Source organism: Macaca thibetana, chromosome 5 (assembly GCF_024542745.1).
Source record: "Macaca thibetana thibetana isolate TM-01 chromosome 5, ASM2454274v1, whole genome shotgun sequence".
Lineage (NCBI taxonomy): Eukaryota > Metazoa > Chordata > Mammalia > Primates > Cercopithecidae > Macaca > Macaca thibetana.
In genome coordinates, this window is record NC_065582.1 from 46011481 (window position 1) to 46299838 (window position 288358).

General features: G+C 38.9%; 2 protein-coding genes and 3 pseudogenes across 7 annotated transcripts; 1 reads left to right on the top strand and 4 right to left on the bottom strand.

Annotated features, from left to right (window-relative positions):
* Positions 1-11514: 11514 nt before the first annotated feature.
* LOC126954389 (beta-glucuronidase-like) lies at positions 11515-12410 on the bottom strand (annotated as a pseudogene).
* Positions 12411-17481: 5071 nt separating this feature from the next.
* On the bottom strand, positions 17482-59285 carry SMARCA5 (SWI/SNF related, matrix associated, actin dependent regulator of chromatin, subfamily a, member 5). The gene is made up of 24 exons (XM_050791085.1): positions 58227-59285; positions 54853-54927; positions 50421-50587; positions 47603-47703; positions 46520-46620; positions 45606-45785; positions 44031-44186; positions 43334-43465; positions 41511-41579; positions 37442-37551; positions 35724-35950; positions 33402-33523; positions 33177-33329; positions 31644-31776; positions 28532-28680; positions 28216-28335; positions 27346-27456; positions 26617-26730; positions 26157-26279; positions 25282-25414; positions 24689-24807; positions 24010-24222; positions 21749-21856; positions 17482-18734 (listed from the first exon to the last, which is right to left on the bottom strand). The coding sequence occupies exons 1-24, from the start codon at positions 58401-58403 to the stop codon at positions 18669-18671; spliced, it is 3159 nt and encodes a 1052-aa protein (XP_050647042.1). The 5' UTR covers positions 58404-59285; the 3' UTR covers positions 17482-18668.
* Positions 59286-102847: 43562 nt separating this feature from the next.
* GAB1 (GRB2 associated binding protein 1) lies at positions 102848-232828 on the bottom strand. 4 transcript variants are annotated; one of them, XM_050791090.1, is made up of 14 exons: positions 232115-232394; positions 224258-224326; positions 153709-154003; positions 135690-135915; positions 135234-135314; positions 130948-131549; positions 129655-129740; positions 129160-129463; positions 115989-116078; positions 114294-114387; positions 112902-113025; positions 111904-112065; positions 105126-105248; positions 102848-103964 (listed from the first exon to the last, which is right to left on the bottom strand). In XM_050791090.1, exons 3-14 carry the CDS (start codon positions 153764-153766, stop codon positions 103806-103808), a joined length of 2109 nt encoding a protein of 702 aa, XP_050647047.1. In that variant the 5' UTR covers positions 153767-154003; positions 224258-224326; positions 232115-232394; the 3' UTR covers positions 102848-103805. The 4 variants fall into 4 exon arrangements, with proteins under 4 accessions (XP_050647047.1, XP_050647045.1, XP_050647046.1 ...); XM_050791088.1 differs by lacking the exons at positions 224258-224326; positions 232115-232394 and adding an exon at positions 166953-195607; XM_050791089.1 differs by lacking the exons at positions 111904-112065; positions 135234-135314; positions 224258-224326 and having other exon boundaries at positions 232115-232828.
* Positions 136304-153702, bottom strand: LOC126954978 (40S ribosomal protein SA-like; annotated as a pseudogene). Its single transcript, XR_007725770.1, has one exon. The product of XR_007725770.1 is annotated as a 40S ribosomal protein SA-like (transcript).
* On the top strand, positions 232185-233241 carry LOC126954979 (uncharacterized; annotated as a pseudogene). The gene has a single exon (XR_007725771.1). The product of XR_007725771.1 is annotated as an uncharacterized LOC126954979 (transcript).
* The last annotated feature ends 55117 nt before the right edge of the window (positions 233242-288358 follow it).

The following is a 288358-nucleotide window of genomic DNA, read 5'->3' on the forward strand; positions in this document are numbered from 1 at the left end:
GCAAAGGTATAGGCACATCCCCTCATAGAATGCACTCCTAGTGTCGCTGAGTGAGGTCGACAGCAACCTTTTCTAAGACAGAACACCCCACTGGTGAGACAGGGCCCAAGTCAGAGCAGAATGGAGTGGGGCTCCCAGTGAGGAGGAAGCCTGTGCTAACATTCATTAGCCCTAATGAATGTTTTTCACTGGGTCCAGACCCCGCCTCAGCTCTCCCCGGCTGGCTGGCCGTGGTAGACACTAAGTATACTTGAGCTTCCACTTCTTTATTTTCTTAGGCCATTCTGAATAAGTAAAAATGTATTGTATTTTTTAACATAATAGTTAACAAATGTGAAGTAATTTCACTAAATATGTGTTGTGTGCATGTGTGTGTGTTTATGATTTTTTATGTCCACAATTACATCTTCCAAGGACTAAAATAAATCTCATCAGAGGATCTCCTAAGCACAACCATTGAAGGAAGAGCTCCATATGTTTTCACCTTGTTGAAGCAACAAGAAATTAGGCCACATTTGAACAAGGAGCTTTTTGAGAGAAGTACATTGATATCTCAAAAATCAGTAATTGATTATTATTAATCAATTTATTCCAAGTCTTTTTCCCTTATAATATAGAAGTCAATAATTTACAGAGATAATTGTGTCAAGGACTCAGTTTTTCACCTGCAAAATGAGAATATCTCCTTCACAGGATTATTGAGAATCAATATGATGATATATGTACACTAGTGTTCACTAGGCACTCAGCCAACTGTAATTACTGTTCCTTGTTTTATTCTTATTATCCTGGAATGGCCAGTCCCTTATGTTTTCATTAACATCTGTTCTCCCAGGTCTCTGTCAGTCTCATCTGTCTGACACAGTGGGAGCTGAGCCTTTCTCAGCCAAGATTCAATATATGGTGCCCGATGATACTGTTTACCTCAATTTTATCAAAATCACTGTGATGATACCACACATGAATGATAGGTGTTACCACAAGACAAAAGGCACAAGCATGCATTCTCTGTGAGGAGAAGGGGGACCTCAGGGCCATGCCTCAGGCCACTGTAACAACTGAAGATACAAGTAGGACCCAGTCACCCCATCCCCAAGCTCTGCCCTAGGCAGCTTGTCTCCCTGGGTTCCCAGAATGCTGCCTGTCATGTCCGCATGGCCTCTTGCCAATTTTGAGCTCCCTCTCAGCCCTGATGGCAGGCCATGGTAGACACTAAATATACCTGAGCTTCCTTCTCTTGGGCAGACACTAAGTATATTTGAGATTCCTCCCATGTGGGCAAACCCAGTGCTCCAATCTTCTGGTGACAGCAAGCTCCACACCAAGGATGGCTTCACCACAAAGCACGCCAAGCACCTGGAAGTGCCCAGGCAGAGCCCCCCACAACAGTGCAGTACCTCCCTAAGACCTGATGGCACCCTTTGCTTTCACTAGAACCTCAACCTGGAGGCCTGCCCCTGTGAATTCAGCAGATATTATGACATGCCCAAACTGCTGACTGAGTGTGCTCCAGTGGCTCCTTTGGCACTGATGGCCAGGTATGCTTCTGACAGGAGGACTGATAGGGATGGATGGTGGGGGACAGCTGGAGCAGAGCAGCAATCCATACTCATTAACTGGGGACAGAATAATCCATTAAAGGCTTAGAGCAATCCTAAATGTGAGTGTAAATGTGAATGAACTCCAGATAAATCAAGTAATTGAAGAGGCAGCTCCACATCTGAAATTTCAAATGGAGCTTTAGATACCATCATATTCACTGTCAACAGTTTCCTTACTTGGAATTTACAAGATGCCTTCATATCCTTTTCTCATTTAATCATCCTTTGTCCAATATGAGGTGTTTATTAATATCCCATAATAGAAACAAAAATACTCCTGAGTCATTCAGGTATCAAGGGGTGGAGCTAAGATTTGAGCCCACATCACCTGACTCCTAATTTTACATTTCTTCCACATCTTGCCATAAAAGCGTGAATTGAAGTACCTGTGATTTGTTGATGTGCTTATACTCATAGCTGGTAAGTATAGAATTATATAAAGAATCATGGAATCTGAGGAAACAGAGGCTTGAGTTGATTCAACTGAAATGTACAAGCAAAAGTGCTTTAAAATGATGAGCCCCTAGCTGAGTGTTGTGATTCACACTTGTAATCCCAGCACCTTGGGAGGCCAAGGGAGAAGGATGGCTTGAAGCCAGGAGTTCAGTAACAGCCAGGGCTACAAACCAAGACCCCATCTCTACAAAAAAAATGTAAAAATTAGCTGAGTGTGGTGTTGTACACCTGTAGTCCTGGCTACTTGGGAGGCTGAGGCAAGAGCATCTCTTGAGCCTGGGAGTTCAAGACTGCAGTGAGTTATGATTGTGTCATTGCACTCCAGCCAGCCTAGTTGAGACCTTGTCTCAAAAAAAAAAAAAAAAAAAAAAAAATAGATGAGCTCCTGTTCCATGCAGCAAATTATTTTTCCCAGCATCACATTGGCTGTGATAGGGCTGAGACAATAACTCTATTCTCCTGGCTGCTAGCTAGCCCCGTGCTTACTCCACCTAATGGAGGGTGATTTGAAAGATTTTTCCTAAAGCCTTTTTAGACTTCTTATCCTCTTCTTTTAAATGTAAAGCAAAGTATCAGATTTCTTGGCACCTTTTTAAAAGTGATTTAATGTTGATAGTTGCTATGGATTGGCTGTGTTCCCACTCAAATCTCACTTTGAATTGTAGTAATCCCCATGTGTCAAGGGCGATTACTTTGGACTGTGGACTTTTGAGTTAATGCTGAAGGGAGCTAAGATTTTGGGGGATTGTTGGTAAGGCATGATTGTTTTTCAAATGTGAGGACATGAGATTTGGGAGGGGCCATGGGTAGAATGACACGGTTTGGCTGTGTCCCCACCCACATCTCATCATGAATTGTAATGATCCTCATGTGTCAAGGACGGGGCCAGGTGGAAATAATTAAATCACGGGGGCAGTTTCCCCCAACTATCCTCACGGTAGTGAATAAGTCTTACAAGATCTGGTGGGTTTATAAATGGGAGTTCCCTTGTACAAGTTCTCTTGCCTGTTGCCATGTAAGACATGAATTTGCTCCTCATTCGCCTTACACCATGATTGTTAGGCCTTCCCAGACATGTGGAACATGAGTCCATTAAACTCCTTCCTTCATAAATTACCCAGTCTCAGGTATGTCTTCATTAGCAGCATGAGAATGGACTAACACAGTAGTAAAGCTTTCTGATGGGTTCAAGTGTAAAAGTCAATGGATAGCCTCACCTGATCCAGAAGTATCATTACTGACATGTACCTATGAGCATTAACATGAGCCCAAAGTTTCTCTATATCCTCCTTTGGGGCAAATAAGAAGCAGGTTAGACAGCTATAGAAGAGAAAACAGACATACAGCCAAATGTATAAAGCTTTGAAAATTGCTGTCTTATTCCATTTGTGTTGCTCTAAAGGAATACCCGAAGCTGGGTAATTTATAAAGAAAAGTTTATTTGGCTCACAATTCTGCAGGCTGTACAGGAAGCATGGTACCAGCATCTGTTTCTGGTGAGGCCTCAGGAAGCTTTCAACCATGGCAGGAGGTGAAGGGGAGCTGGTGTGTCACATGGCAAGAAAGGAACAAAGGGGATGGAGGTGCCACACTCTTTTAAACAACCAGCTCTCCTGTGAAAAAACAGAACAAGAACTCATTCATTCTGTAAGAAATGCACCAAGCCACTCTTGAAGTATCCGCCCCATAACCCAGACACCTTCAACCAAACCCTGCCTTCAGCACTGGGGACCAAATTTAAACATGAGATTTGGAGGGAACCAATATCCAAACTATATCATTCTACCCCTTCCCTCCCAAATCTAATGACCTTCTCACACTGCAAAAAAGAATCATCCCTTCCCAATAGTCCCCCAAAATTTTAACTCACTCCAAGCATCAGCTTAAAAGTCCAATCTGAGACTGAGCATGGTGGCTCACAACTGTATTTCCAGCACTTTGAGAGGTCAAGGTGGGCAGAACACTTGAGGTCAGGAGTTCGAGACCAGCCTGGGCAACATGGTGAAATCTGTCTCTACTAAAAATATAAAAATTAGTGAGGTATGGTGGCATACATCTGTAATTCCAGCTACTTGGGAGGCTGAGGCAAGAGTATCACTTGCAACTAGGAGGAAGAAGCTTCAATGAGCTGAGATCGTGCCACTGCATTCCAGCCTGGGAGACCAAGTGAGACCCTTTCTCAAAAAAAAATAATAATAATAATAATAAATTTTAAAAGTCCAATCTGAGACTCAAGGAAAGTTCCTTCCATCTATAAGCCTGTACGATCAAAAACAAGTTATGAGAAATAAAAACAAAAATCATGTGATCATCTCAACAGATGCAGAAAAAGCATTTGACAAAACCCAGCATCCCTTTATGATCAAAACCCTCTGCAAAATCGGTATGAAAGGGACATACCTCAAAGTAATAAAAGCCATCTATTATAAACCCACAGCCAACATTATACTGAATGGGGAAAAGTTGAAATCATTCCACCTGAGAACTGGAACAAGACAAAGATGACTACTTTCACCATTTCTGTTCCATTTCTATTCAACATAGTACTGTAAGTCTAGCCAGAGGAATCAGACAAGAGAAATAAATAAAGGGCAACCAAATCGGTAAAGAGGAAGTCAAGCTGTCACTGTTCACCAATGATATGATCATATACCTAAAAAACCCTAGAGACTCATGCAAAAACCTCCTAGATCTGATCAATGAATTCAGTAAAGTTTCAGGATAGAAAATCAATATACACAAATCAGTACCACTGCTATTATACACCAACAATGACCAAGCTGAGAATCAAATCAAGAACTCAACCCCCTTTACAATAGCCACAAAAAAAAAAAAAAATCATAAAATACTTAGGAATATACCTACCAAGGAGATGAAAGATCTCTACAAGGAAAACTACAAAACACTGCTAAAAGAAATTGTAGATGATACAAACAAATAGAAACACATTCCATGCTCATGGATTTGAAGAATCAATATTGTGAAAATGATCATACTGCCAAAAGCAACTTACAAATTCAATGCAATTCCCATAGAAATACCATCATCATTCCTCACAGAACTAGAAAAAACAATCCTAAAATTCATATGGAACCAAAAAAGAGCCCACATAGTCAAAGCAAGACTAAGCAAAAAGAACAGATCTGGACATATCACATTACCTGATTTTAAACTATAGTACAAGGATATAGTTACCAAAACAGCATGGTAGTGGTATAAAAATAGGCTTGTAGACCAATGGAACAGAATAGAGAACCCAGAAATAAAGCCAAATACTTACAGCCAACTGATTTTCAACAAAGCAAACAAAAACGAAGTGGGGAAAGGACACCCTATTCAACAAATGGTGCTAGGATAATTGACAAGCCACAAGTAGGAGAATGAAACTGGATCCTTATCTCTCACCTTATGCAAAAATTAACTCAAGATTGATCAAGAACTTAAATCTGGCTGGGCGTGGTGGCTCATGCCTGTAATCTCAGCACTTTGGGAGGCCAAGGCGGGTGGATCATGAGGTCAGGAGATTGAGACCATCCTGGCCAACACGGTGAAACCTCATCTCTACTAAAAAAAATACAAAAAATTAGCTGGGCGTGGTGTCAGGCACCTATAGTCCCAGCTACTAGGGAGGCTGAGGCAGGAGAATGGCATGAACCTGGGAGGTGGAGCTTGCAGTGAGCTGAGATCGTGCCACTGCACTCCAACCTGGGTGACAAAGCGAGACTCTGTCTCAAGAAAAAAAACAACAACAAAAAGAAAAACAGGAAAAGAACTTAAATCTAAGACCTGAAATCATAAAAATTCTAGAAAATAACATCAAAAAAACTCTTCTAGACATTGGCTTAAGCCAAAAACCCAAAAGCAAATGCAACAAATAGAAAGATAAATAGGTAGGACCTAATTAAACTAAAAAACTTCTGCAGAGCAAAGAAATAGCAGAGTAAACAGCCCCAAGGGAAAAAAAAATACTCCTGTCAAAAAGTGGACTAAGGACATGAATAGACAATTCTCAAAAGAAGATATACAAATGGCCAACATGGGAAAAAATGCTCAACATCACTAATGATCAGGCAAATGCAAATCAAAACCACAATGCGATACCACCTTACTCCCGCAAGAATGGCCATAATTTAAAAATCAAAAAATAACAGATGTTGGTGTGGATGTGGTGAAAAGTAGAACTACTGTTTGATTCAGCAATCCCAGTCTTGGGTATCTACTTAGAGGAAAAGAAATCATTATATGAAAAAGACACTTGAACATGCATGTTTATAGCAGCACAATTCACAATTGCAAAAATATGGAACTTGCCTAAATGCCCATCAACCAATGAGTGGATAAAGAAAATGTGGTATACAGATACCATGGAATACTGCTCAGCCCTAAAAAAGAATGAAATTATGGCATTCACAGCAACCTGGATAGAATTGGAGACCATAATTCTAAGTGAAGTAACTCAGGAATGGAAAACCAAACATCATATGTTCTCACTTGTAAATGAGAGCTAAGCTATGAGGATGCAAAGGCATATATAAGAGTGACATAATGGACTCTGGGGACTTAGGGGAAGGGTGGGAAGGGGGGTGAGGGATAAAAGAGTACACCTTGGGTACAGTGTACACTGCTTGGGTGACAGGTGCACAAAAATCTCAGAAATCATCACTAAAGAACTTTTTCATCCAACCAACCAGCACCTGTTCCTCCAAAACTATTGAAATAAGAAAACAAAAACGACCTGAGCATGGTGACTCACACCTGTAATCCCAGCGCTGTGGGAGGCCAAGGTGGGCGGATCACGAGGTCAGGAGTTCGAAACCAGCCTGATCAACATGATGAAACCCTGTCTCTACAAAAACAAAAAACAAACAAACAAACAAAAACAAGTAGTATCTGTTGATATTGTAAAGAGCAAATCAAACTACTGTTATAGCACATCTGGTTTTCTAATGAGAAAATGCTTATAAAGTATGTCTAGAGGGGGAAATCCTGCTCACTTAAATAGGATAAATTATATCTTCCAGAGGTCCTAGTAAGAGTGAGTGAAGAACAATGAGTCAGGGACCTAAAGAAAATACTGAGTTATAATTACAATGTCCACATTAACAACATAAAAGAACACTTATAATTTCAATGACTAATAAGGCCTTTCATTCTCTCCTACCACTTTCCTGTTTCTCTTACTGTTTCTGGGGTGATAGTGTTGAAAATAATGATTCCTAGGTACTTTTACAGAATAGCAATATTTAGTAACCACGATTTGGTATAAAAGGATTATCAGGTTAATTTATATACAATTTTGCAAGAAAAGTGTGGTAACTTACTGATCTTTTTCTGAAGCATACACCAGCCACAAGAACTGCTAACAATTCTGTATAGTATAGCAGTTCGCCTCGCAGTTGTGTCTTATGCACTGCCATGTTTATACATGGGATCCTAACCTTTTAGACTGAAATACATTTAAAAAGTTATAATCTTCAGGTCTCAGAAACTATATATTTAGTTTACATATTTTCATTCCATTAAGAAAAGGTTTAGCATTTGAGTAAGAACATGACACATTGTGCTTTCTTAATATCATATTGTCTTTAGCATATAACCACCTTTAGATTAAAAACCTGGAGGAAAATGGTTATCTGCCAAAAAGTAATTTTCTTCCCTCAATATTTAGGTGAAAACAGAAGGGACAAAGTGAAATACAGCCTGGAAGAATATAGGTTATCTTCAGTAATTAACTACACAAATATCAAATATCTATCTATCTTGAACCTGTGTAGAAATGGCTTTAGATAAATTTAATCTTTCATCTGATATGAAAGATAGAATTGTATAGCAAGGGATACAAAGACAGGTATAGAAAGACAGAATTGCCTGACATAAAAATTATTCTAGAATATAAAACATAATTTTAGAAAATGATAAATATGATGGGGTATTATTTATTCATAATTCTGGAAAAGTAATAAAAATACATTCACTATAATATTTAACCAAAAGCATAAACATTCTTTTTAAAAGTAGTACTTGTTATTCATTATGTGCCTTTTTAAATTAATTCAGTTATCTTTACTGTATATGATTTTCTCTATATAGATTTCTATTCTGTATGTTACATTCTATTTTTTACTTATAAGCAAATCATTTTTTAAACTTAAATGTGTTAACTCTCTTGAAGTCATGTGCTATCAATAAATAATAAATAATATTGAGAATATTACCTTGAAAAATAAAAAAAAAGTTATGTTCTTCCAAGATACGATGATGAAATAAAGATTGATAAATATTTCCATTCCAAAATCGAGAAATAGGCCAAAAATAAGGGGCAACAGGTTCCACAGAAATCTGCAATCCAGTAGAGCAGACATTAAACCTTAAAGCTCCAAAATAATCTCCCTTGGCTCCATGTCCCACATCCAGGCCACACTGGTACGAGGGATGTGCCCCCAAGGTCTTGGGCAGCCCCACCCCTATGACCCTGCTGGGTGCAGCTCACACGGCTGCCTTCATGGGTTGGAGTCGAATGCCTGCGGCTTTTCAAGGCTGAAGGTATAGCTGGCTCTTCCATTCTGGGATCTGGAAGGTAGTGGCCTGTTCCTACAGCTCCACTAGTAGTGCCTCGGTGAGGACTCTCCATGGGGGGCTTCAACCCCATATTTCACCTCAGCACTGCCCTATCGAGTCTTTCTACAGGGCCTCGACTCCTGCAGGAGGCTTTTTCCTGGGCACCCAGTCTTTCCACTATATCCTCTGCAATCTACAGGAAAGTTGCCAAGGCTCCACCACTCTTGCCTTCTGCCCGCCTGCAGAACTAACACCATGTGGAAGCCTACAAGGCTTATGGCTTGTGCCCTCCAGAGCAGTTGCCCAAGCAGTATCTGGGGCCCTTTGAGCTGAGGCTGGAGCCAAAGCAGCTAGGATTCGGGGAACAGTGTCCTGACTCTGTACAGGGTAATGAGGGGCTCCAGGCTTGGTTCCCGAAATCATCTTTCCTCCTAGACCTCTGGACTTGTGAAGGGAGAGGCTACCTTGAAGATTACCTTCAATAATGTATAATATAAACAGGATTCAAATTTCTTATTACCTTTCTTCATGGGTTTTCTGGCCTCTAAAATGGAAAAAAGATTAATTCTGTTCCTAAAGATATGTATCTAACAAGAAGATCTGTAACAAGTCAGATACCAAGCAGAGTTAACCACACAGTAGAAAAATGTGTCCGTACATGCTGTCATTGGGTGCCAACATCAAGCTCTAAGGTGAAATTTAAGTAATAGAAAGAGGAAAAGTATTTATTTAAATGTACCAAAACATGAAACGTTTTATTGACTGGCAGAGGTAAAGTTATAGATTTACCAGAAGGTAGGAATACTAGTTGAGGGTGTTGTTTCCCCCACCCTCCTACAAAATGCTGCTTCCACAGTTTCTCCAGAATTTGCAGTTACATTCTGACTCCACATATTCCCTACTCCCTGGTTTCAGAGGAGGGTCCAAATCTCTTTATTTTCCAAATTGATCACTTTGAACCCTGACATTTTTGGGTCCCAGACTTTAACAATAAGCCTCAGTCCTCTTTACTAGCTCAATCATTTCTGCCTGCCATCTTTCATTCTTCTCAGAAAAAGCTCACTTTATGGGCTGATACCTGGAATCCTAGTGGTCATCAGAAAATGGGTTTTAATACTTGGCAGTCACATGCATGCTTGATATTTCCCAATCTCAATGCCTAGGATGACATATGCCCTCTGTCTTGTAACCAGAAAAATGTCATTTGTCCTCAGACTAAAGAGATCATGGAGAACTGTTTCAGCAATAGATATGGAGCAAGGAAGCATTATTCTTTCCTATGCCTGCATGGAACAGCAACTGAGGTTACAGATAATACTCCCCTGTTTTCAATCTTTCGATGGCTTTCTATCATAAACTATTTTGTGGACTTAGGGGAAAATCAAAACATATTTCCTGTCTACAGGATTGCAAAAGCTCTATTCACATGATGTGGCCCTCACTAAGTCTCCATTATTATTTCCCACCTCTCTCTCCCTCCCCCACTACACTCCAGCCATGGTGTCTTACTGCTGTTCTTCAAACATAACAAGCACTTTCCCATCACAGGGCTTTTGCACTTGCTGTTCCCCCACTCCTCCTAAAGATCTTCACACAGATACTTGAAGGTTAACTCTCTTACATTATTCGGTTTTTCATCCAAATGTCACTTCCCTGGAAACAATTTTGCTGACCACCCTAAGGCAACAACCCAATATCAGTATCTGCTTACTCTGTGTTGTTTGTCTTCACAGCAGTAATGACTTTCTGGATTTTTATATGTGTTTGTTTATGCATATGTGTTAGCATATAAACTCCATGAAGGCTGAGGTTTTGTCAGTTCTCTTTATTGTTGTATCTATGGTACCTAGAATGGTGCCTGACAGAAAGGTTCTATATAAATGTATGTTAAATGAAGGATTTGACCAAGGAGTATCATCAAAATTCCTGTTGCCTGAGGTCAGCCAGTAGCTGACTTCTCTGTTGCCCCTTGCTTTCAAGCAGCTGGTTGAGTAATTGCATTATACACATTGGGTGGCCAAGTGCCATTCTGAGAACTAATTTTCTAGTTTTAAAGAAACTATAAAATTGATCTGAAGAAACTGCTAGAGCCAACAGTAATTCAGGAATTCATCCCACCAGCTGAGCACTAATTTATTGACTTTCCTCTGAAGATGGGTGCTAGACCTTTGGCAAACAATGGCAGCAAATCACAGCAAGAGTTAAGACCTATCTTGCCTTAGCACTGCTATATTCCTATGGTCAAAAGTGTTTCATAGCATAATCACATCCTCTTGTTTAAGTGGCATATACTTAGGATTGTTATTTTTCTTTGGCATACACATAAACAGGGGCCAAAATTGAACTCAACTGCTGTATATTGGCTACATCAAAGAATGTAGTAAGAATCTGGACTTTGTGGTGGGGGGGGGGTGGGGTTTGAATGGACAAACTATATTACAATTTTCCTCTGATATTTTACAAATAAACTTTTCCATCGATGAGTCTACACACACTGGTTCTACATTTTTTTACCATCAAATTCTGTTTTGAACATTACCATGCCATTGAAGAAAACTGTTCTCTCCAAGGTCATTCTTCACTCACCTGTATCAGTCATTAAAACCAATGCCTCTTTCCAAATTTTCCACAACAGCTTTCAAAACTTGTGACATTCTGGGTCTCCTCCCATAACTGACTGCCACTTTACAGGCAGTACAATGTAGAATAAAATGCATGGAAAATAAAGTCATACCATTCTGGATCAAGCAAATCTGTTCCAGTTTTGAATTCTCACTCAGCCACCTATTCGCTACACAACTTCAAACTAGTGGGTTCACAAACCTCTAAGCTTTACTTTCCTAACCTATATAATGGAAGTCATCATATCCACCAAATGTTGTGGTTATAAAAACTAAATAATAATATTGTCTTTGGCATATGGTAGACATTAAATGAATGTAAGTTTTCATCTTTCTTTTGTATCCTCTATCACTTCCTTGACTATTTTGTCTTCTTTCAACAAAGTCTCTCTTGTTATTTTCATTTATTCTATTAACTATCACTTTTTGAAGGGTTCATGTAAATATTCAGCTCCATACTTCTCACTGAAAATGTCTTAATTACTTACAAAATTTGTAAGTCACTGATATGTTCTTACATTACCCTAATGTAATGCCCCACGGGATGGGGCAGGAAGGTGGGCGCCTGCGGTGGAGGCAGGATGGTACCCACGTGGAGGTGTCGCCATGTCGAGGATGGTCCCTGGTGGCAGGGTGGAGGGGGTGAGCATATTGTTTATGGTGATAGTGATGCGGAGGTGGGAGGGCAGCGGCCCCACCTGGAACAAGCTGCTGATGTCGGTGTCGAAGGAGAGGTAGACCCCTCATGCTCTAGCGCGTCGATCCCATTCACCCACTCAATGGCATAGGAGTGGGCACTGCCAATCCTCAGCACCACTCTTGTGTGCAGGTCCTGGGTCCATTGCTCTGGCAGGGTCACCTCCCGTTCGTACCACATCTGGCCTAGAAAATGCCGCAGCCGCCAGTCCTGGCCAATGTCGTTGAAGCTGGAGGGAACCGGCATGTCCAGGATGGGGTCCGACTCTCGCAGCAGACGCGGATACCACTGCTCCTAGAAGCCACGGCACCGGTTGTCGAAGAAGTCGGCGCAGAAGCTCCTCCAGAGGCCGTCCAGCTTCTTGCGCTCCTGCGACGGCCTCTCTCGGGGACACAGCATCCCGCCCTGCAGCGCCAGCACGCAGCCCCACAACAGTGGCCAGAGCGCCGACCAGGCGTCCGCCGCCCCCCAGACCATGCTTTCCGCTCCTCCGCTGGGCCGCCCTCTGCCGGGCTATGAGCAGCGCAGGAGGAGCCCTGCGGACTGGTCGCGCGCGACGTGATGCACCGGTCGCGCCGAGGAAAAGTATTTTTTAAAAACCAAGAGATTTGAACTGAGGAACAATTACAAATACCCAAAGGGATGATTTGTTCCCGTGTTTAAAAGTCTTGGTGCTAGACAATCAAGGATGTTTCCAACACATACCTAGAAGACTCTGACCTTCTAGCACCACTGTTCAGGTTAAACCCGGCCCCGTCCTAAGTGACTGCCTGTGCCTCTCTGTATTCTAGTCTTTCACTCCCAGCTGCAGCTGGTAGCTGGCAGCGTTTGACCTGCAGTGGGAGCTGCAGCTCACCTTTGTTCATGACACCGCCATCCGTCTGCAGCCTCCAATCAGAGCTTCAAGGTGAGCCTGGGGAGACCTCTACAGGTGCCTGTGGTTTCACTGTAACTACCTAAACTATTCATTCTCTTATCAAGCACCCAGTCCCAGTACTGTCCAGGTACAATAAGGAGCCCAAAGATAATTTTTTTAAGATTAATTCCTGCTATGAAGAAACTAAACTCAGCGTGCTCTTGAAGGAGCTCCCTCTAACTTATGACTATTATGGGTAAGAAAGCACTGTGGCATCTGCAGCACTTAGATTGGTAGGAGTATTCTGCAAGACCTGTGCCATTAATTTTCTCAAGTTTGCTCCCAGGGAAAGAGGTGACTGGGGAAGAGGGGGAGCACAAAAAATAGGGGGCTGGGGGAAAGCCAGTAACCAGAGAAAAGACCTTTCTACAACTGGAAAGCATACTAAGAAAGCAGACCTATCCATCTACTGGGATTAAAGGGAATACAAAATGAAAGAAAAAAAAAAGTTATTCCTTGCAAAGCTAGGATGACCAGATGGCCCCTCGCCACCTTGTAGAAAGGAGTCTGAAAGTCAGCTAATCACCAGCCTGTTTGTGAGGAAGAGCCGGTAAGAACTCCGCCTTTGCACAGTGAATCTGTATCATCTATATTCTTCTTTTTCCCTCCACTCAGCATCCCTACACCCAGCCAGCATGCGCATCAAGGAAAGCAGGCTGGTGGTAAACTTCAGGGCAGAGATCCTCTTCTGAAGGCAGCTAGTACTGTCTCACCCAGCTAAGCCTTGCTTCTAGACAACAGCACTGCCTCGCTCAAGAAATTATCCCTCTGCATCAGGCCAGATGCAGTGGCTCACACCTGTAATCTCAACATTTGGGAGGTCGAGGCAGGCAGATCATTTGAGGCCAGGAGTTCGAGACCAGCCTGGCCAACATAGTGAAACCCTCTCTCTACTAAAAATGCAATAAGTAGCCAGGTGTGGTGGTGCATGCCTGTAGTCCCAGCTATCCAGAAGGCTGAGCCAGAATTGCTTGAACCCGGGTGGCGGAGGTTGCAGAAGTTGTGGTGAGCCTAGATCACACCACTGCACTCCAACCTGGGTGACAAGAGTAAGATTCTGTCTCAAAAGTCACTAGTCTGCATGAGACACAGAAGCTTTCCCCAAAATTCAAACAGCCATGGAGAAATACCCATGGTCTACAGAAGCAGTGCTTAGTCCACGCTAGAATTCTCTAGAGTTTTGAAATACGGGAAGAAGTAGAACTTACAGTGTGTCTGATGAGTAACCGTGGTGTTTATTGCAACTGAGCTCTAGAAAGAGGCTGCTGTTGTCTATGATCTATCCTTTCCCCAGCCGCCCAGGCATCTCTTTGTCCACTCCAGTGATGTCTGCAGACCACCCTAATGTCACCTCTTGAGGGGTGAACCAACCTTCCACTGGCCAGCATAATAGCCGTGGGGTTTCATCTCAGATTTCACAGTGAATTCTGCTTTCAGGGCAGGATTTAGTTAGGGATGAAAAAGTGTTTCCATTAAGTATTGTATTTGAATCCTGGGTTCTTCAATGATTGAGGAAGACTAATGAAGAAAAATTTACAAATAATCACATGAACTAAATTAGGACTTCAAAAGTTTAACGAAATGAAATAATCTCTGCTTATCTCTATTTCTTTTCCCAATTTATTCACCATCTCTATACATAAAAACTCCTTTGGGTTGTATCCAACATCAAAAACAAGAATTTCTATAGTAAGCAAACTATATGCATAATTATTAATATTTTTGTCAATGTAGTGTTTACATTGTTTGTATTACAAAGTTTCCAACATTAACTAAATTCTGATAAACTTTCTTCTCGTACTGGAGATACATGATATGCAACATTAAAAATATTGGTGTCCTAGAGATAAGAGCGACACACCTTTATGCTATAGAATTAGAGGCAAGCACCTAGATCCTCAATCTTCTCATAGCCTCATTACCCGCCCCCCCCCAAAATCTGTCATTAGAGCTAGGGAATCTCTCAGGACACAACCTCAGTGATAACAAAGAATGAAGACCCATGTTGCCAGTCTTGAGTATCTCAGGTGAGGTGCCAGTCCACTTCTGAAACAATGCTTTGCCTCCTATGCCTTTGGAGAAACTATTCCACTTCTTTATTTTTTTCATTTAGAATCATATCATTTCGGTCTTTGTTCTTCAATTTTCATTCTTGTAGCATAGCCTTTTCTGGTAACTACTGTGAAGTTAATCCTGCAAAAGCCTATTAAATCATTCTAATAAAAACCTTAGCAGATCCAAAATGATTCTGGGATGTACACAGGGAAGTTAATTCGGCAGCACTGCTCCACACCAAGAATATATTTTGCCCATTATCTGTCATCTGTGGGATGCCATCACCTTTGATCTTCACGTCAGATTCCAACAAGCAAGGATATATTTTGGTAACAGCTATGTACCTCAAAGTTTCTACTGTTAATACATGTCTTCTAGCATTCCATTCATTAGGATTTATGAGTTCATCAATCCTTGTGTCATTAATCTACTTTGTTTAAATTACCCTCCTTAGTACCTGTTTTTTTAGCAATGTTCTACTCCAAAACAACTGGCTTGAAATATAGTAGCACATTCTTTCAAAAAGATTTGTTTTTAGATTAAAAGGGATAGAACAAGATGAAATTTTTCACTCAATTTTTTCTGAAAAGCCACAGGGGTGTTTCATAATGCTTTTTAAAATTGAAATTTTTAAGAAAGGCACTAAGCCAAAGATCATTTATGTAATTAAATCCTGATCAGTTTAAACAATCAGCATATATTAAATACTCAAAGGGCAAATTGAGCAATCCTTATCTGAAATGCTTGGAACCAGCAGTTTTTAGCATTGTCCAGACTTTAGAATACTTGCATTATACTTATCAGTTCAGCATCCCTAATCCAAAAATCAGAAATGCCCTAATAAGGATTTCCTTTGAGCATTCCAATTTTGGAGCATTTCCGATTTTCGATTTTTTGATTAGGGATGCTCAACCTGTACTCTATGCTTAGGATTTGCTTCTCTCAACTTTACGAAAAAATTAAAATGTAGGCCAGGTGTGGTGTAGGCTCACACCTGTGATCCCAGCATTTTGGAATGTAGGCTCACACCTGTGATCCCAGCACTTCCGAATGTAGGCTCACACCTGTAATCCCAGCACTTTGGGAGGGAGAGGCAAGAGGAGTGCCTGAGGTCGGCATTTGAGACGTGACCGGGCAACATAGCAAGGCCCCATCTCTACAAAAACTAAAAAAACTTAGCTGGGCATGGTGATGCACATCTGTAGTCCTAGCTACTTGGGAAGCTGAGGTGGGAGGATCACTTGGGCCCTGAAGTTTGAGGTTGCAGTGAGCTGTGATCGCACCACTGCACTCCAGCCTGGGTGACAGAGCAAGACCCTGTCTCTTAAAAGGTAGTAATAGTAATTATACTTTATAAGAGCCGCCAGCACTTTGTCAGATGTACAATTAAGCAATCTTTCATGCTTTGTTAAATTAAAAAAAAAAGACATTTATTCAGTATCATGACTAGACTATTAAGACATTTAGCAATCAACAGCATGGGTACAAAACAAAAAATTCTGCATTGAAGCCGTGTGTTGGAATGCTTTACACTTTCCACAGAACAGAGACTAATCTATTATATAATTAGTCACAAATACAGCCATCAAGTTCTGTGATCGTGATAGCTTTGGTGGCAGCCATGGTGGTCGTGGTGGATATGGTGGCAGTGGGGATTGCTATAATACATATGGTAATGATGGAAGCAATTTTTGAGGTGGTGGAAGCTACAATGATTTTGGCAATGGCAACAATCAGTCTTCAAATTTTGGACCCATGAAGGGAGGAAACTTTGGAGGCAGAAGCTCTGGCCCCTATGGTGGTAGAGGCCAATACCTTGCCAAACCATGATACCAAGGTGGCTATGGCAGTTCCAGCAGCAGTAGTAGCTGTGGCACTGACAGAAGATTTTAATCACTGCCAGGAAACAAAGCTTAGCAGGAGAGGAAAGCCAGAGGTGACAGGGAAGCGACAGGTTAAAACAGATTTGTGAACTCGGTCAAACACAGTGGCAGGGCCTAGCTAGTTCACGCTTTTTTCGAGTTAGTTTCCCTTCACACAGTTTCCATTTGAGTCCCTAAGCATTCAGGGCTAGCACTACACTTGATTTATTTTGCATTTCCCCTGTGTATCTCCCTCCCAGTTTCTCTTCTTGAAAACATCACTTTTGTGACCTCCGTTTAAGTTTTCTTCAGCCTTACATTTTTTCAATTTCTTCCAAACTGAGGTCATAACTCGTACAAATTCTTCCTTTCATGAAAAAGGTAACCATTCCTCACACATGTATTAGACCTTTAACTGTTAAGAATCTAACACAGTATTTAAAAAGTTAATTTTGAGGGAGCACTAAATTCAAATTACAATTTAACACTACGTTTTGCTTGACATTAACAGCAGCAATTCCACATTTCAAGAAATTAAGCAGTATTAGTAATACTGCAGGTATCAATTTTTTTAAAAAATCTTCAATTACATGTGGGCAGATGAAAACAACTACTAATAGAAATTTAAGGGAAAGATATCCAATTAAGGGAAATGTGTCCTAAAGGAAAAAGTGAATAAAAATTGAGAAAAAAATTAAAGAAATGGAAAGACCACTTTACAGATTATAAAAGTTATATTTATTCACGATGCTACATTTATTGCATTCCCTTAGAAAAATGGAGAACTGTTTATGTACCCAATCTGCACATATAAAATTTTATACAAATTATGTGTAGCACATAAAGGCCTCTGGTACAGCTAAAATCCTGACACTATAATTTGGGTATTCCTGCTTTAGGGTCTCCAGTTTATCAAGTCTGTCCATAGAAAACAGAAAGTGGAATTACAGTCAGTCTTGCTAACACTTAGAAATTACTTTAAAATACAATAAAATTTTCATTTACCCTAAAACTCAAAATGGGAGGGGATACATTTTGTTACCAATTTCAATGTAACAGTATGACAAATTCACACCTCATTTTGGCTGGTTCTTTCAAAATTAAAAAAAAAAATCACCTTAGTTCTGACATTATCTAAGTTGTGGCTGCTTCAGAAGGTCATATGACAAAATATTTACCAAATAATTAAAAATAATAATAATAATATTCCTTTTACAAAATGGTACAGTAATACCTTAAGGAACCGGAAAATACTAAATGTCTTTGGCTATACAACTAAAAGGCCATTCTTTCAAAAGAATAGGGCGTATTCATTTCAAAATCAACTAAAAAAACAGAAAGCATAACAGAAATATGCATAGAATTTAAGTATACTTTGTCTTGCCTTCTCTTCCCATTCTACCCACATAAGCAAGGAGAATGCAATTTATATAATCTTTCCAGATGAGACTCAATAGCACTACAAAGAAAATACCCAAATTTCTGCAAAGGCAAAGTGAATTAAAATAATTATACAACTAAATGAAGACTGAAAGGGACAAATGTTATTTGCAATTTTCTTTTTAACTTGTTTTTAAACCTTACAAGTATAGAAATTATAGCTAATAAACAAAAAGTCACAATCTTCACAAATGGAACTACAACAGAAAAATAAATCAAATGAAACACTTAGTAATAAATGAAGCCTATTTTATTACTTCAAGTGTTAATGATAAAAAAATTTCAGCACAGCTGTTGCATTTAAAAAAGTGAAACTACATACTATGTTTCTAGCTCAGTAAACAGATGAACCTGATGTCTTTAAATGACATAACAATTGAGCATTGTACAGTACATCTTATGAAGACCCGTAAATTAAAGAACTACTGGTTTAAAGTTAGTGATTATGAAACAAAAACATATTCATAGTTTCAGCTTCTTTTTTCTTCCTCGACCGTCAGGTGCTCCATCCATTTTACGTTTCTGTGTCTACAAACAGACAAAAGGATTACTTTTCACAAGACTCATATAAACATGAAATATAGTTGCAGACACATTATAACACTTTAGTAATAACAACTACTACAAAGTAATAGGTATATGAGATTTTTCTCCCAGGCTATATAAATCTTTCAAAGCAAACTATAAAGCCTCGAAATAATCTTACCTACTTATTTTACTTACAGAATAAAAAAGTTTAATGTTAATAATGACATTATAAAAATAATGCACAATTAACAGTAGTAAATCAGCATCAAATAAATGCACACTTCCCAAAAGAGTAATAAGAAACACCTGAGTTTTTAAAAGGCAGTTACATAAATATGAAATATTATCCAGAGATATTCATTTACTCATGACTTTATAAAGTAACCATTTTTTATTAAATTAACTATTATTAAATAATATTTTTTCCCTTAAAGTATTTGCCTTCACGTTGCTAAAACATCACTGAAACAATCAATCAAAGCTTAGAGACTAACAGTAAAAGTCATAATACCACTGCTTTTCCAATGTTTCCTATTCTAAAATTATAACTTGTATTCCCAATGAGATGTGTACACACTTGGCATTTACGAGACATACATTCCCAGATTTTTATGAAGCCCCATATTAAGGACTACCATATCATCAAGATGTGATTTTTTCCCACACAACCCAGTCAAGCTAAATTTGTACTTTTTAAGTATTTCAAGGAAGTCCTAGTTACAGCAATCAGACGAGAGAAAGAAATAAAGGACATCTAAATTGGAAACAAAGAAGTCAAATTGCCCTATTTGTAAATGACATAATCTTACATTTGGAAAAACCTAAACACTCCATCAAAAAACTATTAGAACTCATAAACAAATTCAGTGACACTGCAGGATACAAAATCAACATACAACAAACAGTGGCATTTCTATGCCAACAGTGAAAAATGTGAAAAATAAAAAGTAGTAACTACATATGAAATAAAATACCCAGGAATTAATCAAAGAAGCGAAAGATCTCTACGATAAACTACAAAACACTGATGTAAGAAATTGAAGACACAAAAAAATAGATATTCCATGTTCATGGATTAGAAAATTCAGTACTGTTAAAATGTCCATACCACCCAAAGCAATCCACAGATTCAATGCAATCCTTATCAAAATACCAATGGCATTCTTCACTGAAATAGAAAAAAAAAAAACCACTAAAATTTATATGGAACCACAAAACACTCAGAAATAGCCAAACCCACCCTAAGCAAAAGGAATACAACTGGAAGAATCACATTACCTGACTTAACTTACAGCACAGAGCTATAGTAACCAAAACAGCATGGTGCTGGTATAGAAACAGATACATAGATCAGTGCAACAGTGAAAAAGAACAGAGAATCCAGAGATAAGTCCATATATCTACAGGGAACTCATTTTTGACAAAGGTACCAAGAATATACACTGGAGAAAGGACAGTCTCTTCAATAAATGGTAATGGGAAAATTGGATACCCACAAACAGAAGAATGAAACCTGACCCCATCCCTAATCATATACAAAAATCAAAACAAAATGTATTAAAGAGTTAACTCCAAGGCCTCAAACTATGAAACTACAAGAAAACATTGGGAAAACTCTCCAGAACACTGGACTGGGCAAAGATTTCTTGAATAATACCCCACAGGCAACCAAAGCAAAAATGGACAAATGGGATCACATTAAGTTAAAAAGCTTCTGCACAGCAAAGGAAACAATCAACAAAGTGAAGAGACATCCCACAGAATGGGAGAAAATATCTGCAAACTACCCATTTGTCAAAGGATTAATAACCAGAATATTTAAGAGCTCAAACAACTCTACTGAAAAAAATCCTAACAGTCCAATTTAAAAATAGGCAAAAGATCTGAACATATGTTTATCAAAGGAAGACATACAAATAGCAAACAAGCATATTAAAAGCTATTCAATATCACTGATCATCAGAGAAATGCAAATCAAAACTACAATAAGGTAACATCTCACCCCAGTTAAAATGGCTTTTATCCAAAAGTCAGGCAATAACAAATGCTGACAAGAATGTGAAGAAAAGGGAACCCTCATATACTGTTGGTGGGAATGCAAATCACTGTGAAAACAATTTGGAGGTTCCTCAAAAAACTACAAATATAGTTACCCTACAATACACTAATCCCACTCCTAGGTATACACCCCCCAAAAAATCAGTGTATCAAAGAGATATCTGCACTCTCATGTTTACTGCAGCACTATTCACAGTAGCCATGATTTGGAAACAACCTAAGTGTCCATCAACAGACAAATGGATAAAGAAAACATGGTATGTATACACAACAGAATACTATTCAACCATAAGCAATGAGACCCTATAATTTGCAACAACATGGATGGAACCAGAGTTTATTATGTTAAGTGAAATAAGCGAGGCACAGAAAGACAAACTTGGCATATTCTCACTTATCTGTGGGAGCTAAAAATTATAATAATTTAAACTCATGGAGACAGAGAGTACAAGGATGGATATCAGAGGCTGAGACAGGTAGTGGGGTGGGGGAAAGTGGGGCTGGCTAATGGATATAAATAAATACAAAGAATGACTTAAGACCTAGTATTTGATAGCACAACAGGGTGACTACAGCAATAATTTAATTATACATTTTAAAATAACTAAGAGTTAAATTGTAACAGAGGGTAAATGCTGGAGATGATAATACCCCATTTACCCCGATGTCCTTATTACTTATTGCATGCCTGTATCAAAATATCTCACATAACCTATAAATACATATACCTACTCATAACAACTAAAAATAAAAAATTTATACCACTACTTAAATTTGAAAGTGGAAGAATCTCAAATTATGACTTTGGGTTCCCCCTTAAGGGAAAAATAAAAATTAAAGGCAATGGATGGGGTGCACAACAGGGACTAACACATCAATGACAGCCAAGCAGTGTTAAATACTTAGAAAGGAGAAATTTACATTATCCACATATTTACATATTCATGAATACTTACTGAAGGCTTTGGTCCTCGTTTCTTTTTCTCTGCCTTCTCCTTTTCTTCTAGTTCCATGTTTTCTCTTTCAATCAAAGTAATTAAGGTATTACATCTCCTCTGGAGCTCCTAAATTATAAACAAACACAGTACATGTACTTTCCATCTACAAGTTTCATGATTTCAATTTTAAAACAAAGTATGTTTTAATAGGATAGTATAAAACCACTAATATACCCTAATTTAAAAAAAAACGATTTTCATACACAATTCATGCTATGAAGATTAAAAGCAAGATATTTGTAAATAATGTTTTTACTCCATTCTTTAAAGCCAAACTACTGTGTGTTCTTCAAAAATTCTTCCTTCACTTAGGAATTAAAGCAATAAAAATGAACATCTCATAACATATGCAATACTGCTACTTAGTGTTTATGTCTGATAAGTACTGTGCTACTCATATCCAAAACTTAAATAGATTAATAGCGTACGTATGTGAGGGTCAAAAACAAGAACTTTAACAGGTGTGTATAATCTTTCCCTTCAAAGTATCACTAGAATTATGGTGGTCAATCAATCACATGGCACCTTTCCCAATTTTGGAAAACCAGCCATGGAAGTCTACGATGAGTTCTACCTCATCTCTCTCTGGCAAACTGGACATACAGTCTCCAGAAAAGATTTAAAGTATAACCTAGAAGTAGCAGATAACCCTGAAAGAAAGAGAAGTCCATTTGCATGGCTAGCATGGTTAGCAGCTCCCTTTCTTATAGGGCAAAATTATTTTTTTCTTATAGTAAGTGATACTACTACACACACAACTACAGTAAAATAATTTTAAAATACTACTCTGGCCGGGCGCGGTGGCTCAAGCCTGTAATCCCAGCACTTTGGGAGGCCGAGACGGGCGGATCACGAGGTCAGGAGATCGAGACCATCCTGGCTAACACGGTGAAACCCCGTCTCTACTAAAAAATACAAAAAACTAGCCGGGCGAGGTGGGGCGCCTGTAGTCCCAGCTACTCGGGAGGCTGAGGCAGGAGAATGGCGTAAACCTGGGAGGCGGAGCTTGCAGTGAGCTGAGATTCGGCCACTGCACTCCAGCCCGGGCGACAGAGCAAGACTCCGTCTCAAAAAAAAATAAAAAAATAAATAAATAAAATAAAATAAAATAAAATAAAATACTACTCTATAGAATACACCACACAAGGCTTAGAAATAGTATATAGAGATAGAAAAGTACATTATCATTTTTTGTGCATCTTAACATGGAACATGTTAAGAAGTAACAGAGTTTTAAATTATGGTACTGTACTAGGTAAATTAACATGGCACTGTCTTGTTACAATCACTATAAAATTATTCTTTATTAACTCTATAACTGTTCCCACTTAAGAAATAAGCTTTCAGCAACTGGATCTTTTCTCTAATTATATATTTACACAGTGTTTTATCTTCAAAGTAGCTTCATGTATTTAAGTTTAGTACATTTCCCAAACCTGGGTATCACAAAATAGTGATGTCTAGTGAAATAAAAATTTCAGTGGTCAAACACGAAAATACTGCTTACTATCCACTGTCTTACAAAGTGACATTTTACTTTAAACATACAGAGAAATCTTACTATAAACAAAAAGATGTTTAAACTTTGTTTATCCCAGAATATCCCAACCTTAAGACTACAGAACTTATTAGCATTATCCTCATCTGGCAGAAAACAAGTTGAAGCTCAAAGTTCAATGGTGGTGAAATAAGGAAGAAAAGGAGCAATCCATCAAAGCTAAACTTTTCTGTATTCAAATTTTAGGTTATTAGAAATGGGGCTATTTGGTCAGAAATGGTTAGCCAGACATTGGGAATAAAAACAAAACCTAGCATTAAATCAGTACAAAAATAGTGTTTACTACAATAAGCCATCTTAAAATAATCCAGACTCAGCATTCTGGTATGCAGATGCCTGAATGCAAGGACCATTTTTCTTTATAGAAATATGTTCGTTTGAAAAACCAAAAAGTCATAACACTAAGAAGTTGAAACTGATACTTCCTCCCACGTAGAACTTGAAAAGCTAGTCTTACCATATAGTGACGTTTAAAGATGTAAGACATTAAAGGATGGGATCAATAAACTTGTAAGTTATCCCTGCTATTAGGTTTTATGATACTAACAATATTGTAACAAATGTCTACTTCATAGATTTTTTTAAGGTCACCTTAAAGAATACCAAAGATGACATTACTCTGAACTTGGCTATAGTACACAAAAAAGCCCTGAGCACTCACCATTGCAGTTCTGGACTTAAGAAACCAGTCAAATCTGAACTGAGGAGAGTTGCGAATACACTGTCGTAATTCATCATAAACATTTTCTTTGTCAAATCCAAGTTTGTGAAGCATACAAATCAGAAAACGATCTTCTTCTTCAGTATAGTTTTTTCCTTTGTTAGTACCGTATGATATTCTCAGCTGATGAAAAGGTGCTTTGTACCGTCCAATCTATGAAAGTCAGATTTTGTATTATATAAAATACAAACGCTATATAATCTGTATTTCAAACGCAGCTTTAGTATAATTAGCTGAAATGTTGCATTTCAAATCAGAATTTTTTATCCAGAGCACCTCAATTGCTTTATATAACCTTTGTTCTGAAAGACCTTTATAGTCTTTATTATTATTATAAAGAGAAATACAGACTAAGACTTTCTGATTCTACTTAGTAAAAAGCTAATCTTAGTGCCTCTGACTCAGATCTATTAGTCTAGCATATAGGTAAATTCTGTTGACAGCACCATATTTGAATGCTACTCAAAGAAATTTTAAATTGTGAACCCTTACCTCTTTTCCTTTTATAAAAAGTCACTCTCTAAGTGACTGTATCACTGACTACAACACACTATATAAAAGTAACTCTCAGCTAGGAGTTATTTTATTAACTACCCTAACTTATTAACAAGTAAATTACCTTTGTGTCAAGTGCTTTCTTGATGCTTATTCTTCTTTGAATTCTCGCCTCTCCCCTTTCAATCTGAGCCATAATCTTCTCTATGTCCTGGAGCTCATTGCACCTTTCCCAGAACACAGCTGTAAAAATTGGACAAAGTAAACAAATCATTTATATTTTTATTTCTTTAGTGTAAACAAAAATGGGATCAACTAGATTATTTATCTTCTAATTCTTAAATTTCTGCTATTCTAAGCAGACTCACCACAGCATACCCTCACATATTAACCTGATAATACAACAGACTTCAGGAAACACAGCACATAATACTTGAAGTTATGGAGAGAAATTAAGATAAAAATGCAAGGGCAATTATCCAGTGACTTATTCTGATTTTCTCTGCTGTAGCTAGAGTTAGCTAGGGTTAAAAAATTTTCTAAAAGGAAACCATTACGCTATTTTTGGGAAGGGGACATTTTCTAATTTGTAAAAAATAACGAAGGTACTAATTACGTTGTGAAAAAATTAGTTAATCACAACATAATTCAGAGTAAGAAAACAAGAACCTTCCAACAGCTCTTACTAAACTCCAACAGCCTGGTTAAAATTATTACCTGAATATTCAATGACTTCTTCTGGAGTTTTGCCTTCTACTTCTCTTGCTATATTTTCAATATCATCACGACCCCACTTCTCATTAGCCTTGATAAACTGATTAAAATCTCTCTTATTCCAATTGGTAAATCCCTTCACAGGAACAGAAACAAAATATTTAATCACAGCACATTAAACTGGAAAACATGCTATGAAAACTTTAGCAATCCTTCTAAATATTACAAAAACAAATTTTCAATTGCTGCTAGTTTATTTATTAAGTTCTTTTAGAGTGGTAACTTTTCGTGTACGTAAATGTACACTTTTGACAACACATTATACATTGCTCAAATACCCAAGCAATTAAATATGAGTGGGAGAGAGTAAGGAACACTGTATGAAAAGGTGACAGTTTCACTGAGCTTTGAAGGATTATTAGCAGTTGGCCAGAAAGAGTGAAAAACATAAAGGGCAAAAATATGAGCAAGTAGAAAAATGGAAGGAAAATAAAGCTTTAAAGGTAAGTCAAAGGCCAGATTCTGAAAGACTTTGATGAACACCAAAGGATGTTTAAAAAATACCAAGCCAAGATTTATAATTGAAAATGGTGACTGGGTAGCAATGTGGAAAATTCATAGGAAAGATGGGAACATTCAAAGTAAGGTGATAAAAAGGATACCCACTCTACCGAGGCCAAAGTAATAAAATCCATAGTCTTCTCAACTACCTCAACTAGTGACAATCAAACGGAGCATTTATATCCACATGCCCATAATTGTCTCCAATTATTCCATCTTTAAAAGCACAAACTTATTTATGTGTATGCCCCAACATAACCTAACACAGTCCTTTACAACAAACTGTTACTAAAGTTTGTACTGATTAAAGGCTATACCTGTGTTAGAAGCTTCTCTTTTTCCTCTAGCTCTTCATCATTAAGGGATTCAGCTTCATCAATTTTAAGCTGTTCTTCTTTTTGTGCCTGTGCTGCATTAGGCAGCTCAGGATTTCGAGGTACCTAAAAGATATTTTCCTATGCCATTAAATCAGTAAATTTTAAAGAGCATGTGATAAACCAACTAACTGACATTTCACAAGTTTCGATTCAACCAGGAGAGAAAATACACTGATACATTGCATTTATGACATTAAAAACAAACTAGATTAGTCATGAAGTCTTATTTTTTCTTTTTAAAGAATAACAGACCCAAGTTTACATATTTCACATATACAACTAGGCTAGGCTAAAGCAATTATTTTTCCCACTAGGTCCAAATTAAATATTTATAACTAATGTTTATACTTTCCGTAATTTCTGGATAGGAATGAACAGAAAGGTGGATAATTTCAATTACCTTGTACCCAATAGTTTTTCTGTAAAACAGAATTTCTTTTTCCAGTAACTCAAATAAACGTGGAGGAAAAAACTGGAAATCCTGAACGTTGGGTTGTTTTGGAGGTCGAGGAGCCTAACGAAAAATAAAAATAAGTGTTATCCATAAAAAAGAAATTTTGTTTTAAATGTATTCTTAGTCCTCACTTCAGAAACCATGAGAGCCAATTCTGCAAGTAACTGAATGCATCTTTCAATAAAACTGAATTGATATCTTAATTTTAAATGCACAGATTCAAAATTAATTTTTTAAAAATGATAACTAAAAACAGAAGGGAGTACACTCCAAAGAAATACAGAATGTAGGCCAGAGGCGGTGGCTCACGCCTGTAATCCCAACACTTTGGGAGGCCAAGGCAGGCAGATCACGAGGTCAAAAGATCAAGACCATCCTGGCCAACATGGTAAAACCCCATAGCTACTAAAATTACAAAAATTAGCCAGGGGTGGTGGTGGGCACCTGTAGTCCCAGCTACTCAAGAGGCTGAGGCAGGAGAATTGCTTGAACCCAGGAGGTGGAGGTTGCAGTGAGTTGAGATTGCGCCACTGCACTCCTGGTAACAGAGCAAGACTCTGTCTCAAAAAAAAAAAGAAACACAAAATGTAATTATCAATCTTTTCCAAAGAATATAAGAAAAAAATTACATTTTCAAAACTTTTAGATATTTTTATGCTGTGTCAGTCAACTCACCTTGGGTGCTTTAGGTTCACTAACACGAAGAGCTTCCCTGAAATATGCATCAACAGCATAGTTGGCTTTTCTTTCTCGTTTAGGTGGTTCAATCCATTCTGTGAATGCAATCTAGAACACGGGAAACAACTCAGATCACCGACTTATTCCACAGTAACAAATCATCATCAAGAAGGATGTTTGTAAATGGAAAGATATTCACAAAATCCTAGGCTATAAGCTATGAGGGTGGGGAATATGATACTTTGCTCAATATTATGTATATAATTAACACATGAGACAGTGTCCAGTCAACAGTGTAAGCATTCAGTATTTCTTGCTTAAAGGAACAACTGTTAAATGAGGGAGAAACGCTACTGAATGTTTCGTATAAATCTAAACTAGGAGAAAAGTGTAGACACAAATTAGCCTAGAAAAAATTCTGAAGATATAGACCTAAATGTTAACACGAAAAACATTGGGTAGAATTATTTTTTTCTTATACTCTATCGGTATTTTTCAATTTATCTCTATATTACCAAGTATTACTTATGAAGTTAGGAAAATTTTCCATTTATTACCAGCCACTTCTGCTGTTTAAAATAAAATGAATCAGGTTGCCATCCCACATTACTATTCATCTCATACAAGAATATATTTCACTGTAAACATACACCACAAACTTCATTACAAAAACTTTAAAAATATTTCAGAGCTTCCCAACTGAAAAACTGGCATTAAATTTTACATAATGATGAAAATATTCAGATGTGAATAAGCAAAAATGACTGCTGTTTTAAGCAAAATTACAAGACATTACAGTAACACTTAAAATTCCAGGTTTCCAGTAAAATAAAGCTTTCATGTAACCCAAACCTATTTCTAAATTACCTTTTGTTTTTCCCTATAGTCTTCTCCTTCGAAGTTATAAACACTCGACTCTGTATCCATTGTAAAGTTTCTAAGTGAGCTTTCGCCCATCTTGGAGAGCTTTTCATTCATCTCTGCAGTCTAGAGAACAAAACAATCAACTTCTTAGATTCACAACAAAGAAAGCATGAAACCTGCAGTCAAAATAAATTAACTTCAGGTACACAAAAGCTTTTTTGTTAGAGAAATAAAATTATTTATCATCAATGTAACAAATATTTCCTGTTTCTGGTCTAAAACATTCTATATTAAAAGCATTATTTAATCTACATCTCACCTTCTTTGCACCTCTTTCCAAAATACCATCAATATCTTCATCAGTGATCTCACTTTCCTTTGAAGCAAACACATGTGTTGCCCCATGTCTAATCATTTGAAGCATTTCATCTTTCCCAATTTTGTTCAGATTCTGATCCACAAGCCTCCCTGAAAAAAGATTGTGTTGTATAATGTTAACTGAACAGACTTTATTTTACTGGAAACTTGAAATTTTAAATGTAAGGTTTAATGCCTTATAATTCTGTCTCAAATGTCAATCATTTCTGTTTACTGTTTATTCACATCTGATAATTTTCATTTTTGCACTAAATTTAATGCCAAATTTTCAGTTGGTAAGCTACAAAACATTCCTAAAGCTGATGTATTATATAATGAACCCTACTGTATACTGTGTCAATGAAATATAATCTTTTGTGAAAGCTGCATATGATGAAGTTTTCAAAAACCTACAAGTTTCAACAGATGGAAGCATTATGTATTACACAAGTTTCTGATGAGCAGAAAGGTGTTATTACTAATACTCCTCAAATCAGCTTTTTCTCCTTAGAAAAGTGAAAAATCCTTCCCACAGGCCAAACTTTACACAGAACTGAAATATGTAACATCAGTTTCTTTTTAAAGAAAACTTCCAGAAGAACTGGAACTCCTAAAAACTTATTTTATTCGTTTATTTCTTTGAGATGCAGTCTTGCTCTGTTGCTTAGGCTGGAGTGCAATGACAGGACCATAGTCACTGCAGCCTTCAACTCCCTGCTCAAGCCATCCTCCTATCTCAGCTTCCCAAGTAGCTAGGACTAAAGGCATGCACTACCACACCTGGTGAGAAAATGTATCTGGATCATCAAAGAAACTCATCATTAATAAATTACTAAAGATTTTCAGTTGGCAGGAATTTGGACAACCTTGTAATTTGTGTTTTCAAAAATACAGACATAAAAACAAAAACAAAAACCCAGAAAGACTTGTTTTCACCCACCTCAAGGGTCACTCACATACATCTAAACAAAGCTTTGATTTTTATACGCCAACCAACTTGTAATTAAGTGGAAAAAGATCCAAGTTTTCAACAACTTCTTTAAATACTTGTATCATGGTTTGGGGCCCATAACAGAATATACAACCAAACATCTGTGACTTTGAAAGTGAGGCAATATCCAGAAAGTACGTTTCTTTGGATTGGATGCTGCCATTGCTACCAAAATGGTCTCATGCTTATACAAGCTACTTCCAAGTTGGGCAGAGAGGGAACCTTCAGATGTAAAGTGCTTGTGTACTCTCATTTTCAATTATGTCCCTCAAATAAAAAACAGTAACACAGAGGTATGTACTTAAGGCTTGCTGTTTGACTAACATGTCTACAAATGGCACAAGAAAGCTATTAGCCTGAAGGTTTGCTCCAAAAATTGCCACAGTAAATATGAAGTAAAAAACCTCAAGATTTCTAAATTTATGAATCAATTAAGGTTTTTTAATCTCTAAAAAAAAAGTGTTTCAGACAGGCGTGGTGGCTCACACCTGTAATCCAGCACTTTGGGAGGCTGAGGTGGATCACCTGAGGTCAGGAGTTTGAGACCAGCCTGGCCAACAAAGTGAAACCCTGACTCTACTAAAAATACAAAAAAATTAGCCAAGCACCACTGGTGGTGGGCATCTGTAAACCCAGCTACTCAGGAGGCTGAGGCAGGAGAATTGCTTGAACCCAGGAAGTGGAGGTTGCAGTGAGCCAAGATCGTGCCATTGCACTCCAGCCTGAGTAACAAGAGCAAAACTCCACCTCAAAAAAAAGTGTTTCATGGATGAAAATAACTGAGAACAAGAAGCACATGGCAGGTGTTTTTCAAAACACACAGATGTGTGAAGAAAAATAAAACATTAGCCATTTTATCACCCATGAGATAACCTCATGGGTTGGTAGCCTCGAGAAGCCCCCAAAGGCCTTCCTAATTAAATACTTAATAGTTAACAAAGTTCTTGATCCCCCTTGAGTCACTTCCCAGCTGTATGTACAATGAACAAGTAATTTAACCTCTCAAAAGCCTTTACCTCTGATGCTAACATCTCAAGTTGGCATGAAGACTAAAGGAGAAAATGAAATGTTCACACTGCCTGGCACAAAGTAAACACTTTATTAACGGAAACAATTTGTAAAAATAAGCAATAATTTATTGTCTTTAGGTATGCAATAGCATTAGGGATACCAAAGACATGAAAAATACTCTCTTACATGGAAATAAGAGACTGACAAAATCAAGACACCTACATAATCAGTAAACAATGTAACAATATGCCTTTCAGCTTTTTAGACAGATAGTAAATATACGCTCACAATGCAGTTACAAAGGAAACTAATGAACATTTGAAGTTATTAAGTTTCCCACCCCTTTTCTTGAATTTTATATTTCCCATCATCAACTTTACAGTAAGTTTCATGAAAACATAAACTATGTCATCCTTAAAAGTTGATCTGGAATGAGAACTTAAGTTTCCTTCAATCGATTCAAAATAAAATCCCACTCTCACCCCCTACTCCTACTTATACCTTGTTTACTTCATCTGCCCTCCCAACTAAATTGTAAACTCTTTTAAAGTAAGAATACTTGAATGTTCCATTTACCACTGAATTCTCAACACCAAGAACAGTGCCTAGCATCTGGTGGGTACTCAATAAGTTGCAGACAAGAAAAAAGAATAAAATCAGGCTCTTTGATTTTTATTTCTTCAGTATTCCCCACAGTAATCAAGAGTAATTAGTACATATAAATCATTAACCACCACACTGAATATCAGATATCTTATATACATTATCCCCTTTAATCCTTTAAAATCCTTAAGTGTATTTTTATCCCCACTTAACAGATGAGGAAATGGGTTCATGTAACGAGAGAGAACTGCTAACTGGCAGAGTCATTATTCAAAACTCAATTGTCCTGAGCCCAAATAAATCTTAAGGACAAAACTAAAGTTTACTGTATTTGCAATACAAGTAATCTCTACTGGCTGCAAGCTTGACTCAATGGATGCTTAGTAACAAGAATCTTCTAAGACGATGTTCAAACAAAAACAGGTTGTGTCAATCCAGCTTGGTAAAGTTTTAAAGTTCCATGGCTTACCTTGTTGAATGACTATTGAATCCAGTCTGAGTTTCATCTCAGCACGTTCTACTATTCTTTCTTCTACAGTGTTATCAGTTATAAAGCGGAACACCCTGACTGTCTTGGTCTGTCCAATTCTATGTGCTCGGTCCTAAATAAATTACCATGTTATTTTGAATTGAGTTTAAAAGTCACATAAATAACACTGAAATGGGTACATTGAGAAACAAAATTAAAATATTCTGAAGTATAAAACTTTTAAAAATTTGTAGTAACAATGAATCTGTAAGAATCAGATGAATTCTGCTAGGTTACAGAGATAAAACACACACAATGTCTCCAAACAATATACAAAATTATAATTTTTAAGTCTGATGAGAAAAGATTTTAAGTCTTTTTCCCTAGGTTTAAATTCAAAATGTTTTTCTATCTATATCAAACCCAAATTGTTACTGTATCAGGCAAAGTGACATGAAACAATGAACTTATCAAACAACATAAAAATTCTAATCTTTAAATATTACCCAATTAACTAAATACAAGTAGTCAAACTAGTTTGAATAGGAATTTCTGTTTCACTTTTGCTAACTACATTCCTAAAAAACTCCTTTATTTCTAATAATCGGACAATTTTCCCCAGTCAACCTTAGTAAGAGCACAAGATGAAAGTGACTAACGGGCTGGGCGCAGTAGCTCACTCCTGTAATCCCAGCACTTTCGAAGGCCGAGGTGGGGGGATCACCTGAAGGTGAGGAGTTCAAGACCAGCCTGACCAACATGGTGAAACCCTATCTCTAATAAAAATACAAAATTAGCCAGGCGTGGTGGTGCACATCTGTAATCCCAGCTACTTGGAAGACTGAGGCAGGAGAACAGTGTGAACCCGGAAGGCGGACCTTGTGCTCCAGCCTGGGCAACAGAGTGAGACTCTGTCTCAAAAAAAAAAAAAAAAAGAAAGAAAGAAAGTGACTAATTACAGTTGGGTTTATGGTCACCAGTATCACGGGTCAGGCCAATCTGCAGTATCAATTCTCTCAATCTAAAAATAATATTCCTGATCTGACTGGTACTTTCACACAGGTGTATCTTTTAAATATCTAAAGTGGCAGACAGGCTAGTTGCTCATCAAACTCAATTCTCTTTCGTCCTGTGATACAACAACAATATAATTTACCAATCCCCTTGCAGTCAGTTATGCTACATGATTTGAGTTCTGTCCAATTGTCTGATCAAGAGGGTGGAGAGACAAGGAGGCTCTTTCAAGGTCTGACCCATAAATTTCCTGGAAAATCCCCAACTCTATCCTTTCCCCCTTCTGCCAATAGGATGCAGAGGATATAGCAGAGGACTCCAGGGTCCTAAGATATGGCAGATCTCTGAGATGGAAATACCCTTATTTAGATGGAACATCAACTCAATATACTCTCACTGAACCACTGGATTGGAGAAAAATAAAATTCTATTGGGTTAAGTCACTGATATCTGAAGAATTACCTCACCCTAACTAATTCATCTACTAAGCACAGAATACATTTATTTGTTATCTCTTACCATAGCCTGAAGATCTACTTGGGGATTCCAATCAGAATCATACAAAATTACTACATCAGCAGTCGCAAGATTGATGCCAAGACCACCAGCACGTGTGCTTAACATGAAAACAAACTTTGTGCTGTTTGGTTCATTGTATGCATTGATGGAGTCCTACGGATAAAATAAAATGATTGTCAAAAAATTTATGATTCTTTTTTATCTCCCTCCCCAAATTTTACTCACTTGTCTCTCATCATGGGGCGTCTGACCATCCAACCTGCAGTACTCATAATTTCTCCACATGCAATAATCTTCCAAAATGTCCAATACCCTTGTCATTTGACTGAAGATTAATACTCGTGAACCTGTTAGTGAATATATTAATATATTCAAAAGTAGAAAAATTTAAGGGTAACCAAAAGTAAGACTAACCAATTATCTTTAATTCCAAAGTTACCTACTTGGTTACAAGGGGGCAAAAAAATCTACACATTATCATCCCAGTCAGTCATTTCCCACTTTTTTCTCACCATGGCACAAATAAAAAAGGATAACATTTGTACAGAAAAGCATATTTGCCTCTGGTCTGGAAGGCTTTCCCATCTCAAAGGGTAAGATAATCATTATCTTGTTACCTCACGTATGTTTAAAAATAACCTTCCACTACTCCACAACTCCTCTTCAATGCGTATGACTCCCCAAACCCCCAACACACACCTAATACTCCAGGTTTCAACCTGGTTCTGAAGACCCATTCCAGATCAAAGGACCATAATATGTACCTCATATATCTACAATGACTATCCTTCACTTATCTGACATGATTCAAACTATCTGACTGCCTTCCACTTCTTTAGGCAACTACATAATACTTTCAGTAGAATGCATCAAGACAAAGGATCATTTTGAAAAGTAATGATTATGAAATGATCCCGTCTTATAAGTGGAGGCTGACAATCTGCTGTTGTCACACGTTCCTGCACCTCAAATGTGTAAGAATATTTTTTTTTTTTTTTGAGACGGAGTCTCGCTCTGACACCCAGGCTGGAGTGCAGTGGCGCCATCTCAGTTCTGCCTCCCAGGTTCAAGTGATTCATCTGCCTCAGCCTCCCAAGTAACTGGGACTACAGGTGCATGCCACCACGCCCAGCTAAATTTTTTGTATTTTTGGTAGAGATGGAGTTTCACCATGTTGGCCAGGCTGGTCTTGAACTCCTGACCTAAAATGATCTGCCCACCTCAGCCTTCCAAAAAGTACTGCAACATGAGAACATTTAATAGTCTCCATTTTCCTTGCAGAGTTTAATATACTTTACATTAATATCTGAATATTCCCACCAAGTTCCTGCCACTCCTCTCCACCAATTCAATTCCTTTAATTACTTTGCTTTCAAGGAAAGCATTTTTTAAAAATCTATCTCTACAAAAAGGTATAAAAAGGAAAAAGTAAACCCATTCACTGACAACTCTTACAATATGCTTTTGATAGTATCATAGAGGAGATTCATCTACTGGTACAACTGTCATTCTTATTAAAATACAGAGAGAAACACAAACAAACTTGAATCTGTACACTTAATACTGTATCAGTGATATTTCTTATCTTTAAGAGACAGATAATAATTTATGAAATGCTATAGTGTCTGGCGTTTGCTTCAAATAATCTGGGAGGAGGAAAAGTATAGTAGACTAAAAACATTTTTTATTAGTTAAAATTGGAAGCTGGCTTCTAAGTTCTTTCTACATTCGTGTAATTTAAATACCCCTTTTCTTTTTTTTTTTTTTTTTTTTTTTTTTTTTTTTTTTTTTTTGAGACGGAGTGTCGCTCTGTCGCCCGGGCTGGAGTGCAGTGGCCCGATCTCAGCTCACTGCAAGCTCCGCCTCCCGGGTTTACGCCATTCTCCTGCCTCAGCCTCCCGAGTAGCTGGGACTACAGGCGCCCGCCACCTCGCCCGGCTAGTTTTTCTTTTTTTTTTTTTTATTTTTTTTAGTAGAGACGGGGTTTCACCATGTTAGCCAGGATGGTCTCGATCTCCTGACCTCGTGATCCACTCGTCTCGGCCTCCCAAAGTGCTGGGATTACAGGCTTGAGCCACCGCGCCCGGTCGACATACCCCTTTTCATATAAAAAGTCAACATACTATAGATAAAAATGTTTCAGGTCCATGTACATGGTACCTAATTAAAACCCCACATAAATAATTAAAAAACAATATCATGAACACACCACCACTGTCTAACAATGGATCTGGGAACCATGTGTGGGAGGGAGGTGCAATCTTCACATTTTATGACAGCTGTAATTTCTAGGAAAGTATATATAAAGTGTAAACTCTTTCCAAAATCAAGGGAGTATGGTTGCTCTAACTATTGCTTACCTTCTAAGAGACTTAAGGCCTAAAATCAGGAGTGGGGGTTAGAGCTCAGATAATGAATAGGTTTTTTTAATGTTCTACACTTCAACTTTAGAAAGCATCAGAGCAGTCATTTCAAAGTATAGTGCTCCTTTGTTTTAACATGAGCATTTTAAAACAGTTTTGATAATTTGATACGGGTAATAGATACCTTGTTCTTTTAACTTAGGGAGCAGCTTGTCTAAAACCACCATTTTGCCACTGTTGGTTACTAGATGCATATCTGTTGTATAGGGTGGACCAGGTTCCGCTCCATCAAAGAGATATGGATGATTACAGCACTTTCTCAACTGCATCAGGATGTTCAATAACCTCATTTTGTCCATCTTGCCTGCTGAGTTGAGTATATCTATATCCTTCATTAATATCCGAGTATACCTATTCAAAGAAGAAAAATATTTTTAGAGCTTAAATGTTCCTTGATCAACCCCTGCCACTTTACATACTTAATCCCCTTCCCCACCTGAACCCCCAAATATCTGTAAGAAACTACTCATCAACTTCTAGGGATGGTTAGGAATTTAACATCTGTAACCTCTTTCTTTTTGCTTCCATTTTTCTTTATTGTACATAGTGTTATAATGTTCACACTTATGCCTTGGGCCTTGAGGATATTATTTTAAAAGTACAAAAACAGTTCCCTTGGGTAGAATTAAAACAAAGCAGTAAGATATTATATCTTTAAGTAATAAAGCAAAACTTTAAAAAATGTAAGTTTTAAACATAATTTTAGTTTGTAGTTTTTTGCAACAGAAAGTGCCACTATTCGATTTTTATATACCCCATAGCTAGTGCAGTATTTAGGTAAGAACCCTAACATCTGAGAAGACAAGAAGACTAATGAAATGGTAAGGCATGATGATGAGAATAATATGAATACAACGTGATTTACATATATATATAAATACATAGGGGGAGGGAGCTATGTCTGTGAGGTAGGTCTGTGAAGCTACTACAGCCATAAGCTAAGGCCAGATTATAAAAAGCCTTGAATGTATACTAAGAATTTAGACATTGTTATGAAAGAATGGGTAATTTGTCTAAGCACTAAAGTTTTAGAGCCTTGGATCCTTTGAACAAAATAAGTAGCCTAAGCAATCTATGCTTAAACAACAAGGCAGATCTTTCCATCTCAATTCTGATATAAAGTTCACTCAAATGTTTAACTAAAAAATATTTGTCTTCTCTTAGCATTGACTCATTTTAGTTCTGTTTTAGAGCCATCCAAGCTAAGCCTAGTATCTGCTACTCTTTCAAAAGTTTTGAGGACATTTAGGACCGACCACCTTCTACAGATAACCTCTTACCCAGATAACATGCCCAGTTCTCTATATGATATTAAGTCCTTTAACCAAACAACTCTGGTCTCTTGCAAATACTTATCAAAATTTAAGTATGCACTTAAATATACATGAAATATAATGAGACCACTAAAGAAAAGGGTAAATTTATTTCCCCTCCTTTGAACACAAAACTTACATAACAGTATCTTCTTCTGCAGCCACTTTACACTGCTGACCTAGTATTTATGAACTACTAAGTGAACTGTGTATCTCCCACACTGTGCTATCACAGTTTCCTTCGTAAAAACCCCAAATAGATGGCTTCATATGAAACCCATTGATTTAAATCCCAATTTTAATTTTGGATTTATAAGCCTTCCATCCTGATTCTGTCATCTAGTAAGTTCAAAATTTTCTATAACGAACTTAATGAGCAAGACCTCTACTACATGACGAGAAACCTCTTTTCAGGTTGAGTTCAATCCAGCAAACTGCAATTCCATGAAAACACAAATGAGGAAAACAAAATACAAAGAAATTTAGGGAAGAATCAATAGTGCTATCAACTACATCTGAGAACACATACCATTCCCTTTGCATTTTGCTGAGGCCCACATAGATTTTTACTTCCTTCTTTGGAGGCAAACTCTTTTCAACATCAGCCTTAATTCGACGAAGCAGGAATGGACGCAAAACCTTAAAAAGGACAAAAATAAATAGGTAATACCAATATTACACATAAGGTCATATTTCAGCATCTTAGAATTGTATATAAAATATATGAAAAAGAAATTTCTCTTCATGAGTATCAAGTGATTTCTTAGGACTTCTTCCTGCAAATACAGTCATATCTCAGTATCTCTGGGAGACTAGTTCCCCTCCCCTTCCCTTTGAATATCAAAAGCCACAAATGCTCGAGTCCATTATATAAAATGTAGTATCTGCATATAACCTACAAACATCCTTCCATATACTTTAAATCATCTCTAGATTACTTGTAATAACAGTTAATAGAATGTAAATGCTATGTAAATACTTGTTACACTATACTGTTTAGGGAATAATGACAAGGAAAAGGTCAGTATCTTTAACATAGATGGAACCATCCATTTTATTTTTATCTTTTTTGGGGGCAAATATTTCCAATCCATAGTTGATTGAATCTATGGATGTGGAACCTACGGATATGAAGGGCTAACTGTATATAATTTATTACTACAGGGTTCCTGAAGGGTAATAATACAAGATCATTACTTATTCAATACAGGCATACCTCAGAGATATTGTAGGCTCAGTTCCAGACTACCTCAATAAAGCAAGTCACATTTCCCAGTGCACCTGAGAGTTACATTTACACTATTAAGTGTGCAATAGCATTATGTCTTAAAAAAAGTACATACCTTAGTTTAAAAATACATTATTACTTTAAAAATGTGATACATTATTTAAAGCAATACATTATTGCTTTAAAAACAGAGTAAACACATGCTTTGGGAAAATGGTGTTGATAGACTTCCTTGACACACGATTGCCACAAACCATCTATTTGTTTTGAAAAGTAAATTTTTCTTAAAAATACAGTATCTGTGAGGCACTGCAAAGCGTAATGAGATGTGCCTGTATACATAATGAGTATGTACCTGTTATACTACCATAAAATACTAAAAACAGTAGTAAATTTTTAAAATGATGTTTTCAACAATTCGCTGCCTTTCAGGTCTAAAACTAGTTACTTGCATGCAGACTGTCTAACATTGCTTAAGAATGGGCAAGGGTCTCATTAACATCTCTTTTATGGTTGGTCTTTAAACTTACTGTCCTAACTTACGGAAGGAATATACAAGTATACACTTCAATAAATCATGAGTGTACAGTTCTAGAAATTTTATTCAAGTACTGTAAAAGTACCCATGTTATTACCTAAATAGAACACTCTAGAAATCATTTTTGTGTCCCTTCCAGTCACTATTCCCTCTTCTCCTTCCCAAGGGTAAGCAATATTCTTACTTTTAGACACCATAAATTAATTTCGCCTATCATTTTTAACTTTATATACATGGACTCAATAAGCACCCATTTATATCTGGTTTCTTATATTAAACAATGAGACATTTCCACGTTATATGTAGTAGTAGTTCACTCATTTTCATAAAACAGTAAGTTTTAAAATTAACTATACAACTAAAGATACACTTTTTTGTACCTCTCTTCTATCTACACTGGTTTTTAAAAACAGTGACTATATCACAAAACAAATTAGATATCACTGGGGAAAGTATCATCAACATCTCTCTAATATCACCATGTAGAAAAGCTAGTTTAGCCCTAGTTGACAGGCGCCAACAACTGCCAGATGTGTAAGTGAAGACCTTTAGCTCCAAATGGTTCTCTTCTGGCATTGTCCAGCTAAATAAATCTAACTGGATAAACCCAGGTGTAACCCACAAAGAAACCACCCGGTCAACCCATAAATTCTAGGGTTGTTAATAAACTATTAAGTGTTTTGGGGGTGGGGGAAATAAGGGAGTCTTATTTACCCCTAAAGGGGGGTTAAGGTGTTTTTGGGGGGTGGAGGGAATAAGGGGTTCTTCTGCAGCATTAGATAACTAACGCATCATATAAGAGTTATCTCATTCCTAAGCATATCCATACTGACTTCTAAACCTTCCTTTCATTATGAGACCACAGGTACTACTGTAGAAACTTCAAAGTAAAGAGCAGGAGAAAATTGAGAGGTAGCTACAAGACCTCTTCTCCCTGACTTCATAAGCATTTTCAAAATACCCTGTGAACAAAACAGTTTCCAAATCTGGTTGATTCTGCTCTGTGGGTTATTTGTTTGCTTTACCTAGATGTACCTACGTATTTACTACAGGAAAGCCAAGAGCAGAAGAATAAGGGAAAAAAAAATGCATGAAAAAAATCATGTTCTTCTGCCTCCTTTTCTACCCCCAAGATTACATATACACTCCACAATCCTTGGTCTAAGTAAACATGAAGAGAGTGCTCAGACGCATGAATGCCATCTGAATTGAAATAAAGGTAGCTAGGAAATTACTACCTTCAAATATTTAACAAAACGCTCAGTATTTAAGAATTTTAAAGTACTTTATAATGAAATATTTGAACAATTATGAACTTAATTTTTTTTCCCTGCTCAAATATCCACTCTAACTAGGCATTGTGCCAGGTATACAAAGACAAATAAATATGCGCTTCCTGCCTTTGTGCTTACAATCCAGTATAGAAAACACTTGTGAATCATCTCAATATCCTCTGCAAAGTCCTATAACGTTAGGGTGCTCAGATTGTTAAAGATGGAATACACAGATGACTAGGCCAGCCTCAGCCTGGCTGGTTCAGTGGAGGTGATGTCACTGAGTCTTGGACTAGGTATTAGTAAAGAGACCAGGAAAAAGGATTCTAGATGTAGCAAAAATGATAAGCAAAAATAGATTAAAATTACCACAATGTTTACAGAAAACTGACAGTGGGGTCAGCAATCTATCAAATTAAAGCTCAATATATTAAGTAAAACAGATGCCAAAGAACGTTAAAAAGGTTAGGTCATGGAAGGGCACAATTTTGTTCCCCAGGGGACATTTGCAATGTCGAGAAATTTTTGGTTGTCACAACTGGAGGAATGTTACTACTGCCATCTAGTGAGTAGAAGTGTCAGGGATGCTATTAAACATACAACACCACACAGGACAATCACGTTCTCCCCTCTCTCCTTACCCCTCTCAAAGATATACCCAGACCAAAATGTCAAAGGAGGCTGAAAATTCCTGAGTTAGGTCATTAAGGGCTTTATATAACATTCTTACAAGCTCCTGCTTTAACCTGCTGACCAGGGTATTTTAATTTGGGGTCTGTTAGAGAAGTTTCTCTACCTACCACCTTTTACCTGTGAACCATCCCAGGAAGCTGTATGTAAAAACAAAGCTACACGGCAAAGCAAAAACATACCAACTCTGCTCATTATGCAAGGCAGTTGCTTACACACAATGTCACTAGATTTAAGAAAAACAGATGGATCTTTCGCCCTTTCAAAAGTGAACCTGTTAGATTCTTCTACGGAATGTTAATTGAACTAAGCTTTAAAAACTTGTCTATAAGGCCAGGCGTGGTGGCTCATGCCTGTAATCCCAACACTTTGGGAGGCAGGTTGATAACTTGAGTTCAGAAGTTCGAGACTAGCCTGGGCAACATGGTGAAACACCGTCTCTGCAAAAAATACAAAAATTAGCTGGGCATGGTGGCGAGTGTCTGTAATCCCAGCTACTCTAGACGCTGAGTGGGGAGAGACTGCTTGAGCCTGGGAAGCAGAGATTTCAGTGAGCCAAGATCAAACAACAACAAAAACTTGTCTATATTAATTATTATGCAATTCTTCTTTCCCCCACTGTACTTTGTATAACTGTAAGAAATTACTTTTTCCCTTAAGTCAGGATTCCACTCTAGGTTCTAACACTGAACAACCACACATCATCCCCTACATTGATTGTAAGATGTAACAGTTAAGTGTCAGAATTCAAGCAGATCTGATTCTTAAGCCATTGAGCTTTTTATTAGCAGGAAAATAATCTACTAATTTAAACCTTTATCCTTTTTCCCATCAGAAATATGCTTTAACACTACTCCAAAATACTTACCATATGAAGCCTCTCAACTAGTTTTTGATCCCCAAGGCAGTTGTTTGTATCAAACCAGGAATCAAAGTCCTAGATTAACAAAAAAAAATACTCAGATCAGAGATAATATTAATAAATACCCTATAATACCAGATACAGAAATGATTTCTAGAATTAGTAATTTTAATTGTAACCCACAATAAAAAAAGTTAGTCCAACCCCATTTCTCCTGTGTCACTGTTATCAACAAATTTTAAAACAAGTAGATCAGAAATCACACTACCTTCTAAATATTCTTCTCGAAAACATCAAAATAACAAGTTTCACAGTAAAAAGATAACTTGGAAAGCAAGTTCTATAGTATTAGAAAATTAATATTCTTGAAAAATATCTTTCAATTTTCATAAAAGCTTGAAAATTAAAACATTTTATAGTTTGTTCTCTAAGACCATTCAGACTTCTCAAATACCAGTTTACAGAACAATGTCAATTTTAATCAAACTTACTAAATGAAATTGAAATTACCAGCATTTCATTAATATTTGGTTAGGATACAAGGACAGTTTCTCTAACCTCATCTCTTGAAAATATGTATTATATATGTGCTTTGTTTTTGAGTAAACATAATCTTAGAATTCACTGCTTTAACTAAAGTAAATGAAAGTGTCAATGTAGTGAGAAAAAAGGAATTATCTCAAGAACATCGAAATATGTAAAATCGAAACTAAAACTGCTTTTCGAGTTTGATTAAATATCTTTTTACAACACAAAATCACTATTCTTTCAAAATAATCTTCAACAGAAAAAAACAAAATTAATACCTTTTTATAACTTAACTGTAGAAAAATATACTAACGTGGTGCTCTTCAAATCCCTCCAACACACACAAGATGCCAGCTATGCAAACAAAGTTTCAAAAATAAACGCTGGTCCAGCAAAAAAAAAAAAACAAAACTGCAATTTCTAATAGCAAAAACTCTTGACATAGCTATTATATTACTATTAACAGTTCAAATAGCTAATTAACGATTGCTATCATTTCTATGACTACAAATAATCCATAAAGATTAGGTTATATTTGTTTGTTAGACTATAGTAAAAGAAAAGCCAGACGGATTTCACTAAATTTGACAGTCACCCTTGGCACTTAAAACATAAGCAATGTGAGGTATACAAATCACTTCAGGAATACCTTGAGCAGCACCTTAAAACCATAACCAGTCAACCTAGAGCCACTGAAACAAAATCAGGCTAACATGACTTACCAAATAGAAGTGACAATTTATGCCATTTCAGATAGAGAAAACAATGATTTAAAGTAGACTGAGGCCTGGCGTGGTGGCTCACGCCTATAACCCCAGCATTTCGGGAGGCCGAGACAGGCAGATCACTTGAGGCCAGGAACTTGAGACTAATCTGGACAACATGGCAAAACCTCATCCCTACAAAAAATACAAAAACTAGCCAGGCGTGGTGACACACACCTGTAATCTCAGCTATTGGGAAGGCTGAGGCACAAGAATCACCCAAATTCCAGAGGTGGAGGTTGCAGTGAGCCAAGATCGCACCACTGCACTTCAGTCTGTATGACAGAGTGAGACTATGTCTCAAAAAAATATAAAATAATAATAATAATGAAGTAAGATTGAAACTAAAGGCACAAAAGTAAATTCCCATTATACAGAGACAACCTAGGAGATAACACCAGGCTAACTATACAAATAAAAGCATAAAAAATTAATAATAATCTCAAGCCACGCTAAAAGACAGGCCACTTTTATTACAAAAATATATAGCATTAAGCAAAATATTATTATTACCAGAAAGCATCAGGAAATACTTACATCCGCTGAATTAAACACATCTGGCAACAGAAAGTTAAGAAGTGACCACAGCTCATGCAAGTTGTTCTGAAGAGGTGTTCCAGTCAATAATAGTCTATTTGTAGTCTTGAATTCCCTCACTATTTCTGACAACTGAAAGAAAAGAACCAAATACACCATTAGAATATTCTGCATATTACATTATTTACAACAGCAAAGACCTGGAACCAACCCAAATGCCCATCAATGATAGACTGGATAAAGAAAATATGGCACATATGTATCAGGGAACAGTATGCAATCATAAAAGAGAATGAGTTCATGTCCTCCGCAAGGACATGGATGAAGTTGGAAGTCATCGTTCTCAGCAAACTAACACAGGAACAGAAAACCAAACACTGCACGTTCTCACTCATAAGTGGGTGGTGAACAATGAGAACACATGCACACAGGGAAGGGAACATCACACACCAGGGCCTGCTGGGGAGTGGGGAGAAAGCAGAGGGAGAGCATTATGACAAATATCTAATGCACGCGGGTCTTAAAACCTAGATGATAGGTTGCTAGGTGCAGCAAACCACCATGGCACATGCATACCTACGTAACAAACCTGTACGTTCTGCACGTGTATCTCATAACTCAAAGTTAGACGAAAAAAAAATCTGTACTTCAATCAAATTCTTACATGAAGGCTTTTCACATCTAAGTATCAAATTACCTTAGATTTTTCATTTTTGATCCTGTGAGCTTCATCTATTACTAAGTATCTCCAATTAAATTTTTTGAACACAGACTTCTCTTTAATAAGCATTTCATAAGATGTTACACATACGTCCCATTCTCCTGGTAATAAAACGTCTCTGACAAAAGCAGCCTGTGTAACAAAAGAAAAAAATTACATCACACAGGAATAAACCACGCATTAAATTTACTGATGACAAGTAATCTAATATGTAAAAGGAGGTGGGAATATTAAAAAGGAGTAGAGTAGCTATATTATGCAAATGTTTAGAATCAGCTTTCTTAACACTAAAGTAACATCATTAATCATTTAAATGTCAGAACCATTAAATTTTTAAAAACTGACAAAGTTAACCTGTGCAAAATTCAATAGACACTTAAAATGGCTTTCTGCAATTCCACTAGATATGGAAATCCTTAGGAGACAGGTTTAGACAAAAAAGAGGGAGGTTTTAACATAAAGAAAGGAACAGGGCGGAAAGATAGTTAGCAGTAGTAGGCATCTGCATTCCTTTCAGGTTTATAAATGTATTAACACATTCCTAATAGTATTATTTTAAAGGTAAGAAAACTGAAGCAAAGAGTGGTTATTAAGTAATTACCACTCTCTGGGCTCCCAAACAAACAAACAAAAATTGATAACTTAAAATACCCAACGTAACTAGAAAAGGAAAGAAAAAAATCTAGACTTCTCACTCACAGGTAAATGAACGGGAAATAAAAAACAAGTACACAGCTATTCAGCAGAGTCTGAATAAATTTCCAAATCTGAGCTTTATATACTAATGTTATTATTTCCATCTCTTCTTCCCACAAGGATGTTGTTAACTGATCGAAATTTTAACTTATTTTGTTAGATATCATAATAAATCACCAAATAACTATATATGACTCAACTGTCTTTAAAAACCGTAATTCTGTGACTATTACCACTACACACGTTCATCTAAAAATGTGGCTCCTTAAATTTCCAACCAACTCACATTTCAAAACATCTTTTAAAAACGAGAAAATACTTCTAATGAGAGCAAAACCACTGATTTTATACAACCACTCCCAAAAGGGAAACACTATATATTCTTACAGCTTTCTACAGTTTCTAGTGTCTTCTTTCCAGTATGATCTTTTTTTTTTTTTTTTTTTTTTTTTTTGAGATGAAGCCTTGCTCTATCGCCCAGACTGCAGTGCAGTGGCACCATCTCGGCTCACTGCAACCTCTACTTCCCAGGTTCAAGAGATTCTCCTGCCTCAGCCTCCCAAGTAGCTGGGACTACAGGCCACGTGTGCCACCACACCGTTAATTTTTTATGTTTTTAGTAGAAACAGGGTTTCACTGTGTTAGCCAGGATGGTATCGATCTCCTGACCTCATGATCCGCCTGCCTCGACCTCCTGAAGTGCTGTTTTTTATTCACCAAGACGATGCTACATTTGTAAATACTAATATTTGCGAAGATCTCATCTCTTTTATCCTTCCTCCCATTATACCCATACTCAAGCCTGAATTCAAATTATTTTAGCATCAAAAATGTAATGAAATACTAGAAACTTACTCTTTGTTCTTTATCTCCTATCAAACAAACAGATCTAAGTGTTGGTACCCATCTCTTGAATTCACTCATCCAGTTGTGTAATGTAGACTTAGGAACCAAAACCATATGAGGACCAGGAATGTTTCTATAATGTTTCATGTACCCAAGAAGAGAAATTGTTTGAAGAGTCTTTCCTAGGCCCTAAAAGATTTCAAAATAACCATGAAGCAATGAAAAACAAAAACATTATTTCAAAATTATACCTCCCAACAAACAGAGATAAATATTTAAGAGAAATGCCACATATTTATAATAGTTAATAAATGGCAAAAACTTAACATATGTCAAAGTTTGTAAGTGTTATGTCATATAATCTTCACAAGTCTCTAAAGGAGGTATTATTATCACCCGCATAAGGCCCAGTTGAAGTGACATTCCCAAAGCCATCTAGCACAGCTAGCATTGAAACACGTTTCTTTTGACTTCATACTTTCTCCAACCAATTAAACGTTTTAGCACTATAGCAATAAGGAAACTTTTTAAAACATTCATTACATATCTAGCAGTTAACAAAAGATAAAATGTTTTATAAGAATTGTACAAGCTACCACCTGGAAAAAATTCTTATCATTTATAAACAACTAATGACCTCACTTGTGTTTTACAGAACTGGAAGGAAATAAATCAGTGTACTATAAAAGTCATCCAAAAACATGTTTCTCAAATGTATTGTTTTTAAATTTATTATATTTTCACAGATGGAAATTTCTCACAATTAAAATACAGATCACACGCAATTAAGGCAAGCTGCTTACACTAGTTTCAGAGAGGATCCATTTGCTAACAGTTGTAGACTGTAAGAAACTTTTGTCAATTTAATGTATAAGATATTTTAAATACAAAACATACCCTTCAAAAAATCTACCAACACATACCATTTCATCTGCAAGGATACCATTGATGCCATTCTCATACAAAGAAATGAGCCAGTTTAATCCTCGGACCTGATAATCTCTCAGTTTACCCCATTTTACATCTAAGAACAAAAGAAAAGCACAATATACATTTTAAGACAAGAAATACAAGGCAATCTCTTCATCTGGGCCTACACATATATACTGACTTCATTTTCATTACTAAGGGATTCTTGAAGAATAGGAACTCTGCAAGTTCCAAACTACTAGAGGTAGCTGCCATGGTCTGAAGTAGATACGCTGGACATGGAAGATAACCAAGTACGGGAAACATGACTGCAGGAATCAGAGTACCCACTCCAACAACTCAGTTCTTATGTTACCCATATACTGGTCCAAGAGACTCTTTGGCCTCTTGTCTTTTTAATGACAACCCAAGTATTCCTAACCAAGTATTTTCAGCTTTCATAAAGACCAGATACAGGTTATCTGCAGATTTTATTTTCTTTCTAATAAAAAAAGGAAATAGGAAATTCCTAAGTTACTTTTCCAATATATCTTATACATTCCAATGTGCTCTCTTTCAGGGTATACTACTTATTTTGCTCCCCAGAATAATTACCAAATATACATAACAGTCACCTGATTTTTCTTTTTTAATATGTACACAGCGTACCCCCCATTTCCTTTTGAAAAACACTTGAGGATAAAAAGCTAACCAACAAACAAATACATTTCACAAAATATTAAAACAAATTAATATAAAAACATCAGAAAATAACTAAGCAGATGTGTTCATGAAGTACCCTTTTTAAAATAAATTAGTTTTATCTGGGACAAATATAAAGCAAAATGATCCCTAGTTTTACATATACTTCAGGGCAATAACAAACACAATGACATTTTATGTAACTTTGAAACATAGCACTACTGTCCTATAATATGCTCTCATCTCCATCAAAATCTGAAGTTTATTTCACAACCAATAAACATCTAAGATTACTAAAAATCTGCTTCACAGATAGTAGCCTACACAAATCCAAAACATTAACCAAAGGATGTCTCAAAGGGCAATTTTTTAAAAAACAACTGTGTTTAACATACATGATGGAGAGTCTTCAAATCGAGTGCAAACATTGGTTGCTTTGGAGCTTTCTGTTAGTAGTTCTTCATCCTCCTCCTGCTCTGTTCTACGGTGTCGGTAACTGTTAAGATGAAAACAAAATTACCTGATTTGAGTTTTGGTTTTAATTATCAGCTACTATTTCAACATCATAGTCAAGTGGCTGACCAAGATTCCACAAAATTAAATTTCTAATAGGCATCAACCAGTGGACAGTAGAAAATATGAGTAAATTTAAATCTCCAACATTTCAGATAATTATTTAAAATATACATTAGTTATTAAAATACAGCAGTACTATAGATTAACCAGAACCCAATAAACTCAAATGTGATAGTCAAATTTCAAGAACTATGTAGTCAGAAAATCTCAATATTTGAATTTTAAAGTGTACCTTTTTAAAAATCTTTCTGCCAAAGGAAAAAAAAGTTCCAGAAACCGCATGTTTAAAACTGCAACTTTGAGCAAAAGGGGCACCATGAGGACTCAGAAATTTAAGCAGTGACCAGGGATTAATCAAAAATATTTTTAAATACACATCTAAATTCTACATCCTAAGAGAATCAGACATACCCCCTTAAAAACTGATTTTCTCAAGTTTTAATACTGCCAATTAATCTCTAAAGGGCTCGGTTCAATAAAACTATTAATACTTACTCCCCAATTCTGACACTTTCAACAAATATTTTCATCTTATTTAGAAAAAGGCAGGTTATGCCCCTACTGAGACCCCTGAATCTAATTTGTAACTTCATTTCTACCAAAACTACATGCTTGGTAAAAGGATAACTGGCCTTCCAAGATAGAAGCATTCCTCAGAAATTCAAGGGCCTTCTTGTTTGTTATATATGCTTCTAATCATAATCAGTACATCCTAGTCTGTTATTCCTTGTACTTCTCTGCATTCTGAGCCTATGAAATTGAGTACAAAGATCTACTTCCATCCCCAATTTATTCTCCATAAACTGGGAGATAATTTTAACATTTTTATAAAATATCCTTTATAGTTACTCTCAAAATGCTTATTACAGTTGTAAAACTTAAAAGCTGAGTTGTCATTTATTGTTAAAAACTGAATATAATTGTGAATGCCTTAAAAAACAAACAAACAATGTATTCCTGGCCAGGCACAGTGGCTCATGCCTGTAATCCCAGCACTTTAGGAGGCCGAGGTGGGTGGATCACTTGAGGTCAGAAGTTCGAGACTAGCCTGGCCAACATGGTGAAACCCCATCTCTACTAAAAATACAAAAATGAGCTGGGCTTGGTGGCGTGAGCCTGTTATCCCAGGTGAGGTACAAGAATCGCTTCAACCCCAGAGGCACAAGTTGCAGTGAACCGAGATCACACCACTGCACTCCAGCCTGGGTCACAGAGTAAGACTCTGTCTCAATATAAACAAACAACAAAAAGATTTTTAAAAATGTATTCCTGATACTCAAAGACAATACTATCACCCTCATTACTTTAGGTAAATTAGCTTCCCATTTAAAATGGTTTGAAGAGTAAAGAAATCTGTTAACTAGGACTCTTTTTCCCCAATAACACTATTTAATACATCAAGCTGAACAATGTATTATGTATTTCCAATAGAATCTTTTTTATCTTATAAAAAAGATAAATTAGGATAATAATAAAATAGAAAAGAATAACAGAAGTGTTTCTTTTCGAGACATCATATTGACTATCCCATAACAATATTCATTAGTTTCCAGTTTCACACCATGACACTAATGATATTTAAATATCTGCAAACTTCTGAAGTCTGAAATATTTTAAGAAGTATTAAAATAGTGTTTTGGTCACAATGGATGAGAAATAAGATATACTGAATGAGTGGAATACCCCAAATAAAAGGTATTATGCTTACAACGATAACCCCTTCGAGATGAAGCTCGTACTTTCCTTTCAACAAACTGTGTAGTGAATTTAACCTTGTTGATATTTTAGACAATCTTTTGTATTTTAATTACTGATCACAGTTTTCACTTTGGGAATTTTACACAAAGCCATTTCAGGGAGCCAAGACTGCCCTAAATCTACTATTACTAATTAAACATCTTATTTATCCAACCAGGACAAAAATTCTAGAGAATTTCCAAATTCAACATCTAAGAATTACTTTCAACAACCACCAAAGGATGGCATACAACCTGACACTTCAATTTATATAAAAACAACTAAGTATGTAACAAAAAGTTTAAACAAGCTGCTGTGATGTAAGTCATCACAATATCCCATACACCACACTTTAGATAAAATATCGTCAACGTCTGTATGTGATGGAGGAGCCTAGAGCACACCCAAGTCAGATTCAAATTCAAGTCTGGATCATTTTTCAATGTGATATTAAACAAGCCACTTAACCTCTGCATTTGGTTCCTCTCTGAGGAATGACATGACATCTAAATTCCATACTCAATATGATTGTTACAATTCATAAACTATGTAATGCTACAAAAAATAAGACGTTATACAGTTTTACTGTTCTTTTTTTTGGTAGAGATGGGATCTCCCTACGTTGCCCAGGCTGCTCTCACACTCCCGAACTCAAGCAATCCTCCCACCTTGGCGTCCCAAAATGCTGGGATTACAGGCAAGAGCCACTGTGCTCTAACCAATATGCATATTTTTATATACTTACGCACTTATGGCTAAATCATGCCAAGCCAAGCAGGGCCAAATAAATAATGGCACTAAAATAATTTTTTAAGTTATTTATCATAGTGATTTTATGCTTCTACTGAAGACAATCAAAAATAAGTTTGGTTGAACTATGAAGTTGGAACTATTACTCACTCGCCAACTGATAGTAAGTTCTGCTTCTCATCTTTTTTTATTCGTGGGCGTCCTGGTTTCATCTTCAAAGGTGAAGTTGGAGTCTTCTGAGCAGCAGGCTGAATGAAATGTGCAAACAGTTCTGTCTGCTTTAATAAATACTCGAATCTATTTGCCCGGTCAGTTTGCTGAAAAAAAATTTAAGATACATTTTATCAGAGTATCAATTAAAACTTCAGAAATCAAAAAGTTTCAGCATGCCTCCATACAATGAACTCAGCAAAAAAAAAAAAAAAAAAGGAACTACAGATACATGCAACAACATGGATGAGTTTCAAAAGCACTATGCAAAGTGAAAGAAGCCAAACACAAAAGACTACATGCTGTATGATTCCACTTAAATGAAATGCTAACTAGTGATAGAAAGCAGATCAGAAGTGGCAAGAAGGTGGGAGCAAGAACTGATTACAAAGGAACAGGAGCAAACTTTTTGGGGATGATGGAACTACTCTGCATCATGATTGTGACAGTATTTAAATAAATATTTGCTAAAACTCATTGAATTGCAAACTTAAAATTATTTTATGTCAATTATACTTCAATATAGTTGATTGGAACAATTTTTAAAATATTAAGAGGCATTGTGCAACACAGTGAATTTATTCACAAGCTGGAAAAAATGTGACAAATTTTAAAACGATATTGGGCTTGATACTATTCCTTCCTTTTGTATCTGCCATCTGCCCCTTTGAATGTTCCCTATTTTTATAAAACCAAGAGAATGGAAGACATTTACTTGGGTAAAAAAAAAAAAACCCTTAAGAGTCTTGAAGACAAATTTTCATAAAAATAATGAAATTGAGAGCCATCAGGCAGCCTTTATACAGAAACAATAATAGTTTGATGAAACAAAGGAGAAGCAAGACAAGAAAAGCTCAATAAACAGGGAAACCAACTACTCAACATCTCCGTCTATAAATGTCTAAAATGTCAGTTTGGGAATGAATTACAAAAGACATTTGCCTAAAAACACAAGAAGTATCCAAATGCCATAATGTTGTAACAACTATGTATTTTGAAAAGGAACACAATCATTTTTTAAGGTCACACCAATGTAAAAACTGAAACCCAACTTGCTATTAGGAAGGCACATGGTTATAGTGTTTCATTGGGTCACAAATGGCAGTCACAGCAGCAAATGAATCTGCACAATAACAAGACTGTGAACATGCTAGAACCCCTGTAATGTCCTACAGATGACAAGCCTCCGCTATTTATGTTTCCCAAGATTACGGACTGTTTTTACAGTACTGAATAAGATACATATGTGAATCCAAATTTTACATAATTACATTTCTTAATTTATAGATAATGAAAGATAAGCCAAGATCATGCATCTAGAAGATGTTTGGACTGAAAAAATAATTATTGTGATTATGTCTGGAATCAAGACAAACTGAGAGAATTAAAAGGTTAAAACTGAAATGTCTTGAGGGAGAAAAACTAACAGAACCTAAAAAGCAGAAACAAGAGAGAATGATTAGCAACCTGGAAGAAATCAATTACAAAATCAAATGGAAATTAAAGTGAATAGCTTTGGATTAGCTTCTTTCTCTGAGAGAGGAAGAAATGAGGTAGGACAGCAGAGGCTATACATATGTTTGAAAAGAGAAAGAAAATAAAGACAGGCCTGCAATTCTTTGTGGAGGAAGACTGAAAATGAGGGCATGGGAGAAATGGAGAAGGAAGACTGATCAGAGTGGGCACATTTTAGAATGGCTAAATGAGATTGACAGGCAATAAATACTCAAAGTCCAAGAAAATAAAAACCATAAACTTATTCTGACACCGATCAGCACTAGTATTTAGTTTTCTGAAGTAGTACTCAGCATTCTGGGTTCAAGAATGAAGAGCGGATAGTGAACTTATCTATGGTTAGGAACTAGCAGATGACAAGGGAGTTTGCTTAGGAAAAAACTGTTCAGGTGAAGATCATGATGTCAAAAAACGAAATGATGCTGGGAGACTGAAAAACCTGGAAGAAATGAGAAAAGTTCCAATAAAGGCCACTAAGAAAATGAAAAGCATTGTAGAAAACCACTGAAAAACCTCCATTTCACAGTCAAATTTGTGTCCCAAATAATACTTTGCAAAAATGTTAAGAAACTCGGAAGGGGGCCGGGCGCGGTGGCTCAAGCCTGTAATCCCAGCACTTTGGGAGGCCGAGACGGGCGGATCACAAGGTCAGGAGATCGAGAACATCCTGGCTAACACGGTGAAACCCCATCTCTACTAAAAAAAATACAAAAAACTAGCCGGGCGAGGTGGCGGGCACCTGTAGTCCCAGCTACTCGGGAGGCTGAGGCAGGAGAATGGCGTGAACCCGGGAGGCGGAGCTTGCAGTGAGCTGAGATCCGGCCACTGCACTCCAGCCTGGGCGATAGAGCGAGACTCCGTCTCAAAAAAAAACAAAAAAAAAAAGAAACTCGGAAGGGGCCAGATCATAAGAAAGGGGGCAAATAAAGAAGCACAAAATAATCTATGCAATAATAGAAAAATAATGAACAAGGGTGATATGGAAAAGAGAATAAACTTGTAAGTAAACTTATTATTAAAAAGTATGCAGTAATGTCATGGACATCTTGAGTACACCTGAAGAGGAGCTTTCATTCACTGAGGTAATGCTAAGGTATGTTAAGTAAAAATTATGAATACAGTTTTGGATATTCTCAAGTAAGAGGTATGAATAGGATTTTAAAGTAAATGAAAATATTGATTACAGGCTTCTGGGCTAGAGGTTAAGTATTTGAAAATATTCAGTTTAAAGATACCAGGTAAAAACCAGTAAGAATCAAACTGTCTAGGAAGAAACATTCAAATTTTAATAAGGAAAGACAAAGGAATAAAAAAGCAAAGAGGATATTATCAAGGGAAAAAACGTCTTTCAAGGCAAGTCAAGATTTTTGAGGAATGGTCAACAGTATCAAGCACAAATCAAGAAACTAAAACTAAGCCTCAGAATTGGCAATTAGATTCACTGGCATAGTGTCAGAATCTAAACTATAAAAAGTTAAAGCAGTATTAAAATATGTAGACTGTATTCAAAATCGTATTCACTTTAAAAAACAGAGGCAAATCTATTTTTTCTCTAAGTTTGATAGCAAAAAAGGTGACAGTTACATATATACATATGTAAACTACGTAACAAATCAAACCTAAAGATAAATCATTTATAATTTACATAGTATTATATGCCCATAGAATATACATCATAATTTTAAGATTTTGAAGTTATTTAAGAGTTCAAAAATATTTACTGATTTGGAAGAGAAAGTCAAAGGACAAGAAAAAAGTATGTTTTAAAAAATATGTAAGATCAGCTATGTGCCAGATATTGTTCTGGGTACTGAAGACAGAAAGATTAAGACACTGTTCTTACCCTACAGGAGCACACTGTGTAGTGGTATTCTTATTTAATACATTGTTATTTTAACTTTTTTAAGATTTCAATACAATTAAATGAGTTTAATTCATATAAAGCATTCAGAACAGGGCCAGATACGGCATACATTCACTGTTAGCCACTACTACTATTATTAAAACTGAATTTAAATTTAAAGTTCTGTGTAGGTACTGTTTAAGTCATAGTTTTGAGAAGTTTCTTAGACGATACGGAATGTGAACTGGGACTTAAATGATTCCAGTACAATGTCATGTTCTTTTTGTAAAGATCGCATCTATAATGTAAAAATGCTGTGAGCAAGGAGCATATTTCTTTTTTTGGTAACTAGCAGAGTATAATGCTAGCCAGGTGCAGAATAAACATACATTGAGTAACTATTCTGGTCACCTCACTTTCAAGGTTAAATTTCCAAAGGTGTTGTTAACATAACCAGATAATAACATCATATTATGTTAATTCATACAATACTTCCATTTGGTTTACATAGACACATAAGATATGGAAGTTATAGTATTCCACATTACACATACTTCAAATGGATATCTGTGCCCTAATTATAAAATTGAACAGATGTTGCTATGGTTTGACTGTGTCCCCCTCCAAATCTCCCACGTTGTAATTTAATCTCCAGTGCAACAGTGTTGGGAGGTAGGGCCTAATAAGAGGTGATTAGGAAAAGATTACTGTCATTATCTCAGGAGAAGGTTATCACCAATGGGCTTGTTATAAAAGAAAGCTCAGTCCTGTCTTGCTCTCTTCTCTTGGCCTTCCTCCATACAATGACACTGCAAGAAGGCCCTCAGCAAATGCTGGCCTTGACCTTGGACTTCCCAACTTCCAGAACTCTAAGAAATAAATTTCCTTTCTTTATAAATTACCCAGTCTGTGGTACTGTTGTAACACAAAATGGACTAAGATAGACGTTTAGTACATTTAATCACCTAATAAAAAGTTTTCTTTACAGACTCTATTCATAAGCCTAGAACATACCATTTTTTCTTCATAGGTAGGATCTGGTTCTTGGATTTCTTTTTGCTTTCCAGGTGATGCATCATCAAATACTTCCTGGTAGAAAGAAAACATTAAATAGAATTGGTCTTCAAAAATAGTAAACATACCATTATAGACCAATTTCTGCCCAAACCACATCTCTAATAATATATTCTCACCTCAAACTTCCTAGAAACTTAAATGGTTGTCATCTAAACTAACAGAAAAACTGATAAAATGATATTAGATACTATGGGGATAACAACCTATTTAACCTATATAAACTGTATGATTGTTGCCAAGATTAGAACACAAGATTATCTTCATCATCCTAAAAGAAACTACATTTAATACAAGCCAATCTGTTTCTCTTTCCTGTAATAACCATGAAACCAAATTAAACAGTATAAAATATGGGGGAAAGTTCCCTTTTTGTCACAAAACAACAGTATCTACTGTGCTACTACACAAATGTATACAAAGAAATCAGGATTAGTTACCCTGATTTCCATCTGGAATACTACAAAAACTTTTTCTCCCAGCCTACACTGAATACTCTAACTACAGTCTGAGTCCTAAACTAGTAATAAATGTTACTCTTGCAAATGTATTTATCCTGACATTCATATGTGACAAGCAACAAAATCAACAACTTCTACACTGCAAAGTTCTATTCATCCACTAAAAAAAATTGGCAGAAGTATAATCTTCACTAATGATGCACAAATCTATGCTTAGCAATACATACTATAATAAAACTATCTGTGACCAAGAGGTTGTGGGGAGGAGACCTGGTATGGTACTGGAATAAAAGGTAAAATGACCTTAAGTGAAGTCTAACTTCATTGTTAAGACCCTTGGCACTTGTGTGACCCTATGCTCTTCATAAATCTCTGGTCTCCATATATAAGTGACAAAGCCACCTACCCAGTCGTTTACAAAATTCCAAAATGTCATGAAATGCAACCTACAAGAATAAAATGTGCTTTCCAATGGTAGTCATTATTTCTTCCACAGTTTAAAAAAAAAAACCAAAAAACCTGACTTCCAGGCATTTTGACATCATCATTATTGGCATATCAATCTAGTCAATAAAGATGAGGATGAACACAGAAGAGTTCCACATTGCCAAAAGGATAACTAAAAAACAAGTTGCTCCATTGACCTGTTAGTATCATGCAAAAAGAAAAAAAGTAACTGAATACATAGGGAGGCTATTTCTGGGAAAATCAGCTTTGCCACACACACACACACACACACACACACACACACACACACAATTCATGAATGCTGAGTTTATTCTGTGATTTTAGAAAAACACCTTAGATCATACTTCCAAACAAGAAAAAGTCATTTATAAAATATTCATTTTCCAAGTGCAAAACAGATTAAGTTGTGACATATATTAGGCATGTGTGCTCAAACTTAGTTTTGATCATGAATTGCAGTGATTCTGAACAGGAAACTGACGGTGCATTTTAAGACAAAAAAATCACACTGTCAACAACAACAACAACAAAATGAGTCAGTGATAAGATGGATAAAAAATAAAATTCCTAATATTTCTATACTAGGAAGGTAAAAATAACTATGTTATTCAATAAATTGAACTGCCAAATACGTTTTTTTGGTAAGAACACGGCAGAGTAAGATGGGTGGGAAAAGGCTCACTTTTAAAGGCAGACCTGAGTTTTATCACAGGTTCTACCTAGCAGAACTCAAATTCCCCATCTGGCAAATGAAAATATCACTAATTTAATACGGTAGTGACATCATCTATACTCACATTTAAACTTAAAATCAATTTTCATTTAAAATAACAACTTCAAGTCAAAAAAGTTGACTTGCTTTTGGCTTAAAATTACTGTGTTCAGATATTAACAAGACCTCTGGTGAAAATTTATTTTTCCAAAGTTTGGATGGCAGACCCCCCTTTGAGAGGCTGAGGATAACTATGAACAGATTTTTGTCCAGAACTGCACATTTACACACAATTGCTTTGTGTCAAACCCCTTAAGCCTTGGAACCGGAATTCAAGTTAAAGAGCCCTGGTAACCCAAAAGAACCATTTCCTTAAGGGGAAAAAAGGCAACACTGAATATATTTTAATTTGAAAGAAATCTTATCCTAATCACTCAAAACTACAGAAACCATCAGGAGTTCCTATGTCACTAAACCTACCCTCACACTAAAAGTTCTTTAAAAGATTACTAACATTAATGTTACCTAACCCCAGCTACCCAAATAAAACTACTGTGCCAAATGCCTCAATGGTAAACTACGCTCCCATTTCCCCACTGTACAACGATTGTGCGTCAAGACTCATCTTCGGAGCAGTATTACCTTCATTCTAAGGATAGGAAAATCCCAGAAATCTTTGGGATCCGACTTACAAAATATTTCAAAACAGGTCGAAGGCCAAGAATAACAATTGGAAGGAGCAATTACTTTTTCCCCAGATATTGCAAAGCCTGGAGGCATATCCAACTTACCCGCCTGGCAGCTTCCCCATCTTTCCAGCCCCCTCAGTACCGTCAGCATCCTCTGGACAACCCAAACCCAGAAGTCTCGGGAGCCGAGTGGTACTAATTTTTTTTTTTTTTTTTTAAGGCGAGAGGCCAAAAAGAGAAAAAGTGCCGGACTGAGAGCCAATCAACTGCGCCTGGTTCTCTAATTCATTCCTACACTTACTCATCCCCCCTAAATTCGATGGGGGATCCGAGACAGCTGCTGCTGCCTTGGTTGCTTCCCTTCCAGTGGAACAGTGCCTGGGAGGGGCTTCCTCTCCCTTCACAGAAGCAGCTGCGCCCCGCTTATCCCCACTGCGCACTCGGCCATCCAGCTCTCGCCATTGTTTCTGCCCAGAACAGATACCGCCCCCGCAAGGACCGGGAAGAAGAAAAAGAGGCCCAAGTCCTCGGACGCGCTGCTTTTAAATGCCTCCTTCACCCTGGCCGTGCATCCCGCTCCTAAGGGGTCATCTCCTCGCCCTTCCCCGAAGTTTGGTGGAAACTAAAAACCACATTCAGAGGTAGGAGAGGGAATTATGGGAGTCTAGTGCGAAAAAAAGATGGGTCCCCCTGGGCCACGGTAACCAAGAACATCTGTTCATTGAGAGCATTCAAAGATTTGTCAAGATTCACGAAAGAGACAAATAATTTCAATGTGAGGAGCCGGAAATCCATTTTGCTTGGCTCCAATAGGTTAAGAACAAGGGAGCAAGGGTGAGAGCATCATTTCGTATCCACAGGGTGTGAAGCTGAGTCTGGTGCAGAGAGAGAAGCCCGGCTCTGCGTCCGATCGCCACGATCCGGCGAGGGAGCCAGCTCCTCCTCCCCGCTGCGCCCGCTCCCCACGCCGCAAGCTGCCCTCACCTCCATCTCGGCGTCTGCGGGACCCGCGCTGGCCGCAGACGCAACCGCCTGCGCAGCGACGCCCTCGGGGCCGCCTTTGTTGCTGCTGTTGCTCCCGCCGCTGGCGGTCGAGGCTGCGGGCTTGGAAGGCGCGCTCTCGGGAGGCGGGGGTGGCGGAGGCTCGGCCGCGGACGACATGATGTTCCGTCTGCGTCACCCGCTGCTGCCAGAGGCCGAGTCCGGCGGGGATGGACGGGGAGGCCTAGGCCCGGGTGGCTACGTCGCAATAAACTGGTGGAGGAGCGAGACTCCCACCCGAGCGCTCCCCCGCGCCGCGCCTCCGCGACGGGCCTGAGCCGGGCCCAGGAGCTGCACACTCCCAGACGTTCTGCTCTTCCGCGGGGCTCTAGGTTCCACCGGCGCTTACCTCACGGCGGGAATCACGTCGACGAGGATGGGCGGGGCCAGACGGGTCACTGAGGTCAAGGAAGGCGGGCTGATTTAGAGAAGGGCGGAGGGTTGGGGGAAGGGAAAAGGAAAACGAAACAGAGACTGAGGCTGGGAAAACGCTTCGCCGCCTCCTCCTCCTCTTCCTCTGGCAGATATCGTCTATCTCGCCAGCATCCAGGACGACTACCTACGCCACCGACTTTCAACCCTCGCGAGATTCCTTATTGGTTCACTGACTGGGTACTGAGTGCGCATGCTCATACTGTCCTCCTTACCCTTGGCCCCTCCTCCTCACCCTTGGCCCCTCCTCCTCCAGACCTCTAGCGGGCTCGGGAGAGAAGAGTAGGCGGGACCTGGAGGGAGCGCTCGGAGGCGTAGGTTTGTGCGTCTGCTGTCTGGCAGGACGCGAGCTCAGTGTTTTAGGCTTTCGTAACGGCTCACGGTTCTCGTTGTGTCTTCCGGGCCTGGCTGGGATCGGCGGCACTACTGGAAAACTTGCCCGAGTTTTGCACTGCCCATTCAAACTTGGAAGTCTTGTGTCTGACCCCAAAACTTCTGCCGTATCCGCTTAGAGGCGTGACGCCACAGCCTTGACGACGTTATGGTTACCCCCAGTGACGTCTCACTGTTTTGTTAAAAAAAAAAAAAAAAAAAAAAAGTCCGTTAGTTTTTTCTTTTTTGGTTTTTGTTTTGTTTTTTTTTTTGCCTTCTCATGTTAGCTGCGTCAGTTATTTCTAAATATCCTCTTTAAGCACAGAGTTAAATGCTATTTCTTCTGAATTTATATGCTAAAGGTAAGCAAATAACATGCACACTACCATGTAAGTGAGAAACACAAATAGTATGTGGGGAAGATAGGTGGTATGATGTAATCTTTTCCTCAAGCATCAAACATTAAAATTAAAACGCACTTTCTCAAGTGTTCAGCACTAATTTTGTATACTGCCTTAGGCAGCCTTCAATGTAGCTTAAGGGCCTTGTGCATTCATCTCCTGCAAAATTTAAATACATTGTAGTCTATTTGATAACAAATCTGCATACTACAGTAGATTATCTGCCCAGCACAGGGTCTTATTTATCTTTTTTTATTCGTCATATCCAGTATTCTATAAATGTTTGTTGAATAAAGGAGGCACATTTTTCAAGAGTTGAGGTTTGAGCTAACTGGTTATGTTGAATTCCAAACAAAAGGGATCTCCTTTGAATATATAGCCTGCAAATTTTTTAACTAATGGAATAATTCTTTAATTGACATCTGGAAAAATGTCCCCACTCCACTAGAAATGCTAGTTCTTAGACTGTAAGGAAATGTCTAAGGATATGTGCAAAGATAAATACCTACAATGATGTTCATCATACTCTTCATATGTAACTGCAAAAAGCTAACAGCAGTAGGCTGAATCCAGTATTAAAAGTTACGTCTTTAAAACTATAGTACACCCAGAAAATGAACTATTAACCTTTAACAACCGTTAATGTAGAATAATGGTTGTTTTGTTTTGTTTTGTTTTGTTTTGAGGCAGAATTTCTCTGTCGCCCAGGCTGGAGTGCAGTGGTGTGATCTCGGCTCACTGCAATCTCCAACTCCCGGGTTCAAAGGATTCCCATGACTTAGCCTCCGTAGTAGCTGGAATTACAGGTGTGCACCACCATGCCCGGCTAATTTTTGTATTTTCAGTAGAGACAGGGTTTTGCTGTGTTGGCCAGGCTAGTCTCAAACTCCTGGTCTCAAGTAATCTGCTCCCCTAGACCTCCCAAAGTGCTGGGATTACAGGCGTGAGCCACCACACCCAGCCCCGAAGAATGTTAATTTATAAAGTGTTAACTGAAAAAAAATTTTTAACAGTGCAAAAATGTAGGTAAAAGTTGGAAGCATATTTACAAAAGTATTCAAAGTGATTGTTGCTGGTATTTCCTAATTATTTTTTGCCTGACTGCATGTTTTTCATTTGTATAAAATGAATTTGCCCTTTTTTTTTTTTTTTAATGACAGCAGCTTGCTTTGTCTCGTAGGCTGCTGTGCAGTGTCACAGTCATGAGTCACTGCAGCCTCAGCCTCTGGGGTCCAGCAATTCTCCCACCTCAGCCTCTCAAGTATCTGGGACTGCAGGTGCATGCCACCACGCCCAGCTCATTTTTGTATTTGTTGTGTGTAGACAGGGATTGCCATGTTGCCCATACTAGTCCTGAACAACAGTTAGGGCTCAAGCCATCTACCTGCCTCAGTCTCTCAAAGTGATGGGATTACAGGTGACAGCCACTGTGACAGACTGCTGAATTTGCCTATTATTAAGAAAACTTTTTTAAAAAAATTTCAGCTTTGCTAAGGTATAATTGACAAAAATTTTATATAAGGCATACAGTGTGATGTTTTGATATATAAACACGTTGTGAAATGATTACCACAATCAAGCTAATAAGCATATCCATCATCTCTTATATTTACTGCCTGCCAGCATGGTGAGAATATTTAAAATTTACTCTCAACAAATTTCAACTATGCAAACAGTATTATTAGCAATAGTTACCATGCTGTACATTACATCTCCAGAAATTATTCATCCTGTATAACCAAAACTTTGTATCCTTTGACCAACATCTCCCCATTTTTAGAAAACTTATTTTTAATTTTAAAAAATGTTCTTTCACTGAAAAAAAAAATTATGTGGAAGGGTAAGAAAGTAGCATCTAGGGTGGAACCTGACACGTAATAAATGCTTGATGAATAATTTTTTGTATTTACATTAAATAGACTAAAACATTACTTTAGTACTCAAAATATTTCTTCACTTTTTATAGTCTTAGGTAGAAATCTTGGGTCTTGGTCTGGAAACCCTAAAGTTATACGTAGGTATATAAATGGAAGGATCTTAAGTCTGATAACTATTTAAAGAAAGCAATAAATAGCAAGGAAAACAATACACATAAATAAATAAAAATTGCATCAAAAATGGTGATTGTCTTTTAACATGTGCATTTATATGTGAGTTTCTCATATGATCATATGAAAGCTGTGTTATATTTGGGGGGAAATTATAGAGAAAAGATAGAAACTAGAAAGAGGACACAGAATGTTTGGACTCAGTTATCTAGCATGAGTGATAGAGAAAAAGATTTTTGGCAGAGTTTAGAACCAGAAAGGAAAAGCAGAGAAGAGCTACAGAAAAGACAGGAAGCCTAGAAACAGCTACAGGGACATTAGCTGTGTTCCTCAGGCAGATAGCAGTACTAATGTGGTGGCCAAATCACAAAATCCTGCTAAAAGGCTAAATCTAGCAGCTAGTTGTTGAAGTGATCGCATAATACGGAATTCATGTGTTGGTAAAAGAGTGGGTTGGGGAGCAGGCAAGCCTAGATTCCAGTGCAGGCTCTAAAACTTAGTAGCTGTGTGAATGCAGACAAGTTATCTAACCTCTTTGAAATCAGTTTTCTCATCTTTTTATTATTATATTATCCTAGCTTTATTTTGAGATAATATTCTTACTATGATGTCATAAAATTAAATGAGACAGTACAAGGTGCATGATACAGTGCCTGACATATAGTGAGCTCTGTGTTCAAGTGTCAGATAGTCTTATCCTTGAGAATCATAAGCCTAAGGTTCAGAGTCTAATTGAAAGGAGGAACCAAAGAAGAAGGAGGGTAAGGGGTTTGGTACCAAGAAAACACCAGAAAGGATTAGAGCTTTAGCCATGTTCCCAGCAACAGAATGCTACAGTGTAAAATAATGTTAGTATTCTATCTCCAATATGTATATACACAGTTTACACCTAAAATTTCCTCTGTTAGATTTAATGTGCTAGAACAGCATGTACAGTACAGAAAGACAGTGGAACAAAGAGATGTTGCCAGAGGACAAAAATGTGCCAAAGAGCCAGGGCTCTCTCAGCATTGTGTCCTTGAATGGTAACAGAAAGGAGTTAATGTTTTCTCAAGGACAAAGAAGAAATGCAGCACCTCTCTTTGTTGCAACTTCTTTTGTCAAAGCCTAAGAAAATAAAGTCTGATTACTGCAAGACAATAAAACCATATTCAGTTTGTATCTAAGAATGGGTATTTCCAACACTGGATACCAATGTTTACACCTTGTATGTATCTTTTTTAGAGTTCTCCCACATAGGTCATTTGTCAGTGTACAGAGATTTCAGTTAAAGAGAAACAACAACTGTACTGTTAAATAGGTAAGGATATATTCCCTTAATTCCCCTCATATTTAGTCACCAACTAAATAGTGGGAGACTTTATAGCTGCTTGGTATGTACACATATGTTTATGTAGTCAAAGTTTTTCAGGTTTTCTCTGCATTTCTTCCTGCTCATGAAAAAATAATTTCTTTTTTGTTGGACTGGTTGTAGGTAAAGTATTCCTAGGAACTCAAATATTATGATCCAAAGTTAAAATTTTATCCACCATCTTAGAAACATTTTTGAAAGAATAAACTACAAAACTTCAATTAAGAAATTAGAGATTTTTATTTAGTTCTTATCTCATTTATTAAAAGGAACTTCAGACAAAGGAAATTAGGCAGTCTTTTGCTCAAAATATTGAAAGTAAAATGATAGAAAAGATTAATCATTAAAATATTAGTAAACAGAAAACAGGAGTGGCTATATCATCAGATAAAGTGGACTTCAGAGCAAAGAAAATTATGAGACAAAGAGGGACATTATATAATGATGAGAGTATCAAACGAGAAATCTTTATGTACCAAACAACAGCTGCAAAATATGTGAAGCAAAAACTGACAGAACTGAAATTAGAAATAACAAATCCACAATTATATGTGGAGACTGCAGCATCTCACAACAACTGATACTACAACTAGGCAGAAAACCAGCAAGGGTATAGAAGAACTTAACAACAGCCAATAGGATCGAATTGACATTTATAGAACACTGCACACATTTTTTTTCTTCTACGAAAGTAGGACTACACACATTCTTTTCAAGAACCCACAGAAAATATAGCAAGATAGACCATAAACCTTAACAAATGTAGAAGATTTGAAATCATACAGAGTGTGTTTTTTAACCACAATGGAATCAAACTGGAAATCAATAACAAAATGTTACCAGGGATATATTCAAACTAAATGACATGCTTCTAAATAATCTGTGGGTCAAAGAGAGGTCTCAAGAGAAATCAAAAAGTACATGGAACAGAAAAAAATACAATATATTAAAATTTGTGGAACACAGTTAAAACAGTGCTTAGAGGGAAATTATACACTAAATGCTTACATTCAGAAAACAGAGTAGTCTAAAATGCAAGCTTTCACCTCCAAAACCCAAAAAAAGCAGAGCAAGAATAAATCCAAAGTAAACAAAAGGAAGGAAATAATAAAGGTAAGAGCAGAAGTCAATGAAATTAAATATGGAAAATAAAAAGCAAAAACTGGTTCTTTGAAAAGATACATAAAATTGGCAAATCTCTAGGAAGTCTGACAAGAAAGGAAGAAAGGAAAAAAGAGTGGGAAAGAAGGAAGGAAGAAACAAGGCTCAAATCACTAATATCAGGAATAAAACAGGATCTATCATTGTAGACCCTGAAAACATCAAAAGAGTAGTAAGGGAATACGACACACATAAATTTGACAACTTAAATAAACTACTTCCTTGAAAAATACAAGCCACTTTAACTCAAACAGTATAAAAGTCATTTGAATAGCACTATAACTATTTAGGAAATTAAATTTAGAAATTAAAAACTCCCAAAAAAGAAATCTTCAGGCACAGATGCTTTCAATGAAAAATTCTACCAAATATTTAAAGATGAATTAGTACCAATACTATGCCACCTCCTACAGATAATAGAAGAGGATGATACACTTTATCATTAATTCTATGAAGGTACTATATCTCTAATACGAAATCAGACCGGCACTACAAAAAAAAGAAAAGAAAATGACAGACCAATATCACTGATGAATACAGACAAATCCTTAACAAGATATTATCAGATACAATTAAACAATGTGTAAAAATAATTATGCAGCCTGACCAAATGTGATTTATTCCAGATATTCAACACTGATTCAATATTTGAGTATTAGTCAATGTTGTCTGCCATATTAACAGGCTAGAGAAGAAAACTCACATGATTATATTGATTGATGAGGAAAAAGCATTTGACAAAATTCCAACACCTGTTTATGACGAAACTCTTAGAAAAAAAAAGAGAAAACAAATAGAGCAGAACTTCCTCCTCTTAATAAGGAGCATCTGCAAAATACCTACAGCAAACATTATGTTTAGTGAGATTGAATCCTCTCCCTCTAATAAGGGAAGGTTTTCTGCTTATACCATTCATATTCAACACAGTGCTGAAAAGGAAAAATAGAGATCACTGAAATTATCTTCAAACTGACATAAAATAAAACTTTTGTTGAAAATCAGAATAATGACTCAATTTGGCCAAATACAAATTTATATTTTTCATAATCTTTAACCATGAAGTGGAAGTAATGCTATTTTATTTGATCAATAAATCAGTATTAATTTAGGAAAAACATTCCCAACTAAAATAAGTATAGGATTGCATTATACTTAACATCGATAAATTAGATAAGACATAGATGACTTTATTAAAACAAAAAAATTAGTCTTGTTTGCCAAAGATTCACCTAAACTTTGTGAACATGGCTTCTCTACTTGTTAGTTTCAGTAAGAATACTTTTCTTTTAGATTTTAGCACACTTAAATTATTAGAAGTTTATTTTCTGGGAATTTTTGGATTACCAATCTGTGTAAGTGTCTCTATTAATCAGAACAGGCCCCTTTAACAGTTTGTAATTGAACTTACTGATAACATCCTGAGATGGAAAACATTACACACCCACACAAGGAAAGTAAAATTCTTTCTGAATTATAGACACATACACAGACAGAGATAGATAGCACTTAGAGTTTTAATTCTAAAATTTCAGCCATTGGGCAAGAGTAAATACAGTATCACAATAACTTTCCAGTTCAGATACTAAAGAGCTGTTCTCTTTCTTGATAGGAAATTCTTAATTGATTTGAGCCCTAAATAGATAAATTGACAAACCGAAAGACTAACAAATCCAACACTTCGTTGTCTCGCACTCAGCAGAGAATAGATCTTTATCAGCCACAAATTCTTCTACAGAAATCAAATGGTCAGATCATAAAAACCAAATTGCCAGTTATTGCTGCCTCTAATGGGAAATAACTTATCAGCTGCAAAAGAACAAAAAACAAAACATAAAATTAGTAGAGAAGAAAACTAAAAATAGAAAAACATCATCAGCAAATTTCTATTGCTGATTTGGATTTACCTTAGGAAGCCAAGACATGCTAGGCTTAAACTACCCATCAGATGCACTTCTCTGGTGACAGTTTACCTGGTGATATGGTTTGACTGTATCTCCTCCCAAATCTCCTCTTGAATTGTAATCCCCATAATCCCCTCATGTCTAGTGAGAGACCTGGTGGGAGGTGACTGGAACATGGGGGCAGTTTCCCCATGCTGTTCTTGTGATAGCAAGTGAGTTCTCACCAGAGCTGATGGTTTTTATGAGGGACTCTTCCCCCTTTGCTCCTTTCTCTCTCTCTCACCTGCTGCCATGTAAGATGTGCCTTTTCCCGTTCCACCATGATTGTAAGTTTCCTGAGGCCTCCCCAGCCATTCAGAACTGTGAGTCAATTAAACCTTTCCTTTATAAATTACCCAGTCTCCCGTATTTCTTTATAGCAGTGTGAAAACAGACTAATACGCCTGGTCTTGTTAAGTGAATCCACCAGACATGGTCGTGGAAAACTCCCAAAACTGTTAAAAGAAATTTTTCAAAAAAGTAAAAGCATGATTCTCATACATATATAAAAAAGAACACTTGTTAAAGATATTATTTAACTCACTAATAAGGAAGTTAGTGAGGTGTTACAACCAGTTTAAAGATTAAAAAAGGAAAAACACATTTATATTGGGTAAAGAAAAGTTGAATGTGGAAGTGGAGGTAAAATTATCTTCTTCCACACGAGGGGAAGGAAGTCAATTTACCTTCTAATGCATAGGAGAACACTTGCATATGTACAGACAAGAATTATTTTGCACTTGTATAAATTATTTACAATTTACTGAGTTGTAAAATAGCTCCCATAGAGTCAGAAAACCCAAAAGTTTGTCCTCTGGAGTCAAGACAATTCATGATTTTGTATTTAAGCAAATGTTTTCCCCTATGTGCTATTGTTTTAGTTTTATTGTAAATAATTCTCATTTGGACTCTTAAGTAACCCACTAGTTAATTTGCCTTTATTTTACACCAAGTGAAAGAACTGAAATTCCACCCATATGCAAGCTTGTAACCACTGCGGCATGTATTTTTGTCATTCTGCATCTCTCCAGAATAGCTTTCTTTGTTTTCTCTTGGTTTCTCTGCTTCTAAGTAAGTGCACTGTGTTTAGTCTGTTCCAAATCCAATTGGCTGTGCATTATGGTACCTCATAGACAACAACCAGTGTTTCAAGTACAAATCTCAAGGTCGGGAGACAGATAGTTCAGTTTAGGTCAGGTGCCAGTTCCAGATTCATTAGGTGTAAATAGAGATCAGGCCACTAGATATAAACATGGCTACCTAGGCCACCCCTTGAGCAGCAGCCAGGAATGGAGGCTTTCTTAGAAAGAAGAGTAGATTAGTGCAAAGCATTGACTGGCATCTGTAGCATATGTTTATGATCTATTTATGTTGCAGAAAAGTAAACTATCTGTGATAGAAAAATTTATTAATGTTCCCATTCAAGCATTATGATCCTTTTAATTTTCATTTCATGGTTCAATTTTCATCCAAGTTGCCAATTCTAAGCCCAGTTGCACTTGAAATTGAGTTACTCAGTTAAAATGTATTTGAAGTATGTTTTTGTGAGAGGTGGAGATTAATTTTGGCCTTTTGAAAATTTCATAACACTTGTAGGTATGTAATTATTATTCTATAATAACTCATCATGAAAGATGATATGGACTTAGTATCTTACAAACTCAAAGAAACTTTTTTGGCCGGGCGCGGTGGCTCAAGCCTGTAATCCCAGCACTTTGGGAGGCCGAGACGGGCGGATCACGAGGTCAGGAGATCGAAAGACGATCCCGGCTAACACGGTGAAACCCCGTCTCTACTAAAAAATACAAAAAAATAGCCGGGCGAGGTGGCGGGCGCCTGTAGTCCCAGCTACTCGGGAGGCTGAGGCAGGAGAATGGCGTAAACCCGGGAGGCGGAGCTTGCAGTGAGCTGAGATCCGGCCACTGCACTCCAGCCTGGGTGACAGAGCAAGACTCCGTCTCAAAAAAAAAAAAAAAAAAAAAAAAAAAAACTTTTTTTAGTTTCTGATTCATCTCAAAGTACCTGTTCTTCACAACTGTTGAACTTAATCTTCTCTGAATGGTAAGTGCTCCAGAACGCATGTAAGGAGGAAGCCTTGTGACTCTGTTACTGGTCAGAAGACCTACTGAGTTGTGTTCTTAAAAAAAGTGCACTTTTGGTTTTGCCCTATCAAGATAGGCTACTTCAGGGTCTTAATTAGTGGAAAGAAGTGGAGATTTTGTAAGTCTCACTTTCAGACACAAGAGAGAAGGATGTTACGTCAATGGAATTTTCCACTTACTATTTTGGAAGAGAATCAGGAATTATAGAACAGAGACCTTGACAGTAATAAGACTAACCTTTGCAGCTTGCTCTTGCTTGTCACTTTTGTCACAGCTTGTGCTGAACATTTCAAACCTAAATTCCTTATTGAATTTTCTTTTATTACAGTTCTCTCAGTAATATGAATTGATGAATAATGATATTTGGAAGTAGACTGAATTTTAATTCTAGATTCATAATTGAACTCACAATGAAATATTTATGGAGCTGCAATTACCTGTATAAAAAGAGTATATCTTATGCACTTTGATTCTAAACCAGAACCTATGGTATAGATTGCAATAATATAATTTAGCTGTTTTGTATTTTATTTACATATTGTGTTTGTGTCCCCACAGAAACAGACAGCAGGACAGGGTCAAGCATGTGAGATATTTACTGGAGGTACTAACTGTTAAGAATAAAGGGGCTAGGAGTGGTGGCTCCGGCCTAAAATCCCAGCACTTTGGGAGGCAGAGGCGGGTGGATCATGAGGTCAGGAGATGGAGAGCATCCTGGCTAACACGGTGAAACCCCATCTCTACTAAAAATACAAAAAATTAGCCGGGCGTGGTGGCGGGCACCTGTAGTCCCAGCTACTCGGGAGGCTGAGGCAGGAGAATGGCATGAAGCTGGGAGGCGGAGCTTGCAGTGAGCTGAGATGGCACCACTGCACTCCAGCCTGGGCAACAGAACGAGACTCCATACCAAAAAAAAAAAAGAAAAAAAGAAAAAAAAATACATGAATAAAAATAAAGGGAGGAAGCATGAGTAAAGAGGGAGCGACTTGAGACAGAGAGGCAGAACTAACATTTGTAAAGACAAGGGAAGGATGGAGGATTGTGAAAGAAGAATTTCAGTTCGTAGCAGAGCTCTGAGAAAGTTTTGGCCAGGCTGATGGGGCATCTTTAAGCCAAAGTCGCTCATTACATGAGCAGTATGTTCCATGAGAATGTTCCTGCAGTAGTACCACTGCCTGCTGGGAATAACCTGAGAAAAGTGGGCCCTAAGCACAAACATGGAGTAAGTGGGGAGTAAGGATGAGAGGATGGAGGGATGGAGAGGTGGATCCAGAGGGGCTACCGCTGGGACTGCCATAGTAGATCTGAGTGTCATAGTTTCATGGTCACCACAAGAATATATAGACATATTATAGAAAGAGACAGAAGTATACTTTCAACAAATTCATCATCTTTTAAATTTAATTAATTTCAGCTAATTTTACACACACACACATACACACACTATACAATCTTCAGGGTGAAAACTAAAACACATATTTATAATTGAACCCTGATTTTGGACTCACAGAGATCCCAGGTACTCAAATACAATTTAGATGAAAGAAGATTTGTATTTTGATGATCACAGTGATGATAATGATAATGATACCTAAAGTTTATTTGCTGCATGTAGTGTTTGAAGTTTTTTTTGTTTTGACTCATTGGCCCTCACATTAGCTCTTGTGAAGGGGATAATAATTGTCCCCATTTTGCAGACGGAGAAACAAACACAGAAGATGGAGTGGCTTACATAGTATTATACAGTCAAAGTATGATATGGCAGATTAATTAGACTAAATTGCATAAGAGTAAAAGATGAAACCTGTAGCTCAAGGATGGTAACTTATTGAGATCGTGGAAATAATTGAAGGTCATCCAGACAAGAACAAACAGATGCTATTTATTCAGAACTTGTTATATCAAGGGACTTAGCCACCGTCACTTGCTCTTGGCAAAGTAGAACAGTGGTAGAGTGGGAACTGGAAAAGCTTTATAGTGTTGTACTCTAAGTAGAGCTCATTGGCATGGAGGAACTGGAGGCAGGCTAAATACAAATAAGACATCTAGGATGACTGGTTTGGGAAGTATATTTGGCTTTCTCTAGTTGATCCTGAGTTGAAAGTTGTCCTGATGCAAAAAATAGAGAAGTAAGCAGTCATTGACCAAGTTGTGACCATACTGAGCTGTTGCTGCAGAGGTTGTGGTATAGCTCCTGCTGTGGTTTGAATGTCTGTGTCTCCTCCAAATTCATATATTGAAATTCTCACTCTCAAGGTAATGGTTTTAGGAGGTAGGCCTTTTGGGAGGTGATTAGGTCATAACAACTCCACAGAATGGGATTAGTTTTCTAATAAAGTAGGCCCAAGGGAGCTCGTTTGTTTTTTCTACCATGTGAGGACATAGTGAGAAGACTCCATTTGTGAACCAGGAAGCAGGCCCTCACCAGGCACTAAATCTGCCAGCCCCGGATCTGGCCTTCCCAGTCTTCAACACTATGATAAATAAATTTCTAGTTTTCTTTTTTTTCAGTCTACACAGTTCATGGTATTTTGTTATAGCAGCCCAAAGGGACTAAGATAGTTTCTGCAACTAGTTGCTACAGAGTTGTGTGTCACAATTCTGTGGTCGCATAGAGTCAGTTTGTATATTCAGTCCCTCACGGGGAAAATCACCCAACTTATCTTAATAATTCTGCTGACAATAGTTTGCTTCTATTTAATAGTAATATCAATAAAATGCTATTTAGTTTATATTAAATGCCAATAAAATTTAATATACTGTTTAATTTTTAATAAAAATGTTTAATAAAATATTAAACAAATATATAAATTATATATACATAGGTATGTGTGTATGCTGTACCATTTGTACATATGTATATATGTACTATATATACAATGTATAGACACACATATGTATACATACCATATATGTGTGTGTATGTATAGTGTATGTAAATACAACAGTGAAGAAACCTGGTTCTATGAACACTCAAAAGGTTAGTGCCTCTGCTAGTTCCTATATTAAATTTTACCTGATAAAGTGTTTTACAATGTGTGATTATGACCAACTGAGAGCTGTCCTTCAACAACCATTCTCCAGTACTCTCTCAGTTAACCAGGCGTCTGTCCATCCTGAATAAAGTCTTCATTTCTCATCCTCCCGTGTTGCCAGAGGTGGTCATGTATATTAGTCTGTTCTCACACTGCTATAAAGAAATACCCGAGACTGGGTAATTTATAAAGGAAAGCGGTTTAATTGACTCACAGTTCCACATGGCTGGGGAGGCCACAGGAAACTTACAATCATGGTGGAAGGCGAAGAGGAAGCAACGACCTTCTTCACATGGTGGCAGGAGAGAGAAGTGTGAGTAGTGAAGAGGGAAGAGCCCCTTGTAAAACCATAGATCTTGTTAGAACTCACTCACTATCATGAGAACAGCATGAGAAAGCTACCCCCATGATCCAATCACCTCCTGCTGGGTTCCTCCCCTGACACATGTGGATTATGGGGATTACAATTCCAGATGAGATTTGGATGGAGACACAGAGTCAAACCATGTGAGTGAAGGATGAGTGCAATTCCTCATGCAATTCCTCAATAATACCATGTTTAATTTTTCTCCTTTGAATAATGCTAGCCTTTGAGACTATGATTTTCAAAACTAACTGAGAAAAAACTATTTAGAAACAGAGACTGAAAAATGTTTTTGCACATACAGCAGGTGCCCTTTAATGGAAAACAAAAGGACATCATTGACACATAAAAGTCATACTTCTCAAGCATCCAACAATTTTCTTTTTAAAAATAATGCTTTATAGATAAATGTGTCTATGTCACCTGTCCAGACACAATGGCAAATGTTTGTTTAAAATAAATTTAATGTATCAAAATTAAAAGGTTCATCAATTCCAAAGGTGACCCACTGTTTTTATATATACTGAAATCAAACTGTATTCACACTATACCAAAATATTAGATAACTTGCTATTTCATATATAATTTTAAGTAAAGATTACTATGACAGGCTGAGATAAGTAGGAGAAGCTAAGCACATGGCTGGAAATCACCAATTGTTTAAGTCTTGGAGGAAAAAAAAAACAGTATAATAGCTTATATTAGCTTGTGAGCTTGCCCTGTGTCTGTGGCTTCTGTGGACTTAGAGATGGGGAAAATGGAGTTGGGGATAGGTAGAATTTTGAGACTGTCCCTTCCTCTTCTTCAGTAAATGATGGAAAGGTGTTAAATGACCAGTATTAAAGAGAGGAAAACAATTTTCCAGTTCATTAACAAGGTATTATTACAGATTGGAGCTCTGCTACCAGAAACCTGAAAGAGGAATGAGGCTCTGGAGCAAGCTTGTGCCTTCCTACTATGGGTTGGAGCTCCAAGCATGCTGTAGGGTTCCTTGCCCAGCTTCGTGCCACATAATTAGAAAGGACATGAAGTAGAAAATGTGTTTCCAGGTTTTGGTGAGAGAAAAATTCAAGCACCAGAATGAGGAGGGTAAAAATACAGTCTCAGAAGAGAAATCGCTGAAAACAAGCACATTCACAAGGGCTTATCAACTGTGATCCAATGCAGAGTGAAGAGGGGACCCAGGAACCTGATCGCACGCTGGGAAATGTGAAGCTCTTTGTGAAATGACTATTAAAATGGCCTGAAGAGGTTGGGTGTGGTGGCTCAAACCTGTCATCCCAGGACTTTGAGAGGCTGAGGAGGGTGGATCCCTTGAGTCCAGGAGTTCTAGACTAGCCTGTGAAACATAGGAAGATCTCCATCTCTACAACAACAACAACAACAACAACAAAAATTAAAAATTAACTGGGCATGGTGGCATGCACCTTTAGTCCCAGCTTTTTGGGAGGCTGAGGCAGGAGGATTGCTTGAGCCCAGGAGTTCAAGGTTGCAGTGAGCTATGATCCCTAGTGCACTCCAGCCTGCGTGACAGAGCAAGACACTGTCTCAAGAAAGAAAGAAAGAGAAAAAGAAGGGAAGAGGAGGAGGAGGAGAAGAAAAGGAAAATTAATTGTAAGGGTATCGGGGCCTAACTAAATGTAGTGTAAATATTAAATTGCAACTGAAATATCCCATAATGAGTATGTATAGTTAATGTATCTTATGTTAATCCTTATGGAACCTAAGCAGTGTTCCAAAAACAGACCCACCAAATTTGTCCTATTTAACTTTTTTAGATCAGGTTTTTTGAAAAGTCTTTGATGGCTCTTAATATCAATTAATACTTGATCTCAATTAGTTGTGTTTATGTATGCTAACTACTTAGTTGACATTTAACAGTTGAGCCAGCAGAGTGATAAGATAATAGATATCTGGATTTAAAATAAAGGCCTTTTTAAAAACTTGGAATTCAACAACAATGCCACTGATAATAAAAGATAAATGAGAACATCAGTGTCCATAAAAATAAAGAGTTAAATAAGAACTTAAGGCAAAATTTCAAAGGCTTGTTGCCTTTTTGGCCATTTCATTTCTATTTTATGTTAGTTTTATGGATTTCTATCTAAAGTATTGCTATGGTCTGAATGTTTGTGCCCTCTGAAAATTCATATGTTGAAACTTAATCACCAGTGCAGTGGTGTTGGGAGGTAGGGCATCTGTAAGGTGACTAGGTCATGAGGTCAGAGCTCTCATGAATGGAATTAGTGCCCTTATAAAAGAGGCCAGAGAGATCTTGTTTGCCCCTTCCTTCATCTGAGGATAGACAGAAGGTGCCATCTATGAGGAATATGAGGATTCAGACACTGAATCTTCTGGCACCTTCATATTGAACTTCTCGGCCTCCCTAACTATGAGAAATAAATTTCTGTTGTTTATAAATTACCCAGTCTAAGGTATTTCATTATATTAGGTTGGTGGAAAAGGAATTGTGGTTTTGGCCATTGAAAGTAATGGCCAAAACCATAATTACTTTTGCACCAACCTAATAGCAGCCTGAGTTGACTAAGACAAGTATTTTCTGTTTTTGAATTCTCCAGTGTGCTCTGTGGGGAGAGAAACACATTTTTCTATTTTAAAGTATGGAATGCTGTCTTTAGTTGCTAACAGAAAGCAAAACCTTGACCAATATGCTGAGAATCTGATTCCAGGATAATTTGGATTAAAAGATAAAAATGTAAAAAGCCTTGGCTGATTCAGGAACTAAGGCAGTAGCCTTTTTCTCCCTTCTCTCAACCTCTATTTCCTTGTTAAAAATAATAACACAAAGAACAGGCAGTTGAAACATTAGCGAAATTCATATTAGTAAGGCCAAATCACATGCAATGTATGAGAAGGACAGATGAGTCGATCTTGTTGGTGGCATTTTAAATAATACTCTTGATTACATTTATGTTTTATGCCGAGTAGCTCTTTCTTGCCACCACCTCTGCCTAAATACAGATGTCTTCAGCCAAGTGGCACTGCTCTGACTGCAAACAACCCTGCGTCTTTTTTTTTTTTTTTTGAGATGGAGTCTGTTGCCCAGGCTGGAGTACAGTGGCACGACCTTGGCTCACTGCAACCTCCTGCCTCTCAGGTTCAAGCAATTCTCCCACCTCAACCTCTGGAGTGGCTGAGATTACAGACTCTTGCTACCACACCCAGCTAATTTTGGGGGTTTTTTTTGTTTTTTTGTTTTTTAGTGGAGACAGGGTTTCACCATGTTAGCCAGGCTGCTCTCGAACTTTTGACCTTCAGTGACCCGCCCACCTTGGCCTCCCAAAGTGTGGGAATTTCAGTCATGAGCCACCACGCCCAGCCAACGCTGGGTCCTAAATATAGTGAAAAGGCCCTTGGCTTGATCCAAAACTTGCCCCAAACAAGTGTTATTTCACACATCATATTTCCAGAGCTGATTACTGGCTGGAATATTGCACTGCCCACTCTCTTGTTAGAAGCCTTATTCTCTTTTATTATTTTCTTCTTGAGTTAGTGCTCCAATACCTTACTAGGTGATTTTTTTGTAAGTTAGGCAACTGAGTGTTCTGGTAACCACCTCTGATTGGGAAAATAATCTATTGCTTTGAATTAATAGGGTTTAATTTCACATTACAGACAATTTTTATTAGAAGAGTGAAAACTGTAAATAAAAAATACACTCAAAGATACAATTGCAACTAAATCTTAAATTTCTATGAGTTTTCATGTTTTCTCTAACTCTGCTTTCAGTTCAAGGGGAATAGGAAGACAACTTGTTTTATTTATTTTGTTTTATTTTAATCCTGACCTAGGCCACTATAACTTCATAAAACTAAATGAAATTCTGGATTTGTGCCCATGGTCTAGCTCATATGGATCAAGGCATGTTTCTTACCATTTCACTAGCCACATTCTAAGTCTGGGACCTAACTTCCTAGGTTTTCTAAGTATTTTGGTTTGGACTAAGCCACCCTTTTCTAAACAGTATGATATGACCTGTTATGAAGACTTTATTTTGTAATTCAAGCCTCTAGATTTTCATCTCTAAATTAATTATTTACATGTTAAATAAAATAATAGGAAAGCACTGTAGGAATATTCTGCTTGCTTTTCAGCATGATGCCACAATGTTAGGACACTTAAGCTGACCTAAGTAGAAGCCCATTGGGTGAGGTACTGAAGCCTCCTGTCAACAGCCATGTGAAGGAGCTGTGCTGGAAGCAGATTCTCCAGCCCCAGTCAAGCCTTCAGATAACTGGAGCCTAGGCTGACATCTTGGCTACAATCCCTTGCCCTCTAAGAGACTTCCAACTGCTGATCCCGAGAATCTGTGTAAGGTGCTAATCATATTGTTGTTTAAGTTTGCTAAGTTGTCAGGTAGTTAAGGAACAATAGATGACTAATACAGATATCTTAATTATTTCAGATGATTTGTATAATTATAGTGATAATTTTCCAACAGATGGTACTAATGTATCTTATTCTAACAAAATCAGTGTATTATAATTTTCTAACAGATGGAAGGGCCATTTTCTAATCTGATTGATATTTTGCTTGTAAAAGAGGAACAAATTTGATAAATGACAAATCTCACTGATTTAATATCTAAAATATCTAAAATAACCCATGCTTATAAACAAAGCGCTATTTTTCTGGCTAATGTAATGATTATCAAATGTCTTGAAAACTTAAAACAATCTCCTATTGGTACTGGCATACTGGCTAAATTTGACATTTTATATTGCAGCTCAGATTTTTTTCCATTTCTTTACTATACCAATATCCTATTGCTGGGTCCCAGCAATAGTTTAAATCCATAAGTACTTCATGTAAAACAGATCATGTTATCATATTACTCAGGAGGCTGAGACAGGAGGTTCTCTTGAGCTTAGAAGTTCAAGGCCAGCTTGGGCAACAAACCAGATCATCATTGATGAATCAAAATGTAACTATTATATCATTGATGGAACAGGCTAAGAATTTATTTTCTACTTTCATATCAACTATAATAGAAGAATATAAAGAAAAACCTCATAGCAAAAAAAAGCCTCAGAGACTCTATTAATAATCTTTCTAGGTCATGGCCAGTAATTTGAATGTTAAACAATGGTACACGCTCTTTTTTTTTTGAAACGGAGTTTCGTTCTAGTTGCCCAGGCTGGAGTGCAGTGGCGCGATCTTGGCTCACCGCAACTTATGCCTCCTGGGTTCAAGCGATTCTCCTGCCTCGGCCTCCCAAGTAGCTGGGTTTACAGGCATGCACCACCATGCCCAGCTAATTTTGTATTTTTTAGTAGAGATGGGGTTTCTGCATGTTGGTCAGCCTGGTCTCGAACTCCCAACCTCAGGAGATTCATCCGCCTCGGCCTCCCAAAATGCGGGAATTGTAGGCATGAGCCACTGCGTCAGCCCTGGCCATTGCTGAAATGACACCAGCCCAGGCTCCATGTGGTTCATGATTCAAGATAGCCCCTGGAACATGGAAACAGACACCTTGTGTCTCACACCACTTACACATGCCTCCCATTCCACCTTCACCTTTTTAGTCCCCTCTCCTCAGCCTAAAGTTTGGAATGGTCTTTTAAGGACATAAGCGTGGCCATTCCCCAACTGCTGGCACTTAAATAAAGTTGCTTTTCTTTCACCAAAACTTGCCTCTCTTGTTTTTAGTCTCTGAGCAGCAAGTAGCCAGACTTGAGTCTGTTACAGTGTAAGAAACTTTAACTTTCAAAGGATAGCTCAGACTGGGATTTTTCAGAAACTTATTGTAGATAAACTCTTCCTATTGGTGAGGGGACCAAGCAAGGATAAAATCTTGTTCCAAACAGGTTGAGATATCATGGATATGACAATGCCAATGCCATGTGTATTTGTGGGAAACACAGATTTCTTTTTTTTAATTTTAAAATTTACAATTAAGTGATTGACTATAGTCACCCTGTTGTGCTATCAAATAGTAGATATCCATTCTTTCTAAATTTTTTTGTACCTATTAACCAGCCCCCACCTTCCCCAACCTCCCTCACTGCCCCAGTCTCCCACTACCCTTCTCAACCTCTGGTAACCAATCTTCTACTCTCTATGTCCACTAGTTCAATTGTTTTGATTTTCAGATCCCACAAATAAGTGAGAATATGTGATGTTTGTCTTTCTGTGCCTGGCTTATTTCACTTAACAAAATAATCTCCAGTTCCATCAATGTTGTTGCAGATGACTGGACCTCATTCTTTACTTTTCTTTTTTCTTTTTTTTTTTTTTTTTTTGAGACAGGTTCTCACTCTGTCACCCAGCCTGGAGTGCAGTGGCATGATCATGGCTGTCTGCAGCCTTGACTTCCTGGGCTCAGGTGATCCTCCCACATCAGCCTCCCAAGTAGCTCAGACTACAGGTGTGCACCAATTTGCATGGCTAATTTTTCCATTTTTTGTAGAAATGGGTTTTTGCTATGTTGCCCAGGCAACCCTTGAACTCCTGGGCTTAAACAGTCTGCCCACCTCAGTCTCCCAAAGTGCTAGGATTACAGGCCTGAGTCTGTTCATACTTCTGAGCTGCACCCAGCCTCATTCTTTTTTATGCCTGAGTGGTAGTCCATTGTATCTTTGTACCACATTTTCTTTATCCATTCATCTGTTGATGGACACTTATGTTGCTTCTGGATCTTAGCTATTGTAAACAGTGCTGCACCCAACATAGAATGCAGATGTCTCTTCGATATACTGATTTCCTTTCTTTTGGGCCTATAACCAACAGTGAGATTGCAGGATCAATATGGCAGCTCAAGTTTTAGTTTTTTAGGAACCTCCAACTGTTCTCTATAGTAGTTGCACTAATTTGCATTCCTACCAACAATGTATAAGGAAGGGTTCTCTTTTTTCCACATCCTCATCAACATTTGTTATTATCTGTCTTTTGGATATGTTATTTTAGCTGGGGTACGATGACATCTCATTGTAGTTTTGATTTGTATTTCTTTGATGATCAGTGATATTGAGCACCGTTTCATATGACTGTTTGCCATTTGTATGTCTTCTTTTGAGAAATGTTTGTTCAAATCTTTTGCCCATTTTTTGATAGAATTATTAGGTTTTTTTTTTCCTATAGAGTTGTTTGAGCTCCTTGTATATTCTGGTTATTAATCCCTTTTTTAGATGAGTAGTATTTCCTTATTTTCCCATTCTGTGTGTTATCTTTTCACTTTGTTGATTGTTTCCTTTGCTATGAAGAAGATTTTTAACTTGATGTGATCCCATTTGTCCATTTTTAATTTCATTGTCTGTGCTTGTGGGGTATTGTTCAATAATTTTTTTTGCCCAGACAGACCCATATCCTGAAGATTTTACCCAATGTTTTCTTGTAGTAGTTAAATGGTTTGAGGTCTTAGAGTTAAGTCTTTAATCCATTTTTATTTGATTTTTGTATATGGTGAGAGATAGGGGTCTAGTTTTGTCTTCTCAATATGGATATTCAGTTTTCCCAGCACTCTTTATTGAAGAGACCATCTTTTCTCCAATGTAGGTTCTTGGCATCTTTGTCGAAAATGAGTTCACTGTAGGTCTGTGGATTTGCTTCTGGATTCTCTATGCTGTTCCATTGGTCTATGTGTCTGTTTTTATGCAAGTATCATGCTGTTTTGATTACTATACCTCTGTAGTATAATTTGAAGTAAGATAATGTGATTCCTCCAGTTTTGTTCTTTTTGCTGGGACAGCTTTGGCTATTTTGGGTCTTTTGTGGTTCCATATAAATTTTAGATTTTTTTTATTTCTGTGAAGAGTGTCATTAGTGTTTAGATAGGGATTGCACTGAATCTGTAGATTACGTTGGGTAGTATAGACATTTAACAATATTTATTCTTCTAATCCATGAACATGGAACATTTGTACATTTTTTGCTGTCCTCTTCAATTTCTTTCATCAGTGTTTTATAGTTTTCATTATAGGGATTTTTCACTTCTTTGGTTAATTTCTGGGTATTTAATTTTATGTGTGGCTATTGTAAATGGTATTACTTTTTCACATTGTTTACTGTTGGCATATAGAACAGTACTATAATTGCTACTAATTTTTATATGTTGATTTCATATTCTGCAACTTTACTGAATTTATCAGTTCTGTTTCTTATGGAGTCTTTAGTTTTTTCTAAATGTAATACCGTATCATCTGCAAACAAGGATAATTTGACTTCTTTCTTTCCAATTTGGTTGCCCTTTATATCTTTCTCTTGTCTGATTTATATCATTCTCTTGTCTTGTTATCTTATACTATGTTGAATAAAAGTGATGGCAGTGGGCATCCTTGTCATGTTCCAGATTTTAGAGGAAAGATTTTCTTTCCTCTAAGCCTTCTAGCTGTGGGTCTGTTGTATATGGCTTTTATTATGTTGAAGTATGTTCCTTCTATCCCCAGTGTTTTTAGGGTTTTCATCATAAAGGGATGTTGAATTTCATCAAATGCTTTTTCAGCACCAACTGAAATGATCATATGGCTTTTATCCCTCATTCTGTTGATATGATATTTCACATTGATTGATTTGTATATGTTGTACCATCCTTGTGTTCTAGGGATAAATCCCAGTTGATCACAATGAGTGATTTTTCTATGTATTGTTGAATTAGCTTTGCTAGTGTTTTGTTGAGGATTTTTGCATCAGTATTCATCAGATATGTTGGCCTGTCGTTTTCTTTTTTTTGATGTGCCTTTGTCTGGTTTTGGTATTCAGTAACACTAGCCTTGTAGAATGAGTTTGTAGGTATTCCCTTCTCCTCTATTTTTCAGCATAGTTTGAGTAGGATTGATATTTGTTCTTCTTTAAATGTTGGATCAAAGTTAGTAGTGAAGCCATGAGGGCCTGAACTTTTTTTTACTGGGAGAGTTTTTATTACAGCTTCGATCTTGTTACTTGTTATTGGTCTGTTCAGGTTTAGGACTTTTTCCTATTTTGATTTTGGTAGATTGTATGTGTCTAGGAATGTGTCATTTCTTCTGGATTTTCCAACTTATTAACAGATAGTTGTTCATAGTAGCCACTAATGATATTTTGAATTTCTGCAGTATTCGTGGTAGTGTCTCCTTTTTCATTTCTGATTTTGTTTATTTGAATCCTCTCTCTTTTTTTCTTAGTTGGCTAAAGGTTTGTCAATTGTGATTTAACTTTTCAAAAAATCATTTTTTTTCATTGATCATGTGTATTTTTTTATTTCAATTTCATGTATTTCTGCTGTGATTTTTATTATTTATTCTACTGATTTTGGGTTTGATTTGCTCTTACTTTTCTAGGTCTTTAAGATACATTGTTAGGTTGTTTATTTTAAGTTTTCCCTCTTTTTTGATGTAGGCACTTATAGCTATAAAATTTGCTCTTAGTACTGCTTTTGCTGTATTCCATCGGTTTTGGTACATTGTGTTTTCATTATCATTTGTTTCAAGAAATGTTTCAATTTTCTTCTTAATTTCTTTATTGACCCACTGGTTATTTAGGAGCACGTTGTTTAATTTCCATGTATTTGCATAGTTTCCAAAATTTCTCTTGTTATTAATTTCTAGTTTTTATTCCATTGTGGTAAGAGAAGGTGCCTGATATAATTTCAGTTTTTTTTTAATGCTTTAGTGTGACCTAACATGTGGCATATTGTTGAGACTAATTCATGTGCTGAATGAAAGAATGTGTATTCTGCAGCACTTGGATGTAATGTTCTGTAATTATCTATTTCATCCATTTGGTCTACAATGCAGATTAAATCTGAAGTTTCTTTATTAATTTTCTGTCTGGAATATCTGTCCAATGCTGAAAGTAGGATGTTGAAGTCTCCAGCTATTTTTGTATTAGGGCCTATCTCTCTCTTTAGCTCTAATAATATTTCCTTTATATATCTGGGTTCTCCAGTGTTGGGTGCATGTATATATTTACAATTATTATATATTCTTCCTGAATTGACCCCTTTATCATTATGTGGTGACCTTCTTTGTCTCTTCTTATAGTTTTTGTCTTGAAACCTATTTTGTCTGTTATAAATATAGAGACTCCTGCTCTTTTTTGGTTTCCATTTACATGGAATATCTTTCTTCATGCCTTTATATTCAGTTTACATGTCTTTACAGGTGAAACATGTTTCTTGTAGGCAGCAGATCAATGGGTCTTTTTTTTTAATTCATTCAGCCAGTCTGTGACTTTTCACTGGAGAGTTTAGTCCATTTACATTTAATGTTATTATTGATATTTATGGATGTATTCCTGCCATTTTGTTATTTGTTTTCTGGTTGTTTTGTGGTCTTCTCTTCCTTCTTTCTTTTCTTCCTGTTTTCCTCTAGTGAAGGTAATTTTCTCTGGTGATATGATTTAGTTTCTTGCTTTTTATTTTTTGTGTACCCATTGTATGTGTTTTGGTTTGGGGTTACCATGAGTCTTGCAGATGTTATCTTATAACCGTGATTCTAACCTGATAACAACTTAACACTATTTGCATAAACAAACAAGCAAAAAGAAAACTAATAAAAACTCTATGCCTTAACTTTGTCCCCCTGCTTTTTAACTTTTTCTTGTTTCTATTTATATCTTATGGTATTGACTATGTCTTGAAAACTTGTTTTAGTTATTATTTTTGATCAGTTCATTGTTTAGTCTTTCTACTTAGGTTAAGTGTAGTTTACACACTACAATTACAGTGTTATAATAGTCTTTGTTTTTCTGTGTACTTACAATTTTTTTTTTTTTTGAGACAGAGTCTCACTCTATCACTCAAGCTGGAGTTCAGTAGCATGATGCCGGCTTACTGCAACCTTTGCCTCCTGGGTTCAAGCAATTCTCCTGCCTCAACCTCCTGAGTAGCTGGGACTATAGGTGCACGCCACCACTCTCAGCTAATTTTGGTATTTTTGGTAGAGATGAGGTTTCACCATGTTGACCAGGATGGTCTTGATCTCCTGACTTTGTGATCCTCTTGCCTTGGCCTCCCAAAGTGCTAGTATTACAGGTGTGAGCCACCATGCACAGCATAAAGTCAATAACTCTTATGTTTGCCTTTTAGAGGCTATTTTCTAGATCCTGTAGGTGTGCTTCATCCTTTTTTATTCTTTTTCCCTTTGTCTCTTCTGACCTGTATTTTCAAATACCCTGCCTTCAAGCTCACTTATTGTTTCTTCCCCTTGACCAAATTTGCCACTAAAGGACTCGGTGCATTTATCTGCATGCCAATTGCAATTTTTGACCTCCAGAATTTCTGCTTGACTCTTTTATTTCAATCTCTTTGTTAAATTTATCTGATAGAATTCTGAATTCCCTCTCTGCATTATCTTGAATTTCTTTGAGTTTCCTTAACACAGCGATTTTGAGTTCTCTGTCTGAAAGGTCACATAGCTCTGTTTCTTCAGAATTGGTTCCTGGTGACTTACTTAATTCATTTGGTGAGGTCGTGTTTTCCTGGATGGCATTGATATTAGTAGATGTTCTTTGGTGTCTTGGCATTGAAGAGTTAGGTATATATTGTAATCTTCACTGTCTGGGCTTATTCATAGCCATCTTTCTTGGGAAGTCTTTCCAGATATTAAAAAAGACTTGGTTGTTGTGATCTAAGCTATATTTGCTCTTTGGGTCATCCCAAGCCCAGTAACTCTGTGGTTCTTCCAGACTCATAATGGTACCGCCTTGATGGTCTTGGACAAGATGCAGCAGAATTTTCTGGATTACCAGGCAGTGACTCTTGTTCTCTTCCGTTACTCTCTCCCAAGCATACAGAGTCAATCTCTCTCTGTTCTGAGCCACCTGAAACTGGGGGTGGAGTAACACAAGCACCCATGTGACCAACCACTATGACTGTGTTGGGTGAGACCTGAAGGCAGCATAGCACTGGATCTTGCACAAGGCCTGCTATAACCACTCCCTGGCCATGGCCTATGTTTGCTCAAGCCCTGGGGCTTTACAATCAGCAGGTGGCAAAGCCAACCAGGCTTCTGTTCTTTTCTTCAGGGCAGCAAGGTCCCCCAGGTGCTGGGTGGGTCCAGAACTGCTGTCCCGGAGTCAGGGACTAGATTTAAAAACCTCAGAAGTCTACCAGGTGTTCTATTATATTACAGCTGAGCAGGCACTCAAACCACAAGATGAAGTCCTTCCCACTCTTTCTTCCCCTTTCCAAAGACAGAGGAACCTCACCTCATAGTCACTGCTACCCTGGCCATGAGGAGTACTGCCAGACTACCACCGATGTTCCCTTAAGGCCCAAGGGCTCTTGAGCCAGCTCGTTGTGAATGCTGCCTGACCTGAGATGCATCCTTCAGGGCCGCGAGCTCTCCTGAAGCCCAGGGCAGGTCCAGAAATGCTGTCCAAGAGTTATGTCCTGGAACTAGGGACCCCAAGAGTCTGCTTGGTGCTCTACCCACCTGTGGCCAAGCTGGTACCTAAAGTGCAAGACAAAGTCCCCTACATTTCCCTCTGCTTTTTGAAGGAGAAGTTCTGTCCCATAGCCACCAAGGCTGGGAATGTTCTGAATCTCACCTGAAACCAGGAAGTCTCAGAGGCTCACCCAAGGCCCTCAATGTAGTACCTGTTTATTGCTACTGATTATTCAGGGCCTAAGGTCTCTTCAGTTAGTGGGTGAATGAATGCCACCAGGACTGGATCCTTTTCTTCAAGGCAGCAGATTGATTCCCTTGTGGCCTAGGGTGTGTCTAGAAATGTTGTCTGAGAGCTAGGGCCTGGAACAGGGGCCTCAAGACTTTGCCTGGTGCCCTTTCCTGCTGTGGTTGATTGAGCTGGTATCCAAGATGCAAGACAAAGTCCTCCCCACTTTTCCCACTCCTCTCCTCAAGTGAAAGGAAGAGGTCTCTTTTGAAGTCATGAGCTGTGCAGCCTGGAGTTAGGGGACGGGTGATGCCAGCACTCCCTTGGCTGCCCTAGCTGTTGCCTCAGTATGTCATGTGCTCCCCTCACAGTCCACTGTTTCTGGAGCTAGTTCAGCACTAGGACTTGCTCAGGGCTGCAGTCCTTATGGCCTAGACTGCCTTTTAAATGTACTTGGATACACAGAGTGCCATAGCCCTTGGCGTTGTAGTTTGCAGGAACTCAAGTTCAGACCACTGGGATGGGATCAGTGATTTCCCTGTGGCTAGGGCCTGGTTTAAATGCTCACTCCCTGTCAGCTGAGTTTGGTTTGGTTTTCCTTTCTGTTCTAACAGGACAGCACTGAGTTCAATGCCTCACAATTGCTGTGTTCTCCCTCCTCCAGCACCCAGAGTTGCTGTTGCTGGGGGGTGGGGTAAGGGTGGTGTTGGTGACTCAGGACTGTTTTTTTCTGTCTCTTTGGTGCCTCTTTCTGTGATAGAAAATTGAAACCAGGTGCTATGAGTGCTCACCTGACTTTTGGTTCTTATGAAGGAGTTTTTTCTGTGTAGATGGTTGTTAGCTCGGAGTCCTTGTTGGGGGAATGATCTGTGGAGCTTTCTATTCTGCCATCTTGCTCTGCCTCCCTATCAAACACAACAGAGTTCAAAGCAGGATCCTCCAAAAAACATTCTAGAGATTCTATACTCTTTGTTCTATTCACTCTTTAAACTTGGTAATGGATGAAGCAGCAGAAGAATCTGTTTTGACACTAAATTTCTTTATTTTACCCAATAACTATGCAATTATTATAATAAACAATACATTTTTGTTTCAACATGTTGAAATGTGTCAGAGAAAACATTTATTGAACACAAATTTGAAGCTATTGTCAATATCTGTGGGAAAATTGAGAAGATGCCATCAGGCCACTAAGAACTGAATTGTAGGTAGTATAAAATCCTTTTGTGGAAAGTATTGATAATATTAATAAAGATGTAGAGTCTAGAAGTCAAGATATAGGCATAAATTGAAAATATCCACTTTAAACCTATTTCTTAGGACTAATTTGGCATATTTTAAGTCAAAATACAGGTATAATGAACATGATGCAGGACTGAGTTCAATGTAAATAATGGCCTTGAAAGCATCAAAGAAACTAAGATATTCTATAAAGATAAATAAAGTGATAAACTTACAAAAGCATACGTTATTGTGCTTGCTTTGGCAGCACATATACTAAAATAGGAATGACAGAGATGCTGTTTAATGTGTATACAGTTGCAAGATGAAAAAGTTCTGGAGATCTGTTTCATAACAATGTGAATATACTTAATATTGAACTACACATTTTAAAATGGTTAAGATGGTTAATTTTATGTGTTTCTTACCACTTTAAAAAACATATGTTACAATTCTAAATAAAGTCCCTTGATATTGATACCGCAAAGACAATCTAGAAGACTAAGAAGTCTCAATTTGACTGCAGATGTCAAAATCAAGCCCTCTTTGATCCAGCATCAAATACATGCTCTTTTCTGTATTTCTACATTAGCTAAAACAGTATTATCGTTAAAAAGAAGATTGTAATGGTGATTTCCTAGACGTGTACATACATTGAAACTCATCAATTTATACGCTTTAAATACATGCAGTTTCATGTTCATGAATTATATCTCAATAACGTCGTTTTATTTTTTCAAAATAAGAATAAACAATACTGAGGCATCACGACTTTTCTATGTCAGTGCTTCTCAAACTTTAATGTACACATGAGTCATCGGAGGGGGTCATGTTATAATAAGAAGTAGGTTCTGATTCCATATATGTGATAGCTGTGGTTCATTGATGTATGAGTATCTGGAAACCTTATTTTCCAAAGACTAGTATTAATTCTATTTAATTATTGTGATATATTTATGGAGATAATTTACTGAACACATTCCAAAATACTTTGAAATTCTCAAAGATATATTTTGTTTTCTAGTATCATTTTGTGCTTGAAAATGTAGACTCTCAAAATCAAAAAATTTTTAGAACCACTTAAAGTCTACAATATCACAAGAAAGACTGGCAAATCTGGTGATTATTTCTGAAGAAAACAAGATATTAGAGTAAGCACTGGAATGATCCTAAAGAACTTTACTTTTTATAATTTTAACAAAGTTTTATTTTAAAAATTGATTCCTTCATAGTGACTTTGAGTTCCTGCTCATTATAATTCATTTTTATCAGTTTATGATGACTTTGAGTCCTCAATGATTTTGATAATTTTAAACTTCCTATAATTTCATGTTTACATCTGATACATATAATTTATTCAGATGCTATATTGACTTTACATATAACATTTTTTATCATTGTTATTGTTGAGAATTAAATAATGTATTGACTTAAAATTTATTGTTACCCAGAGGTGCCTACCCAAAGGCACCCAAAGGTGCAGCTCTAAGTGTAGGGTTTGAGGAAAAAGTTAATGAATGAATTGAATTTTACTTTGAAGGCTGCGGGAGCCTCTGAAGGGTATTAGGCAAGTGAGTTATGAGATCAGATTTGTGATGGAGAAAGATTCATTTGGCAATCATGAAGGTGAATAGAGATTGTGGATTCAGAAGGCGCAGGAGACACTGGGTGGGGAACTAATTAGAGATGACGGCAGTCAGGAGGTTACCAGCAGTGATCTATGTGATAAAAGAGGTAGGAGCAAACTAAGGCAGTAACAGAAGAAAAGAGAGAAGAGAATGAGAATATTCATTATCTGAGGAGAAAGAAAAGACTGAGGGTCATAAAAATTTATTAATAAGAAAACACACACTGATAAGTATGAATGTGTCATTAATATATTTCTATTCTTGAATACTTTTCCATCTTCACCACTTCCCTGCCCATCAGTCTTACCTCCCTGTGGGATCACGCACCAGACTTGCTGTGTGCTGCCTAGCCTCCTTTCCAACTTTTCTCCATCTTTTCGCTGGTGCAGCATTTTTCAGCTACAAGAACAGAACGATCAGATCAGAAACGAATTGCACATTCCTTAAAAGCTGTTGTGAAGATGAAGTAACACTATTCAACTAAAATGTCACAGGAAATTATCAAAAGCTATTAAATCTATCCCATCCAATGTGGAGTACAGTGGTAAACTTTATTAATAGTAACAAATATTAAAGTATATTCTGCCAATTGTTCATTTAGTGAATTGGCCTGATTCCACAAGTTCTAGGGAAGAAACTTCACGGTGGCTGGCTAGCTGTAGTAGGTGGAGGAAAAGGTCATTGGAGTTCAAGGAACACGGAGAGGCTGGTGTGCTGTACACATTGCCCTGAAGGATGTTAAAGTTACCCAGAAAATTGCAAGAGATATAGAAGAAGGGAAGGCATTGAGGCATGGGGGATGAGAGAGAGTGACCTCTGAATGAGAGGGAGTGAACAGACGTCACTAGAATATAGCGACGAGGGTGGTGGTGTCTTAAGCTCCTCTAGTTACAGTTTGGGGATGAGGATTGAGAACTTGTTTGAAGTAGTGTTGGAAGAGGAGGAAGGGGACTCATGTCCTGCTCTTAGGGTCTAGGGTATGACAGGAAAATACTTTCATTTGAAGGAGATGGGAAGTGGTATCCTCAGGAGAGCTCACGTTTAGTGAAAAGTCAGTTTGGGAATAAAATTGAGATAAAGCTCTTCCTTTAGAGAACCAGAGGAAAGGCTTAAGGCTTAGGAAGAGGTGGGGGACTGTGGCAAGTGATGGGATGGTCATTTTGGGGGTGAAGAATTAGAGATGATAGATGACAAGACGTAGATGAATTGGAGATGTGGGGGATACCACTGTAGTTGGAGTGCTTTTGGTAATGGTGGTGGCGATGGGCAGTCGAGTCCTCTTTTTGTGAGCTTCTGATCATCTCAGCTCAGGAGAGTTCCATCTTTGCAGTTGAAAAAGGAGGGCAGCTGGGCACGGTGGTTTACGCTTGTGATCCCAACACCTTGGGAGGCTGGGGTGGGAGGATCACCTAAGGCCAGGAGTTCGAGACTAGGCTAGTCAACGTGGTGAAACCCCATCTCCACTACAAATGCAAAAATTAGCTGGGCGTGGTGGCTCATGCCTGTAGTCCCAGCTACTTGGGAGGGTGGGGCAGGAGAATTACTTGAACCTGGAAGTGGAGGCTGCAATGAGCCGAGATCGTGTACTGTACCCCAGCCTGGGTGACAGAGCAAGACTCTGTCTCAAAAAAAAAAAAAAAGGCCAGGCACAGTAGCTCATGCCTGTAATCTTGGGAGGCCAAGGCCAAGGCAGCTGCATCACCTGAGGTCAGGAGTTTGCGACCAACCTGACCAACATGGTAAAACCCCATCTCTACTAAAAACACAAAATTAGCTGGGCATGGTGGCGCATGCCTGTAATCCCAGCTACTGGGAAGGCTGAGGCAGGAGAATTGCTTGAACTTGGGAGGTGGAGGTTGCAGTGAGCCAAGATCGTGCCATTGCACTCCAGCCTGGGTGACAGAGTGAGATGGAGTTCATATTTTAAATGTGCTATTTGTGCCTAAAATGTCTTAAAAAAATAAAATAAAAAGGGAGCCAAATGTCTATAGCAGCGTTTATTCATACTGCCTTGAAAGTGGAAACAATCCAAATGTCCATCAACTGATGAATGGATAATTAAAATGTAGCACAGCCATAAAATGGAATATTATTCAGCAATAAAAAGGAAAGCAGTACTGATCCATGCTACAATATACATGAACCTTGTATACAGTATGCTAAAGGAAAGAAGCTAGTCGTAAACGGCCATGCCACATATTGTATGGGTTCTACTTTTATTAATTGTCCAGAAAAAGAAAATCTATAGAACCAGAAAATAGGTTCATGATTGCCTAGGGCTGGGGCAAGACTGGGGGAATTGGTAGTGATTGCTAATGGGTATGGCATTTCTTTTTGGACTGATGAAAATGCTCTAAATTAATTGTGGTGATGGTTGTACAAGGCTGCAAATACACTAAAAATCAGCTATATAGTTTAAATGGGCGAGTTGTGTGGTATGTGAATTATTAACATATTTCAGTGGAAAAGGAGGACAATAATTCAGGTTGTAATCAAACAAAATATAATGGATGTGAGAATGTTTTGGAGATCAAAAAACACAAAATGTATGTGAAATTGGTAAGGCAAGTGTGCGGACACCTTCTTCTGAAGATTTAAAAGAAAATGACTAATACTTTTAGGGCTGGCCATAACTGATTTATTGAAGGTAAGAGGGCAGACCATATGGCTTCAAGGAACTTTTACAATTGTAATTCCATGAGAGAATATTCATGTAATTTATTCTACTTTTTGTCAGAGTTCCCTTGAAAATTCAGTTCATGCACAAGAGGGTGCTGTCCACCAAATAACAACTTGTTCATGGCTGCTGGCAATGTGCATATATAATCTTAGGAGAAAAAAACAAAGTAAGGTCAAGGAGAACCTAAATTTAAAAGTCCCTTAATACATATGAACTAGTGTATATGAGTTTGCTTATGAGTGTACAGCATATCTCTGGAAGGACATGTAACATAGGCATAGGAGAGAGGGGGACTTTTTTCTGTAAAATTTTTTATGCTTTTTATGTTTTGAACCCTATGATTATATTATTTATTAAAAACATTGTATAGAAAGAAATAATACCTTATAAAAATTATTCTGTGATGTTATTTAGATTAACATGTGAAATTGAGAAAAGGGATGTGGAGAACATATGCAACATATAGAGATATTATTCGACTCAATTTTTTAAAATCATTGCCAATTCATAGTAATGGCTTATTTTGTTTACTTATTCTTCTAATGAATCCAAGCATTTTCCCATGTATTATATGTGTATTCTTTCCTTCCTTTCTTCCTTCCTGACCGCCTGGCTTCTTGCCTGCCTTCCTCCCTTCCTTTTTTTTCTCTTCCTCTCATTTTTTCCAGGTATAAAAAAGATAATTGAATTGTTCGACTACTTTTCAACTTTCTACTATAAAACTCTTCAATAGAAAATTTGAAAGAATAGTACAATAAACATTTACCACCTTGATGGAATAATTATTAATATTTTGATTTTAACTTACATCTTATTTTTTTAAGACACAAAGTCTCACTATGTTGCCCAGGCTGGACTCAAAAACTTCTGGGCTCAAGCAATCCTTCCATCTCAGCCTCCCAAGTAGATGGGACTGCAGGCACATGCCAACTATTTTGCTTTATTTATCTCTGTACATATATGTATATGTGTGTGCATTTTTTTCCAATATTATTTTCAGATGTTTTAACCCTACAAAATTCAGCAGCCATCTATATAAGGACATTCAATTACATTGCCATAATGTTATTACACCAGAAAAATTATAAGTAATTATTTAATACCATTTATTATCTAGTTCATATTTTAAATGTGCTATCTGTGCCTAAAATGTCTTAAATCACTTTCTTCCCCCATGAAGTATTGTGGTTGCTATGCTTTTGTCTCTTTTGTTCTGGAGCGTTCCCTCACTTAAAAAAACAAAAAACAAAAAACAAAAAAACCACTTAATCTTTTTGTAGAGACCAGGCAAGTTGTCTTATATAGAATGTTCTATATTTTGTCTGTTTCCTGGTGGTGTCAATTAAATTGTCCCTCTGTCTTCTGGATGTTAGATTCAGGTCAAACATTTTTGGCAGTAGTTTATTTTTAATCTTTTCGTTATGAAGTAAAACACACACAGAATTCACAAAACAAAAATATGCAGCACAATGAATTATTACAAAGTGAACACACCTAGGCAACCACCACCCAAGTGAATAAATAGAACATTGCCACCACTCCAAAAACCACACGCGCCCTTCCCAACCTTTTACCTGTCCTTCCCATCCAGTGTAATTACTATCCTCATTTTTAGGAAATTAACTCCTTACTTCCTTTATAGTTTTGCCACCTAAGCATGCATTAAACACCATGGTTTAGTTTTTGCACTGTTTTTGAACTTTATTTGGGTAAAATCATATGTTAAGTATTCTTTTTTATCTAGCATCTTTTAGTCAATCTTGTATTTGAGAAATTCATCTATATGCTTATGAGTGGCTGCAGTTTATTCATTTAACTATCTGAATTATTAAAACATAATTCACTTATCCTTTCTACAGTTGATGGGCATTTGGATTATTTTGCTCATTTTGTTTTTATAAATAATACTACCATGAACATTCTTATGTCTGTCTCTTGGTACACAGGTGCATGCATTTCAGTTGGGTCTAACTTGGTAGTATGATTTTTAGGCCATAAGGTATTCATATGTCTAACTTTTGTAAATAATGAGTCTTTCAAAGTGATTGTATTAATTTGACTCCTACTAGCACTGCATGAGATTAACTCTCACATTCTCGGCAGTGCTTGGTATTGACAGTCTTTTTAATCATTTGAGTGGATGTGCAGTAGTATAATGTGGGTTTTGTTTGCATTCTCGTCTCCTGCCCCTTTTTGAGTTACTGCATTTTTGTTACTGATCTATAGGAGTTCTAAATATAATTAGTTTATGAATCCTTTGTTAATTTTCCCACTGTGTGTTTTGCTTTTGGTTATTGTAACGGTATCTATTGATGAGTAGATGTTCTTAACTTTGATATAATTCGTCAATCTTTAATTTTTGGTTAATTCCTTTTTTGTCCTCTTTAAGAAACCTTTTTTTTTGAATCATAAGATTATCCTGTATAAGCTTTGTTATTGCTTTGCCTTTCACAATTATATCTACAGTTCACTAGGAACTGATACTTGCTTATGATGTGAGTCACAGGTCAATTTTCTTCTTTTATTTATATGGATATCCATGTGGTCCACATTGCTTTTCCACTGCTCTGCAGCTACTATGTCATAAATCAGTGTCCATATATATGTAGTTCTGTTTCTGTGTTCTCTTTTGAGTTCCATTGGCATACTTTTTCTTCCTGGTACCAATATTACTTGCTACATCTTTATAATAAGTTGTAAATCCTGTAGAGTACTTCTTCCACATTGTAATTTTTCAAGAATATTTTGACTATACTTGGTCTTTTGCACTTCCATGGACACTTAAGAATCAGCTTCTCAGGTTCATTTAAAACAAAAACAAAATAAAAACAAAAAACTAAAACCTCCTGGGATTTTGAATGAGATTGCATTGAACTTAAAGATCAATTTTGGGGAAAACTGGTATCTTCACATCATTGAATTACCCCACCCATGCACATCATATACACTTTTTTATTCCTCTGTTTTGACTTTATTCTTAATTTTTATAACAGAGGTTTTGCACATACTATTTTAAATGTATTTCTGATCGATTCTTTGATGCTATCAAAATTTCATATTCAAATTGTTATATACAAAAATTGATTTGTGTATGTTAACCTTATTTCTAACAACCTTTTACCTGTATATTTGTTTCAGCTTTCTACATACACAATCCTATTGTCTGTGGATAACAGCAGTTTTATTTTCTCCAATTCTTACAATTTTCCCTGCATAGGTCCTTCAGTACAATGCTGAATAGAAGTGGTGATAATGGATGTATTTGTCTTGTTCCAGGTCTCAAAGAGAAAGGTGTCAATATTTCACCATTAAGTGTGAGGTTTGCTGATAAATGTTTAAATATTCTTTTTTTTCCATAAATTTCCCTTTTATTTCATGTTGCTAAGAGTTGTTCTTTAAATCATGAATAGATGTTGAAGTTCATTGACAATTTTCTGCATCAATTGAGATCATGTGATTAATTCCCCCTTTTTATTGATAAGAACCTTGCATTCTTGATTTATCAGGATTTATTTTTTATTTCTTAAATATTTGGTAGAACTATTTGTTTCTTAAATGTTTGATAGAACCCATTGAGATGTTACCTAAGCTCAGAGTGTTCTTTGGAAAAAGGTTTTTAATTATAAAATTCATTTTAGCTGATATAGAACAATTCAAATTTTTTTTCAGTTTTAGTGAGTTGTCTTTTCTAGTGATTTGTTCATTTTATATAGTTTTCAAATACATTGGCCTAAGGTTGTCCATAATTTTTCTTGTTATCATTTTAATGTCTGCAGTATCTGTAGAGATATCCTGCTGTTTTAATCCTGTTAGTTGTATGCAAAAACAGGATTATACTCAAGTTATATAGTCTTAATTTTTACACCAATAGTCTTGAAGAACCATTCATGACATCACATATTCTTTTATTGCAAGAGTTAACATTTTTTTCAAGTAGTAAAACCTATTTTCCAAATAAAATCTTAAACTTATCTTCCAGTGTACAAACAAAAACGTGAAGGTAGTGTAATTTAAACAAGGAGAAGGTGGGACTGGATCTCTCAAATACTTGATCTACCTTTCTTTTTTGAGGTCTCCTCTGTTGGAAGGACATGCTTTTAAAAATTATTATTCTGTATTATAAATTGCTATATACATGTGTATGTACAACTTAATTGCCTCTCCATTGTTGGATAAGCCCCTGATTCATTGGAGACAATTTTTTTGTGACTAATTCTTTAATGCTAATTGCTTGAAATGTAATTGCGAGGTTAAAGGCTAACTACGGTTTCAAGACTTTAAAATCGTGTGTATAAACTGCTCTTTGAAAAAGTTGAGGCTGGGCGTGGTGGCTCACGCTTGTAATCCCAGCACTTTAGGAGGCTGAGGTGGGTGGATCACCTGAGGTTAGGAGTTTGAGACCAGTCTGGCTAACATGGTGAAATCCCATCTCTACTAAAAATACAAAATTAGCCAGGTGTGGTGGTGCATGCCTGTAATCTCAGCTACTTGGGAGGCTGAGGCAGGAGAATGGCTTGAACTTGGGAGGTGGAGATTGCAATAAGCCAAGATCACGCCACTGCACTCCAGCCTGGGCAACATTAGTAAAGTTCCATCTCAAAAAAAAAAATTAAAAATAAAAAAAAAATTAAAAAGTTGTACCAATTTATGCTCCTAGTGGTGTAGATGATAGTGTCCTATCACTCACATCTATATCAATATTGGATATTATCACTTAGTATTTCAAAATATTTGAAGGGATATTATGCAGTCTTTAAAAATAATTCAGATGCTTAACACCAGGAAAGCATTTATGATAATAGTTAATGCAAAAAGTAAAGTTCAACTGCACATTTAGGCAAAGGTAGGGAAGTAACACGGTTTGTGGGCATTTTTCTTGTTACTCTCCCAGATTGTCTTTAATTACAGTTTTACAACGTGAAAGTAGAAAAAAAAATTCAGAATGCAACAAGCTTGGCTCAAGAGAATTAATCCACGCTAGTAATTTTTAAACAACAGATAATTTAATGCAGATTAAAATCACACCACTCACTGGTAGGTATGAAGGCTCTTTAGGAAGGATTCTCAGAACAATGCTACAGAACTGCTAGACATGGGAACAATCAGGAATCTGGGTTTAGGAAACCACTGAACCAATGGTTGAAACCATAATACCTTCAGGATACAGTAATCTACCATGGCAAGTACTGGCTTCAAGCATACACCACTGCAGGAATTCCTTAGCAGGAATCTATTACTTCACATCCTAAATGCAAACTGTGAGATTTAATATTGATGCCTCACAGACTTCTGTCTCTCCACTGAACTCAGTTTCTGAGTTTAAGCAAGTATCACTGGTGAAAATTAATTACAAGCAGTGCCCTAGTTGCAAGGAAGTCTGGGAAATGTAGTTTTTATCTTTACAGCTTAAGTACAGGAGGGTACTCCAGAGAGAGGTTGATCAGCTGTTAAGCAACCCAATCTTCTACAGATGCTTTATTTCCGTGAGGATGATCAATAAAGATTAATTGACTTATTGGTCTGACATGATGACAGATACGAAGATTGTTAAGGATTTTCTGTTTGCTGTACCTGATGTGTCCTCCACCCTTCTCTGCCTTCCCATGTGCCCTGGGAGACTGACTTCTATGTATTACATATTCTGGGTTCCCAGGCTCTCTGGCTGCTGGTTGGTTTTAGCCAATGGCAAGCTGTGAGAGAGGTACCCTGGTTTCTTCACTGCTGGTCAGCATTTGATAGCGTGTGTGTCCCTTTACCTAAGATTAAAGTGTCTGTTGGCAAACTGTCTCCACCTGCTACAGCTCTTGCTGGGTATAACAGCTTCCTCCACTTGCCTCCGTAGTTCTAGAAGTGGTAATGGCTTCTCACTGCTGCCAGTCACTTACCGTTGCTCAGGATTTTATTTTTTAAGAGCTGAGGTCATTTTGCTCTGTCACCAAGGCTAGAGTGCAGTGGTGTGATCATAGCTCACTGCAGCTTTGAACTCCTGGACTCACACAATCCTTCTGCTTCAGCCTCCTGAGTAGCTGGGACTATAGGCATGCACCACCACATGCAGATTACTCGGGGTTTTTAACCAATCCTTGTTGGTTCCCTTAACCTTACCAATGCAATAGTCCCTTCATTCAACTCTCCTCAATTACTCCTTTGAGTGTGCCATCTTTTCCTGCTGGGAAAAGTTAACATAGCCAGGTAGATGAGACATAAACATAGCCACAAGCTCAGAATGTGTCAATTTTTTGGAGATAGGGTCGTTAAAGAAGTAATTAAGGTAAAATTATTCATTTTACCTAATCTAGTATGACTGATGTCTTTATAATGAGAGAGCAGAATCAGGGGTGTCAACACAGAAAAAAAGACCATCTGAGGACACAGTGAGAAGATGGCTATCTACAAGTGAAGAGACCTCAGAAGAAATCAAATCAACCCAGCCTTGATGCTTGACTTCTAGCCACCTGACCTGTGATAAATTTGTAGTATGAGGACTACATATGTATTATATCGAACAGCAACTGTTCAATAGTTTTATAAGAACACACAGTGAAACTCACAGACCTAGGTTTAGAACTGCCTCCTGACTTCTTGTGGCCTACTCTTTCCATGCTTTGGGTTATTGTTCTGACATTTTCAAAGGTCTTCCAGCCTTGGCCTCATCTCTCAACTCTTAATTCTGCCTTTGTGACAGCTAGCATCTTTGTGACAGCTAGCTCCCAGTGATCCTTGCTTCCTGGATTCATACCCTTGCAAGTCTCCTCCCACAGTGAATCAAGGAGTGAACTGTAAAACCCTTTACTGCACAGCAGAGATGACAGTGTGTGACCTCTAAGGCTAGGTCATTTGTTTGGTCTCTGGGATCACTAGCTTTGGGGGAAGCCAGCTACAAGGATACTCAAGCAGCTCTGTGAAAGTGCTACGGGAAGTGCTACAAGGATACTCAAGCAGCTCTGTGAAGCAGCCACATGAAGAGGAACAAAGGCTCCCAGCAACAGGCGGCACCAACTTGCCAGCCATGTGAGTAAACCACCTGAGGCAGATCTTTCAGCCCTAGATAACTCCAGTCATAGCTGACTTAACTGTAATTTCAGTAGAGGGTCTGGACCAAAACTGTTTGGCCAAGACACTCCTAAATTTCTGACCATGGAAACTATGAGAATAGATGACTTTTTAAAGTCACTACATTCTGATTATACAGCATCACTGATACAATATCTCATAAGCCTCCACCCAATACATAGTTCTCCATATTCTGCTTTTGTCTTTTTCTTTACCTCTTCTCATGAAACAAACCAACAGCAAGCTAACCTTCTTGCAAATCCTCCAATGTCCAGCTCAATCTCCATCTTTATGAAGGTTTTCTTGACTATAGAACTTTTTCTTTGGTAGCTCATAGTTGGTACCTCAGAAATAATTACTTACTGTCGTGTATTATTTTTTCACACATATTTGTAAAGATAAAGATGAGGTAGATTTATTTCATGTTTCCCAAAGCACCTTGAATAATTCAACATGTGTAGCAGCTACCTTAGTGAAATGACTAAATTATTAATAAACCACCATCAAGTAGAAACAAAATTTGGGACAACAGTATTTTCTTCTTAGTCTGACTTCCAAAATTACTGTTTTGTCTAAGGACTGGAATAAGCAACTTTCAAATGCAGTGTTTTAACAAGGCTGACTAAAAAACAGCTTTAGAGGTACACAGGGTAATATGTTTTACAAACAAAATGGAAATTTAAAGCAGGGAAAACTAAATAAATGTGTAGGGTCATAGCATGTGACAAAGGTGAAGAGGTGAAGACTACATCCCAGTGTTACAAATGAAATTCTGTCCTTAATAGTATCCTGTACCCTATGTGAGGAGAATCCAATAATCTGTGTTCTTCTTAGAATACTGTTTTCCATCATTGGAGGTGTTGATTTGATGGTTCCTAGAAGATAAAAAGTTATGGCCAGAAGTGGAAACATGGTTCACTGTCGGTAAATGGCTTCAAAAGAAACTTTTGGAGCAGACTGCTAATACATTGCAAATTAAACTTCAAAACCATTGCTTGGTATGAGAGGCACACAGATTAATGATTCAATGTTTATCAGTCATGTTTCTCCAGAAAAACAGAACCAATAAGATACACTATCTGTAAGATATCTATATATTCTTATATACCTATATGTTTTATATGTGTGTTTGAAGATATACACACACACACAGACACACACACGGGGGAGACAGAGAGAGAGAGAGAGAGAGAGAATTAGTTCTTTTTTTTTTTTTTTTTTTTTTGAGACGGAGTCTCGCTTTGTCGCTCAGGCTGGAGTGCAGTGGCCGGATCTCAGCTCACTGCAAGCTCCGCCTCCCGGGTTTACGCCATTCTCCTGCCTCAGCCTCCCGAGTAGTTGGGACTACAGGCGCCCACCACCTCGCCCGGCTAGTTTTTTGTATTTTTAGTAGAGACGGGGTTTCACCATATTAGCCAGGATGGTCTCGATCTCCTGACCTCGTGATCCGCCCGTCTCGGCCTCCCAAAGTGCTGGGATTACAGGCTTGAGCCACCGCGCCCGGCCGAGAATTAGTTTTAAGAAAGGCTCCAGGATTGTAGGAACTGGCAAGTCTGAAATTGGTAGGGTAGGCCAGCAGACTGGATCAGGTAAGAGGTGATGATGGAGTCTTCAGTTCAAAATCTACAAGGCAGGTAGGCCAGCAGGATGGAAACTCAGGCAGGATTAATTTGTTATGATCTTGAGGCTGAATTACTACTTTTGGAAACCTTGGCTTTTGCTCTTAAGGCCTTTAGCTGATTGAATGAGGTTCAACATTATGGATGAGAATCTGCTTTACCTGAAATCAACTGATTGTAAATGTTAATCACATCTACAAAATATATTCACAGCAACATCTAGGCTAGCGTTTGACCAAACACATGGGTGCCATAGCCTCACCAAGTTGACACATAGTATTAACCATCACAATACCATATCTGATAAAGTGGGCTTTTTTGGGTATTATTTGATTTTAATTTTTAAATTTCCTATACCACTGTATGTCCCCCGCACAAAGTACTCCAAATGTTCCAAGCACCACATGGAACACAAAATCAGAGGAGACAGGTTAAGTGTTAATCACCACCAATAACCGTAAGGAATAGTAATAAAATCTTTTCTAATGAAGTATAGAAACATCTTAGAAACTTAATTTTCTGTAGGTGTTCCTTTATTTTATCAAAAATAGTTATTTTGTATAATTTTAAATCAGGAATCTAAGGGGACATGTTACCCAATCACAATAGTTAATAAAATGCCTCCCAAATAGACTCAGCTTTTTAAACATTCAATAATATTCACAGAACTGGCAAGTTAGTCTCCAAAAAATTCTAATAGAAACTGCAACTCAAAAAGTGTGTCTATATCAGAGATGGTGTTAACTTCCTCAAAGAAGTTACATGCAAATACCCAGGAGTCTCATGGTTTAGAAGGTGATAGACATATGAGAAAATAATCTTGAAGAAGAAAGCCTCACCCTACCCAAACTTCCCAAATATGATTCAGTGACAGTCAGAGTTGCAAGTGGGCTGGGTGGGCTGAATGGACCAAAGTGCTGACTTACAGCAATTGTTGGGATTTTATAAAGTACTGGAGACATTTGAAACTCTCACAGAAATGAAAAATCCCAGCCAGTTAATAAACAGAATCATTTCCCAAGTTATATTTTACATATAAAACCTAGTTTCTGAAGATAAAGGTTGCATGCTGGCCCTTATTTATTTGGCCTTTTACTCAATAACATGCTGGCAGCACTGGCTGGCTGGAGGAGTAACAGGGCATGTGCATGTGGCAACAGAGTTTTTCCGGGGAGCTTTTCCTATTTAGTTAGAGAGGATCATGACTTGTGTTTCAACATGATTTAGTGAGATCTTTATTGCAGAAAATGAGTGACATACAGAGGTGGGACTGGGAAGCACAGTTAATGGCAGAATTGGGTTTTTGATGCAGACAAAGACTCTAAGGAAGGATTGGAAATACAAATTTAAATGTCCTTATCAGTTCACAATCTTAGTATCCAAATTGTCTATTTAAGGTCTTGAAACCAAATTGTTTGAAAAGTTTTATTTGGTAGCAGAAAAGATCTACAATGGACCTTTACAAAAGATGATGAGCAAGAGGGAAGAAATAAATTTATACATATGATTTTGTTGTCAAAATTTGGGATGATCATCAGTAATCAAGAACTTACATAAAACCACATCTTTTTAAGTAAATGAAGTAGAAGTTATGTTAATACCTTGACCAATCAGTTTGCTGAAACTCTGTTAACAGAGATTACACTGAACCGGAATAAAATTAAGTCTATAGAAGACAAATTAAATTATTTTTAACTGTAGTAATGCATAAACTATTTAGACAGATTAAAAACAACTATCTCAACCTGACAATTGATTTCTATCATATCAAGTCCATGATGTCTACAATATTCATTTATACCATGGCTTCTCATAGTTCAGTTTTTAAAATTATATATATATATAAATGTGCATGTAACATCAGATGTTATTGACAGTAGTTGTTACCACAGAATGTATGTATCTTTCTCACTGTGTGTACCCACTTAATTTGTTCCTATGTCCAATCCCTGTCATGGACCTGATTGCTTACCTGACATGGAGGAGGAGACCTACCAGAATGATCCGAAGACAGAAACAGGAAGGATCAGCCCACCTCAGCATTATTAGAGGGCCAAAGGCTCTGTAGTGAAAGTAGTAATACCAACACTTTCAACGGGCTAAAAAAAGAGGCACTAGGAGTGTTTGTGAACACCCAAGAATTATGATCAGTATCTACAGCATAGTGTGTAGGCATAAAGTAGTTAATATTTTAACAAAATATAAAAATACTGTTTTCTCTAAAGGGGGAAGCAGACAATTCCCCATAAGTAGAAAAAGAAAAACACTGGTGTTCAATTTCCGGTTTAAATGCATTTATGAAGGAAGACTATAATCCCCATTAATTAAATATAAAAGAGTCCAGCAGAAATTATGACCTTAATGTACAAGTAAAGTAACATTTCTATATCAAATTAAATTTAGTCTATGATTAAATACAATGCTATATATACACACACATACAGACACACTCATAGTACCTTTATGGAATTCTCTAAAATGCTCACAGTAACTTATATAGTATTGATAATGATAAAGATGTATAAACTGAAGTGTAGATTTAAAAAATCTTTTACATCTTACTAAATGATATCTTCCATGGGTTAAACAGCTTTTTCAAGTTTGAATTTTAATGTTTGAAAGCAGAACTGTGCTTTGGTATTCAAACCTTCATAAAATCTTACAATTTTTCAAAATAAGGAATTAAGGTAAAGAACTCTAATGTGGAAGAAAGATTTCCAATCTCCAACATCGTAACTGTCACATGGTGAACTAGTGGTTTTTAGCCCATTCCTGGCCAAAGTGTAGCTTCTTGGAGGTGAGTTAAAAGGGTTTGATTCAAATTTAGTTTTTATACTTACATATTTTAAAACTTGATAAAAATGCACATTCTGATGTGTTACATACCCTACTTTACCATACTGGAGACTGCTTATGTATTAACTTGCACTACCAGGATAATTATCTTTGTATAGATCTTGAATAACTTTAGCTATCTCTAATTAAAAAATTTCCTGAGATGTATGTTTAAAACCTATTATTTTTGCTTACATTTGTGTGAATCAAAATTTTCTTGATTAAGTATACATATAAAATAGGGCACAGCTATAAATTGGCTGCTGGTTTCATCAACTATGTATAACTCCACATTTGTGTTAATTCAGAATCTTATTATGCTTAGTAATGAGCCAAAATGAATAAGCATAATGTGAACCTAAAATACATTTATATTGATAAAATTGAGTTTTCAGGCTTTATGTATTGGGGTTATACATAAAATTTCATCTAAAGAAGATTCTAGTGCTAAAAACTTTTGGAAAATACTGCTCTGTAAGAAACTTTTAATTTAATTCTTGAATACAATGTTCAATGCGATTTAGTTTTCTAAAGCAAACTGCCTTTCTAATACATCACCATTTAAAAATTATTCAGAATGAAAAACTTTCTGAAAATCAGAGTGCTACAGATCTTCAAATATGGTGACTTGTAAAAAGTCAATGATTAATTAGACTAAAAACATTCATAAGTGCTTTAGACCCTTCTGATAGGCAGCTGTAAAGATTTTTATTTTTGAATGAATCATGTACTTATTATGTGTTTTAAGTCTTAAATATATTCATCCTCCAAGTAACAGCATTTAGTATCTTTACACATTAGCTGTATCATGTGTTTTGATAGTTTAGGCACATTTCAGTGACTTTAGATTTTATTTTGTGGTTTCATTATAAAACAGCTTGCACACCAAACTCAATCTTGTTTATTTAAAAATCCACCTAAAAATTCACTTCTGGGTTTTAGTTTTTGTTTAAAAAGAAGCAAATATTTAAAAAATTAATGTTAAAGCAAATATAACATTTGATGTTTTAACATCAAATGTTTTAACATCAAATGTTACTAGTCTACAATTCATCTTGTTATGAACATTTTTAGTTTGTGGATTGGGAAAATAAACCTATTACAGTGATTAGGCACAGTACTATGGCCAATGGGCCAGAAATCAGGGCACATCTGTGTACTCAGGCAACAGTTAGAGGTCTGAATGGAGGGAATCATGCCTCAACTGTGGGCACTCCTTTCTCTATGCCCCCTCCAAAAATTGTTGTAAGTCTCAAATCAGTACATGAGATTGTATGTAACTTGGTTAAAAAACAACTATATGTGCTTTCTAAATTATGTTGGAAAGCCAAGACAGATGAATATAATTGTAGCCTCACTATAACTTGTGGTCTTAATATCTATGTCACAGGACCATGTTATAGGTGAGACAGAATTATACCATCCCTCTGGTGGTTTCCGAAATCTGGTTGGAAGGAGTCCATGGCTAACATTTCACATTGTAGCAAGGCTCCAATATTTCTTGAATTGGGGCAGTGAATATAAATCACAGTACAAAATCTGTAATTCTTTTAGTGGAAAAGCAACCGGTGCTACATATAAGAATCACTTATATAACATCTATTTTTTTTTTAAAAAATGCAGATATAAAATATTAATTGCATAGGGATTTAAATATAAGGCCAAGAAGAATATTAAGTAAAAAAATCATAGAAAGGGCACTATGGTGTCAAGACAGAATTTCATAGAGTAATAAATCTGAATTACTATCTAATTAAAAATCACAGTATGTTGCTGTAACTAACAGTGAATGTCAACTGCTTTATTAATTCCAAACTGAAAACCAATATTAGGACTAACAAGAACACAACCAAAGCTCATTGTCTAAACCTGATCAGTGTATTAGCACATCACTGCCTGGTACGTACCTGATTAGTTACATAATCTACCTTTTGCAAATAACACTTAATACATGTTAACAAGTGTAAGAGCACATCATCACTGCATGCCATCAATGATTTGCAGGCTTCCTTGGTAGTGTAATTATTCAGTCTTTCAAAGGTGCAAGATCCCACCCGGCGGAATCTTCACTCAATGAACCAAAAACACTGTAATTAACAAAATATAACAAAGTTCCACCATTAAAAACTAAACATACATTAACCAGAGAACTAGGTCCTGACACCAGTACATACATTATCCTCAGCATTTTGGAAGGCAACAAATGATGAGTCCAAGTATAAGCTAATGGTTATCACCTGAAGCTTCAGTTAGAAAGTTAACTTGTGAATCTACCTCTCATTTTAATGTTGTTAGACTGTAGTTTAAACAGCAATTTCCAAATCTAAAAGTAGCTTAGTTGACTTAGTATTGTTATATAAAGTAGTGTGACAACAAACAAGAACTCCCAAAGGAATTATGGTAAGGTACACTGGGAATACCTGAAACAATGTTTTAGATGAAAAAGTGCATAAATACAGTAATACTACGAGTGTGTTAACTATGGAACAAACGTTTCTCTGGGAGCTAAACAATACTATTTTCCCACATTATTTACATGTTATGAATTGTTCAGATACCACAAAGCACCACTTAAGTCTAAATTGCTTGATTATGTCAGAAAGGTCCTTTGACTTCAACTCTATTCATTTGAGGATCTACCTACAGTAGAAGTGTGAAGTCATTCTTCAAAAGGGATTTATCTTTACAATTCAGTTTTCTTTTGTTCAGAAATGGCAAGGCAATATTTTCATTTCACACTCTTTGTTGGCGTTTCTGATTCTGTGGACTGTCTCCCATCTGTCCAGGCTTCCCGGGTACTCTTTAGGGCCAAGGTCTTCTGTTGGTCAACAACAACATAATCCACTCTCTCATCTGCTACACTGCTGCCTGAGCCACTGCTCTTTTGCTAAAACACAAAGAAAAAACAAAAAATCCAACATATAAAGGAGTGTTTCTGAGTACAACTCAGTCTTAAAACACAAACACACATGCACTGCGAATACTTTTTTTTTTTTTTTTGGAGAAGGAGTTTTGATCTTGTTGCCCAGGCTGGAGTGCAATGGCGCGATCTCAGCTCACTGCAACCTCCGCCTCGTGGGTTCAAGCAATTTTCCTGTCTCAGCCTCCTGAGTAGCTGGGATTACAGGCATGTGCCACCATGCCCGGCTAATTTTGCATTTTTAGTAGAGACAGGGTTTCACCATATTGGTCAGGCTGGTCTCAAACTCCTGACCTCATGATCAATATTTCCCTAGAAGTGTCCTTTCACCTTCCTTTCAGGTGGAGGGAAAATTATTGCAGAAGGAAAGTCAGAAATAGTAAGGAATGATAAGCTGGTAAACATGTAGGAAAATGTAAATAAACATTGTTATATAATAAGAGCAGTAATAATACTATCTAATTTGTGGGTTTAACAAAAAAGATAACATTAAAATTTTGGACAAAAATAGCACATAATTTGAACATTTTAAGGAGAGTAAAGACACTATACCGGTTAACATTAGAATTCATTAAATTATGGACGCAGTGGCTTCCGCCTGTAATCCCAGCACTTTGGAGGGCTGAGGTGGGTGGATCACTTGAGGTCAGGAGTTAGAGACCATCCTGACCAACATGGTGAAACTGTGTCTCTACTAAAAATACAAAAATTAGCCAGGAGTGGTGGTGCACATCTGTAATCTCAGCTATTTGGGAGGCTGAGGCAGAAGAATCATTTGGACCTGCGAAGCGGAGGTTGCAGTGAGCCAAGATCACACTACTGCATTCCAGCCTAGGCAACAGAGCAAGACTCTGTCTCAGAAAAAAAAAAAAAAAAAAAAGAATTTGTTAAATAACTATTTCAATAGTAACCACTAAAAGAGTAGAAAGTATAAAATTTCTGTCAGAAAGGAAAAAAAAAATCACTCTCCATAACTATGTTATTTGTGGTTTACGAGACAGCATCAAGTAGCAGACCAGACTAAATTTATATTAAACATAACTTAATAAAATTATCCCAAAGGAGATAATTCTTCAGGTTTGAAGTGTGAACTGTATACACAGAAGAGGCACGTCACATGTCACTCACCTTACGTGGTGGTGTGGATTTCCCAGAATCCAAGTCGAGATCTAGGTATTCCACCTGTTTGTCTCCTTTAGGCTTGATCATAGGGCTGCTTCCTCCATCAAGACTGTTACTGCCAAAGAGATTCTGAAAGTATTAGACAACAAAATCAACGGTCAGACATTCACCAGACATACCACTCATACTGTTGGACATCTACGGAAGCCTAAATCTTTGCTTTCAAGAGGACATAGCTTAAAAAGTTAAACAACCTTTTAGGATAGAAAGAAAATAAGTAATATTTAAAAAACTGATTAAAGCCTAGCTTAGAGCAAGCTAAACGTAGTTTCAAAAGTTAAACTTGGTTCACACTAAGATTGAGACATCAAGAGATAGTTTGCTATGATAACCCAACTTGAACATTATTAAAATTATATCTGTACTCAATTATGTGTTTACAGGATCTTTATATTCCTTGCTTTCAAATTAAATTTTTAAAAAACTTTCTGCATTTTATTTAAAGGCTTTCACACTAAACTTTGTTTGACTCCATTGGCTAAGTCTATTCTGTTTCAATCATCTGGATTTTTTACCACTTAATTTCCTTAGCCTGATCTTTTCCTTCCTGAAAGGCATACATTTTAAAGTACGTATTTAAGAGAGAAGGAAAATTATTACCTAAGAAAGGCCTGAGATACAAGAAGAAATGATAAAGAAGCCGCTAAACATGCAGAAAAACGTAAATAAGCATAGTTTATATAATAAGAGCACTAATAATACTAACTTGTGGGTTTAAAAAGAATTAAAATTTTGGACAAAAATAGTGCTAAGATTTTAAAGGGAGTAGAGTGAAGACAACTCTGGAATTTGTAAATAACCATTTCAGATGATTTGTACAGTAGGACTACTCTCTAAAAAAAAGGTAAAGAAGGTGGGAAGATAGATGACAGCAATAAACAACAGGAACAAAAAACTTGAGGCAGAAAAATGAAAGATCAATGCTAAATAGAAAGAAAAAGCTGGCATGAACCTAAGTCCCTATATATTCCCTCCACTCTAATTACAACAGGGTTCTATTATACATGTGCTCAAACAAGTGACTTGTTTCCATGCCTTACTCCTTTTAACCCAATCTAGAAATGTTCTTGGCTTCTCATATGCAAGACTGTATTTCTCATTAGGGATTTTCATCCTTGTGTACTGTTGATATTAATGCTTATATATTATCTCATACTTTTGAAGAAAACCATAATGATTTAACAAAGTTAAAAATTTGTACATGTTATGATGAATAAAACAATTTGAAAACTGCATACATCTGGTGGTTCTGTTGATTCTTTTTATGTTGCTACTTCATTTCTTTTTGCTTAGGTTAAACAGAAAAAACTGTGCCTTAGGGAAAAGACACTTCTAGGGAAATATTGACACTATTCCCTCATTTTGTAGCAAGGCTGCTAATAGCTGGTATGGAACCTTTTTGCAAATTATTAAAAGGTGGTGCTTGCACTGGGGTGACACAGCTCTGTGCTGTGGGCGAGTGCAGCGTGGTAAGCAGCACATAGCCTGAATTTCATATAATCAGGTATGCAGTATGTTTATGCAGTAAACAACCTGCACAACTAAATGTAATGTTCCTATTTGAAGAAACAGATTTTTTAAACCAAATGTATCAATTACTGCAAATAAAACATTAAAAAAAATACAGAAAACGGCTAGGCGCGGTGGCTCAGGCCTGTAATCCCAGCACTTTGGGAGGCTGAGGCGGGGGGGGACCACCTGAGGTCAGGAGTTCGAGACCAGCCTGGCCAACATGGTGAAACCCCATCTTTACTAAAAACTACAAAAATTAGCTGGGTGTGGTGGTGGGCGCCTGTAATCCCAGCTACTTGGGAGGTTGAGACAGGCTAATCATTTGAACCCGGGAGGTGGAGGTTGCAGTGAGCCAAGATCGCGCCACTGCACTCCAGCCTGGGCAACAGGGAAACTCTGTCTGAAGAAAACAAAAAATCAAAAATAACATGTAGAACACAAAAAATGTAAGCAAGTTTTGGTCCTCAATATAAATAGCAATCCCTCCCTTTTTTCTAATTCATGGAGAAACTGAAATCATCATGAAATTTTTTACCTGAATGACTCTATACATCATTGTCACATAAAATCAGCCATGAGCGTATGGAAAATTCTATATTCAAATGTGATCAATGAAAGACCCATAATCCATTTCTCTGATTAGAAATATCTAGAAGTGTTCACAGTATTACAAGGCTATAAAAGAAATGTATGCATTCAAAAGACCTGCATGCATTATACCAGTAAGCTGCTCCTAAACAGAATTTCTCAGGGTGGCTAGTTAACCTATTTTATGTCTGCTATTACTAGAACTGAACATTTTTCCATCTTTAAGTATTTTTTTTTTTTTTTTTTTTTTTTTTTGAGACGGAGTCTCGCTCTGCCGCCCAGGCTGGAGTGCAGTGGCCAGATCTCAGCTCACTGCAAGCTCCGCCTCCCGGGTTCACGCCATTCTCCTGCCTCAGCCTCCCGAGTAGTTGGGACTACAGGCGCCCGCCACCGCGCCCGGCTAGTTTTTTGTATTTTTTAGTAGAGACGGGGTTTCACCGTGTTAGCCAGGATGGTCTCGATCTCCTGACCTCGTGATCCGCCCATCTCGGCCTCCCAAAGTGCTGGGATTACAGGCTTGAGCCACCGCGCCCGGCCATCTTTAAGTATTGTTAACATTTGTGTGTCTACAAGGAAGTCTATTTAATCTCCAGTGGGAACAGCCTGTCTGTATTCTAGCCTTTCACCCAGTATTTTCCCAAAACAGTTTAGAGAAACTCTAAGATTCTACAAGGTATTATAAGTGTTCTTTGAATTAAATAACAAACCAGTAGTGCTATTTTTTTTTTTTTTTTTTTTTTTTTTTTGAGGTGGACTCTTGCTTTGTCGCCTGGGCTGGAGGGCAGTAGCTTGATCTTGGCTCACTGCAATCTCTGCCTTGTGGGCTCAAGCAATTCTCCTGCCTCAGCCTCCTAACTGGGATTACAGGCGTCTGCCACCACACCTGGCTAATTTTTGTATTTTTAGTAAAGACGGGGTTTCACCAGGTTGGCCAGGCTGGTCTCACACTACTAACCTCAGGTGATCCGCTTCGGCCTCCTAAAGTGCTGGGATTACAGGTGTGAGCCACAACACGTGGCCTAGATTTTTAAAAAATTATGTGAAATCATTTAACATATTTTTGTTATTATCACATAACAATATGTCTGCCTTTAGTTATGGTTTACCATCATTTGAATTTCAGGTGTCACATTCAGAATTCACTTGATAATGCATTAATTTTGATCCAAAATTAAAGAAGTTTGTTAAATATTTGCTATAATTCTCATATTCTTTTCTAAGGGAGAGTTGAATGGACTATGATGAGTCCTTGTATTTGGCAGCATGAGGAGATGGAATTGGCACTGTTGACTTTTCTGTTGTACTTGGTAGATACGTATGTCCTCCTGGGTCATTTGTGCTTTTTTCTAATACATAGGACCTAAGTACTTCAGAAATTCATCACAGGCCAGGTGCAGTGGCTCACGCCTGTAATCCCAGCACTTTGGGAAGCCAAGGCAGGCAGATCATTTGAGGTCAGGAGTTTGAGACCATCCTGGGCAACATGATGAAACCCTATTTCTATCAAAAACACAAAAATTAGTCGGGAGTGGTGGCGCAAACCTGACATCCCAGCTACTCAGGAGGCTGAGTCAGGAGAATTGTTTAAAACCCAGGAGGTGGAGGCTGCAGAGAGCTGAGATCACGCCACTGCATTCCAGCCTAGGTGACAGAACGAGAATCTGTCTCCAAAAAAAAAAAAAAAAAAAAGAAATTCACCACATTGTGTTTATTTAGACACCTCTACTGGTGACAAGTAAAAGTACCTTTGTGGCTTAATGGCATTAGGTGTAAAAAAAAAAAAAAAAAAAAAAAAAAAAAAAAAGGCCGGGCGCGGTGGCTCAAGCCTGTAATCCCAGCACTTTGAGAGGCCGAGGCGGGCGGATCACGAGGTCAGGAGATCGAGACCATCCTGGCTACCCTGGTGAAACCCCGTCTCTACTAAAAAATACAAAAATCTAGCCGGGCGAGGTGGCGGGCGCCTGTAGTCCCAGCTACTCGGGAGGCTGAGGCAGGAGAATGGCATAAACCCAGGAGGTGGAGCTTGCAGTGAGCTGAGATCCGGCCACTGCACTCCAGCCTGGGCGACAGAGCGAGATTCTATCTCAAAAAAAAAAAAAAAAAAAAAAAAAAAAAAAAATTGTATTTTGATTTCCTTTGATTTCTGATTGTAATACTCTTCTTTTTCATCTTTTCCCTTCATCTAATACTTACCTATGACAAATCACATTTTTAAATTTTCCTATTATATGGGCCTTTCCAAAATTTTTATGGCTATTTACTATTTTGGGCAAAAAGACACAGTCTTTAGTACCTCCAAAAATACTCTAACTACTTTACAATAAAAAAACAGTTCACTTAACTACCCAAAGTTGGAAATAGGTGACAATATCTACTCTGACCGAGAATTTAGGATCTAGGGTTTTACTAGAGTCAACTTACTATATTGAGGAAAACTAATTAACTTAAATAATAATAAATTGAAAAGTAGTGAATACAAAAGCAAAAGTCAATAAAAATTACCCTGCCTTGAAAAATCAGTGAAAATATTATTGATATATTGATTATATTATTTTCGAATACTTTTTTCTTTTCATTTTTATTATTATAAGTTCTAGGGTACATGTGCATAACGTGCAGGTTTGTTACATATGTATACTTGTGCCATGTTGGCGTGCTGCACCCATCAACTCGTCAGCACCCATCAACTCGTCATTTACATCAGGTATAACTCCCAATGCAATCCTTCCCCCCCCGCCCCCTCCCCATGATAGGCCCCGGTGTATGATGTTCCCCTTCCCGAGTCCGAGTGATCTCATTGTTCAGTTCCCACCTATGAGTGAGAACATGCGGTGTTTGGTTTTCTGTTCTTGTGATAGTTTGCTGAGAATGATGGTTTCCAGCTGTATCCGTGTCCCTACAAAGACCACAAACTCATCCTTTTTTATGGCTGCATAGTATTCCATGGTGTATATGTGCCACATTTTCTTAATCCAGTCTGTCACTGATGGACATTTGGGTTGATTCCAAGTCTTTGCTATTGTGAATAGTGCCGCAATAAACATACGTGTGCATGTGTCTTTATAGCAGCATGATTTATAATCCTTTGGGTATATACCCAGTAATGGGATGGCTGGGTCATATGGTACTTCTAGTTCTAGATCCTTGACCAAAACAGCATGGTACTGGTACCAAAACAGAGATATAGACCAATGGAACAGAACAGAGTCCTCAGAAATAATACCACACATCTACAGCCATCTGATCTTTGACAAACCTCAGAAAAACAAGAAATGGGGAAAGGATTCCCTATTTAATAAATGGTGCTGGGAAAATTGGCTAGCCATAAGTAGAAAGCTGAAACTGGATCCTTTCCTTACTCCTTATACGAAAATTAATTCAAGATGGATTAGAGACTTAAATGTTAGACCTAATACCATAAAAACCCTAGAAGAAAACCTAGGTAATACCATTCAGGACATAGGCATGGGCAAGGACTTCATGTCTAAAACACCAAAAGCAATGGCAACAAAAGTCAAAATTGACAAATGGGATCTAATTAAACTAAAGAGCTTCTGCACAGCAAAAGAAACTACCATCAGAGTGAACAGGCAACCTGGGAAAAAATTTTTGCAATCTACTCATCTGACAAAGGGCTAATATCCAGAACCTATAAAGAACTCAAACAAATTTACAAGAAAAAAATAAACAACCCCATCAAAAAGTGGGCAAAGGATATGAACAGACAGTTCTCAAAAGAAGACATTCATACAGCCAACAGACACATGAAAAAATGCTCATCATCACTGGCCATCAGAGAAATGCAAATCAAAACCACAATGAGATACCATCTCACACCAGTTAGAATGGCAATCATTAAAAAGTCAGGAAACAACAGGTGCTGGAGAGGATGTAGAGAAATAGGAACACTTTTACACTGTTGGTGGGATTGTAAACTAGTTCAACCATTATGGAAAACAGTATGGCGATTCCTCAAGGATATTTTTGAATACTTTATACATTTGATATTTAAAAAATTTTTATAGACGAGGTCTCACTATGTTGCCCAGGCTAGGTGTGAACTCCTAGGCTCAACAGATCCTCTTGCTTCAGTCTCCTGGGTAGCTGGGACTACAGGCGCATGCCATTGTGCCTGGCTAAGATTTGGTAATATTTTAAAGTCAAGTAATTTAAGCACAAAATCAAGTTGTTCATATCACTTAATTATGTTTCCTGACAACATATAGTTGTAAGAAACCTGGTTATGCCTAAAGTCTATAAAGGATGAAAAACCAATTCATTGATAGAATTGGGCTTTCTATTTTATACCTCTAAATAGGGCTATTTTAAATAATATAGGGCCACTAAAATGTTACTCATTCCAAATTTTGACATTAGGTATTTGCTTATCCTGGTAGATATGGCCTGACTGTCCCTCAATACCTGCTCTCCCTGCTCCCATATGCATGGGATTTTCAGGTGGGCTCACTGTTCCTCGGATCTAAGGCCATGTTTTCTAGCTCCTTTGTGTCTCAGTGTGGCCACACAGGCTAAGTTCTGGTTAATGGTTTGTATACAGCAGTTTCGAGGAACTGTCCTTATGAGGCAGTTGGGCTGTACCCTTCTTTTTCTCCCTTTCCTCCACCTGGAGTTGGCATGTGGCTCTGTTGGCTGGAGCGTCATCTTGTCCAATGAGCATATGTGCCACACCGAAGGAAAGCAGACCGGAGAGCTGGAAAAGGTCTGAATCCCTGAAGACTCTATGGAACAGAGCTGCCACAACAGCCTTGGATTGATTCTCTCCAGACTTTTCCATGAGAAAGAAAGAAAATTCTCTCTTGAGTCACGAATATTTATTCTCTTTTATTCAGAGGGAAATTTAATCCTAACAGATATACTTATCTACTAAAATACAAATAACAAAGCAAACATTAAATCTGACTTAAGGAAAAGCTAAAGCCAAATATTTTTTAAAACTAAAATTGGTTTGTATTCTTAAACATTTGAAGTATTTTCTGGCAACTACCTGATTTCTGAGGAACAAAATGCTCACTACCATTAGAAAATTCTCATGCTTTATGATAGTATAGCCAACTAAACATGTTATGTTTATAAGAGGTCTTCTTTAATCTTTACACCTATCTAAGGGTATATTACTTATTTATAAGACCATTTCACCACTAGAGTGCTGTGACACAGCCTTAGAGAACTGTATTATAAAATGCTGCCAGTGTATTTTCTTGAAGAGTATCAAAAATCAAGTATCTCTTATATGAGATATAACTGAAAACTTTATTTTTTTTCTATTAGACATGGGGTGACATGTTGCCCAGGCTAGCCTCAAACCGCTGGACTCAAGGACTCAAGTGATCCTCCCACCTCAGCCTCCCAAACAGCTGAAACTACAGGGTTGTGCTGCTGTGCCAGGCAACTTTTTTTTTTAAACTCATTTACAGTTTACTTTCACCTTTTATTGTTTTTAGAGTTTATGACATTATTTTTAATAAGCTTTTAAAAAGTTGTCTTTTATTGCTTTTTCTTAAGTATATAAAGATATGAGGATAAAATTTATAGACAGAACAGTTCTAGCTTGAATGACTGAAAAGGGCTGCTCAGAAAAGGAGAAGTTAAAACTTTACATACTGGGTCTTCACTGGACAGGTTTGGGTTCATGGGAACATAATTCTCTTCACTGTCATGTGAGTCACTGCTTGAAGTTGTGCTATGCACTGAATCCGGTCGGGGGGACATGGGAAACCTAGAAGAGCTAATTACAGAAACATGTTATCACAAACATAAGCCTTGACAATAATACCTAAAATTATTCCCCAAATAAAAATGATAGTCTGCATTCTTTCAGAAATATTCCCTTATGTTTACAATCATTCATTGTACAAATTTATAATGACATAATTTTTGTGCACAAACACATAACTAATATTTATAACTGTTTTATAAAAGTGTATTTTGGACAGCAAAATATTTTGTGTAAAACAAGTCCCCCCCGCCCCCCAAAAATACCCACTACCAGTGACTTGGTGATAAGTAGAAAGTTACAGATATAAAACGGAAGACAAGAATTTCTATTTTTAAAAAAACTATATATAATATATAATACATAATATATAATATAATATACATAATATATAATATATATATACACACACGTAAAACATGAACATATGTTCAACGTAGGTTTGTAACTTCATAAATTCCTCTCATTTTCCTATATACATTTAAATAAGTCTTGGTGGCCAGGAGCGGTGGCTCAAGCCTGTAATCCCAGCACTTTGGGAGGCCGAGACGGGCGGATCACGAGGTCAGGAGATCAAGATCATTCTGGCTAACCCAGTGAAACCCCATCTCTACTAAAAAATACAAAAAACTGGTCGGGCGAGGTGGCGGGCGCCTGTAGTCCCAGCTACTCGGGAGGCTGAGGCAGGAGAATGGCGTACACCCGGGAGGCGGAGCTTGCAGTGAGCTGAGATCCTGCCACTGCACTCCAGCCTGGGCGACAGAACGAGACTCTGTCTCAAAAAAAAAAAAAAAAAAGTGGCAAATAAGTCTCGGTTACATAATCTCCACAAGAGACGACCACATTTTCAAGATTAGTAATCCTCAGAAATGTTTGGTTTCATAAACCTTTTATACTCTTAAAAATTATTGAGAATCCCAAGAAATTTTTGTTTACATGAGTTGTACCTATTCATTTTGCCGTATTAGAAATGAGAATAGACTATTTTTTAAAACACAAGTAGTACACAAATACACACATTCTATTGGGTGTCACAATGATATCATCACTTATCATGTAACCTCTGGAAAACTCCACTGTACACTCAGTAGGAGAATAAATACAGCAAATAACATCTTAATATATTAATGAAAATGGTTTTGACTTCACAGAACCCCTTAAAAGGGGGCTCTTCAGATCATCCATTGAGAACCACTATTCTAGATATTTTCCAGGATAATGAACAATTCTAGATAGTCACATTATTCATACAAACTACATATTTTAGACAAAGGACTTACTCTCGAGCAAAACTCCTAGTGATGGGAGATCTAACTGGGGCTTGTAATTCTTCCCATTCTGGCAAAGGTTTTATTTCTAAAGGTGCTGGCTTGACTGGAAAAAAAAAAAAAGAGAGAAAAAGAGATTTTTAGTGTACAGAACTTTGGAAAACAAACAAGATTCTCTCTCTGTAACTCTATATTTGATAGAGCAAACCTAAGACCACCTAGTTACACATATGAAATGAGGTTCATGAATGTTACATGATTTGCCCAAGGTTACATAGCTAAGTAATTAGTGGTAAAAGCTAAATCAAATGTTTCATGATTGTTACCTCAAAGCCTAAACCTCTATTACAACATGTTGCCTAAGTACATGTTTTATGAATATAAACTAAATGAGATGAAGAAAGAGTAATGTGACCCAGTTTCTCTATGGTTGCTTTATACGTTTCATTATTTGATAAATTATTTCACCAATTTCATACTCAATAAGGAAATTTAATCATCTATGTAAAATCATTCCTATTCTTCAATACTGAAGTATATAACTATATATATAAAATGATGCATAGAAACTATTAAAAACAAAACTTTGTTAAAACCCCAAACCAAAAAAATGTTCAAATCTTTTAAAATAATTCATGTCCAGTCTGGAAACAAACAAAACGAAACAATATTTATATCTTTAGATCCAAACTCTACTCTGAAAAAAGGCCACAATTATTTTACTTCAAATTGTTAGTGTAATTTAACCAACAAATCTCTTCCTAAATTATATACAATTAAGTAAATGCTAATAATAATTTTCATTTATAAGTGATCTTTATTTACCTCACATTGCAGTAGACAATTAACCCAGTATATACCAGAGTTCTTAGCCATTTTCTTAAAGTCAAAACTGAGATTTTTTCAGAAATTTATGGAGTGAGCAAAAGAACTAAAACAATACTATTTAATACTAGATATTTTAGGAGACTACCTAAACATATTAGGTAAATATTTCAGTTATGTTTCATTCTGCCACTCTTAACAAAAAATTTCATCTTTCCAGATTTATTTATAGTCTTTGCCCATGTATATTCAATTTTAATCAATTATGGCATAATTACCATTACACTATAAAATGAATGGTCATTTTAAAGGACCATACACATTGAGGCTCATAAGTATTTTGTCAACTCATATATAATGAAGACCAAATTAACTTATTAAATTTTAGCTAAAACCATTTTGCTTGTCTATATTCTTAAAATAGACAGATACAGAATATTCTGCTGACTGAAAGTATTTCTTTAACTGTTAATGTTTTACTTTTTGACACCCAAAGGCTAATAGCAGTTTAGCTGTTAGATTTTAAATAATGGCACAATTAATCCATGGAAATGATTCTTCTGTGTCAGAACAGAATACATATACATAAAGACAGAAGACAACAGAAAATCACAAACAGTTCACAAATTTAAAGGATAAAATGTTGTCTAAAAAGTTAAAAGAATAATGCAAAAGGAGAAGTCTGAATATCATATATTATCAAATATTTAACATGCTATTGTTAATGGCATACATGGGAAGCATTCATTTTAGAAATAATGTGCTGGAAAGTTCTATTTACAACAGCAATAGTATTTAAGGTTCTTCTTTTAGAAAAAAAAAAAGAACATTACAAAATAAATTCCCAATGCCCCATACCACATGCGGTGCTAAAGTACATACCCTTTCTTCTTGTAGCAAAGTCACCTATGGTTTGTGAATCAGTTCGCTCTAAACCATGGGGTTTGAGTCTTAAAATTTTAGGACTTTGACCTAATTGGTAAAAAGAAGACTCTCTTAATATAATGTTATTTATTAATTGGAAAATGGATTCTGTAAAAAATGCAACAGAGCCCTGTGCAAAAATGTTACATCTAAAAGCATGAACAAAAGTTTGTTGTGGAGAATATTTCAGTCTTGCTACATAAAATTCATGCTCATGCTCAGCACAACGGAAAAGAGGAATTTACATGCAACGATGTAAGCAGCAAGGAGGTATAAAAGATGGTAGGATTTTAGTGCGATAATCAGCCTGGTTAGTTGTTATCTTCATTTGGGGGAACAGAGGGAAAATATGTGCCATGTTAGTTTTTCTTCTAACATGTCTTAGAAAACTGGATCAAATAAAAAATTTGTAGAATACCCTAGTCAGATCTCAATTACATCTTTCTTTTCTTTGAAATCTGGTGTCTCATATGAAAGCCTGAAGGCCTATGTCCTTGTAATATTACTTTTCTAATTTGGTAGAGATGTTTTTAAAACCTTAATCTTTTCCTGCACCTCCTAACCAAGATTCTTCTAGAGAAGCAAGTGGCCACTACTATATTTACTAATCTAAAACCAATAAAAGACCAACATTTCTTTCCTCTGGATACTAACTGGTTGCCCAATGGCTTCATCTGCAATAATTAGATGTTTAGATTCTGGTTATACTGATTGCCTAGCTTCAGTTTAATTAAGTATATGAAAGCATAAATTCAGTTACCATCGTCTTCCTTTCATTTAATGTCTGCCACATAAAAGCACTGCTGAAAAGCCTATGAAAGGCATCTTTCCCATTAGAAGCCTGGATGCCAGAGTTGCAATATCATTTGAATCAGTGATTTAAGCTACTCCATTATTAGTGGCACTAAATTTTCTTTTTTCTTGGAATTTACAAAGTTGAGTTGACATCTATTAGGTGGCAGAATCAGAATTTGCTGGTTAAATGCTGATATCTAGCACCTTACCTACCGAAATCTCAAAGCTTCTTAAAATATAATTCTGTAGAGGTTATAAAAAATAAAAATTTCCTAACCAATTTTCTAAGTTAGACAATACATTCAGTTTATTCAGAAATGAGGCAGCCTGATTTTAAAAGGTAAATACTAAAATTTTGGGCAAGATTCACTCCCTACCCCTAAAACTCCCTAACCCAGGGCCCACAGCGGCAGGACCCTTTTCTAAAGCAAAGGAAGATGACAACTTTTTTTTTTTTTGAGAGGGAGTCTCGCTCTGTCTCCCAGGCTGGAGTGCAGTGGTGCCATCTGGATCTTGGCTTATTGCAAGCTCCGCCTCCTGGGTTCACTCCATTCTCCTGCCTTAGCCTCCTGAGTAGCTGGGACTACAGGCACCTGCCACCTCGTCTGGCTAATTTTTTGTATTTTTAGTAGAGACGGGGTTTCACCGTGTCAGCCAGGATGGTCTTGATCTCCTGACCTCGTGATCCGCCTGCCTCAGCCTCCCAAAGTGCTGTGATTACAGGCGTGAGCCACCGCGTCCGGCTACGATGACTTTTTAAACTCCCCCAAATAGTGTGCTACCCTTAAAACAAAACAAAACAAAACAGAGGCAGAGGGTAAGTCTTAGTACTAAAATAATATGATTATTTTGGAGTGAAAGGCCCTTACAAATCTAGTTTCTTCATTTTATGAATGAGATTCACCCAAAGAAAGGGGTTAAGTGATTTGTTCAGGTTACACTTTAACCGGAGGCAGAGTTAAGACTTCCTCTAGCCTGCCACTTGCTGGTGTGGCACTCCTGTTCTATACCACATTGTCTTACCTTTCCAGACCTTTAGGGATACAGAGAATCTTAGGAAATTCAGCTGGTACTATGTTGGAGCTGCTTGGAGTTCAGTTTTGAACTCTACATTGTGGCTGACTCTGTGCTACACAGTCACAAACTAAGGAACCCAAGCAGAGGAAAGAAGAAATGTGCTCATTCCTACACTTATGTCTATCTACTCTGGATTTACAGATGTGGCTTGGGGGGATGTCAACGTGAATGCCACAGAGAGTTGACACATCAGTGATGTCAAGTTTAATTACAAAATGCTCTTAGAACTACTTTTGGTTTGCTGGTCTTGACCTAATATGTGAGACACACTCCTCCTTTTCTGAAGGATCTGTTTTCATTAGCTCTGCAGCTCCCTCCTGACTTTTTTCACCATAGTTATCTCCCAGTGGTCACTCTTTGTGTTTCTCAGCTTTGTGCCCCCAGTATCTTATCTATGTTTGTGGTTAAATAATCAAGGTCACATGACTGCTAAATCTTACCAAGTTATGGTTTCTCACCTTTTTCTCTAGTTCTACCTTCCAACTGCCTGACAGGTCACCTCCAATTATCCTTCTAAAGCTGAAACTAATTGTTTCTCCTCCAAACCAATGCCATTTTCCACCTCCAATGCCCTTAGTAATGACACCATTTCCTGGATCCTTAGGTACAAATTCTCAGAGTTATGTAGTCCATCCCCTTTGAGCATCTGCATTTGGTCTCAAAATGCTAATAATTTCCCAATATGACAACAAAAAGAGCTTTTAAAATGGGAAGGACTGAAATGGAAGGAGCAGGGAGTCAAGGTCAATGAGAAAGTTACCCGAGCCTGTGTGAATGCTGGTGTGATGACTATAATCCAGAATGCTCACGGCCTATGAAAAATATCATGGAGGGTCTTTTAAAATATATTTCTAGAGGAAGAGAAACAAGGCAAGAACAAACGTGTTTGGGGAAAAAAAACTAATAATAATAGATTAAAAAAAAAAAAGCGAGAGAAACTCAACTCCTATCTTGCTTTAGTCTTCTCTAGCTAGGAGAATGATTTTCAAACTGAAAAGGACAGAAGAAAGATAGCAGCCATTAAAGGTCCATTAAGTGAGAAAGGTGTGTGAAAGTTGATTATACAAATTGGGTCATTCTTGTTGTAGCCAACTAAATTAGGGTTGAGGGGCGAGGCGGGAAGCACTCAGGGCACAGGGCAACTGATCCAAGAATTAGCGAGACGGGCGGATCACGAGGTCAGGAGATCGAGATCATCCTGGCTAACACGGTGAAACTCCGTCTCTACTAAAAAATACAAAAAAAAACAAAAAACAAAAAAAAAACTAGCCGGGCGAGGTGGTGGGCACCTGTAGTCCCAGCTACTCAGGAGGCTGAGGCAGGAGAATGGCGTAAACCTGGGAGGTGGAGCTTGCAGTGAGCTGAGATCCGGCCACTGCACTCCAGCCTGGGCGACAGAGCGAGACTCCGTCTCAAAAAATAAAAATAAAATAAATAAAATAAAACATTTCCACAACCCCTGGTGCTGAAACGGCCTGCTGCAACCCTAAGACCGGTTTTATGTAGCGGCTGCTGCATATGACTTGCCATGACTCTAAAACTGGTTTCACCTACCACCATCATTCACCAATCAGATCTTGCCAGCTCCCAAGAAATTCTCTAGTGCCAGTGAGCTTTCTTTTAAAACAATACGTAAGATTTCTCTTTCTAATAAAACTCCCAACCTCCTCCTTGTTCTTCAGACATAACAAAGACTTTGTCTGTGTATCTCAAATTGCAGTCTTGCTTCCCAAATAAAATGTTAAAGATTCATCTGTATATTTTTATTCTGACTTCAACAAGTGCAACATAGTATCCAGCAACTTTAGAGTGTTCTATTCAATGAATTACATTTCAAGATAGCACTGATTTTACAGACAAGAACACAGAATACATATAACTTATTTGGAGAAGTCATGGAGAATATGGAAATGCCACAAGAATAAACTACGGATGTGTTTACATCACATTCTTCCCTTGAATTGTGCTCTGCTCTGGCTAGACCATTCTCTATTTCTCATGTACATCTTTAAAATTTCAGCCCTTTTCTACATTCTTTCACTATCAATATCCATCACTGCTTTATCAATCAGTGACTTTAATTTCTACACAAAGCTCAAGTTAGAACACATTCTCTAAGACTGCCCAGAGAAATGCCATTACACTTAGTTATCAATCGTGAACATTTATTGAGAAGTTATTAGGTATTAGACATGCTAACACCTCTTAACAACCACATCGGGAAGGTACAATTTAAAAGAGATTTTAATAATTGTATTACCACGCTGGTTGGGGCTTATAGAACTTAAGTAACTTGCCCAGAGTCACACAGATGATGACTGGTAGAGCCAGAATTTAAATCCTGTGCATCTACAGAGAGGGTTCATGTTCTTAGTCCCATATCCTTATTTCAAACCTACAGTCTTTACTATAGTTACTCTTAGAAGAGTATTTGTATCGCTTTGCTTTTGTATACAGTAAGTTATCTCAACTAAATTTTAAGTACTTCCAACATTAGAGATGTAAAATCGTTACATTTCTCTGAAGGGTTTACCTTCATGACCAGTAATTTCCTCTTGGTGACAGTGAAAACATATATAAAATGTAAGTGATTGTAATAATGAAGATAATGTGGACTAAGTAATTTTTAAAGATGTCGTATGTTCCAAGGAGACTCGTATGAGTCAAAATCAGATGCATGAAATCAGTAAGCCTTTCACTCAAGTTCTTCCTCATCTCCATTACCTTTTTTTCTGGGGTGGGTACTAAAAGGATACTCCTTTTCTAGGGTATTCCTTGGTTTTCTTAATAGAACAATATGATATAATCATATAGAGATTTTTAAAAATGCATTTATAAAATTTACATGTATTTTCTACTCTGTGCAAAGCTTAAGGTTAATTTTAGGGCAGAAGCTACAATGTGGAAATGTTGCACTGAATTGTACTATGTCACTTAGGCGTTTTGTTAGCTTGATTTCTCTATGCTTCCAAACTCAATTTGACATTTATGTTCCAGACAGACATGAAAATCATACCCAAAGAATAGCCCTATATTACTTGAGAGAAAGGAAAAAAGAGTCCAAGGTGTAAGGAGGACTGTCTTAGCCTTTTCTCCTCCTTTACTGCCTGTATAGGCCAATGTTTTACTGATTGCTGAAGAAAAGTATGAAAATAGATAATAAGAAATAAGAATATTAAAGCAAAGGCAAAAATAAAACAACTTTGGTGATTCTCAAATTCTGAGTAAACAGAGAACTCTTGTGAACCTGAACCTTTAAGTCCAAGGCAGCTACAACTTGGCTTTTGCTAGACTTGGTTTGAACAAAGAGTGCAACATAATTTAGTGAAGAGCACTGACAACTGGGGAAATTTCTATCTGTGCTTTAATTCTTAGGAGGGTTGTTAATGTCAGTCTCTTGATCATGTGATCTGCTCCCTAATTGGGAGTATGATTAGAGATGATCTAATTTTACATTTTAAAATAAGAAAATTTATGTGAAGAAAAGTCAATGGATTTGTCCAATGTCATTTAATGGGAAGGAGTGGTTGTTAATAGTATTACCAGAAATGAATTCTGGCTTTTTGTATTCTTGGTCTAACATTTTTCTAATATACTGCTGTATACTGTAACCTCATCACTGTAAATTATTTTAATGGTTTTTAAAAGAAAAAACTGAAAACACACTAACTAGAAAATATATGCCATTCTAGAAGAGCATGCAGCGTATGATTCATACCCTCCCTTTGCTTTGCTCTCTTATATCATGTGAATTCTAATGGAGGAGGACACTTTTAAACCCTCAAAAGCTAAAGCCCTTCAAAAAAAAAAAAAAAGAAACAATTTTAATTCTAAGGAATTATCCCCAAGTATGCCAAAGAAAACAGCACTGCAGGCCAGGCACAGTGGCTCATGCCTGTAATCCCAACACTGTGGGAGGCTGAGGCGGGAGGATCACTTGAGCCCAGGAGTTTGAGACCAGCTTGGGCAACATAGTGAGAACCCGTCTCTAAAAGAAAAAGAAAGAAAATATCCTTGCAAACTGCATAAAATCTTTCTGTGCAAACACTGATGTCAAGGCAAAATGTAAAGCTAGTCTTAATGTAGCACCACCATTTCATGAAACCCTAAGAAACAGAGCAGCAAAGAGCGGGGTGCTCTTTTAAAATGAAGGCCCTGACATGCGTCAGACATTCACACCAGAAAATAAAAAATTGTTTGTCTGATATCTTTTTTAAAAAATGAGCACTTCATTTACCTGTTCTGTTTCTCTGAAAGTGATGAACTCGCACTGCATGGCTATATGAGTTCCGCTTATACTCCAAGTGCCTCAAAACTTCCAAAAATCACTGTAAGTTCCCCAAGTTGAGGGAGCCAGACAGGGGGACTTTTGCTATGCCTTTCCTATTTGCCAGACAGGCCGACTTTTGCTATGCCTTTCCTATCTGATCCTGTCTTAACAAAGGCTTCAAGAACCCTGGATTTTGGAAAACTGGGCAAAGCACTCTCTGAGAAAGAAAAGTGATTTTTATAACATCTTACATTAAAGAATACAATTATTTTCTCTATTGTATTCTTAAATCAGAATGAGCTTTCTAGGGCCAACCTGATTATGTTATGTGCCTGCATAAAATTCTTTAATGGTGCACTCAGAATAAAGTCCAAACTCATTACCATAAATTATAACTCCTTCAGGATCAGGCAACTGCAAGGCATCTGGCATTCGTCCCTCCTTTGGTACTTTCCTCCCTCCTTTTTGCCCGCCCACCTACCTCCCCACGACTCTGGGCCTGTCTCATCTCCCCTCTTTTTAAAGGACCTGGGCATGTTGTTTATTCTAACGAGAAGATACTTTGCCAGGCTGCCCTCCCCTAGCATCATTTAATTGCCACTCACACTCTCAGACTTTCCTCAGGGGAGCTTCCCTAATAGTGCCAAGAGTTTACTTCAACCACAGCCCCTTCCACGGTAATTATGATAATGTGTTTACTTCTCCACATCCTCTCCTAGATGGTGAGCTTCTTCAGGGGAGCAACCTTTTCCTTGTTTGGAGAATTTATATCCTGTAACCCATAGGTGCTTAAATCTGTGTTGTATGAATGTTAATGAACTGGCTTTCTCTTAAAGTTAGTGGTGTTTAATCTGATCAATCTCACACACACACCAAAGACATTTTTGCTTGTCTTTTTTTTTTTTTGAGATGGAGTCTTGCTCTGTTGCCCAGGTTGGAGTGCAGTAGCACGATCTCAGCTCACTGCAACCTCCAACTCCTAGGTTCAAACAGTTCTCATGCCTTAGCCTCCCGAGTAGCTGGGATTACAACAGGCACGTGCCACCATACCTGGATATTTTTTTTTGTATTTTTACTAGAGACAGGTTTCGCCAGTGTTGGTCAGGCTGGTCTCAAACTCCCGACCTCAGGTGATCTGCCCACCTTGGTCTCCCAAGAGGCTGGGATTACAGGCTGAGCCACTGTGCCCAGTCATTTTTGCTTGTCATTTAAATGGAAAAAGGGAAGAACTAAATTCTAAGGGTATTTCAAGTCGGTCATCTCAAATACAGTCAAGGCAGTCATGCGAGGTCATATTTCAAATAAACAGATGTGATCTATTAATGCATTATTCTAATAGGTAACTACTTACATAAATTCCACACAAAGTAGACATTCTATTTTCTGTATTATTACAGGCTTTACAAAGCCTAAACTTTTTTTAAGCCTAAATTTTTTACTCTTCCAAAACTTTTGCAGATTATTCTCCTACTTCCAGTAAGCATCTCCAAAATCAAGAAAGAGTAAAAGTAATTCACATTATCATTTGTTAATTCCAGAAAGTAATCAAGGCAGAGAAGTGAAAAACTGTTATACGTTTTAATGGTCTCATAGTATAAAGAGAAATGTAATAATGATAATTATACTTTGAAGTCAAGAGAATATTGAGAGAAAGAAACCCCATGTTAAGGCTATGCTGTAAAAATGCACTCCATAGTTATTTCCTTTAAATGGTAACAAATCTAACCCAAAGCTTGACTTAAGAGTTAAACTTTAATACCTGTTTATCAAAATCTAGTTACATGTACTGGTATTACTCATACATTCTCCAAACACTGATTATTGTATACATGTAGTTTTTAAAAAGCATGTTAATGATCAAGTAGGCTTTACTCCTAAGGTGCAAAGTGGTTCAACATATACAAATCAATAAATGTGATTCACCATGTAAACAATTAAAAACAAAAAACATATGATCATCTTGATATACACAGTAAAAGCTTTCGATAAAATCCAACATCTTTCTGATAAAAACCCTCAAGAAACTAGACATTATGACCAAGTCTTCAAAAGCAATTGCAACAAACCAGAAATTGACAAGTGGGACCTAATTAAACTAAAGAGCTTTTGCACAGCAAAAGAGACTATCAACAGAGTAACCAGACAACCTACAGAATGGGAGAAAATATGCACAAACTATGCATCTGACAAAGGGGTAATATCCAGAATCTACAAAAAACTCAACAAGCAAAAAACAAGTAACCCCATTAAAATATGGATGAAAGACATGAACTGACAAATCTAGAAATGAGACATACAAGTGGCCAACAAATATATTAAAAAAACACTCCATCACTAATCATCAGAGAAATGCAAATCAAAACTACAATGAGATACCATCTCACACTAGTCAAAACAGCTGTTACTAAAAAGTCAAAAAACAATAGATGCTCAGGAGGCTGGGGAGAAAAGGGAATGCTTATATACTGTTGGTGGGAATGTAAATTAGTTCAGCCACTGTGGAAGGCAGTTTGGAGGCTTCTCAAAGAACTAGAACAGAACCACCATAAAACCCAGCAATCCCATTACTGGGTATACATCCAAAAGAATACAAATCTTTCTACCAAAAAGACACATGCACTCGCATGTTCACTGCAGCAGTGTCTACAATAGCAAAGACATGGAATCAACCTAGGTGCCCATCAACAGTGGACTGGATAAAGAAAATGTGGTACATATACACCATGGAATACTACACAGCCATAAAAAGAATGAAATCATGTCCTTTGCAGCAACACGGATGCAGGTGGAGGCCATTATACTAAGCAAATAAATGCAGGACCAGAAAACCAAATATCACATGTTCTCACTTATAAGTGAGAGCTAAACATGGACATAAAGATGGCAACAACAGACACTGGGTACTACCAGAGAGGGGAAGGAGGCAGGGGGAAAGGGTTGAAAAACTAACAATTGGGTGCTATGTTCAGTTTCTGAGTGACAGGATCACTCATACCCTAAATCTCAGCATCACATACTATACACAGGTAACAAACCTGCACATGCACCCCCCTGAAACTAAAATAAAAATTGCAATACAAAAGAATAAAAATTTTAAAAAGTGCATGTTAATTTTTAATCACATTCAGAAACTTTAAAGGATCTCTTGAAAAAATGTTTAGAGCAAATCCATCACTGTGCCGAAAGAGTCACCCAGGGAAGCTCTCAGGATTAGTCTTCTGTATGCTCCCCACACAGTATTAAGGATCTAAGCCTGAAGGTACTTTAACCAAACTGGTGTATAAAAACACCATACAAAACCTTGCACTGGCTTAAAAAAAAGTCAGTACAGCAATTAATGTTCAGACTGTTACAGAGAGGAGTGAATGGACAAGGCCAAACATAACAACACAAAGACACCACGTGGGGCTCACACAGCTGCTGCATCATGCTAGACAGGGACTAGACAGAGATGGGGGCCTTAGATAAGTTTAGCGATTAACTATAGTAGATTTATGTCATGACATAAAGAGAAGTTACAACAGATAGATAAATTTCCCAAACTTTACAAAATCCCCTTTCCATCAGAAATATAAAATTTTCAATTGAAGAGGTCAAAATATAATTTGTCCTGTATTTCCAGTGAGTCATCTGCTTTCCCAATATTTAATACAGTATGTGTAAAATACGCTTCTATTAATACAGACAACATGTAGCTCAAAACAAACACTACAGTGACAGAAACAGTGTGATGAAAATATCACTATTATGAATTGGGTGATAGGCAAAGGGTCTAAGATAATTATGTTTAAGTGTTCAGAACATCTATGTATTTCTGCAGCTTCAATTACTCAGAACTATTTGAAAAGTTCATCTGTACGCAAACTACAGCAGCTGACATCTATAATTGGGGATATAAAGAAGACCAGAATGTTACCGGTTTCTTATAGATCCTTCCAAAGACAATCTCAAAAACCAGACATACAGGGTAATGAACTAGTTATATGGAGCTCTGAAACTAATCAAGCCATATTTGATAGAATTAGATTTGTTTATTATGAGTTACATAAGAGATACTGAAATAATAGATTAAGTCATTTATCTGACGTCATGAAATGTGAAATTAAAATAGATTCACCTGATGCTATGAATACTGATAAAAATTATAGGACCAAATGAGACATTATTTTCGTTTAAGTGTTTGTGGGTAAACTGCTTTGAGATCTGAATTTGGATTTTAAAATGTGTTTTTCTTGAAGTTATAGCTTTGTAAAGTGAGTTTATGAAGTCATAATTTTGTAAAGTGAGTTTACAAAGTTTGCCTTGTAATGTTAAATACATTCTCAAGCCTCCTCTCCTGTATCATAACTATTTAAAAAGTAGAATAGTACTAAAGAAAAGCAAATTTTTTTGAATACTATGACTTTAGGAACCTCTTTACTGTTTTGCTGAGTCTATTCTTGATTCTAGCAAAAATTATATGGGTATTTCAATCTGGGTGCTCTTTTTTAGTTCATTTTGTATCTAAGCAATATGCCAAATAAATAATGTGGCCAGTGAACTCACGATAGACTCTGATCAGTTCAGTTAAATTTTAAAAGAATGAACACAATCTCCAGAAATAACTAAGAACCTACTTTGTTCTGTTCTATTAAGTTCCTTTACGTTAAAGAACTAGTGCAGTTAGTCTCCAGTGTACTAGAATAATAGTACTTTCACTAAATCCATAGGGATGTATAATTATAAAATATGCAGTATACATGATATGTAGTATATATTGTGATATATACATAAAACGTATATCATAATAATGTGGGACACTTGAGTGATATCAGACTTAGAGGATACTAAAAGCTAATCATTATGATCTCAGGTCTTTTCTAACTTATAAACAAGGATGTTTCCTGATTTCATATTATGCTTACCACTTGGAATCACAACTGTGAAATATACTGGAGTTTTCAAACTGTGTTCTACAGAGCTCAAGGGGAGAAAAGAGCAGCAGAGGAGCAAGGGAGGTAGGATTTAAGAGCTTTGCACCCTCACCCAAATCTTACTCCCTCCACATTTATGCGAGACCTCAAAATATAAAACTGTTAGGTTTGGAGTTGAAAAGTAGAGATCTGCCACTAACATGCACTCGTTACTGGAAAACAAGGAAAGCACCAGTTTAACATTAAAAAAGATATTTCAATATTTCAAAGAGTTCATGACACTTGTATCTCAATCCTTCAGTGATCTGTGTGAACCAATTATAAAGCTATACATGTCCAAACATATTTTTGCAAATTATATGCAAAGAAAATGACCAGTCGTGTCTAAAATAGATTTAGAGCCAAAAAGAAAAAGAAAAACAAAAGGAAGCATTATCCAGTAGAAAGTCTCTGATGCTCACTTCCTTTCTGAGACCCACATCACAATCACAGCCCTGCTGCCTGGGCAGACTGGGTCGTCGTGGGTGTGACACACATAGACCAATCACATAATCTCTAAGCAATCTAAAGTGAGTAAATAATAAATAAGGCAATGAGAAGCTGATGCAGAAGCTGCAAGGGCACATAAAAAGGAGCTAGGAGGCAGAATTGAGGCCACAGAAGGGGAACATTGGAGGCCAAAGCTCTTGGAAAGCAAAATCCATTTAAGTAGGGGATACAGAGTAAGAAACAGAAAAGAATCAGAAAAGAAAACAGAAAAGAAGGTAAGAATGTGAAAGAGAACAAACCAGATGCAAAGATTTCCTGTAAAACAGAAATGCACAGAGAGAGCAGAACACAGCAACAGTCCCCTGGAATTGCCTCACTTCCTGATAACCTCTTTGTTGAAGGAGGTTAACCTCCTATTGAAACAAGGAGGTTATCTTTGCTTACAAACAAAATCAAATCCTTTTTCTTAAGATACTCTGAGCCTCAGTCTCTTTTCCTCACAACCAGGACTTAATTAGTACTATTAATGATCTAAGCCCAGGTTAAGGAGAAACTGACACAAACATTATGCGATCTTAAAAAGCTACATATAGCAGGAGAGTTTTCAAATGTGCTGAAACACCCTTAGGTAAGCCAGATATTGTATCATCCATCACATTTACATTTACACAAATTTACTTGGTTGTCAAGATTAAGCCACACTAACAGCATAGTGCAACAAATCAAATTGTCTGTGTTTTAACTACTTAAACCCCAATTTTAAAAACCTGGGTAGATATTACCCAATTTGGCTGAACAGTTTCCTTTACAGACTTCTTAACAAACTATGTTACCTTAGAACTTAATGTTACTTATGCAGGCCAGCATGAAAAAAAAAAGATAGACTAGAAGCATTTATTACCCCAGCAAAGGCAAAGTAATTCTTAAGAAGTTGTTATAGGAACAGAATGGAAAGATTATACAGTCTCACTGTTCTTAAATAATTATGTCAAATACATTAATAATCTTAAGTCTGATTTGATATTATATATTCTAGAGAAGAGGTTACTAAATAGCAGCTGAAGGCCATTATCTAGCTTGCAGAAGTGTTTGGGTTGGCCTGCAATATTTTCTTAAAAATAATTAAATTAGTTGACAGAACTTTAAAAATCGAGAGATAATACATATAAAATCTGAAATCTCTGGCTTCTCCTGAAATACCAGAAGATTTGCCTGAATGGGTGCATCACTTCACAAGTCAACAAAGGATTGTAGCCGAGTAGATTAGTTACTCCCATTAGATGGGGCTAGGGCAGTCCAGTTTCTTCTAATTCTCCCCAGTTGTCCGCTCACCCTATGAGTATTTTAGCTTGTAACCTCTGCTCTAGAGATAGGAGACTTATAAATATCACCTCACATCAACATGTGATATAGAAACTGTTAATTTATAAATGGCAGTACTGCTTTGCTTAAATAAGTTGATGGCTATGGAACTATGAAATATTTCAGAATTTCTAGTCCAAATTCTGTTTTGGATTTAATGGCAGTTAAAAACAGATCTAACTTGGCACTCCCCAAGCCTTTTACTTTGCCATGCTCTCCTTACCTTTTCTGTCTGGCTTGAGGTTCCTATCCACGGGGGGTGGTTCACAGTCTGCAACAGGAACTGGCCTTCTGGGAGGGGTTTTTGGGCTGGACCTGAAGCCCATATGAGCAGGAGGAGGAACTTGCATTCCAAATGAGGAAAAATCAAATGTTCCTGGAGTCATTGGCACATAATTGGCTTCCTGAATTGGTTCTGTAAAACTGCTGGAATGTTGTCTTGGTGGTGAATTGGGATTCATTGGGACGTAATTTTCATCCAGTTCTTCACTTGAAACACTTCCCACTGTCAACACATTTTTGACTTTCTAAAACACATATATATTTATTTTAATAAACAAAAACTCTTCTCACACATGAAACCACAATTGTAAGTCAAATCCATTCATATGGATCTCAGCGTACTTTTATTTCATGATATCACTTAGTCCCATGGCACTAATTATGAAGATTTAGACAATGAAATACACTTGATAATGCCAAGGTCAATTATACTTACAAAATGGTTATGGAAGCCTTCAAGTGAACTAGATCTATCACTTGGAAATGTCCGTGGAATATCATAGCAGTCTTGAGAACTAGTATCTAAAATAAAGAACAAACTATCAACATTTCTTCCCATCTTTGCCAGCTCTCAGGGTCATTGGGATGACCTATTCTCTTTCTCTCATTATACATATGCAGACACATATGCACACACATAGATTTTAAAAAGGATGCTCACAGACTTGTATCTTGAATCGGCATATTAAACCACTAGAAAATGCAGACACTCACTCATATGCTAACCAACACCAATATCTAATTTTGAGTGTGAGTGAATGTCTAAGTCTGGGATAAGATAGGTTATCTAAAGATGAAGAGAAACACCTCTATTTTCTCATTGTTTGCACCACCTTGGACCTAACTTACATTTCACTAACTTATAACCAGGTTATACAGTCACTTCAAGAAAGGAGTTAGAAATTGTTATTGAATGCTGAAATAAGTACTGATTTAAGTAGTAATCATAGATACATTAAATATTTATCTTGGAGATAGCTGGGGAAAAGTCTACCACAAAATACAGAAATTTTAGCACATAGTATTTAGAATATGTGCATTAAAAACTTTAGCTTTCTATTTTTAGGACTTTGAGAATCTCAGAGAATCACCCAGACTCATTTTCTCTTCTCCTCTCAAGGTCTGTAACTTTTGGTTCAGACTCTAGGAGACAGTATAGGAAAGTATACTCACTAACAATTAGTGAAGTGAGTAGTGATAAGGGGAAAGAAGATTCAGCTCTTTAAACACAAGTAAAAATCAAAGAGAAAGCAGAATGGCTTGACTAGAACAGAATATCACCTGTTAGACACAACACAAAAACTGCTTACATAGGAAGGAAGGAAATAGGGCTCAACAGATGTGACTTAGAAGCGGCCATAATGGCACACAAATACAGGAAAGGGTATGACTCGGAGAGGCTTTGTGGCTGGTCCATTTCCTGCGCTTCTGTCCCAACAGAGGGCCTATCCACCCAGGATTATAGAAAGTGGGAGAGAGAAGGGCACACTTCCTGAGGCAGGAAGGCATTACTAAGGCCATACTTCTTCAGGGATGAGAAACTCCAACTCTCTTTTCCTTCCAGCAGAGCATGAATGCACATATACCCTTCCAGGTAACTGTAGAGCTGAAAAAAATGGACTGTATTTTGTAGCATAGTATATTTAACTACACTTAAAAGAACAAATATTCAGAAAAATCGATTTTCTATCATTAACCTCTAATAGAGAAGAAGTCAACTAGAGCTGACCTTTTCGCAATTTGTTTAAATCCACAGTGGAAATGGTATTACTACGTGATGGCGGCATCCCTGCTGTAGGGATACAGTAACTATTGTCAGTGTCTGAGGCGGTGCGTGGGATACTACACGTTTCCACAGGAGATCGGTCATGAGCTGGATGTGGTTTCGGTGGCCGAGGTGGAGGAATATCTGGAATAGTGTCTAGCTTTGATGTCTGTCCCAAGGTTCCTTCTGGAAATGTTCGTGGAATCTGATAAGTATTACCAGGTGTTGGAGGAATGTCATAACTAATAGATACATGCCTCATTTGAGTCTCTACACTCGATGTCCCAGATGGGGTATTAAAAACATAGAGTTCTCCATCTGCTTCAGTACTTGACGGAGACACCTTTGGTAAAACATCATGGGAATAACTTCTGGGCAGGTTATAAAGGCTGGAGTCAACTGGAGCAGATGTGGCACGTGAAGGTGGAGAGTCGTATATCATTTGCTGCTGAAAAAAGCCATTCATTCCATGTTTGCTCTGGGAGGAAGCAGGATTTTTATGAGAAGGGACGTTATCATTGCAGTCTGTTTCAGAAGAGGTGGATTTTGCAGAATCAGCGTGTGTTCTAAATAAAAATTGTTAATGACAGAATAAACAAGGTGAAGACTAAGAATACACTTTTTATAAACATATTTATAGCTTAGCAATCAAAAGATAGGGCTTTTCTCATTAGATTTTTCGTGTGATCCATAGGATTTAAAGCACAAATGTTCTTTAGCTTTTATGATTATACACCAGACAACAAAACCGCCACCACAAAACCAACAGAAGCATTCTCTCTAATTCTGTCCTATATCTGCCCACACCCCCAACTCCACCTATTAAATTTGCACATAAAAACACAATCCCTGAAGCACTGGAATTAAACATTACAAAACTCTGGGAAAAGTAAATGATTAATGCATAGACACAAGGAAAAGCATTTCCTCTGAAGAGCATGCAAAAACCTAGTGCTAGTACAATTTATATAGTTGATCCATTGGTCTTAAACCTCCCCGTGGCAAATTTGTTGTTCTGTAAAATTAAAAGTCTAATGATTACTTGGTATTGAATAAGGTCAATGTGACTTACAAGAAGGTGACATCTAATTGTTTTTCACATATCTTCCTTTCCACTACTTTTCTTTAACAAACATTTAGCCAACATTAAAGAGGATCGAAATACACGATACAGAGTTAACCAACTCCAAACAATAACTCACTTTGAGAAATCTCATTAAAGTACATTTATGTACATTTTCAGTCTCTGCATTTTGAGGTATCACAAAATTTGCGTATATGACAAGATGAAGCTAACAACACAAGCACACTCTCACTTCCTTAATGCTAAACAAGATACCTGAACTACTTCTGCATGTTATCCAAAGTCCTATAGGAATTTAAACAATATTTCTTTAAATAACTATGATTTTTTTAAGGGCTTACCTTCCCTGACTTCTTAGTAACATCTGGCACTATGCACAGTAAAGTCTCCCCCTTTACTATCAGAAAACCCACACTGTGCCACATTGTGCTTTTGTTTTCTCCATCTTAAAAACATCTTAAAACCCTCCATTTTAAACCCTTCTCCCTCGCTGATTACTTTCTTGTTTCACTTACTGGCTCCTTCCTGTCTCTCTCCCAGGGAATGGCCAACAGAGATCAGTCCTAACCTTTTACCACACATGCTATTAGAGATCATCCTCCTTTTTCAGAACTTCATTTTCTTCTCTGAATGCTGACAACTTCCATCATCTTACCAAATTCCAAGTCCCATGTTCTCAAACTAATATTTCTACTTGGTTACTCCAGTATTACCTTGCTTGTGTGCCTCAAATTCAAATCCATTTACTTAAGTTGACTGCTTTTCTGGCTTGCACTGAAAAAAATGACTTTATCCAGATTCCCTAGGCTCAAAACGCAATCAGCTTGATTCCTTCTCTTTGATCTCCAGTCATGCAGGCACCGAGCCCTTCTTCTTAGCCACGTATTTATTATTCCCTTGCTCTATTCCCATTGCCACAATCCCAAGTTCAGGTCCCTGTCCCTGCTGAGATCTATATGACTGAACCCTCCTTAGTGGAATTTCCTCTACTCTCTGCCTCTTGCAATCTATTCATGGGGCCAGACTTCCATAAGATCAATATTTTCAAAACACAGTTGTTATACCACTCATGTATTCAAGAGAAAAACCTAGTAAGGGCCCCTACAGGGTGTGGGAACTATAAGGCCTCACACGAATCCACGCGACACTGAGGCTACTAATAACCTGGCTCCACCTTCGCCATCCTATCCTCTGAGATGCTCTCCTCCTCATCATCTTCCTCCCACCATGCTCACTCACATCTTTCCTTTCCCTCAAGCTATTTTTGCACAAATTACTAATGATTTTCTTCTCTTCTCTCACCAACTAGGTGTAGTTCACATCCTATTCTTCCTATGAAGCTTTTATTTTCTCCATCTTAAAAACACTTGCACTGTCCCTTTGTGGAATTTCTAATGCGCCTATGCATATTCTAAAATTTGTACTTCATTTAATTCAAATGCAGAGTTAAGAGAAGCTAGAGGAATTATGAGTAGTAAGTAAAGCTCCTTGCTCTGACTAGCTTACAGTTAGTGAAGAATAAGTAAAAACATCAAGCCATTTCTAACACTGGGATAAAACAAGATATGAAGGCATAACCGGGATACTATAAAAACCCAGAAAGATATTTAACCTAACTTGGGAGTTTGAGAGGAATGCTTCCTATGCAGAACAAACAAGAGTTTGCAAGGCAACTCTGGTATATTATCTTCATCTCTAAATATTTAATGCTTGCATGTTTTCACTTAACTCTTACTTGTAAACTCCAAAGGTGACTATATCTGAGTAGACTCTATTTTATATAGTTTGTACCTTCATAGTACCTAGCATGATATTGGGCACATAGTGGTTACCTCATAAATATTTGCTATATAACTGTCACTTTTGCAAAATATAGATAGCAAAATACATCTGGGTGATGATTTTGAGCATAAGTTGTACTGCAAGAGGAAAGCTGTGATACCAGTGAAATTATGAAATACCCTATATAAAAATAAAATATAGAACTGTCACTCAGGGGTTGGCTTCTAAAAAGTTGCTACTGAAAAATAATTGTGAACTTTTATAAAATAAAATATTAGTTAGTAGCATAGGTAACAAAGTTGCCAGTGTATAATTTTTAAATACTCACAGCAAACAAGCAAAATCAAGTTAGAATTTGATATTAACAAATGTTGATTTATAAATTTTTTTCTGCTCTTACAGGTAAAATCCCATTACAACAAATACATAGAAATCCAGCTTTGGAATGAATGTGAGCTGTTTCCATCATCTCAGGGCATGGTTCAGAGAAACTATTTCGTGAATCTTAACATATTCTACATCAAAATTTTTGAACAAGTACTTTGTCTGATCCTAGTCCAGTAATAATCACTTTCTGCATTAAAAAAAATCTTTTTGTCATAAAATAATGCTTAAAAACTATAATAATCTTGTTTTAAAAAACATTTTTCATGTCTATCAAGAAATACAGTCTCTATCCAGACCCCAGCTGATTAATACATAAATAAAATATACTCAATTGCCTGGTATCACTAATTGTCACATAGCTATTAATGGCAGAGACTGGCCTCTCAATCATTTTTCTGCTCCTTTTAAAAACAGTAAAACAACTGCTTCTTGACTCTTTACTGCCTTAACTCTTCCAACTATTCAACGTCAAGGAATAAGGAGGATCCAATTAAAATGCCTTATAGCTTAGAAGAGGAAAGGGGTGTGGGGGCAGGGAAGGAGATGGTAGAGAAACCAAGAATTTGGGACAGGCTTGATGATTCCTTCAGTCAAGTGCTGTACTCCATATACTTCTTTCTACTTAAAAATTTGTAAAGGGAGGCCAAGTGCAGTGGCTCACACCTGCAATCCCTGTGCTTTAGGAGGCTGAGGCGGGAGGAATACTTGAGCCCACGAGTTTGGGGTTACAGTGAGCTATGAGTGTGCCACTGTACTCCAGTCTGGGCAACAGAGCAAGACCTTGTCTCTTTAAAAAAAAAAAAAAAAGTTAAAAAACAAAGGGTAAGCTCTGCTTCACTGCTAGATATGAAGACTAAAAGTTTCATAATTTTTTAGGAATATATTTGATCAAATTTCACTAACATCCAATTTGTATATTCCATGGAATTTGCTATATCGGGATTTTACCTGTATGATTAATTTCTCACACAGATCCAAACCACCACAACACACTCACTGCAATGGAATCGTTTTGCTTTCAAAATCTTCTAGTAGAAGGTATTCCTCTCCTTCTTCAGAAACAAAAGATGACCCTTGGCTGGTTTACAATCACATAAGAAATGGAGCAAGATCACCATTTATAAATCAGTGAAATCTGTTAAGCAAGTAATACTGTGAGTCTGTAACAAAGACTACAAAATAGTAGACAGACTTCCAAAAGAGCCTTGTAGGGAAAACTGCTCTTTGTTAAAGATGGCAGAGATTGTGTCTCCTGGATACAATCTCCTGAATATCAGAAATCAATAGGGGAATGTAAACCTGAAATATAAAGCCTAAACATATGCCTATACAGATGGTTTCTTTCAAGCCTGCAAGTCAAAATTTAAAAAGTTTAAAAGGTAAGAATCTTAATGTGTACACACAAACATACGCCTCTGTCTATGTCTCTCTCACACCGGCATGTATAATTTACCTGGTGGGTTCGGGTTTCTTGCTTTGACAGTTGATAAGCAACAGGTAGTCTTGAGGATCCTCCTGAATGCCAAGAGTTTCCAGGTGTGGTGGAACATTGATTAGCTGATATGGAGGAGGTAGAGTAGCAGAGGATGAATCCGCCTGGGTGGATGGTGGTGCTGTATTTATAGCTAAAGGTAAATCAGCTGGTGCTTGTAAGGAGCTGCCAGGTGGCTTTACAGGATCTGCAACACAAAGTTAACTATTACGTCTATCACAGTTAAAGAATTTTTGGAAAAACAAAGCTACTTTGGAGACAAACTGTTTCAACACACAAAAACAGAATAAATCATGACAATGTCAGCTAAAAAAACACTACCTAAATGGCGACCTTTATACAGCAAGTATTTTTTATTCTTGTCAAAGAGATCTAAAGAGTAGGACTCTCTCTATATTCCAGCTCCTCTAAAAAAGCCACGGCTAACCTTGCCTTGAACAGTCTTCAGTTTTGAGGCTACGAGAAGGAAGCTGTTCTACAACCTTAGTGGAAGAGAAAGATACTTTAAAATTCCATGATAATAAAGTGCTTCCTGAGCCAACCCAACCTTCCAAGGAGACCCATTTAATTACACGTTTTCTTTTTTTTTTTTTTTTTGAGACGGAGTCTCGCTCTGTCGCCCAGGCTGGAGTGCAGTGGTGCGATCTGGGCTCACTGCAAGCTCCGCCTCCCGGGTTCACGCCATTCTCCTGCCTCAGCCTTCCGAGTAGCTGGGACTACAGGCGCCCGCCACCACGCCCAGCTAATTTTTGTATTTTTAGTAGAGGCGGGGTTTCACCGTGTTAGCCAGGATGGTCTCGATCTCCTGACCTCATGATCCACCCGCCTCGGTCTCCCAACGCGCTGGGATTACAGGCGTGAGCCACTAGGCCCGTGGTCCTGTGAGTACCAGGGTCAGCTCTTTACCCTGTGTTTATTTCGATGATCATTCTTTTCTTTCTACCTCTTAGCAGACTAGAGAGAAATACTTCTAATTCTGGGATGGTGAAAATAAAGTCTATTCATGTTCAAGGAAAGAGCTTCTTTAAGGCATGACCTCTTCCCTCAGCTCATAACTTTATTTGCCATGTAGTGGATTATTGTAGTATTTTCATGAAAAGAGGCCCAGCACGTAAAGAAGTAATTTATTATTCCCTTAACTATGTTTTGAGAGAAATACGAAAAGAGCTAAATTGTACAGAATGAAGCAATTTGAAAACCAGGTGAAATTCTAGAATAAAATCCCGCTGTAGTCACTGCCATAACCAAGTATATTAAAGACCCAGAAAAAAAATGCTCTGTTCATCTGGTTAGGAATAGAAGGCCATAAATAATCCAGAAAAAGGCAAATGTTCATACATGAATAAATCTGTTCAAATTTATATTGTTATTTATATTATTATTATTGAACAGAAAAAGCTGGGTTGAAACTGAAGCCTCTTCAGTTCCCGTGTGGTGGCCTCGTATTCAATCCGTGAGGTTGGGGGGCCTGTTAGAAGGACCCCATCTCGCTTTGCTGGAAGTTTATTCTTCTTCTTTTCCTTTATTGCCCAATAAATTCCGTTCCCCTCAAAGTGTCCTTCAATGTGTTCCTAATCCTTCCAGGTCATGTGACAAAAACCCAGTTTTAGTTGAACTAAGAACAAAATTCTGCATCATTTTTGGTGCCCAAATATGGGGCATGAGAAAGCGTAAGATGCAAACCAAAAAATCTTTTTACCTTTCATTTCTAAGCCTTTTTGTCCTCAGACTTCTGAGGTTAGAGGAAATTACGCCTCCCCACAACTCCCGTCACTCCCAGGGATCGAGAACGTCCGCCTTTTCCTCCTTTTTTTGAGATACACAGTGGTGGCTAAGGCTAAAAGGCCTTTGCGCAGCGGACTGGCCAGCATTCACCACCAGGTCTCTCTCATAGTAGACATTGAGAGACCTATTTGCATAAGAATGAGAGGTTCTTCCTCAGGCATCTTTTTCTTTTCTCCACCCTGTTAGTAGTTAACACAGCCTTGCATTTAAGCTGTCTTCCTGTTCTCCACCAGGTCCGAAGTTAACTTTAAAGTGAGGCCCTTTTTTTTTTTTTTTTTTTTTTTTTTGCAGATATTTTACTAGACCAGGAATAAGGATAACTGTTTATTTCTCTGTAAAGTTTGAATTATGAAAAAGGGTTTGTGAGGTTTGTCTTAAGCTTTAGCCAATCTGGTGTGCTTTGCTGCCATAATATACCTGCCAAAAACAAAAATTATCATGATTTGTTTTTAACAAAAACGAGTCTTTCTGTATGGTCAGTAGCAGGCCTCCATCTTGTTTTACGTCCTTGGAAGTGTGACCTGTAAACATGTGGCAATGCTTTCTTTAGCCTCTGCCATTTTACAGTGGCAGCCCAGGCTCAATCCTGGCTTTGGCAGAGTCCTTTCTGGTTTGATATCTATGTGACTTTTGCTATTTGTTTATTCTCTTCCTCTCCACGAACTGCCTTGATTTTCCTTTTCTGAGCCTTTAGTAAAGTTTGAAAGCCAGAAATACTGACCACTTGGTGCAGCTAAAGTTGGACAACAAGGAATTTAAAAGAATTTTCTTAAACAGCACTCGCTTAATTAAAAATGGATATCCAAATTACAGGTATATTTTAAAAGGCCTTTATGTTTTTCTCTTCCTGGATCTTGCTTTGCTGGAAAAGGGTTTTTTCTAGTCACCTGAATTAGTTTTCTCCATTTTGCCCTGCTACCCTTAATGCTTGCATGAGAGGGGACAGACCTCTATTTTCCTCATGAAACCCCAAGAATTAAAAGTGAATAGATCTCTCTCAAAATCTGTTTTTGCCTCCCAGTTATGCCTGTTTATTAGGCCTTAAAAGCTGCATGTTTTCCTAACCCTGTCTCTTTATGGGCTCAAACCGTAGGCAAATCATCCAATTAGGAAGTTGGCAAATGAAAAACTTGTGGTTACTGGGTTTTCTTCTGCCCGTGTGTGTAGTTATATATGTGTTGTTATATGTGATGTCTATAAAAAGAGCTCTAATTAATTATAGAGAAGGATAGGTGCTTGGATCAAATATTGAAAGGGAAGATAAAAGCTGTGGTACCTTTTAGTTCACGTGACTTTAATCTTTGAGACATAGAAACAGCCTAAATATCATTGGTAAAATGCAGATGTCAAAATGTAAATTTTTGCCTGGGGTTAAAGGATTATTTTGAAATTGATAAGATAAAGCTAAAAGTTCAAACAAGTTGTGAAAGGACTGTAAAAATTAATCTTGCAAAATAAATTCCAAGTGTGAACATGTTAACTGAATTCAAAAGAGTATAATATGGTTTTTCTGTAAATTGAGCACTGAAATAAAAGCACAATAAGGTACTCTTAAGGCACTAATCTCTTTGGCAAAAGTTTTAAGGGGTTATAAAAGGTTTCTGCTTTTCCAAAAATTTCTGAGTCATCATTTTGGCAAAATAAATTACTTAAGGTAATCTGGAATTCTATTTCATAATATCAAGTGCTTTAACCCTCTAACATAATTAACAGGCTTCCCAAAATCAAACTTCAGTTTCAAAATTGTCTTTGCTGACACCTGGCTTTTTGGATGCTACAGAGGGCCCCTGGAGCACCCAGAAGAGAGATAAACAGAACTATTTGACATGTTTGGGTACATGGGATTGCCAAAATGATGTTTAATCTTCTTCAGGTTATATCTTAGGGAATAATATTATTATATGTTCCAAAAGTGTATGGGATTTCTAAAATTCTAATGTCTGAGTATATGTTATCAATCACAATTAAGGTTATGTTATTGTAAACCAGAGATAACCAAATTTCTTTTTCAATTGTATTTCTGACTGTAACTACCCTGACATTTCATTACTCACAGACAATTGTCTTGTTTTGATCCTCTTCAAAAGATGGCTTATAATCAGCTACAGAACTTTGACAAGTGCTTTCAAATGTAAGTTTCTGATAACTTGGGAGATTGTGACATTGGAATAAAGGAAAAATGTACAGGACTCATGGAGAGCTGAAATGTTCACGAATACCGAGCAAAACAAGAGTTAACTAAATGGACTGAACTAATAGAAAACTGAAGTAACCTTTTTGACTTTTGCCTGGAACACTGCTGATCCTTGTTTATCAGAGTCCAAGGAAACTTATTTTGAGCTATTCACAGCCTTTAATAATTGAGTAAGGTATAATCCTGTGAACAAAATTTGGAGCATATTTGTCTCTCTGCCTCTCTTCTCCAGAATTTGGAAACTAGTTTTGAGTATTCTTAACTTATGGCAATATGATTGTTTGCATCAGTGCAATAAGAATCCATTTTCTTTGCAACAGGATGCAATTGGAGAAACTAGTTGTTTTACCAAGGCTTTGACTGGAAGGGTATGCTTCCCTTTAAGGAGTCAAGCTCTACTTGTGGAGCCGAATAAAGCCCCTTGGGAAAATTGGCCTCATAGCTCATCTACACAGTCCTGTACAGGGTTCCTAACCTGTGGTGAGTAGAGAATGTCACTTTCCAACAGGCCTGGGAACCACATGTTCTTGGGATCTCAAGAAGAGTGGAGTTTACCCAACTCACAGGTATTTGAGGGTACAAACTCATGGGTGGACTTGGCTTTATAAAGTCCTGAGATTCCTTGTGGAACCAAGTTCCATCAAAGTCAATCTAAAAGGCCTATGTTAAATTAATTATTTGGGCTGGGCACAATGGCTCACACCTGTAATCCCAGCACTTTGGGAGGCCGAAGAGGGCAGGTCACTTGTGGTCAGGAGTTCAAGACCAACCTGGCCAACATGGTTGAAACCCCATCTCTACTAAAAATACAAAAATTAGCCAAGTGTGGTGGTGCGTGCCTGTAGTACCAGCTACTCAGGAGGCTGAGGTGGGAGAATCACTTGAATCCAGGAGGTGGAGGTTGCAGTGAGCCGAGATCATGCTACTGCACTCCCACCTGGGCAACAGAGTAAGACTCCATCTCAAAAAAAAAAAAAAAAAAAAGTGTGTGTGTGTGTATATATATATATGTATATATATTTTTTTTGGCTGCACTTTATGCAAATAGGGCCAAGTATAAGACTAAAGTCTATTTTGCAAACAACTCAGTACTATCATGATTTGTTTTTAACAAAAACGAGAACTGGAGAGAGAGAAAATGTTTCAAAACTTGTCATATGTTTGTCATTATATTCTAGACTCACTAGTTGTTTTTAAGTTCTTGTCTACATTTTAAACTAATCCTGCTTATTCCTGTGAACCAACCAGCAATCTCTGGCTGCAGCTCAGAAGGAGCTAAGGGGATGGATAATGTAAAAATCTGGATCAATATTCTAGTTCTCAGCAATTATCCTGCAATTCCTGTCAAGTGATGGGAACAAACAGGATGCCCATCACCCAGAGGTTTCCTTTTTGGGAGAGTAAGACCAGGGGAGCTAACCAAAGCCAGGTCCCATGCACCCAGATCTCAGCAAGCATAACTATAGCCATCAGTTATCCGGGTGTGTCACAAGACATCCTTTTCTCTCTCTTGTTGGAGGAGGACTAAATTCCACAGCTTCACCTTAGCATTCGGCTTATGATAAGGAGTCCACACAACCCCTAAGACACATTTTTGTCTCAAACTCAATTCTAAGCTTTGGATAAAGGCCCTAGGAAATAAAACTAGATCTGAGAGGTCCACAGGCAGACAATAATGGAAGTTAAAAAAAAAAAAAAAAAAGGCACAGCTCAGGTGAGCATGACTTATTACTACCAATTAAGCCAGGCTTCTCCTTTTATGGATAAAGGCTATGCCAATATTCATGGCATAAATGCAGTCTAGGGAATTCAAAGGCTACTGAGATAGGGCATATGTGGGTAAGAGCAGATATTCCCACCCTCCTAGGCCCCCCTGTTAACATAGGTGAAGGCCACTTTGACACCCATGGGTGGCACCCTGTAGAGGTTGCGGGGACTTGGGGGTATAATGATGGAAGAAAGAGATGCTTTACTTTCTCTCCCTCACACACCCTGGGTATTCACTAGGAAGAGAAGGGAACTTGGGATGCTTCGCTCCCCTCTTTCTAGATGAGTAGCCATTCACCTTTAGTCTCTACCCCTTTCAAATGCATTCTGAATCCCTAGGACTCCTTTGAAAAAAAATCTTTTTCCTCCTCTGTCCTCCCTTCACTGATAGGTAATTGTGTCTCTGTACTATGGGACCCTCCCCTCTGATGCATCCTCCAAACTGGGAAAAGTTAATTTCCCAAACCTTAAACTAGTTGACTTAGGATTGCGCTTGGGGGAAGGGAACACAGAAGCCTGACATGCTGGAAAAAGGGTAAAAGTTGTTTTTTTTTTTTTTTTAACCAGTCGGGCTTTGGCCTCCCACTTCCTGTGCAAACCAATAAAAGGCCTTGGGATTTTTGAGCTGTCCTTACCCGCTACCCCGTTCTGTTCTGATACATGTTTTCTAATAACCCGGTTTGTTTATTCTCACCTTCAGGTCATCAAACTCCAAGCAGTCATGCAACCGGAGCCTTGAATGATGGCCCCTTTTGCCAGGGACCCTAGATGGCCTCTGAGGGGGATCTGACTGCTGTTTTCCCAAAACAGGTACCTTTGTCAGCAGGAAGAAGTTAAGATTGGTCTTCGTCCTTATCCTTACTCTAAAGGCAGGTAGATGTACTTCTTCAGAGCGGGGAGTGATAGATACGGGGAGGAGCCTGGCCTTTTCAGTTCCTGGGTGGTGGCCTGGAATTCAGTCTGTGAGGTGGTGAGCCTATTAGGAGGACCCCCTCTCACGTTACTGAAGGTACTTTTTTTCTTCTTTTCCTCTTTGGCCCAATAAATTCCGTTCCCCTCACCCTTCAATGTGTCTGTGTTCCTAATCCTTCCTGGTCTGGTGACAAGAGCCTGGTTTAGCTGAACTAGGGAACAAAGTTCTGCATCAGTAATGCATGTCATTTGGCTTGTTAATTTACCATAGAGAGGTTAAATATTCTGCTCTATTTTCTCTAGATAATAAATTATAAGAATAAATCCACATGCTTTTGATAATGCCTTTATGTATTTAACTGTAATATTCATAAATGTGCCACAATCATATTTATTTAGCTCATTTTACAACCTCTTGGACTTAAGAAGTCATATCCTAATTATGAAGCCTGAATAATGACACATTAATATGGCTAAATATGACAGTGTATATCTAATCCCAATAACAAACAAGAAAGGATCAGAACTCCTATGCATTGTTACATGTTGCAGATGCTGAAAAAATGTTTCATTCACAGGGCAGACACTCACTGATCGCTCTATTTGTTTTATTATTTATTATTATTATTATTATTATTATTTTGAGACAGGGTCTCCCTCTGTGCCCAGGCTGGAGTGCAGTGGCACCATTTTAGCTCACTGCAGCCTGGAACTCCAGGGCTCCAACGATCCTCCCCTCGTATGTAGCTGGGGCTACAGGCACACACCACCACACCTGGTTAATTTTTTAAACTTTTTGTTGAGACAGTATCTCACATGTTACCCAGGCTGGTCTCAAACTCCTGGGTTCAAGAGATTCTCCTGCCTCAGTCTCCCAAAGTGCTGGGATTACAGACTTTGTGTCAAGTCAGAAGAAATTAAGGCAAGCAGCACTTCCAAATCTGTTAAGACCCATTCATCTGCATGTGCAGTTTTGGGATTTGCTCCTCAAAAATTCTGAGCACTCCGAGATGAATCAAGTTCAAAAATTTTCTGTTAGAGAATCTGGCCTGAGTAAAGAGAAGTTGAACCAACTTCTAACTTTTTATCTTTACTATGCTCCATGTAATGTCAAGTCTTCATAGCTCATCTAACAAAATCTAACACCTTATGCCAGGAGTTAATTTTTTGTTTTTTTAAAATTTTTTTATTTAGATACTGATGTTTATTTTCCATGTTGCTTAAGAGTCCGTGCAAGAACAGCTTAAGACCATTCAGTGGTTGCTCCTACCCATTCAGTGGCCTGAGCAGTGAGAGCTGCAGGCCAGTCTTCTATGGCAGGCTGAGTGCTCCAGTCTTTAGTAGGGAACTGCTGAAGAGACACAGAAGGCACCTACACGCCTTCAGACCATTGTGCAACCTCAGGCTGAGTAGCAGTGAACTCAAGAGCTGGAGCAGTCCATTCACACTGAAATTCCTCCTTGGTCACTGCCTTTTCAGCAGCAGCCTGCTCTTCTTTTTCAGTCGCTTCAGGATCTCTGTAGAAGCAGAGCTCAGACATGACCTCCAATGGGTGTTCATGGGAAATGGTGCCATGCATGCGCAGAACTTCCTGAGACAGCATCCACATCAAACCCACAGAGTGAGCTCCCTTGTTGTTGCATGGGATGGCAATGTCCACATGGCACAGAGGAGAATCTGTGTTACACAGAGCAATGGTAGGTAGGTTAACATAAGATGCCTCCATGAAAGGCTGGTGGTCAGCTCTGGAGTCAGTAACCACAAGAAGCCGTGGCTCCCAGGAGGCTGCTTGCATCTGGTTACTGAAGGTTCCAGGAGTGAAGCAGCCAGCAATTGGATTGGCTCCAGTGGCAACAGCAAACTTCAGCATGGCCCTCTGGTCGGTATTCCTGGAGGATATAACACTGACATCCGCAGGGTTTTCAATGGGAACAATGGTACGAGCTGCCAGCAGAAGCTTCTCCCAGGTCCTCTTCAGATGTATGATGTAGATGCCATCACTTTTCCTTTTATAGATGTACTGTCCCATCTGGAAGTCAAGATTAGTGCCACCTAAGTGGGTTCCTGCTGCAAGGAACTTAAGGACATCTTCCTCCTTCATCCATAGGCCATCAAGGTCTCTGGACATTGTGAAAGTTTCCCTTTAAGTTATGACGGGAATCCAGAACAATGCCATATGGACCCCTCTGTGGGTAGCACAGAAATGTCTTTTTCTTTTCTTTTTTTAAAGTCGGAGTCTTGCTCTGCCACCAGGCTGGAGTGCAGTGGCACAATCTCGGTTCACTGCAACCTCCAACTCCCTGGTTCAAGCAATTCTCCTGCCTCAGCCTCCCGAGTAGCTGGGACTACAGGCATGCGCCACCACACCCACCTAATTTTTGTATTTTTAGTAGAGACAGGGTTTCACCATGTTGGCCAGGATGGTCTCAATCTCCTGACTTCGTGATCTATCTGCCTCAGCCTCTCAAAGTGCTGGGATTACAGGGAGGAGCCATCATGCCCGGCATTTTCTTTCTTATGCATAAACACAAGAATAGAAAAATGAATTTTTGCATATTTATATGACATAATGCCATAATTTCAGTGGATGCTCATAAATACCTGTTGTGGTATCTAAAAATGTTGATTATAAAATGGTCATCAGACCCTACCCTGTGAAATGTTTTACTGTTTTGATTCAGTTGCAAATATACAGATTTATTTAAAAAGATTTAAAATACCACAAATTGTGACTCAGAGTTAATCCTTGAGGATTTAACAGAAGTATGAAAAATATTTATCTTTTAAAGAAGAGCTTAAGAAAAATATGTACAATATTGAGGAAAAACGAGCAGCTCACTCAGAAAAGTGTTAATGTATCCTACCAACTGTATTCACAAGTGTATTCCATATACTTCCCCTTTCCTCTACAGTACAGGCATGGTAAAATGGAATAAACCAGCTCAACTTTTAGTTCTGACCAAAAAACACTACTCGCTGGAAATCCTTCCCTATATGAAATAGTATGAATTCTAGCTTTTCACTGTAACTACTAAAATAACTTTTTCAGGTGGTTGTTTTTACAGATACACTTTTAACACTTTTTATAAACTTCATGGCTATCCACTAAATGCACTGAGTAGAAAAGAAAATCACCTAGCCAGGCAATTACGTTTGTCTGACTTTGTTTTATTAACACAATGGGACCATCTCATTTTTAACCTTCCACTTCTCCCACCTGTAAATGACAGAAGTATCTTACCCTCTTTATACCTGCAAGATCCTCTCAATTTTCTGAAAAGAGGACAGAGATTCAAAGGTTCCTTTTTTGAAAAAAAACAAAAAACAAAAAAACAAAAAAAAAACTTTTTCATAGCACATGAAGACATATATATATATATATATTTTTTTTTTTCTTTCTTTTTTTTTTTTAAAGACAGAGTCTCGCTCTGTCACCCAGGGTGGAGTGCAATGGCATGATCTCGGCTCACTGCAAGCGCCCCCTCCCGGGTTCACGCCATTCTCCTGCCTCAGCCTCCCCAGTAGCTGGGACTACAGGCGCCCGCCACCACGCCCGGCTAATTTTTTGTCTTTTTAGTAGAGACCACTCCAAACCACATTAACATACAGAGGACTTTAAAAGGGAAGAGGGAACCACTCCACTACTTTGGCTCAGACAATGCACTATCTTCAAAGTTGTAGTCTTTGGGATCATTTTACTCATGTTAATTTGACTATTTACTCAGCTTTGCATATTTTAATACAAGCATTTCACTGTGTGTAAATATTCTCTAACACTATATTTCTGACCAAAGCTAAGCAACTGGTCTGAAAAAATAAACTTCTGTTCTATTTTATAAAGACATGTGATTTGCCTCTATTCTATACTACCATACCGGTAATGGAACAGGCCATTTTGCTTTCTGCCTTGAGTTTCTGACTTACTGCTCTTTCTAAGTAATGCTGGTATCAAGCTTCTAAGAACCAAACATTAGTTTAGGGTTTGCTTATGTGTGTAAAGTTATTTCCCATTTCTTAAAACAGAAGGCATGAAGAGTATAATTAACATACATTAAAGGCCAATAAGCTGTGGGAGCAAACTCCTAACCGAAATTTACTTAGGAAGTTATTAAGTACTGCTAGGGAAAGCCTTTCAGTGAATAAGCTTCCAGTGAAGAGAAGATTATCATGTGATGAAATCCACAAATAATAAACTGGCCCACATGACCCCTAACCTCATGCCCGGTTTATCCTATTTGAAACCATAATGCCCTCGTGTTAGTATCCCTCACAAAAGTTGGGGTGCCAAGACAATGACTCTAAACATTCAAAATAATTACTTAAAGAAACCCCAAATGGCAGAAGAGCTGAAGCCCGAGGAAACAATTCTACTCTTTCTTATTGGTAAGGTAGAAGGTTTCAAACTTGACGTGACAGGCTCTTTGATTTTGTAACCACTAACTTACTGTATCTGAGCATATCATAATAAAACTGTGGTGAACTCCATGTTCTTTTCGGGAGACCAGATAGGATTCTTTTCCCTGAAGATGGGCTATATCTACTGATAGAATAATTTTTTTGGTTTCTAGTGTTTACCTTCATGTTCACAATTAAATGTAAACAGGTCAGGGTTACTCTGCTTCTATTGATTAATGATTTATCTGGTGTGCTTAAGAATTTTTCTTTCTGTAAAGAGAAGCATTTTGAATAGAACTGTCTAACTTAGCAAATAAAGGTCTACAAAGAGCATGCATTATCATTAATGCTAACATACCATTTTCTCACTTCTAAATACACCATTTTTTATGGAAGAACATTTGAAAAAGGCAAATCTAACAAGTGGATACAAATAAGACATGGCAGTAGTTGCAATTTTCTGTGAAGCAGCCTGCATTGCAGTTTCTTCAATTTATTCACTCAACTACTGAAGACCCTTAAATATAGCATGATCTGTTTAATCTGTTTCAAGTAGAAAAACTTTTTATTTGTCATGAGTCTCTCTTTAGTAGATTGTGAAATATTCTTGGAGACTTTAAAATAAACCTTTAAGCAATGCTGACAAATGCCGTAATTCTTATCCAGAGGTCTGAAGGCCTAAGAATCACTTGTAGGGAATTGTAGATATCTAGTTGACTGGGCCCCACACCACAGGAGACTCAATAAATCAAGATCTCAGGAGCAGTGGCTTGGAAATGTGCAAAAAAAGAAAAAAAGAAAAAAGAAAAAAAGAAAAAGAAAAGAACTAAAAACTCTCTAGTTGAATTGGTTCTCAGGAAAATGCAAACTAACACCACAAGATACCACTAACATCCAATAGAATAGCTAATATTAAAGACTGACAACATCAAACGTTGATGAGAATGTAAACTCTCACACGCTGCTGGTAGGTAGGCAACTGGTACACTAACTCTGGAAAACCAAACCTGTTCAACCTATTAAAGCTAAATATACGTCTGTACTATAACACAGCAGTCATACTCATGGGTGTATACCCAAAAGAACTAAGTGTTTCTGTTCATCAAAGACATATAAAGAAATGTTCACTACAGCTTTGTGTTAACTAAAAATTGAAAACAACCCAAACATCAATCAACATTCAAACAGATCCCTAATTTGTGACATATTCACACAATGAAATGCTACAAGGAATGAAGAACTGTTGTTACATGCTACAACATGGATGAATCTCACAGGCTTAATACTGGAGAAAATAATGGTTCCACTTATATAAAGTTCAAGAATAGGCCAAACTAATCCATAGTAATAAAAGCAATTTTTAAAAAAGTTAATTTGGGTGGAGGCTTTACTGGAAAGAGGCACGAGAAAATTTTCTAGGGGAGAGGGGAAGTGTTCCATTTCTTAATCTGAGGGGCAGTGCAGTTACACAGACATCTGTATCTACACGTAGATACAGATCAATATATAAAACTAGATTGAACTGTATGCTTAAGATTTGTGCCCCTCACAGTAAGTTAGACCTCAATAAAAAAAAGTAAATAAAAAGAAATTTTAAAAAGCCCCCAATTGAGACAGACTGCTTTACAGGAAAGAAAGTGTATGTATATTCTTACATGTCAGTTTACACCTACTTAACTCAAGGGGAAAATATCAAACAGATAATTTTACTTATTTTTTATTAAGCCACCATGATCTGGGCATTTTGAGAAAAGCAACTCAGAGGCAACTTTCTAATTTTGCAACTAATGAGACTAGAGGCCTTTATATGAAGTTAGTGAGCTGCTTCCCAATACTTGTTTAGCAGATCTAACAGCTTCCAACTTATGTTGTAGAAACAAAAATAAATCTGTACATTTCCAAGAAAAACAAAGAAATTAGTTTCTACCCTCAAAACTACTAAAGAAAAGCATTCATAGGAATCACACACAGTTTAATGAGCTAGGACTTAAAAACAGATATAGCCTGCCAGCACTTTGAGTATTCAATAATAGCAGTGGTCACCTGGGGCAGCGGAAATAACATGGTAACGATATTTTGAGAGGTTCCTGGAATCAAAACACAGGTCAGATTTTTCCCTTTTCCTTTTGTTTTCAGGGAAAAATTAGTTATTCTCACAGGGATTGGGGATAGTTATTTTCTTAGACTGTGATAACCAGGCATGGTCTATTTCTTCTCACATCTAGTCTGAAATTAGCATAGTAAAAAAATTATCTTTTGCTGTTAGCTAATTTTCAAGCCAAGAGTAGGAGGACAGTCAGCTCTCTGAAACAGGAAGAGCAGAGGGCTTGGGACAGATCTAGATAAAAACAAAAACATCTATTATTTAGTGATTGGTGGTGATATCTATTTGGAAACAAGAGAATATAAAGCAGGTAGTCAAGTCAGTGGAAGAACAAAGGCATTTTGATGTTTACCCTGTCCTATTAAACTGTATGAATATGATTACAAAGGATAATAGTAGTATTCTGCTGTTTAGAACTTAAATGTGTGAAATACTCTGAAAGTCTTTTTGCAGTTTTGCCATTATGGATCAAAAACCAAAATTACAGAATAAATATGATTTTGGCTGCTTAATACTACATAATGAAGAACTGTTCATGCTTTACAGATTTATTCCAAGAAACTCAACAAATACTTCAACACAGTATATTAAGACACTTCTAAATGTGGCTATTTGGGGAAATAACCAGGATGAAGTTGTGAAAAACCTCAATCATAGAATTTAAAAAATAAATGCAGTTGCATTTTGATATAGCTCATGACCTCAATGTAGAACGTATTGGCAGATTAAAGTCCTTAGATACTTGTTTTCTCTGTTAATGAACACATAAAACTGACTTGTGATTAACACAGCTGTACTTGCTAGCCAACTCACAGACTATATATAAGAAATCTGATTAATCATACTATGAATTTTCTTACAACCCTCCCCCAACCATGGATATTGTAAAGATGAAAAGTTCACAAATGGAGAGTTGCATTCAACCTAAATATACCTCTCATCTATTTTGTAAGGAACTGGGAGTTTTGCCACTGAAAGGATCACTGCAGCTTCTAAGTTTTGAAACTTCACCTCTATTTGGTAGATATTTTATAACATGAAAACAGACATTGGGAGAGACTGATTCTGACTTCTAAAATCGATGAAAATGTTCTGCTAAGTACAAAAATAAAGCTCTCAGTACATTATCAGTTATAGTCACAGAGCCACTGAAAACTACCTAGGCTTTTCCTGACCCTATTAAGATTAAATCAGATGCTGCTGCTAACTATGCTTATCTAGTTCTTCTTTAGCAGAGCGCTTATGAATCAGTAGTACAATTCCTGGATTATTTGTCTCTCCTCTAGACTGACTGTAAGCTCTATGAGCACAAGAACTATATTCATAAACTTCCACATAATTATACTTTTACACATATATATACACTGTATATATATTTTAATGCATAATTTATATATACATGTGTATATATAAACTTGCACTCATCAATTATTATTATGAATTCTTTTGGATATTTCTCTTAATGACTCCTCTCCCATTAGATGCTCAGTCTGTGATGTTTACCTTTTGTCTCCTTAACTAATCACCTAATGTATATCTGTTGAATGAATTCCCACAGCCTAGTAGAGTGTCAGCAAACTCAAATAATTTGTTGACCTAATCAATCCATTTTCTAAACGCACACCAAGCTTTCCTTCTCAGAGCTGAGTGGGTGTCTGTCAGGCTCCCAAACGATAAGAATCATCCTAAGGTGGCCAAATAGACAAGACGCTGTGCCTTAAAACTTGCAAAGTTAATCTCAGACACTTGAGAATTAGAAATTCTTATTCTGGGTTCTCAACTCTAACCACCCTTGAATGGGCTTCAAAAAATCAGACTCACATTCCTTGACTGAAGAATGCACATTCTCTATAAGAACATCCCATTTCCTTTGTAAATATATTTAGGAGCATTGTAAAAAGAAGTAAGAGCGGTGGAAGAACATCTATGATTTAACTTTTCGGATCAGCTCAATCTATACAGACAACCAACAAAGACAAAAGTCTGCCCTTATGTCACCCCAAACAAATTCTACTTTGAAAAGGCAATAGGCAAACAACAAGAAGATAATAAAATGACAAATTATTTTAACTGAAAATCCATCACATAATAAAACTAGTGTGCTGTCTAAATCCAATAATTATCATTACTGACTAGATGTTAACCATTAAAAAGAGCTATCTCATTTGTAATTTTAACTTTGAAACCCTCTGCTGCACTCAAATACAAACTATAAATGCAAACAGGAAAGGAAAGGGTTTTAACTGAAGTTAGAAGTAGCACCCCCATGCCCACTTACACTGTGACCACATTAAGTAACTTCACAAAAACAACTGAAGCCTTAATTCCTCCTGTGAAACAATTTCTTGCGGTTTTTAATCACTAGAGCTCTGCTGAAGATCTCTATTTCATCAGCCCCTCCTAGCGAAGCTGGATCCTTCCTTCCCTCTTAGAGCGCTGTTCCCGTGAGATTCTGAACTCCCTCATCAAGGGGTTTCCCCAACCCCACTGGGCAAACCCCAGCCCTGGCAGGCTCCTTTCCCCAGGGCTGCTGACTGGCCAGAGAGGAAGTAGCAAGCTGGCCTGAGCTCGTTAGAAATGATTAGTTCTACTTCAATCCGAATCTTGGTGTTGATTATTAACACAATTTTCCACTCCTTATGGTATCTACAGCACTCCTAAATGTAGATGTTCGGAAATGCACACTTCTAAATATGAGTATAACCACAAAGACAAGAAGGTCAAAGACCTCAGTTCACCTTTATTTCTGATTCTTGGCTCTACAAAGCTGCTTTGTACTGGAGTCCCCTACCTACGTGTTTAGAGTTTGTTTAAAAAGGAAGAGCAGAGAGAAGTGGTCAGCCAGCTATAAAAAAGTGCCTGGGGTCAGGTGCAGTGGCTCACGCCTGTAATCCCAGCACTTTGGGAGGCTGAGGCGGGCGGATCACTTGAGGCCAGGAGTTGAGACCAGCCTGGCCAACATGGTGAAACCCCATCTCTATTAAAAATACTAACAATTAGCCAAGCATGGTGGTGCACACCTGTAATCCCAGCTACTCAGAAGGGTGAGGCAGGAGAATTGCTTTAACCTGGGAGACAGAGGTTGCAGTGAGCAGAGATCACGCCACTGTACTCCAGCCTAGATGACAAAGTGAGACCCTACCTCAAAAAAATAAAAATAATAATAATAATAATAAAGTACCCGAGGTAGAATTCCACTTGTAAAATTCTTCTTCAGCCCTCTAGTCATTCAGCTCTTTCCAGGATAGGCACCCCAAATCTCAGTCCCTCATTCAAGATCTGTAAGCAACTGTCCCTGGGCCTTTTCTATTCAGAGCCCTCCTGCCCCAGTAAAGTAAAATTCAATTCCTTCTCTGGGTCTGTTCTTTCCCAAGTCCCTAAGCCTGGAGGGTTCTGCATCCCTCCTTTCATTTATGCAGAAATACTAGTTCTTTCAAAAGCTTACATTTTGCAATTTATTTTCCTTTCAGAAGCTTTCCTTCACTACCTCTTACCCAAACCTTGAACCCCTCTTCCTTCCTCCATGCTCCCTGTAGGACCTGTGCTAAGTAATTCATTTGTTTGGTACTTGTTCACTGTGTTTTGTGACTGATTCTCACTTGCATTTCACAGGTAATGATAATCTCCTTGGCTATTTCCCAACTTCATAACCCATTTATGCTTGAGGTTGCAATTTTTTGAATGTTTACAATCAGACCTTGGCGATGACCTTGAGCAGGAGGATATAAATAACTCCCACATGCTTGGCATTCCAATAATGGAACACTAGGCATAAGTAGGATAATCTAATATAGTTTTTTGAGACGGTGTCTTGCTCTGTCACCCAGACTGGAGTGCAATGGTGCAGTCTTGGCTCACTGTAGCCTCTACCTACTGGGTTCAAGCAATTCTCCTGCCTCAGCCTCCTGAGTAGCTGGAACTACAGGCATGTGCCACCATGCCAGGATAATTTTTGTATTTTTAGTAGAGATGGCGTTTCACCATGTTGGCCAGGCTGGTCTTGAAGAACTCCTGACCTCAAGTGATCCACCTGCCTCAGTCTCCCAAAGTGCAGGGACTACACGCATGAGCCACTGCGCCTGGCCATAATCTAATATAGTTTTTAAATACATTTTTAAATAGCACCTGAAGAATTGGGCTGAGCTCCATAAGAGTGCTTTTTTTTTTTTTTCTTTTTCTTGAGACAGAGTCTCACTCTGTCACCCAGGCTGAAGTGCAGTGGCGCCATCTCGGCTCACTGCAAGCTCTGCCTCTTGGGTTCACGCCATTCTCCTGCCTCAGCCTCCTGAGTAGCTGGGATCACAGGTGCCTGCCACGTAGCCCGGCTTTTTTTTTTTTTTTTTTCCTTTTTTGTATTTTTAGTAGAGACGGGGTTTCACTGTGTTAGCCAGAATGGTCTTGATCTCCTGACCTCGTGATCCGCCCGCCTTGGCCTCCCAGAGTGCTGGGATTGCAGGCATGAGCCACCGCGCCCGGCCAAATGTGCTATTTTCAATAGGTGAAAAATAGTAAAATATCCACAGTGTTATATGGTTAAACTGAATATTTATATTGGAACTCAATAAATGTTCTTAAAATGTCTTCTTGTCACCTTCTACCTCAAGATATTTAAAAACTGCCCCAATATGTCTAAGTCTGTCTCTCTAAAACTTGTAAACAGTTTCTCCCCAAACTAATTAAAGGATTCAGTGCTTTTTCCAAACGTCAAGTTCCCATTATAAAAATAAAACATTATATTGTGTAACTAAAATAACAAAGAATTGTATGACATTTCTAGAAGTGTAGCAGGAAAGAATTCAGGTTGAATAATATCTTGAACTCACCTTCTTCTGTTGGATTAAACCCACAGATGTCACAAATACAACGAACCCACTTATTCATCTCCTCCTCGCTGTCTGCTACCAAGTAGAAAATCCGGTCAATAGTGTTGATATCAAAAATGTAGCTGTTTTCAAACTCTTTTTTGTTAAATGTCAATCCAGCATCTACTTGTTGACATAAATTTAAATCAATAATACGAATAGGCTTCTTGGCATGATCATTTTTGTAATATTCCAAAACATCTGGATCTCCAGTTAAACGGCCACTGCGTAACACGAACCATCTCCTCTTCCATGCCTAGAAACAAAACAAAAATATCCGTTCAGTATTAACTTGAGATAATATTTTCAAGAAGATGCACATTTATCAAACTGATTTTACAAATGCATTGTTTAGAGGAAGTCACAACACGTGTGTGTGTGTTTGTGTGTGTGTTTTTACCACAGGATATCTGCCACTCTGCAAAGCAATGTTTACTAATAACTCAATTAACTTAATATTGTATACATATTCAGTGTCTTCTATTAAATCTCCTGCTATATAATATCAAGGCAATAAATCAAGGAGGATTCAGTTTTTACTAAATATGAAAAAGTCATCGTTTCAACAAATGGTGTTAGGAAAACTAGAAATCCATGTGCAAAAGAATGAAGCTGGACATTATGCTAAGTAAAACAAGCCAGTCATAAAAAGACAAATATTGTATGATTCCACTTATATGAGGTAGTTCAAGTAGTCAAATTCATACAGACAGAAAGCAGAATGGTGTTTGTCAGCCCCTGCGGGGAGGTGGGGAATGGAGAGTTGTTCTAGAATTTAATGGGCCTAGAGTTTTAGTTGAAGATAAAGTTCTGGAGATGATGGTGGCCATGGTTGCAATGGCACTGTGATTGTATTAATACTTAATGCTAGTGAACTGTATATTAAAAATAGTTAAAATGATCAATTTTGTTATGTATATTTTGCCACAATTTTTTAAAAAGCAACAGATTTTCATGCGTTAATATCATTCCATAAAGAATACACATAAAGCTGCTTCTTCATAAGACTCCTACAGATTTTAAACATTTAAAAGGCTTCTCTTTTTTTTAGGTGTAGTGGTAAGGAGTAGGGAGGGGAAAAAGGTTTTGAAGCTTTTCTGGCTTCTTGCCTGGGAAGCAATCGATTGTGTCTCTCTTTTAGCCACACAGCCTGTTGTTCAAAGACTACACGAATAAGACCTGTATTCTTGAGTGTGGGATTTAACTCTTTTTAATATTTCCCCTCCTCTTCCCAACAAACACACATGGGCAATCTGTACTACACTCATCATACACCCCCTCCACAGGTTCTGGTAAATTTTGAGTTTCATACTACACATAGAGAAGAAGCCTAAAAATTATTTTACTATCACCCTCCCTAAATCTATGTTCACCAAATAATAAAAGCAGAACCAAATGACAAACAGTCTTCCTCACCAGCCTTTAACCCCAACATGTGTGCCTGGAAACAAACTTACACCTTACTCCTCTTTGAAATTCTTCCTCAGGGAGGCAGCTAGATAGAAAGAGGCCTATTTTAGCAAGTCTCAGTCATTTACTAAGATATTCTCTGCTCCAGATTCAACATTCTAGGTAAGATTGCCTCAGGAGGACACTCTGGGGCTGGGCACAGTGGCTCATGCCTGTAATCCCAGCACGCTGGGAGGCTGACGTGGGTGGATCACTTGGGGTCAGGAGTTCGAGACTAGCCTGGTCAACATGGTGAAACCCATCTCTACTAAAAAATACAAAAATTAGCTGGATGTGGTGGCAGGTTCCTGTAATCCCAGCTACTCAGAAGGCTGAGGCAGGAGAATCGCTTGAACCCGGAGTCGGAGGTTGCAGTGAGCTGAGATCACTGTGCTCCAGCCTGGACAGAACAAGACTCCTCTCCTCCTCAAAAAAAAAAAAAAAAGAAGAAGAAGGAGGCAGGGCAGGGGGTAGTGGGGACACTCTGGGAAGTGGAAGGACTCAGAAACAAGACATCTCATGAACCCCAGTGGAATAAAACATTCCCTTTGCTACTTGTGGGAAGGAAAACACGTATATCATTCATTATTCCTACCTTCAAAGAATTGACTAATTGTGAAAAAAAAGTTTAACATACATGAAAATACTTGAGACTATAGCAACCCAGGCAAAATGTCTGCAGAGGTATTGCTAAATGAACAGGTATTCCTCTATAGAAAAATTTAGGCAATCCTTTAACAAGAGGATTACTAGAGAGATCACAAAGACCTAAAAACATTATATATTAATATCATCAATATTTTAAATTAACTTCTCATTCTTCGCTGAGCTCAAAGGAATATGTAAATAATTCATGCCCAGGGGAAGGCAGGGTAGAATCCTATAGATGTTTTAGATAATATTGAAAGTCATAAAGTGTTAGATTCACATGATGTTCTGAAGTATAAAAATCCATTCATTGAATATGCATCTACTCACTGCAAAATAAATAAATATCCCCTCTTAGTAAAATTATGCCTCTATGGATACTTCCCTATCAAGCAGTAAGCTTTAAAAAGTAATGCAGAAGTAAAGCAAAAGAATACAGAATATGATGTTATTTATGCAGGGCCCTCAAGAAATCGTATCTTTCAGTAAGTGATTTTTCCAGATAGTGAAGCTTCATTTAAAGATGATGCAGAAATGACTTTTTAAAACTTTATTGTCGTGCATGCAAATCTTTCTAAAATGCTTTACTACATTCTTCACCAAACATAATCCATTCCCCAACGATTCAGACTAAGCGTTATAAGCATCCATCTCTATATTGCACTTTAAGAGGCTGTCAGAGGCTACTGCACTGTATGGAGTGTCATTTGCCCCTAGACTGTTAAATAGTACCATACTGCTGTGCTTGTATAGCTCATCTTTTAAATACAGTTTCCTGTCTTTTTTCTCTCAATTTTTATCAACTGTCACTTTTCCCCTCCAACAATAGGGTTTATAGAAGCCTAAACTCTTACCTGTCTCAGGGACTTCGCACATGTTTTCTCCTAAATACATTTTATCCTTCCCCTCACTTTTTGCCTGGCCAACTCCAACCTTCAGGGCTTCTCTTCCCTGACCACCCTCAACGCAACCAACTCCAGTGTAAAGTAAAGTAATAGCATAGTTTTGGAGATCCTATTACTTACCTACGTAGTGATTGTGTAATTTTGCAGTTCAATTTTTCCTTGTATTTATTTGTGTAGTATCTAACTCCCCAAACAGACTGAACAGTTTAGTAAGATAGCGACCATGTCTGCTTTATTTGCCATAGCACAGGGCCTGGTACATAGAATATCTGTACAATAAATAAATAGAATTCTTCTGAGAGAGTAGACTTGTAAAATTTTTGAGATTAGATTTGATACATGGGCCACAATGAAGAGAGTGCTTTCAAGGCAACTTCCATTTGAGAAAAAGAGCTCCAATACTGAACATATACATAATAAAATAAACATAAGTAAGATAACTTTACCAAAACACACGCACAAAACATCTTGGGAAAATGGCAAAAACAGAAAAGCACGGAACATGTCCTTTCGCTACAGCTTATGTGTCACTCTTTGTTTTCCAGCTAACTCTGGCTCCCCCCATTCAGTCCTTCACTTCCCTATTGAAATCACATTGTTAAAAATCAAAAAGCCCTTATGAACTAAAATAAATAATCAAGAAATGAGTAGCAATGAATTGAGGTACACTAGATATATTGGGCTAGCGATTAGAGGCTGAGTAGACATTATACAAGACGTGAACTCTTACGGCAGGAAATTACAGCATTAAAACACAGAACTTAGCCAAGCAGCACCTGCCATTTATTTATTTATTTTTAACATGGTCCAAATGTGACTGTTTGTCTCAGTCACAAAATGAGTCACCCTCATTGAATCTGGCACAGATTAAACTGGAAAACAAAAGCAATTACATAAACTACACACTTTAATAAGGCAGATACAAAGGTTCTCTGGATTATGGTACAAAGCACAATTTAGCCACAGAATAAAGCTTGATGCTCGACAAGAGAACTGACATCAGCACCCTTGCTAATCTCAGCACAAAAGCGTCTCTATGTTTTGTCAGAGCACAAAACGGGCCCACATAAATCAGTCTTTGTTATCTGAAAATATCTGAGATTCTTAAAGTTTGTCCTATTTTTATCCTTGCTGCCTTGGTAGCTTGAGAGAAAGCCATACACTTCCTTGCCAATCCTGCAGAGCAGTAGCAGACAAAAAGGAAAGGCTTTCTAGAAACCTTCAAAACCAAATACTCAAAGTAATTTTAAAAGAAATTCACACAAAATATCATTTTAACGATTAGACTTCCATTACGAGCAGGTAATGAAGAAGCTGAAATCTGCAAGATGTCTGCATAGTTGAGAAGGACTATGTAAAAACTTATTTTGTAGCCATTTCTTACATGCAATAGTCACTCCAATTTTGAGTCGAACAAATAATGTTGTTAACAAGAAGCAAACAGTTAAGTCTGGATTTGGGGGTAACTTAAAAGTACCAAAATCTGAAGCCAATTCCCTATGCTCCTGTGACTGCCTCCTGTGCCTACAGGATAAAAGCCAAACTCTGGCAGGGTACACAGGGCCCTCCAAGCAACTCGCGCCCCATCTCCACCCCTAAATCTTTCCAGCCTCATTTCTTGCCTCTCTGCCTTCTAACCACATTGGAAATATTTGTAGTTTCCCAAACACTCTGCTCTGTCCTGCCTCTGACCTCTTGGCACAAAATGTACCCCCTAGATTTTAGCTCAGCCTCTGAGCTCTCCATTTCCACCTTGTTCCTACATCATTTGACATCTCTACATTTGAATTGTTACTGAGGGCTGAAGGCATTTTAACCTTTCTTCTTTCCTTTCCCATTGCCTAGTGCTAAGGAGGTGCTCGGTCAATGTCTGCTAAATACGCAATCAAAAATGTTTGAGGCAAGGATTAAAAATACAGAAGTTCTCATTATTATTTATGCATTACAGGGATAGTGATATAACTGCGATCTGACCAGTGCATTCAAGAATTGGTCAGGCAAGCATAGAGGTGTGTATTTTAAAACTCTACAGACATAAGAGAGATGTTTTTAAACATCATTTTAAAAGAACTATTCTTTTAAACATTTTCTGTATTTAGCAAATTGGATATGCTAACCTGTAGAACTGTCACAATGAAGTTGGGTCTTAAGACAGGCTTTTCACACACCTTAGAGTATGGGTAAGAAAGTACATACTGGCAAGAAAGTACAGATGGAGTCCCACTATTTGGTGGGAAGGAAATATATTTTAACCTGGATTAACCCCAAGCCATTAACGGCTGTAACATTACTAACAAATTCACAAATTTTGCCTAATTAACCTAACTAGCAAATTGCTTCAGCTTTAAAGAAAAACATTGTAACTGCTGTACACCCCATTTTGTGAGTTCTCTGTGGTATAAATGACAGCTCACATGCCTGGTGTGATGCTTGCCAGAATTCCCTAATCTTTTCCCTGTACCTTTACTGGAAGAGCTAATTATTGAGGAAGTAGCCAATATATGGGCAGGCAAGAGAGAAGATCAGAGAAGAGGTCGGGGTAGTCCATGGGTTCTCTGCCCTGAATGCACATTAGAAATATCCGGAGAGTTTTGCTTCAAAAAAAAAAAAAAAAAAAAAAAAAAGGCTTGGGGTTTCACCTCAGGCCAACTAGATTATAATGTAGGGGGGTGGGGATGAAGGGAATAGGCAGCTTTAAACACTCAACAGATGATTCTAATGTGCCAACAAGATTGAGAACCACAGATCCAATCAATAGGATTATATTGGTCTTTAAAGTAAAATTTCAAAAACAAAACAAAACAAAACAAAACACAGGTCCTTTCAAGCCTACGTCTCATTCTTCATCTTCTTATATTAATACCTTCTGTCCATGTCAGTGCTGTCTCTATCTTCCTATTTTTGTTCACAATATTTACCCCACTAGCAAATATCTTTCAAACCCAATTCATTCTTCAAGGTTCTTTTTTTCCCAACCTTCCCCTTTCCTCCCCATAACCTCCCTTTCTACCACTGACAATCAATTACTGCTCTGTAACACCTCATGCATTGCTGTAGAATAGATTGGAACAGTCTATTATTTAACATTTTCAAACTCTCCAAACACTTATGAATTATTTTCCCAACTGGACATTAAGCTCCTTGAAAGCTAATTCCTTTTTTTTTTGTATCTGCAACAGCACTTCACACATTGTAAGTGGTCAAAGCCTTGGTGAGATGTTGTCCATCAGAATAATCATCACAGAGAGCCACTGAGATTAAATAAAAAGACTTCAGATGGGAAAAAAAAGTTCAAAGTTGTTATTGAAGTCCACACTCCTTCAGTAAGATGGCATACATGGTTCTTCCAAACCATACTTACCTGTCTCCTCTCTCCAATCTCTTACCTTCACAGATGGCCTCAGACAGCACCCACATGGTCTTTGTTGCTTTTTCAGTCTGAAATACCTTATCTCCCTCACCATGAGCTCCTTCTCATCCTTCAAGAACTAGCTCAAGACCTGTTCTTTAAAGCTTTCCTCAACTCCCCCTGAGATAAGGCATCTGCTCCTGTTGCTTTGAGCTCTCAGCAATATCACACAAGTAGTCCATTAACAAGCCCATTCCCTTAAGCACTTGAAAAAGAACTCTGCTGACTGCATCTTGGGGTCTCTTGGTAGTTGTTAAGCCGTAACAAAGTATACCTTGTCCAGATAGCTGAAGAGCAACACTTTCTACATTCCTGAGCCAACTTTCCTTCTACCAGGAAGCCTCACCACTATAATGTTACTAACCCCTTCTTTTCCTGAGAAAGTGTGGGGGGAAAAGTACAGCAGAATTTTTTATTTTGAAATCTCTTAAAAGGTATTTCACAACGGATATTTAAGGAAAGACCATTGCTGTGACTTTTTTTTTTTTTTTTTTTTTTTTTTTTGAGACGGAGTCTCACTCTGTCACCCAGGCTGGAGGGCAGTGGCGCAATCTCGGCTCACTGCAAGCTCCGCCTCCCGGGTTCACGCCATTCTCCTGCCTCAGCCTCCCAAAATTTCAATATACTCTCAGAAATCTGTAAAACGTTGGCGTTGAAGATGCGTGTTTCACAAGATGAAAATGCTATTTTTCATAAGATAGGTCGTAATCGAAATTTTATCAGCAGAATAATGGTCAAATAAATTATGGAACAGCTACACAATAAAGCTAGGCAAGTCATTCAAAAAGTGACACAGATCTATACACATGAGCAATGCCCACAAGATAGCTGTTAAATAAAAAAAACAAGGTGCGGAATTGTACATACAGTATATAATTCCATTTGTGTGAAATAACTGTGTGTTTGTACAAACACACACTATGTTTAGAGAACAGGTCTGGAAGGACACATACTAAGTTGTTAACTGTAATGACTAGGAATAGGCCAGATGAAAGGGCCAGATGAGTCTCATATTTTTATTTTATATACTTTGTTTTTCCAAATGTTTCCATTTATTGCTTTTATAGTTTTAAAAAATTATATGTTTAAAATAATCTAGGAATGATGTGCACAAAACAAAAAGTTTGTGTGTATATGGAAATGCTATTTTATTATTACTCAGCAATTAGTGAATGGATATTTAACTTTGCTTTTAAATATAGAATTCCGGGATACATGTGGAAGGAGTCTTAGCCAGGAAATAGCCTAGACAGATAAAGAGTAACGACTTTAAAGACTGGCACTTAGGGGGTTAAACAAACAAACAAGGAAAGTTGGGAACACTTAAAATAGAGGAATTAATTTATTTTTCTTTCCTTAAAGTCATTATAATATATTGCTTTCATTTTCTTTAAAAACCATGCAGTTAATGGTAATACATTTAGATATTTAAAAATCTAAAATAAGCACTTTGGGAATTACTTTGCCTATTAAAAATATTTCCATAATACTATTACTAGGGTAAATAAAATAAAGAAAAACAAATTAACCATGAAGCAGGGACAAAGGAAAACCATTTGCTTTAAAATACTTGAGTTGTTTTCCAGGAAGCACCATCTTTTCTCATAGAGCAAAATAAGGAAAAAACAGGCTCGGTGGAAGTTTCCACTCCACTGGCTCTATCATTATGATCATCTGTTCCAAACACACAGAAGCCTAAAATTTCCTGTTTTCAAACTATTGTCATCATTTTCTAGCCTTGTGCTATCTGAGCTAACTTTAGCTTAGTAATATAAACAAAAGAATACACCGAAAATAATGCAGAACAATGCCTAGATCTAAGCTTTCAACTGTTCCATAAACTTAAGATATTAGAGTTTACATACATCGCCTGGATACAACAAATTAGTTGGAAATAAAACAATTTCCTAAGAGGAAAAAAATCAAATTTGACTCAGAAATACTACACTAGCCATGGAAAGACTTCAGGAATTTTGACTTCTCAATAATAGTGCATATAATTTACTTGTTGAAACTACTGTTAAATTAATGTCTACCTCAAAGCCTAGGCATAAGCACTACATAAAATAAACAAAAAGCCAAAAACAAAAAAGCAATGACAAAAACCCCTTAGTATTTAATATACACAGGTGGTTCTTAAACCTTTTCTGGGTCATAGACTGCTTTGAGCATCTGATTAAAGCAATGAAAACTTTTCTTAGAAAAAAGGCATAATAGGTAATATTGTACAGTTTTAAGGGTTCACAGGACCCCTGTTAACACATTAAGAACCCTGAAAATAGGACTTGACTTTTATACATCTTACTACCGAGAACAATTTGGTATGAGGCTGGTCTGCCTTGGACCCCAATTAGGGAAATTTATTTATTAAGTTCCACAGGAAAGTATGTCACCGCATGGCTATATTAATTCTCATTACAGCATTGTGGGGCAAGCTGAGTATATTTTTACTTGAAAGTACCATTTCATTTCTCTCCTCACATTCCCAATCGTTGGGGCTGTGCCCATACTCTAACTCTGGTGGTTTTGCAGGCTTCCTTACCCTAACCAAGAGGAGGCTGAAAAAGTGAGAAACTGGCTAGGAGCCAAACAAAGTTAAACATGCAATGTTCCATGTGAGTAGGATGGTGGCCTGGGGTGACTCACAGCTCAGTGTGTACTGGGAAGAAAGGCCACTGGCCTTGGGTCCACTGGAGCTCACCCTTTTCTTACCACCATGTGCAGTCAGTCAGTGAGCTCAGGTCAGGATGTGGGCAGAGGAAAATGGGGACACAGAGTTCACTTCATCTTTTGAGACTGGCTTTTGGCCTACTTCTGGCCAAGACAAGAGTTAGCTGGAGTTTACATGCAATTTGGCCAGCTAGAGATTTGGAACATGAGTTGCAGCTAGTGAAGAACAAGTCTTCTGCTCATCTCCCTAAGAACTTGTGAAGGCAGAAGTGGTGCAAATGTCCAGGCAGATTCCTACCAATCTAGCTGAATACAGCAAAAAATGCAATAAAGAACCCTGAGCACTGCCATGAGCTCCAAAACATGTCCACAGTTATTGAGCTATTCCATTTCTAGGACTCTCACCTAAGGAAATAATGGAAAAAAAAATATGTGGCTAAATACCTAGGCACCAAAATATTCAGCACAGTATTGTTTCTATAAGTAAATATTTGAAATGATCTAAATAGTCAACAGAAGGTAGGATGATCAACTACCCCAGTGTTCCTGAGACTATTGTCGTTTTAGCTCTGCAAGTGCCACATCCTAGAAAATGGCTCAGTCCGGAGCAAACCCAGATGGTTGGTCACAGTAGGAAACTGAGTAAATAAACGATGATATACCACCATACAGGAGTCTTACACAGCCATCAAAGTGATGCTTAGGAATGTCTTTTTTTTTTTTTTAAGAGTTTTTTTCTCCCCATGGTTTGCAAAATTCCCAAGATATTGAGAGATCATGGTAAGAAACTCATATTTTCCATTTGGAGTAGATGGAATTTGGTGTGAAGGAATATTGACAACACCTTTCTTTCTGCAAATTCTGGCTTCCCTGTCACCTCGGCCAGGTCCAGCTGACGACTCCAAAATGTCCACGATACCTTGTGCAAACCTCCATCATAGCACTCTCCCTTAGCATTTCAATCAACCCTTTGTACAGCTGCTTTCCTCCCCCAAGACTTTGTCTTATTCCTCTTTAAGTGTTCAGCATAGTGTACAGCATGCAAGGACTTGGTGGTTAAAAGGCATGGGTAGTAACTGCTGCCTGAATAAATGAACAAACGAATGGATGTCTTAATTCATTTGGTAATGATGCTGTCTCTGTTCTTCACTAACTTGGCCTTCAGGTATAATGGATGATATAACAAACCAATAGTGGATTTTCTTATTGTTGTAAGAATTCAGCCATAAACTCTCAAATCTCCAGCCCACAAGGCTCAGTGAACAAAAAGTGAAACTAACTTAATCAGGGAATAAGTCAATATGAACCCTGGGAGACTGAAACCGTGGCAATATGTTAATATTAGGTGCCTACAACTTCACAGTGCCTACAGTACTATGAGAAGGCCCACACATTTTAGTCATTGAATATTATCTGATAGCATTTTAATGTATATATACATATGCAGTCTCTCTCTCTGTATATCCATACATTTGTGTGTGTGTGTGTTTGTGTGGTATGTACGTGTGCATGTGTGTGTGATAACTTCCCAGTCTCTCAGAGGGTAGAATGTAATGTCATCACAGAGAATAAGGACAAAATGGCATGTGCTATGAAGTATAATGTCAATGTCCATTTGACGTTTAATAACGTCTTGTTTAAATAAAGAATAAGACCATGAGAAAATAAATGTTGTTTTTTATGCAGCAGAAAATTCATGTCGTCTCTCAAATTAAAGACATAAAATCTTCCTGCACAGAGGCAAATTCTAATTGCAGTTTTAGAGCAGTGCTGTCCAACAGAACTTTCTGTGATAATGAAAATGGCTGTGCTGACCATCACAGGATCCATTAGCCACATGTGACTGCAAAACTTGAAAAGTGGCTGATGCAACTGAGGAACTGATTTCTAACTTATTTAATTTAAATTTAGTCACATGTGGCTAGCAGCTACCACATAGACAATGCAGTTTGTTTTTGGTTTTGAAACAGGGTCTCGCTCTGTTGCCCAGGCTATGGGCAATGGTGCAGCCACAGCTCACAGCAGCATCAACCTCCTAGGCTCAAGCAATCCTCCCACCTCAGCCTTTCCGGTAGCTGGGACCACACGTGCATGCCACCACGCCTGGCTAACTTTTCAATTTTTGGTAGAGATTAGATCTCAGTGGGTTGCCCAGATTGGACAGTGCAGTTTTAAAGGATATTTCTTCAACTTAAGAGACAAGCAAGATCAATTGCTGAAGAAGGTACAGCTCTAATAATAAAATCCACAACAAATATTTAAATTGTGTGGAAGTTGTGCCTGAGATCCTAACAAGTATGTGGGTCTATTTCCTAATTTTACCGTGTTCCACAAACTTACTCTTTCCTAAAAATGTGTCTCATATGTTGTTATTATCATGATTAGGAAAGGAAATGCTTGCTTAAATAAAATTGATCATTAATAAAACACCAATGACAATCTAGAATTTCTCAATGAAAATTTATCTTCAAAAAATGAACTGATTCTAAATTATATTTCTTGTTCAGCTATCCAATCCAAAATAATTATTTCTGGATTAGAACTACTGTTTTGAGTCTCCAGCAAAACAAAACATTCCCATTTTCTTTTCTGAGTTTCTTATTGAACATTCACCACAATTTACAACAAAATAAAATGCTGCTATATTAAGATTTGGATCACTGTTTAAAAACAACAATTTCACATTAAGAACTAGAGGGAAAGCACTGAAGTGTTACAAATCAAATTTCAAATTTCCATAATTACATTTATATGTAAAAAGCCAAAATAATGCTTAAATATCATTTTCTTCTGAACATAAACCTGTCTAAAGCTCCCAGAACAAGATATATGGCAATGAAAAGTTTCTTTAGAAAGACATCCTTCCAAGGAGATAAATTATGCATTCCGGAGCCACTGACTATAAACTACATTAAGTCCAATAAGCAAGAATGAATAACTTCATCTAAAGAGAAGGACTAAGTACAAGGTTGAATGCAAGAAAAAAATTATGGCACAGATAATAAAATCAAGATGTCTGATGCAAATGTGGAAGGCTCAGCCCAAGTGCCAATAATGACGTCTCCCTCTTTCCCCATGTGGGCTAGGGGTGTCACCCTTTCATAAAACATGATTCTTGGAGGAAAACGATTCTTCATGCATGCACTATGCAGATAATGATCTCACCATACAAGAAAAATGATGGCCTATTTATTTCTTTTTGTTTTCAATAAATCCAAGTGCCATCTTGCCTATTTTATGGTGTTTTGCCCCTAAAATGAGCCCAGCTTTCTTTTTTCTGTCAACTTTTCATCTCCCTCTACACTACCCAAGCCTTATAACCTTTGGTCAACAGGAAATAGATACAATGGACTGAAAAGAACAGTGGTTGTAAGGATTTGTATTGTATATGCATGTTTTAATGCTTGAGGACAAGGAGAGAAGTGTTGAAGGAAAAGAGAAAATGACTTGCTACTTCTGCCAGAGAAATAACGGTGCCATCTGGCAGAACCCAACTCATCTTGTGCTCCAAGCAAAATTGTTACCAGTTCACAAAAGCTTAAAAAAAAATAAAGAAGAAGAAAAAGAAGAAAAAAGAAAACAAGTACACATACAATCACCCATATAGATAGGTTAGATTAGATTAGATTAGATAGACCATGTGCAGTTGACACAAGATAACTTACACACTCATCTGCTTTCAACATGTTACAAACCCAGTGAGACAACCCGAGTCATTCAGAAAGTGCTGGCATCTGAGGTAACAAACAACCACCAACTGCGTCTGACTTGCCAACTTGGAAGTTCACTAAAGTCTGTAAAAGCTAAAAATAACCACATAAACATGTTTACGGCATTTTAAAAATACAGGATCTGCACTGTCTTCTAAATATAAACCTTGAGTTTGGAGCACAGGGATTGGCTTTGGGTTTAAGGAGATGTCATCTGGACATCCCACATTTCACCACAGAATTTCACATTTCAGTATTTTACTTTAAATATACAATTGCTGGTATTTAACTAGAATGAAGAAGGGTAGAACAGGGGAACGTGAACAAGAAAGGAAAAGATGGTACCTATTCCCCCATTTAATTAGAGGGCTTCAAAATACCACAAATCTCCAACTCTTTGTGGTGGGACCTGACCTTCATGAAATTCTGAAGGAAGTTATCTGGCCTGTATTTTTCCACTCAACACATCTCCTCTCCAATCCAGTGATCTCTTCCCCATTCCTCATTCCTAAGACTGATGCTGGTAAAAGAGAAAAGTAGGCCAGAAGTCAAGTGGAACACAGATACATATGCTATGAACACAGACAAAAGTCCTTATATCCCAACTGGTACATAAGGGTAGGCATGTTAAAGACAACAATTCTACTTGTTGTTCTGTTCCTGGAAGAGCTAGATAATTCTAAATCAAACACAGGGAAAATTTTCCAACTAAAATCCGTAATGCTTGAATCCACCTGGATTGCCTAGGGCAGTTATTCTAAGATTATGAAGGATTCAAAGGAATATTTTATTAGTGTAGACAAAAGTCTATTTGGTCTCTATAATTTATGTGAAATCACTCTTAGATATTAATTTTTGGATAGCATTGGTTTAAATTTTATCTCATCTTTAATTCTAAGAAATCTTAAAATTTTAGCAGCTGTTAAAAAGAAGAGAAAAAAAAACCCTGCAAACATAAGTTTAGCTTATACTTATATATCATAAATTTTAAATGTCTTTGCCTCTTAAAGTACTATGGTGGAGTCTATTATTTCTGAAGATTGTCTGATATCCAAGCAAAGTGTTCTCCAGAAAAAAAAAAAATTCATGTAAGCTATATGGGCATTTACTTTAACAAATTTATTTTTAATAAAAAGCTAGCAACAACGTCAACTGAAAAGTGAGGGGGAAAATTATACATAATCCCGCCACCATTAAAAAATCTATTTCTCCATATTTTCATCTAATCTTTATTCATATTATACATACTTTTAAGTAGCTAGTTTTTAAAATAAGGATGAATATACCTTTGGTTTCATGAGCCACACAACCTTCTGAGGCAGGTTTAAAATTTTAATTCCTTAATTTTCCACCTATTGTGACTTTTCCCAACTCTTGCTTACCATGCTAGAATTATGGAGGAAAAGATGAAGCCCTCGCTGAAATGCTTCCTGAAACCCATAAAGAAAACGCATTTCATGATTATAAAAACACTAGATATTTATTTACTTTCTAACTCAACAAAGCATCCCAAAAACATTCTAGCATTTAAGATATTTAATTATAACTCAATGAATGTTCTGTTAGGCCTTGCCCGGTCTGGTACAGAATGCAGTTGATGCTCTAAGCAAATAATGACTAAAACAAATCTGTATAATCCTCTCAACAGAAATGTTATCCCCTTGTTTACCAACAATTGCAATCTCACAGTGTGTGGAATGATTTATTAAATCTAATAGATGAATAATTTATTCCAAAAAAAAATCTCTTGAAACTTCAATTTATGTTAAGCATTGTAACCTAAAGACAGTCTCAGAAAAAAAAATCAGCTTCACTCCTAGGCAATTTAAGTGTTTATACTTTAAAACTTTACTAGACAATCTACTTATAGTTATCTACAAAGATAACTGTTCCAAACTAGAAAGTTGAGAAAACAAAACACATCTGTAGTTAAATTTTATGATATAAAAAAAGAAATAAAAACAAAAACACCCTTCTGTATTTTGCTGAATAACTGACCACAAAGAGGCAAAGAAATGATTTTTTTTTTTTTTTTTTTGAGATGGAGTCTTGCTCCGTTGCCCAGGCTAGAGTACAGTGGTGTGATCTCGGCTCACTGCAACCTCTGCCTCCCAGGTTCAAGTGATTCTCCTGCCTCAGCCTCCCAAGTAGCTGGGATTACAGGTGTGTGCTGCCACACCCAGATAATTTTCTGTATTTTTAGTAGAGATGGGGTTTCATTGTGTTGGCCAGGCTGGTCTTGAACTCCCAACCTCAGGTGATCTGCTTGCCTCAGCCTCCCAAAGTGCTGGGATTACAGACGTGAGCCATTGCGCCCAGCCATTGCTTGACTTTCATTTAAAGAGTCTGTAACCCCAGGTTGACTAAAGTAAATACATTTTTGGTAACTGGAATTGGTTCTTGCTGGAGCAAAGATAAAGGAAGAATTAAAAATAAAAAATAAAAAGTCTTCAGCTAGCCTCCCAAGACACGGCATAGATTAAGAAGGGGAACTTACTCTCTCACAACTGAAGCCCCAACTCCAGCTCCATATGGCATTCTAATCATTATGAGCTGTTATAAAGGAATAATTAGAAATAAAAACCACCCAGCATTAGCCATCAAGAATCTCTTCTGTTTCCTTTCACAGCCTAGTCTTTTCACCAAATGGCTTAGGAGGCAGCCGTAACTACCCCCCCTTTCTATATCCATCATCCAGGCTCTTTCTCTTCGCTGCTGTATTTTCAAAACTTAACACATGGACACGTGACTGACAAAAAGTAGAGACTCAGGCCAGGCATAGTGGCTCACGCATGTAGTCCCAGCACTTTGGGAGGCCAAGGAGGGTGGATCATTTGAGATCAGGAGATCAAGACCAGCCTGGCCAACGTGGTGAAACCCTGTCTCTACTAAAAATACAAAACAATGAGCCAGGCGTGGTGGCACACACCTGTAATCTGAGCTACTGGGGAGACTGAGGCATGAGAATCACTTGAACGCAGGAGGCGGACGTTGCAGTGAGCCGATATCACGCCACTGCACTCCAGCCTGGGTGATAGAGTGAAATCCTATCTCAAAAAAAAAAAAAAAAAAAAGTAGAGACTGAATTTAGTGTGGATGAGTAAACAAAATAGGGATCGTCATTACAGTCATAAATACACAACTAAGTGTTCGTTATTAAGTGGTTCACTGGTAGACATACCAGAAAAAACAATAAAAAATTACTATGACAATGAATTTTAAAATTACCATTAAACTTGTGGAAACATGTTTATATTTTAAATGTAAAAATAAGTGTGCTAAAAATCACTTTGAGTGCCCTTATAAGAAGGATAAATGAAGGGAAAGACTTTCCCCCACAGTATGGAGAAGGAGCAGCAAACATGTCACGTAAATGAATACTGGATGCAGTGTATTGATATGGGTTTCTTTTCTTCTCTATTATTTTGTCTGCCCCCTAGTGGAGTGCTTATGAGCAGGGAAAATTTCAAAAAAGGCAAAATGTGGGAAAACAAACAAAAACACAACAACAATATAAAACACAAAGCACAAAGAGGTTACCTGTACTTTGAACTGCAAATCAGTCACTCAAAAATAGAAAGATTACTTATGAATTCCTATTAAACACTTTTGTCCTAGAAACAGAACTTTTGTTTCAACTTGGGTAGGTCAACTATTTCCTTGTGCACCTTTGGACTTTTGATCATTGCCTTTTAAGGAAAAGCTGACATCTTTGATTGCATCTAGGTAGTATATTGCTTTCTTAATATTTAAGAAGACAATTTACTGGCTGCTAGTTTCTAGATTGACACGGTCTGGCCACTTTTGGTTTTCAGATGTCCTAAGACATGAATAACAAACAAAATCATTTCCATAAAGACAACTCTGAAAAATCTAAGATTTCATTTCCACAGTATTTCAAAATCAAAGAGCAGGTAAAGTAAAAGACACATGGTTCAGTGATGGCAGGCTGTGTGACTCCTATCAGAAAGCACACTCATCTAGATGGGGATCTTTCTGTCTAGAAAGGGTGTGGGTTTTGTCTGTCTCTCCTCTAAACCAACTGCCCATTTTACTTAATTTTTTTTTCTTGTAAAGATGAGATTTCCTCATGTTGCTTAGGTTGGTCTCGAACTCCTGAGCTCAAGCGATCCTCCTGCCTCAGCTTCCCAAAGTGCTAGGATTACATGTGAGTCACTGCACCCGGCCAGCTGCCCATTTTATACTAGAGTTTTGTACTAACATACATAGTTATTTAAATATGAAGATAACAGACACTACAACTAATTTATGTAAACAACCAATCAGATGGCCCACCCACCCACCTACCCCCTACCATGATTAGTGACATAAATTTTCAAGACAGCCAGCCAGGGTTATACAAATGACACACACTGAACAAAACATCAGAAAATCATCCCGAAAGAGAGATACAAGTAGTGGATATAGTTTCTGGCCTTAAATGATTCAGTGTTCTATTTCTTGATTTCTAGAGCAAACAGAATGCATAACTCATGATTATTATAAACAAAATAATTGGAAAGGCGATTCTAGATTTTCTCTCATATTTAAGTACTTGAACATATAAAACTTCCCCCTGCAACAGCAGAAATTCTGCTTCTAAAAACTGTGTAAAAATCAAATGAGAGGTCCACACAAAAAATATTCTGAAATGAATAAAGGTACTAAAATAAGCAGAGTTTATTTCCTTAATTACCATTTTAACACCCTTCATAAAAGTGCATTAGTATGGTAATTTTGGCAGGTTCTAAAAGCAGTGAGCTTCCAATGATTCATGACTACATCTTACATGTATATAGTATCAGCTTCAAACACCCTCACCAGCTTTTTCATGTAGGAAACAGAGTAGTCTGAATCAGAGTAGATGAAGTATTCAAAGGTTTATTTTATTTAATAAGCAAATGCTCAGGATAGAGGAACCCAGGACTTGAATGTGTCTGTTCTCAGACTGTTGTGAATGCTATGGAAGGTGGGAGGGATGAGGAATGAGCCTACATCCATCTTCCTCTGTTCATTTATCTTTTCCCTTTGGACAAAACTCTTCAGCCACAGGAAGTATCAAGGAAGACAGAATAAAACTCTTCTAAGTCCTTTTTCCTGTCTCTGCCATTGCTCATATCTCTATTAGAAAGGCAAGAAAAGTCAAATTTCATGCAGGGACCTCAGAAAGATATATTTTAATTATCAAGGTTCATATGTCAGGAGGAAGAAGGTGGGGGAATTTCACAGCTCTCTACACTTGGATATGGATGCTTGGGTTGATTTTTAGCCCTTGTCTGTTTTACTGCCAAAGTATAGAGGGTAAAATAGCTCAAAGAATTTGTTTTCTTAAAATTTCCTATATTTAGATAATGACATCACCACTAAGTTTTAAATACACCAGCATTATGATATAATCCTTAAAGTATGTTTATACATCTAATTTAATGTTTTGGAGTCTGTTCAAATTATTCATTAAAATGAGTAACAGGAAAAAAACAGTGAAGCAGCAGCTGTTTCATCTGTACATCTGATTTGTAGCATGTAGTGTATTTATAGTTAAATAGAGCAAAATGGGCTACTCAAAAGAATTTTTCCCACTCCCAAATAATTAATTATATTGTAAAAATCACTGCAGTATCATTATTATAGAATTAAGTTTATACAAGCTGGACTAACCTTTCTGTGTGCTCTGAAATTAAATTACCGCATTAATCACAATGTGTAATCATAGTTTTTGTTTGTTTTTTTGCTAGTTTTGGTAGCATTTTGTCTTTCCAATCAGACTATAAGCTACTTGAGGGCAGAGATCTTGTTTAAGTCACTACTGGTCCACCAAGCTCCTGTCACATTAGATGAAATAGTAGGTGCTAGAAGCAAATATTTACATTAAAATATTCCATCTCCTTGCAAGAGAGTATCAAACTGTATAGAAGAGTTTATCAGGCAACATAATAACCCCACCCCAAGTTCTACCTACCTTCCCTGCTAGTTATTCTTGTCTTACCCCTCCCCACTTTACCTAACCCCCACTCAATCTCTGCCTTTCTCTGTGTTTGGGCAGAGGTGGGAGCATTTATTCCCTGTGCTTCCAGCAGTGCCTCCTTACATCCCTGACCACTGCACCCCAGGTGGCCACTCTTCCACTGTCTCAGGGCTCAATAAGCCTGTGGACACAGTTTTTAAAATTAGTATTTATTATTTCTTCCTCTGTCCCTCAACCCCAAGAATGTAAACCACCCATAATACCGTAAGTAGCCCATTCATTATAGTATGCATTTGAACTATCTGGGCTGAATCCAGTCTTTTATCAGGACACTGAAAGAGAAACCCCGTATTTCCAAATAATATGCTTATATATGACTTATCTCTTTTACATATTATCTACTGAAGTCCTGTCTTGACAGCTTACCCACCTCCTTTACCCCAATGTAGTGGCACCACACATTCTAGTCCCTCAACCAGAAGGACATTAAGCCACACGATCGAGCTGCTGTTTTTAATCAGTCTTAGAGTACATATTCTAGCTCCTTGGAACAATCAGTTTTCATCCTTTCCCCCCATCTTTCCTCATGCCCTTCCACTCCTAATTTCCATCTGCTGTATCTACAGTTTACATTTTCAAGGTTCATAACATTTACAGTCTGTTCTGTAACCAGCTCAACTTTCTATTGTTTTTCACTCCAAAGGGTGAGTTAAAGAGCTTAAAACCAATAAACAGCATTTACAGTATCATGACCATGGATGAGTCTTTCCTTAAGGTCCCAAGTAGGGTTAGGAGTACATTTGCTTCTCTCCTTGTCCAGGGTCAGTGTCACTACCCCATGCCATTTGGCAGAGAATGCTCCTAGGGTCAAGTTTTAGTGGATTCTCCTTTCTTCACCTCACCAACTACCTTGATCAGATCTTCAACTTTCCCCAAGCTTCCCATTACACTTCCTGTTGTCACCATCCCCTCCTTTCCTGGGTCCCCCCTCTGCTGGAATCCTACCCCCCTCATCCACATGCCCTTCTCCTTCAACAGGAATGGGTGCTGACAAGACTGGCACACAGATTTCATCCTGCAACTTCCTATGCTGCTCTCCCGGGGGCGGGGGGCAGTCCCTCAATCTCGGCAAGCTGTGCCTTCTCCTTTCTTGACTTACTCCTCATTTTGTTACCCGCAAGTCTTTAGAAAGGGTATGTGGAGGGCATGCTTTAAAAGAGGGAGCACAGTATAATGGGTAATAACAGAGTTCTATAATTCACCTCATTTAAAAGAACGTGGTTTCAAAACTTCGTATTTATTATAATCCCCTTTTATAATAGAATAAAGGGAACAACATTTTATAAGCTCTCACAAACATTTTAGGGAGAGTTACAATTAAAGGTCTTTAACTTCCAGTGCTATTTGCATCTAACAATCTTATTCACCATTTAAGCTGCAAAAATACGAATCCACGAAAACATGGATTTCATGTTCAAGGTCCCTTTTATGTACTTATCTGTGTGTTTGTTAAATAGAATTCATTCAAATTTTAAAATATTCTTTTTACAAAAAGAAATCGAAAATGCCATCAACTGGCAACTTGTATGTCTCTGGAAAGGATAGTTCATTAAAAAATGATGATTATATTTAACCTGTTCATTCATTCACTTATTCAAAAATATTTATTGAACACCTACATGTTCCACTGTTCTAGCCGCTGGAAGGATAGTGGTTCAAGAAACAAAACTCTGCCTACCTCGGCAAACTTAAATTTTGGTGGAAGAACACAAAAACAGGATTAATTTTAGAATTCTATAAATGCTAAAAATTAAAACTCAAGTTGATCTGAAAGTCCTAACCTTATCTAAACAATTGGGAAACTGTTCTAACACTCTCATACGATGTGTTTAAGTAGACTAAGCCACGACTGTTCTTAACACGGTCCCTATGGGCAATGACAATGATCAAGCTCTTAGGATCAAATCCTGGGAGCTGTATAGGCTTGAAAGCCCAGCAATCCTGTCCTCTCAAACATCTCCATCAGCTAATAAGATGAGGTAATCAATGTGCAGCTTTACTGTGTAATCTTCATGCAAAGCCATTACTTGAGTCCCCTGACATCATCAAATACCCATCCTAGAACACTCATCACTCCAGTCCAATATCCATCAATAAAATAAACAACCTGAGTACAAAAGAAGGAAAAAGAGAGAATGAATTACACTTCATTAAAAATTTTCCTGTTTTTTAACCATTGTCTACATTTTGTAAATAATTGTTTGTCCTTTCCCTACTTGAAAGAACAAGTAGAATAAAGAAGTATTAAACATGAAGAAATGTATTTAGGAACCCAACAAATGTTTGATGCTGACAATGATGATGATTAAATTAAGTGGCTAAGGGGGATAGAATTGCTTGACCTAAAAATAAAGATACAAAATATGATGCTTTTGTATACACATGATCAGTTTTCTGAGGGAACGCAAGTTACATATAATGTATATTCAGTTAATACTACTTGATGATAAAAATTTATTTCTGCAATAGAAAATAAACAATTCAGGCTTTTCTTCAAATGGAAGCATTTAAATTGGACACACAGATTAACTGAGGTGGGTTCCCAAGGGAAGGACGGATGTCAGCACTGGACTTCCTTGAAAAACCTCCAGCTTCCCTTTTGATCCGAATCTTTCTCCTCTACTGCTGACTACCTTTGTTTTTTTGTTTTGAGACGGAGTCTCACTCTGTCGCCCAGGCTGGATGGAGTGCAGTCGCATAATCTCGGCTCACTGCAACCTCCACCTCCTGGGAGGAGTGTTTCTCCTGCCTCAGCCTCCTGAGTAGCTGGGACTACAGGCGTGTACCATCACGCCCAGCTAATTTTTTTGTATTTTTAGTAGAGACAGGGTTTCACCATGTTAGCCAGGATGGTCTCGATCTCCTGACTTCCTGATTCACCTGCCTTGGCCTCCCAAAGTGCTGGGATTACAGGCGTGAGACACAGCACCCAGCTGCTGACTACCTTTCTTATTCCTGTTTCCCCTTCCTTCTAACATTATCTTCCACATCTTTTATTTCCACTTTATTTCTTCTTCTGCTTGTCCTAAGTATATAAAAGGATTTTTGTGCTTGCCTTTTTTTAAGTGTCATTTAATTTAAAGAACTTTGACTGTCCTTTTCTTAACTTAAAAAGCAGCCGTGGTTAAACTTTTTTATGTTTTCAAGCATTTTTCACATTTGACTATGGGCCTGTCTTTTCTTTTTTTGGTAAAGCAGGCACCATTAAAAAGAAAATGACCCTCCACTCTTGATGCAGAAATCAGAAAAATGGTCTTTAATAATCTGGACATTCGCCACTGGAAAGCAAAAATTAGTTTAGATGATCTTTCAAGATTTTTTCCAATGCAATAACAATTATTAACATTTGCTGAATACTTATTAAGTACCAGACATTGTTCTACGCACTTTATACATTAACTTAATCCTCATCACAGACCTATGAGGTAGGCTGTAATTTATTCTCATTTATAGATGAGAAAATGAGTCACAAAGACATTAAGTAACTTAACCAAGGTCATACTGGAAATAGTAAAGCCAGGATCTGAACCTAGTAGTCTGGCCTCATCCAGAGCCAGTGCCCTTAACCACTTAACACTGTACTATTTATCTACGACAGGGGACAGCAAACCTGTTTGTAAAGGGCCAGATCATAAATATTTTAGGCTTTGTAGGCTACACATGATGTCTCATATTCTTCTCTCTTTTTTTTTTTTTTTTTTTTTTTTTTAAAAAAAAAAACCTTTGTAAATGTGAAGAACCTTCTTAAACAGTATCAGGCCCACAGGCCATAGTTTGCTACCCCTGGTCTACGATTTTATAATTTCATATGAGCCAGTCTGGTATTTATCATGTAGACAAATTTGGACAGAAGCAAAACTGAAAGATTCTATGTAGGCAGGCTTACAGCCCACAGTCCACAAATGCCCAAGAGCTACCAGTTGTGCGTAGTCACTGAAACAGTAAAGAAAATGCAAAATTCAAAATCAAAGAACTGCAGGTACTTTGTGGACATATACATGGAAATATAGCCCATAGACATGAAAAAGGTACAGCTATCACTAACAGAAAGTAAAAATCTCAGTAAGCTTTAACAACCTAGTAAGCTTTAACAACCTAGTATTTCAGAAGTGAAAAACTTCACCTATTCATCTTCTTTACAGATGGAGAGCGATATACAATAGTAGTTGGGCCCAGCTTACTACTTTAATCTGCTCAAACTGAAGTATAGTAACAGCATCTGTATACCACACAAACGCATTCTTCAGAGTCCCTTATAAACACAAATTCGTTGTTGCATTATCAAAATATTCATTATCTTCAGTGTCAGAAACTAGAGAGTAGGTTATCAACTATTAACTTAGGACTCCTGAGAAATTCAGAAATCACAAACATATTAATGTCATCAACCCATATTCTTTCTCATCATCTGGCAAGATCCTACTCTTAACATGTCACCATCACCACTTACCACCCTCTTAAGACTTCCAAATTTTTGAAGTCAGTTTTGGTGGGTTTCAAATATCTTACCACAATCTAATTGTCTTTTAAAAATCAAAAGCTCTGTTTCAACAATGCAGCAATCATTTTGATGAACGCTATCAGAAAGTAGAAATTTAAGCGTTAAACTGGCTTTCAACTCTACCACATCAAATACTTCAATTTACAAACCCCCTCTCTCAGAAAGAGTACCTTAGAAAAAAGCATTTTGACAGAATTTGGTTCAAATTATATACCGTTAATTATTTTTACCATTCTTGTGGGGTAAAAATAAAAACTGGGGAAATAGACTCCCTTCTACTTTCTTCCCTATTAACTTGGGACCATCTGTTTAAAATAACTGCAGCTATTTTCGGTAGTTAGGCAATGAACTACTTATAAAAACAAAAAACAGATGCCTCCTCTTTAAGATCACTCCGTTATCAAACATCTCAGCATTACTTGCACACAAAAGCATGTAGTGTATGTTACTTGTCAAGAATAAAATTGCAGATTTTAAAAAATATCATGTGGCAGCTCAGGACATTATTTCATTTCTTATAATTGTTTTTGGCAGTTGCTAAAAACACAAGAATAAAGTAATGTAAGGAGGTAATTCATACATGTATTTAAAAATACCTGTTTTAACACTAGCTCTCTGACTCACAACTTGGCTGTCCTTAAGAATTTGGGCATTTCTTCTGTTGAGAAAAGTTGCTTAATAGTTAATTTTTACCTGAAGTACTTTCTTCTGAATGCAGAAATTCATGTATTTTACCTTTGTTTTTTCTTTGGCAACAGTGATAAATCAGATAATCTCCATGAATATCTATGTAGTTTTCCTCTTTACATGGGACAAAGTTTATCTTTTAAAAAGAAAAGCCAAGATGAATGTTTTACCTGTGCAACTGCCCCCACCCGCACCTTCTCTGTGCCCCTCTGCCTTTTTCTGCGCTTTGAAATAACTACCTTGCTCCCAAGAAAAAGTTTCTTCAGAAGCCAGTGTACTTTGTCCTTGCCAGGTCAGATAAGGGGTTAAATTTATTTAATTTTAGCAAGCCTTTCTTGTTGCCCAGATGGCTGGCTGAGAGGAAGGAAGAGCATACAGCTAATTAGCATTCACTCCTTTTAACACATTCCCATCCCTTCTACTGCTTTTTATCCACTCTTTCTTTTCTCCCTCAAGGTTTACCTTGATTTGTAGTTCAATACTTAAAGGGCTCCCTTCCAAAAAATAATAACGCTTATGAGAGATATGTGGTATGTAGCACAGATTGTGTGTTACAGAAGCTCTTCGATTCCTCTTCCCCTAGAACAAAGACATTTAGACCATTACTTGAAATGTTATTTTGAATAAATAAATAAATAATGGTTGCATTTATTAAGCACCATGGGGCAGACCATTACCTGCTCACCCAAATCTGTTCTTCTGTTCTTCCACAATGAATGAATTGTAACTGAGCACATGGTCATCCAGGTAGAAATTACACTACTCAGTCTCTCTGGCAGCCAGATGTGGGCGGCCACGTGACTTAATTCTCCCCAATGCAAAGTACATGGCAAGGATGTGTGGCTTTTCTAGGTCTGAGCATAAAGACATTGGGAATGCTGCCTCCACACTTCTTCCTGTCCCCTCAAGCTGGGACACAGAACTACCGACCACCTATCTTTGACTATGTAGATGAACCCTGAGATGTAGGAAGGAGGGAGCAACAAGATGGAAGAAATCTGGGTCCCTGAATTTCTGCAAAGAACATGATTCTTTGCAAGCCTGAAATACTTACCCTTTTATATGAGCAATATAAAAAAAGTTGTGTGTCCCTTAATTCACTGTATTTTGGGGGCTCTTTGGCCCAGTAGCATAGGCTTAATCATAACTGGCATGAACACTATTATGTAGCACTGTTCTGGGTGTTTTACATGAATTATCTAATTAATGAGTCTCTGAGGAAAGTACTGTTACTATTCCCAGTTTCCAGGTGAAGAAATAAAGGTTTGGAGGGTTGAGAGAAAACAGTAGTGAGGTTGGTAAAATAATCAACTGCAGGTCTCTGTGATGCAAAGACAAAAACCTAATCACTACACCAGTGTGCTTCCTTAAAACAAACAAACAAACAAACAAAACCTACTTATTACTTTACAAATTATCTCACTCTGAGATTTTTCTTCTGTGATATCTCTTATATACCCAGAGCAGAAATATTATGAGCTCAAAATTAAGGGATATAAATTATGTTTAGTTTGCCCACAAACACCCTTAATCTTATTATTAGCTGAACGCCTAAGTTCGTGTTAAACTCCAAAACTTTGAAAGAAATCAGACTGCAGGCCAATGAGAAACAGCTTAGTGGATGAAACTTTTTACTCTACTTCTAAAATTCTATTCTGTTGCACACAAGGCCTAGATCTGTACCTCAAACCAGCACTGTGAAATATTGGATTATTAATTCAAAATGAACTTACTTTGGCTGCGTCTAATATTATGTTTATTATGAAAGAGCCCGTGAAACACTGTTACACAACACTAGGGTTTTTCTTTTAGTAATATGAGGACACACACCTTCACTCCTCCCGAACTTTTAAAGCTAAATCCAGGAGAGGTGCCAGTAAGGCATGTACTGAAGGGGGCTGGCAGAGTCAAGGGAGGAAGGGGACTGGAAATAAGCTTCTTTTATCTTTACATCATTTTGCTTAAGAATCTTTTCATCTTCCAAAAAGCTCTTATAATTAAGTGCCAGAATCCACTTATTTATTCATCCAACAAATATGTACTGAGCACTTACTGTTTGATGAGTACGCTGCTAGACACTGGATATGGAATAGTAAATAAAAGTAGAGTTAGGAGAGGGAGGTGAAGCAGCAATGTTCACACAAAGGTCATAGTTTTTATCTTAAGCTTGAGTAAAAATTCCAGAATAAATTCTTATGCTTTAGTAACTTCAAAATGCATAAACCACAAGAAAGGAGACCCCGGCACTTTCCCTCCTCATCTCTTAGACATCCCTAAGTCAGAGGTGGCTGGAAGCACTACTATATTTTATGCTACAAGCGCCTGCTGTTGAACTCACAGGTTCAACCCCCGACCACACTGCCTACTTAATATCTTTCCTACCAATCCTTTCAATTTTTCTAAACACACATTTGAAATTTATGCTCATCCATCTGCTTCCCACCATTGCCGCCAATCTCACTAGGTTTTAATGAAAAGGAGATGAGTGAATGACATCAATTCTTGTCCAGCATAAGCAAGTATTAGATCATATATACTGGTCTCCTCATTCTATCCTTGTTTAAAAAGACAGAGGAAGGAAAAGGATTAGACTGGTACTCCATAAGCTAAATCATTCCTATAAAAATAAAAGCTCTTCTTACATTTGATTACCAACTGAGGAAAGATGAAGCTGTGAAAATACCACCTTCTGTGAGTCGAATGTGAGTGATTTTAGATGGATCTTTGTGCAGGCAGGTGTGTCCCTGGCAGGCTGGTGTGGAAAATGCTCCAATCCTTCTCTGCAGAGTGGACTGGGCAGTTTTCCTGCAGGTGGCCCAGCTCTTGCACTCACAGGGGGTTCTGCCCACATGCTCCTCCTTATGCCTCGTAAAAGCTCTGTCTGATTTCTGGCTCAGCCTTGGCTTTTCAAGGAACTGTTTAAAACTTCTAAATGTGAATATATTTAAATATTGCTTCAGGTCTGAAGAAAACAGTTAAACATATATATATGTGTATATATATATATATTTTTTTTTTTTGGCCAACAACTACGTAAAAATTGGTGTTTTTAAGATCTTTAAGTGGCACTTATTTTCAACACAGTTATTAGAACTCTAGGCTGGGCGCAGTGGCTCATGTCCGTAATCCCAGAACTTTGGGAGGTGGAGGTGGGTGGATCACCTTTGATCGGGGGTTCGAGACCAGCCTGGCCAACATGGTGAAGCCCCATCTCTATTAAAAATACAAAAATTGGCTGGGCGTGGTGATGCATGTCTGTAATCCCAGCTACTTGGGAAGCTGAGGCAGGAGAATTGCTTGAACCCGGGAGGTGGAGGTTACAGTGAGGAGAGAGTGCTCCACTGCTCTCTGGCCTGGGCGACAGAGCGAGACTCTGTCTCACACACACACACAAAAAACTCTATTTGCATTTGTACTTAAAATCCTCCAGGTGTTAAATTACACTTTTAGTGAAACAGACTAAATTGTAGGTAGCACTGTTTGTAGACAGCATCACTGCAACACTGATCAACAAAATAGCCACTAGGCACCTATTAGACGAAACTGATCAGTCAGATCTGGACCTGGCCTCAGATTCTGTCTCTGCAAGATTAGAAACATATATGGAATAACTATAATCCCACACAGAAAGCAGTAAGTACCTCGGGAGTTATATATAGTGCTTGGTATAATTTAAAAAGGGGGCATTCAAAAACGGAGCACTTATCCTTAGGTTGTAAGGGTAGGGGGTAGGGGCTGGAGAGGGAAATACAGACGTTGAGAGGTGCCAAAATGAAGTCAGAAACCCCCTCTGCCCAGCCATGAACGTTCTACCACGTGCTAAGCCATAGTCCCAAATCCCCAAAGCCTTTGGACAGAAGCAAGGAGACAACAGCAAATACGTGCTGATGGCAAAGTACAGCACAGGCATAAGGTGTTTCTGTTGGGCTGGAATCTATAGCGTGTATAAGATTGTGAAGGAAGACAGGATAGGATCAAGATCAGGATCAAGAAGCAGGAGGACCTTAGGGGCTTGGCTTTATTGAGTAGGTAATGGGGACTCCTTGGAAGTTCTTTAGACCGGACTAATGTAAGAGCCACACTTAGAGGAGGTGACTGTGGAGGAGGGTGAACGTCCAGGCAGGGAGACCAGTAAGAAGTCAATGGGAGGAAAGAGTCTGACCTACCAGAGTGGCTCTGCTGATAAGCAAGAATCGAATGCAAGACACAGCAGTGAGCTGCAGGAAGAGGGAAAAGTCCAGGAGTTAGGATGTTCCACTTTAAAGATGGAAGCTCACGTCAGTAAGCAGCCTTCTGTGCCTTCTTCCCTTCACCTCCATCAGGCTACTTCATGCCTGGCTCCTCAAATCTGTCCCTGAACCTTACTTCTTCAACAATCACTTGCCAGGCATGGTGGCTCATGCCTATTATCCCAGCGCTTTGGAAGGCCAAGGCAGGTGGATCATCTGAGGCGGGGAGTTCGAGACCAGCCTGACCAACATGGAGAAACCCCGTTTCTACTAAAAATACAAAATTAGCCGGGCATGGTGGCGCATGCCTGTAATCCCAGCAACTCGGGAGGCTGAGGCAGGACAACTGCTTGAACCCAGGAGGCAGAGGTTGTTATGAGCCAAGATAGCATCATTGCACTCCAGTCTGGGCAAAAAGAGCGAAACTCTGTCTTAAACAAACAACAACAACAACAAAACCACCCGCATACCAACTCACTGCCCCATGGGCCACTAGTATGCCTAAATACAAAGTTCTCACTCTACATTTCCAAGGTAGTGATTCACCCTTCTTACCATTCCCTTTACTGTGGCAGAGACTACCAGTTGCTCCTCTCATATTCATTTCCCCATTGTCTATAGTAGACGTCAACAAAAAAATATTCTGTAAAGGGCAATATAATAAATACTTTAGGTTTTGCAGGCCATATGATCTCTGTAGCAACTACATGTTGTGTGTTACTAATCTGAAAAGCCAAAGTCTTCTAAAATTTGACACTTTTTGGGCACTGACACAACACTACAAGTGAGAATTCATATACATGACCACACGTGACAGGTTGTAGTCAAAACACAATCAAAATTTGTTTCATGTAAAAAATTTTGTAATTTAAAATATTGTATAAAATTGGGCCAGGAGCAGTGGCTAATGCCTGTAAACCCAGCATTTTGGGAGGTGGATGGATTGCTTGAGCCCAGAAGTTTGAAACTAGCCTGGGCAACATAGCAAGACCTCATCCCTATAAAAAATCAAAAAATTAGCTGGGCATGGTGGTGCATGCTTTTAGTCCCAGCTACTGGGAGGCTGAAGTGGGAGAATCACTTGAGCTCAAGAGGTCAAAGCTGCAGTAAACCATGATCACACCACTGTCACTCCAGCCTGGGTGACAGAATAAGACTCTGTCTCAAAAATAAAAAATATTATTTATACAAAATTGCCTCCAGGCTATGCATATGGTGTACTTAAAACATATATTTCATATTAGACTTCACTCTCATCACCAAGATATCGCATTACGTATTCACAAATATTCCAAAATTCCAAAAAAGTCTGAAATCAGAAATACTGATTCTGGTCCCATGCATTTTGGATACTCAACTCTTCCATTGTCATGTGAAAGCAAGTAATTTATACACAAATGGGCACACCTGTGTTCCAATACACTTTTTTTTAATTTATTTATCACTCTATTACCCAGGCTGGAGTGCAGTGGTGCGATCATGGCTCACTGCAGCCTTGACCTCCTGGGCTAAATTGATCCTCCCACCTCAGTCTCCCAAGTAGCCGGGATGACAGGTGCACACAGCCACACCTGGCTAATTTTTTTAAAAAATTTTTTGTATAAACAGGGTTTCACCATGTTGCTCCGGCTTGTCTTGAACTCCTGGGCTCAAGCTATTCTCCTGCCTTGACCTCCCAAAGTGCTGGGATTACAGGCATGAGCTACCATAACCGGCCAATACACTTTTATTTACAAACTATAGTTAATTTGTAAATAATTTGTGGCTGGCTGACTTGGCACTCAGATCAGTTTGCTGATCTTGTTCTACAGTAACAGAAGCTCTAGCAGGGTGTCTTCTAGCTAATAATTATATTTCCCAGCCTCCCTTGGAGCTCGCTGTGGTCATGTTCTGGCCAATAGGATGTAAATGAAAATGATCTGTACAACTTGTAGATCATCTCCTTTCCCTTGGGGTGAAATAAGAACATGATGAGCCATCTTTGACTGTGAAGATGAGGGCAACTCTCTCAAGATGGCGGAGAAACAAGAGGAAGGAATTTTTCTATTGAGGTACCATGCTAGTCCTGAATCAGTATGGATCCCTTGAGCTCTTCTGAGAGAAGGAAAGCACCAACAACCTCTTAACTTGTTTAAGTCACTGTATTTTGGGCATCTTTTCACAATGATTTGCATATTGGAGTTAAGGTCAGTACATGAGGCTGTAATTAATTCAGAAAAGAAAACACTGTTCCAGGGCAGCAGAACCCCAGTGATCAATCATAAGCCTACACAGCGAGGTCAGATGACTTGGCATCGATCTATCATTTTCATAAGAACTAATTAATATCTAGTGAGGAACTAATAACTGTGCCACACACTTATATAAAATACAAGCTCTCACTTATGTTTAAAGAATTGTGATTATTTTTACAGAGGAGATTCAGAGAGATTAAGAAGTATGTCCGAAGTGATACTACTCCTAAGTAGCTATGCTGATATATAAACTCAGGACACAGGACTCTCAAACATGTTCATTTCCCCAAATCAAATCCCTTGGGTCAAGGACAAGCCACTGTGTTATTACGAGTCAATGGCTCTGTGACTGCAGGTTTCCATTTTTAAACTGCAAACTGCCACTAAGAGCCACTGACTAATGGCTCCCATTGGTTTAATTACTACTCCCCCTTAAAAGCCAAGTAAACCAAAATGACACAAGGTTAAGTGACTTAGCCAGATTCCTTTGAAAGACTTCAGGGATGCCAAAATGTGGATTTCATCAGACAGCCCCACTAGCTGCCAACTCGGTCCCAGCTACTGCCATCACCTCCTCCTTCACTGCCCATTAGAAGTTAACTGCCTGGATACTTGCTACACCACACTGAACAGAGCCTGCAAAAACTAGCTGCAAAATACACCAGCAGAAGGGAAGAGTTCTCCCCTCTCCAGGAAAGGGTGAGCAATCACCCTAACATGTGCTGCTGCCCTAGTCTGTCAGGTGTAGCATTTGTCTCTGTCGGGAGCTTGGCATCCATCATGAGGACCATCTGGTTCCATTTCCCTGACAGCCACAGCCTTTCCTGTCCTATCAAGGAAAGTCAAGTTCACCCCAAAATTACAGCACAGCCAATAGCACCAACTTACCATGGCAGATGAACCCAAAATTTAGTTGCAAAAAACTTGAACCTTACTTCAAATTTAAAGGAAAGAAATGTTTCAAAATTATTTCACTTATTTTTAGTGGGATAAAAGTTGATGTTTTGAAAACTTCATGAACAACTAATTAAAAATTAATTATTATAACTAGTTATTGCTATGCCAAGGATTATACAGTTGAAGAAAATGTTTTGTTATAGAAATGCAGTAAAGAATAAACAAGCCTATCTTGAATAAAGCACAAAGTTAGCATGTTCTCAATTTCCCTTTTAAGCCAATTATTTCTATAATTTAGAAGGAAGACCTTATCACCAAAGTGGACTTTTGAATTTCACATATATTTATATATATATATGTTTTGTTGTTGTTGTTGGAGACAAGGTCTTGCTCTGTCACCCAGGTTGGAGTGCAGTGGTACGATCATAATTCACTGCACCCTCAAACTCCTGGGCTCAAGCAATCCTTCTACCTCAGCCTCCAAAGTAGCTAGGACTATGAGAGTGTTACCATGCCTGGGTAGTTTTTTCACTTTTTTGTAAAATAGGTCGTATGAGGTTGACCAAGCTGGTCTCGAACTTCTGGCCTCAAGTGATCCTCCTACCTTGGCCCCAAAAGTGTCAGAATTACAGGTGTGAGCTATTGTGCCAGGACTATTTGGCATACCTTGAACTTTTTCCACAGCCAAATTATAATGGGTACAAAACTATGCAGACATTTAAAATAAATATTTTTCAAAAATATTTTGGGATGTGGAAAAATGTGCTCACATATATTGTTATGTTAAAAAAGCAGATTTCAAAACAGTTTATAGTCATTCTTACAAATGAATAACTATATATAGCTATATAAATATGTATAGAAAAATGAGTCTGGAAGTAAATACCTCAACATTTTAACAGCAGTTTTTCTCTGAGCAGTAGAGTTACAAGTAATTTTTCTTTTCTTACACTTCTCAGAATTTTCAAAATCTTCTATAACAAATGATAAAAGTATACATTTTTTAAGGACCTAAGTATAAAGAACATGACATTTAAGGCACAGCTTCCTCCTTTCATTGGGTTCTATAAGAGGACGAAGAATGTGGTTTTGGAAACAGCGCAAGTTATTCTGTGTCCAAATCATATATATAAATCTCAGAAACACACATTTTAAACTGCACATTAAGTCTCAATGATCTGATGGTGGCCATTTCAGAAAGATCAGAGGGGTCCCATAACATATTGAAATACAGAGCCTCTGGGGAGTGGGCCCAAACTCATTAAAACACATAGCTATTATCTACATTTTATCTCCACTAAATTGACTTAAAAATGGAGAGGAGAGTGTGTGTAGCACTCAAACATCTGTGACATATCATTATGGAAGAATATTTCTAGGAATTCTTATTCATAATTAGTACTTTCAAACTGAGAAAACAGCAGAAAACAACTGTTAAATTAAAAAGAAGTGCATGCATGTCACAATTTAGCAATAGCCAAAGTCAACTAGCAATCAGTTTCTATTTCACAATAGCAGTTACAAAAACCATAAAAATCCTCACGATTAGGGAACAGAGTCAGAATAAAGTTTAAACCTGGAGAATGTTACTTTCTCTGCACTCTCACCCATCATAAACCATAACAGGGTCTGAGGCCACGTATTTACTTGCAGACATTGAAAAAAAAAAAAAACTTAACTGCTCAAGCTAACAAATCAGTGTCCCAAGTTTCACACTATTGGTCATATGATCCTCCAACTGTTGTTTCTCAGACTATCTTCCTCTGACAGTCTCTTCTTTCTTTAAAGCCAACAGATCAACAAAATAACCTAAACTAACCAAGCTCTTTCATTTGTTGAATGATGGAACCTCCTAACAGAGCAAAACAGGACTTTGAAGGTAGTATTTCAGGAAAAAGAGAAGGTAGGGAGTTTCAGGAAAATGTCTGATAAAATTCCATTGCTTTTCCAAAATAACAAAAGCATAGTTTCCCCAAGTCCCAAATACAAAAGTGAAGCAGAAAATAAAAGCATGTTCTTTTTACACTATTCCTGGGGGAAACACAATTTCACTTGCTGTTTCAATGAATACTTTCTCCATAGTATTATTTCATTTCCACCAGAAAAAAATATGTAAACTGAATAATTCCTAAATGTTTTAGAATATATCTGTAATACCTAAAGAAATATACGGCTTCACTGAGGAATTCTACCTGCCTTAAATAAATATTTAGTTAACTGAAGAAGAGATGTTTCAACAATGAAATAACAATGAAGAAAGTGCATAACAAAACAGCATTAGTCTGTCTAACCAAAGAACAAGCAAAATGACAGCCCGGCAGCATAGAGGTTGTAGAGTAAAAGAAAAAATGCTACCAAGATACTGAATAAGATTCTGATCTATTAGAATAAAAATGATGAAGAAAGCAAACACACCTTTCATGTGAGCGGCCTAAAAAGGCAGCTTCTCTGTACCTCTGACTTCCAACATCCTGTTCATGACTAGAGTCTAGGAAAGTAATATATGACCTCAGTAATGCTGGCCTGGCCTACACCCAAGTCAGTGACTTCAACTGCTCCACATCAATAACAAAAGCCATACAGAGCTGACGTGTAGGGAGGGTGGAAGAGATGGAAGACTCCAGGGCAGGCTTCTAAAAGCAAAGCCATCTCCTGTTAAAGAAACTAGCCAAGTACTGTTCAGAAACAAGAGCTTCTTCAAGTGGACATATCGGTTGTCTTTATAATGCCTATAGCTATTCCACTCGGTTTTAAAAAACGGTCTTCACTGAACTCTAAGAACAAAATGCTCCCCCTATAACAGACTGGAGCAAAACACCACCTCCCAGGGACTTTATATCAATTAAGGTACTTGATCTCCAACAACCCAATTAGGTAAATGCCATTAGTCTCAGTTTACAGATAAGGAAACTGACCTAAAAGTAGGAGACATTTCAAGAGCACAGTTAGTAGACCCGAACACAGGCTCTTGGGCTACAGAGGCCAAAGGCTGAACCACTATACCCGGTGACATCATGCTGAATCTTTCTAGTGCTTACATCCTGTCTGCCTAACACCTTAAAGAGGCTGCAGACACAGCAACTCCCAGGGCTACAGTCTTGTTGCTGTCACATGTTCCCTGGATTTGAAGGGAAGGGCAAAAGCTAACTTGCATTGAGTACCTACTGTGTGCTAGCCCTTTCAGAAAAGACAAATTCCCTGGTGATATAAGCATTATCATCATTATTCCTATATTACAGATGAAAACTAGATTCTGAAGGTTTCAGTAACTTGCTTAATGCAAGGGAGAGGTAGCGCTGGCATTTGAACTAAATCTGTTCGTACGTGGCTTATGTACCTCCCACTACAGAAAGTGTCCTACCTCCTCAGTCACAGGTTGATCCCCTAAATGGGTGACTTCTCCCACAGTCAGAGATGATCTCCCATATTTTAACCAGTCATTTTACATGTGAATGCTATTTGAACTACTGGGAAGAACATTGAGAGGGAGGAAAGATAGGTCAGTAAAATTCCAACACAACAGCAAAAATCTTTCAACCCACAGAAAATCCCCACAATTAGTTAACGGAAAGCATATCTGGCATACACTCAGCACTGCTGCAGAGAACCATCAACTGTAAATATACGTAACTATTTCTTTCTGGTGTATATAAACTAAACATCTGCAAATCATATTACATTTTCAATGCAGTAGAGGAACTCACTATTGAAAAGAATTCTGTTGGCTAGGAGTGGTGGCTCAAGCCTGTAATCCCAACACTTTGGGAGGGCAAGGAAAGAGGATCACTTGAGGCCAGGAGTTGACCAGCCTGGGCAACCCAGTGAGACTCTGTCTATTAACAAAGAAAAGAAAACTGTGGTTAAATTCCTTTGTAGGGTCCAAAGTTCTTTTATAATAAACAATCCTCTAATTTACTTTCTAAGTCTTTGAATTTTCCAAAGCAATTATATTCTATTTTAGGCAGAACTATGGGAATATGTAATAATCCAAATTATTTTACATAAGCTTGGGATGTAGGTCTCCCTTAAAATTGAAGAAATGAATCATTATATATGTCCAAACTTTCTCTAGCCTGTGGTTACATGAATTGCTAAGTTGCCTGTCATAACAGCATATAAATAAATTTGATTTTATAGCTTGGCTAAGAATATCTTGAAATAAAAAGAGTACTAGAGATTCAAAATCTGATAAATAAAATAAAGATAGTACCATGAGAATTTTACACACAGAATGTAAAAATAAGAGAGTTTCAAGATTCAATATTCTTATTTTATGAATAAAAAAACTGAGGCCCAAGATTTAAATGATCTCTTAGACTTAACCAGGGCCTATGTTAGAAATTCAATGGAAGAAACAAAACTAGAATCTAGTATGCTAACGCCTAATTCAAGGTATGGTCCAGAATGGACCCCCTCTGATGATCTAATACTGTATTGTAAGTCCCAAAAGAGCAGAAACTGTGTTATATTGCTGGTTCTCTCCAAGCTCCTACAAATTACCTTGCGTAATACATATTCCTGGCCAGGCACAGTGGCTCACATCTGTAATCCTAGCACTTTGAGAGGCCAAGGCAGGATAGCTTGAGCCCAGGAGTTCAAGGCCAGCCTGGGCAACATGGCAAAATCCTGTGTCTAACATACAAAAAAGTAGCCGGGCACTGTGGTGTGCACATGTAGTGCCAGCGACTCAGGAGGCTGAGGTGGGAAGATCACTTGAGCCCAGGAGGTCGAGGCTGCAGTGAGTGGAAATCACTGCAGTCTAGCCTGGGTGACAGAGCAAGACCCTGTCTCAATCAGTCAGTCAATCAGCCAGTCAATCTAATTATCCCTGTGGTGGGAGAAGGAAATCAGAGGTGGCTGATATTGTAGGCTACCTCCTATTTCATTTCTAGCCTTTATAGTTTGTTAGCTCCTAGGGTCTCAGCACATAGTTATGCAAAATCAGTGTTAACTGTACCCAGGGAACAGAGCATGGCAAAACCCAGATGTATCATCTTAAGGATATCTTTAAGGACTCAGGATTGGAAGGCAGGAGACACCTGCAAATCAGTTAACCTATCCAGCTTAAGATTTCTCTGCAAGAGAATGAATAAACTGTATTTTTTGTATCTCTAAGTCCTCTTCTAACATTAAATGTTATTGCTGTGCCTGTTTCCTGAATTTTATACATTTGACACAAACATTAATACTTTAATAAACCCTTTTCAACTTGGCTCTTTGTTTGCTGAATTATATGCACAACTCTGTTACATACATAACTCTGAATTGTGGTCCTCAGCAATCCCTACCCCACCTCAATGAATGAGGCTTTGGTCTGCAATGGCCACTGAGTCTCCTTTTTTTTCATAACACAATTTTTACCAGAAAAGTTCCTTGGGTTTGGGGGATTTGGCCCCTATCACTTCTAGTTCCTGGCATCAGGGCCTAAGGCTAGGCCAGTGACATCAAAAATACTGTTGGGAGGCCATGGTCTCTCCAGAGAGGCTGCCTCTGTTTGGTCTCTAGTGAGACCTTGAGCAAATGAATGCTGCTCAGACTACTGGGAGATACAAAGGGTCAGCTGCAGGGTCTGGCAGTGGGGAGCTGGTCCCAGGCCAGAGGTACAAGGTCAGAGAGAGGTCAGGGCTTGGAGTATTAGCTCTGTTGTATAACCTGAAACTTGAGAAGGTGGTTAAGAAAGAGATACTCAGACAAGGAAAAAACAAGAGAGGTTTAGAGACTAGAAAAACGAGAGAGAGAGAGAGAGAGAGACAGACTGACTTTGAAAGTTCCAATAGGCTGTATCAAAAAAGCGAATGTTTGTATTATCCCTGTGAGTCAAAATAACATGCATTTATTATATTTGTGAGTGAAAAAGGACCTTACTAATTGTTGTTAAGCATAAAGATTTGTGTTACTAATGTACGAGTGTCAAGAAAAAGAAAGGCCAGGACACAGGATTTTCATAACTAAGAACCAGAACATATATTGTATATTTGCATAGGACTTTACAGTTTGCAAACCACCTTCACACAAATTCTGCTCTGATCCACACAACTATCCCCATGACATTAAAAGAAACAGGCTTGCGAGTATGATTTACTTGTCCAAGATGTCCACACTGCTACACATCTACACATCTACAAGATGCCCAAACTGCCACACACCTGCTACATCTTCAGGTCTGCTGGGAGTTCTTCTACCACACCACTAAGTCTCTTCAAAACTACTTTTCCTCAAAAACAACCCTTTCAGAGAAACAAAATTTATCCTTATTCATTTTTACAATTTTTCAATTTTATTTCATTCCTAGTATTGAAAGTTGCTATAGGTTTAGTATCATTAAACAGTGTTTTTATATGCTATGCATCATTGCCCCCTGTATGGCAAAGCGTGTGAGTATATGATGAGTTAAATAATCTTTGAGGGCTAATCTGGAAACTTTGCCACCACATGTACTATACTATTATTTCTATGGGACGTTCTGTACCAAGTACCATTCAACAGACCTAAAAGAGATTGTTTAAAACACATGAACGTGGCTAAAAATAATCACCAGACATTTCTTGGATTTCACTTCTCTTTTTCATGTCATTTAAACATATACAGGCACACAAAGCCTGTTTTCACTGAGCAGCACATATGGCATAAAAAGCTAAGTATTTCAGTATAACAGAAGAAATTTCATAAAACTCCCACATTATGATGGTGGATTACATAAAGAAGTGGGAAAGTCCCCTCTTTCCCCAAACTGTGCCAAGACATCTGACATGCTCTTATCTGCCAGGACTATACAGTTATTCAACTTAGTATCCATTTTTTAAGATAAATTAGCATAATATCATAATGATCCAAAAAAGTTCAAAAAAACTTCTTGCCAGAATAATTAACTTCCTGAGGTCCTCCAAAATATCTGTTCTGAGAAAAATGTCTCCCTGCCAAGGGATTTCAAATACTAAAAGCAGAGTGGCAGGTTTTCAGTTATAAATTTCAACAAATCACCAACCATACATAGCTGAAAGTTTTTTCAATGAGAATCAAGGTGTCAAATTTAAGTTTAAACCCTCTCCCCACCACCCCCAACAAAAGCCAGCTTCCAAAAAGGAACTAATCAAAGTATTGTTGCAACCATTACGTCTATTAAAAGAAATAGGTGACTAGAACATTAGGATAAGTTCAATTAACAAGTTCTTCTGATGCTTTTTATAGTACTTGGCTTATTAAAAATGGATTCATCCACAACTTTTCGGAAACATTTTTGTTGTGTAAATTCAGATGTGACTGTATTGAGCTTAAACCAAAGCAAACAAAACAACAAGAAGAAAAAAAAAAAAAAACCACCAGACTAAATCTAAATATTATTCTGGAAAAAATGCATCAGTTAGCTTTTACTCTACCTCAAAGAGCAGGTATGGTGAGGCCTGGTGGCTCGAGATCCTGCCATTTTCTCCTGTGCCCTCAACTCACGACAGTCCTTCCAGTAGAATATTTGAAAAGACAGACTAAGAATGATAGGGATCACAATAAAAGCAGCTTACATGCATGAGAAACTCTGAATTGCCTAATTTCAGTCCCAATGCGTCTCAGTCTTCAGATCCTCTATAATTTTTGATGAAGTACAACATAAACCTGTTTAAAGCTGTTTACAATCAAAAGGTACAAAGTGTGAGAACCAAATTCTCTTGGTTATTGAGATGAGTCTTAAAATAACCACGAGAGCTAATATTTAATTTGGTGTTCTTACCTTTATGTGAGAATTCTTAGTAAGACACAAAATGCCCTTATAAAACATAAGCTATAGAGGAAATATTAATATTTCAGCTATTTCTTCAGTATCATGATGGCTATTTTTCAGGTTTAGAAAACAAGTCATTTTTTGAAAAAGACAAATTATCATTACTTTAAATACTCTTCTCTATATATCTTTTTTGATGCATGTACTTAAAAATAGCCTTAGCTGAAGCCCAGAGAGCTACACAGGGCTGTACCAGCAATCCAGCCACATTCCAGTGAGTTCTTTTTAATCTGAAAAATGTTCAACATACACCTTGAATTCTTTTTTAGTGGTGCTGAACATTAGTTTTTCTGTGTTTTTCTCCCTGACCTATTTCTGTAAGCTTGTGCTTTCTTATTTTGAGTAACTTGAAAGTAGACACATGTTCATGATCTGTAAGCAAACTTAAAACAAATAACCCTACAGGCCCCAAACAGTATTAGCTCATATACTTGTATTTTTTTCTATTTTATATTCACTCCTTCCCTTAGGTTATAGTTCTGCAGGTATAAAGCATAGGTATAAAGGTGGGGTTGGGGGTATAGGGGGTTGGGGAGTGGTGTTGGCACTGGTGTGGGGCAAGGAGTTCTCCAGGATACAACATTCCAGATAATTTCTAAGTTCCCTTCCAAAGCCACATTTCTATTACTTGCTGGTTTCTCTGGTCTGCATTTGTCCCAGACAGGCGCTCCTACACAGCAGCAGTTCTCAATCTCAATTAGGGGATGGCTATTTTGCCTCCAGGGTACATTTGGCAATGCCTGGAGACATTTTTGTTGTCACAGCTGGGGATGGGGTGCACTACTGGCATCTAGTGGGCAGAGACCAAGGATGCTGCTGCTAACTAAACACACTACAATGCACAGGGCAGGCCACACAACAAAGAATCATCCAGGCCACAATATCAACAGTGCAGAGGTTGAGAAGTCCCACTGCAGAGTAACAAGCTTAGGAAACTAAATGATTCGGAAAACTGCAGAGGCCATTTCCTAAAATATTTGCTTTCATTCTCCTAAACAGGTAGCTGAAGAGACTTCAACTCCTACAAATGAAGCAGAAAGCAATGGCTTATTCACAGCCCCCTTTCTTCCCTTACCTCCCTCTTTCTCAGCCACACCTACTGCATGATCAATGTTGGGAGGCAAGATAAGTCAGCAACGATCCCTGACTTCCAGGTGCTACCATCTAGTGAAGGAGATGGAATGGTCTCCTTACCACCAGGTGGCAAGTGCTCACATACAGCAAGAAGCAATGGGGTCTGCAAGGCCACATGTTCTTTAAAAGGTCTGTTAGGTATAAAAACTGCATTTAATTAGCAGATACTACTAATGAGCTTTCATTGGCAAGTTTTAAAATAGATCAATTCAGCTAGAAAAGTTTAGTCACATTAAGAAAATGTGTTTTCAGGCCAGGTGCAGTGGCTCATGCCTGTAATCCCAGCACATTGGGAGGCTGAGGTGGGCACATCGCCTGAGCTCAGGCGATGTGGGCAACATGGTGGGCAACATGGTGAAACCCTGTCTCTAGTAAAATACAAAAAATCAGCCAGGCATGGTGGCAGGCGCCTGTAGTCCCAGCTACTCGAGAGGCTGAAGCATGAGAATCCTTTGAGCCCAAGGGGCGGAGGTTGCAGTGAGCCAGGATCACACCACAGCACTCCAGCTTGGGCTACAGAGTGAGACTCCAAGAGCATTCCTGGAGGAGCATTCTTGAAAAAGCATTCCAAGAATCACTGGGTTTACCAGCCTTACAAGTCATTCTGGATTCTTTTTGTAGCAAAGGTAAGTAAGGAAGGCCAGATGTCAAAGCAATAACTGCACAATGGGAACGACTTGCTTTCTAGAATACTTTGGGACATATCCATAGGAGCCATACAATTTTTCCTCTAAACCCAGACACTGGTGAAAGTAATTCTTCCAGGACAATGGTAAAACGTAGGACAAGTGTTCATGAGGGCCATGACTGTATGGCAGCACTTCAGAAGCAACTTTGGTTGGACAATGATGCCCATGTGAACCCTGTGATAGCCACAGATAGTAAACCTAACTGTGACTGCTACTTTTGTAGTCAACCAGAAGTCGGCTATTGTCAAAAGGAAAGAAATTTGACACTCAGTATAAAATACACACCGAACATACTCAAGCAAATGCCAAATCTAGCAAATCTGAACATACTGTGTTTATGAATCTAAAGTATAAGATTCCCACAATAGTGTGCACCAGATGGGATTTAGCCTTTTCTCTGCAGCACATGAAAAGCAAGAAAAATTGTTGAACAGGTTTTCCTTTCCTTTGACTAATATCCTGATTCCCCAATCGTCACAGGCACATTTCTGGTACTTGCAACCAATACAAACCCTCAGTGACAAGTCACCTGACTTGATGTGTTTAATGACATTCTGATCCATGGACACTTTTGTACTAAGCAAGAGAAGCAAACCCTCTTGAAAGTCATGCTGCCACCAAAATGTAAGGGTTCTTGGGCATCTGAGTGGAGTCAAGATGTCATACATATAATCTAGAAAATCCTATAAAATACAACACCCAACTCCTTGGAAAACAAGAAAATCTCCAGGAAGAATGAGGTCAATACTCCCCCTGTCTTCACTCCAACTCATAAATAAGAAGGCATCTGACACAAAACCCACTGTAGTCTTACATGGAGCTTGCAAATTAAAAACTAAACCAAAAACATATACCAATGCTTTGGACACATAACTAAGACTGAGTGAAAAAGAAAGGTCACTCCCTGCAAGGTTAGAGAGGTAAATATATATATATATTTATTTATTTATTTATTTATTTATTTATTTACAGAGAAAGAGAGAGACACGGTTTCACTCCCGTCACCCAGGCTGGAGTACAATGGTGCAATCTCGGCTCACTGCAACCTCCGCCTTCTCGGCACAAGCAATTCTTGTGCCTCAGCCTCCCAAGCAGCTGGGACTATAGGCGCATGCCACCATGGCCAGCTAATTTTTGTATTTTTTGTAGATTTGCATTTTTGCCACATTGCTCAGGCTGGTCTCAAACTCCTGAGCTCAAGTGATCTGCCCGCCTTGGCCTCCCAAATGCCGGGGTTACAGGCATGAGCCACCAATCCCAGCCTCTAGTAAGTTTTTTGTTAAGCCTAGTACCAGATGGAAATGCCATCATGAAATGAAGACTGTATCTTCCTTTTTCAAAATGTTTGGATAAAATGCAGAAATGTAAAATGGATGACATATTAAGGCTGTTCACAGTTATTTGAAATGTCATACTAAAACAGGATTAATTATTGAGCTGCTATAATCTGAAGGAAAGGTCTGGCGCTATTACTCTTTTTTAATTAAACAATTATATTAAACACCTAGATGAAGTTTGAGAATATGCTTGTTAATTCTGTAGATGACACCAAGTTAGATGAAAGACAATATTCCAAAGGATCTTAATGTAGAATATTGCATAGACAGCGATGAGATGACATTTTAATAGAGATGTTGGCTAATATATTTATGTATATAAATTGTATGAACGGAAGTGCTGGAGACCTGGCTTTACAGCTTAGCTCAACACTAAGAGTCAAGTAACACAGCTGTTTTTTTTTTTTTTTTTTTTAAGGAAATTCAATCCTCAGATGCATTAGTAAAATTAAATAACTAGATCAAGGGAAGAAATAGTCTAATAAGCATTACCCAAGTTGAAACCACATCTGGAAAGATGAGTTGAATTCTGGGAGCATCATTTTAAGAGGAAATTAATTATCTGGAGAAAGACCAGGACAGTTAAGAGTATAGAAATCATACCATGTGAGAAACTGCTGGCAAAACCAGAAAGGTTTGGCCTAGGGAACACTCTATGCAAATATGATGGCTTTCTTCAAGTGTTTACAAGGCTATCATGGGGATACCCCTGAACAAGTTTCCACTTGCCAGTGTCTCTCCAAAATGTAAACGCTATACACGAGGCTCAGCTTGACAATAAGAAAGCAAACATAACCTCCCTAACGTGGTCATTTGATTCAAACAGTCTAAGATGGATTTAGGCTTTTTGGCCACTGCATTACACCGTTGACTCAGAACGACTTCAGACCCAATTTAAGCCACAGTTTTCTCTTGTGACCACAGTTAACTGCTGTTAATCTCAGTAGTTATCACCTACAGAGATCATATTATGTATTCGCTCAATGTCTGTCTCTATCTACTACTATGTAATTTTCATGAAAGCAGAAGCTTTGTGTTGTTCACAACTGAATTCCCAGCACCAAGAACAAGTCCCGGCCCATAGCAAGCATTCAATAAATAGATGTTGAATAAATGAGTGCCTGTTAAACAAACACCAAAAATGTCATAAAGGGGTCAAAAGACAGAAGGCAAGAGAATAGCAAACGAAAGAACTAGCAAGTAACAGAAGGTACAGGAAGGCACATTTCAATGCAAGAATAACCTTCCTAATAATTACAGTTGTTCAACAACAGAACAAGATGCATTTTTTTTTTCTTTTTAAATTAGAGATGGGGTTTCACCATGTTGGCCAGGCTGGTCTTGAACTCCTGACCTCAAGTGATCCACCCCACCTGGGGCTCCGAAAGTGCTCAGATTACAGGCATTAGCCACCGTGCCCAGCCAAGATGTTTCATAATGTAAAACTATGTTCTCCATAATTGAATAAACTAGATGCTGAATGAACAGGAAGTCTGTATTTTTTGATGCTTCAACTGTAACCTCAAGTATTTTTGAAAGTCAATGATTCTTCATAAAAATTAGTTCTGTAAACAGCCCTCAGAAATAACACCACACATGTACAACCATCTGATCTTTGACAAACCTGACAAAAATAAGATATGGGGAAAGGATTCCCTATTTAATAAATGGAGCTGGGAAAAGTGGCTAGCCATATGTAGAAAGCTGAAACTGGATCCCTTCCTTACACCTTATACAAAAATTAATTCAAGATGGATTAAAGACTTAAATGTTAGACCTAAAACCATAAAAACCCTAGAAGAAAACCTAGCTAATAACATTCAGGACATAGGCATGGGCAAGGACTTCATGACTGAAACACCAAAAGCAATGGCAACAAAAGCCAAAATTGACAAATGAGATCTAATTAAACTAAAGAGCTTCTGCACAGCAAAAGAAACTACCATCAGAGTGAACAGGCAACCTAGAGAATAGGAGAAAATTTTTACAATCTACTCATCTGACAAAGGGCTAATATCCAGAATCTACAAAGAACTTAAACAAATTTACAAGAAAAAAATCAAACAACCCCATCAAAAAGTGAGTGAAGGATACGAACAGACACTTCTCAAAAGAAGACATTTATGCAGCCAACAGATGCATGAAAAAATGCTCATCATCACTGGCCATCAGAGAAATGCACATCAAAACCACAATGAGATACCATCTCATACCAGTTAGAATGGTGATCATTAAAAAGTCAGGCAACAACAGGTACTGGAGAGGCTGTAGAGAAACAGGAACACTTTTATACTGTTGGTGGGACTGTAAACTAGTTCAACCATTGTGAAAGACAGTGTGGCGATTCCTCAAGGATCTAGAACTAGAAATACCATTTGACCCAGCCATCCCATTACTGGGTATATACCCAAAGGATTATAAATCATGCTACCATAAAGACACACGCACACATATGTTTACTGCAGCACTATTCACAATAGCAAAGACTTGGAACCAACCCAAATGTCCATCAATGATAGACTGGATTAAGAAAATGTGGAACATATACACCATGGAATACTATGCAGCCATAAAAAAGGACGAGTTCATGTTCTTTGTAGGGGCATGGATGAAGCTGGAAACCACCATTCTGAGCTAGTTATCGCAAGGACAGAAAACCAAACACCACATGTTCTCACTCATAGGTGGGAATTGAACAATGAGAACACTTGGACACAGGATGGGGAATGTCACACACTGGGGCCTGTCGTGGGATGGGGGCTTGGGGGAGGGATAGCATTAGGAGATATACCTAATGTAAATGATGAGTTAATGGGTGCAGCACACCAACATGGCACATGTACACATATGTAACAAACCTGAACGTTGTGCACATGTACCCTAGAACTTAAAGTATAATAATTAAAAAAAATGAGTTCTGTAGTATCAATGAGGACAGCAGAGTTGTCCCATTCACTATAACATCTGCACTGGACTGTTTCAACTTAACTCCAATCTACTCCCCACCTATTTGTACTCTTTGAGCCTGAAGAGTCTGATCTGTCAAGGACTGCATCAATCCTTGTCCTCCACTGGTTAGGTTTGGTCAAAAGGGACAATGGCTGGAGATAGAGGAGCCCAGGGTCGGGGAACAGAACTGTTGGCTGTGTCCCCATATGTTCTCAGTGGACAGTCTCCCTTGACTGGAGACCTCAGCTCCTATAAGGCAGCCATTTGTACACAGCCAGTGGTTTGATAACATTTCCTCCACTTTCTTCTTCACGTACAGATACTAGCCCTTGCCCCATACCCTCTTACTTGCCCTTGCATATTCTTACTATTCCCTACATTTTTATTTTTTAAAGAAATGTTCCCCAAATTATCCAACTTGTGTATGCCATCTGCCTCCCACCAGGTCCCTGACCAATGCAACACCTAAGTGAGTGCTTATGCCATTTTTGTTTGACCACTTACAAGGACCAAGAGGGAGCACACTAGGTTTTGGAGAACTGTAATTGTTAGACATATCTCCTTTATATTCAGTCAACTCTGTAACTCTTACTCATTAATTTTAGTGCTGCTATGGAAATAACACTAGGCCTTTTGCTCGAAGCCAGTTTTCAAAACAGTTATGATGATGGGGAGACATGCAGTAGGCACAGGTCACAATGCATGAGTCTCAAGTCTCAGCGCAACTGCACAGGCAGCTTGACTTCCTGTGCATTCTGTAATAGCAGTTTCCTGGTTTAGTAAGCATGTTAGCTTCAAATCCAATCATTCCTTCAGAAGCAGGAACCAATGTCAGGTGATCACACAACAATATCAGATTTGGGGCACCAACAGCAGTTATGAGGAAATCATATATATATTGTGTTCCTTCTCCAAATATGAGTTTATAAAAGAGCAAACACCACAAAACTTCTTTTTTCATCTTCTATTATTGAGGCTGACCTTCTGTGGGAATTACTAGAGCAACAGGATATTTTCATCCTACATTGATTTTTATCTTATAAAAAGTATATCAAGTGTAAAAATATTGCCTTTTTTCACTATAGCCAGAGCGGTATAAAATGAATTAAAGCGCTTATAAGAGTTGGTATTTCTTGGCCAGTTGCGGTTGTTCACATCTGTAATCCCAGCACTTTGGGAGGCTGAGATGGGAGGATCACTTGAGGTCAGGAGTTCGAGACCAACCTGGCCAACATGGTGAAACCTCGTCTCTACTAAAAATACAAAAAAATGGCTCACACCTGTAATCCCAGCACTCTGGGAGGCCAAGATGGGTGGATCACCTGAGGTTAGGAGTTTGAGACCAGCCCGGCCAACATGGCAAAACCCCGTCTCTACTAAAAAATAAAACAATTAGCCAAGCATGGTGGTGTGCACCTGTAATCCCAGCTACTAGAGAGGCTGAGGCTGGAGAATCGCTTGAACCCAGAAGGTGGAGATTCCAGTGAGCAGAGATCACGCCACTGCACTCCAGCCTGGGCAACAGAGCAAGACTCCATCTCAAAAAACAAACAAACAAACAAATTAGCCAGATGTGGTGATGGGCATCTGTAATCCCAGTTAGTCGGGAGGCTGAGGCAGGAGAACTGCTTGAACCTGGGAGGCAGAGGTTGCAGTAAGCCAAGATTGTGCCATTGCACTCCAGCCTCTGTCTTAAAAAAAAAAAAAAAAAAAAGTTTGTATTTCTTTATATGGCCTGCTGTCACAGAAAGCACCAAGTATTTCTTTATACAGCCTTATATCGCAGCAAGCAAACAAAAGAGATGAGAAAAATACACATAAAATTGAATGAGTTTAGACAAAAGAAAATAAATATAGCTTTATAAGGATTATAAGCAAGAGGAAAATATCTGAAGAACCCTATAAAATACGAAGAAAAATCTCCGTAGGAATCTACTGCAAAGAACTACTTGTGTATTACAATTGAAATATTTTAAATTGCATATATTTATAGAAATTAGGCATATTTGTAGTAACTTGGAAGAGTGGAAATGAAGAAGATAATGAAAACTATAAAGCTTTTATAATTCCTACTCCGACAAGTTTTCAAACTGTTTAAATATCTAAGTTTTAGACAATCACCACCAGCGTCATCCACTCCAAATACAGCACAGTCTAAGAAAACTGGCAACTCTTATGAAGAAAACAGAAATTAAGTGATTCCCAAGAGTGTGGTACCAACACTGGGCTGCTGTCCTGCCTATGGCTCCCTTTCTCTGATCTTTAACCACATAAAATAATTATCATTAGAATAGAATAAATTATTTGCCAGGTAGATAGGAATGCTTATTTGTTTTTTTCCTCAAAAAACAGGACCTATCAATAATATCTTTTTTCCCTTTCAAAGACCTGTAGATGTGACTAAAAATACTAGTCCAGAATCAAAGTCCTTTCACCTTGCACCTGAGAAGAGTGCTCTGTGGACCGCTCCATGATTTGAACTTAAGGACCCTGGCTGAGCAGTGGTGGCTCACGCCTGGAATCCTAGCACTTTGGGAGGCTGAGGCAGATGGACTGACTGAGGTCAGGAGTTTGAGACCAGCCTGGGTGAAACCTCGTCTCTACTAAAATACAAAAAATTAATCAGGCATGGTGGTGGGCACCTGTAGTCCCAGCTACTTGGGAGGCTGAGGCATGAGAATTGTTTGAACCCAGGAGGCAGAGGTTACAGTGAGCCAAGACTGTGCCACCGTACTTCAGTCTGGGCAACACAGCAAGACTCTTTCTCAAAAAAGACCCTCACATGGTTTGCACTTCTATGTCTGACTTAAGGTTGATCCAAATAGGGCATCAAAAAACATGGAAGACATACCCTCAGCCTTTGCACTTACAGGAGAATTTATTACAGACTGTTTCATTAAGGTACTGGAACTTACACCTCTGTAAAGGAAAAAAAACAAAAAAAACAAACATTTACTGACCATATCCAAATATGGCATGTCCAATATAAAAGTCAAAAGTGATGGTTCTGGGGCTTTCCTGCAAAGAGGTACTTTATATACATTTTCCTCATTTGACCAACGTATATTCTCACTCTCTCCCTTTTAAACTTAGGACTTCTAAGTATATGGTACAAATAAATATCAAATTTCCTTTCCAGGGACATTGAAAATGCCCCCAGTCCTACTACCAGATATTGGGTCCATTTCAATAAGCATTTATTGAGTTCCAACTATGTGCGCAACATTAGGTCACTGTACCAACGGTGGGAAGACAGGTTTTCTCCCAAAATGTAGTTACCCTCCTTAATTCCTGAGACAAAGTTTTGTAGCTTCCCAATTAGAAATAATAACTACCAATTACCCTACGTTACAGCCTTTGCAAGGCTATTTCTGACACCAACAGAAATGTCCCTGTCTCATGGTTAGAATCTGAAATGAGAGACAATTATACAAATTACAAAAAGCACAAGCTAAAACTGTGGCCTGGACAAAATACTGTGAGAATACAGTAAACACTGTTATTCAACGAATCAAGGGAAAAAATCTTGGGAAAAAAGTACCATTTGAGATTGTCCTTAAAGAAGGAATGGCACCCGGTCGGGCGCGGTGGCTCAGGCTTATAATCCCAGCACTTTGGGAGGCCGAGGTGGGCGGATCACGAGGTCAGGAGATCAAGACCATCCTGGCGAACACAGTGAAACCCCATCTCTACTCAACAAAATACAAAAAATTAGCCGGGCATGGTGGCGGGCGCCTGTGGTCCCAGCTATTCGGGAGGCTGAAGCAGGAGAATGGTGTGAACCCAGGAGGCGGAGCTTGCAGTGAGCCGAGATCGTGCCACCGCACTCCAGCCTGGGGACACAGCGAGACTCCGTTTCAAAAAAAAAAAAAGAAGGAATGGCACCCAACCACAAAAGGCATGAGACGTGGACAGAGACAGGTAAGAGAAACGAGCCTGGGAAATTAAGGAGGGCCTTGAGGACCATGCGATTTTCAATTCAAAAATTAGTGTAATCCAGGCAGGCCGGTGCCTCACACCTGTAATCCCAGCACTTTGGGAGGCTGAGGCAGGTGAATGGCTCGAGCCCAGGAGTTCAAGACTATCCCGGACAACATGGCGAAATCCCGTCTCTACAAAAAACACACCCACAAAAAAATTAGCTGAGCATGGTGGTGCATGCCTATAGTCCTAGCTACTTGGGAGGCTGAGGTGGGAGGATGGCTTAAGCCTGGGAAGCAGACGTTGCAATGAGCCGAGATCATGCCACTGCATGCTAGCCTGGACGATAGAGCCAGACCATGTCTCAAAATAATAATAATAATAATTAGTGTAGTCCATTTTGGATAACGTGTGATATATCCATATAATGAGTTACTATTCAGCAATAACAAGGAATGAATGTGCCTGCATGTGTGTGTATGTATATGAGGTGATAGTGAGGGAATAACACATACCTATCACATAAACTTTGAAAATCATAGAAACGCATTTAGAAAAAAACACAAAAATATTTGCAATCCCAACACCCATATATATTATCCTTATGGAATACTTAAACTTTTAAATAAGTCAAGTCTCTGTCATTCTATTTTTACGTCAATTTCATAATGTATGTGGCTCTACTCTTTTTATAATAAAAAGCTAGAATTAAATGGTTTGTTCCTGGGTTTTTCATTTTTATAAATAATAAATTTAGAATTACTTAAAAGTATAATGGTGGGGTTACTGCTCTTAATTGTTATTAATGTAAATATGCTTTCTCTATTATTACCTAAAAATAAATTTGATAATAGAACCACATACAACAGGGAAAATATGCAAATGAATAGAGCATAAAAATCACAGAATTACTGAATTTCAGAGCTGGAAGTGACCTTGTGGACTATGAGTCCAATTTCGATTTAAACGGAAATCTGACTATGACCTCACCAGGATAGGGTCCCTATTTTATTTATATATGATTCCTCTGTACAACGCCCTACATGCGCCAGGCACTCTATAAATACATTTGAAATAAACTACCAACGTTTGTTGGACGAATGAAATTCATTTTAATGTAATGATTTATAATCTCAGAAGGAAAGACTTCTGGCTATGGTCTTTCTCCAAAGAAATGGCTTATTGTTCATTTATATACTAGTAATGAATAAAAGCCTGACAGGAGAACACGTAATGGTAGACCCCAACTAATGGAAAAGTTTTAATCCAAAAGTTTGCATGTAAGTAGATTCATTTGAACTCAATGCATTTTCCCATAAAAACAATATTGTATGTTACAGGTACTATGTCCAGCCAAGAAAGCTCCCTTAAGTATACAGTATAGTTCCAACAGATACTAACCACCATGCAGAAAAATGCTCTATGGGAAAATGTGTTCAGCACCCACTGTGGGAACCATCTTCTTGCTGCTCGCCAGGAGGCAGGCCCCTTCAAGATCAGAGACTGGGGGATACACAGGTGAAAAATCACAACTGGGTAAAGTTGTCAAGAGGGGTATAGAGAAAAACAGTGTACTCCCCCAATTCCCCCTTCATGCCTCACTCATTCACCAAGCAAGCATATCTTGGTGTCTTCTATATGTCAGGTCCTGTACTAGACATTGATGGGGCACATCAGAGACCAACGTTGATATGGCTTTTATCCTTCTGGATCTTATAGTCTAATAGGGAAGAAAGATACTGAAGAATGAGAAAAGAGAATGGGGATGAGGGTAATTGGCGAGGGAGTAGGGGTATGATGAACAGAAAAGAATGTTAGTAATGTTAGGTATCATTTCCCCCTGCTTCTTCCTCTACCTGCATCTGCTTCACCATTGGGGTAGAGAGGATGAGGAACAATTAACTAAAAAGGAGATGCAGGGAGAGCTTTAATTTTTGTCTCCCCTGCTTCCACTCCTTTTCACAGATCTTGATGCCAACTAGTGCATGGCAGAGTTGACTGGCATTGATGTGGGATGCAGGGAGTGAACAAGCAAACACTGGGGCTGTAGCAGTGAAGAGAAAAGAATGAAAGGAAGGAAATTCCCATCCCCCAGAACAAAGGAGAAACATGCTGTTGTGATAAGCATGCACAAGACAAGGCTGCACCTATGTCAGGAAAAAGCCATTCTGTTGAAGGCCCATCCAAGACAGACTCTACTCTGGACACCTAGCCTCACAAACACTGTCTGTTTCAACACATATCCCGTCTTCCCCACAATTTTAAGTAAACTACTCAGGTATACTCTCATTCTTACTTGCAACTAAATTTGTATGTCTATGCCTGTGTACTCTAGAAGTTCTCTAAAGAGGGAGGAATTAAATATCGAACCGCAAATAAGCTAAACTGTAATCACTCATCCTTTCTTAAGTTTAATTACCATGATGCTTCAAGGTGACATTAGGCTCTTTTGATTTGCAAAAAGACAAACAAATAGCATAAATGGTCAGGAGAATTCACAAGCCCATGCATGTAGGAAGGAGAGTGGCAGATTAGCATCAATGTGGGCAGATACAAAATAAAGACTGAGAGGGAATCAATCTAAGTCATTCTTTTTTTTTGTTTGGAGACAAAGTTTCCCTCTTGTAGCCCAGGTTGGAGTGCAATAGCATGGTCTCGGCTCACCACAACCTCTGCTTCCTCGGTTCAAGCGATTCTCCTGCCTCAGCCTCCCAAGTAGCTGGGATTACAGGCGCCTGCCGCCATGTCCAGCTAATTTTTGTATTTTTAGTAGAGATGGGGTTTCACCATGTTGACTACACCAGTCTTGAACTCCTGATTTCAGGTAGTCTGCCTACCTCAGCCTCCCAAAGTGCTGGGATTCCAGGCCTGAGCCACCATGGCCAGCACGAATTTAAGTCATTCTCAAGGGATGATGGCCTCTAACGCAACAGATGTGACTCTAGGGTGGGATGTGGGGAACATCCTAGTCCATCTAGGCTGCTCACTGCCTGGGTGAGGCCCCAAAGACCACCAGAGCCAAGGCAGCATTAAAAAACAAGAAACTAAAAATTCAAGCACAAAGTTGCATGTGTCCACTGAGTATCTGAACGTAAACTAGTGCAGGGGTTCTATCACTGCACCTCATGGCACTCTTACAGAGAAGGTAAAGATTCTGCAAATTTGATTTCAAACTACAAAGGCGAGCATAACTTCCCACTTGGCCATCCACTCCAATGGCCTATTTTACACCTTATCCTATTTTGGTTCCTGGCTCCCAACCACACTTTCCTTCTTCAGCTATGCTCTTGGGCTCCCTAACAGGTTCCTGTTCAGGTTTTCCTTCTACCAGGTAAAAACCACTCTGTCTCTTTCTAACCCACCTCCAGCTCATGTTTTGTTAGGTCCTACAGCACTGCTTCTCTTACTCTGCAAGTTCCTCCCAGGACCACCTCACCATTGCCCACAGCACCCAGGAGCTCGTAAGGTCTTATGACTCCTGAGTCTGTAGCTCTGGTCCCAGTCACTCTCCTGAACCTAGCAGGATCTCACAACTCATGATAAATGATAAGTAGTGGATTATTAAGGCAAACAATTCAGGACTCTCAAAAATTTCTAGTTTAAATCAAGGAGGTTATCTGTGCTTTTCACAAAATTTCTATGAGGAGAAATGCTGGTATGATAGCAAGAAGAGAGGTGTTGAAACAGATACATGTGGGTTTGAATTTCAGCACTGCCATATGTGCTGTGTGATTTTGGGAAGTTACTCTGAGCATCAGTTCCTTTACCTTACAAAATGGGGACAATGTCTACTTTTCAAGGCTGTTGTATGAATCAGAGATAACATTATAAAACAAAGAACTATCAAGCACACAGCAACTGTTCAACAGAGTATTATGCCTATGTGTCAGAGGCATTTGAACCAGAGTGACTCCATCTTGAATGGGGCTGGGTAAAATAAGGCTGAGACTTACTGAGTTGCCTTGCCAGGAGGTTAGACATTCTTAGTCACAGGATGAGATAGGAGGTGAGCACAATATACAGGTCACAACGACCTTGCTGACAAAACAGGAGTCAGTAGAAAAGGCCAGCCAAAACCCACCAAAACCAAGATGGTTACGAAAGTGAGCTCTGGTCATCCTCACTGCTCATTATACACTAATTATAATGCATTTGCATACTAAGAGACACTCCCATCAGCGCCATGACAGTTTACAAACGCCATGGCAACATCAGGAGTTACCCCATAGAATCTAAAAGGGGGAGAAATTGCCCCTTTTCTGGGAATTGCCCATCCCTCAGTTCTGGGAATTGCCCATTCCTTTCCTGGAAAACTCATGAATAATCCACCCCTTGTTTAGCATATAATAAGCATAAAAATAGCCAACCAGCAGCCCTCGGGGCTGCTCTGTCTATGGAGTAGCCATTCTTTATTCCTTTACTTTCTTAATAAACTTGCTTTTCTCTCCACAGATTTGTCTCAAATTCTTTCTTACAGGATATCTAAGAGCCCCTCTCTTGGGGTCTGGCTCAGGACCCCTTTCTGGTAACATATGGATGCTGCTATTACGAAAATACCGAGAAACTATGGGTTCTGTTACAACATTTTTCTCATAACTATTATTAGCATTTTAAGTACTATAGGAAGGTAGCTGTTTTCCTTATTTTTCTATCCTTCCCCCTCCAACTCCAGTATGCCATGTATAGTGGACTTACGTGATTCTTTTCAGGTACCCAGCATCTGAACTTTCCTTCCTATGTTTGGAAAATCATTAACAACACTACAGGCCAGGCGTGGTGGCTCACACCTGTAATCCCAGCACCTTGGGAGGCCAAGGTGGGAGGACTGCTTGAGCCTAGGAGTTCAAGACTAGCCTGAGCAACATAACAAGACCATGTTTCTTAAAAAACAAACAACCAACCAACAACAAAAAACACACAGACACACACAACACTTCAAAAGCTGAAAACCCCAAGTCACTGCTTTTTCAACCACCCCTGCAACCAGAGTGCAGTCACATTACCAGGTACACTGGCTCCACCAAATAATCCATCCCACATTTAGAATCTCAAGCAGTTACAAATAGTAAGAACCGTACAGAAACCGGGGCCAGAGGCGGGGGCAGTGATGCAGTTCCCAAAGGCAGCGGGGGTGGCATTTGGGGTCTCATGTGACTGGTGCTGGTGGTGCAAGATGCAGGGCCTATGATCATGTGCCAGAAAGCAGTGGCAATATATTCCCTAGATCAGTTCAGCATCATTGATCCTAGCTGATAAGCTGCCAAGGTGGGTTCTCAGCTTTCCCAGAGAAACTGTGCTACCTAATATCCTTAATAAACTCCTTTTATGATTAAATTAGTCAGAGATGTCTATTGCTTGCAACTGAGAATCCTGACTGATATGCCAAGTCAGGTAACATTTCATTGCCTTTGGTCAAAGGCCACTGTAAGATTTGCAGAGCAAACAAGTACAATGAGATCTCCCTAGTAAGTCAGGGTGTCAGAGTGAGCTGCTGAGCAAGATGTTACTAGCATTTCTGAAATACATTTCTTAAAAGGAAGGACAAGATGAATACATCAGCATGCTATTTTAATAGTAATCTAAAATATGATTTATTTTTACCTATCAGATTGAAAGATGCAATACAACACTGGCTACACCCTAAATTGCATCCACAGTTACTTTCTGGCATGTCTGAAGGCTGTGTATTGCAAAAGAAGTCCCTCCAAAAAAAACTCCTTCCCAAAAATTTGAATTTTTTAGCTCCCCGCTTAACTATTCTGACAGAAACAGTGATGCCATTCCATCAGGTTGGCTCAGTTAGTAGCAGCACTTTATGTTAGCTTGATATCAAAAATATGCCTCGATGGGGAAAGGATGAGGTAGAAATTGAAAAATGTAAGTTTTGAAACTGGAAATAAGCACTCACAGTTTATGTTTAATTAGAATTGATATTTCTCCTACAATAATCTAACTTCAGTTACCTTGGACAATGCATTTGATTTCCCCTAGTCAGTAAAACTAAATTGTATAGAAGTTCACCTTAAATTTTCCTTTTGGCTTATTACCAATAACTTTTACCCCGTACTTGAAAAAATATTTTCAGTGAGACCAAAATTGCTGCAGAAGTCACATGAAAAACAAAACTTTGGCACATGAAAAAAATTTTCATTAACAACAAGCATCAAGATTCTGAGAAAAATCAACCCACGAGACAACTTTTTTTAGCATGATGGCAAGAATTTTGGGAAAAGGGAACTTACAGGAAAAAGAGTTTGTTTTGCCAATTATTCATTCACCTTTTTTTTCTTCTATTTTTGTAGTGTTCAAGTAGGATTCCTTATCCCAAACCTAATTTTATTTTCCATTTTGTCCTTTAAAGATCTCAATCTTCTGATTATAAAATCTAACAGTTAACCACTGAAAAGGCAGTAATTCCATGAATGCAGGTTTTTTAACCTTTAGTTCAAAAAACAAAACTTAGAATGGAAACAAAATATTTTTTATCTCAAATAATAAAAGCAAATTTAAAATAGGAAAAGAATGTAAGAAACAAAATCAGAATCAGGAGAATGTAAACTGAAAAATTTCCCAGTTCCTGAATTCTGACTTTTTAAAATTGATGTGCTATATATGGGATTATTCTCCCCCTCATTATTTCAGAGTAGGACGCAGAGTGGTGAATCTACTTATACAAAAGAAATTTCTGTCTTCAAGCCAGGATTCATATAAAGTTAGATCATTTGCACAAGGCCATATAGTTTTATGCAACATTCAACAAAGAGCCATTTCCTCTTCTACTCTGTAAAATCATTATAAACCAAAGACTAAAAAATCAAGCAGGCTGCAACTTGCCCAACCTACAGAAATGAGAATCTCTTTTTGGGTATTTTGAACTAAGAGTGACTCATGGAAAAAGGCAGGTTGCTGTTAAATTGAGATCTTCAAAGTTAGGGTTCCCCAGCATCTTTGAACCAAGGAACCCTGAAATTGGAGCAAATGAGAGTGAGAGTCTGCACAGTATAACATGATAGGGAGAAATCATCACCATCACTTTAGGAGTTAACAAACACCCTTTGGCACTGGGAACCCCAAAAAATCTCAGCGAGACCAAGTAGGGAAGGACGAAGCATTCTAAGAAAGACTTCGACATCTACCATTAGATTCCAATCTTTGGCTGGCCTGATTATAAATGAATATGAAAAGGACATACTCAACAATGACCAGGGCACACAGCCTTACAGAGAGCTTACAGCACTCACACAGTGGATAAGGCACAACTTTTCACAATGTTAAACACTGAAGAGCAGTGGATGTTTCGGGAAACCCAATAATCCTACAACTGGACACAGTATGATGCAGCCATTAGAAATGGTCATCACAAAGCACATGGAAATGTTCTCTCATTATACACCAAGGGAGGAGGAGAACAGGACTCGTCTAGCCTTTAATGTTTTCATACCGGGTAAAGACAGAAAAAAATGCTTCCATGGGTTTTTTGTTGATTTGTTCCGCCTATATACAAAACTCATTAATGGAAATAGTTAATAATCTACTTTTAGTATCAAACATTTTCAGTATCAGATCCGGCATGCTGCATGTCATCTGGATGAGGGGGTCATCATCTGACCAGACTTTACTATAGTTTCACATTTATTTCCTGTTACTCAGAGAAAACGGAAATGGCCCCAAAGGAGGCCAACCCTGGGGCACCTGACAGCTGGGGTTCTTTACGACATCACTCCTTAAGTACTGTTTAACTTCTCATACCATTTAAAATGTTATCACACATTTACTTAGCTCTGCAGTTTATAACCAACCTACCAAACGGGACAAGCCAGTCTGGATTATACAATATGTAAATAAGCCAGGGAGCTAAGGAGCAAGCTGAGAGTAGGACAAGTTGGAACAGGGATACGAGTTAAACCTTACTACACCTGAAGGCAGCCTCTTCATTCACTTTCTCCTCATAGTGCTTTATAACTAAAACATGGAGAATACAAAAACCAATTCAAAAAATTCTACATATCCCCGCAAATACCAATTAGTAAAGCACCAAAATTAATTAAAGGAAACATACAAGTCAGTACTTAAATTTCATTTAGCTTTTTTAATCTGATGAACCTACTGAATACTCATACTTGGGCCTGAAAATATTAATGCATTCTAGAGAGATTATCAGTAATTTGTATCTTCTTCCCACACACACATGCTATCAGCTTAAATGTAGGCCCAGTGGCAGAACTGAAGTTTCACTAATGTTGTTTTAGGACTTGAATAAATTGTTTTAGTTTCATGTATGTACTTGTTTGAAAAACAGATTTCGTATTCACCACCTTCAGAGATGTTGAATGCATATCGTGAAACTGGTAACAAACACTGCATGAGTATTCCTATTGTGTCAAATACAACAAACCGACACAAGAGAGAAGCTTCACAAATGACATATTTAACATTTTATAATAAAAAAGAAAAATACTGAAACGACATTCAAAGGTATTCATCAACTCACATTGCTTCATGAAGATTACAATTGCCTATAAATTTGTCTTTTAAATAGGCTGTAACAAATCAACTGGAAAAAAAGCTATGAAATTTAAAATTGTGTCTGTACAATTAATTATGAGTAGATGGTGATCGTGTAATGTAAGAATCACTGACAAAATTACGAGTAAATCATTTAAGTTCAACAAAAGAGAGCTGAAATTTAGTAACTTCAATCTAAAAACTTTAAAGGATACACACGCATGTACACACAATCGACGTATAAAATATATACTCATTAAAATGTCTGTTGAAAATTTAGGGCTTGATTTAATGCACTGGAGTTCTTTCCCAGGTTCTTAGTTTTTACAAGTGTTTTTTAAAAAATAGCAATTTACATAATAGACACATTTCTCAGCATAGTTGCATCCTCTTTCCCTTCCACTAAAGGAGAGATTTACAAAACATGTATAAAAAAAGGAATGCTCAAATTTATTCTTCCCTGTTTCTGATAATTCATATGTGTGTGTGTGTGTATATATATGTATATATATATGATTTCAAAGTAAGTCTTAAGAATCATCTCTAAAGAGATAAAGAAAAGGAAAAAGTCCTCAGGTAGAAGGAATCATTTCCTGGAAATGCTACCAAATACACCCTTAAGGAGGGGTAAGAGTTGGCATCATGAGACTGTATCTTTCCATTCCAAAGGGTAAGTACAAGACAGGTTGCAAACTGGCCCAAACTATGGAAACTACCACCCTGTGGTAAGCACCCACAGCTTCCGCAGATTCCAGATTCAAAACGCCACCTCATCACACAGTCATCCCTACCCACCCTTCACCACAACAGGTAAACAGGAAAAAAATAATCAAGGTGAATATTTTCAAAGAGTTCCCTGGTGATTTTGATACTCCCCTCACTTGTCCCCCAGAATGAAAACTAGAGAGCTAAGTATATGCTGCCTCATGTTCTCACTCCTAAAACCCTGTATATTAAAATATCTGAGAACCCCTGGTTCCAATGGACTCCTCCCTTGCCCAGTTTTAGAGCCCAAGGTTGTGGTTTCAGCCAGACAGGTGTCAAAGTCAAAAAAAGTATTTCTGAACAGATACAGATGTCAGGCCACAAAACTGGAGGCTTGTAAAAACAATTTCTATACTATATAGAGTTGACCCAGGCTGGCATCTTTATGATCTGAGCATCCACTAGGTAGGAGTTTACAGGCACCCTAGTTTATCCCATCTGTCCTGTTCCAACCACTGGCATTCACACAGTAAGTTTGCAGAAGAGGTTCTCCAGATAGACTCACAGAAAGAGCTTCAGGACTAAATTCTGCAAAGACAAAAAACAGGCTGAGTAGAAACTCAAACCCACTCAGGATAGATTACCTAAAGGTATTTCTGAGACACGTCTTATGGTACCTCTTTTAAAGATATATAAAAGGGTGGTAGAAAGTCCAAAATTTCTGCAGAATTAAAAAAAAAAAAAAAAGGGTGTTCTTTTGAGAGGGTATGGAAAGTATTCTAAATAGAATCTTCTAAAATCTTTCCTCTCAAGAAGAAAAAGTAGAAAGTTTACAGGCTCAAATCTCTACACTCTGCTCAGAAACTCCCAATTCGTTCGGAAGGCCTTCAGATGGCCTAGCTTAGCTGGCAAATATTCAAATACAGTTATTCAAAATATGTTAATGAGGCTAACGTGGTGTTTGCATCACGTAACCCAAGCCTCTCTTTCTTTGTGTGAACTGAACCTGTGCAGGTTAAAAAACAGGCGTGCCAAACACTTGCTAACTGAGATTACTGACTGTTGGCTGAGCAACTGCCAATTTAAAATAAGCATTTAGGGAGAAGGGCTTTGCTCAAATGCATACTGTATTTAAAAATGGATACAGAGTTTCATTTTGATATTCAAGTCAGTCCCACTCCCATATTCCTCTATGGGCATGAAAGCAAGTATTAACCATTTACATTCTTTAAGCACCATGTTCAAAGTATCCTAAAGATTCCAATGTACTTTAAAGTACTTTTTTAAAAATAATTTTCCAGTGAAATGTTTTTCATTCCACGAATGAAGAAATGGAAATAGCATTTATGCATTGTATAGATAGGGATAACTGGAATCAAAAGTAAAACTGTTATTTTATCTGAGTTAATATACCTATTCAACATCATCTTCAGCACAATATCAAGTATTTCTCTTGTGGGTAAAATAAAATCACAAAGTAATTAACTGCTCGTCTTTGGTTTGCACATATTTTCAAAATCTGAATGTTTCCCCCACAAGATCAGACTATCTTAACATTTTCATTCATCGTTCTCCCAGCCTCTCCCCCACCCCCCGGCCCCGACCCAAAAAAAGGCATTGGCTTGTTTCTTCATCCACACAGACATTCCATACATAGCCTGAATTTCAGAAGTTAGGCCATGCAGCTTCATGTTCAGCAGAACAGAAAGCACTGGTTCCAAAAAAAATCGCAACACCTCGCAGTCCCAAAATTAGTTTCCAAATCACCAGTCCTTATGTAGAAAAGCAGGATCCAGTAACATACATTTAAAAAATTAAAAGGGGGTTGGAAGAAAGGTATAAACGAGATTACACACTTACCCATGGTGACTCATTCTCATATGCTCAAGATTAAACAGAGCACTGAATCTAGGATCAGGAAAGAATTTTTTCCTCAGGGGAAGAAAGGGGTGTGGGATTTCCAAATGATCCGACAGTAGGATCATCTGTGTGGATCAGGTGAGCAAATCCCACATAATTAACTTCCTATTACTGTGAAGGAGCAAACACAGGTGAGGCACACGCCTTCCTGAAAGGTGTTTGCATAAAGCCCCTTCTGTTGTTTCCAATGCTACTGAGATTGAATGGAGAAGCAGGAGATATTGGGCTGGCACAACAATCTGAATACTTAACCTACTGTGCCATACACTTAAAAATGATTAAGATGGTCAAGTTTATGTTATGTGTTGCTGTTTTGTTTTAATTACAATTGAAAATAATAATTAAAAAAGCAGTCATTGGGATGAACTGCTCCATGAGACAGCTGAAAGGCTCTGGAAATGTGCAACGGTTTGAATGCTGGAAATCACAGCAACCCACTAAAGATGGAGGTGGATATAGAAATGGTAATGAGAACAGCTCTGGCCTGGGCATCAGGAAGCGTGTTCTAGTCTCATCTCTGCATGCTGAAACCAGCTGGCCTTGGACTCAGGGTATTTCCTAGGCCTAAATTAAGAATAGAAAGAGTAAAAAATGTTTTTCTCCTTTCATTAAGAAAAATTAGCCTTTATCCTCTTTTGAGTCATGTTGTTCTCCTTGAGGTATTTCAATAAAAATCTCGAAGAAAATCTATTCTGCTTTGGAAGTATACGGTTTAGAAAAACAACAGATTCTGTTTGAAAACAAACAGATGTTTTCAAGGCTAGAACTTAGTTGAAGGATGAAAAATATTTCAATATCTATGTTTCAATTTCACTTAGTAAAAGCATGGGCTTCTCAACATATAACTAATTCTCCAACTTGGAGCAAAGCACATTTGCTAAAAAATTTAGTGTGCATAAAAGCTACTATAAAGAGTATCTTTTAGTTATTTAAGAATCACTGGCATAAATAGGTAGATATTAAAGATTTGGAAATCTCTGGGTATTAAAAATTGTAACTTAAATAATGAATACCAATATACTATACATTTTAAGTAAATCTATGCACATTTTCTATTCAAATATAAGTAAACATAAAAATATTACAAAGTCAAATATATATATTATAGTTTAATGATAAATCTTCTACACCAAGTTTTTTTTAAAAGAAACACTTCCCTTTAGTAACTTAGGCAAAGGGCAATAAATCTGCTTACCTAATATTTTATAACTCTTTTTTTCTCTATATGTTAAACTCAAAATGGAAAACTGTAAGTTAAAATACTTCCACTGAAAATTTATGTGATTTCCTAATGTTGCATTTTGATAGCTATTTAATGTTATGCTTCTAAGAGCATTTACACTTGTTTTCAGAAAATATAAAAATTCATTGGAAACACCCATCACTATGTTAAACAGTATATGAGTTAGAATAAATCACAAGGAAGAAAAAAAATCTGAAAAGTTAGGAATACTAAGAGGCTCATAAAAAGGAGATACACCAAGATATACCAAGTATATGATTTTAAAAACAAAAGAAAGCAAGAAAATAAGGTCACCTGAAATGAAGACAGCAAGTCCTGAGCCCAGTCTTCAAAGTGCAGGGTAGAAGACACAGGAGTCTCGCCTTTCTTGATTGCCAGAGTAAATGGAAGAAGCTGGTTTTGGGTCTCCACCAGCATACAGCAACAACCCTTCTATTCACTTCAGAGCAAAGTGATCTACTAACTACACTTACTTGGACTCTTAGTGCAATGAGAGGGTGTGGTAGACACTTCATACAATAACAATAATGATCCTCAACACTTACAATGCAGGTATGAAGATTCTATAAAATCTTGTGAGCAGATGGAAGGGAAAGAACATCAAAGATGGTAAAAAGGATTAGCAAGCTAGTTAATACACTATAGCGGTGAAAGTTCTAAAGTACAATCTGGGTTTCTAGAGCATGTATATGGAAAAGTGAACACTTTAATACAGAGATAATTAGAATAAAGAAAGAATGATTTAACAAATGCTGGCGATACTCATCACTTTATAATTATCTTCCAAAATTCTTTTTTTTTTTTTGAGACGGAGTCTTGCTCTGTGGCCCAGGCTGGAGTGCAGTGGCCGGATCTCAGCTCACTGCAAGCTCCGCCTCCCGGGTTCACGCCATTCTCCTGCCTCAGCCTCCCAAGTAGCTGGGACTACAGGCGCCTGCCACCTCGCCCGGCTAGTTTTTTGTATTTTTTAGTAGAGACGGGGTTTCACCGTGTTAGCCAGGATGGTCTCGATCTTCTGACCTCGTGATCCGCCCGTCTCGGCCTCCCAAAGTGCTGGGATTACAGGCTTGAGCCACCGCGCCCGGCCGACTATCTTCCAAAATTCTTTTCTTTTTTTGTTTTTCGGTCAGGACCTCTCTCCAAGGTTACTGAATCGAACTATAAAGTTCCTCTATGGAAATAATATGTCCAAAAAAAAAAAAAAAAAAAGGAATAGCTGTCTAGAAGCAGAGTACATTCAATAGGTAGCTGGAAGTCAAGTACTTTATTCCTCTGCTAGGATTAAGTAACCATTCCCACCTGGTCCACTTCTTGACCAATTTTCTAAAGTGGAGTCAGTCTGTCTCTCTTGCTCTTTCTCTAACGTGGGCTTTAAAATCAAAGTTTAGGTTAAAAGAGATAGATTAGAAAATATAAATTTAACACACACATATACAAACACAGAGCTGGAAAGCAAGAGAGCTTCCTCAGTCAAGTAGACCCACTTTTGGTGTTCTTTTACACATCAACCACATCTCAACTAACCAAAAATTAGGGCAAATCAGACATGTATTATAAAAATAATGGGAAAGAATATTAGAAATGTGAACTATTCCAGGAAATCCGGACTATACTTTAATAATATGGTTTCAGATCCAATAACTAGAATAACCAGAACTTCTGGTGAACAGCTAATCCTCTTTCATCTCTCCTCTTCATCTTTAAGCCATTCATAAACTCTTGATTCAGGAATGCACATTCTTCTTTAAACAGACACCTACAAAATACTTTCTTTGATTTAATCATGTCTTTTGAGTTTTTCGGCGACAGTTAGGTACTTTCTCATATTCTAACCTTTCTAAAAATTCCTTTTCACTTTTGTCATCCTCTAAATATGTCCTCTTTGGAGGACAGTTTGATCTCGTTCACTGCCAGAAAAAACTAAACACTTATCTTTTTAAGCAGCACAGCATACTCACTCCCTTCATCTCACTGAAGAGAGATTAAAGTTACTCCCTCAGTTTTGGTTCTTGCTTTCCTATTCCACTCTTTATAAGTATTTACTTCTGTTGGATTTTCTTTCTTGTCTCTTTTTCCCTCTATGCCCAACTCAGGATTTCTCCAAGAGTAATCTAAGGACCATCTACATCAGAATCAGCAGGGGTTCAAGTAAGAAACTGCAGTTTTCTGGACCTCTACCCAGACTTAATAAAAATATTAGAAGGAGGGTAGAGCCCAAGAATCTTCACTTTAGAAGTTACCCAGTGATTGTTATGCACACTGAAGTTTAAGGACCACTGACTGCTCTAGACCCTTGTTTTTTCCCAACCAAATGACACAAGGACTCTGCCAAGCTATAAGTATCTTAGGATCATCTGAAAAGAGAGAACACCTTAACAGTTCTCTCTTTGCATTCCTTCTATTTGCCTTCCTTCTAAAATACACATGGAAGAGGAAAGAAAGCTTGGAGAGTGGGCTGAATATGAGACATCAGCATAAATGCAGACTTGTCAGCCCTGCTCTGTGGCTGCTGCCAATTACAGTAGCCAGACCTGAAAGAGGACTTGATTACATGTAATTTATAAAAAGTAAACAAGCTGGGTGGCTTGTGAACAATGAATGGTGATATTGCAGCCAAGAGGTAAGAAAATGCATGAAAAAATGACTCAGCATCCCCCTACTAGACAACAATTGGCTGTACTCTAAGCTAGGAGAGTAAAGGAAAAAAATGAGTATTTTGGTAATGATTTAAATGACAACAGATCCTTGGAGAGAGAATTTGCCTATCACCTAAACCCTCTAGTGATCAAAGGCTCAGCCATCTCAATGACTGTTTTTCTCAAACATTATTTTAGTCAGAAAAATAAATGCTTGCTTCCGGTGCTATGACACAATCCAACTGGAAACATAGGAATATACTAAATGAATATTTAATGATGTCTCTTAATAAAGAGACAAGAAAGAAAATCCAATAGAAGTAAACACTTACAAAGAGTGGAATAGGAAAGCAAGAACCAAAACTGAGAGTAACTTTCATCTCTCTTCCGTGAGATGAAAGGAATATGCTGTGCTGCTTAAAAATTGCATAATACTAAAAGAACCAAGCTTTATGAACCCCTCTACATGAGGATTTCTCAACTTCAGCACACTGATATTTTCAGCCAGATAAATATGCGCAACACAGCGTGTTTAGTAGCATCCCTGCTTCTTCCCACTAGATACCAGAAGCATTCCTCCTCCTAGCTGTAGCAACCAAAATGTCTCCAGAAATTGTTAAATTGATAGGGAAGTGCTGGGAAGGGAAGAGCGTGGTCCCTTTAAATGATCTCGAAGGGAGGAAGGCGTGGTCCCTGACTAGGGATCCACCCCCTCGATCCTAGGTGAGGCCTGGCACTCCAGCCTTGGCGCCCAAAGGTCGCCTTTCCCAAGACCACCCTGGCCGGCCATGCCCCCATCTGTGTCTATAAAAACCTCCCCCTCCAGAGTCCCTAGGAACAAGCGGCTGGAGGTCCTGACGAAGACGTTCGCGGGAGAAGACACAAGCGGCTGGTCGTCGAGAGAGCACACCGTGGAAGAGCACTGGCAGGCAAGCTGACCGTGGACTGGCCGAACAACTCAGAGTATGGCCGGAGAAGCTGGAGAAGAGTCAGGCGGCTGAGTGGCCCCACTCCAGGGGAAAACCATCTCCCTTCTGGCTCCCCCATCTGCTGAGAGCTATTTCTGCTCAATAAAACCTTGCACTCATTCTCCAGCTCCACGTGTGATCCAATTCTTCTGGTACACCAAGGCAAGAAACCCTGGGATACAGAAATCCCTCTGTCCTTGTGATAAGGAAGGGGGTTTAACTGAGCTGGTTAACACAAGTTGTCTATAGAGGGCAAACTAAAAGAGCACCCCGTAACACACGCCCACTGGGGCTTCAGTTGTAAACTTTCACCCCTCGACACTGCGGTGGGGTCAGAGCCCCTCAGCCTGCTCGTCTGTATGCTCCCCTAGAGGTTTGAGCAGTGGGGCCCTGAAGAAGTGAGCACATCCCCATTGCATGCCTTGCGAGGGGGACAAGGGAACCTTTCCTGTTTCAAAATGTCCTGTGGAGGGGTCAAAATCACCTACCCACGTCTACTAAAAACTGTCGTACACAGAAACATCGTGAAGAAATTGTGCATATTAAACAGCTCATAGAACACATTTTTTACATAATCAAATTTTGCTCCTAAATACATATTTTTAAATATATTTTATATAAATCTATATATATACACATATTTTTCCATTACCAGGGACTAAAATACAAAGCCTTTTTTTTTTTTTTGAGACAGGGTTTCACTCTTGTTGCCCTGGCTGGGGTGCAATGGCACGATCTCGGCTCACCGCAATCTCCGCCTCCCAGGTTCAAGTGATTCTCCTGCCTCAGCTTACCGAGTAGCTAGAATTACAGGCATGCACCACCACACCTGACTAATTTCTGTATTATTAGTAGAGACGGGGTTTCACCATGTTGGCCAGGCTGGTCTCTTATCTCCCGACCTCAGATGATACAGCCACCCCACCTCCCAAAGTGCGGGGATTACAGGGGTGAGCCACCGTGCCCAGCCTAAAATACAAAGTGTTAAGAGTGTTTTAGTGAGCTATCTAAGCCTTGATAACAGTGCCACATGACAAAATAACTGAGTAACTCCTCCCTTTTCTTAGTCCCAATCAATCAGTTGACATATGCTGTCAACTTTATCTTAAAAGTATTTCTGTTCATTTAACAGGGCCAACATATCCATCAGACAGAAGGCACAGTGCTTGGGGCCCATGATACTTTTAGGAGCACACAAAAAGTGTCTTAATACTTTCTTTTAAAAATCAAAATAAAAAATGAAAAATAACTACTCCAGGTTAGAATATATTCATCTTTATACTGACATAGCTGCAAAATAGTTTTTAATTTTTTTAACCTAGGAAGGGGGGGACCTATGAAGGGACCTATGTACCACTGGGGCTCACAAAAGTCACAACGTGGCCCCACCATCGGAGGGGAGATAAGTAAACAAGCAAATATCAAGTGTGGCAAGTGCTATGCTATGAGAATAACAGAGCGTGACAGGAGGACAAAACAGATGCTCCCAGCACAATATGTCTGTGTGTACATGTGGCAGTGGTGGTGGAGGTCAGAAAAGGCTCCCAAAGTTAGCCTGGTTGTGAGACGGAAAAGAGAGGGTTCAAGGACTCCTGGAGGAGAGGAGAGCAGGTGCAAAGGCCCGGACAGAGAGAGATCTCAGAGCTGATCTGGACCATGAAAGTTCAGTATAGCTGAAGGGGAGAGACTGAGTGGAGAAGGGAGCAACAAACACTACTGGATGGATGTGCTGCTGCCACATAAAGGGCCATGCAAGCCAAAGGAAGAGGCAGAGGCACTCCGAAGAGCAAAAGAACGCCGCAGAACAGCTTCGAGCTATGGAATGGCATTATCAGATTGGTATTTCAGAAAAGTCATTCTGGCTGCCTTGACAAGACAGTTAAGAGGGGCCCAAGAGGAGGCAGAGAGCAGCAACTGCAACTGGCTATTGCAGCAATCCAGAAGAAAGGCAAAGATGGCTTAGGCAAGAGTGGCCAATAAATCGAGATACTTGGGAGGTAAAACTGACAGGGTTTGGTCATTGGGTGTGGAGAATGAGAGACAGAGAAAAGTAAAAGAAAACCTGGCTGAGCCACTGTACGAGGAACAGCCAAGAAGACCAGGTTTAAGGGAAAGGATGATAAGATCTGCTGTGGGCATTCTGACTCTGAGTTGCTGTGGGCTATATAAGCCGTTTTGGATTTAAACCCTTAGATCCATAGATCTATGGAATGAGAATTGGGCTGAGATAGAGTACTCAAATTATCAACATATAATTCAGGACATTTAACTAGGTGTTAAGAGCCATAGATGAGTTTTAAAGGTCAGAAAACATCCAAGATTATAATAATGTTTGTGTCTAAGTTGGTAAGAATTCTTATGGTAACTGAGAGCCTCACATTTTCAAAGGAGTTCACGATCTCACAACAGATGAAGAACCAACTAACAAAGATGAAAAGAGGAGGAGACCAACCAGGGCTAGCACTGGAACCCTCAAGAACTCCAGCACTTAGGAACATCAGAGACTGGTGTTTAAATAAGGGTGATGGAAAAAGGACCCAGCTGTATTCCATTATGAAATGAACAGCAGGTGAAAAAAAGGGATAACCAAATGTAAACAGCAATGCAAGAGTCTGGCTGGGAAAAGGAGAAACAGAAATCAGATCTTACTCCAGCTTCATCTTTGAAAATTGAATCCATCTTTTAAGGTCCTGGTGAAACGGCTCTTGCCACCTTCATTAAGCCTTCACAGAGTACCTGAATTAACCTATCATTGCTGGATTCTTCTACCAGAATGTCTCACACATCACTGATCATTATGTAATTTGTAGAACTAAGTGCAACCTGTGTCCCCTAGCAGCACACAGCTCTCAAAGGTGAAAACAGTGTTCGCTTGGTACTCTTCTTTTGCATTCTTCACAGTGCCCTGTTCACGTGAGCATTCACTCTGACAGAAAGGATTTTATCTGGGAGGTGAGAGATGGGCCCCGACAGAACAATTGGTTAAGTAGTATGACTTTGGACTAATCAATTCATCTCCCTTAGGCTTATTTTCATTCCCCGTAAAAGGAGTGGGTTGGGTTCTTTTGGGTGGAGAAGGAGATAGTGTAATTAGCAAAAAGTTTCAATATAGCTATTGTTTTTGTAATGCAAATCATAGAAGATAAAACTGGATTAAAAGCCAAAGGACACTCAAACAATACATGAGAGAGGAGTGGGTTAGAAAAGGTTAAGAAATACTGGACAAGAGAATTTACAATTTTAGGCTCAAAATTCTACAATTATTTGATCGTGCTGTTTAACAGTATGTGCAAGGCACTGCACTATATATCTGAGACAGAACAAACGCCAACTCTGTCCTCTGGAAATTAATATCCTATTACAAACACCAAAGAATGATAAGTGAAGCCGTAATTTTCACAAATTCCTGTGTTTACACCTTTTTCTCTGTATACTGTGGGTCACTATGAAAATCAACTAGAAAAATATATTAGGCTTGCTTTTCCCATTTGAAACATTCAGCATTTATAAATTTGTCTCTCAACTATTTGACTGCTTAAAGGAATAGAAAGAAAAATAATACCGTTCAATAGCGCCAGTTTAATTGTGTGCCTTTTTCTTTGGAGGTAAATGACCTATATACCCAGCAAAGATTACTCAGAAGGCTTTGGTTTTATGTAACAGCATCACTAGGAACAAAGTACCTTCCCAAATATTTTACATTCTTAGGAGTTCAATATTTCCTTTTACCTTTTCTCAACACTTCAAACATGTAAACCTGAAACTGTCAAGAACATGTAAAGTAAATACTCCTTCCTACATAACTGTGGGGTCAATTATAACTTTGCCAGAGGGTAGAGGGTTCAAAAAATACCCCCCTAGCTGAATGAGGTAATCGTTCCTCATCAAGCTCTACACAACAGCACTGGAATTCAAAACGCCAAAGGTAGCTTTTACCTAGTATCTCTCTTACAAAAGTCAAAGATTAAAGCACTTCTCTCTCGATAATCAAGGAGTCATCATCCCTCCACCAGCACCTTAGTCTTGGCAACTCCAACTCTGGCCACAGCAGTGATGGGAATGTGCTAAGGACTGGAGCTGGGAAGGCACACAGGCAGGTAATTCTTTCATCAGGTAGTCATCTCAGGGAGGAGTTCTGCCAGTCAGAAAGTGGCCTAACCACATTTCCCAATACAGCAGTAACTAAAAGCTGCATTTCAGGAGAGAAAAACAATCTACATGCTGGGTGGAACATTATTATTTCTCTTCTTGATTACTACGTAAGAGTGACACAAATTAACACTCTCTTTTTAGAGAAAAGGTGAAAGAATGTGTGTGTAAAGATTGGGACACAAATATTTTGTGATCTTGATATCTAGGCTTATATCACAGAGAAGCAGAAATGAATAGGAAAAGAAAGGGTAGGGAACTATGGCACAGAGTGCTTTTACCTTCCTCTCATTTAAAAAAGTTAGCAAATAAAATGTTACAGCAACTGGCTGGCTAATGCATTAAATACAACAATAAAAACTACAACAATGAGGCAGAAGATCACTTGGGGCCAGGAGTTCGAGACCAGCCTGGGGAATGTAGAGAGACCCTGTCTCTATTTCCTATTTAAAACAAACACTACAACAAAATGTGTTGAGTTCTTCCCATGCTTATGTCCAGGACTTCATTTCACAAAAGCAAATATGAAACTTGCTTAACTTAAATTGCATTTACCTGCTTATTTCACATTTAAATAGCTAAATATCTCTAGTCGATAATGATAAATAACTTAACCAAGCAACATAAGTTATAAAACCTTGGTATTATTTGACATTTTGCCCCTCTTCTGACAGGAGGATGGCCTCCTCTCACTTTTCTCTTGAAATGTGAAATGGAATTTTGATGCTTTCCCCTACGTGCAGTATTCTTAAGTATGTATAAAACTGTTTTTGAAATAAATTTAAGCTACATGAGTCAAACCAAAAGAAAATAAATAAAAAAGGAAAAGGAAAAACAATCAACAGGATAGTTAAAGCAAAGTTTAATATTTGTCTTCCTAAAAAAAGAAAGGCTTAATATTTTTTACATTGAAATGTTTGGACTCTTGGTATATTGTTTTTAATTCATGGGACAATGTGGCCATTTGTTTTTTTCCTCTTAGGACATTGTTTTTTGAACACATAACTTAAGAGAACTGCCTAGGCCAAGTATGAATTCAAAGTAGAAAGCTGGGAGAAAAGAAAACCACCATCAGAAAAACACTTGGTAAATGTGGCATTCTTTTGAGTATATAAAAATAAAAGAAAACTCAGTTTAGAAAGATGATAAACATTACTGAAACACACACTAAGAGGTGAGGAAAGAACGATTAAATGATAGAAAAAAGTTAACTCACATTTCTCCTTCTAGAAGTTCTATTCCTTTATAACTTATATCCTCCACGTGCAGTTTGCATATAGTAGCTCTGCTAAAAACAACCACATGGAAAATTTTTGTTCCAGATAATACTGCAGGACAGGGCTTGGCAGCTACAAGTTGTAATCAGAATGCTTCAAGAGCTAATGTAACAGAGATAACAACCAAACATGCATTACAGTGCATAGTCTTAATTCTTTTTAAAACCAGGCTGGGAGAAGGTCAAAAGCTCTTAGGTTATAGTGTACTTTATTCAGCAATGAGAACTTTTAAACTAGGGAGAACTTTGCTCCATGAATAAGTGAATTGCTTAAAAAAGAAATGATTCTTTTTTCCAGTTAGGGCATTCTTCTATTAAAGATGCTCAAACATACAAGCCTAGAATGAGCAAAAATTTCCAGTTACTAAAAATGACTTTCCCCAGCAATTCTACAGGCCTAAATTGTCATCTACAATTGACTGAGGCTCCTATAGCCATCCCACTGGCAAAGGAAGAGCCTAGTTATTTAATAAATATGGAAATCCACAGTACAATGGGCCACTTTTTGCCAGGGGTAATATAAAAAAGAAAGAATGCTAATTTTATGGGTGTTACACCCCAAGAGGGGAGAATAAAGAGACCTGTGACTTGGTAAGTTTTCTGTATTAGTTGGCAGACTGAGATAAAAGGAGTCACAGAAAGATCGTGACTTCAATCCAAGTTCAAATGGCAAATTCAGATGGAGCTCTAACTTGGTGGAAATTAAGCACCACGTTGATGTGAGAAATGTGAAATGAGAGAAATCCCTCCATCCACAGTGAGAGGGGGTTTCATGTGATCCGTTGGTGTTATTCTCTCCCCCCTCAACACAAGCTGGCACTCACACAGCTGGGCTAAGATGGCTTCCAAAGTCCGAAATAAGACGCTAGCCCAAGGCAGCCCTGGCCCTGCTGCTGGAACTCAGAAGCAAATGAATCAAAGGCTCTTTTATTCTCCCTCCCACCAGAACATGCTCCCTCTCTGTTGTAAACTAACTGCTTGCCAGAATGAATTACTTAGCTTAAAACAGACATAAAGAAATCTTAAACAACTCATGTCCCTTGGAATTTTAATAAGTTCAGGTGACCAAACAAGTTGTTTTGTTCATTTCTAGTTTGATGCAGAAAATTCACTTGTGCTCAGGAGCCCATGAGGAACAATAGATCTTAGCAGAAACAAAAACTTCTCAAACTAGAAGATACAGCTGACAGCCACACTCCACACATGAAATTGGGGTGTTGGGAAGCAGTTCTTTTTTCATGAGGACATCTAAACTCAACACAAATGTTTGTTCTTCCTTTAAAACCAGCCCTCCCTTAAGATTTTGCTGTTGCTGCCGGCAGTACACCAGCTCTTACAAGAGCAAAGTGTAAAATTCATTTGCAGAGTCTTCCCTGGCATCTCCCACCCCTCTATCCCCTGTTGTCACTCTAAACTCTTAGGTAATAGTACTTCATTTGGCAACTAATCATATATGGCCGTATAACATATCTCCTATAAAATGATTGACAACTTGTCTTCACAAACAGATTAGAAACTCCTTAAAGGCAGGGAGTGGGCCTTTCCTTCCTTGCATTCCACACATGGCACATAACAAAAGCTCCTGCGATACTTGTTTATTATTCAGTCAACAGGCATCTGTTGAGCTCCTACTCTGAGCCAGGCATTGCACAGGGGCTCAAGACACAGCACCCAGCCCAGGAGCACAGCAGCCAAAGGCCCTGCACACAGATCTGCCTTTAGTTAAAAACCAAGAGTCCCCAAAGAATACTGCTGAAGCAGTCACTAAACTATTTAAGATAAATAATAAAGATTTCCCCAAAAGGATGATGTTCCCCAAAAATGTATGTTGTAGCTTATTGAAGAGCTCCCCATTTGTCCCTTCCACCCAAGAAAATGTCTAAGAGGAATGCTAAACTGCAACAGAGCTTCTGCTGAAGATCTATAGCTCTTCCCTCACCCATTTTACAGATAAGGAAACTGAGGATCAGAATGGTCAAATGCTCCTGTGGGTGAGTAGTGGCAAAGCCAAGTAGAATTCGGGTCCTGACACTCAGTTTGAGTTTCCTTCCACTATAGCAAAACATCCCCAGTAAAAGCATCAGTGGTTGCATCAAATTACATTTTAAAACAAAATTCTTCAAAAGTAAAGTAGTAGCCCACCTACTACAATGCTCCTTCTGGCTGTCAGTATCTGTAAGAAAATTAGGAGTGCTGAGTACCTAATACATGTTTTCAATCTATCACCTCTGGCCAGGCACGGTGGCTCACGCCTATAATCCCAGCACTATGGGAGGCCGAGGCGGGCAGATCACCTGAGGTCAGGAGTTCGAGACCAGTCTGGCCAACATGGCAAAACCCCATCTCTACTAAAAATGCAAAAAAAAAAAATTAGCCGGGCGTGGTGGTGGGAGCCTGTAATCCCAGCTACTTGGGAGGTTGAGGCAGGAGAATCAGTTGAATCCGGGAGACAGAGGTTGCAGTAAGCCATGAGCCAAGATCATGCCATTGCACTCCAGCCTGGACAAGAGCGAAACTCCGTCTCAAAAAAAAAAAAGAATCTATCACCTCTGAAACTTTCTCAGTCTGCAAATTATCAATAGCTTATCTGCATACTTTTATGTTAAGTCCAAAATATGGAATTTTACTTACTCTCAAAAAATGCTGTGTGTTTTACACCTTACATTTTTAAGCAGATTATGGCAAAATACACTGAAATAACCAGTCACTTGTCAAACAGATTATCCAACTATAACTCTTGCCATCTTTTGTTCCAAGATGATCTCTTAAAAAAATAATTTTAAAGAGCCAGCAGAATTCTCTACCCTCCAAATTAATGCACCTTCCTAACAGCAATTTTGAATCTCAAAAGGTAGCAGTCAGCTTTAGAGATTCAGCAAGTTTCACATGGAGAGTTTTGCGCTTATCATTAAGCCCGGGCACAACAAATGAACTATCATTAACTATCGTAAAGGCTTAATGTAATTGCAAGTTGATGATCTCTGTTAACAGAAAAAATGTTCTTGCTACACTTTAAAAGGTAAAAACATTGGGAATCTGAATTATGTTTACTAACATGAGGATGGCAAGAACAAATTTCCTTCAACAGAATAATTATGCTTATTCAGTCACTGTAAGCAGAAACATCAGAATCCATTGATTGCTAGTGGTAATTGCCAAAAAGGTATAGGAAGAGCTTCTAGACATGACAGTCCTCTTTGTTGTAGTGACACTACAGAGCAGGGGTTTCATGCTTAGCACAGGTCCTGGGTTGTCCTTGAACCAAGGAGATGCTGACACTTGGCCTGCCCATGCCCCCCTCCTCCATGTCAGATGTCAGGTGCCCACCCAGTAGGAGAGGCTATTTCTGTTTCTAGGCCCATTTCCAGAACCAGGGGTGTGTTTTCGAAGTCCAGACAAGAGTTGTCCTGTTAATTGACAGCTGCAGAGCAGACGGAGAGCCCACGCTGGGTACAGATTACCCACCTAAGAACTGGCTGGGGCCTTGCTCCCAGGCTGACTGTGAGCTAACAGGCCACCTTGCTCTGGCCTCAGAAGCAGGTTCTCCTGCTGAGATTGTGCACCTGCCCAATGCTGACAGCTGGGCTATGGAGGAGCCCAAACTTAGCGTTCAGGCTTCAGGCAAGGAAGCTCCTCCTGTCGAGCTAGCTGTGGTAGCCAGCTGTCTTGAAACAATACTTTGTTTACAGACTTGCATCTTGTTTCAGCTAAAATTTCAGGTTCTGATGAAAATTCCACCCTTATTTCTTTAAATAATTCTTTAAAAATCTGAGCACCATTGTTGAGTGCATACTACCAAGACTTTACTTGTTTTCTGTAACCCTAGTGACAGTAATCTGTTTATGATTCCATCAGGTCCTTAACAAAGTAAAAAAGCAGCTGTTTAATATATAACACAGGATGAAAACAGCAACACCACAGTAGCAACCCTGAAAATAAGCATTAAAAATTTTCACCTACATTTTAAGTAGATTTTAAAAACTTCCAGGAGAATGAAACGCATACAAGAAAGAACCCTTTTGTGAATATAGAAAAAATTAAAAAGAGAAGGAAAAGCTGGGGAATCTGCTGACTACTCTTGACTTTCATTTTCTTTTGTGTCACTCTTTAGAAAATTCAAGAAAAGCTTACACATCAGACTAACACACTAGTGTGTGAAAAACCAATCCTGCTTGAGTTGACTATGAAACAGTAAACATAAAACGGAGTTGTAAATGGAATACGTTGGGGGCCATATATGAGATGGCTTTAAAGATAAAATTATAACAATTTAAGGCCAGGTGTGGTGCCTGTAATCACAGCACTTTGGGAGGCTGAGGCGGGCGGATCACCTGAGGTCAGGAGTTTGAGACCAGCCTGGCTAGCATGGCGAAATCCCATCTCTACTAAAAATACAAACATTAGGTGGGCGTGGTGGTGCATGCCTGTAATCCCAGCTGCTGGGGAGGCTGAGGCAGGAGAACTGTTTGAATCTGGGAGGTGAAGGTTGCAGTGAGCCAAGATCGTGTCACTGCACTCCAGCCTGGGTGACAGAGCAAGACTCCATCTCAAAAAAAAAAGATTAATTAAAAAAAACTAAAACAATTTTTTTGTCACTTAAAAGCCCTTATGGATCATCTTAATCAGTGTTCGGACTACCATAAATGCTGTAAACAGTGAGATAATTATCAAAGTCCCATGGGCCAAATATTCCAAACAGAATCATGATGCTCAAACTCCCTGAAGTCTCATTTAATAATTATAGTACCAAGAATTCAAGATACCTTTTCATAGCGAATCCATTCATTACAAATCATTATCCAGAAACATTTTGCCTACTGGGTGGCCAACAATGTTTTCTTTATCCAGAAAAATAAACATTCTACATGAAAAAAACAAGCATAGGAAATGCATGTATACATGCCCATATCTTTGATGGTCAAAGCTACTTTAGCAAAAACCACCTAACCTGGACACCAATGCCAAAAGATCAATAATCTGGGAATGTCAAAATCTTCCTGATTCTTCTTCTTCCACCAACCTGACAGCTAAAATACAAGCCTTATTTAACCTGACAGTTAAATAAGCCTTATTTAACTCATTATACTCCATGCTGGTTTCCTCTATTCTGACAGCCACCCTGTCCACTGTCTTCCCAGACTATCTCCATCTACTTTATTCATGGGTAAAGAAAACACCAGTGCTACACCAGGCAAAGAAAATCCTAGTTTCTCCCAAGCTGTTAGGCATATTCATCCTCCTGTGGAAAACACAATGTAGTCAGCCCACTGTCTCTCTCAAATGTTCCCACAGTTTCAGTCTACACTGAACTTGTTCCTCAGAACAGCCAGAAAATATCCATACCGCTCAACTTAGACACAGTCATATACCACTTTGCATTGTTGGCTTTTTCACATATGCTTGTCTCATGGTCCTAAAGACTCAAAAAGCTACTTAAAGGTAAAGACCAGGTCTTAATGTTTCCTTAGCACTGTGCACCTGATCCATAGCCCACCTAATTCTTGTATTCTCAACTAATATTCAGAGTCAGGAAAAGTTAAAATCTGAAAGGAACTTTATTTTGTTGTTGCTGTTTTTGCTCCCTGTCATCTAGGCTGCAGTGCAGTGGCACAAACTCTGCTCACTGCAACCTCAACCTCCCGGATTCAAGCATTTCTCCTGCCTCAGTCTCCCCAGTAGCCGGGATTACAGGCGTACACCACCACGCCCGGCTGTTTTTTTTATTTTTAGTAGAGACAGGGTTTCGCCATGTTGGCCAGGCTGGTCTTCTGACCTCAGGTGATGCACCGGCCTCGGCCTCGGCCTCCCAAAGTGCTGGGATTACAGGTGTGAGCCTGAAGGACCTTTAGAGATAACCTAGTCTAAGCTCCACATTTGAAATGAACGAGGTGAGAGTCATTAATCTTTTACAGTGAATCAATCAGGCAGATCTGGGTTCAAATGCAGGACTGTTTTCTGTGAAATAGAGATGACATCTACCTCAGAAAACAGTTGTAATGATCAAATTATACTTTCCTTTTTGTTTGTTTTTCTTGTTAAGACATAATCTTTTTGGCTGATTTTTTTCCTAGTGAATAGTTCAATTGAATTCTAAGCCCAAGATGCAGGGCTTTTCTCCGACTGTATTTTCTGACCTTATGGTTGGTGTCTAATACAGTGCCTCGCGTCTTTTGAGTTAGTCATGAATGAACCATGTGAAAGAATGAATTAAACCTATATTATCACTTTCTCGTTCAGCAAATGTCTTATTCTTTAGTTCCTCCAAGAATCTGTCTTTCCTAAGTTGGGCCTTCTCAAAACAAATATATTTATCTCCCTACCCCTTCCTCCCTTCCTTCTCTCTCTCTCTGTCACACACACACACACACACCCCTTTCCCTTTAGAACAGCTGGAGAAAAAAAAACACTGCCTCCCTCATATTTTTGGAATAAAGTTAGCATTTTTACTAGGATATTCAGGAAAACTGATAGATGGACAGGATTTGGAGGTATTACACATCTCTGGAGAGCTTTCTTATGATTTGTGGCATCGAGTCCTTCAATAAAATTACTTGTCTATAATAAATTCTGGCAGAAAATAAATCAGAAATTCACTGGTGAGTTGTCAGTGAAGTTAAATACTTCACTCTGTTCTATACAAGCAAACAGTGACTAATAGGATTAACCTGAGCTCTAATACTGGGTGTAGATATTCTTCAACGACAAACGGGTTCCATTAGTACAGGCATTAAATTTATATATTTAAGGGGGCATAAATTTTGCTTTTGCAAACACATTTTACTAGAAAAATATTTGGTCCAGGTGTCAGGACAAAAGTGTGATTTCTTTCCTTTGCAGGGGGCAGCAACAAAACCACCAATGGGAAGAATGAGATCCCAGACCTCTGAAGAGGACACAGGTTTCCACTAAAGCAAGGTTGATACTTTCAAGGAATATTTTTCGTAACAGCTAAAACGGTTTAACACATAGCATCTTGTATCAATTACACAAACACCATTAAAGCCACTCTGGTTCCCTGGGAAAGGACTGCAACTGAAATCCCTTCTGGCTTCAGCTGTCCCCTCCTGCCGAGTTTGACAGCACATCCAAGGCGCCCAAACACCAGCCACTAGGCTCCCCCCAGCGCCCTCCTCTCGCAGCAAACCGCTAAAGCTCCCGGGCCAAACTCCAAAGTCCCTCAATTCAAAACCGCGAAAATGTGAACCCTGCTAAGCAAACGGCAGGGCGCGTAATAACTTTTCTTTCTTTCCCTTTTGCGCGCATTCGATATGCTTGTCTCTACTACCAACTCCTCAGGTCCACAGCCCGCTTCCCGCAACCCATCTCGAGGGGCGGAGGAGAGGGAGCGCCCATCAAAAAGAAAGGGCTAGTGAGCCCTAAAACCTCGGCGGTTTTCCCGGTGCGGGAACTTTAGCACACATCAGCCCAATAATCAGATGCAGGGATAAAGCAGGAAGAAGGCTCCTCTCTCCATCGCACCCCATCCTTCCTAAGGAAGAAGAAAAGCACGCAGCAGTTTAGCTGGAAGTCTAGGCCCTTTTATGGGGAGAGCAGGTCCGCAAAGCAGGCTCTCTGGAACCTGGAGGAAGAAAGTTGTCTGGCCAAGTGGATGACTGGGGGTGAGGGAGTGCAAGGCACCCGGGTCCCGAGACCGCCAGGAGTAGGGGCCAAGGGGAAAGAGACCGGCATTTGTTTAAGAACCAACCCCGCGCTCGGCCAGCTGCAGCCGCCGGCGAGCCGACTGGGAAGGGGTGTGGACGCCGAGGCCCGCGGAGTGGTGCCCACAGCTGTACTTACATAACGCTTCAACTTTTTCTCCGGGGGGGACTTGCGGAGCCATCCGGAGCAGACCACTTCACCACCGCTCATGGTGCGCGCGTCTAGGGCTCCGGGCCGGGCAGCTGAGGGGCGGCGGGCGCGCTCCCGACACAGCCGACGCCTGTCGAGCGCGCAGCGGCGAGAACCTAGCTCTCCTTGTCGCGCACCCCGGACGGACTGGGCGGACAGGCTCCACGGTGCGTGGGTTCTACGAGTTCGAGTCTCTCCTCTGCAGGCCCACGAACCTGAACAGGCTCGCCGGCCTCCTTTCAGTGTTCCCGCCTCGCCTCCAGACGTGCCGTCTCGCCAGCTGCCTCAGCAGCGCTCGGACTCAGCGGGACTCTGCCCCGACTCGGAGCCGGAGCCTCGGTCCCTGGCGCTCCGCCCCCTAGGGACAAGACCTCCCCAGAGCGCTTTCCGAAACAGACACAGTGCTGTTCACGCACACATACACACACACACACACACACACACAATGCCCCGCGCGGTGCCCACTCCCGCTCGCCCGCCCGCCCTCGGTTTCGGTGCGCCCAGAGCGATCCTACTTCCCTCTCCTCGGGGGAGGGTGGGTCACTTCGCGGCACTCGGGGAACGCCGAGGAAAGGGGAAGCCGCGAGCCGCCTACGGGCAGCGGGCGCGGGGCTGGTCCCGGGTCACAGAGGGAGCCGCAGGGTTGGCGGCGAAGCGCGGGGCGTCTCTGAGCGGCGGGCGCAGGGAGGTCGCAGGTCAAGCTGGAGGGTGGGTCCGCTCTAGCTGCCGCCGAAGAGGGCGGGGAGCGGCGGAGGAACGAGGCGCTTGGCGACTTGGCTCCTGGGAGGGATCCCGCTGTCCCGTCTTCTCGCGCTCCTCCCCCGCCGCCTCCCCCACCCCGGGGCGCGCGGCAGGTTCTGAGCGGCTCGGCCCCAGATCCCGATCCCTCCCTCTCCCGGCCTCCGGGATCCCTCTTCCTCCCTTTCCTCCTCCCCTTCCCACGTTCAGGCCCGGCTCCGGTTTCTGCCCAGACTTTCTCTGAAACTCCGCCGGAGCGCTTCCAGCCAAAACAACAAGGGCTGGGGGAGGAGACGGACGAAGGGAGGGAGCAAGGGAGGGAGGGAGCGCGAGTCCGAGAGGCACCCTGGGATCTGTAGTTCGGAAAGCAGGAGCAGGGTCCTCCGCCGTCCGGCGGCCCCCAGTCCGCTCCTCGCCCGGGAAGACCGCAGAGGCCTCGGCTAGGGCGGAGGCACCGGGGCTCGGGCGCGGGGAGGACCGAGGGACGTTCGAATGTTCAGTCCGGGGCTTGCCATCTTGACTCAGCCCGGTGTCGGTTCGGAGCTTGTGCTGTGCCCGAGATCAAGAGTTTCGGGGGTTTTCTTTACTTGAGAGCCTGAAAAAACAAAACCGCCGGGAGACCACCATCCTGCCGGTCCCCGCCACGCGAGATTAAAGGACAGAACAAGAGGGCGCGGGAGCTACCAGCTTGGAGGGGAGGACAGATGGGAACCCTGGGCTGGCCTGGGCTGGTCTCTGGAGCTGTTCTGCCAGAGTGATGGGGGCGCTTGGCGAGGCCAGGGATTTGATTGGGTCCTATCTCTGGGACATTTTGAAGTCTCACACTCCTTCCATTTGTTGTCTATTCCACTTTGTATTTGTTTGAAATCTACTGTTGGGATGCTGGACTAAAAGAGGGAAACTCGGTCGGGCGCGGTGGCTCACGCTGTAATCCCAGCACTTTGGGAGGCCGAGGCGGGCGGATCAACTGAGGTCAGGAGTTCAAGACCAGCCTGACCAACATGGAGAAACCCTGTCTCTACTGAAAATACAAAAATTAGCCTGGCGTGGTGGCGCGCGCCCATAATCCCAGCTACTTGGGTTGGTGAGGCAGGAAAATCGCTTGTACCCAGGAGGCAGAAATTGCGGTGAGCCGGGATCGCGCCACTGCGCTCCAGTCTGGGTAACAAGAGCAAAACTCCGTTTAAAAATAGAGAAAGAGAGAGAGAGAGAGAAAGAAATTTACTGGGTCCCCTGGTTCTATTTACCTACTTGTGTGTTACACAATTATACCTGGTCCTGGGTTTAACATGATTCTGTAATAGAAACATCTCCAATTTATTTGTGAAAAAGCCCCAAAGCAAATTTCAGCAGATAATATAATCAGATAACAGTGCTAAAAATATGAGGAGATAAATGAGCATTTCTGGAAAGACATAACTTCAGTCATTTTCTTAACACAACATTCATATTCTGAAGCTCCTCTGAGTTTGAAAATGTTAGATGATTGTAATAAGAAATTAGATGCTGGAGTAGTGACAAGACAAAGGTCCCTGCATATATGGAGGTGGTGGCATAGGGTAGTAAGCAAATAAAGCGTCAACAAAACTACAGATTGAGACTCAGTCTCAAAAAAAAAAAAATTCGGAGAAAGGCTGATTCCCATTGGGGTTTAGAGACCTTCATCTTTTGGCACTTACTTAACAGTATCACAAGGGCTGAACTTTTCAGGTCATCAAGTGAGTAGTCGTGACCTTGGGTAAACTACACAATATCTCTGAGTCTCAGTTTCCTGATATGTGAAATGGGAATTGTAACACCGATTTTGCAGAAACTTCTATTCAGAAGTTTAATGAATAGAAATGGTAGTGTTGGCCGGCGGTGGCTCACGCCTGTAATCCTAACACTTTGGGAAGCCTAGGTGGGTGGATTGCCTGAGCTCGGAGTTTGAGACCAGCCTGGGCAACTCGGTGAAAACCTGTCTCTACTAAAATACAAAAAATTAGCCGTGGCGGCGTTCGCCTGTAGTCCCAGCTACTCGGGGGCTGAAGCAGCAGAATCGCTTGCCCAGGGAGGCAGAGGTTGCAGTGAGCCGAGATCGCGCCACTGCACTTCAGCTTGGGCGACAGGGCGAGACTCTGTCTCTAAAACAAGAAAAAAAGAAAGAAAGAAATGGTAGTGTTGGTCGGTTGGTCCGGCGCGATGGTTCCCGCTTGTATTCCCAGCACTTTGGGAGGTCTAGGTGAGCAGGTCACTAGAGTTCAGGAGTTCGAGACCCATCTTGGCCAACGTGGTGAAACCCAGTTTCTACTAAAAACACAAAAATTAGCCGGATGTGATGGCACGTGCCTGTAGTCCCAGCTACTTGGGAGGCTGAGGCAGGAAAATCGCTTGAACCCAGGACAGGGAGGTTGCAGAGAGCCGACATAGGGCCACGCACTTCAATTTGGGTAACAGAGAGAGACTCTGTCTCTAAAAAACAAAAAAAAAAAAAAAAGGAAAATGGTAGTGTTGGTTGGGCGTGATGGCTTGCACTTGTAATCCCAGCACTTTAGGAGGTCTAGGTGAGCAGGTCACCTGAGGCCAGGAGGTCGAGACCATCCTGGCCAATGTGGTGAAAACCCAGCCTCTACTAAAAACACAAAAATTAGCCAGGTGTGGTGGGTGCGTGCCTGTAGTCCCAGCTACTCAGAAGGCTGAGATACAAGAATCACCTGAACCCGGGACAGGGAGGTTGCAGAGAGCCGACCCAGGGCCACTGCACTCCAGCCTGGGTGACTGAGTAAGAGTCTGTCTCGAAAAAAAGAAAAAAAAAAGAAAGAAAGAAAAAAGAAGTGGTAGTTTTAAATATCAGGCACATATTAGATATTGTAGGATTTTTGCTGTTTGTTGCTCTGTTTCTTAATGTTCTTTCTGAAACATAAGCAAGTGTAATTTTTATGGCAGCTAATAAACCAAAGCACTTCTTTTTAAGTATGTGAACATAAATCATGCCACAAATTTTCCAAATGAAAATAAACCATCAAATTTGTTTTCCACTTCTCCCATAGGCAGTGTGTATCTACATTGAGCCAAAAGTATTTATAATTAGCATTAGTAAGACTAGTATTGTTGAATAGTTAACTATTGGCTTTAGCGAACTGACCACTTCCTACACTCGTGTTATAAAGTCCTTTGTAAATGGAAAATTGTAATATATCTTGTATTATTTAGCTTTGGGAATTTCCAATAACTTTTTCTTTATTTCAAATAAGGCATTCAGTTACCTCATTCCTATGTAAGAAATCTTTAAGTGTTTTTCCTATCTTCTACTGAGTTGTTTTAGGCTTGTATTTCTGGAAATTAAATCTAGGTTGAAGAGAGGTTGAAGATAGATATGTCTCCATGTATATATTTTAGAAATGAAATCATCATAACTAGTCTCCAACACATCTTCATTAATCAAAATAGGGATCATAACGACACATTTTTGTCAACAAGAAATAAGTTTGTTTATTCCTGTAGCATAAAAATTCGTGCTTCAGGATTTGACAAACTCTTGGAAAGCATTTTCTGTCTCCTGCTGGTGTGGAAGCATTTTACCTGCAAGAAGTTGTCGAGATACTTGAAGAAGCTCTCCAGTAGTCAGTTGGCGAGAGGTCAGGTAAATATGGTGGATAAGGCAAAACTTCATAGCCCAATTCGTTCACCTTTTGAAGCGTTGGCTGTTTGATGTAGGGTCAGGCATTGTTGTGGAGAAGAATTGGGTCCTTTCTGTTGAGCAATGCCGGCTGCAGTCATTGCAGTTTTCGGTTCATCTCATCCATTTGCTGAGCATACTTCTCAGATGTAATTGTTTTGCCGGGATTCAGAAAGCTGGAGTGGACTGGCAGCAGACCACCAAACAGTATCCATGGCATTTTTTTGGTGCACGTGTGGCTTTGGGAAGTGCTTTGGAGCTTCTTCTCCGTCCAGCCACTGAGCTGGTTGTCAAACGGTTGTCGTATACAATCCACTTTTCGTCGCACATCACAATCCAATTGAGAAATGCTTCACTGTTGCATAGAATAAGAGAGGATGACACTTCAAAATGATGATATTTTTTCATTTTCAGTCAGCTTATGAGGCAACCACTTATTGAGCTTTTTCACCTTTTCAATTTGCTTCAAATGCTGAACGACCACAGACGGCTCAATGTTGAGCTCTTCTGCAACTTCTTATGTAGTTGTAAGAGGATCAACTTCGATGATTGCTCTCAATTGGTCATTGTCTACTTCCGATGGCCAGCCACTACACTCTCCACCTTCAAGGCTCTCATCTCCTTTGCAAAACTTCTTGAACCCCCACTGCACTGTACCTTCGTTAGCAGCTCCTGGGCCAAATACTTTGATGCTGCAAGTTGTCTCCACTGCTTTATGACCCATTTTGAACTCAAATAAGAAAATCACTTAAATTTGCTTTTTGTCTGACATCATTTCCATAGTCTAAAATAAACATAAAATAAATAGCAAGTAATAAGTAATTAGCAAATAAATAAATAAATAAATAAAGCGAGAAGTGCCCATTAAAATGATGTATAACATAGCCACATTTATTTAAGAATGTATTTCAGTATCAAATGGCAAATTCCAACAGTGCAAAAACCGCAATTACTTTTGCACTCACCTAATAATTATCTCTCAAAGGTCCCACCTACACTTTAGAATTTGAAATGTTTACACATTTAATCATTTATAAGGAAGTTGTGTTTGAATCTCAAAATGAAAATATCCTTGCAATAAGATTTATATTGGTATAATGTGAAAATGGTCCTTTGCAAAGGAACAAAATATTGCTTATTTTTAAGATATTTTTGAGGACTAAGCTCTGATTTTTTATCTTGCCCAAATTCCTACCTAAGGAGTCTAGGGAGTCATGCCCTACAAACCATCAATTCTCATCAGACAGGTTTTATTTGACCCTATATATTATGACTTACTTTTCAGTCTGACTCTGGGATAACATTATGAGACAAGGAAAAAAATATTTAACCCCCAAAATATATTTCCTTGCCATTCCTCAAAATTGCCTTGCAGAGTCTCTAGTCGGCAACATCCACATTCTATAGAGAATTCCCTTCCCTCTTTGTTTTCCTTCCTTTCTTTCCAGATCTACGAGATAATCAACTAAGAGCCAGGCACCCTTTTAGGTCCCATGAGAAACATTTTACCGCTGGGCACGGTGGCTCACGCCTGTAATCCTAGCACTTTGGGAGGCTGAGGCGGGTGGATCACAAGGTCAGGTGTTCAAGACCAGCCTGGCCAACATAGTGAAATCCCGTCTCTACTAAAAATAAAAATAAAAATAAATAGCTGATCATGGTGGCAGGCGCCTGTAATCCCAGCTATTTGGGAGGCTGAGGCAGGAGAATCACTCGAACCTGGGAGGTGGAGGTTGCAGTGAACCGAGATTGCGCCACTTCACTCTAGCCCGGGGAACAGTGTGAGACTCTGTCTCAAAAAAAAAAAAAAGAAAGAAAGAAACATTTTACAACCTGATCTCTCTCTCTGAAATCTGCTATCTGAGAGATTCCTCTGCACAATAAAACTTGGCCCCCACAGTCCTTTATCTTAACCTGAACATTCCTTTCCATTAATCCCAGGTCTTCAGGTAAACTCAACCAATTGTCAACCAGAATATGCTTAAATTTACCTATAGCCTGGAAGCACCCCTTCTTACCTGCCCCCAGCTTTGAGTTGTCCCACCTTTCTGAACAAAACCAATGTATTTCTTAAACATATTTGATTGATGTCTCATACCTCCCTAAAATATATAAAACCAAGCTGTACCCTGACTCCCCTGGGCACATGTTCTCAGGACTCCTGTGGGCTGTGTCACGGGCCATGGTCACTCATATTTGGCTCAGAATAAATCTCTTCAAACATTTTACAGAATTTGCCTCTTTTCATCAACATTTCAATTACCATCATTACAGGGTAGATTATGATAGATGTAAACAAATTATGGAATCACTGCCTAAGCTACATAATTTTGTCTCTAAACTTAATTTCCCAAATTTAGGTTATGAAGTGGGCTAAAAGAGAGTTTTTATTTAAAAACATAAACTAATGCCTTTGTAATTGTGACATGAAAACACTATATATAAAATAGGATTAGAGCTATTTTATATAGTTATTGCCTTTTCACACTTCTTGAATTTAAACTATTCTTTTTCTCTTTTGCATAAGCAAAAATATTCCATTAAATTAAAACTTATATTTACTTAACTCAATTTTCTTTTAAACTCAAAATTATGAGCCAGACATGGTAGCTCATGCCTTTAATCCTAGCACTTTGGGAGGCCGAGGCAGACAGATCACTTGAGCTCAGGAGTTTGAGATCACCCTGGCCAACGTGGTATAACCCTCTCTCTACTAAAAATACAAAAATTAGCTGGGCATGATGGCACATGCCTATAATCCCAGATACTGGGGAGGCTGAGGCCCGAGAATCGCTTGAACTCAGGAGGCAGAGGTTGCAGTGAGCCAAGACCGTGTCACTGCACTCTGGGCGACAAGAGTGCAATGACACGGTCTGGGCAACAAGAACGAGACTCCGTCTCAAAAAAAAAAAAAAAAAGAAAGAAAGAAATTTAATTTGGGTCTTCTTAATATCTTCCATGTCTCTACTTACCATGCTAAGTCATTCCTCTAGCTTTCTGAACATATGGGATATAGCTATAATAACTGTTCTAATGTTTTTGTCCACTAATGTCATCATCTATAATTTCTAAATTGGCTTCTAATTTCTAAATTGGCTTCAATTGATTGATTTTTTTCCCCCACTCATTTTGGGCCATATTTACCTAACTCTTGCTAATCTCTGATTGGATATCACACATTCTACATTTTATCTTGTTGGGTGTTGGATATTTTTGTTTTTCTATAAATGTATTGAGCTTTGTTCTGGGACATAGTTACTTGAAAACAATTTGATTTTACGGGGTGTTGCTATTACGTTTTCACCTTTTCTTAGGCAGGACCACAGCATCATTTAATCTAGGGCTAACTTTCCACCACTACTGAGACAAAATCCTTCAATGAACTCATGAATGCTCTGTGCATTATGGTATTTTCTGTTCTGGCTGGGGAGAAGAGGAGCTATTTCAACACTGTGTGATCCTCAGTGAGGATTTTTTTGTACTAAAACTACAAAAATATATAAAGAACTATACAAATTCAGGCTGGGTGCAGTGGCTCATGCCTGTAATCCCAGCACTTTTGGGAGGCCAAAGAGGGTGGATCACTTGAAATCAGGAGTTCGAGGCCAGCCTAACTAACATGGAGAAACCCTGTCTCTACTAAAAATACAAAATTAGCCGGGCATGGTGGCGCATGCCTGTAATCCCAGCTACTCGGGAGGCTGAGGCAGGAGAATTGCTTGAACCTGGGAGGTGGAGATTGCAGTGAGCTGAGATCGCAACATTGCACTCCAGCCTGGGCAACAAGAGCAAAACTCCGTCTCAAAAAAAAAAAAAAAAAGAACTATAAAACTCAAAAACGTAGCAACAAACAATCCAACTTAAAAACGAGTAGAAGATTTGTATAAGCAACAACAACAAATACAAGCTGGGTGCGTTGGCTCACGTCTGTAATCCCAGCACTTTGAGAGGCTGGGGTGGGAGGATTGCTTGAGTCCAAGAGTGTGAGTCCAGCCTGGGCAACATAGTAAGACCTTGCCTCTACAAAAAAAAGTTTTTAAATTAAACAGGTGTAGTGGCATGTGACTTTAGTCCCAGCTACTCGGGAGGCTGAGGTGGGAGGATTGCTCAAGCCCAGGAGTTAGAAGCTGTAGTGAACTATGATCATGCCACTGCACTGTAGCCTGGGTGACAGAGCAACACCCTGTCTCAAAAAAAAAAAAAAAAAAAAAAAAAAAAAGCAGTTGGCAAACATATCAAAAGATGTGCTCAAAATCACTAGTCCATAAGAATATGCAAATTAAAATCACAATCAGATATAATTTGACATGTGTACACATATTAGAATGACTAAAATTTTAAAAGATTGATCATATCAAGTGTTACTGAGAAGACTGAGCAAGTAAAACTCACTGTTTTTGGGAATGTGAAATAGAAGACATTTTGACAGTTTCTTTTTTTTTTTTTTTTTTTTTTTGAGACGGAGTTTCGCTCTTGTTGCCCAGGCTGGAGTGCAATGGCATGATCTAGGCTCACCACAACCTCCGCCTGCCACGTTCAAGTGATTCTCCTGCCTCAGCCTCCCAAGTAGCTGGGATTACAGGTATACACCTCCGTGCCCGGCTAATTTTTGTATTTTTAGTAGAAATGGGGTTTCATCATGTTGGTCAGGCTGGTCTTGAACTCCCGACCTCAGGTATCTGCCCGCCTCAGCCTCCCAAAATGCTGGGATTACAGGCGTGAGCCACCATGCCTGGCCGACAGTTTCTTATAAAGTTAAACACACACCTACCATATGACCTAGACATTCCACTCCCAAATATTTACCCAAGGTAAATTAAAGCATATGTCAATACAAAGACTTGTGCACAATGTTCATAACAGCTTTATTTTAAATAGCCCCAGATTGGAGACAACCCAAATGCCCATCAGCAAGTTAGTGGATAAAAATAAAGTGTGGTATATAATGGGATGCTACTCAATAATAAAAAGGAATGAACTTGTGCTGCATGTAACAACATGAATGAATTTCAAAATCATGATGCTGAATGAAAGAAGCCAGACAAAAATAAGGACATATTGTAGGATCCCAGTTACATAAAATTTTAGAAAATACAGACTAATCTGTAATGACAGAAGATAGATCAGTGGTTGCCTGGGTTGGGAGGGATAGATATATTTGCTATATTGATTGTGGTGATGGTTTCGCGGTAGGTATCTATGCCAAAACTTATCAAATTATATGCTTTAAATACTTGCACTTTATTGAATGTCAACTATTCCTCAATAAAATTGCTTTAAAAAATAAAAAGATAGTCAACCCAACTAGGGGAAAAAAGGTAAAAGATTTAAACAGGAATTTTAGGCAATGCTACTCTCTGGAAATCTGGAGAATGGTTACTTTGGGTGTGTGGATGGGCTGGGGAGTTTCCCAATAATTCTTTAGCTATTTGATTGCAGATAATAGGATGGTAATGTTGATCTCTTGATCTGGGTGCTGGTTACATGGGTTTGTTTACTTTCGGAAAGATCAGCCAGTTGAACACTTACGATTTGTGCAGATTTCTATATGTTATACCTCAATGAAAAGCTTGTTCATAATAAAAATTCAGTTATATTTACGTCTGTGATCATGTTGGAGAATTTTGCAAATGTTGTCAGCTCTATTTCAGGGTAAATTCTCTGCCACTCCTATTCTGGGAGATGAATCCTCTCACTGTGCTTTTCCAGGTGGTAGAAAAATTTCCTTAGAAGTTTCTCAGAAAGCTGTTTATTATTTTTATAAGTGAAGGATGTGCCTATTTTAGCTTCAAAGAAATCAGCAACCTCTTCCAGACAGGAAATTGCTTTGGAAGTGCAATTAGATTGTTCAGAATGTTAATGCAGTTAGATTCCAGTGGGATGGTGCCTTGGTGTGCTAGCCAATTTGCCTGTTCAGCCCGTGTGTGTCCTCCCTCAGAGCTACCTCCCTTCACGACCCCAGCAGGGTGGACCCTTTGGTCATAGTTTCACTCTCTGATGCTGTTATCTCTGGTGACAGCATCACTTGAACTATGGGAAAGCAATTGATAAGCTGTGCCAAGCCAATCAGTGAATGTTGAATGTAACCATTGATCACAGAATAAGAAACTCTGAAACTTGAAGAATTTGGAATTGAGACAGAGAGTCTAGTTTGTTAGTGATGGGTCCGGGAGCTGGGAGGTCCTGTGGCTCTCCAGTAAGGAGAAATGAGATGTCTGCTGAGAGGAAGAAATGAATGCTCATGAAGCACCAGGACTGAGAGGCCCTCCTGGTTTTAGCCCTGCCAGGGAACACACTGGAATTTCTACCCCTGAGTCCATGAAATTTCACATGTTAAGTTAAAACCTCTCTTTTTATTTAATGTGACCTGAGTGAGTTATCTTCCTGTCATGTAAGACATGTGGCAAGCAATAAATCTAAGTAAAAATCTGAGTTATGATGGAGAAGGGAAGAGTCCTATCATTATAGAATCTTAGATTTGCAGTAAAACTTTGAAGTTATCCAAGCCGTACTTCTCCCCATTTTAAGAATTCCTTCTCTGTGAAAGCATTTCCTTCTCTGCTCAACCACTTGCAGTCTTCTTTCCCTTCCTCTTTCCTTTGCCCTATTTTTCTGGCTTACTCCACTTTTCTTCCTCCCTCCCTCCAACACAGGTCCATTCAGTGTTTACTATTAGTCAGACACTATTCTAGGTGATTAGCATTCAGCAAATCAGACAACAGATCAATGGAGCTTACATTCAGGTTAGAAGAAACAGGTAATAAGCAAGACATCAGAAAGTAATTTACATTAGTATGTTAGAAGGTGATAAGTCCGGTGGGAAAAAGGAAGTGAGTAGAGTAAGGTGCGTGGAGAGTAACAGTGGTGATTGGGGAGGGGGATTGCAATTTAAAATAGGGTGAGCCTCACTGAGAACATGCCATTTGCAAAGACATAAGGAAGTGATGGAATTTAAGGAACAGAGAGGAATCAAAATGAGCTGGAGGGAGAGTTACGGGAGATGAGGTAGGAGGCATAACAGAAACAAGTTCATATGAAGCCTTGTAGGCAAATGCAATTTGGCTCTTACCTTGAGTAAGCTGGACAGCCTTGGCAGGGTTCTGAGTAGAGAGACTTACTCTGACTTTACGTTTTAACACAACTGACTTTTGAGAACAGATTATAGTAGGGCAAGGATAGATACAGGGACAATGTGATTATTCCTGAGACAACCAGTACCGTTGAGTCACAATCTGTGTTCTTGTTAACTCCACCCACTGTTCTAAACTCTGTCTAGGACAGTTAAAAACTTAGTTTCTTTTATTTAAAAAATGCTTTATCTCATTTTAAAAGTAGCCAGTTATGTTCTCAGGAGTATAATTGGAAACCAAGCAAAAAAACAAACAAACAAAAGAAAATAGGAGTCATTCATTATACCACTTCCAGAGAGAACCACGTTTTCATTTTTACATAGCATTCCAGTTTTTGTTTTTTACTATGCATACATTTCCAAATTGTCATCACCTTTCCCAATAATTCTTTAGCTATTTGATTGCAGATAATCATATTTTCTCCCTTAAGTATTTCATTCTATAGGTCAGGGTTTCTTATTCTGGGATCAGTGAATACATTTCAAGGTTCTAGGAACCTGTTATAAAAGCACGGACAAAATTGTGTGTGTGTGTGTGTGTGTGTGTGTGTGTGTTTTGTGTGGAGGAAAAGATAAGTTTCTCCAACTTTTTTTTTTTTTTTTGAGACGGAGTATGGTTCTGTCTCCCAGGCTGGAGTGCAGTGGCACGATCTGGGCTCATTGCAACCTCTGCCTCCCTGGTTCAAGTGATTCTCCTGCCTCAGCTTCCCGAGTAGCTGGGACTACAGGCACCTGCACCATGCCCAGCTAATTTTTGTATTTTTAGTAGAGATGGGGTTTCACTATATTGGCCAGGCTGGTCTCGAACTCCTGACCTTGTGATCCACCTGCCTCGGCCTCCCAAAGTGTTGAAATTACAGGCATGAGCCACTGCGCTTGGCCTTTTTTTTTTTTTTTTTTTTTTGAGATGGAGTCTTGCACTGTTGCCCAGGCTGGAGTGCAGTGGTGCAACCTCAGTTTGCTGCAACCTCCGCCTCCCAGGTTCAAGTGATTCTCCTTCTTCAGCCTCTCCAGCAGCTGGGATTACAGGCGCCCGCCACCACGCCCAGCTAATTTTTGTATTTTTAGTAGAGATAGGGTTTTGCCATGTTGGCCAGGCTGGTCTTGAACTCCTGAGTGTAGGTGATCTGCCCACCTCGGCCTCTCAAAGTTCTGGGATTACCGTCGTGAGCCACCACGCCCGGCCAAGTTTCTCCAACTTCTTAAAGGGGCCTGTGACATCAAAGAAAATTAAGAAACTTATATAAAAAGTTTTGGGGTATTTAGCTGCCATGGAATGACTGTGTTAATCATCCCCATCTCAATCCACAGGAGTGGGTTTCTAGCAGCCATATTTACCTAAGGTACTCTACCCACTTGGCCACTGTTGATAGGGGAAGGCACTTGACCCATACTCTGCCAGAAAAATTCCTTCTACTGGGAATTTGGAACCAGGATTGAGTGAAAGCCAGGTTCTGACAAGCGGAGTAGGGTCTGGAGAAAGCTGTATCATACAAACAAAGAAGAATGAAACAGAAGGGAGAAACCAAGAGCCAATATTGCCAGCCTTCCCAATGACATTCCATTTCCTGGCTGTCACCTTTACTAAAGCTCAGCAATATTCCTAACTTGGATTGTACGAGACATTCCTGTTTCCAGGGGTGATAGTCAAAATATTTAAAGCCAGCACTCTATGGGAACCAAAGAACCAGAGCAGATGCCAGAGATAAACAACGAGCTCAGCAATACCTGTGCATTTCATCTGAATGGCAGCTCTTTCTATATCATTAGAATCCATGCCCCATTTTTGCCTAAACCAACTGAACTATTTATTGAACCAAAAGAGTTTTAATTTTGATATAGAGTCATTGCTCTGGCTAAACAGTTATCCCAACAATTCCCTGTACGATGGAAAGCCCAGACTTCTCCTTCCCCTGTGTTGTCTGTGGTTGTTAATGACCCTCTTGTAGAAAGGAGGTCACAACAGAATAGCCAGCTGCTGCCTGACCAGTTGAAGGTAAGTATATTGAGATTATTGCCTTACGTGATTTGGACACAATCCTATTAATGCAGCCTACAGGAGGATTAGCTTTTAGAGCAACTACGTCACTTTATACTGAACTTATGATCAACAAAAACACCCAAGCCTCTTCACATAAAATAGTCAAGCCATTTTTCCATCATCTGTATTTATGAGATGGTATTTGGAACCCAAACTCAGGGCTGTTACATTTCATTCTGTTGCTCTTGAGCCAGCCTTTTAAGCTCTCAAAAGCCTTTAAAAGTCTCCATCATATTAGCCATCTCTTTTAGCTTTGTTTCATCCACATATTTGAAAATTTTGCTCTATTGCACCCTCACATGATTAGGCTTATTTGAAACCCAGTCTGGGGTTATACTCACTCAGTGACCAGAGTTCTAGTTGGGTATCAGATCTTGCCCAATATCTGGAAAGCTGTATTGTGGTGAGGCAGCTGAACTGGCAACAGCTATTCTTATGAAAGGCTGTTTATAAATCTATTTCTATTTTCTCGGAATTCCTTTTAAAAAATGTACTAACATCATTTAAACTGAAATAGGTTTTAGGAGGTATCAGAAATCTGTAGCCAGGAGCAAAGCTAAATTGCAAACCAAATGGAATAATTGAGATTGGGGTACTTGATGGTATAAATTTCAGTGACCCAGGAGGTAAGAATGGGGAACCCAGTTATACAGATAGAGGGCTCAACCCAGAGCTGCTCTTGTCTACTTGAGCAGGTGACCTCCGCTGCCTCTGGCCTCACTGACCTGGCCATGATGGCATAGCGCTCTCTTGGATCATGGTGTGGACCCTTCTTAGCCTTCCTCCAGGTTGTTTAAAACAAATGCTGATCAGAATAGACCTGGATATTTGTGGACCTATAAATCTACAAAGAGCTGAGGTCAGGAAGCATGAGAGAAAATGAGATGATAATTCTAAATAGGAATGAGAATCCAAGGTGCAGAATGAGAATCCAGAAGTGCCTGCAGAAGATCCAGCAATATTTTGTTGCAATGGGGACACTTCTGAGTGGCAGCTCTTTCATCCCAGACTTCCAAGCCCTCCTGCTTTAAAAAGTATAATTTCCTAAACCCAGTGTCTAACCGTCTTCACTGCAAAAGTTATTTTGCACTAATTAGAGCTAATGGCCGGATGAGGTGGCTCACGTCTATAATCCCAGCACTTTGAGAGGCCCAGGCAGGTGGATCACCTGAGCTCAGGAGTTTGAGACCAGCCTGGGCAACATGGCGAAACCCTGTCTCTACTAAAACTACAAAAAAATTAGCCGGGTGTTGGGGCACAAGCCTGTAATCCCAGCTATTTGGGAGGCTGAGGCATAAGAATCGCTTGAACCTGAAAGGTGGAGGTTTCAGTGAGCTGAGATTGTGCCACTGCACTCCAGTCTGGGCAAAGAGCGAGACCCTATCTAAAAAGATAACGAAACAAAAAAAAATTGTAATTTATTTATATTTTGTCAGGATTTCTTTTTAAAATTTTGCTAAGGTCATTTAAACTTAAGCAATAACATATTCCACCAAATACCATTCTTTTTTTTCTTTTCTTTTATTCCTGCACTTAGATACCTAAATAAAAATGTCCAGGCATGGTTGCTCATGCCTGTAATCCCAGCACTTTGGGAAGATGAGGCAGGCAGATCCCTTGAGCCTGGGTGACATAGTGAAACCCTGTCTCTACTAAAAATACAAAAATTATCTAGGCATGGTGGTGCATGCCTATAGTCCTAGCTACTTGGACGGGTGAGGTGGGAGGATGACTTAAACCTGGGAGGTGGAGGTTACAGTGAGCCAAGATTGCACCACTGCACTCCAGCCTGGGCAACAGAGCAAGACCCTGTCTCAAGTAAGTAAGTAAATAAACAAATAAATAAATAATTAAAATGTCTAGTGAGTTAATGGAAACACCTACAATACCAACAGTATACAAAGTCAAAGGAGATTCAATGAAGAGACTTGGTCCATCTCCTTTTGGTGCCTGGGAGAAAAGTAGGAACTCCTCTTGGAGTCTCCAGATTGAGATCAGGAATTTCCTTCTGGAAGAACACAATTTATTCAGTTATTAATTTACTTTCTTGTACAAGACACCACCCTAGGCACTATGTGAGAAGATACCACAAGGAAATTTTATGAAATAGTTTCCATCAAGAAGCTTATAGTCTAGTAGGGTTAACCTCCAGGTTGTCTAAATTCTAGGGAATGTAAAGTGTGCCAAGATATTGGAAAAGGGGCCCATCTCTTCCTTGACTGATTTGTCCATGAGGCATCCACTGCTCCAATTGTTTTTGCATACAGATTGCCACTAGGATGTCCTTCATTCCCGAAGGCTCTGCATGGCCCCTTCAGGCCCTACAAACTTCTGGAATACTCCTGTGCTATATTTGGAAGGCCCAGGAATTATTCGGCTTCCTTCTTGCCAAACCGAGGTTAAGAGTATTTGTGATGTTCATATCCTTATCTGCTCAGACACATATTGCAGACAAGTTCTCTGGGACCCGACTGTCTCCCTGGAGCTCTGTCCAGTAAGCATCATACAGACACCTGTTTCTTTCCATCCCCACACCTCTCAGAGGTCCCGGCCCCTCCCTAGAGATCTGCCCTGAAACAGGTTGAGAAACTGTCAGCGGGATGCATTGGTTTCTCTTGGCTCCATATCTCTCTTTCCTTACTTCTCTCTTCTCCACCCAGTCTGGGGGAAACTTCTGTTAGTCTCTTCCTCCCTTTGATCTAATTTTAAAAATTGCTCTGGCAATTCAGGCTTTTGTGACACAAAACACAGATTTTTTATTTTTTTTCTTGCTTCCTTCTCTGTGGCCAGAGCTTGGCCCTGACCGCGTTGCAAGGAAAGGAAAGAAGCAAGAAAATCTAAGGAGAAAACAGTAGTTAATTATTATACAATAATGTTCTCCACAACTGTGAAACAAGACGACCATGAACGCTAGGTGTGTTATCACTGGCATACACTTCTGGTGGTTTACAAAGTATTCAGAGAAGGGAGAAATTAGTGTTTACTGTAGGGGTAGGGCAGGCTCCTTGGAGGAGGTTGAATCTGAGCTAGGCTTTGATGGGTGGTTCTGTTTGGGCCGATAAGAGGCCAGAGTCTTACATTCTAGACGGAGAAAATAATATCCCTGAGGCCCAGATGCAAAAAGATGAGACCAAGGATCATTGATTAGGAAGGCTGGGAAGATTCTGAAGAGCCTTGAAGCCAGATAAGGAGATTGGGCTTAATATGTGAAACTGTATATGTATATATACTTTTTTGTTTTGTTTTGTTTTGAGACAGAGTCTTGCTCTGTCACCCAGGCTGGAGTGCATTAGCATGATCTCGGCTCACTGCAAACTCTACCTCCCAGGTTCAAGCGATTCTCCTGCCTCAGCCTCCTGAGTAGCTGGGATTACAGGCATAGATCTCTTATGTACTTTGAAGTCCCACTTACAACAAGAAAGAACCCTGCATACCCTAGGACCTTAAGAAATATTCGTAGGAATTTGTGAATTCTTTGAATTAATTTGACCATATAAGTAATTATTTATTTATTTATTTATTTATATTACCCTAACCTGTATTTAAAAATATTGTTTTGGCAGGGCATGGTGGCTCACAGCTGTAATCCCAACACTTTGGGTGGCCGAGGTGGGTGGATCACCCGAGATCAGGAGTTTGAGACCATCCTTGCCAACATGGCGAGACCCCGTCTCTACTAAAAAATACAAAAATTAGCCGGGCGTGGTGGAGCTTGCCCGTAATCCCAGCTACTCAGGAGGCTGAGGCAGGAGAATCACTTGCACCTGAGAGGTGGAGTGTGCAGTGAGCCAAGATCGTGACACTGCACTCCAGCCTGGGTGACAGAGTAAGAGTCCATCTCAAAAACAAAAACAAAAAAACCCCAACACATTTCAATTCCAGGGATGAATGTGATGACAGGAGACATGCAAGGGCATCTGTGGGAATCTATAGCCAGGAGATGTAATCTGACCTCCAGGTCATGGTTGAGGGAAGGAGATTTTCAACTGAGACCTGAAGGATAAGTTGGAGTTGGCCAGATAAAGGAGTGTAGGAAGAGTGGGCCAAGTGGGGTGAATGGTATACAGAAAGATGGGGAGGAGAGATGGAGCAGAACATTGGAAAATGTGAAAAGATTCCTGTGTGACGCATGTGGCATATCAAGGGTTTTAGGCCAGAGAAAGGGTCTGGGCCAACTTAGGGATTCTGGACTTGGTCTTGAAGGTTTACATAGTGAGGTGATTTACATATTTAAGATTGTCCTTGATATAGTATGGGGAATAGATTAGAGGAGGGAAAAGACTGGAAGCAGGTGAATCCAATAAGTTTGCTGCTGCAGAAGGGCTATAGTGACAGAAGCCAGGTGACAGGCAGTGAGGATGTAGAGATGAGCAGAAATATAGTATGTGTGTGGCAGGGAGGGGAGAGGCTGGGCGGTGTGTCTGAAAGTTTCTGACATGGGTAATTGGATGGAAGATAAGATAATACCATTTACTGAAACAGGGAATATTTTTTAAACATGCTTTTAAACTAAATTAAACCAAATTATTTGCTGAAGGCTTTTTGTGCACTGAGAGTATCAAGGAAGGGAGTATAACATGCTGTATTTTCTAAAGGCAATTGACCATTAAACCTTTTTTTGTTTTCTCTAGAGAATGAACAGTGTGACACAAAGCACCACCATCATATAATGATTTTCATTATCAACAGATACTAAAATCGTGCCTGACGCAATAGTTCTATAAGAAAATAGAAGCAAGGATGCTGAGCAAAACTGGTGGAGAATTTCTGGGTCTTGGCCAAGTCAGGTGGCCTTTTTGGATCTCAGTTTATCCACCTCCCAATGGGTCAGGCTCATTTTTGCTTCACCCAGAATCCAAGGGAAGGGCATGGAAGCTGGTCCATGGTTATAGGGAAGAGCTGAGGCCACAGAAGGAGCCTGACCTCAGCTTTAATCTTGGCTCTGCCACTTCCTAGCTGAGTGTCCCTGAGCAGGTTATCTAACTTCTCCGATTCTCGGTTTCTTAATCTATACCTTGAGGGTTAAGAATATCCACCTCACTGTTGTGAGGATAGCGTGATATAAAGAATATAAAGCCGCAAACACCTTCTTCTTTTAAAATAGGCAGTCAGTGTTATTTTTTTCCCTCCTCCTTTCAGGAAGAAAGGGGCTGTTCGAAGCCCTTCGAGGGAGTGGTAGAGCCAGTTCAGACCCAGAATTCTTTGTCCAGGGTTTATTTGACAGTAACTGCCTTACAGGTGTTAAAAAAGTACCAGCTCAGAGTGGACAGTGATACTGAGACATGTTCAAATTCTACTCTCTAAAATTGGGAGAACTCTGTCAAATCAAGGCCTTCGTTTCCTGCCAATACCCTTTTTCCTCTGTCTCTAAAAACCATATTGTATTTTCATACCAAGGAGATTTGACAGGTCTCCTAGATTCAGCTCTCTTCTGGCCTTTCTGGGTGACCCTTCCTTCTCTTAGGACTTCTCTCCAGAACTCAGGTCCTTTGGAGCTCCAAGTCTTTGCAAAGATTATGTTGGGGAAGGAGAACGGCTCTTGTTCTAGAGGCCAGAGCTGCCTCTCAAAACCTATTCTTCCTGCCTTCCTCAGTCAGATAACTTTTTTCTTTCCTTCAGACGGGTTCTCAGGGTCTCCCTCTGTTGCCCAGGCTGGGGTGCAGTGGAGTGATCACGGCTCACTGCAGCTTTGACTTCCTGGGCTCAATTGACCCTCCCACCTCAGCGCCCCCAAGTAGCTGGGACTGCAGGCACACGCCACCATGCCTGGCTAATTTCTGTATTTTTTTTTTTTTTTTTTTGTTAGAGACAGGGTCTCACTATATTTCCCAGGCTCATCTTGAACTACTAGGCTCATAGAATCTGCCTACCTCGGCCTCCCAAAGCTTTGGGATTACAGGTGTGAGCCACTGCACCCTGCCAAGAGAACTCTTAAAGGACTGTGTTTCCAGCCTACTTTGCTGCTAGGTGTGGTTGTGGTCATTTGACTGTGTTCTGGCTAATGACACGTAAACAGAAATTTTAGCTGAGACTCTGGGAAGGTTCACTGAAGGAAATAGAGCCTGTCTATGATCTGTGATTCAGACGTAATGGCTGGAGCTCCATCTTGCATTATGAAGTAACCTTAAGGAAGGAAGCCACATGAAAGGAAGCATGAGCAAAGAGTGGCAAGGCTCTGGGATCCTGATGATTGTGAGACGCCATACCTACCCTGGGCTGCCCACCGCTACTCTTATTTTTAAAGCCGGGACTGGCTATGTTGCCCAGGTTGGCCTTGAACTCCTGGGTTTAAGCAATCTTCTGCTTCCTGAGTAGTTGAAATTACAGATGTATGCCACCATGGCCAGCTCACTCTTCCTTAAAGAGAGAGAGAGGGAGAGAATATGTCTTCTGTTTTGTTTAAACCACTGTCATTTTGAGTCTGTGTCATCAGCAACAAAACACAATTCCTGATGCCAGCTAGCAGCCACACCCGTGTTCCCACCTAGAGAGATGGCGTTTTCAAAGGAATAACAGATAAAACCTATAGAAGGATTAGGCGGAAACTGTGTTCAGCACTTGACACGCATTATTAGCTCATGTAATTGTTGTAACTTATAATAATAATGAGTTAAGCATTATTATCTTCATTTTACAGGATTAAAAAACAGAGATTATGGAACTTTCCTGAGGTTATATAGGCATTAAGTAGTAAAGCTGTGGTTAAAACTCAAGTTCTATTGGACTATAGAACTCATGCTTTTAATCACCATAACAGAGTATGCTACCTGCCTGCAATTATACTGATTTGATATTTATAGATCATCCAGATCATAACATCTTTCTCCTTGTCTGTGTACTTTATTTAGAGGAAAAAAAAAAAACTTTATCAAGAGATGATCTGGGTATTTTTATTTTTTATTTTTATTCATTTTTTTAAGGCTAGTCAAGTGAAGCAGGGGGAGTGGAGAAGGAACAAAGAAATCTGTACTTGGTGTGGTCAATTAGTTGCAAACACCACTGCACTCAGACCAGATAATCTGAGTATTTCAACATGCTTGGCAATCATATTTTATATTGCAAATTAAGTAGGGCTCTTGGGTTTGTAAACTAAAAATAAAATTCTAAGCCCCTGAACCAACTGAATGGACCCCCCCTAGGCCAAGGGCATTATAAAGTTAACCCAAAGAACTAGTTCAGGCCATGATGAGAATGGGGAGTCAGACATGACTCATTATACCTTCCTCCCTGTAGAATTCAGGCACAACTGACCCACATTAACCCTAAAACAGTCCGAGCGAGGTGGCTCACACCTGTAATCCCAGCACTTTGGGAAGCTGAGGCAGGAGGATCACCTGAGGATAGGAGTTCGAGACCAGCCTAGCCAAATAGTGAAACCCCGTCACTACTAAACATACAAAAATAAGCCGGGCATGGTAGCACGTGCCTGTAATCCCAGCTACTCGGGAGGCTGAGACATGAAAATTGCTTGAACCAAGGAGGCGGATATTGTAGTGAGCCGAGATCGCGCCACTACACTCCAGCCTGGGCGACAGACAGACTCTTTGTAGCAATAAGATACCAACATGACCAATAGCAGGTCCTGAAATAAATGAAAGTATTTTACCCCAAAATAAATTTATTTCACACGTTTTGAAATAGCCCTGCAAAGCTGTCTCTTGTGGGGAAAATCTATTTTCTGTAGAGCATCCCCTTCCCATTCTAGGTCTTTTCCCTGGTCCAGGAAGGAATTAACTAAGAGTCTGGCACCTTTTTAAGTCTGATAAGAAATTTACAATCTATTCTCTTTGAAGCCTGGCTTTATCTGCATACCAACCTTGGTCTCCATAAACCTTTATCTTTACCCAGACACTCTTCTGTTTATTCCAGGTCTTTAGCTAATAACCGAACTCTTTCAACTAATTGCCAATCAGAAAATCTTTGAATCCACTAGTGACCTGGAAGTCCTGCCCACCTTTGAGTTATCCTGCCTTTCTGGACCAAAACAACGTACACCTTACATGTATTGATTGATGTCTTATGTCTCCCTACAACGTATAAAACCAAGCTGCAGCACAACCACCTTGGGCATGTGTCCTTAGGTCCTCTTGAGACTGTGCCTCAGTCCATGGTCAGTCATATTTGGCTCAGAATAAATCTCTTCACGTTTTTACAAAATTAGACTCTTTCTGTCAACAGATTAGCCATTTGGTTTCAAGATTATGCTTCTCTGATCATGTGGAGTGTTGACTGTACAGATAACTGAGGTCTAGTCCCTGGATCTGTTGCTGTCAAGTCAATGCACTGTGTCTCAGAAGTCCTAAGTTAAAGAAAAGGCCCCACACTTTCTTCTCTTTCCACCTCTGAACTGTAACACCTAGATCTTTTTGCTATTCTTTTGTATTATCTGTGGACAAAGTAGTAGGTGCAAATCTAAGTAGCAACAGAAACCCCAGGATTAAACATCATGATAGAAAAATGAAATGGAGAAGACGATTTTCCCAGAACTCTGAGAGCTTTCAAAAAGGCAGACAGGCTTGGCCAGGGATCCAGCCCTCACCTCCCAGGAAGCTTCCTCTTGTGCGAGATGTCCCTGAGGTGGAGTGTGAGGGAGAGGCTGTGGGAAGGCAGAAGGATCCAGGGTGGAGGCTGTGCAGTCACTGCTCTTGGTAATTACTGAGTGAACTCAGGAAAGGTGTGGCATGAGCAGATTTGTTGGTGCCCCATGCGCAAGGGGTGGAGCTTTGAGCCCAGGCCAGTAGAGTATACGTGCATTCATTTACCAGGGCTGCTGTAACAAAGTACAGAAGCTACATGGCCTAGGACAAGAGAAATGCCTTTTCTCACATTATGAAGGCTAGAATTCTGAAATCAAGGCATCGGCAGGGCCATTCTTTCTCTGAAGACTCTAGGAAAGGACCTCTTTTAGTTTCTGGTAGCCTTAGGCATTCCTTGGTTTATAGGTGACTGTCCCCTTTGTCTCTCCACTTCATCTTTCCTCTATGTGTACCTCTCTCTGTGTCCAAATTTTGTCTTTTCATAAGGACAGCAGTCATATTGGATTAGAGCTCACCTTAATGACCTCATCTTAACTTGACTGCCTCCAAATAAGGTCACATTCTGAGGTGGTGGGGGTTAGAACTTCAACACCTCTTTCTTCAGGCGCACAATTAAACCCATAACAGGATGAAACGCAGTTTACAGAAGCATGTGTAGGAGCAAAGGCAGAGGAAACCATGGAGTTAAAAGGTCAGGAATTCTTGGAAGTGTGTTTAGGGGCACTGGACTCACACAAGCTGCTACTCTGGAAGTTCAGGCCAAGTTTACCTACATCTCTAAGGGTCAGGGAGGCTTTCATATGAAATCTGGACTGCAGAAGAACAGGAAGAGGCAAGGACACTGCCCCCGGAAGGGAACACCCTCTTTGATGGAGCTGTGAGAATCCTCCACCGTGAGGTGGATTCACTGTCCACAGGAAGGCCTTCTCACAATGCAATTTCCAAGTATTTTTAATACAGATATTAAGGTGCCTTTCCAGCTGCCACCAGGAAACGCTAACCTAAAATATAATCTTGCATCATGTTACAACAACAACATTAAAGAGTGAAGAGGGGAGATGTAGATGGTATTTTGTACTTACACAAATAGAAGAAAATCTTGAAAAAAGACAGTCAGAATATGATTTTTTGTTACTTGTTTGTTTTTTGAGATGGAGTTTCACTCTTGTTGACCAGGCTAGAGTGCAATGGCATGATCTCAGCTCAGTACAACTTCCGCCTCCTGGGTTCAAGCGATTCTCCTGCCTCAGCCTCCCGAGTAGCTGGGATTAAAGGTGCATGCCACCACGCTCGGCTAATTTTTGTGTTTTTAGTAGAAACCGGGTTTCATCGTGTCAACCAGGCTGGTCTCGAACTCCTGACCTCAGGTGATCCACCCACCTTGGCCTCCAAAAGTGCTGGGATTATAGGCGTGAGCCACTACACCCGGTCTGGTTTTTCTTTAGTGCTATCAAAGGTAGGGAGTGACAATTCTAGATCAACAGTCTCAATTACCCCAAATTGAAATGGTTAAGTTCATGCAGCACCCTAGTGTTCATTTTCTTCCTCTACTGATTCTAGTGATTTTCAGATGTGCTGCTGATCTCACCACACATGGCTCAGCTCCCCTCACTTGCCAAAACAATTTACTTGAGGCAGGAATCATTTCAGTCACTTTAGGTTCCTCTCAAACCAGTGAAACACTATTATTTAACTCTCTTGCAGGTTTATCCCAAACGTAATATACAAAGTACAGCTCTGTGCTATAAATCTGTGTTGACCACTAAGTTTCCCTTATTTGCAGTGTGCTCATATTTGGTGCTCTCACCCTAATTATGGAGCCTTCAGTGTTTGAATTACACACAGATGAACACACACACACACACTCAGACACACTCACACTTGCACACTCACTCACCCTTGCCTTGTTTAGATGCGTATTTGGAAGAACCATGCATCTACCTTGGCTTTCATTGTGACATCTCATCCAAGTCACCTGTTTAATCCTCTAATCCTGCTGTGAACTCTGAATTACAGCCCTACCCTTGTGATTTCCTCTCTCCTAGTGGCCATGGCCCTATAACTTTGCAGATGCCTATGACCTTGTGCCTAGATTTTAGGGCACATTTGTTTTTTTATCACCTTGCTTTGGTGGTTGGGACCAGCATAGGGATCAGCAAGTTTTTCCAGGATGGGCTCGACTGCAAACATTTAGGTTTTGCAAGCCATATGGTCTCTGTTGCAATTAATCAATTCTGCTGGTAGCACACAAGCAACCATAAACAATGCATAAACCAAAAAGCATCACTGTGTTCCAATAAATCTTTATTTATAAAAATAGGCAGCAGACTGGATTTGACCTAAAGTCTATAGTTTGCTGACCTCCTTGTCTAGTCTATAACTTATCTCTGTATTGCCTCTTTTTTTTTTTTTTTTTAAAGACAGAGTCTCACTCTGTTGCCCAGGCTGGAGTGCAGGGGTGTGATCTCGGCTCACTGCAGCCTCTCCCTTCTGGGTTCAAGCAATTCTCCTGCCTCAGCCTACCAAGTAGCTGGGACTACAGGTGTATGCCACTATGCCCAGCTAATTTTTGTATTTTTAGTAGAGATGGTGTTTCATCATGTTGGCCAGGCTGGTCTTGAACTCCTGGCCTCAAGTGATCTGCCTGTCTCCTCCTCCCAAAGTGCTGGGATTACAGGTATGAGCCACTGCACCCACCCTATTCCCTCATTTTCTAGTTTCTTTTTCTTTTCTTTCTTTTTCTTTTCTTTTCTTTCTTTCTTTTTTTTTTTTTTTTTTTTTGAGATGGAGTTTTGCTCTTGTTGCCCAAGCTGGAGTGCAATGTCATGATCTTGGCTCACTGCAGCCTCCACCTCCCGGGTTCAAGTGATTCTCCTGCCTCAGCCTCCCAAGTAGCTGGGATTACAGGCGCGTGTCACCACTCCTGGCTAATTTTTTGTATTTTTAGTAGAAACGGGGTTTCACCATGTTAGCCAGGCTAGTCTCGAACTCCTGACCTCAGGTGGTCCAACCCGCCTCGGTCTCCCAAAGTGCTGGGATTACAGGTGTGAGCCACTTCGCCTGGTCTCATTTTCTATTTTCTTACTCCCACCTCCTCCAGCTGCGTTCCTTTCCCTTAGATTGCTGAGAGTAAAGCATCATGACTTCCATGTAAAATCCCAAGATAAGATACAAATCACCACTGGATAAACCAATAAAAATTAGTCTGTGTACCTGAGTAACAAGTCTGCTTCGGTGTCCATGGGGGCTTCTTAGAAGAGGCAGCACGCAAATTATGGTCCCAGGTGGCTAATGCTTTAATCAGATGCTATTTCGGCAATTTATGCTATTTCCTTCCTAAGAATTAGAACCTTGTCTTGGTTTTTTGCTACACTCTGGTGTTAGTCTCCATTTCTTGCTTTATCCAGTACTGTTTTGTCCTTATTCCTTGCATAAGAACTCTGGATTTTCTTCAGCTATAACAACAGTGTGTGCAGGGAAGACATATCTCTCACAAGTTCAGGGAATGCATTTTTGTCTGGAATTTGTATTGGATATGTCTGGGACACAGTTCTTGGCAATAGTATCTGAGGGAAGTCTCCTTGGGGCTTCTAGGAATGAATTTTTCTCCATGATAGGAAAGAGAAACATAACATGAAACCCCAGCACCTTTCTCCTGGCTGTTGATTATTACTGAATGAAAAAAATATTCTTGTATCTGCTGTATCCGTCGCCATCTTGGGACCATGACAGGGGACATGATCAACACTTTAACATTGGCAGAAGAAAATAATGAAAATAATTTGTTTAGTAATAGGTGTTTCCCCATCCTCTCTTAGTTATAAAGTATATATACCCTATATTAATATTTTAAATGCTAATGATCATCTGAGCCTTCAGCAAGTCTCATTTTTTTTTTTTTTTTTTTTTTTTGAGACAGGGTTTCACTCTGTCGCTCAGGCTGGAGTGCAGTGGCACCATCTTGGCTCACTGCACTTCAACCTCCTGGGCTCAGGTGATCCTCCCACCTCAGTCTCCCAAGTAGCTGGGATTACATGTGTGTACCACCACACCTGGCTAATTTTTTGTATTTTTTTATGGAGTCGGGGTTTTGCCACATTGCCTAGGCTAGTCTCTAACTCCGGGACTCAAGTGATCCTCCTGTCTTGGCCTCCCAAAGTGCTAGGCTTAAAGGCATGAGCCGCTGCCCCAGCCGTAACTTCTAAGAATTGGAAAGATTCTATTTTATTTTAACATTTTTAGAGATGGGGTCTTGCTCTGTTGCCTAGGCTGGAGTGCAGTGGTATAATCATAGCTCACTGTAACCTCAGACTCTCGGGCTCAAGCAATCCTCCTGCCTCAGCTCTTGAGTAGCTGGGACTGTGGGCATGAGACACTGTTCTTGGCCTTAAGAAATGAAAGATTTCAAATTCTGAAACACATCTTGCCCCAAGGGCTTTAAATAATGGATCCTGGACCTGCACTATAATTTGTATCCTGTGTTGTGTAATAAAATCCTATTCTAGGGGACTAGTACCCCATGCTCCAAGAAAAGCGTATTTTCCAAAGGAGAAGATTTCCTCTATCCAGCACCTCCCTGGAGTCTCTGCCTCGCTGAGGTCAAGTCTACAACAACAACAACAAAAAATCACTGGCTTCTACCCATGAGAATTTAGTGGTAGCTTCTCTCTCAGTGCACATTTGTTTTTATGTAGAATATGCCATACAAAGGTACAACAAGCCTAAAGTCTTCTTCCTCCTTCAAGATACTGGGGTGGAATGTGGTGAAGCCATGTGGAGATACAAAGATCAATGCTCCTCTCTCTGCTGTGACCCTATGTGCAAATGCTCACCAGAATATGCCATGACACTGTGCAGTTTATCATTTCTCACCAAAGCTGCTCATTTCATCAGATTTTCCCCATTTGATAATAAAAAACACTATATCTGCTTGGCTGATAAAAGCTGCTTTAATAAGGCCCATGTACTTTGGGTGGCCCACACAAACCTCTAAGGACAGTAAATTATATCTTGGAAATGCAGGCTTTTTGGAAATGTGTCTGCATCAGGACTCTGGGGGATTTAAATGCAGAGGGATTTGCAAGGTTTGCATTTTTCATTCATTAAGGCAGTGTTGCTGCCAAACTTCTCTTCCTATTGGTCATACAGGGGGGTGGGCTCAACACAGTGGGCTGCTTGTAAATTACCCTGCGGCTTGCAGCAGCCCAAATGTAATACCAAGGGAATCATAGATTTTGGCACAAGTTTTGTGAACAATTTCTGAGAAATCCAAATGTATTGAAAAATCACATGTTTACAGAGGAATGAAACACTGAGCTTATCTTAAGTTCAGCAGGCCAAGAATTTTGTCCTTTACCTAAACCAGTGTGAGAATCCCAGAACTAGATGACCGTGAGTACTCTACTTTTGTAGCATTCCATAGAAAAATTACTGTAATTCAATGGTTATTTAGTCTTGATCTGTGATTCTTCATCTTTTCTTTTTCCTTTTTTTTTTTTTTTTTTTGTTTTTTTTTAATCCTTTTGAGAATCTGAAGAAAGCTCTGGACATTCTGAGTAGAAATTGCCCACAAATACACACACAATTGTGTACACAATTTCTGGAGGTTGGCGGGTCCTTCAAGGCTTGTCCATAATTCTCAAGTTAAGAATCCCTGCTCTTTATACTAGAAGCCTTTTTTTTTTTTTAGCTGGATTTTTGCCCTTGTCTAGGCTGTAGTGAAATGGCACAATCTTGGCTCACTGCAACTTCTGTCTCCTGGGTTCAAGTGGTTCTCCTGTCTCAGCCTCCCAAAGTAGCTGGGATTACAGGCATGCACCACCATGCCCAGCTAATTTTTGTATGTTTAGTAGAGACAGGGTTTCACCATGTTGGCCAGACTGGTCTTGAACTCCTGATCCCAGGGGATCCTCCTGCCTTGGCCTCCCAGATTGCTGGGATTACAGGCATGAGCCACCATGCCCGGCCAGAAGCTCCTCAATGGCAACAATTATGTATAATCGCTGTTTCTAATTATGTCCAATTGGCACAGCATCTCTCCTGTTTGTGCCTAATATCCCATTACATATTCAGAAATTCTAGTTAGTGTTTCACGTGAACTTACAATAATAAAGTTATTCTTTATTTTTACAGTGTTCTTAAAAAAATTGGTTACAAATGCAAGTCTGTACTTTAAATAAGTTCTGCAATGTATCACTCCCTTGATGCAGGAAAAAAATATTTTTTAAAGTTTTTGGCTGGGTGTGGTGGCTCATATCTGTAATCCCAGCACTTTGGGGGACTGAGGCGGGATGATCACTTGAACCCAGGAGTTCAAAACAAGCCTGAACAACAAAGTGAGACCCCCTTCTCTAAAAAAAAAAAAATAGAAAAAAAAAAAAAAGAAAAAAAAAAAAAGAAAAAAAAATAGAAAAAAAAATTGAAAAAAATTGAAAAAAAAATTGAAAAAAAAAAATAGCTGGGCATGGTCATGCATGCCTGTCGTCCCAGCTACTAGGGAGACTGAGCTGGGAGGATTGTTTAAGCACGGAGGCCGAGGCTATGGTGAGCTGTGATCCCATCACTTCTCTCCAGCCTGGGCAACAGAGAAAGACCCTGTCTCCAAAAAAGAAAAATAATATTTTCTTCTCTTTATCTCCAGAATTTCCCTGAACCAAGTGTATGCTTGGTGTCACTGCTAGGAATTGCCCACTCTCTGTCTAACTTCTGCTTCATGTAAACTTTTAAAAGTCCTCATCTTTACTTACATCTTCCCAGAACTATGGGGTAAAAGGTTCCTGCAGTCATTGCACTGAGCAATTCCAGGGAGCACCATTAACACATATGACCATGTAGACCTGAGCCTTCACCCAGTATGGGTAATATCTGCCATTGTTGAATACTTACTGTGCTAAGGACATGTAGAAACAATGTATTATCGTCACAGTACCGGGCAAGTTAGCTATTATCTCCTTTATTTACTTGAGGAAATGAAGGCCAAGAAACCCAAAGTGATATGCTTACAGACATAAAACTGTATGTTACAGAGTCACAATTTGAACCCAGACTTTTCTGACCTTAGAACTCTGCACTTAACCTACTATACTAACCTTCTTCACCCTGGATTTGCAATTTTGTAAAACAAAATCAGATGAGAGAAATGGATAAAGAAGAGATCTATTATTCTTTCTTCTGTGCCAAGGAAAATCTCCCAGGAGATGTGTCTGAGGAGCTTCAGGAAATTGACATGCATGCATATGAACCGGTGTCCCCACTGAAGTGTGGAGGGGCACCTGGGGGCATAGCTTTTTTTTTTCTTTGTTATGAACTGTTATATTTTATTTTATTATTATTATACTTTAAGTTTTAGGGTACATGTGCACAACATGCAGGTCTGATACATAGGCATACATGTGCCATGTTGGTTTGCTGCACCCATCAACTCATCATTTGCATTAGTTATTTCTCTTAATGCTATCCCTCCCCCAGGCCTCCACCCTCCTACAGGCCCCGGTGTGTGATGTTCCCTGCCCTGTGTTCAAATGTTCTCATTGTTCAATTCCCACCTATGAGTGAGAACATGCAGTGTTCGGTTTTCTATCCTTGTGATATGATGGTTTCCAGCTTCATCCATGTCCCTACAAAGGACATTAACTCATCCTTCTTTATGGCTGCATAGTATTCCATGGTGTATATGTGCCACATTTTCTTAATCCAGTCTATCATTGATGGACATTTGGGTTGGTTCCAAGTCTTTGCTATTGTGAATAGTGCCACAATAAACATACGTGGGCATGTGTCTTTATAGTAGCATGATTTCTAATTCTTTGGGTGTATACCCAGTAATGGGATGGCTGGGTCAAATGGTATTTCTAGTTCTAGATCCTTGAGGAATCGCCACACTGTCTTCCACAATGGTTGAACCAATTTACACTCCCACCAACAGGGGTGCACAGCTTTTATCATTAGAGAAGGGTTGAAGATAAACTGGTGAGGGGTACATAGTATGGCCTCAGGAAACACTGTGTCCAGGTGGGAATTTTCTTGGGTCTCCCAGTTTGTCTTTCATCCTTCTCACACCTGAGTAGCCCCACTCTTTTCATAGGTGAAAGTAGGCGGATATGAGAAGTTCAGGTGTTTTCTCGCCAACCGGTAAGAAAGTGGCAACAGCTTGCTATTCTGGCTTTCATTGACAGGTAACAAAGGGAGGGACATGTGCAGAAGGATATTGAAGCTGAGAAGTTCAGAAGCTAATTCAGGGTAACACGGAGGTGGGGATGCAGGAGTGGCACATGCAAGCTAGCTAAAAGGAATCGCTTTCCCTTTTTTCAGGTCTGATCCATTCAGGAGGTGTCCCTGGGGACTCCTCATTGGAGACATATTCCTTCTCTCAGGCTGAAATATCATCTAGGTCTCCTGACTATGCTCCTTGAGCCAGTAACTGGCCTGTTCCCTAGGATAAGCAAGAGGTCATAGGCAGTGACCCAATCTAGACAAGTCAGTGAAGAAGCTGAAGAAGAAACAGGTTCTATTCAGTTTTATACTTCCTAAGTCAACCTTAGATAATAACAATGTACTACTGAGATTGCCCTGGAATTTACAATCGAACAAAGGGGTAGTACAAGAGAGTTACCTGGCAGAGCCAAGGTGGGCAGGGCACACAGGACAGTAGGAAAGGAAGAGGAGGGAGGATGTCTGGGAACACACTTACTGGCAATGTCCAGGCCAGTGCCATGGCACCCAGGGCAAGTCTTCCTTTTTTTTTTTTTTTTTTTTTTTTAATTCCCCAGGCTGGAGTGCAGTGGCGCCATCTCGGCTCACCGCACCCTCTGCCTCCTGGGTTCAAGTGATTCTCCTGCCTCAGCCTCCCGAGTAGCTGGGATTACAGGCATGTGCCACCACGCCCAGCTAATTCTGTATTTTTAGTAGAGACAATGTTTCTCCATATTGGTCAGGCTGGTCTCGAACTCCTGACCTCAGGTGATCCACCCACCTCGGCCTCCCAAAGTGCTGGGATTACAGTCGTGAGCCACTATACCCGGCCCGCCTTTCTTTAACCTCACAGCACACCTGGAGAGGCAACAAAGTCTCCAGAAATCTGCCATGCCTTTGTGCAAACTGCCCAATGGACGGTCTTCATTGGCAGTTAAGGACATTTGTGAACACTTCCCTCTCTGCCCAGAAGGCTGGGACCATGTCCTCTGATGGGCAGTTGTGGCATAGAAAGAAAAAAACGTACTTGGGTGAGGTTGGCTGGTGGGAAAAATACCCTTGCTGTAGAACAAACTATCAAGTGACTTAGTAAAATGAAAATGCCTCTAGAGTATTTAGGCATAATTTAAAAACAGCATGGGCTGGGCATAGTGGCTCACACCTGTAAGCCCAGCATTTTGGGAGGCCGAGATGGGTGGATCACCTGAGGTCAGGAGTTCGAGACCAGCCTAGCCAATATGGTGAAACCCTGTCTCTACTAAAAATACAAAAATTAGCCAGGTGTGGTGGTACATGCCTATAATCCCAGCTACTCGGGAAGTTGGGGCAGGAGAATCACTTGAACCTGGGAGGTGGAGTTTGCAGTGAGCCGAGATCACGCCACTGCACTCCAGCCTGGGCAACAGAGTAAGACTGCGTCTCAAAACAACAAAAACAAAAAACAAAACACACCTTAGCATGGAGAACCTTCCAGATTGCTACCTAAACCTGCTTTTTGATTGAGGCTTAAAAAAATATGCTGTTCTAGACCATTAACCCGAGGGGACTATGAAACCACAGGACACTAGACCCTATCTATTGTTGATGGTCTCTCCAGATGTTAAAAAAGTCGTAAACTTTAATTTTTTTGCACTAGATATAAAGCCTTAACATAGAAAGTGACCTACAAAACCACCAAGCAAGTCAGCATGGGAGACGAACAAACAAGCCTTCTTGACCAGGCTTCTGGTCTCCTATTACTTCTTTTTCTCATGGTGGGCCATAGCCTGTGCCCACTCTTATCCCTCTAGATGAGTGTTGTCATCTCCTGGCAGGATCACAGCTAACCGAAGGCAAAGTGTGAGAACACAAAACTTAACCTCGTATTCAAAGCAAAGCAGGGGAAGAGTCCAGGCAGATGGGAAGTTAAAAAACTCAAGAAGGAAATAGTCTAGGATTATTTATTTTCATTGCCTGTCTGAAATTTTCATCTTATTTCCATTGGAAAACACATTTATTGAACACCTCCTCTGCTCTAGACACGGTAGCAGCCCTTTCTAAAAGTACAAGCATAAACAGGCTGTTTCCTTTTCTGGTAGAAGTTCTAGTAGGGGGAATCTGTTATGGAACACAAATAACTATCACACAAGGCCCACTCAGTAACACAAAGCTAATACCTGAGAGGTTCCAACAGGGAGAAATGTGCCACCCTTGGGAAGCCACAAGAAAAGGACCTTGAAAAAAGGAGCATTTCAAATGGGCCTTGAGAAAAGAATAAAAATTTAATTAGTTAAAGATTAATCTACTATTAGTTTAATTAGGAGGGAGATTGAGGATTGGGTGAGTATGTGTTTGGAAGAGACAAATGGCTTGAGCAAAGGCCCACGGACAGAAGGGCCAGGGTTAAGGCGGAGAAATAGTGGGGTGGCCTGTGGACCTGAAGTGATGGCATGTGTAGATGTGGGCATGGGAGGAACAGTCTGTAACTATGTCATCACTGACATAAACTGTATAGATGTGGGCCTGGGAGGAACGGTCTGTAACTATGTCATCACTGACATAAACTGTCCCCCATAGTAGATGCCCGAAGAGTGGTGATTGGAAAAAATACAGATCTACATTAGGTGATAAAGAACAAATGGCAAGGTTCTGAAGGCCTCACCTACTTTTTTCTTCTTTCTGCTATTCATATTTCCTCCTCCTTCTATTTTCAAACATTGTAGAAAAGGTGAATTTTTAAGCAAGGAGTGTTTGTGTAAGACCATTAAGGCAAGCTTGACCTTCTGCACCAGTAAGGGAGTCTCCATCCATCCTGCTTTGGAAAACATAGCATTGAATTTTTAAATATACAGGCAATTTTTTCTCAATAACAGTCAAAGATACTTTACGTAACTTTTGCTTTGAAAGCAAATATATAGTTTAATATTTCAGTTTCTTAAAATTGCTATGGCTATATGTATTTTGATGCTAAACAAGACAGGACTTACCAGCTATTCAACAATCCCAGGCAAGTGGCATGTCTGAACAAAGAATATTTTGACTACTATACATCAAAAAAATTAATTTCTTTTCTTTCTTTCTTTTTTTTTTTTTTTTTTGAGACAGGCACTTGCTCCAGCAGACTCACTGCTGCTGGAGTGCTGGTGTGATCATAGATCATTGCAGCCTCGAACTCCTGGGCTCAAGTGATCCTCCCACTTCAGCCTAAGTAGCTAGGACTACAGGTACATAGCACCACACCCAGCGAATTAAAAACAATTTTTTTTTTGTAGACATGGGTGTGTTGCTATCTTGCCCAGGCTTGTCTTGAATTCCTGTGCTCAAGAGACCCTCCTGTCTTGGCCTTGCAAAGTGCTGAGATTACAGGTGTGAGCCACCACACTTGGCCTAAGTTTTCTGATATATAATACTTAATGACATATTTTCAGGGAAACTACACAGTTCAATTCTTCGAAAATTTGGGCAAGTCACATAGGTCTTTGAACTCTGATAGGTTTTCTTGGTGCTATTTTAGTCCTAGGTAGAAGATTATTCATGGAATATTATTATTATTTTTTATTTAGAAGAAACTGCAGCAGCAAAAAGGCTAATCAAATCAAAACCTGGTAATGTTAGATCACACTTTGGCAAACTTTCACTTTTTTTTTTTTTTTTGAAGACAGAGTCTCACTCTGTCGCCCAGGCTGGAGTACAGGGACATGATCTCAGCTCACTGCAATCTCTGCCCTCTGGGTTCAAGCGATTTTTCTGTCTCAGCTTCCCGAGGAGCTGGGACTACAGGTGCGCACCACCATGCCCGGCTAAGAGATGGGGTTTCACCATGTTGCCCAGGCTGGTCTCGAACTCCTGAGCTCGGGCAATCTGCCCGCCTTGGCCTCCCAAAGTGCTAGGATTTTAGGTGTGAGCCACCATGCCCGGCCTGGGCAAACTTTCATATGGGGGACACTAAGTCCGTGACTGCTCCCTGATTGATTGAGAGATAAGAGTGAACCATGATAGAATCAGAAAGAAATACATCTAGAAAAACCTGGCCGGGCGTGGTGGCTCACGCCTGTAATCCCAGCACTTTGGGAGGCTGAGGTGGGCGGATCACAAGGTCAGGAGATCGAGACCATGGTGAAACCCCGTCTCTACTAAAAATAGAAAAAATTAGCCGGGCGCAGAGGCGGGCGCCTGTAGTCCCAGCTACTCGGGAGGCTGAGGCGGGAGAATGGCGTGAACCCGGGAGGCGGAGCTTGCAGTGAGCCGAGATTGCGCCACTGCACTCCAGCCTGGGCGACAGAGCGAGACTCCGTCCCCAAAAAAAAAAAACAAAAAAAAACCTTCCAGCTCATGAAAATTTTCAGTGTTCAAAATTCATTAAGAACTCTTCCTTTAAAATACAGATACCTCTGAATAGTTGAACCCATTTGTCATTCAAGTGGTGCAAATTATTTTACTCAGCTAGCATTTTACTCTTATTTCACAAATTGAGCCCAGGTATATGGAAGCATTGGAAGTACCGAAAAGAGGTTGGTGGTAAGAGGGGAGAGGTTAATTTTTAAGCAAGGATGTTTGTCTAAGACTAGTATGAGATGGGTTTCTACTTGTACAAAGGACCTCTCCTCTGTACACTGGTACAATTACATGGTCTTTATGACATTGGATGGGAGACCACATTGGGATTCTGGAAAACTCCAGGAGTGAGAGAGGAGCTCTGACGAGGGGCTAATGTAGGCCCTGGATGGTAGAGGAGAAGTAGAGGTACAAGAGAGGGAGGCTGGGATATAGAAAGGTTGTAAACCAACATCACCTTTTTCACAATGTTGCAATGTTGCCCAAGAACCTGGTGGTGGGAATCACTCCTTGATATTGAGAAAAACCTGCAAACCACTTATTTCCCACGCCGTGTCTGAATGGCTTAAAATAACATAATAGCGTTGAGCTGTTTTGAACTTTCCCCTTTTCTATAGTTAATTGGAGGAATCCAGTGGAGAAGATGGTTACTTTGGTATAAAACAGGCTCTTGTCCCTATCCTAGTTCTGTCACTCATGTGTTATGTGATGCGGGGCAGATGACTTAGCCTTCCTGCTCACCCTTTTCTCCCCTGGTATTATAGAAAAGGCAATAATATCTGTCTTGCAGTGTTAATGCAATAACTAAATAACATATGTTTTAAAAGCTCAGCAGGATACTTTCAGTAAATATTATATTTCTTTCTCATAATGCTTAATTCCATTCATTCTATTTTGAAATTCTGGAAGGACAAGCTCACAGTGCAGAGCAGGGCATCGGGGCCATTCTTCAAATTTTTTTTTTTTTTTAGAGAAAGGGTCTTACTATGTTGCCTAGGATGGTACCAAACTCCCAGCCTCAAGCAATCCTCCTGAAGTGCTGGGATTATAGGTGTGAGCCACTGTACCTGACTGAGGCCATTTTTTTTTTTTTTTTTTTTTTTTTTTTTTTTTTTTTTTTTTTTTGAGACGGAGTCTCGCTCTGTCGCCCAGGCTGGAGCGCAGTGCTGAGGCCATTCTTGACAGGGTCCTCCAGGTCTCCTCAGCTGTATCCCATTTCTCCAGGGCTCTGAAGCCAATTCATTATCTCAGGGGACCTGGGAGCAAAAGAAGAAATGGACTTTGGTTTACTGCCAACTAGAGCAGAGCCTTTCCAGAGCTCTCCCAAGCCCAAGGCGTTTCCCTGGAACTGGACCAGCCATGGATGGAAGAGGCCTGCTTTCCCTGTGCTTGGCTTGCCTTGGAATTTCCAAAGAACCGTGCCAGGATCCTGCCAGACTTGAGATGCTGTTCTCTTTTTCCTCAAAGCTGTTTATGTTAATTAATCAAGACATTTTTGAGCAGAAATCCTTCATGTAGAGGACATTTCCCACAAACATTCCACCCTGCAACACATCTTCCAAGCTAAAAATATTTTATGTGTTCTAGCCTCTAAAATTTTATAAATGACCATTCAAGCTGGAAGCAGTGAAGATTTGTACATATTCCTTAATTGAATGCCATTTGAAGTGAAAAAAATCAATAGCTATCCCAGTAACTATCTAATGCATTATAAAATTAACTCTAGCCTCTCTAATTTGCATGGTTAAAAGCGCTTTAAGTGGCCGGGCGCGGTGGCTCACGCCTGTAATCACAGCACTTTGGGAGGCCGAGGTGGGCAGGTCACTTGAGGTCAGGAGTTTGAGACCATCCTGACCAACATGGCGAAACTCTGTCTCTACTAAAAATGTAAAAATTAACCAGGTGTGGTGGTGCACGCCTGTAATCCCAGCTACTCAGGAGGCTGAGACAGGAGAACCAGGGAGGCAAAACTTGCAGTGAGCTGAGATTGTGCCACTGCACTCCAGCATGGGCGACAGAGTGAGACTGTCTCAAAAAAAAAAAAAAAAAAAAAAAAAAAGCACTTTATGAAACCATAGGTCTTAAAGAGAAAAATAATTGGGAGGTTATTATGTGTTGATCACTTCTGTGGCTGTTTCTCTAGGATGGCCAAATAAAATGTCTGTAATATTTTTATTGGATGTGCCAATTTCTTTATTTTATGGTAAATATTTTTGCAAAGTGTAGTTCAGCTGGCAAAGCATGTGACTATAAGCCTTGTTAATTGCACATCTAAGCTTAACCTCATTCTTCCACAAAAGCGATGATCAATAACTTGGTCATCATGATAGGGAGTGGAGTTTCTGGGGGAGGAGCAAGGGAGTTAACATGTTTTTTTACTGCTTAGAATACCCCTTGGAGGGAAGTGGGACTTACTTTGCTCTTCAGACTGTCTTTTCAATTTTGTTTTTCTTTTTTTCCCTATGTATCTGGTGCAATGAGAGATGGGCCTGAGGTAGCCTGCCAATTGAAAGGTGGCCCTGGGCCTTTGGAAGTCCTAGGAGGATTCAGGTAGGACTCTGGGGAAAGGAGGGGTTGGCCAGCTGTTTTTGCCGTTCTGTAGAAGTGCATTTTCTTGGAACTCGCCTTGCCTCTACCTGCTTCTGTAGCTGTAGGACCCTGGGGACAAGCCTTGAGTGTAGGTCTATAACAGTCATTTTCAATGTGTGGTCCACAGACCAGTGGCATCAACATCATCAGAGAACTTATGAGAAATGTAAACAATTCTCAGGTCCCACCCTAGAAAAACTGAATCAAAATCTCAGTGGGTGGGGCCCAGCAGTCCAACTTTTAACAAGTCCTCAAGGTGACTAATGCAGAGCCACTGGCCTACAAAAGTTCACCTGCTTCTAGGCTAAGTCTTAACTAGGCTAGTGGTGGGGTTGTGTTTACACAGCTCAACAGAGGAGGAAAGATTTGGGGTCAGAACCTCAACTGATAATAAAGTATGTGGGCATGGGATGATTCTATGTATACGCCTTTCTGGGACCTGTAGCAAACGTGTCTGGCTGAGGAATCAGGATTTTGACTCCATTTGTTTCTTGAAGACACAATTTACATACTAGCCCTGTCTTCTGAACAGATTTTTATATTAGCAGCTGGGCCCTCTGAGCTCTAATACAACATTAACCATTGCCTTGCTAAAAATTTTTTTTTTTTTTTTTTGAGACGGAGTCTGGCTCTGTCGCCCAGGCTGGAGTGCAGTGGCTGGATCTCAGCTCACTGCAAGCTCCGCCTCCTGGGTTTGCGCCATTCTCCTGCCTCAGCCTCCCGAGTAGCTGGGACTACAGGCGCCCGCCACCTCGCCCGGCTATTTTTTTGTATTTTTTAGTAGAGACGGGGTTTCACCGTGTTAGCCAGGATGGTCTCGATCTCCTGACCTCGTGATCCGCCCGTCTCGGCCTCCCAAAGTGCTGGGGTTACAGGCTTGAGCCACCGCGCCCGGCCTAAAAAATCTTATACAAGTCATTTTCCATGCATCAGATGGGGAGTGCTTCTAGCAAGGGCAAGCCGTGGTGCTACAGTTGGTTTTGTCGTTGAGGCTGAGGCCATTTTCTACTTCTCCTGCGTGTCCAATGCCCTCCTTTTTTCACCAGTAAACTGAAATCTCCCTTGAGCATTTCTCAGGGCTTTGTCACCAACTTAGTTGGTTATTACGCTATTCATTCTAGCTTGCTCTTGCATTTGACTGGGTTTTCTCATTGGCTGACTGAAAGTGTGAACTTTTAGGCACTAAATCCAGTGGTGACAGTTTCTGGGCACTGGCTCTATTCAGATTTCTCAGTCCTGTGACTTTCCATCATCTAAGAATTATGAGGGACTGAGAAGTAATTATGTGATGAGCTACACATACAAACAGTTCTTAGTTATAGACGTTAGTGCAGTTAGGAAGGCTGCAGGCTTACAAGTGAGAAACACCCAGGTTGAATCTAGGTTCTAGCACTTTTTAGGACAATGGCCTTGTGCAAGTTGCTTAGTTTTAGTTTTCTCAACTTGATATAGAAATGTTAACTTCTACTTTCTAAATTAGAGCTATCATAATCAATGTTTAGTGGCAACTTTCACTGTTGGTATTAATGAAGTGATAGATCCAAGCTTATCTGAAGATGAGAAGTCTTTTTTATCTGACTTGGAATTAATCATATGTCTTTTTATTGTTATTTCTTTTAGAGACAGAGTCTCACTATATTGCTCAGACTAGAACTCCTGGGCTCAAGTCATCCTCCTGTCTCAGACTCCCGAGTAGCTGGGACTACAGATGTGCACCACTGTGCTTAGCTCTTGAATCATATATCTTGATATTGTTCTCCCTGTTTGATTTTGTCTTTGCATTGCAATGTTGTTTGAGCTAATGTTAATATTATTCTTTAGCCATTGAGCACATACCATTGATAGGGGCCTGAAAGTTACTGGGTATATGGAAAAGGCCAGGACAAGATGTAACATTCACTATAGGTAGCTGACAAAGTGTAAGCCTGGATATTTGAGCCCCAAATTTTTAACTGTTCTTAATCATGCTTTTAAAGAGAAGGAGTGTCTTCCCTTCATTTCACTCTGCTGTTTGCTTTATTGGGAGGGGAGTGCCTTACTAAAGGTAAGTGAGGTTGAAGAGCTTCTCTTCCAACACCTACTAGCTGTAAGGCCTGAGGCAAGTTGCTTAACCTCTGACACTCATTTTCATCAGCTATAAAAATAGATTAATACCTAGCTTTCAGCAGTGTTGTAAGGTTAGAGATTCAGGTAACCCCAATTATCTGCCTTAATGGAGGAGAGCAAGAGATAATCCACAATGAATGGATTTTTCTTTGACATTGGAGGCTCTATAATTCCTTTTTCCCTGCAGATTTATCTTCCTACTACTTTGTATAGGCCAAGATGAAAATTCCTTTAAATTGTGGAATGATTCTCTTGTGTTGTTGAAATAACACTTACGTGCCAGAACTTTGCCAAGGAGACGTGCAAGTCTTTTGCAGATACTCAGGAGTTGACTGTGGAAGGTTGATCCATTCAGAGGTCACAGGCTACTGGAAATACCTCCAGTGCTAGTTTATGTACCAGCTGGTGTTCCTTCTTTGTGCCAGATGGACAGTGTGCAGAGAGATGTAGAGCAGACTGAGTGGGAAGTGTTTGTGTTGAGGGAACAGGCAGACCTAGGCGGGGCCAGAGAGGACATCTTCCCATGTTGAAGGTGGCCACTTCTTACAAAGCAACACAATGACTGCTCCACAGACACCTTGAGAAAAATAAAAGGATCATTGCACTTAAATGTTTTCATTTGCAAAATAGTCATAGAGCATATGCCGTACGTGGTTGACCTGAGGATTACATGAGAGAGCTGTATGGACCCAGTCTTTGTAGATTACTTTATTGGTGGGGGATTCTCTTTAAATCCTGATTGGTCTTAGATATTTTTCCTGACTCTATATCTCCATGTTCTCTCTCAGAAGAGCAACATTTTCAATTTGTAAAGTATTAGGTGCAAGTATTAGTATTTTGCCATTAAAGTGGCAAAAACTGTGATTACTTTTGCACCAACCTAATATAAAAATAGACTATTTCCACCTGACATGTTGCACTATAGCTTGCCAAAAAGAAAATATTTTCATTTCTTGAGGACAGATAGCTAATTCTTTCTTTTTCTTCGCACCCTGTAGTACAGCTGTTGCCTGGTCTTTTCTTTCTTCCTATGGTAAGAGTTGCTACTGGGTTCTGAGCTCAAACCCAAACTCAGAAAGGCTCCTGAGGGCTTCAGGCCCTCCATCTGCTCAAGTGTTGAAACTTGCCAGTTCTAGGAACGGGTAGGACTTCTGTAAACTTCCTCACACATTTTTTTTGGTCTCAAATTCTAGGTCATTTGGTCTTATTTTCTTAAGAATCCTGTGGGGGGTAATTTGTATTTGTTCTACTTTTCCATTCTTGAAATATGATAAATCAATACTATTTTTCTTGATGGTTATTTTATCAATCTCATATGTCAGTGGGTGCTATGTTAACTTGTTTATTTGTAATTTTCTTGCTCTATTATACAAAATAGAGACTATGGTGAAGTGGCAGCATGGTGATATGAAAATTATGCATGCTTTTGAGTTGGGTGGGCTTTGGGTTCAATAGATTCAATAAAGTCTGTGGAATACTAGCTGTGTACTTTAGATTAATCACTTAGTCACTTTTGGCTTCGACTTCCTTATCTATAAAAGTGGACTAATGATGCCTATTTTATATTGTGTAGGTTAAAGATGATATATTAAAAGACTTTGCACAAGGCAAGCATCCAACAAAGTATAGCTATGCTTGACCCTAACATTGGAAACTGCAACATTTGTCTGAATGTTTAACGAAAGTCATGCTGTTCATAGTTACCCTCTGAGGCACTATTGTTGTCTTTCTGTTATGAGGAAATGGAGGCTCGGAGAAGTTATATAACATGCTGAAAGACATGCAACTAGAAAATGGAAAAACTAGGTTTCAGCCCAGATTTTTTGACCCTAAATTTAGAGCATTTTCTGCTATATACCACCTGCCCTATCTTGTGATGAGAATCTAACTCTTTGCGGTATCGTGGGGCCAAAAATTATGAATGCCAAAAACACACACTTCCCCGTTCCCCTTTACAGCACTGATTACCTTCTGCCTTGCAGTATAATTACTTCTGCATATGTAACAGTTTTTCCCTAGTCTACGACCAAAAAAAAAAAAAAAAAAAAAAAAAAAATCAATGCAGAACATGACTCTGGGGCTTTTTTTTTTTTTGATGAAGCCTCACTCTTTTGCCCAGGCTGGAGTACAGTGGCCTGATCTTGGCTTACTGCAACCTCCAGCTTCTAGGTTCAAGTGATTCTCCTGCCTCAGCTTCCCAAGTAGCTGGGATTACAGGAATCTGCCACCAGTCCTGGCTAATTTTGTATTTTTAGTAGAGACAGGGTTTCATCATGCTGGCCAGGCTGGTCTCGAACCCCTGGCCTCAAGTGATCTGCCTGCCTGGGCCTACCAAAGTGCTGGAATTACAAATGTGAGCCACCAGGCCCGTCCGACTCTGGGCATTCTTGCATTTTCTGTAGCGTCAGCACAGGGCCTCAGATTCAGTAGGTACACGGCATATGTTCATGGACTATAGAGCTAAATGGTACAGCTTTACACCCAGCTTTCTGCAACAGTCACACAAGCATGGCATTTCACTCTTCTTTTGCGTCTCTGAGTTCAAGTTTTAAAAATAAATTATTACACCTGTTTCTATTCCCAAAATGCTTGAGGTGGCTCATTGCCCAAGTTAATCTGTACCTGTCTTCACTGATTCATCTGGAGGGATCAGCAAGTTCACAAGCCGATGTGAACAAAAAGGAGGGAGGGGACAGGCTTTTTTTTTTTTTTTTTTGAGACAGAGTCTCGCTCTATCGCCCAGGCTGGAGTGCAGTGGCGCGATCTCAGCTCACTGCAAGCTCCGCCTCCCGGGTTCACGCCATTCTCCTGCCTCAGCCTCCCTAGTAGCTGGGACTACAGGCGCCTGCCACCAAGCCCGGCTAATTTTTGTATTTTTAGTGTTAGCCAGGATGGCCTCGATCTCCTGACCTCGTGATCTGCCTGCCTCGGTCCCCCAAAGTGCTGGGATTACAGGTGTGACCCACTGCGCCCAGCCGGGGACAGGCATTTTATAATTTATCAAGAGACAAGCACCAACATATCAAAAAATTTGTATGCAAATAAAGTGTTCTGTTTAAATAAGTCAGCTAAGAAAAAGTACACATAGCGACCATTTCCAAGAAATGCTCTGCAAAAAATTAATGTGGTTGAGGGACTTACCAGATAAAATCTAAAATGTTCATCTGCTCAGCTAAGTCATCCTGTGAACTCCTTGTCCTATCCCATTTTGCTCCATCAGCGGCTCTGCATTTAGTAAAGGCTTTAGCTATAAATGATTCTGCATGTACAATAACAAGGTTGCTTCTGATCTGTTTCATGCTATATAGACTTACCTGCTTTCAGAAAGAAGTTAGTCTCAGAATTCGCTTAGTGATCCCCAAGAGAATAACACCAATCAGTTATACACAGCACAGCCAACCATTCAGTGCAGCATGAGGGAAAATTTATACTGACAACTAAGTCCTAGTGGATGTGTTTCCAGAACTAACCAAATTCAGGAATAAATTAGTGACTCAGGGGTGGTCTGAGAGATGAGTTTCCACTAAAGTAGGGAGCACTGGTGGTATGGGTTACATGTTTGCGACTTGGGAATTATCATTTTCTTCTAGTTTTGAGACTGCCTTTTTGGCCGAGTGCTATCATATAAGTCAATTTTTTTTTTTTTTTTTGAGAAGGAGCATTGCTCTCGTTGTCCAGGCTGGAGTGCAATGGTGTGATCTTGGCTCACTGCAACCTCTGCCTCCCGGGTTCAAGCAATTCTCCTGTCTCAGCTTCCCAAGTCGCTGGGATTACAGGCATGTGCCACCACATCCAGCTAATTTTGTATTTTTAGTAGGGCGGGGTTTTTCCGTGTTGGTTGGTCAGGTCTCAAACTCCTGACCTCAGGTGATCCGCCTGTCTCGACCTCCCAAAGTGCTGGGATTACAGGCATGAGCCACCGTGTCTGGTCCATATAAGTCTATTGACTGCTCTGTGCCTTGGTGGGTTCATTTAGAAGAGTGTTTCTCAACTGGGGGCTATTTTGCCCCCTAGAGGTTACTTGGCAAAGTCTAGAGACATTTTTGGTTGTCACAACAAGGGAGGAAGGACATGGGGGGAAGGTGAGACTGCTGGCATCTAGTGCGTAGAGTTCAGGGTTGCTGCTCAACATCCCACATTACACAGGACAGGTTCCACAATAAAGAATAATTCAACTCAAAATGTCAATCGTGCAGAGGTTGAGAAACCCTGATTTAGAGAGATAGTGGTAATATCCTGAACCTATCCCGTCCAATGGGATGTTAGATAATTTTCCTTTTATAGAATACATTGAGATCTTTGGCCAAAAGTTGCTGTGTAAGTTCAAAAAAAAAAAAAAAATCATGTTGGTACAAGTCCCCAGACCTCAGTGAAGCTTGCTGACAGAGTCTGACTCAGCTTCTTCCCACATTTTTAAAGGGTTTTCTTTGCTCTCATTGGGGTTTGTCATTTTTAAAAGCTTGTTTTTCCTTCTAAAGTATTTTGAATATTAAAGATTTCATCCGAACCACCTAGTTATCTAAGTCATTTCTGGCGTATTATTAAGATTCTTAAAGAGAACTTTTCAACTTGTTTTTGATCCTGGACTAAATGATACTTATTTTCCTGAGGTCAAGGAATCAGAGGAGTCTTTAACAATGATTCCATGGCTGGCTGATGAGGCAGCTCATCAACATGTGAAAAAGAGTTGTTATTAAGAGCAAATTGAATTTTTCACTGGCTTTTCCCTTCCTTTTGCTCCTGGAAAATTCTCTCCAGTAGCCCCTTGGGATCACACAGAGAATGACAAAGAAGGGAAAAAACAATTTCCAAAGTAGACACTCTCAAGAATCGTATTTATTTTTTCTGGAACCATCTAGGAAAAAAATAACAACCACACAGACAAGACAATTTTAAACCAAGCCTGCTTCTGATTTAAGTCATTTCCTTTCTGCTAGCCTGTCAAAATTCAACTGCATCATATCAAGTTGGTCTGAAAAGCAGATTGGTGCATGATGTATTTTATGAACTCCTTTGACTTTGGCAGACTCTAGAAAAGATTAAATGTGTTAGAAATCTGGGAGGCTAGGAGAATGGAGAAGTGGAGTTTATTTTCATGGAAAGTCAGTTGTGTACTTTAGGTTGCTAGGAATATTTTCTCTACGAAAAGATGATTTGACTAAGGCTGAAGATTAGGAAACGAAAAATTAAACCACTAGTGATCAGACTGAGAAATAGAATTTGTACCTATGAAAATTTATTTTGGCAGAGAAGCCTCTACCTCATTATCCACGGAAGAGCATTCTGCCAGCCTTGTTAATAATATTTCACGTTAGTTCAATGCATTCCTTTAGCGTATGGCAAAAAGTCATAAGAAAAAACATTACAAGCTGGAGGGTAGCACTGGAAAGCCCCAGAGAAATAGCCAAAGAGGCTGCTCTGAGAGTTAGAAAGCAAGAGCTACAGAAACAGGCGAATGCAACATTGCTCTCAGCCTTACCTCTGACATCCCAGGGATAGATATTTCTGGGGAGTTTTCTTTCTTCTACTCTTGGAAGGGGATTATGGGAATACAATTGGCTCATGGTGCTGACATTAGCATTATAAATAATGCTTGGAGGCTAGACCTAAGATGCTGAGAACTGACTGTTGGATTCCCAGAACATTTTACATAATGATGTCTTGGATGCCAGGTCAGCAGACTGGCTGTCAAAGGAAATGCAGGCAGCAGAAATCCATTGGAAGTAGATATTAGAAACTAGATATTTAGCCACAGTTTTACAATAGTTTCTTTATTTTGTTTGCAGTGTGGTGTGGTGGTGTTTGCCATAATTTTGTTATTCTCTATACATGGAATTATATAGGTTGAAAAAGTATTCTTTTGCTGGTACTTAAATGTGATCTCCTTGGCTTCATATGGCTCCTATAATCAGTCATGGCAGAAATCCGTGACTTGTCAAGAAACCAGCACTAATGTCTGTGTTCCTGTTTAGATTTTTCTCTTCCCTGTAGGTTAAATAGAGAACTGCAATTAAGTTAAAGAAAAATGTAACGATCTGATTGGTAGAACGTTGAGGTAGGAATGAGATTTTTCTTGCAGGTTGGAAGTGCAAGCAGGGAGATTTAGCTTTTGCAAGAGCAGCATGAAGAGATGTTCTGTCGTGGGATGGGGGCTTGGGGGAGGGATAGCATTAGGAGATATACCTAATGTAAATGACAAGTTAACGGGTGTAGCACACCAACATGGCACATGTATACATATGTAACAAACCTGCACGTTGTACACATGTGCCCTAGAACTTAAAGTATGATAAAAAATAAAAAAATAAAAATAATAAAAAAGAGATGTGCTTTAGAAGTGTCAGCTATATCTAATATATATCTACTACTAAATAAAGCATAGTAAAGCTGGGATTATTATTTTTTTAAAATGATACTTTTAAAATTTCCATTACCAAATTAAGAGACAAGGTAGTTCAAAACAGAGGTTGGCAAGCTTTAGCTTAAAAAGACTAAACAGTAAATATTTTGGGCTTGTGGGACAGAGGGTCTCTGTAGCAATTAGTCAACTGCCATTGTAGTATGAAACAACCATAGATAGTATTTGGGTGTGGCTGTGCTCCAATGAAACTTCATTTAGCGACACTGAAATTTGAATTTCATGTAATTTTCACATGTCACAAAATAATATGCTTCTTTTGACTTTTTTTCAACCATTTGAAAATGTAAAAGACATTCTCAGCTTGCAGACTGTGAGGTCGCATGGTGGACTTGGCATGTGGACTGTAGTTTGTCAACCGATGGTATAGAGAAAAGCATAGATTTTGGAATCAAACAGACTCAGGTTAAAAATCTGGCCCGACCCGCTATTAACAAGCTGCTAGATTGGCTGGGGGCAAATCTCTTTTGTAAGCTTCAGTTCCTTCATGTGGAAAATGAGGACAGTAGAATCTCCCATTTATGGTTATTTTGGGAATTAAGAAAAATAATAATAGTAAAATGCTTATTACTCTGTCTGTCCTCTCTTAACAAATGAAAACAAAATAATAAAAACAATTTTTATTAATTACATGTACCAAATTTCTGAGTCGCCTACATTTGCAGTGGGAACATGATATTATATATTCCTCTGTTTTTATGTTTTGTTGTTGTTGTTGTTGTTGTTGTTTTTTGAGATGGAATCTCACTCTGTCACCCAGGCTGGAGTGCAGTGGTGCCATCTCAGGTCACTTTAACCTCTGCCTTCTGGGTTCAAGCGATTCTCCTGTCTCAGCGTCCTGAGTATTGCTGGGAGTACAGGCGTGCACCACCACGCCCAGCTAATTTTTGTATTTTTAGATGGTTGGACAGGCAGGTCTCGAACTCCTGATCTCAGATGATCCACCTGCCTTGGCATCCCAAAGTGCGGGGATTATAGGTGTGAGCCACCACGCCTGGCCATATATTCCTTTGAGAAGTAATATAAAATCAGATTTTCTCAGGTCTGTCACTTTAGTTTTATTTCATGAGGGTTTAAACAATTTTTAAAATAATACATATATATATTTTTTTGTAGAGACAGGGTCTCACTATTTTGCACAGGCTGGTCTCGAATTCCTGGGCTCAAGTGATCCTCCTTCCTCAGCTTCCCCAAAGTGCTGGGATTACAGGTGTGAGCCACAGTGCCTGGCCACAACGGTTTGTTTCTATCCAAATGTATTTCTGTAGTCTCCTGCTACAGTCCACATATACAGACCTAATATGAATCCAGGTGTATGTATCCTTTTCCACAGGAACAGATGAATTAACATTCAAAACATGTTTTTTCTGAACTTTCTTACATCGCTCGAGGGAGAACCTTGTCAGGTTCACATTGTAATTTATACCTGGGAGTTGCTGTGTTCCCAGTTTGGTTGTTTTTTTTTTTTTTTTTGAGACGGAGTCTCTCTCTGTCGCCAGGCTAGAGTGCAGTGGCATGATCTCGGCTCACTGCAACCTCCGCCTCTCCGGTTCAAGCAATTCTTCTGCCTCAGTCTCCTGAGTAACTGGGATTACAGGTGCCCACCATCACGCCCTGCTAATTTTTGTACTTTTAGTAGAGACAGGGTTTCGCCACGTTGGCCAGGCTGGTCTTGAACTTTGACCTCAGGTGATCCACCCGCCTTGGCCTCCCAAAGTGCTGGGATTATAGACATGAGCCACCAAACCCAGCTAGTTTGCTGTTTTCATCAGAGCTGGTGGGACAGGAGTCTTTGGTTTTATTTCAGGGCCTGATATCTGTAACAGATCAAGACGTAATCATAATAATGTTTATGTGGCTTTGGTTAGATCACATAAATGAGCACCCAGGAAAAACTTTATTCAGAATAAATCTTCACATATAATTCTTCAAGGTATAATTTGTGAAAATAGCCTCCCAAGAGGACTTCTAGTCTTAAAATCTTTATTTACCTTAACCCAGATGATTAGCTGGTCTTTCCATTTGAAAGAAATGCCTCTATATCTCCATTACTTATTCTGATGATACCAAACTAAATTTTGAAGAAAAGTGTGATTGATTCATGGGGCCAAGACAATGGTAAGTGAGGCACTCACCTCAGGTGCAAAATTTAAGGGGCACCGAAAACTCCGTAATCAAGGTACATAATATTTTAATGGAATATTTTTAAAAATAAAATTATGGAAGAAAATCCACAATGAACAAAATTTCTAAATTTTACATAAAGACTGTCAGTAGCAGTGCTGGCCAAGCCACAGTGGAGTCTAAGGCAAGAGGAAAAATCAGTAATCCTGATCCAATAGATCTTAGACTCCATCATAACTATTTTTCCCTCAGAGGCTGGGCTTAAAATTATTACCATAATTAAGAATTTTGAGTTAGAAACTGATTTTGTTCTATTGCACTACTTCCTTCTATTCATTCTTTATTTCTTTTCACATTCTCTTCTTTGACTATTCTGTTTTCTCCTCTTTTTTCTGTCATCACTCACATTTCTTTTTGCTACCTTCTTTCTGCACATCCGCTTTGACCAATGTACTCTTCCTCAGGTTTTATGAGGAAGACAATCAAAGAGCTTTTTTATTTATAATAACTGAGTGGTTTCCTATAAGTCTATACTAATTCTAAGGCTAGAATGCCTTTCGTTGATGTTGGTTTATGTCCTCTTGGCTTGAAGCCGATATGCTGACCTCTTTAACAATTCTCATGATTCCCTGAGCTATGGAAGTCTCCAATCTGGGAAACATTGGTCCGTGTGAAAGCTGATAAACCACAATAAGGTCTCGGGATTTCCTTTTAATCTGTCAGTGGTGAGTGCTCATGAACGTAGTGGGCCACTCCTCTGTGACTCCTGACAGTTACCAGCACATTCTTTAGAGAGGAGAGTTGGAAAATCAAATGTTTGAAGTAAGCACCATTGGGATCTGTAGGGCTATTAATGTGGTAGCATCTGGCATTTATAATCTGATCAAAAGCTCCCCTCCTCTTTCTTAATCTTTATCCCAGATGGGAGAATGGCTCAGTACCAAGAAAGTTTTCAGCTTTTCTTCCCAGGGAAAGCCAAGCCAGAAGCACAGAAAGCCACAGGGAGGTGACCATGGGAAGAGGGGTCAGAGCCTGCATATATTCCAGGCAATATCTGGAGCATCATGGGGACAAAACCTCTGAAGAACAATTTTTACATGCAAGCAATTATTTTTCACATCGATTAAATCCAATCCTGTGATTCTATAGCAGATACTCAGGCAGAACCATGCTTTGAGAATTTCTGCTATTATTCGATATTTAAAAATGTGTTTGGCTCCCACATTGCCGGAGAGTGCATATATGGTATAGTTCCTTTAGTCTAGAAGTTGAAGCTGTAAACAGTAAAATAAACATGTCACATGTTTTTTCACATACTGTCCAAACATACACCAACTGCACTTTGTGGTTGGTTTGAAGTTTTGATTTCAGTTTCTGTGTTTATTTATTTTTCTCTTAAGAAACAATGTGAATATCCTGTACTCTGTACTGGGATAGGGTTGGAGCTGGGGGAGGTGGCTCTTTCCAGATGATGGGAGAAACTGAAGTTAGTTTCTCCAGGCTTGGAAAGTTTCCTGCATTAAGTAGAATTAGCAATGAGCTTGAACAAGACAAAAAAGAATTTTCTAAGGAGATGAGAGGAAGCCGTTTTCAGACAAACGAAAACTGTGTCTTTTTGACAGAGTTTCACTCTGTCATCCAGGCTGGAGGGCAGTGGTGTGATCTCAGCTCACTGCAACCTCTGCCTCCCGGTTCAAACAATTCTCTGCCTCAGCCTCCCAAGTAGCTGGGACTACATGCGTCTGCCACCACACCAGGTTAATTTTTGTACTTTTTGTAGAGATGGGGTTTCGCCATGTTGGCCAGGCTGGTCTCAAACTCCCGGCCTCAAGGGATCTGTCCACCTTGGCCTCCCAAAGTGCTGGGATTACAGGTGTGCGCCACCATGCCCAGCTGTGTTGTTCTCTGAGCTAAATCTAAGGTAAATATAGAGTGGTGGTTCTCAAATTAGAGTGTGAATTGCAATCACCTGCAGGGCTTCTTAAAACACACGCGGCAGGGTCTACAATGAAGGAAAGCTGCAGCATTCATAAGATACATTAAATACACACATTTTAAGTGTTGGATACGAGTTTCAAGAAACAGTTATTTGTTAAGGAAGGGGGCAAATCTCCAGCAGGTAAGTAAACAAAGAAAAGCGAATTCTCTCTGAATTTTGTTAATCACAGACTATGGTGTAAAGCAAGATACACAGTAAACTGCAAAAGCTGTGGGTTTTGGTCAGAAGACTTAATCTTGAATTCAGACATTGACATTTACTAGCTGTGTAATCCTGGAAAAGCTATTGCTGTCTGGAAACTCAGCTTCCTTTTTTGAAACATTAGGATAATAAAGATCTGACAAGTCATTGTGAAATTAAGATCTGTTACTTACCTGGCATATAGAAGCCACTTTTCTGTGGCATAACTTTTCCCAGGGTTCAATACTGTTTCCTTTTCTTGTTTTCTCCTCTTTTATGTATTAAGTAGTGTTTTTAAAAATATTCGGAATTTGAATTTTGTGTCTTTTGTGTCTTTATGCATTGAAATACTTCTTCACATTTTATGTCTTGCCTTTTACTTTTTCATGATAGCTTTTGAGGAATTCTTAATTTTAATGTAACTGAATCTGTCAACTTTTTCTTTAAAATTGTCAATTAAAAATCTTTTGGCTGGGTGCAGTGGCTCAGATCCATACTCCCACTATCGTGGGAGGCCAAAGCAAGAGGATCACTTGAGCTCAAGAGTTCCAGACCAGCCTGGGCAACATAGAAAAACCTTGCCTCTACTAAAACTTTAAAAATTAGTCAGGTGTGGTGGCTTGTGCCAGTAGTTCCAGCTGCTCGGGAGGCTGAAGTGGGTGAGCTGAAGTGGTGAGCCCAAGAGTTTGTGACTGCAGTGAGCTATGATTGTGCCTGCAATGAGCTATGATTGAGCCACTGCACTCCAGCCTGGGCTACAGAGTGAGACCCTGTCTCAAAAACAAAAAAAAAATATAAAAATCTTTCTAAAAGCTTTAATTACCCTCAAGGTCATGGAGATATTCTCTTTTGTTATATTTTTAAAGCTTTATTTTTTGCCTTTCACATTTAGATCTTTCCTCCACTTGGAACTGGTTCAGTGGTACATTGAAGTGCACAATTACTTTGCACTGAACTGCAACACCAACTCTATCATTTACCAAATGGCTATATGCACATAGGGTTCCATTCTCTTCCATAACTCATTTGTCTATTCCTGTGCCAAAACCACATTGTGTTAGTTACAATCACTTTACAATAAGCTTGATAACTGGTAGTACAAGTTCCTACCTTCTTCTTTCTCAAGAGTGTCTCAAGGCCGGGCACAGTGGCTCACGCCTGTAATTCCAGCACTTTGGGAGGCAGAGGTGGTTGGATCATGAGGTCAGGAGTTCAAGACCAGCCTGGCCAAGATGGTGAAACCCCGTCTCTACTAAAAATACAAAAAAATTAGCCAGGCATGGTGGTGGTCGCCTGTAATCCCAGCTTCTCGGGAGGCTGAGGCAGATAATTGCTTGAGCCTGGGAGATGGAGGTTGCAGTGAGCCGAGATCATGCTACTGCATTCCAGCCTGGATGACAGAGTGAGACTCTATCCAAAAAAAAAAAAAAAAAAAAAAAAAAGAGTGTCTTGGCTCTTATTGACCTCTTTTACTTTCATTTACATCTTAGAAATGGATTGTCAAATTCCACAAAAACGTTTTAGAATTGTTTGCATTGTATTAAATCTTTAGATCATTTTGAGGAGAACTGACACTTTTTTGAATTTGTTATTCTAATTTTCACAACTCTGATCACTTTAAAAATTTTATCTGACTTTGGTCTTTTGCAATTTTACTATGAAATAGATAGTTGTGGATTTTTAAAAAATGTATCCTGCTTGAAGTTCATAAGTCATCCTGAATCTGTGAGTTGCTATATTTTAAGAATTTGAGAAAATCTTAACCATTCACCAATGGTTAAGATTTGCTAAAAATATTCATCAAATCTTTTCTCTGCTAAATTCTCTCCTGTGTCTTCTTTTGGGACTGTAATTGGATATATGTTAGTCTTTCTCATTCTAGTCTTCTTATTTCATAACTTCTTTTCGCAATTATCCCTGTTTCCTTTTTTTTTTCTTTAAAGAGTCTCACTCTGCTGCCAAGGCTGGAGCGCAGTAATGTGATCTTAGCTCTCTGCAGCCTCTGCCTCCCAGGTTCAAGAGATTCTCCTGCCTCAGCCCCCCTGAGTAGCTGGGACTACAGGCTCCTGCCACCACACCCGGCTAATTTTTGTAGTTTTAGTAGAGATGGGGTTTTGCCATATTATTGGCCAGGCTGGTCTCGAACTCTGACCTCAGGTGATCTGCCTGCCTTGGTCTCCCAAAGTGCTGGGATTACAGGTGTGAGCCACTGCATCTGGCCTCCTCTGTTTCTTTTTTAAATTGTAATTTATTTAAAGACTTTTAAAAAAAGTTTTAGGTTCAAGCAAATTTGAGGGGAAGGTACAGAGTCATCCCACATACCTCTATCCTCACACATACCTAGCCTCCCCTATTGTCAACATTCCCCTACCAGAGTGGCACATTTGTTACAACGTTTGTTGTGTCTTTCTTCAACCACGTTCATGCCACTAATCAGCTTGTCAAAGGAAGCTACCTCTATTACTGAAAAAAAAAAATTCTAGCATTTTCATTGGACTCTTCTTAAAAGTTTTCATTTCTCTGCTGAAATACCAATGTGTTCAAGGAGGTCATCCATCTTTTCCTGTATATCCTTTAACATATTATTTGTAGTTATTTCGAAGTCCCTGACTGATACTTCCCACATCTGGGTCATTTCTTTCTTTTTCTTTCTTTTTTTTTTTTTTTTTTTTTTTGAGACGGAGTCTCGCTCTGTTACCCTTGCTGGAGTGCAATGATGCAATCTCAGCTTTGCAATCTCAGCTCACTGCAACATCCACCTCCCAGGTTCAAGCAATTCTCCTGCCTCAGCCTCCTGTTTAGCTGGGATTACAGGAAACTGCCACCACGCCCCTCTAATTTTTGTATTTTTAGTAGAGATGGGGTTTCACCATGTTGGCCAGGCTGGTCTCGAACTCCTGACTTTAGGTGATCCACCCACCTTGGCCTCCCAAAGTGCTGGGATTACAGGTGTGAGCCACTGTGCCCAGCCTCTGGGTCATTTCTGAGTGGTTCATTTATCTCTTAACAATTGGTGGTGTCTTTTTCTCCTTGCCTTTTGTATGACTGAAATATTTAATGAAATGTCAGACATTGTACATTGAAGAACAGTAGAGACCGAGGCAAATAATATTTATGCCTAGAAATAAGAATGCTTCTTCTATCAGGCCATTAGTGTGGGATATTGAGTCAATCCAGTCATAGCTTGCACTAGATTAAGGTTTTTGTTGTTGTTGTTACTTTCAGTGCACTGCTCTGCATTGTATTTATAGTAATCTTGTCCCTCTTCCAGTATCAGCAGACACATTGGGGCAGGAATCTGAGCCCAAGGGATATTCCTGTGCTTTTCCCAAGAGCAGAGGGTTTTTATTTCTGTCCTTCCTTCAAGCAGTGGATCTTTGCACAAGGGTTTGCACAAGGGTTTGCTGCTCCTTTCCAAGTGGTACAAAGTTCCTGCTTTCTATGAGAGAAGGATCTAGGAAAGCAGGCAGTGTTTTTTTGCCTCTTCTCCCAACATCAGTAAGTTATCATCTGCATAACTGTTCCAGCAAAATGGACTTTCTTCAGTCTTCTACCTCACGTTTAGTTTTCCTGTGAACACCTACTGAAAGACTGCAGAAAATAATTTTCAAGTGAGTGCCAATTATCTTTGTGTTGGAGGCTTCCAATTATTCTAAACTGATACCTTAGTAGGTACTCCGCCTTTAAATATATAGTAAATAATCTTAGCTGATTTCTTCATAGCTGCCATTAAGGGACCAACCTTTTCTACTCATGCTTTCTCAAAGGCAAAATAGTTCACGGGTTCCACCTCTCTGTGGAGGGGATTGTCACTCCTTAGAATTCAGTTTACTTGGTTGTCTTGTAACCTCAGCTCTCTGATGAATTACAAAAGTTAAAATTTCATCACCTGTTTTTTTTCCTGTTGAAATGAGAGCAACCTTTTCTAGCAGCTTTTTACATCCTAAGCACAAACAGAACCCCCTCATGATTCATTATTAATATATTATTTATTAACATATTCATGATCTTTTATTAACATATTAAACATGGTCATTTTATAGTCTGTGTCTGATAATGTATTAGTCAGGTTTCAAATAAACAACAAATGTAAATCCCCTACTGGGAAACACACACACACACACACACACACACAAACACACACACACACATTTGTTATAAGCTTATGCAACTTGGGGAGCTGGTTAAGAATTTTCTCTAAGGCTGGACCGACACATGTGTCGAATCTTGTTGCCTCTGCTCTTAGTGGCAAGGGTATCCTGCAGGAGCTGGGACCCTTTGTCCCAGAGCTCTGTATGTAAACCTCACCCAAGAGTTGGAAAAGCTAAAGAAGGATAGAGGGGGAGGTAGAGCAATTGTAGCCCCAGATGGTACTTCACACCAATGAAGCGAGTCAGCAGAGCAACAATAACACAACTTGTGTGCGGTTTAAGATGGCTACTATTTCTCTCCTGCCTTCCAACTAATAAGGCTCTCCCTTGTAGCATACCATGGCCAACCAAAAATGACTTCAGCCTAGCCAAGCTGACACATTACAAAGCCACATTACAAAGCCACCAGGTTATAACCACTACTGGTGGTTATAACCAATAACCACTAGCTGAATTGGTTATATGACTGCTTTTTGGACCATATTGTTCCACTAATTCTCACTCTTTGTGCCAATTTTCTTATGTATTTTGCTATTTCTCACTGTTCATTTTTCTTAGAATTTTGATTGTGGGAATACTTATAGGCTTGGTTGGAAGTTGGAGTTCTGCAGAATGTTCTACCAGATTCTTAGAAGGGATTACTCTAGGCTGAATTACTGCTTCGATATTTTTGGACTACATGAGTTATGTAATTATGGGTACAAACCCACGATGAACACTCAGTTGTGGATCCAAATTTTTGGCATCACTTTTTCTGTTGCCTTTTTTCAGTGCCATTTTTAAGAGAATTGATTTTTCTTACAATGCTTTGAGGTTGGGAACAGATTTACTTCCAGTTCACCTTTACACTCAGACCATAGCCCTTTAGGTCCTAGAGTTATGTTAGGAAGGAGGGGAATTGTATTTTGTTAGATTCCTACATTAGCTTGTCCCTGGGTTTCATTTCAGTTTCTTATTTTGGAAGAAAGAGAAGTTTCAAAGGAAATATTTGTAAAGGCATCATTGAGAGTAAAAATGTACACTACCTTAGCTACGCAGATCTCAGGAAATGAACAATTTGATAAAATCTTTGCTCGGAATATTTAAAGATTAACTTGTAATTGGAATATTAAAATTTGAACTATTTCTTTTTTTTTTGAGACGGAGTCTTGCTCTGTTGCCCAGTCTGGAGTGCAGTGGCGTGATCTCGGCTCACTGCAAGCTCCGCCTCCCAGGTTCACATCATTCTCCTGCCTCAGCCTCCTGAGTAGCTGGGACAACAGGCGCCTGCCACCACATCCGGCTAATTTTTTTTGTATATTTAGTAGAGACGGGGTTTCACCGTGTTAACCCTCGATCTCCTGACCTCATGATCCGCCCGCCTCAGCCTCCCAAAGTGCTGAGATTACAGGCATGAGCCACCGCACCCAGCAAAATTTGAACTATTTCAAAGGAAAATATTTCCAAAACATTTTGCTGTGATCTTTAACATAGGATATCAAACATAATTAAAGTTTTTTTCTTACTCAGAATAACCATTGTGAGTGTTCTTAAAATTATAATCATAACAATAATTCTACAACACAGGCATTTTAAAAATTATCCATTGAAAAACCCAGGCTGGGTGCAGTGACTCATGCCTGTAATCCCAGCACTTTGGGTGGCCAAGAAAGTCAGGAGTTCAAGACCAGCCTGGCCAATATGGTGGAACCCTGTCTCTAGGCGACAGAGCAAGACTCCGTCTCAAAAAAAAAAAAGAATACAAAAATTACCTGGGCACGGTGGTGCGTGCCTGTAATTCAAAGTACTTGAGAGGCTGAAGCAGGAGATTATCTTGAACCCTGGAGGCAGAGGTCACAGTGAGCCGAGATCGCGGCACTGCACTCTAACTTGGTTGACAGAGCAAGACTCAGTCTCAAAAAAAAAAAAAAGAAAAATAAAATAAAAGAAAGAAAAAACCCACAAAACACTAAATTGAAGTTCTAAGAGTACCAAGTAGTAATAAATAATAAAAATATTACCAGTTGATAATTTTGATTA

Bases quoted from the DNA above. Each gene is read 5' to 3' on its own strand.
- SMARCA5 (XM_050791085.1), bottom strand. From the start codon at position 58,403: ATGTCGTCCGCGGCCGAGCCTCCGCCACCCCCGCCTCCCGAGAGCGCG. The intron at 50,588-54,852 runs GTATGTTCTAGG...ATTTTTTTTCAG, and splicing joins CTACCTATGAAGAAAAAATG to CAAACTGACCGGGCAAATAG. The intron at 43,466-44,030 runs GTAATTTGATAC...CTTTTCTTTCAG, and splicing joins TCAAAAATGAAAAATCTAAG to TTGTCAGAAATAGTGAGGGA.
- GAB1 (XM_050791088.1), bottom strand. The intron at 129,741-130,947 runs GTCAGCTCTAGT...TCTTTATTTTAG, and splicing joins TTTAAACAAATTGCGAAAAG to ATACTAGTTCTCAAGACTGC. The intron at 129,464-129,654 runs GTAAGTATAATT...TATGTGTTTTAG, and splicing joins AAGGCTTCCATAACCATTTT to AAAGTCAAAAATGTGTTGAC.